The sequence below is a fragment of the Delphinus delphis genome, chromosome 6 (genome assembly GCF_949987515.2).
Source record: "Delphinus delphis chromosome 6, mDelDel1.2, whole genome shotgun sequence".
NCBI classification, from domain to species: Eukaryota; Metazoa; Chordata; class Mammalia; order Artiodactyla; family Delphinidae; genus Delphinus; species Delphinus delphis.
Genome location: NC_082688.1, coordinates 102,544,490 through 102,832,847, shown reverse-complemented (window position 1 = coordinate 102,832,847; position 288,358 = coordinate 102,544,490). Strand labels below are relative to the sequence as shown.

At 43.9% G+C, this 288,358-nt stretch overlaps 1 protein-coding gene and 1 non-coding gene across 7 annotated transcripts; one reads left to right on the top strand and one right to left on the bottom strand.

The window, feature by feature from the left end:
• Positions 1 to 55,005: 55,005 nt before the first annotated feature.
• LOC132427744 (U6 spliceosomal RNA) lies at positions 55,006 to 55,112 on the bottom strand. Its single transcript, XR_009519958.1, has one exon. It is a non-coding gene; the product is annotated as a U6 spliceosomal RNA (small nuclear RNA).
• A 17,524-nt stretch (positions 55,113 to 72,636) lies between these two features.
• EBF2 (EBF transcription factor 2) lies at positions 72,637 to 264,098 on the top strand. Of its 6 annotated transcripts, none has more exons than XM_060013590.1 (16): positions 72,643 to 72,944; positions 75,381 to 75,537; positions 76,593 to 76,656; positions 76,929 to 76,984; positions 77,504 to 77,577; positions 83,649 to 83,717; positions 207,595 to 207,676; positions 222,930 to 223,047; positions 224,561 to 224,691; positions 225,602 to 225,728; positions 245,561 to 245,649; positions 247,202 to 247,267; positions 247,351 to 247,528; positions 249,869 to 250,054; positions 258,103 to 258,204; positions 263,737 to 264,098. In XM_060013590.1, exons 1-16 carry the CDS (start codon positions 72,814 to 72,816, stop codon positions 263,766 to 263,768), a joined length of 1,662 nt encoding a protein of 553 aa, XP_059869573.1. In that variant the 5' UTR covers positions 72,643 to 72,813; the 3' UTR covers positions 263,769 to 264,098. The 6 variants fall into 6 exon arrangements, with proteins under 6 accessions (XP_059869575.1, XP_059869573.1, XP_059869570.1 ...); XM_060013587.1 differs by having other exon boundaries at positions 222,930 to 223,051; positions 224,547 to 224,691; positions 258,037 to 258,204; XM_060013586.1 differs by having other exon boundaries at positions 72,650 to 72,944; positions 258,037 to 258,204.
• Positions 264,099 to 288,358: the final 24,260 nt, after the last annotated feature.

Below are 288,358 nucleotides of genomic sequence, written 5' to 3'. Positions count from 1 at the left end.
AACATCCATCACCAGAGTTACAAATTTTCTGCTTTTTTTTAACTTTTAGAACCTACTCTCTTAGGCAAACATTATTTATATTTGGATTATGTTTTCTTCACTTTTTGCCTGCTCTTTCCTGATTCTAATGCAGATTTAATCTTTTAAATTGAATATTTAACTTTTCATTTTTCCCTCCCCATCAATTCCCTTTTCTATTTCTCTGCCTTTTAGCCAGATCCACTGACATCTCAATTCCTCTTCGTTTTTGCTAAAATCTTGTTTCACAGTCTGTTTTCTAGCATTTTCTCCTGTCTCTGTATTATATAGTGCTCCAGAGTCTGCTCTTCCTCTGCATCTTGGAGTACTGCGCTCTCCATCTTTCATGTCTCAGGATATTTTCATAGATACCGTGGAGCTTGTAGTCCCTTCAATGGCCCATTAAAGGCAGGAGGTCTGCCCAGTACCCTGAGTTTCCCGTAAACAATCAGAATGGATACTATTAGAATACTCCTGTCAAATCTCATGGTAGGATCCTGTCAACATAAGTTTACATTACTGGTTTAGCAGTACCTTATTCTGAGGACGAAATAAAGACAGTTGATATAGAGGTTGGTGCGGGACATGAAGGGAAGATTTCATTTTGTGCCATTTCTTTTGTCACAGGGTCATCTTTTGGACCTGACTCTCTGTTTAGGCCAGCCTCAATACCTGCAGTTTTACTTGGTAAGTTTGTGATGCTGCGCTCTTGGAAGGAGAACGTGAGCCATTGGCGTGGATAATGGGGGCAGCAGGACAGACCATTTGTGGTAGGTGGTAGCTGATCTCCTATTTCATGTTGTTACCCGGAGAATTGGGGCTATGCCTTCCTCATACAGAAGAATAGCACTGGGACCCAGACAGCTGGTCCTAAGCATAACAGAATCCCACCCCCTCCAGCAATGGCTCAGCCAGGACGGGCCCACACAGCTTCAGAACAGTCGGTTTAATGGCTCTGCAGCCACTCCCATGCCAGCAAACAACAGGGTGATACTGTGACCTCTAAGATTTGGAGCTCATGCCAGATGGTGTATTATGGCTCCACCCCGGGACTCCCATTTCTAGTGTGTCACCCCTCCTCCCTCTACAGGACCCAGCCCCAGCCAGTCATAGGATGCTGTTGAGCTATCAGATGAATTTAATTGAAGCTGGAGAAGTACAACTTCCTACCCCACCTGTGTTGTGTCTTTATAATACAACATGGTTATCTGTGAGGAATGCAGACATTCCCCAGCCTAGAATGGAATTCACATCTCTCTCTCTCTTCCTGTTTCATTCCTTCTGTCACCTACATTCCTGACCTGCCGAATGCTTATTGGACTTAACCACTCTCTATTAGCATTGCAAATGGTAGTCATGTTGATGGTGAAGCAGGAGGCACTGGTACCCTTGCTCCCAAATGTCAGAACCCTTGGCCTGATGTTGGCATCTGCAGCATGGACAGCAACACTGGCCCAGGATGTCTTTTGTTTGCCCTTTTATTTATTTATTTTTTATCGTATAGTTTCTTTTTCTTTGAATTTTATTTTATTTATTTTTGTATACAGCAGGTTCTTATTAGTTAGCCATTTTTATACATATCAGTGTATATATGTCAATCCCAATCTCCCTTTCAGATCCACTCTCTACCGCGCGCTATGGCCGGGGGTGGGGAGGCAGTTGAGCCATGTGGTCTCCTTCAGTGGCGTGCTGGAGCCTCAAAAGCTGATTATGTGCATCTGTTCCTAGCTCCATGTTTGGTGACCATGGCAGGAGTATTTACACCATGGAAATCATCAAACACTACCAATAAGCACACACACACACACACACACACACACACACACACACACACACACAGACTTCAGAGCTTGTTGTTAAATGTTTATGGACCAGCACACCACTGTGGCTATACCAGAATACAGATAGACTCCCTTGCCCTTTGGCTTCTGGTTGGGTTGGCAATTGGGAGGCCCCTGCAGGGGACTGAAGGATGAGAAGAGAGCACGGTCAGAGTATCCTTTCTCCTGCCTCCATTCCTCACAGGTTCCCACAGATTGGCTGCATCCCTTTACAAAGGTGATAGCTGCTGTCAGGCACCCACTCCATGCATGTACCTTCTCTAGAATCCAGATATTTCTTCTCCTTCCCTCTTCAAGTCTCTGAGTGGTACTGGCTCCAGGTAATGGATCATCTCTCTCTGGCTTCCATATACCAAGAGTGCCCTCATTATACTCTCCTCTAATAAGCCATTGGAGTGTGGGTCACTTGTTCCTCCTGTGACCCTGACTAATAGGGAACCTAAATCACATTGCTGTGCAGAGCTGCTTACCTGTTTCCTGGGTGCATCCCTGGGGCTCCGTTTACATAGCAGTTTCCAGGAGCAGTGGTTTTCAGACTCTTTAGAGCCTTGCTTGGGATGTGTTCTTCCAATGAAATCTTACCTCAGAACTCAACATACATATCCTCCTTGACTTACAACATGGTTACATCCTGATAAACACATGGTAAGTTGAAAATATAGTAGGTCAAAAATGCATTTAATACACCTAACTTACTAGACATCCTAGCTTAGCCCAGCCTACCTTAAACATGCTCAGAACACTTACCTTAGCCTACAGTTTGGCAAAATCACCTAACACAAAGCCTGTTTTATAGTAAAGTGTTGACTATCTCATGTAATTTATTGAATACTGCACTGAGAGTGAAAAATAGGATGGTTGTAAGTGTATCAGTTGTTTACCCTCATGATCGCATGGCTGACTAAAAGCTGTGGCTTGCTGGCTGCCCAGCATCACAGAAAAGTATGGTGCCACATAAATACAATGGAATATTACTCAGCCATGAAAAGAAATGAAACTGAGTTATTTGTAGTGAGGTGGATGGACCTAGAGATTGTCATACAGAGTGAAGTAAGTCAGAAAGAGAAAAACAAATACCGTATGCTAACACATATATATGGAATCTAAAAAAAAAAAAAAAGGTTCTGAAGAACATAGGGGCAGGACAGGAATAAAGATGCAAACGTAGAGAATGGACTTGAGGACATGGGGAGGGGGAAGGGTAAGCTGCGACGAAGTGAGAGAGTGGCATGGTCATATATACACTACCAAATGTAAAATAGATAGCTAGTGGGAAGCAGCTGCATAGCACAGGGAGATCAGCTTGGTGCTTTGTGATCACCTAGAGGGGTGGGATAGGGAGGGTGGGAGGGAGACGTAAGAGGGAGGAGATATGGGGACATATGTGTATATATAGCTGATTCACTTTGTTATACAGCAGAAACTAACACAACATTGTAAAGCAATTATACTCCAATAAAGATGTTTTAAAAAAAAGAAAGAGGGCTTCCCTGGTGGCGCAGTGGTTGAGAATCTGCCTGCCAATGCAGGGGACACGGGTTCGAGCCCTGGTCTGGGAGGATCCCACATGCGGCGGAGCAGCTGGGCCCGCGAGCCACAATTACTGAGCCTGCGCGTCTGGAGCCTGTGCTCCGCAACAAGAGAGGCCGCGATAGTGAGAGGCCTGTGCACCACAATGAAGAGTGGCCCCCGCTTGCCACAACTAGAGAAAGCCCTCGCACAGAAACGAAGACCCAACACAGCCATAAATAAATAATAATTTTTAAAAAAAAAGAAAGAAAAGAAAATTATGGTGCCCCACATCCCTAGCCAGGAAGAGCTGAAAATTCAAAATCTTAAGTATGGTTTCTACTGAGTGCGTATTGCTTCTGCAGCATCATTAAGCGCGAAAAATTGTTAAGTCGGGGACTCTGTCTATAGACAGTAGATAAATAAAGATTCCTGCCTTAAGTGGGGCAAAGGGCTACCTGCTCACCATCCTCCACCGTCATCTCCCATGGCCACCATGGATATGGATACCCTTCACAGGAACCTGCGAGGACCCAAGAAGCACAATTTAAATACCACATGCCTAAAAGAGAGAGAGCATAGCTTGTATTTCCTGGGCACCTAGAGAGATGGGGGTAAACCGCAGGCTTATTTTCAAGCTACCATCTATAGAGCACTTAACTGCATGCCAGACCTGTTCTAAGTGTTTTACATTGGTTAGTTCACTTAATCCTTACAGCAACCCTGGAGAAGTAAGTATCTTTATTACCCACCTTGTGCCAACAAGAGGACTAAAGCAGTGTGCTTAAATCAGGATCACACCGCTAGGATAGCTAGAGAATTTAGTTCCAGAACTTGTGGGCTTATGCACTCTGTATGTTCCCCCAAATCTGCTTTTGAGTGATAAGTGAGGAGCATTGGAATCCAGGCAGTTAGAAAAAACTCACAGCCTCAGAATCCAGCCTGAGCAGCCCTCAGCGCCCCATTGATATCCTGGATGACTCCGCCCAACTTCCACGTCTGACAGCTCAGTTATAGACAGTCCCTGACGTAGAAGGAGTAAAGTGCTGCCCCTTGGCTATTTTAATCCCTCAGCTGGTGACACATTATGTGTTGAAATAACCAGTGAAATGATGCAAAGGCTGTTTTTTCTAAGGCTCTTAAAATTCTGATTGGTAGGGTTAATTGCTACAACCTTGGCTCTGAATATCTCCCCACTGTTCTTTCACCCCAGTCCGGATGCAGGAAGAAAGCACTGAGCTTCCCAGGCTGCTGCAGGCTTGAGGGCTGGTCTTCCCGAGAACAGTGCAAATTTGAGGACTTTGAACCACACACTCAGGGACAGAACCATCAATATCTGGAATGTTTTTTCTCTGAAATTTTGATAGCACCTCCAATCAGAAATGTAAAAAAAAAAAAAAAAAAAAGTAATAAAAGCCAAGCAGGAATTCCCTTGCGGTCCAGTGGTTAGGACTCTGCCCTTCCACTGCAGGGGCCACAGGTTCCATCCCTGGTCGGGGATCTCAGATCCCACATGCTGCGTGGCTTGGCAAAAAATAAAAAAAATTAAAAATTAAAGCCAAGCAAACCCCGCACAACTTGTGGGTTGTATAGAAGTCTCAAATTTCTGATCTGCCATACGTGTGGGAGTGATGTCAAATGTTGTTTTTAAAAACACTTTATCCATTTCTCAATTAGGAGTCCTCAAAGATGTCAAGAGACCAAGAATATTTGAACAGTATAAAAGCCTAGTTCCTTCACCTATTTCTTCTTTCCTTGGGTAGAAAAATAAACTATTATTTGAATTATTGGGAGAAGCTGATAGGAAAGGCTTGGCTTTTATTAAAGAGCAGAAGTGAATTATTAAGTCACATGAGGGTTGAAAGTACAGTCTGTGTCATACCCTAGAGCCCAGCCTGCACGTTTCCTGGGAGCACGACTGGCTTCACAGTTTCTGGGGCTTGGTGCCAGATGAACATGGAAGGGCCCTTGCTCAAAATTACTTAGAACTTTAAGACGGCACCACCAGAGCTTCAGACTAAGTGCAGGGTTGGTCTGGGCGAGGAGCCCTTTGTGGACGTCCCTGGAGCTGGCCCTGCCTGTGTGCAGTGACCCATACTGAGTCCTGGGAGGATGGGAAAGGTAAGCCTCCTTCTCTACCAATGGAGGCCCAGGAAAGAAGCAATCGTGTGCTCCAACTCACACTCAAGAAGGCTGGAGTCAGACCACTGCTCCCAATCACCCCTTCTTTCAAGCTTGTGTTGGAATAAGAATCTCATCCAAGGGCTTCCCTGGTGGTGCAGTGGTTAAGAATCCGCTTGCCAATGCAGGGGACGTGGGTTTGAGCCCTGATCCGGGAAGATCCCACACTCCGTGGAGCAACTAAGCCCATGCGCCACAACTACTGAGCCTGCGCTCTAGAGCCTGCGAGCCACAACTACTGAGCCCACGTGCCACAACTACTGAAGCTGGGGAGCCTAGAGCCCATGCTCCACAACAAGAGAGGCCACTGCAACGAGAAGCCCGCACACCACAATGAAGAGTAGCCCCCCCTCACTGCAACTAGAGAAAGCCTGCACGCAGCAACGAAGACCCAATGCAGCCAAAATAAATAAATAAATAAAAAATAAAGTTCTTGGTGAGGACTTCCCTGGTGGTACATTGGTTAAGAATCCGCCTGCCAGTGCAGGGGACACGGGTTCAAGCCTTAGTCCAGGAAGACCCTACATGCCCAGGAAGATCCCACATGCCGTAGAGCAACTAAGCCTGTGCACCACAACTACTGAGCCTGCGCTCTAGAACCCGTGAGCCACAACTACTGAGCCCATGCCACAACTACTGAAGCCTGCATGCCTAGAGCCCGTGCTCCGCAACAAGAGAAGCCACCGCAATGAGAAGCCCGCGCACCACAACGAAGAGTAGCCCCTGCTCGCCGCAACTAGAGAAAGCAATGAAGACCCAACACAGCCAAAAATAAACAAATTTATTAAAAAAAAATCCCATCCAAGACAAAGACAAATACCATATGATATCACTTATATGTGGAATATAAAATATGACACAAATGAACCTATGTATGAAACAAACAGAATCAGAGACATAGAGAATTGACTGGTGGTGGCCAAGGGGGAGGGGTGTGAGAGAAGGTAGGAATGGGAGTTTGGGGTTAGCAGATGCAAACTGGAATATATAGGATGGATAAACAACAAGGTCCTACTGTATAGCACCGGGAACTATATTTAATACCCTGTGATAAACCATAATGGAAAAGAATATGAAAAGCAATGTATATACATGTATAAATGAGTCATTTTGCTGTACAGCAGTAATTAACATAATATTGTAATTCAACTATACTTCAATAAAAAATAAATTAAAAAAAAAAAGAATCCCATCCCCTACCCATTCAACCAGTATTTGTGTCACTATTGGATGAATCCCACTTTCTGGAATAAAGAGGAGAGAATCAGTTCATGTTACACGTACATTACTTTTTTTAAAAATAAGCTTTATTTTTTAGTGCTAGGTTCACAGCAAAATTGAGAGGAAGGTACAGAGAGTTCCCATATACTTTCTGTTCTCACATATGCACAGCTTCCCCCATTACCAACATCCCCCACCAGGTGGTATATCTGTTATAACTGATGACCCTACACGGACACATCATTGTCAGCCAAAGTCTATAGTTTACATTAGGGTTTATTCTTGGGGTCATACATTCTGTAGGTTTGGAGAAATATATAATGTCATGTAACCACTATTATAGTATCACACGGAATAGTTTCACTGCCTGAAAAATCATCTGGGCTCCACCTATTCATTCCTCCTTCCTCTTTCTTTTTCTTTTTGGCTGTGACATGTGGCTTGCGGGATCTTAGTTCCCCGACCAGGGATTGAACCTGCGCCCACAGCAGTGAAAGCACAGAGTCCTAACCACTGAACCACCAGGGAATTCCCCCTCCTTCTTCTGAATGTTTTATACATTTTGTGTATGTGTGCCATTTGTCAGTCTGGTGAAGTCTTTGGATATTTTCTCCCAAATAAGATTTTTAATGCATAAAATACAATAATAATTGAAGTACAAAAGGGAGTCGTATACTAAAGTTACGAAAACATTTAAAAACAAAATCGTTAGTAATATATTTGCTTCTTCATTAGCACATTAAATTCCTAGACCTGACAGCAAGTCTAACACCTACTATAATTTTCAAGTAGTGATGATGGGCATACATGATCATTTGAAATATCTGCAGTGATTCTGATGTGCAATGAAAGTATTAGTGACAGAGCTACAGGGTCTACTGAATACAACTGTGGTTTTATCCATTTATTTTTGGCCCATATTCATAAGGGAAGGAAATGCTAGATCTCAGAGAGAGGATGATGAGAATAAAGCTGTGATATATATTTTTTCCCACCCAACCTCTCACGCCCCAGGCTGGTATTAAGCGCTCGTCTGTCTGCTGGGACATAGCACACCAAGTTGCTCCCCTAAGAGCTGGCCCCTACCACACGGGCATTGGCTCAGGAGCAAACCGGTAAGGGAGGGGGGCGCTGGAAGGGTGGAAGGGAGAGAAGTTCTTCCGTTTCGCTCACCGTGTCTGCCAGCGTCCTGCCAACGATAGTGTTCCATCCTAGTAGCGGAAGGTGATTCTAGCAGTGGTTGGTTCCAGTTTCCAGTTGTTTCCACGCTCTCAGAACCAGCCTCCTGGTGTCCTCATGAGACACCACCCGCTGGGTACCATCCTCTTGGCTACCCAAACAATCAAACACTGGATAGCTTAAAACAACAGAGATGGATTGTCTCAGGTTCTGGAGGCTAGAAGTCTGAGATGAAGGGGTGGGCAGAGCCGAGCTCCCTCTGACAGCTCCAGAGGAGAAGGTTCCCTGCCTCTTCTGGCTTCTGGCGCTGCCTGCAATCCCGGTGTTCCTCAGCTCATAGATACATCATGGCTCCAGTCACGTGCGTGCCGTCTTCTCATTGTGTCTTCACATTGTCTTCCCTCCACGTATCTCTGTGTCCTCATCTCTTCTTTCTATAAGGCTATCATCATACTAGATTAGGACCCATTCTAATGACCTCCTTTTAACTTGATTACCTCTGTAAGGACCCACTTTCCAAATAAGGTCACATTCAGAGGTCCTGGGGGTTAGGTCTCCTATATATATATATATATATATATATATATATATATATATATATATATATATATATATATTTATTTATTTGCGGTACACGGGCCTCTCACTGTTGTGGCCTCTTCCATTGCGGAGCACAGGCTCCGGATGCGCAGGCTCAGCGGCCATGGCTCACGGGCCCAGCCGCTCCGCGGCATGTGGGATCTTCCCAGACTGGGGCACAAACCCGTGTCCCCTGTATCGGCAGGCGGACTCTCAACCACTGCGCCACCAGGGAAGCCCTCCAATATATATTTTTTGAGGGGACACAATTTAACCTATCACACCTCTTCTCAGGGGTCTGAGTCCCAGCTCCGTGGAAACCGTCTCCAAGCTTCTAGTTCCCCCATCCCCAGGTGGGGAGCTGTTTCCTACAGTTATTGTTTCTGAGCTACCTAGTGTCTTCCAGTCCTCCAGGCTCTGATTAATCAATTCCTTACATTACATTCTCTCTGTTAAAATAACTGGTGTGGTTTCACTTTCCTGGCCAGACCTTGGCTGACTTAGATGACCCCTGAATCTTCAGTGTGGACCCCAGGTTAAGAGGATCTGATGTCTTAAATAGATATCCAGTAATTATCTCAAGAAAGAATCAGGAATTATAAGTGAGGAAATGAGACTTCCAAAATGTATACCCTTTTGTCTCGTTTAAATGTCTCAGTTGTTCCCTTATTGTATTCTTGTGTTAGATACTAGAAAATGAGATGGACCCAGGAGTTTGTCTTCAGAGGCAGTGAGAAAGGAGGAAGCTGTGTGTGTGGGGGGCAGGGGTGGGGAGGTCTTGGGTGAGAAGCAACCCCATGGGGTAGAGAAGAGGGGCAGCATTAAGAGAAAATGAAAGTCATTGAGTCCCTGGGACTGGGGCAGGGCGGAAAAGAAGAATATGGTAGCTGGGCCTGGGAACCAGTTCTGGGAATCCCACAGGGAAAAAAGCTTTGGTGCCCTTTAACCCAGTCTCTAGAAAGCTCTCCTAGGAAAATAATCCAAAAGAAAAAATATCTAAACCCCTTGACTTTTTCCCAGCCTGTCAGGCCTGTGGGTACAGACAAGGGTCCATTAACAGTGATGTCCATGGTCTTTGGCATCCTGGCCCACATGCGGAACTGGACGACTTCAAGCCTCTGCTTGGAGCCTGCCAATCAGTTCTCAGAGTCCCTTGCAAGGGTCTCATACGTGCTAAGGACCAGACCTGCTTCTGTTCTGCTCTTGCCTGTGTGTGGAAGTCCTCAGCCTGCAGGCCATGAGAGGGTGGTGCTTTGCTTCTGCCCCAGCTGTTCCACCCACATGAAAACGCTGCCTCTGGGCCATTTTCATGGACATGGCAAGCTCTGCCAATGTGCCCGGCTGTCCTTTTCACATCTGGACCAGGAAGTGACACTGCTTTGCCCTGGGTCTCACAGACCTTTCATCAAAAAGACGCTTTCGCCTTCTGCCTGTTCACCTCCTCTTTACGTAAGACCAGACCCAGTCCAGTCTTGGACTTCAGACACCAGTCACAAGTCCAGGCAGTCACCTGTGCTTTGACTGTCCCAGTATATCTCAGAGGTTCCCGTGACCTCCTCCTTGGGTTTGATTAATTTGCTAGAGCGGCTCACAGAACTTGGAAAACCTGTTGACTCACTAGATCACTGGTTTATTATGAAAACTTATCACTCAGCAAGAGCCAGATGGAGGAGATGCGTAGGACAAGAAATGGGGGAAAGGGCGTGGAGCTTCCATGACCCCTCTGAGGCCATTCTCCCAGCATCTCCACATGTTCTCCAACCTGTATGCTCTCTGAACTCTGTCCTTTTTGGGGTTTTGTGGAGGCTTCATTACATAGGCATGATTGATTGAATCATTGGTCATTGGTAGCTGACTCAACCTCCAGCCCCTCTCCTCTCCCTGGAAATCACAGGGTAGGGCTGAAAGTTCCAACCCTCTAGTCACGTGGTTGGCTCCACAGGCAACCAGCCCTCAACCCTTACAGAGGGCTCTCCAAAAGTCACCTCATTAGCATAACAAAAGGCACCTTAAGGGCTTGCATCAGGAATGGGTCAAAGGCCAAATATCTATATTGCCTATTATAGTCACGATATCACTGGCCCGTGGATAAAGATGGTCCCCTCTGCTGCTCCCTCAGTGAAACAGGGAGCATAACTCCTGCTCTGTGAGTCTTCCGGAGCCTCAAACTGGTTCATGGGTGTGAAGTTATTTCAATAGTTTGAAAGAAAGAACAGGTCTTGCTACTTTTTAAAGGACCTGCTGAAGAACTTTGGACACTGTGCTCTCAAGAAGAATGACTTTTCTAGAGACTCACTCAGAGGACTTACCAGCAGGTGCATGAACCCCTTGTTGAGGGCACTGGGGTTTGGGGTGAGAGGACCTGGATTCAAGATCCGGTTCTGCCATATTCCAGGCACGTGACTTGGGCCTCACACTTCCTCATCTGTAGAATGGGAATAACAATAACATCTCTTACAAAGGCCTGTTGTGAAGATCAAATGAGGTGAGTGAAAGTGTAAAGAAAAAAAAGGCCTTTGCCATAATTATTATTATAATTATTAATATCTATGTTATATATATTATATCTATATAAATTATAGATATTATAATATTATTATAATTATTATATCTATGTACCTAATGATTACAAAGGTATTCATTAGGTACATAGATATAATAATTATTATATCTAATAATTAGATATAATTATTAGATTATTATATCTAATTATTATATATGATAATATATATATGATTTTATTAATTACAATGGAGCATGGGCTAGGGTTAAAAGGGCACAGAATTGCTTCCCTGGTGGTGCAGTGGTTGAGAGTCTGCCTGCCGATGCAGGGGACGCGGGTTTGGCCCCGGTCCGGGAAGATCCCACATGCCGCGGAGCGGCTGGGCCCGTGAGCCGTGGCCGCTGAGCCTGCGCGTCTGGAGCCTGTGCTCCGCAACGGGAGAGGCCACAACAGTGAGAGGCCCGCGTACCGCAAAAACAAACAAACAAGCAAGAAAGGGCACGGAAGACTGGCCCTGCACGCAAAGGTTTTGCGCACAGACAGAAAACTGCGGCCACCGGTGCTCACTGACAGGCGAGCCCCACCCAGTAAGCGCTGCGGTTGGGGGGGCGGCAGGGAGAAGGTTGAAGTTAAGGGTTCACCTCAGTTCCTCCGTGGGGGAGGAACTGACATCAGAGGGCTCTTCAGGCTCCCTGTAAAGGGGTGGTAGGGGTAACAATAGGGACATTCAGTCCTGCCTCTCTGCCCCAGATCCCAAACTAGATCTAGGGGCGGAGCCTCCGCAGGCAAACACGCCAGCTTCGAGTCCGGGAAAGAAGTCGGCTCCATAAGCAGCTGTCAATCAACCACAGTCATCCCAGCTCTAGGGTCTCCAAGCATCTTGGGAGAAGGCGCTGCTTCCCAAGTCTTTACACCCTTGAGATGGCATCACGCATCAGGGGAGGGAGGTGGGCTCAGCCCACCTCCGTCACTCAGATCCCGCGGTGGGAGAAATCCGGGAGAAGAGGGCTCTGGCGATGTGGTCCTCCGCCCGGCGGAAAAGTGGGGGGCCCTCTGCGTGGCCGAAGTCCGAGCCAACGGCAGGGAGGGGAGGTGGAGTTTGGCAGCAACCGCCCTTGGTGGTCTGCCCGGGGAGACTCAGAACTAGCAGATTTGGGTCTCTGCGACAGCGCCCCAGCCTTGCTTCAATGGCCCTTGACTTCCCTAGCTTCTTGCCACACAGCCTGAGCTTGTTTTTCTCGCCTGTAATAAAGAGGTTGTTAAAACGACATGAAAAATCTAGTCTCGAACTTGCTAATTATTCAATAAATAGTAGCTGTCATCGGCGTGGTCACAGTCAGCAGCACTGCCGCATCATCCGTGGGTGGCTGAGTCAGACCCGCCGGACCCCGCGCGGGACCTCAACTCTTTCCAGGCGCTTTCGCTCCCCGGCCTGGGAAGGAGGTGCAAACGTCCTGCTGCCCAGGCAACGAGGAGCCCGCGCGCAGAACCGGGAGCCGACCTTGCACGCATCCTTCTTCCCCTCGCTCCCCACGCTCCAGGTTGGTGCATCAAACACCTGGATTTCTACTGGCTTCCATGAGATCGTTCTAGTGCCCACGAGGACCGCAGGCGCTGGCTGAACTCCAACCCAGACCACCTACCTGGCTCTTACTCCCCGCATCTCAGTGGTTCTATTGGGACCACAGAGGGGCTATTGTGATGTGGTGGGAGCATTTTTATTGCAACAAAAATGGCATTTAGTGGGGTTGCCAGTGATGGCAGACACCCTGCAAAGTGTGGAACAGTCCTGAATAACAAAGAACTGTGTGGCATGACTTTCAGATGTCCCTCGGGACATCCATGTAAGTGAAAGACCATTTATTATTTTATCTGAGCTGGGATCTAACCCAGTTTATGTATAAACAAAACGCTTTTTTTTTTGCAAGATTTTTTAAAAATTGTGGTAAAAAATACAGAACGTAAAATTTTACCATTTTAACCATCTTTAAGGGCACAATTAAGTGGCATTGAGTACATCTGCAATGTTGTGCAACGTCACTGCAATATAATTCCAAACCTTTTCATTACCCCAAACAGAAGCTCTCTACACATTAAGCAATATTTCCCTCTTTTCCCTGCCCCCAGCCCTTAATAACCTCTAATCTACTTTCTGTCTCTGTGAATTTGTCTATTCTAGGGACCTCATATAGGTGGAATCATACAATATCTGTTCTTTTTTTCATCAAAAACTTTGCCAAGGGTTGTTCACCACATGGGAAAATTACCATCACCGGAGACTAGGCCATGCATAGTATCTGAATCATCAATAAAAGTTATATGCATCTGTCTGCGTTTGTAACATTGAACATGGCTGCAAGCATTTGACACTTTAATATGCTTTCTAGTGTGATTATGTCCAAACATTCATGTACTGAAATACATTTTATTTTATTTTATTTTGCATTCCTTTTTATTCCCAAGTTAAAGCATTATGGTTTTTTAAAAATTATGTATCGGTAGCTTAAATAAGCTGTTAATATCATTTTAGGTTGGTGACGGGGTCATTACAAAATATTTATTACTAAATGGGGCTTTGGGCCCAGTGGGGCTGAGAATCAGAGACTTATCCCCTACAGTTCCTGACAAATGACCAGGCATGAGGGAACGTATCCCCAGAAGTGAGGTGCTGTTGACCAACCTTGAATATGACCTGTGTTTACAACCTTACACAGCCAGCCCCACCCCTCAGATAGGAAATCCTCAAACCACTGAACCGATTGTCTCTTTGGTCACCACTGCCTGACTGTTGAGGTCTGACCAGTGCAGACCATAGGGATTTTTGCTCCTGTCCTCAGTGTTGGCCATTGTAATTACTGTTGTTCTTAGCCTTAATGATGGGCATAGGCAGCCTAAACAAATTGAGATCAGATTATTTCTCAGCAATTACCTAAAAGTGAAGCTGTATTTTCAGCATTCAACAAAATGATTGATTCCAGCACAAGTCCTGCGCATCTCATGTGTTGACCGAGAATCAATATTGACGCTGCAAAGAACAAAACATTTTATTTGGGGTCTTAAGAATTGCAATTTGTGGGAGTTTCCTGGTGGCTTAGTGTTTGGGATTCGGTGCTGTCACTGCGGTGGCCTGGGTTCGATCCCGGGGGGGAATCTCACAAGCTGTGCGGCAAGCCCAAAACTTTAAAAAGAGAAAAAAAATAAAAGAATTGCAATTCAGGGGACACAGATTTGGGTAAAACTGAAAAAGTGTGCCGAGGAAGAGAAAGAGTCAGGGGCTTATAAAAGCAAAGCCTTGAGGCTGTACTCTGACAAAAGAAAGGAAATACAGTGGTTGCCCTTAAGGGATAGGATGCCGTGAGCTCTTTTAGGGTAAGGGCCCAGTAAGTATCTTGAGTTTCTGGCAGATGTTCTGGATGTCTTCACTAGGACAATAAGTGGTCAAAAGGTCAGATTCTATCCAGATTGAGACGCGCATAAGTCACGTTTCCTCAGCAGCCTTCCAGCTCCATTTTAGAGAGCACTCTTAGCAATAGTGACTCCATTTTGATTTTCCTTCCACACATGAAAGGGAATTTGGGGTCACAATGTATTCATATTCTTGTGTCAGACTGACCTGCATCTGGTTGGGAGCATTCAGATATCAGATTTCGTTTCAATAAAATGGCCAGAAGTATTACAGATACTGTCTCCTAACCAACTGCCCCTTTATTATTCACACTTCCTTAGATCAGCCCCAAAGTCTTTCTTGAGAGTGTGTAATCTCACAAGATATTAAATGGGCTCAAATTTGGTTGCTAAAATCAGTTATAAAAATTTATACTTTTATAAATATATATATATGTGTGTCTTCTGTTTTCAGGACAGAAGAGTTTTCATCTGACTTGCCAGGCAATGCCTTAGACAAAAAGTTAAGAAATATATATATATATACTTATAAATATATATATTCTATTATTATAATGTATTATATATATATATATAAGATTTTTGGAAAAAAATCATAATTTAAAATGTCAGAAAAGTAAAGAGCTCAATGTCAGGACCCCATATGCCTGAAAGCTTGGCCGAGCCCCAAGGAGTCATTATACATATATAATGTGAAACAGCCTTGGAGTTTGTCTGCTGTTGCACTTCGAATGAAAAGGACATAATGTGACCCATGGAAGATGCAGTCCTTACATTTCCTCCCTATGCCAGTATTCCGTCGCTCAACTGCTTTCTAGCTCTGTGCATGGAGCTGATGCCAGCACAGATGAGTAAGATCTTTGGCCTCAGGGAGTCTGAAGTCTCACATGATGACTGACCAGCAAACAAAATATGGCAATGCAGTGCGATGGATGTTTTCTCAGAACTGTGGACCCTGGAGTGGTCACACTGACTCAGAAAATGAGGTCTGGGGAATTCTCTGGCGGTCCAGTGGTTAGGACTCTGTGTTTTCATTGCCAAGGGCCTGGGTTTGACCCCTGGTCAGGGAACTAAGATCCCCGTGGGCAAAAAAAAAAAAAAGAAAGAAAGAAAGAAAGAAAGAAAAGGTGGTCTGGGAAGGCTACTGGGAGCAGAGAGCATAGGGCAGTTCACACACACACACACACACACACACACCCCGTCAATCTACTCAAGTTCTTTAGTGAGTGCCTGGTTGAAATGCCCCATTAGGCCCCCTCTGTGTCATAATCATTAAAGAGATGGTTTGAGGCAGAGAATTGTCAAGGCCTGAGCCCCTGTTGTGAACAGATCTAAGCCAATTTGGTTGCCTGCAATTACAAGGTCTTTTTGTAGATATTGGAATCCTCAAAAGTCTAGAGACTGTCATACAGAGTGAAGTAAGTCAGAAAGAGGAAAACAAATATCGTATATTAATGCATATATGTGGAACCTAGAAAAATGGTACAGATGAACCAGTTTGCAGGGCAGAAATTGAGACACAGATGTAGAGAACAAACATATGGACACCAAGGGGGGAAGCCACGGGGGGCGGTGGTGGTGCTGTGATGAATTGGGAGATTGGGATTGACATGTATACACTGATGTGTATAAAATTGATGACTAATAAGAACCTGTTGTATAAAAAAATAAATAAAATTAAATTAAAAAATTAAAAAAAATAAATTTACTAAATAAATAAATAGATTGAGAAAAAAAAGAATTCCTCTCTCTCTCACTCTTTTTTTTTTTAATTTATTTTTATAATGGGGTATAGCTGATTTTCAGTGCTGTGTTTCTTGCTGCTCTACATCCAGTTTATGCACTTACGGAGAGACATCAATAAATTCTAAAAAAAAAAAAAAAGTTATAGGTAAGTTAGGGCTACCAATGTAATCCTTTTGTAGGAAACATACCAGCAGCAACAATATAAAATCTTCATTTGATACTGCCTTGACAACTGTTACAGATGGAATTGTGCCCCCTCCCATTCATAAGTTGAAGCCTTGACCCCCAATGTGACTGTGTTTAGAGATGGGGCCTTTATTTTTTTATTTTTATAAATTTATTAATTTATTCATTTTTGGCTGTGTTGGGTCTTTGTTGCTGCGCGCGGGCTTTCTCTAGTTGTGGTGAGCGGGGGCTACTCTTCGTTGAGCTGCACGGGCTTCTCGTTGCGGTGGTTTCTCTTGTTGCAGAGCATGGGCTCTAGGCATGCGGGCTTCAGTAGCTGTGGTGCACGGGCTTAGTTGCTCCGCACGGGCTTAGTTGCTCCGCGGCATATGGGATCTTCCCGGACCGGGGCTCAAACCCGTGTCCCCTGCGTTGGCAGGCGGATTCTTAACCACTGTGCCACCAGCGAAGTCCCAATGGGACATTTAAATATGTGATTAAGTTAAAATGAAGTCATTAGGGTGGGCCCTAATCCAATAGGACTGGTGCTTTTATAAGAAGAGGAGGTTGAGACAGGCATAAGTGCACACAGAGGGAAGACCATGTGAGGACACAGGGAGAAGGTAACCATCTGCAAGCCAAGGAGAGAGGACCCAGGAAAGACCAACCCTGCTCACGTCTTAGACTTCCAGCCTCCAGAATCGTGAGAAAAGAAATGTGTGTTCTTTAAGCCATCCAGACTGGGGAATTTTGTTATGGCAGCCTGAGCAAACTAATACAACAGCTGAGTTCAAAGTGTTCTGCTAGGGTATCATATAATTTTTTTAAAAAGACTAAAAACGTTTACAAAAGATTTTAACTTAGCAAAGGTAATAGGAATAATATTTTGAAATATTAAACTGACATGTTTTTCATACCCCTGTAAATCATGTCTCCCCACGGCCTTCCACCATGGATGTTAATCTGTAAACGGCAGGACAGGTGAGGGTGGGTCGTGCCTGGAATAAAAAGGCCATTGATGAACTTTGGCTTTCAAAAGCTGACTTTGTTGATTCCGTATTGAAATTATAGTTTTGAAAGCCAGGCTTTATGGAGAGAGAAAATGTTTATTTTCTGAATTTTAAAAGCTCTCTTTATATTTGGGGGGTTAGAGCTGGCATTTTGACACATACACCTTAGGTAGAGAACTTGGGTTATTTCATAAGGGAGATGCTGACCAGACAGGAAGTCAGGAGAGAAAATAATCAGACACTTGTGTCCTGGCTTCTTCCCCTGAAGTGGGACCATGTTCTACATGTCCAGGTGGCTTGGGAAATCTCAGAGCAGTGGCTTTGTTCCTCACTTTCCAGGTACAGATGAGGGAAATGTCAAGTCCCAGAGAACTGCTACCTCTAACATGATGCCATCCACGTGGTGAGTCAGAAAGCGCTGATTGAAAGGTCCAGACAGAGAGCACAGAGAAAGGTCCACCCTGCAAGGGCTTCTAGGCTCCTGTGTGGTAGAGAAGGGTCTAGATGGTCCTGTGTGCTCCTAGCGGAGGATGTAGAAGGTAGCTGAGTTGACAACCATAGACAATATGTAATGCATGAGCATGGCTGAGTTCCAATAAAATGTTATTTATAGACATCAAAATCTGAAGTTTTCTCAAAATCTGACTTTTATATAATTGGCACATGTCACAAAATATCCATCTTCTTTTAGTTTCTTTCTCCCAGCCATCTAAAAATATAAAAACTATTTTTAACCTACAGGTTGTACAAAAACAGTCAGTGGGCTGGATTTGGCCTGTAGTTTGCCAATCCCTGGGTTAATAAATAATGGCAAATACTTAATATACAAACAAATGCACTTTACTACATCCCTAATTTTTCAAAAATAAGATGGTTGTTTTTTTGGGGTGGGGAGGGGATGCAAAAATCTGTTATCACTTTGGTCTAAGCCAGGGTATTTGATTAAAAGAAATAAATCAGATGTTGTTGGATTCGTTTATTCTTTTTTCTTTAAAGTCGGTTTCTGCCAATAGTGATGTTAGAAAATGCTATTTTGATGAGGAAATAATGAGATCATTTGAGTTATCACTGACACATGATGTCCGTGAGAGCAATCTTTACCAGCTGCCAGGTCTGGAGGATGTGAAAAGAGGAAAAAGGATTCATTTCTTTAATGTTATTTAACTCCTTATGCCGCTGTTTGTAGCATGAACAGCACGTGTGCGTGCGTGTGTGTGTGCCTGTGTGTGTGTGCCTGTGTGTGTGTGCCTGTGTGTGTGTGTGTAAGAGAGAGAGAGAAAGAGAGATGGGAGAGGGAGAGAGGGAGGGAAGAAGAGGTGTGGGGGAGAGTAGGGGAGTCTTTCCTTTCCTACAGGCACTGATCCAATCTTTGCTTTGCATCAGTTCCTCACTGTGCAATCTGCCGACCACCATTAGTTATTACTCATGCTTGGCCTGTAGACGCCTCCACCAGAAGTAACACTGGCTGCTGGGGTCAGTCATTAGAGACAAGGTTGACAGTAATATAGCTCCAGAGTTCCAAGATATTACAGAGACAACAACTGGCGCCCATCCACCTGCAACCACCAGGAAGGGAGAGGGGAGCAGAGCAGATCAAGAAGGGACAGGAAAATGACACTGGCTAGGAGCGCTGACCCAGTTCTAACTTTCCTCTGAAATACAGTCATCCCTTGATATCTAAAACTCACTCTTGCCTGAAAATGTGTTGAATGACAATTTTTTAGAGAGTGGTAGCCTTATTTTTTTAAGTGGGAAAAATAATAATGCTTCCCTGGTCACCTAAAACCTCAACTACTTTTTTTCTGAAAAGAAAAAAAAAAAACACAAAAAAACCCACCATGATACTCTTAAGCATAAAAACCCACTAAGAATTTTTGAAAAAAAAAATAAAGCATTTTAAAGCCTCAATTACATAACAGTTCATGAATTCATTATTAGGTCTCTATGTGGAACATATATTTACAATATCTCTGAGCCATATCAGTTACAATTATGTTTTCCCTCTACACCATGCAGTGGACATGTACAGCACTGTGAGTCTATAATGAAATAACAAGTCAACAGCATTAAAGTTATTGTCTACACTGGACCCAGATTGTTAGTGCCCCCAGGTGCCCTGGGGACCCTAACGTGGAAATCATGTAGGGCTTCATCCCTAGGCCAGGGTGGGGAAGAGGATAGCTCACTATACCCTGTAACCTGGGCTCAGGGTTACTGAGTGTGCTCACAGGTCCAGGCATGCCAATTTCTTGCAGTAGAGTTCAGAGTTTGATAGTGGATTTTGGGTGACTATGTTTTCAAAAAGCAGCATATTTTCTGATTAGTGCAAGTTCCGATAAAGATATCTGTATCTTCGTAGACACAGAAAAAGACCAAAACTTGCCAATCATCATCAATTCATACTGATAATCAACCCAATATCTGAATTTGGAAAGAGGGTCTACTAAGATCAGGGCCGAGGGAATCATGGTGAAAGTAAATTGATGAGCAGGTTGCTCAGCCTGCTGCCAGCTTGGAATGAGGGCACATGCCTCTTTAGTCCTCATCCTGGATCAAAAACTCAAGGCTCGAACCAACCAGTGAATGGTGAAGCCATCTCTCTAAGGCTGTTCCTGGAAGTAGCCTGTTCCTGCAGCACAAGGACCATTCCAATCCCTTGATCTTCACCGGGTATCACTACAGTTCAGAACACATCCATACCATGACTGCCACTCCCAGAGACGAACAGGAAGAGAGAGACAGACAGAGACAGAGACAGAGAGGCAGAGAGTTGATGCTGGGGAAGAACATGCCTTGCATCTTGGTGCATCCTAGAAAGAACAATCAATCAGTCCCCTCAAGGAAATACCATCGGCAAAGTCAGGGACAGGAAGTCCTGGAGGCAGGTCTCCAGGATTATATCCTTTCAGGTATTTCAACGGATAATTAAATCAAAGTAATAGGCAGTGGAGGTGGGTAAGGATTCCACTTAAGTCCAGCAAAGACAGAGTAGATGATGACTTCCAAGATAATAGAAACTGGGTCAGGAGCCATGTCCGTCATGCTAATATCCAGCTGATGGTCTGAGAAATCCTTGTTACGTGAAATAATAGATTTCCTTACTGTGTAAGTTGAATGGACTCAGGATTTTTGGTTAATTGCCATCAACGATAGCTTAAGATCAGGAAGGTAATCAGAGCAACATGAAAAGCTTCATTTGAAGCTGCAAAGGATAGAGCTGATACAGTGGATAAGCTAAATCAATGACATGAGAAACAAAATCTGAAAAGTTCTAGAGAAACAGAAAGAAAAAGACAAGTGTGAGGGATTATTGAGATAATCAATATGGATGATAGAGTTTAGAGATCCAACCCACGGTTTACTAGGGCTCTTTAAGAAACAGAATAACTCAAACAGAAGCAATGATCAAGGATGAAATGGAGACAATCTTTTTGAAAAAAGCCATTGTGTGTACATAGAAAAGAATCATCGTATTTCAAAGTGAGGCTCTGAAAACAGCATCTCACTTCCTGGAAAAATTTAGAATGACAAGGATAAAGAAAAATATCTTCTACATTAATTTGGGCTTCAAAACTGGTGTCCTAAAAGGGAACAAAACCAGACTGTCCACAGACTTTTCTTTTGCAAAAGTGAATGTCAGAAAAAACATAAAGTATCAGCAACTCTAGCATTCTTTTGAGAACTTTTTATGTAGTAAAGTTTGTTTGTGTGAGAAATTAACACAAAAACATTCTTTGCTATGTAGAGCTCACAAAATATATCCATGCATTCTTCTTGAGAAAAATTGCTTCATATTGCCAACTTAAAGGTAAACCAAAATTAAGAACTCAAGCATGGCTAAGTCATCCTAAAACAAACAAACAAAAGACCCCAAAAACACCAGGTGAAGAAACTTCTTGGTTTGAGCTCAGACTCAGGAATCTACATGGACTGCATGCTTTCAGGGGAATCTGCAGCCTGAGAATAAAACTCAACATGCCAGGTCTTCACTCAGCTACTCCTCCTCTGCTTCAAAAATTCTTTGCCAGGAAATGAGGTCCCTGCTTCCTATCCTCCTACCCATGGTTAACCTGTTCGGCCTTGTTATTATTGTTATGACTACTGAATAACCAATACTGATATATTCTAGCTAAGAAAAGCTTTATCTTACATATTTGGAACTCTGAGCTAAGATAATTAGGGGAAAAAATATTTTATTTTTATCCTCTAGGAAGAGCTGCGTAGACTACGATAATAGACATTTGCATAGTTTTGGAACTCAAGTCATGATTTCCTGCATCTAAAAAGCTTGTATTACAAGAGTTATTAATTTTATTTTAATTAATTTGATTAATTTATTATAGTTAAAGACTTTTGAAGACTTTAATTTTTTAGAGCAGTTTTGGCTTCATAGTAAAATTGAGAAGATACAGAGATGTCCCATAGACCCTCTGCCTCCACATACTCCCCCTCCCCCACCAGATGGTACATTTGTTACAACCGATGGTACATTTGTAACAGCTGCTGAACCTATGCTGACATATTATAATCACTCAGAGTCCACAGTTTACAGTAAAATTCACTCTTGGTAATGCACATTCTGTGGGTTTGGACAAATGTATAATGACACATGTCCACATTATAGTATCATAAGAATAGTTTGTTTAATAATATGCATTTAAGTTTCCTCCATTTTTTTCATGGCTTGATAGCTAATTTCTTTTTAGCACTGAATAACATTCTGTTGTCTGGATGTACCATAGTTTATTTACCCATTTACCTACTGAAGGACATCTTGATTGCTTCCAAGTTTAGACAGTTGTGAATAAAGCTGTGACAAACATTTGCCTGCAGGTTTTTGTGTGGACATGAGTTTTCAGCTCTTTTGGGTAAATACCAAGGAGCACAATTTCTGGATTGCATAGTAAGAGTATGTGCAGCTTTATAAGAAACTGCCAAACTGTCTTCCAAAGTGGCTGTACCATTTTGCATTCCTACCAGCAACAAATGAGAGTTCCTGTTGCTCCACATCCTCTCCAGCATTTGGTGTTGTCAGTGTTCTGGATGTTGGCCATTCTAATAGTTGTGCAATTGTATCTCACTGTTGTTCTAGTTTGCATTTCCCTATGGCATATGACGTGGAACATCTTTTCATATGCTTATTTGCCATCTGTATATCTTCAGTGGTGAAATGTCTGTTAAGGTCTTTGACCCATTTTTTTAATCAGGTTGTTTGTTTTCTTATTGTTGAGTTTTGAGAGTTCTTTGTATAGTTTGGATAACAACTATACAAAAAGTATAAAAGTATAAAAGTATAAAAGTCCTTTATCAGGTGTGTCTTTTGCAGTATTTTCTCCCAGTCTATGGCTTGTCTTTTCATTTTCTTGACATTGTCTTTTTTTTTTAATACGCATTCTTATTTATTTATTTATTTATTTATTTATTTATTTATTTATTTATATTTTTGGCTGTGTTGGGTCTTTGTTTCTGTGCTCGGGCTTTCTCTAGTTGTGGCGAGCAGGGGCTACTCTTTGTTGCGGTGTTCGAGCTTCTCATTGCGGTGTCTTCTCTTGTTGTGGAGCATGGGCTTTATGTACACAGGCTTCAGTAGTTGTGGCGCACGAACTCAGTAGTTGTGGCTCGTGGGCTCTAGAGTGCGGCTCAGTAGTTGTGGTGCGTGGGCTTAGTTGCTCTGCGGCATGTGCGATCTTCCTGGACCAGGGCTCGAACCCGTGTCCCCTGCATTGGCAGGCGATTCTTAACCCCTGCGCCACCAGGGAAGCCCCTTGACATTGTCTTTTGCAGAATGGAAAATTTTAATTCAGTCCAGCTTATTGCCTTTTTTCTTTCATGGTCATGTCTTTTGTGTCATATCCAGAGAGTCATCTCCAAATGCAAGGTCATTGAGATTTTCCCCTATCTTCTAGGAGTTTTGTAATTTTGCATTTTATATTTCTGTGATCTATTGATATTTTTGAGTGAACTTTTGTGAAGGGTGTTATGTATCTAGATTCTTTTTTTTTTTTTGCATGTGGATGTCCAGTTATTCCAGCACCATTTGTTGAAAAGACTATCTTTGCTCCATTGTATTGCCTTTGCTTCTTTGTCAAAGATCAGTTAACCATATTTATGTGGATCTATTTCTGGACTATTCCATACCATTGATCTACTTGTCTATTCTTTTGCCAATCTAAATTATTTTTATTTTAGTTTTGATAAAGTAATATGCCACCTGGTGGTCATGACATATTCCCTTTCTTCTTAATATTGCTAACATATGAAGTGACCATACTATTATGGTATCATAGACTGCTGGAGTCCAGAGGTATAAAGTATTTATTTACTTCTCAGTGGAGTCCATTCCTCCCAGGCATCTAAATGCTCATTCTCCCTCCGTGTCCTCTGTTGTCTCCTGCAGTGTCCTCACTGACCCCTCTGCCATCTTCTCAGCACCCCAGCTCCCTTCTGGGGTAGAAGTGGAGGCAGCATCAGTCCCTCAACTTTAGTATGTTTCAGGAGGCACATCAAGCCTTTTAGATTCTTTAGCATGACCCGTCCCTGAGACAATGAACTTTTTCCTGCCAGTACTAACCTCTTTTCCCTGCAAACCTCAGATGTGTTGAGGCTGCCAGAGTCTTTGGCAAAGACTTGCTTCTAGGGCTTCCCTGGTGGCACAGTGGTTAAGAATCCACCTGCCAATGCAGGGGACATGAGTTTGAGCCCTGGTCCGGGAAGATCCCACATGACACGGAGCAACTAAGCCTGTGTGCCAGAACTACTGAGCCTGTGCTCTAGAGCCCACGAGCCACAACTACTGAGCCCACGAGCCACAACTACTGAAGTCTGCGCGCCTAGAGCCCGTGTTCCGCAACAAGAGAAGCCACTGCAATGAGAAGCTCGCGCACTGCAACGAAGATTAGCCCCTGCTCGCCACAACTAGAGAAAGCCCGTGCGCAGCAACGAAGACCCAACGCAGCCAAAGATAAATAAATAAGTAAATTTATTAAAGAAAAAAAAAAAGAAGGGAGAGGCAAGGACCTGATGGGAAAGTTTTTCCTGGTGGTGAAATTATGGAAACTTTTTTCCTTCCCTTTGCCTTTTTGAATCTTTTCAATGTTTATGATGAAATAAAAATTATTAAAGAAATGTAACAAAGGAGCTTAGTTATCCATAGAAGAAATAGTCTATAAAGATGGATGAGGAGTTCTAGCGTCACCAGAGCCGACTTAACCAGATTCTGCCTCAGGAAAGCCTGTCAAGTCACCTGGGGGGAGGGGGCAGGGAAGATAAACTTCCATCTCAAACTTTGATCCTAATGGAGGCTGCAGAGCTTCCACCAATGGCTCTGGTTTTTGACCGTGAGTGGACCCGCTGATTGAGGGCACAACGTCCCAGGGAAAGCAGAACCCCAGATGATGTGCCCAGCCAGCACCTCTGACACTACTCCCGATTCCCAAAAGTGACCCTGCAAAGGGTGATTCCCAGCCCACTCTCCCCACCGTGACCCGACACTGGGCAGGCACTGTGTTCCCGCCTCTGTCATCATCAGGTGATGCAGACTTGGGGAGCTTCCAGAGGTGAGAGTAAGTGGGCATGTGATTTGAGAGTAAACAAGAAACCCAGATGTCCAGTGACCGAAGAAAGGATAAAGAACGCATGGTATATACATACAATGGAACATTATTCAGCCTTATAAAGGAAGGAAGTTCTGCTACAACATGGATGGACCTGGAAGACCTCTCTCTGCTTAGTTAGTGTCAGTGGCCAGACTTCTCAGTTGGTGGCTCAGGGTTCTCAAGCAAGGGTCCCAAGAGACAAGAAGTGGAAGTTGCTAGTCTCTTGTGGCCTGGAACCTAGCCCAGCATCAATGCTGCCAGCTCCTGTTGGTCCAGGCAGTCACGGAGCCCAGCCAGATCCAGAGGATTCGGCTGGATCCATAGATTCCACCTCTCAATGGGAACAGAGGCAAAGGGTATGTGGCCTTCTTTAGTTTGCCCCTGTCCACAAAGCTCTTCCCCACATGGCCACCTGCTTGGCTTTTCATGACTCCGACCTCAGCTCAAATGTCATTCATTCCCTGACTATGTGGGCAATCAGTGAGGCACAGTGCCCACCCCACCCTCTCCTGCTGTCCACCTGCCCTTTATCTTCTTTGATTGTCCTCATAGCTCTTATCACCATTTGAAATTAATTTGCATATTTCTCTTTCCCCCCTAAAATCTAAGCAGCATGCAAGCTGGGACCGTCTTGTTCACCATTTTCTCCAATGATTTGGCACACAGTAGGCACGCAAAAGTATCTGTTGAATGAATGAGTGGTTACAGAACTGGCAGAGGGATGGGTTGATCTGGACGTCTGGCCAGCGACACTTTCCACCGAGCACTGCAATGCCCTGGTGTTCAATTAAGACTAGCGTCCCCACCCCAGTGTCGCCCCCAGCAAGGGGTGGAGCCCTCACCTGCCACGGCTGTGAGCCCTGCCGATGTCAAGGGGACAGCCACATCAAGGGGGACATGGAGCTGGCAGGAGCTGAGCTACAAAGAGTTTGGGAAGGTATTTCTCTACACCCCATACCACCAAGATCAAGTCCAAGCAATCAGTCTAGGTCAGAGTTAGGCAGGTAAGGGGAAGGGTGTTAAGGAGATGAACGGAGGAAGGTCTGAATGCAAAGGAACAGGGTATAATACTACTAATCTAAGAAATCATCTCTAATTTAAGAATTAATTGAACATATTGAAACAGCAGAGGCTATGCAGGCAGAAACCAGCCGCAAACCGCGCGCTAAACGGGTTGGACACTGGTGCTGTTCGTGGTGCTGAGCACAAAGATCCCAGAGATTGGGCTGCTGACCCTCCTGCCCTCGACAAGGAACACTGAGTGCCCAGCAACTGCCCCCAGGGGGCGCCCCTGCTGCCCTTGCTTCTCTGCCTCTCTCGCTCGTTTCGAAGTCTGGAATGGGTTCCTCCTATTGGCCAACTTGGGTCACGTGCCCACGCCTCGCGGCAAGGGAGTACTTGGTATTTTCAGCTGGACCTTTGCCTCTCCCCTTGACACATATGGTTGGAATTCCTGAAAGGAAAGCGTTTAGACTCTGTGCAATCACATCAATGGTGAAATGGTAGAGACAGTGTGAAGAAGCCACTGCAAAGCCTGGTCATTGTAAGAATTCCTTCCAGAACATTGGAAAGTATACCAGGACCGTGACCAAGCCTGGACTCCACGTTAGGATTTGGTGGAAGAGACCATTGGATAGAACAAAGCTGGCTATGGCTGACGGGGATGTCGGCAAGATTCCTCCTGGACACCAGCCCCTTGAAAGGGGGTTGGTGAACCCCAGAGAGCCAAGACAAAGGGCCATAGTGTGCTCAAAAAAGGTGCTGCCTGGACTTTTTTTTTTTTTTTTTTTTTTTTTTTTTTTTTGCGGTACGCGGGCCTCTCACTGTTGTGGTCTCTCCCGTTGCGGAGCACAGGCTCCGGACGCGCAGGCTCAGCGGCCGTGGCTCACGGGCCCAGCCGCTCCGCGGCATGTGGGATCCTTCCGGACCGGGGCACGAACCTATGTCCCCTGCATCGGCAGGCGGACTCTCAACCACTGCGCCGCCAGGGAAGCCCCAGTTGCCTGGACTTTTCAAGGCTACAATTCCAGATCCCACTGGGGCTCTGGGAAGGATGAGACTTGTTATATTAGAGACTTATATTAGATCCCTTGCTTGAATGTTGAAGTCACCTGGAGAGCTTCACTGTATACTGATGCCTAGGTCCCACCCCAGAAATCCAGATTTCATAGGTCTGGAGTGATGTATTCACCATTTTAAAGTGAACAGTTCGGTGGTGTTTAGTACATTCATTATGCAACCATTACCTCTATTTTGTTGCAGAATATTTTTGTCATCTCAAAAGGAAACCCCGTACCCATCAAACATTCACTCCCTATTTTCCCCAACCCCCTTTCCCAGCCCCTGGGAATCACCAATCTTCTTTCAGTCTCTGTGGATTTACCTATTTTGGATATTTCATATAAATGGACTCATTCAATATGTGACATTTTGTGTCTGTCATCTTTCATGTAGCATAATGTTTTTGAGATTCATCTGTGCTGTAGCAGGTATCAATACTTCATTCCTTTTTATGGCTGAATAAATACTCCATCATATGACTATACCACATTTTGTTTATCCATTTATCAGTTGATTGGCATTTAAAAATTTTTTTTATTATAGTTGCTTTATGATGTTGTGTTAGTTTCTACTGTACAGCAAAGTGAACCAGCTATAAATATACATGTATCCCCTCTTTTTTGGATTTCCTTCCCATTTAGGTTACCACAGAGCCCTGAGTAGAGTTCCCTGTGCTGTTCAGTAGGTTCTCATTAGTTATCTATTTTATACATAGTATCAATAGTGTATATATGTCAATCCCAATCTCCCACTTCCTCCCACCCCCTGCCTTCCCCCCATGGTATCCATACCTTTGTTCTCTATGTCTGTGTCTCTATTTCTGCTTTGTAAATAAGATCGTCTGTACCGACTTTTTCAGATTCCACATATATGCGTTAATATACGACATTTGTTTTTCTCTTTCTGACTTACTTCACTCTGTATGACAGTCTCTAGGTCCAAGTTGATGGGCATTTGGGTTGTTGCCACTTTTTGGCTATTGTGAATGATGCTGCTATGAACATTTGTGTACAAATTCTTTTTCTAGTATCTGTTTTCAAATCTTTTGGTCATATACCTAGGAGTGAAACTGCTAGGTCATATAGTAAATTTACCTTTAACTTTCTGAGGACCTGCCAAACTGTTTTTCTATAGCAGCTGTACTATATTACAATCCTAACAGCAATGTTCCACTTTCTCTACATCTTTACCAAAAGTTGTTATTTCCACCCCCTTTTAAATTATAGCATCTTAGTGGGTATAAATTGGTTTCTCCTTGTGCTTTTGATTTGCATTAGCCCTAATAACTAACACTGGTGAACATCTTTTCATGTTTTTGTTGGCCATTTGTATATCCTCTTTGGGGAAATGTTCATTCAAGTCCTATGTCCATTTTTTTAAATTGAACAGCCTATTTTATTGTTGTTGTTGTTTTTGTTGAGTTGTAAGAGTTCTTTATATATTCTAGATACTAGACCCTTCTCAGATATATGATTTAGCGAACATTTTCTCCCATTCCACAGGTGGTCTTTTCACTTTCTTTGATGTACAAAATGTTAAAATTTAAAGTCCAATTTATCTGCTTTTTCTTTAATTGCTTTTGCTTTTGGTGCCATATCTAAGAATTCGTTGCCAAATCCAAGGTCTTGATGATTTACCCCTGTTTTCTTCTTCGGGTCCCCCCCCCCTTACATTTAGGTCTTTGATCCATTTTGAGTTAAGTTTTGTATGTGCTGATGGGCAGGCATTGGAATTTTTTAAAGCATCTGTAATGATTCTAATGGCAGTCAAGTTTGAGAATCACTGCTCTAAATAGCTGAGGGGGAAGGACTGGAGGATACTTATCTATGTATATTTGAAGAAGACCTGATAGAATTGGGCTGAAAAGGCAGGAGCTGGTACTCTCTGAATTGGTCATTTTGTTTTGGATAGAATCCAGTTTTATTACGCAAGCCTTGGGGAGATATTTTAAGAAGTTGGGGGGGCTTCCCTAGTGGCGCAGTGGTTAAGAATCCATCTGCCAATGCAGGGGACACGGGTTCAAGCCCTGGGCTGGGAAGACACCACATGCGGCGGAGCAACTGAGCCCGTGTGCCACAACTACTGAGGCCCTGGTGCCTAGAGAGCGTGCTCCACAACGAGAGAAGCCACCACAATGAGAAGCCCGCGCACTGCAATGAAGACCCAATACAGCCAAAAATAAAAACAAATAAATAAATAAATTTATTAAATAATTTTTTAAAAAGTCAGGAGAACTCACTGCTCTCACTGTCACTGCCTAGGGGACTCCTCCGAGGGTAGTGGAGCTTCACTGGGTTGGTTTCAGAACTGAACCTGCAGAGGAGGGCAGTGGCTCCAGCTGTGGGGAGAGGCAGATGCTAGGGAGAAATAACACGTGTTCTGAAATGTGGTCTGGGGTTGGTTGGCAGGTAGACATTGGGCAACTAGCAAGTCTTCCTATGCCTCTGTTTCCCAGTGGGAATATTGAACCTAGAACCCTGTTTCTGGCACTCAGGAGTGAGTTACCTGCTACCCAACGTGCTCAGGTATTGAATTGTTTTGTATTATCAGGTACCCTGCGTACGCTGATTGTGACTCACATGGAGTTACTAGCTTTTGAAGCATTAAAATAACATTTGAATACACATAAGTTCATTGTTCTTTAATGATTCAGAAGGAACCATGGCATCTTACAGTGTCTTAAATCCTGTCTCCAAGCCTGTTAAGGGACCACGTGCTTCAGAATCACTTAGTGTGCTTGTTAAAAATGCAGATTTCTGGGCCCTAATCCAGACCAGTGAGTCTGAGTCGCTGGCATTTAGAGACCAGATATTTGGATTTTAAAACACACCGTCATGTTTAGAAGCATAGCTCTTAGGTGCACTACTTGAGAACCACTGCTTTACTTCCATCAATATGAACATTAACATTTACTGTATGGAAGCTACAGAAAGTAGGAGATTGAGTCTAAACTCTTTTGGTTCTCTGACATATATTGGACATAATTTCCCTCAGTAAAAAGCTATTGTAAACTTTAACTTGTTATTTGCATATTTGCCTAAAAACAGGGAGTGTAAATTTCAATTATATAATATCCTAAAAAAGTACATAGTTATCTACCTGAAAATAAATTTATATATTTATTCTGAAAAGGTACCAAAATAGTTTTGCTGGAATGATTTAGTATCTTCAAGAGCTTTTCCTTCTTTCCTGTTTTTAGTAGAGTGATTTGTCCTCGTGGGATTCCATATATCTCTAATGTCAATAATAGGTATCATTTTATTCTCTCTCCGTTTTATTTTCTGGCACCTCCATGATAGGCAGCTTATTTCCCCACTAGGTGGCGCCCTCCAGCCAATGCACTAGGCGGAATTGCCATTAAGAGTGCCACGCGTCTGAAAAAATACAGCTCTATCAATTGCACTTATTTATTATTCTGAGGATTTTTTTAATCCTCAGAAGTGACTACGGAATTGGAAAGAATCTAGACTTCTTGATTGTTTTAAGGGAAACCATTTATTTGGATATAACCCTCGTGCTATCATAAATTCAATGAGATCCAGAACAAAGATGCTGGAACATGGTGGCAAGACTGCAGAGGTGGAAGTGAACTGGCATTGACGATGCTCCGTTTCTTCAGGTACAGGTTATTGCTTGGGTAGGAGCCTCGACCGCATTGTAGAGACACTTCCACCAAACACAGACATGCGGTGTAAGGTACAATGTCCCAGGTGCATGGGTAGCTCAGGCTTGATTCCGCTAAGAATCAAAACTTGGATGTCCAGTCCGGTGGGTGGTGTATGACAGCAGGGATTCTAGATATCAGGCAACCATGCGGCTTCAGCTAGAGAAATACATGTGCATTCATGATATTAACTGCCACCTCCCCACCCCCAAGGGCTGGGGAAGACAAGAAATAGTGAGCTTTGGCACCCAGGGGAATTTGATAGCTAACAGAGGCAATGGGAACACAGCCAACCAGGCTACGTTCAGTGCAGGACGCGGGCCCTGGGGGCAAACGAGGTGAAAGGCATGGGAGCTGGGAATTGAGGCAGAGACTCAGGCAAATGGGCCAAGCAGATGTCATGTTTCAGAACCGCCGTGGGTCACAGTATCCATCATCATACTTTTCTTTACCGGATCTCCTAGCCAGAAACCCGGGGACACATTGCACTCAATGGCTGGGTATACCCCTTGCAAGCAGTAGTGCTAGGTGCTTAGGAAAGGATTACTCTGAAAGAGAACATCAACAAATCAAGGCTTCACAGGGTTGCAAAATGCCATCCTGAATTGTGCCCAAACCAATATGGCTTTAGGAAAGGGAGATTTTTAGAGTTTAAGAGAGCTCCCTGGTCTCGTTTGACGTCTGTATATATATCTGAAATGAACACCCTCCAGCAAGGGAGTCAGGGAAATGTAGTTTTCAGCATTCTGGTCTCTGGTACAGGAGGGCACGGAGGAGGTGATATCCGTGCTGGGTGAGTGAGGGCTCCATGTCTGCCCCATTTAGACATCTTTGCCTGATCTACTCATAATATGCTCTGATTCTTTGATTAATATCATTCAGCCTTTGCCATATTTGTTGTAAATTAATTTCCCAGTTTGCTACTTGCCTTTTAGGGTTTTTGAAAAGTCGAATGTTGAATTTTCTTACTGGAATTTTTTTTTTTTTTTTGCGGTATGCGGGCCTCTCACTGTTGTGGCCTCTCCTGTTGTGGAGCACAGGATCCGGACGCTCAGGCTCAGCGGCCGTGGCTCACGGGCCCAGCCGCTCCGCGGCATGTGGGATCTTCCCGGACTTGGGCACGAACCCGTGTCCCCTGCATCTGCAGGCAGACTCTCAACCACTGCGCCACCAGGGAAGCCCCTGAAATTTTTTTACTTATTTTTATGCAGAACGTCCCTTCCCACTCAGAAATCAGATACAGACAGTTCCCGACTTATGATGGTTCAACTTAGGATTTTTTGCCTTTACGATGGTGCAAAAGTGATACGTATTCAGTAGAAACCGAACTTCAAATTTTGAATTTTCATCTTTTTTCAGGCTAGTGACATGCAGTACAGTACTCTTTTTTTCTTTTTAATTTAAAAAAATTAATTTTTAGTGGCGTATAGTTGCTTTACCAGTACTCTCTTCTGATGCTGGGCAGTGGCAGCGAGCTGAGGCTCCCAGTCAGCCACGTGATCAGAAGGGCCAGCAACTGATACACTTACAACCATTCTGTACCCAGACAAACATTATGTTTTGCACTTTCAGTATAAAATTCAATACATTACATGAGATAGTCAGCACTTTATTATAAAATAGGCCTTGGGTTAGATCATTTTGCCCAACTGTAGGCTAAAGTAAGTGTTCTGAGTGGGTTTAAGGTAGGCTGGGCTAAGCTGTGATGTTTGGTAAGTTAGGGGTATTAAATGCATTTTTGACCTATGATGTTTTCAACTGACAATGGGTTTATCAGGACATAAGCCCATCGTAAGTTGAGGAAGATCTGTATTCATTTATATCTTTTTTCTTTCCTCCCTGTCTCCCTCCCTTCTCCCCCCACCTCTCTCATTTTAAAACCTTTAACTCTTTAATTCTTCTAGAATTGGTTTTGGTTCATGATATGAGAAAATAATTTATATTTACATTCCTTTCACTAACCAAACATCTTAGTGACTTCTACTGAATAACTGAAATTCTTAAAACGTGAAGCGTTTTTCCAAGGACGGCAGATTCTGGGTTTCTAGCCCGTGGCTCTTGGCAACTGGTGCTCTCAGATTAAACAGAGCATTCAGAGGTTAGTTTCAGTATTTCAAAAGCCCTATGAGAAATCAGTTTATCCTTTAGAAAAATAGTTTACCCGTGATAAAACTCAAACATTAACTATGTTTTCACTTTTTTTTTTGGCCGCACTGCACGGTTTGCAGGATCTCAGTTTGCGGCCAGGGATTGAACCTGGGCCACGGCAGTGAAAGCCTGGAATCCCAACCACTAGGCCACCAGGGAACTCCCTGTTTTCACTTTTGATTCGAATTTTATCAACTCAATTCAGTATAACTGAGCAAACATTTACGGAGCACCTGCTGTGTACCAGGTTCTATGCAAGGCCTTGGATGCCTCATGGCAGTGACGTGTGTTGTCTCATGGAAAGACAAATAGAAAATAACCAATAATTGAAGTTGTATGAATAGATGCTTCCAAAGCGTGAGGTCTATGGAGGAAAATAATAACGTGAGAAAATGTTACAACGTTTCTTAACGTCATGGATCGTGTCTATTTATTTTTGTATACTCAGCACCCAGCCCAGTGCCTGACACCTGGCAAGCACTCCAGTGACTGATTGAATAATGTTGAATTGAAAAGAAATTCCAGATGCTGAAAAGACCATGAACCACAGCACTACATACTCCCTTTCTCTAGTTTGTAGTTTTTAAGCCCTTTTGGGAAGCAGTGAATCACAATGTTGTATATTGGAGCATATTTTTATAGAGACAAATTTTTTTTAATCAAACTCTGAGAAGATTCTATAACTGCCCCCTTCCAATTAAGAGACGTTGTTCTTACCAAAATATACTCTTGTGAATAGGATTTTGAAAAAAAAATCCTTATTTTATTCATGAAATCATTCCTTAAGACCTAGATTTCAGGGAGGCAGTGGGTATATTTTTTAAAGAGGGAAACAAATATCACTCGGTTGCTTGAGGACCTTGAAAAAGTGCTTCTCCCTTCCCAAGTGCTTCGGAGGTTATGGGTACAAAAAGAAGCCCAGATGGAGGATAAGTGCTAATAAAATGCGCCAAATTGATTGACCAGCTGGAAGCATCACCTACTCTCCTGTGTTCCGAGTGACTTAACCGTACGGTGTATTAACTGCCCTGTAGGCTGGATGTGTCCAGGAAACTTCCCTCCGAGGTCACACACCTCCGTGAGGACAGTCCTGGCAGTGACCCAGCTGCTGCAGTGGATGCTTGAGTCTCTGGAAAAGATCAAGCGAGGTACACATCAGGCCTGGCTTGAAAAGTCGACCGCATCACAACGCTGCAGCCCATCATGCTGCATTACTAATCTGTACACACACACACACACACACACACACACACACACACACACACACACACACACAGGCTTGCCTGGTGACTGCTGTATCAGGACCCATGGGGATCTCCTATGAAAAACAAACAAATAGAAAATCCAGGAATCAGAACTCATAATCGAAGTTTTGAGGAAAGGCAAGCCCAGTAGTCTATGATATGCAGCTGCATCTTCGAAATAAAGAGAAGAAATACCGGAATAGGTTTTTCCTGTTAAAATCAGTTTTTCCCCCAAAGGCCTAGGGAAACTTTGAGAGACTGAACAAGCCATCTGGCGTTCAGTGCGGGGCTAGACTCAGTACTGAAGAGAATGTGGGGAAAGTCCACTAGATGGCGCCCCAGTCCAGGCAAATCGTCCCCGGATTTGGGGAAGGAGTCCGAGTTCGATATTAATGGCAATATCCTGGAGGCACATTAACACAAGGCCTACTGATTCTTTACCTAGATAATGCAGTTTCTACTAGAAATACCTTCTCTCTGCCACCCCACACTCAGCCTTTTTTTTTTTTTTAACGGGGAGCCAAAAAGAAATAGTGATGTTCCGTCATTTACTTAACTGTGTTCCTAAAAAGATGTGTGTAAACTCATTAATTGCATTACACACTTAGGGAAATGATTCTTAAATTATTGGCAGTGATTCCCACTATTGGCAGTACATTAGCTGTGTACTAGAAAAACCTGGATTTGGAGTTGGAAGACTCAGTTTGGGGACCTGGATCTTCCAGGGGTGTGACATTCACCAGAGCATGGGGTCTCAGTGTCCTCACTGAGGGTGACAACACTTACCTTACTAGTTATTAAAAAACCAAGAGTGACAACAAAGAATTCCTTTATTCGCTGGTAATGCAGGATGCAATATATACTGGTGCACCCAGACGTGGAATTATTTTAAAATATTCTGAGGGAAAGAAAGGGGAAGAGATGAAATACTAGCAAAGTTTTGAAGAAAAGCGAGGGTTCATTATGTTATTGGGCCTACTCTTGTGTATGTTGAAACTGTTCCGTAATAAAGGATTAAAACAAAGTCTTCCAGTACAAGGCTGGTATAAGGATGGAGTGAGAGGCTATAAGTGCAAAACAATTGTAAATTGCTGTTTATCTTTTCAAGACTTCCATGTCTAGAAATGAGGGGTTTGGAGCAGCTGAACCATTAAGCTCCTTTCACCATCCATTTTTATGAATGTCTAAAGCCAGACTAGCTTGTAAGTGGTGCACATCTGGGAACAGATGTCTCGTCTGTCAGGCCTCAGTGCTCCTAGGAGAGGACTTCCTTCTCCATCCCATCTAAACCCTGGCCCTATGACCTCACTCTCATTCTTTATTTTTTTTAAATTTATATTTATTTATTCATTTTTTTGGCTGTACCACACGGCATGTGGGATCTTAGTTCCCCGACCAGGGATTGAACCCATGCCCCCTGCAGTGGAAGCGTGGAGTCCTAACCACTGGACCGCCAGGGAAGTCCCCCTCTCATTCTTTATTTATTTATTTTTTTTAAATTTATTTTTGGCTGTGTTGGGTCTTCGTTGCTGCATGCAGGCTTTCTCTAGTTGCAGCGAGTGGGGGCTACTCTTCTTTGCGGTGAGTGGGCTTCTCATTGCAGTAGCTTCTCTCATTGTGGAGCACGGGCTCTAGGCGCACAAGCTTCAGTAGTTGCGGCACGTGGGCTCAGTAGTTGTGGCTCACAGGCTCTAGAGCACAGGCTCAGTAGTTGTGGCACACAAGCTTAGTTGCTCCGCAGCATGTGGGATCTTCCCGGGCCAGGGATCGAACCCATGTCCCCTGCATTAGCAGGCAGATTCTTAACCACTGCGCCACCGGGGAAGCCCCCCTCTCATTCTTATATTTATTTATTTTCATAGTGCTTATCAGCACCAGTGTTTTGGGCTGACTGTCCCTCCAACCCCACTCCAATTCGTATGTTGAAGCCCCAACCCCTCAATGTGACCGTATTTGGAGATAGGGCCTTTGCAGAAGTACTTAAGGTTAAATGAGATCATACAAGAGGGGCCCTAATCCAATAGGACCAATGGACTGATGTCCTTATACAAAGAGGAAGAGACACCAGGGATGTGTGTGCACAGAGGAAAGGCCATGTAAGGACAGAGCCAGAAGGTGGCCGTCTGCAAGCAAAGAAGAGAGGCCTCAGGAGAAGCCAAACCTGCCAACACCTTGATATTGGACTTCCAGCCTCCAGAACTGTGAGAAAATAAATTTCTGTTGCTTAATCCACACAGTCTGTGGTATTTTGTTTCAGCAGCCTTAGCAGACTCATATAACCAGAAATAACCTTTCTTGTTTATTTCGACATTTCTAATCTGACTCCCCAACCAGGATGTAAATTGCGTGGGACTGTGCCTGGCACGCTATAGAGCACCAAGAAACATGCTAAATGCACACGAGAATGAACTTTTAAATACATCAAAGGAACTCACTCTATACTTATTTACTTTGTAGAGAAAAGTCTCTTTGTCAGTTAGACTTGTCCCCCAGAACTGAAGTTTTAAAATGTAGAATAGAAAGTTTTAAATCAGAAGGCATGTGCAGTGGAGGAGGGGCGGAGTCACTAAAATATGTTGCTAGCCATCATCCTCTATCAGACACTCCTTGGTCGTGAGCACCTTGGGCCTCTTAAAAAGTTTAGCCAGGCTTTAAGGAACCAGAGTGTTCTTTATCTGAGGATGATAGCAGGTTGCAGAAACACACCCTAGCCATGATCAAACCCTCCTATCCTGTTTGTTCTGACCTACTTTATCATTTCCCCAAGAATTTATATCATCATCAGAATAAAATATACACAAACAAGATAATCTTGTTCACATGATACTGCCCAGATATTGGAGGAGGGAGTTCCCTTAGACTCCAGAAGGGTCTCCTCCAAAGAAAACGACCATTAATCAGAAACATGTGTCATTGTCATAAAATAAAATAATGCTTAGTGTGTTATTGATTTATTTATGTCTGCACCCTGTTTCTTTCTTTCTTTCTTTTTTTTTTTTTTTTTGCGGTACGCAGGCCTCTCACTCTTGTGGCCTCTCCCGTTGCGGAGCACAGGCTCCGGACGCACAGGCTCAGCGGCCATGGCTCACAGGCCCAGCCGCTCCGCGGCATGTGGGATCTTCCCAGACCGGGGCACGAACCCGTGTCCCCTGCATTGGCAGGCGGACTCTCAACCACTGCGCCACCAGGGAAGCCCCTGCACCCTGTTTCTTTAAAATAAACTTTTAATTTTGCATTCATTTGAGATTTACAGAAAAGCTGCAAAGACAGTAGAGAGTTTACATCTATCCCTCACCCAGCTTCCCCTAATGTTGCCATCTACGTGACGGTATGTGAGCAGACAAGAGTGGAAGCGTTCAACAGTCGGCAGGAAATGAGTTAAAGAACTACCAGTGTCAGTGGGAGCAAAGGCAGGCACCGGGATGCTGGCTTTTCTTCACCTGTACTTGGCAGCAGGAAAGCAGATGAAGTGAATCGGCCTGGGCTTCCCTGGGTTGGGAGTCATCGAAAAAGGAGGCGTGAGTGAGTTCTCGGTATGAGAGATGCTTTAGAAGCTACAAGAAGGAGGACGGCATGTTCACGGTGGCGAAGAGACGAGAGGCCGCGTGTCTGTGCTGCACCATCTGCAGCATCACTGGATGGTATTGTCCATCCCAGGCTCTGACATGGCAAAGGGGTGCAGGACGCCAGCACGTCTGACCCTCGGACCTTGGCCGTGGCAGGAACAGCGTGGTTGTGGGGGGGAACTTGGGGGAGGATGACAGGGGAAGGTGGCAGATGCAGGGCTGAGACAAGAGGACGGTCTACAGAACGCAGGTGAGCCACCCTTCTGGGGTGAATCTCAGAATAATTTGGGTCTCAGATGGTCGAATTCCCAGTGAGGTTGAACACCGAGAACACAGTCTTTAAAGATTCCTTTCACAACTATTTTTCCTGCCATGCTGGTGGGCCTGAGAAATACAGTTGTAACTACTTTGTAGAACTGGTGTGAGAACTTAATGTGATAATACAGGTAAAGCATTCGAGGGGTATCTGGTGGGTGCTCTAATGAACATCAGTTCCCCTTGCCCAAGCACTCAGCGTCATGCTAGGTCTTGCAGAGAAACAAAACACTTGGGCTCTGCTTGCAAGGAGCTTACATTGTCATTGGGAAGAGAAAGCAAAGGTTTGACACACAGACCTGCCCACCCCCGCAATCCCTACCCCTACCCACCCATGGCAGGGAAAGCTGTGTCGTATTCAACTGTCCAACTGTATAAACAGCCCCTGTGGACACAGTTATATCAGAGTCATATACCAAACCAGGGAAGACGAAGACATGGAAATGGACACAACAGGAATTCAGTGGAGAGGATGAAAAAAACTCTAATTCTCAACGGCTTTAGAAGAGATTCCATTTGAGATGGGCCTTGAAATAGGAAGGTGGGATGTAGAAAACTAAAGCACGCGATGGTGTGTGTTCCCGGCCGGAAAAATAGAATTGGTCCAGATACAGTTAGTTTCAATGCATCTGGAATGTATTTAATAATCATAGTGATAATAATACTAACGATACTGACGATAGACATGTCCTGAGCGTTTCCAGGGTATCAGACATTGTGTATAATCTCACCTCCTAGCAATCTTAGGGGGTAAATCATTAGGATTCTTTTGGCTGCAAGTCAGAGAAAGCTGACTCAAATCAGCTGAAAAATAAGGCATTTTCCTGGCTCATGTAACTGGATATTTGGAAGTAGGGTGGGTTGTGGGCAGGGTTTCATCACAGCTCTGGCTTCATTTCTCATTTCTCAGTGCGCCTCCCAGGACTGCCCTCACCATGCATCAGCTTCAATCTCCCTCCTGACTGCATCTTACTTCCTCTACAATCCTGGGGAAGAGTGGGGTGGGGGGATCCATGGCTTTCTCCCAGAAGCCAAGAAGCTTCTTTTCTAGAAGCCGCAGCAACTTTTTCCATGTGTCTTGTTGGTATCAGTCTTGGCTCTTCTGAATTAGTCGCTGGCAGTGGTGATGGAACCAGTACTAGCTTAGAGCAGTAGTCCTCACACTAGCTACATCAGAATCCCCGGGATGGCTTGTTAAAACAGAATGCTGGGCTCCACCCCCAGAATGCCTGACGCTGCACATCTGGGATGGCATTCCTAACAGATTCCCAGGTGATGCTCTTGCTGGTGGTCCTGTAACTATACCTGAGACCTGCTGAGTCAGACTCATCTCCTGGGATAGAGATGGTAAGAAGTCAATCAAAATGCCTTCCACGGACCATCACCATCTCCGTGGTACATACAAGGAAACTGAGGCTGAGAGATTTCAAGCATCCAACATCACATTCCCAGAAGGTGGCTGGGCTGGATTCAAACAAAAGCAGTCTGACGAGAAAACCCGTGTGCTTCACCACCAAGCAGGAGGCTGTTCTGACTGTAGAAGACCGCAGCAGAAGGGCACAAGAGGGGCCAGACAGGCTGTAATTATGTTCTGGAGGTTCTTAAAAGCCAGACAAAGGAGCTTAACTTGAAACTGTGGGTACTAGGGAGCCATCATAAGTCCTTGAGGGAGAGTGTTTTATGAGATTGGTCTGGAGGTAAAACTTGTATTGTTTATGCAATTCAATGAATAGTTCTGTTGAAAGTTGTTTTCTGTTCCCGAATTACATGAAAGTTGATTTTATTCCCTATTTTATTTAAAGTCAGTGGAGATCTCACTCAAAAGTGAAAAGTTTCTCCTCTGTAGGAGTTCAGATTCTCAATCACAAGCAACAGAATCTGGCTCTGACTGCTTTAAGCAGAAAGGGAACTTCCTAGAAAGCATATCAGGCAGCTCACAGAATCACAGGGAGGACAGGAGGACCAGAGTCTGAGGCTAAGCTGTCAGGAACCATGTCCCAAACCATGCTGTGGAAACTGGAAACCTCCATCGCTGAGCTGAGCGACGGGTACCGCTGTGTGCCTCGTGCTGTGCTCTGGGCCAGGAGCACAGACTCGCTCAAGTGGCCTCTGCTGATAGCCACACTCCCTCTTCCTCTCCAGGAACATGGTGTGGCTGTTCTTGCCGTGCTGCCACCAGCACCAAAGGAAGAGGGTACCCCTATGTCCCCGGCACCTGCCTCACCTGCTCCAGACCCAGAGTCCAGGGGCCGAGCATCCGTTGGCCAAGTCCCATGCCCGGCCCAGCAGCAAGGGAGGCCAGGAATGGAGGGAGGAGGACCTCTGCGGCTTCCACTGGGGAAACCAAACTGTCTCCCATTCAGACTCCCAAGAAGGTGTTATGGGCTGAATTGTGTCCCCCCTGCCACCAATTCCTATGTTGAAGCTCTAACCCCCAGAACCTCAGAGTGTGATTGTTTTTGCAGACAGAACCTTTAGAGAGATGACTAAGTTAAATGAGGCTGTTGGGATGGGCCCTAGTCCAGTCTGAGCAGTGTCCTTATGAGAAGAGAAAACTTGGATACAGAGAGACACCAGGTACATGTGCACGGGGGGACGACCATGTGAGGACACAGAAGGCGGCCATCTACAAACCAAGGAGAGTGGCCTCCGGTGAAACCAACCCTGTCAACACCTTAATCTTAGACTTCCAGCCTCCAGAACCGTGAGACAATAAATGTCTGTGGTTTAAGCTATGGCAGCCTATGATATTTCGTTTCGGCAGGCTGAGCCAACTAACACAGAGGGAAGGGCCCGACAGGGAAGGGGACAAAATGCTGGGGAACTAAAGCGGATGACAGACGTGCTCTGTGCTCATCCCGCCCCAACCTGCCCGAGGCTGGTGGGTGTCACTCACAAGAGCGGGTAAAGATTTTGTGGAGAAAAGGAAACCCTCCTACACTGTAGTTGGGAATGTAAATTGGTGCAGCCACTATGCAGAACAGTATGGAGGTCCCTGAAACATCTAAAAATAGAGTTGCCATATGATCCAGCAATCCCACTCATGGGCGTACCTCCAGAGAAAACTATAATTCAAAAGGATACATGTACCCCAATGTTCATAGCAGCACTGTTTACAACACCCAAGACGTGGAAGCAACCTAAATGTCCATCGACAGATGAATGGCTAAAGAAGAGGTGGTATATATATATACAATGGAGTATTACTCAGCCATAAAAAAGAATGAAATGATGCCATTTGCAACAACAGGGATGGACCTCAAGATTATCATACTAAGTGAAGTAAGCCAGACAGAGAAAGACAAATATCATATGATATTGCTTATATGTGGAATCTAAAAAAAGTGATACCAATGAACTTATGGACAAAGTAGAAATAGATCCACAGACCTAGAAAACAAATTTATGTTTACTAAAGGGGGAAGAGGGGGGAGTAAATTAGGAGTTTGGGATTAACATATGCACACGACTAGATATAAAATAGATAACCAACAAGGACCTACTGTATAGCACAGGGAACTCTACTCAATATTTTGTGATGACCTATGAGGGAAAAGAATCTGAAAAAGAATATACGTATATATATGACTGAATCACTTTGCTGCACACCTGAAACTAACACAACATTGTAAATCAACTATACTTCAATTAAAAAAAAAAACAGTGGGTAGGGCTTCCCTGGTGGCGCACTGGTTGAGAGTCCACCTGCCGATGCAAGGGACACGGGTTCGTGCCCTGGTCCAGGAAGATCCCACATGCCGCGGAGCGGCTGGGCCTGTGAGCCATGGCCGCTGAGCCTGCGCATCCGGAGCCTGTGCTCCGCAACGGGAGAGGCCACAACAGTGAGAGGCCCACGTACCGCAAAAGAAAAAAAAAGAGTGGGTAAAGATTTGCTGAAGGGGGGATCTTTGGGAAGAAAGCCCAGGAAGATGAGGACAGAGTTTCACGTAGGAGGACACGGAAGGCTCCCCGCAGATGGCCTTTCCATCCACATTGAGGAGCTGGGGCATCCGGGGTCTGTATATTTTCGGGAACCTCCAACACCAGCAGGGCCAAGTTGGATCTGTCAAACCTGCGAGCCTCTGGCAGCCGGAATTCACAAGCTCAGTAGCGCACACCCAGCGTCTGGGCTCTGTCCCAGGACGCACTGTTACCAGCACGTGGGCTGATCTGCCCTCTGTAAAGCTCCTTGGGAGAGCCAGGCATAAACACATGCTTTGGCCCAGGGGACCTACTTTCTGCGCTGAGGTTTGTGGCCTTTGGTTTTCGTGTTTTCCCAGTTTGCACGTCTGTCATCTCCTCCTTGCCTTCTTCTTTCATTTCCTTTTTACAAGTGGGTACCGGGCTCTTGTTTATGTCCAGCCTCATGCTAAGTGCTGGGGGGGTTGAAGGAGAGGCAGAGGGCAGCCTATGCCACTGCCCCCACCCCTCGCTGTGAGGGCCAGTGATGCAGCGGTGAGATGTGAGCGTTTCAGTCTCAGTTAGAAGAAAAATCAAGACAGACTATAATCCAGTTGCTTTCTGCTCTGCCTTTGGGATCTAGCTGATGGCGCCAGAAGGTCCTGTAGCTATTGAAGTTCTTTAGAAGCTGTAGCCTAGCTACATTTAGGCGACTGGAATACATTACCCAGCTAGCGGAACAAAGGGAAGGTGGGAGCTGGGGGTGGGTGGTGAGGCAGTGTCACGCAGCAATGAAGATTTTGGACGCTACCCCTGCGTCCATCTCTGGAGGTCCTGAGATCTGCGTTCCAGGACCTTCAGCTTGAACTCCCTAGAATCCTGCATCACAAATCCTTGTGTCTTAGCCCAATAAACAGTCTGGGGCTGATGGTCCTACTTCTGCCCCAACATGCTGTGTGACCTTGAGTGAAGCATTTGCCCTCTCTGGGTCTGTTTCCCTCTCTGTAAAATGGGGTTAATAGCATTGACCTATCCCAGAGAGTTTGCACAAGAGGCATCGCTAATAAAACTTGTCATGAAAGTTTTTCTTTCTCCAAGGTTTAGAAAGGTCTAGAAAGGAGAGGGTCTGGAGGCTGTGGATGCAGCCCAGGGAAGGCAGGGGCTGCTTGCAGAGTGGAGGTTGGCTCTACGGGTGACACAACAGAGAACGGAGTCCTCTGACGTCAGCCGGCCCAGAGGCCCCGCGTGGAGGGGCCAGGTGGCTCTGGCCTTTGAGGTCTGGCCCTCGCCGTCGACCTGCTCAGGCCATCTGCAGCAACTCACAGAAGTGACATCAGCTTCTTACACTTTGTCAAGTTCAAGAGTCTTTCCAACAGCGCTCAGATGGAAGTTGCACGCAAGTCACAAAATAAAGTCAAACTTGGCTGGGAGTTTGTTTTTGTACAGAGAACAATGGTCAGAGAAAGAGTGCTGTGTTCTGCCCTGTTTAGATGGAGGACCGCAGCTCCCCCGGAGGGCTGGCCTGTCCCAGAACTGTGTGTGCACGTGTAAGTGCATGCATGTGTATATATATGTGTGTGGGTGTATTGTGTATGTGTGTATGTGTGTCTGTGTACTGGTGTGTGCACGGACACATGCCCATGTGCCCATGTGCCCATGTGTACATGCACATATGTGTAGATGTACGTGCACGTGTGCATTGTGTTGTACATGCATGTACACGGATGTGTGTATGCCTATATGCACGGCTTCCAGCACGTGTGTACACACATGTGCGCTCACATGCGTGTGAGCATATATGAATGTGCAAGGCATGCGTGCGTGTGCCTGTGTGCACACGTGTGTGTATATAGACATGGATGAGTTTATGTGTACAGGTGTGCATATACATTACGCACATGCATACAGGTGTTAACACATAGCCATATATGTGCACGTGCCCTTGGGCATCGCCGGAGGGCACGTCCATGTGCACATGCTTTATGCCTTAACAAGGTTGTGTCCAAGTCAAACGAGCTACCATGCTCGTGTCCAGCAGACGTGTCGCCAATGTTGAGGGCTGGCGGTGGGCGATAGCATGTGTGCCCTGGGGTAGAGGTGAAGGGGGGCTGTCATATGTGGGTCAGAGCCCTGTGGTCATTTCCCTGGAAGGTTACTGAGCCAGCCTTTTCATGCTCGTAAGCCAAAAATTGTCCAAGTCACGCAGTTTTTTTATGCTTAAAATCTCAGAGATGCGGACTTCCCTGGTGGCATAGTGGTTAAGACTCTGCTTGCCAGTGCAGGGGACACGGGTTCGAGCCCTGGTCCAGGAAGATCTCACATGCCGCGGATCCCACTAAGCCCGTGCACCACAACTACTGAGCCTGCGTGCTGCAACTACTGAAGCCTGCACGCCTAGAGCCCGTGCTCTGCAACAAGAGAAGCCACCACACTGAGAAGCCTGCGCACCGCAACGAAGGGCAGCTCCCGCTGACCACAACTAGAGAAAAGCCCGTGCATAGCAATGAAGACCCAACCCAGCCCCCCCCCCAAAAAAAAAGAGAGAATAAAACAAGAAAAAAATAAATAAAATGGGAATGCTTAAGGAATTCCCCGGGGGTCCAGTGGTTAGGACTCCGTGCTTTCACTGCTGAAGGCCCGGGTTCAATCCCTGGTCGGGGAGCAATGATCTCACAAGCCGCACAGCGTGGCCAAAAAATAAAATAAAATAAAATGGGGATGCTCATAGTAATGGCCTCTTAGGATTGCTATAAAAATTAAATGAGATATTGTCAAGCTTTCCAGCCTGTGTACTGTGCCAGTGTACAGTTTGCTGTGAGATACTGAAGCCCCCCAGGGGAGCAGAGGGTCTCCCATTAGGTCATGAGCAGTGCCAGAGGGCTGGCAATATAATGATGTGTCCCAGCATGCAAAGAAAATGAAGGGTCTCCTGTTAAAAAAGTATTAGGGTCCCGGCATCTCCACCAAGACCAAAAATTATTAAGAATTTCAAGATGGTGATAGCAGAGCATTAAATCAAGTGTGCAGTCCTTCAAGCACATGGCCCTGGGTGGTGGCACTGGCTGCCTGGTCTCAAAGCTGGTCCTGCCTGTAGGTATTGAGCATGATGAGTGACACTGAGCATAAGTGACACGAGCACCTGCTCCACTGCAATGTGCCGAGGATAGTCACATGATCCGAACCCCCTGAGATCCAAATCGATGGCAGCAGACATCCACTGAATGCTCCTCCCCCCACCACTGGCAAGGGGCCCTCAGGGCCGTGGTGGTGCTCCAATGAGATGATGGAAAGGTGGCTTGGCGGGGGACACAGGTACTCCTGGTGTGCCCAGCTTCACGTGAGGGCCGGAGTCTCAGTCTTTACCAAAATGAGATGCTTCTGGATCTCCGTGGCTGATGTGTCCCTATTCAGCACCATCTAAACAGAGTGATTGCACTCACAATGCACGTACCGCCTACAAATTCAAATCTCATCAGGATTTTGAAATATTTGCTATTGAAAACGTTTGACTGGGTTCAAAGTATGTCAGTGTTATATATGTCAATGAAGTATAGATTCTTTAAATATCATTTCAACTGTTGTACATTTTTGAATGGTTGTGAAAAGGGTTGAACATCTTTGTGACGTATTTGTGTGAACAAAATTTCTCTTCAATGGTGAACATCAAGAATTCAAGACATCACCTTTAAAAAGTGTGGGTCAGGAATTGTGCATAGCCATTTCAAGCATAGATAGTAAAAAATACGGTCAGGGAAACAGGCTCAAATTTCTCATGACACATTTGGAAGTTGGATACAAAATCAACACTTAATTTCTGGCCTTCTACTTTGCATTTTATCTTTTATCTTAATTATAAAATGTAAATTGAGTGTAATGGATTGTTTCAGATGGTCTGCTGGAGGGGTGTAGCTTATCCCAGTGTACCCCCCCCCCCCGCCCCGAGTGCCATATCTGCACAATCATTTTCTTTGAGCGCCACGTTGTGTAACTGTTCGGAAACACCAGGCATCACATGTTAAGAGCTTCCTGGCACATAGCGAGCAGTCCATAATATTAGTTACGTCGTTAATGTGTTATTGTCATCATTCTTATACAGATACCAAGGATAAAGCTCTGAGCTAGTTATCAAACATTGTGAGTCGGAGGCATGCTTCTGTTATAAACTACCTGATGACTCTAAATGAGTCCATTTATCTTTTTAATGTCTGCTTAAAATGCAGATAATATTACCTGCGCATCCTGCCCAATGTGCAACGTTATGAGCCTCAGATGAGAAACAACATCCAAAATTGCTGAAAACTAGGAACTGTTTTGCTGGTCCTGTTATTTTTCTTCTTCTAACTCCGTGCTCTCCCACCACACGTGGCTATTTAAATGTAAATTAATTAAAATGAAATATCATTGAAAATCCAGTTTCTCAGCCGTGCTAGCAACACTTCCACATGTGGCTGGTGGCTCCCATGTTGGACCACACCGCTAAACTACTCGTTACCCCATAATGCAAATGCTCACCCTCTTTCTTCTGCTTCTTGTCCCACCTGTGGATCAGGTAGGGAAGATTTTAAGTTTTTTAAAATAGATTAAAATAAACTTAAACTTTTAAAACTTAAAATAAGATTTTAGGTTTTTGAAAATAGAGTCCTAATCCATAACAGGTATAAAATATTAAAAATGCTGAGCTCTGCTCTCTTTGGTGTGGGAAGATACCATTTCTAATGGGATATGGACCTTGATGGTTTGCTTGACCTCTCTGCAGGCTCTTGCCCAGACCCTTGGGCATTTTCAGATGGCTGGAAGGGTTGGGGTGTCATAAGAAATAATGAAGGGAGGCTTCCCAGGTGGCGCAGTGGTTGAGAGTCCGCCTGCCGATGCAGGGGACGCGGGTTCGTGCCCCGGTCCGGGAAGATCCCACATGCCGCGGAGCGGCTGGGCCCGTGAGCCATGGCCGCTGAGCCTGTGCATCCGGAGCCTGTGCTCCGCAACGGGAGAGGCCACAACAGTGAGAGGCCCGCGTACCGCAAAAACAAACAAACAAACAAAAAAGAAATAATGAAGGGAAAGAAAGCTAACCGGTGCAACACGGGTTAAATCCACATGTCTTCGAGAGTGTGTTATGCTTACCATCCTGACTGCCACTGTGATCTTTATCAAGTGTAATCATCAAACTTTTAATCAATTAATTTTTAAATTATTATTTTTGTATTACATGTTTTTCTCCCAGTTTTGAGATATAATTGACATACAGCACTGAATAAGTTTAAGGTTTAATGATCTGATTTACGTATATCGTGAAAGTGATTATCGCGATAAGTTTAGTGAACTGTCCATCATCTCATACAGGTACCAAATTAAAGAAACAGACACATTTTTTTTTCTTGTGATGAGGACTCTTCGGATTTACCCTCTTAACAGCTTTAATGTATAACGTACAACAGTGATAATTATATTTATCATGCTGCACATTACATCCTTAGTACTTATTTATCTTATAACTGGAAGTTCGTATCTTTCGACTGCCTCCATCTGACCCCCCCCCCCCGCCGCCCCCTCGAACTTTTCATTTAAATCACTCCGGAGGACCTTCTGATTCTTTCATACTTGTTAAATAAACCTCGAGAGGCAGCAGCCTGAAACCATGGCCACAGCCACCCCATTACCCACACCTATGACGGGGCATCTGTTGCTCAAACCATAGGGGAGAACGGGTTTGCTGAAGGTTCTGAACGCAGTGTGGTTGGCCGGTGAATTTCAGGAGTCTGCTGGAGCCATTACTGTGGCTATAAGGACATGTTGGTGAAAAATATAGGACTAGTACTGCGTAGTGTTTCAATTGTGGTTAAACTACTACATCCATGGCACTTCTCGATTTCATCTAGGACGTAAAATTGTGAGCCAGGGTTTATTTGCGTGGCTGCCATCAGGGGAATCTTCTCTCTGATCCTTTCTGGGCGAAAAGAGTATTTCTTTTGGCTGTTGGTGGTTATTTAGTCAAGTCAGCTGGGGCACTTTGAGGAAATGTTGGCTTTCTTCGTTACCTTTGGAAAAGGCTCAAAATAGATTGGTATACTCTGTGAACTCCCAATGACCACATTTTCCTTTTATTTACAAAGAGGAGTTGCAAGGACAAAACTGATTCAGTGCAGTTAACCACGTAACTAACATCATGGCGTGAGCAATATTTGTTATAGACAGAGATCCTACATTTAAGGCTTTTAAAGGCTTATAAATGTTGAGAAATAAAAAACTGAATTGGGTATATCTTTTCTTTTTCTTTTCCATTATAGTTTATCACAGGATATTGAATACAGTTCCCTGTGCTATACAGTAGGACCTTGTTGTTTATCCATCCCATACACAATAGTTTGCATCTGCTAATCCCAAACTCCCAATCCCAAGTATACTTGGGTATATCTTTTAGACACCAAATATACCTTTAGTGAATAACCGGTTTAGAAAACCCACCAATTGTCCTCTTACCTTCCTATCTGACATCTGTCAGGAAAGGATAGACATTTTAACATAAACCCCGGCAGCCACCGTTTCCTAACACATTTCTGACCCATTGTTGGTCTATAGAATTCCTGCTCTTAAAAAAAGTCCAACTTTCTAAGCCTTGTTCTGCTAGTTGCTTGGCTTTGACATACCCAGTTTTTCATTTGCTAAAAGGGAATAGTCCTCCTTCCTGTTACTTATAGGGATGTTGTAAAGTCAAATATGGGAATAATAGATGAGAAGTCGCTCTGAAAACATTAGAAGATGCAACACAGATGCAACTTGAGTTTGTTCTCAGTTTTCTGGGCTGTGTACTATCACCCATTCTGCTTAGCCATTTAACAAATAGAAACCTAAGAAGGGGTTCGTTCTGCTCCTTGAACAGGGCTATGCACTTTACATGGGAAAAAATTGGGAGAAGGTGGAAAGGGAAGTCGCTGAGGTGGAGCAGGGTGTCTTTGCCATCCTCCCAGATGAAAGGCCCCCAGTGGGTCTCACCTTCATAGAACCACTGCCTCCAAACGCCACTGACTCAAAGCTCCTGCCGGGGCAGCAGAAGGATGTGGCGTGTGTGCAGACTTCACTCTGCAGGGCTGTCTGAGGACCTGGTTCTCCAAGCTTCAGGGTTCCTTGAGACAGATCAGTTTCTCCCTCCCAACCAGTTCTACTGTCTTTGCTCCTTCACAGGTTTTGGTTCTGAGAGCAACTCCCCAATAGAACTCTTACTCATGAATCTTAGAGTCTCATGGTCTGTTACTCTGAGAACCCAGCCCATAACAGTTGGCAGTGGGAGCGGTCCCAGGAAGCAGTCCTTGAAAAATCACCAGCTGGCAGGCTGACAGTGAGGGCCACAGCATTGGGGGCAGGTGAGTATGGAGAGGCACTGTCATGTTGCAGTTGTGCACTTGCTAAAACTTTTACTGGTAACGAAATATAAGAAAATGGTGGGAGAAAATGATAGTGGTGGGTGAAATAACTCAGGCCTTTGAGATGAGCCAGTGTCTTATTCTGCTCAGGCTGCTGTCACACAGTACCATAGGGTGGGTGACTTAAACAGCAGACATTTATTTATCACAGCTCTGGAGGCTGGAATGTCCAAGATCAAGGTGCTGGCAAATTCGTTTCTTGGTGGGCCCTGTTCCTGGTGTGCAGATGGCTGCCTTTTGCTGTGTCCTCAACACGGCAGAGGAGAGTACTCCTGGGTCTCTTCTTACAAGGGCACTAATCCCATCATGGGGGCTCCACCCTCATGACCTCATCGAAACCCAAGTACTTCCCAAAGGCCTCATCCTCAAATACCATCATGCTGGGGGAGGGGGAGGGAGGGGGTTAGGGCTTCAATGTATAAATTTAGGGGGGAGGGACACAGACATTCAGTCCAATAACAACCGGGGTAGTAGTAATTATAAGTTTTACAAAATTGGATCACTATTGCTGGGTGCAATGGATGCCTCACCGTGTGGAATCCAGAGGCCTCCCTGGCAGCATGTAAAGAGACACTCATATTCTGTAGATCAAAGACAGAAAAGGCCAAGGAGCAGCCTGGCACTGAATTACGAGTTCCATAGCTCCAGATGTCAAGGGTCCTGATCAGGAAGAATGGGACCCTGAGAGATTGGATGGTGCCATCTACACATGAACGTCTGAATTCCCAGAGGCCCTTGAACATCCTGAGCCTAGAGAAGCAGCCACTCCTTCCTGTTAAAGGCTGGCACCTTCCATCTGCCTGAAGACAATGCACAGGTCTCAATCCTTCCAGGAAACATACACCCCTCTCAGGACCTAACCCCACCTCTGCTCCTAGCCATCAGGCCAATAAGTAAGGTCAGGTCCCAACATAACCCGGTCGGGGAAGTGCTGGGCCCGCTAAGAGAGGAACTGGACTGTGCCCTGAAGGTGCTGCAGGACCCGGGTACCATGTGCTAGCAAGAGCCAGGAGAGTTTATATGAGGATGGGTTCTGAGGACACTGGATCGAGGTGGGTGGGACACAAAGTAGGGTAGAGTTTGTGGATTTGAAGGCACACAACAGTATCTAGTACCTTGGCAAGGACCCAGGGACCCTGGGACTCTGGGATCATGGGAGATACCACTAACACACTTAGGATGGTTTGGGGCAGTTGTGGAAGACAGAATCAAAAGCTTCAGTGAAGAGGGCATGCCACGTAAGGCTGGAAAACTCACCAGCCCACCATGTGCCCTGGGAGGACCTGGAAAGCATGCTGTTCATCAAAGCAATGAGAAATGAGCTGGCTGAGCTGGCGAGAGGGGTGTCAGCATCACTGAGGCTTTCTACTGGTCAGGGCAAATGGCAGGAGTTACTGTTAGGTGACTGGGCTTCCGGAGCAATGGGGAGGAAAAGATCCTTCAGTAGTAGAGGCCAAATGGGGCACTTAGCCATCAGAGGTACATGGAAGCAAAATCACAGTGGCAGCCAGGGGACCCGACCCGGGGGGAACGACAGAGGTAACGAAGAGAACATGGAGTTATGTCAATGAGCCAAAGAGGACCCCTGCATATTGCCACCAAGTTGTTCACTTCTTCATAACATGCTGAGACCAATAGCTCAAAAGCCCACGAGAGTCAAGCTCAAATTTTTAAATTTAAAGCATCCAGTTGCTTTAAATATAGCCCCAATAGATTTTTAGCTACTTAGAGCCTGCTTGGCATACCCTGCAAAACATAGGTACCCCACATCTGCTAGCCATAGAGAAGACGAATCCTGGGGCTATACAACACTGGGGGCCACAGCTGCCCTTTGGAGCTCTCCTGACCCAGAGACTCCCTGCCGTGCTACTGAGTGACATCCCCCAGACACCTAAGCCCCCTCTGGTTCCCTTCTCCCCTGTGAGTTCTCTTGCCTTCCTCCCCTCAGGATGGTGTCCCCCGGCTCTGGAAGGTCTCCTGCTGTGAGGGGCACACACCCACCCCACCCCACCCCCGCCTATCCAAGCACTGCCCAAAGCAAGCTCGTTGTGAGCTACTGTCCCCTTTGCGGTCATAACTTTTTCTTGCTCAGCCCCCCAATCCCTCAACAGGCAACCAGAGGGCCAAGACAGAGGTATCACTCAGTCTGTAGAATAAATAGGAAGCAAGGAAGGGTGGTCAGGAGGTTGAGGGCAGCCATCCGGATAAAGGTCATGATCCCATGTCCCGTTTCCAGACCTGAGCAGTTTTCAGACCTGGAACCCACTGAATGAAGTAGAGGAAGGGAACTCGGAAGAATGGGCCCTACAACACTGTGGCAAGTCTGTAATCATTGCCAATGTCCTTCTCCAAAGGGATCTAGGGCCATTTATTTCAGTATTTGTTCCCTGGGGAAAGGTGACAATTCAGACATTAGGGAGGACTGTTGGACACATATTCCAAGTTGACATTGATACCTGGGCACCCAAAGTGTCATCATGCCCCCACCCTGTTAGAGAGAGGGCATAAGGGAGCCTGGTAATGTATGGAGCTCTGTCCTGGGTCGTTGGACCCATTGGAGTGGGAATGAAGAATGAAGATCTCTGTTACAGGCTGACACACACCAGACAGCATCTACCAGGAAAGAGGTACTTAACAACCAAGCAAACATGACTCAGTCAGTTGTCATCAGCCAACCTCTGACACTACAATGCTGAGACAAGGATCACACGAACAGCACAGCCATGGTGGCAGAAATGCAGGGGCCCAACTACATGAGGGTCCACTCACAAAGACTGACCACTGCCACTGCCCAGTGTCCAGCCTGCCAGCAATAGACCAATGCTGAGCCTCTGGATAGACACCTACCACTTGGTGTAAAGTGACCTGTGATTCATCTTGACTAAGATGGACACGTAATTGGGATGTGGGTTTGCCTTTCCTGCTTGTAGTGCTGAAGCCAACACAACTCTGTTTACACGGTATTGCTCCACCAACGTGGGATCCTGCGAAACAGCCCATCAGACCAGGGGACCCACTTTCTAACGAGGGAGGGGGCGCAGTGGGCGCATGAGCAGGGGACCAATTGGCCCAATCATATATTTCACCACCCAGAAACTGCCACCCTGATAGAATAATTGATGTGTCAGCTTCCAGATGATATCTTATAAAGATGGGGTACCACTTTCCAGGATTTAGCATACTCCCTTAACGGATGCTATTATGTGGTACTGTGTTCCCAATAGACAGAACCCAGAAGGCTGAGAAACATGGTAGGGAAGTAGAAGTAGCCCCGTTTTCTTCATTCTTGGTGACCCACTTAGGGAACTTAGGCTTCTTTTCCTTGACACTGTAAGGGCCTAGAGGTCCTGGTCTCCAGAAGGGGAATACTTTCACCACAGAACTTTAAACTTTAAGCTGTGGCTATCGCTTGGCCATTTGGGGCTCCTTGTGCTAGGAGACCAGCAGCCGAATAAAGGGGTCACCATCCTGCCTGTGGTAGTTGACCCTGATCACTGGGAGAAGGGGGGTTGCTGTTACACAAGGGGAGCAGGGAGGGATGTGTTTGGCTCACAAGTGATCCAATGGGGGAATCTCTTGGTACCCAATTCTGATGGCAAACGGAAACATCCAACAGCCACAGCCTGAGAGAGGTATGGTCACTGGAGACTCAAACTTCTCATGGATGAGGGTTTAAGTCACCCTGACCAGCTGGAAGTACTGTTTGAGAGCAAGGGGAATCTAGAATTGGGTAGTAGAGGAAGATGATGAGTATCAGCTGTGGCTGTGGGTCCAGCTGCAGCTCGTTGGACTGAATCCCCTCTGAACTTCCCAGATGGGGGTGAACTTACTCTCTGAAGGAGGTGACTGAGTAGCACCAGGGGTAGACAGCAGTGGCCACCGTGGTGAGCTACCCAGACCCTGCTTTAGGCCCTAGCGCACCCTAGCAATTGGGCATGTTGGCTGGTGAAGAGCCACAGCTACATCCCTGGGAGGGAATTGACCTTTATGCAAGAAAGCTGCCTCTCCCAAGGTCATACCACCTTCCCATGGTTAGCATATATCCCTTAACCAGAGGATGCTGGAGTAAAAAGGCACAGGTTCCTTGCCTTGATCTGGGATATCTCTGAAGGGCCATCTCAGCTTCAAAGTTCCCTGTGGCTCATCAAGGTTAACTTCTCCCTCTGCCCAATCTTACTTCTCTCACTCCACCTCATTCACTGTTGACAAGAGCATTCTTCAATCATTTTCCTACATCCCAGTCTCCATCTCAAAGCTGGTTTCCCAGCACATTATTTTCTCTCTCATTCTTCCACCCTTCTCTTTTTCCTCTTTCTTTCTCCTCTTTCTTCCCCATTTCTGCTATGCGTAGAGTGACCATATATCCCTGTTTGCTGGGAAGAGTCTTATTTTACTCCTGGTAATCTGGTGACTCATCTGGTCAGTGTCCCCTTTAATTCTCAAAAGGGTCCTGATTTAGACTGTACGTTATATGATCAGAATTCACTGAATTCATCTCTTCTTCATCATACACATATTCTTTACACTTATATTTTACTAGGTGCTGGGAATACAGACATGAGTAAGAGATTCCAGTCCTCTGAGCCCAGCCTCCAAATTCCTATTGAAATTGCCAAAAGAATATTGTAATAAAAAGACACATTATAGCTGGAAACCAGAGAAAGGTGTCATTCTCATATTATAAACTTCAAGGAATTTCTCCAAGACATATTACAGGTGAGACCGGATTGAGGGAAGGGTCTGCCGCGACAGGTGTTTCCTATGCATTCCTTTCACTCATTTTCTTCAGATGAAAAATTACCCGGGGACGGTAGAAGTCACCCCACCAGTGTGCCCTAAATCAGAGCAGCAGGGACTGGAGGTGACATGGGGGACCTCCCAATTCTATCTGTGCCCCAGAGCCATGCACTGGGCATAGTAAGATTCTCAGGGGAGGGGACCTCTTCAGCACTCATAACAGTCATCTGTTTGGGGCTGTATCCTAAACATGGTGTGGGCACCTCAGGAGGGCAGAGGGGCCCCTAAATTAAAGGTCGCTGCCCCAGTTAACATGGTTCATCATAACAAACATGAAAACAAAACTCTCAGACATAAGAATGAGGTTCTTTAGTACAGCGGCCTCCAGCTATAGCTGCCTTCCTATTCTCCATAGACCACTGGAGCTTAAATTGAGAAAAGTAAAATGTACAATTGTTCTAAGAGTTTCTCTTCTTTCTTCACTGAGTCCTGGAGGAGCTGAACAAAGTCCACACAAGACACCATCTCGACTCCTGTTATCTGAAAGCATAACAAAAATAGCTGAAATGTATCATTATGACATCTTACAGGTGGGAAAACTGAAGCTCAGAAATGTGAAGCAGCTTGCCTAGATCCTTAACTTGACACCCCTTTGTCAGAAGAGCAATCACTGGCTATGTAAAGCCTTTAGACATTTAAAGAGAATTTGTAGTTAAAGAGAGAGGGAAAGAAGAGAGAGAGAGAAATCTGATGAACCAGTGTAGAATCACTGGAGAAATGACACTTTTAAATGACTGTCATCCACAATGAGAGTAGAGAATGTACTGGAAGCTAACACTTAATGTCAACATTGTGTGAAATGATTCTAAACAACCCTTGGGGATTATTATCGAACAGAACTGTAATAGAGGCAGTGATATCACTGTAAAAATGATAATATTCACATATAATTTCCAGAAAAATTACTCAAAGAAATACTTTGGTCAACTGGGAAATGTATCTAAATGAAGAGCTGAAGACTGTATCAACTGTTCTCCTTGCGCAGGGGCCATGCTAATTTTCTCTGTATCATTGCAATTTTAGTATATGTGCGGCCAAAGTGAACACTGTACCAACTGTCATTAAAGCAACTTTTCTGAAAAAAATTATTACAACTCCATGTCAAAGTTGTATACCAAATTTGCCACGAGGGGATAGTGTCCTGAGCTAGTCACTTCAAAGGCTTTTCTCTTGGCAGGAAAACTGATAGAAAATGGACGGTGGTATAATAATAATAATAACGGTGGTGCCAGTTAATATTATCAGATTCCTCTCAAGACGCACAACTTCTCAGAAGGTGCTCATGATCTCAGTAAAGGCTATCCAAAAGTTGCTCAAGAATGCTAATTATTTCCCAGAAGGAATTGTAATTACATCACATTCATAAAAGAAGTTCTGTCCCAAACCTGATTTGGGACAATTTTCTTTCTTACCATGTTACAATGTAACCATCACATTTTTGTGGCTCACTTAAGGGAGAAAACAAAATCTAGACCACATTGCAAGTTAAACTCAAGAGAGATTATAGAATGGAGGCACGGACTGAGAAAATACAAGAGATGTTTAACAAAGATCTAGAAGAACTAAAGAACAAACAAACAGAGATGAACAACACAATAACTGAAATGAAAAATACACTAGAAGGAATCAATAACAGAATAACTGAGGCAGAAGAACGAATAAGTGAGCTGGAAGACAAAATGGTGGAAATAACTGCTGAGGAGCAGAATAAAGAAAAAAGAATGAAAAGAATTGAAGACAATCTCAGAGACCTCTGGAACAACACTAAATGCACCAACATTTGAATTATACGGGTCCCAGAAGAAGAAGAAAAAAGAAAGGGTCTGAGAAAATATTTGAAGAGATTATAGTCAAAAACTTCTCTAACATGGGAAAGGAAATAGTCACCCAAATCCAGGAAGCACAGAGAGTCCCATACAGGATAAACCCTAGGAAAAACACACCAAGACACATATTAATCAAACTAACAAAAATTAAATTCAAAGAAAAAATATTAAAAGCAGCAAGGGAAAAACAAAAAATAGCATACAAAGGAATCATCATAAGGTTATCAGCTGATTTTTCATCAGAAACTCTGCAGACAAGAAGGGAGTGGCAGGATATACTTAAAGTGATGAAAGAGAAAAACCTGCAACCAAGATTACTCTACCCAGCAAGGATCTCATTCAGATTTGATGGAGAAATCAAAAGCTTTTCAGACAAGCAAAAGCTAAGAGAATTCAGCACCACCAAACCAGCTTTACAACAAATGCTAAAGAAACTTCTCTAGGCGGGAAACACAAGAGAAGAAAAAGACCCACAAAAACAAACCCAAAACAATTAAGAAAATGGTAGTAGGAACATACATATTGATAATAACTTTGAATGTAAATGGATTAAATGCCCCAACTAAAAGATGCAGACTGGCTGAATGGATACAAAAACAAGACCCATATATATGCTGTCTACAAGAGACCCACTTCAGACCTAGGGACACATACAGACTGAAAGTGAAGGGATGGAAAAAGGTATTCCATGAAAATTGGGATTCAAAAGAAGCTGGAGTAGCAATATTCATATCAGATAAAACAGACTTTAAAATAAAGACTATTACAAGAGATAAGGAGGGACACTACATAATGATCAAGGGATCAATCCAAGAAGAAGATATAACAATTATAAATGTTTATGCATGCAACATAGGAGCACCTCAATACATAAGGCAAATTGCTAATGACCATGAAAGGAGATATGAACAGTAACACAATAATAGTAGGGGATTTTAACACTCCGCTTGCACCAATGGACAGATCATCCAAACAGAAAATTTATAAGGAAACACAAGCTTTAAATGACACAACAGACCAGATAGATTTAATTGATATTTATAGGACATTCCACCTAAAAGTGGCAGAATATATTTTCTTCTCAAGTGCACACGGAACAATCTCCAGGATAGATCACATCTTGGGTCACAAACCAAGCCTCGGAAAATTTAAGTCGTATCAAACATCTTTTCTGACCACATCGCTATGAGATTGGAAATCAATTACAGGAAAAAAACTGTAAAAAACACAAATACATCGAAGCAAACAGTGTGCTACTAAATAACCAAGAGATCACTGAAGAAATCAAAGAAGAAATAAAAAAATACATTGAAACAAATGACAACGAAAACACGACAACCCAAAACCTATGGGATGCAGCAAAAACAGTTCTAGAGGGAAGTTTATAGCAATTCAATCTCACCTCACAAAACAAGAAAAATCTCAAATAAACAATCTAACCCTACACTTAAAACAACTAGAGAAAGAAGAACAAAGAAAACCTGAAGTCCGTAAAGGAAAGAAATCATAAAGATCAGAGCAGATATAAATGAAATAGAAATGAAGAAAACAATAGCAAAGATCAATAAAACTAAAAGCTGGTTCTTTGAGAAGATGAACAAAATTGATAAACCCTTAGCCAGACTCATCAAGAAAAAAAGGCAGAGGATGCAAATCAATAAACTTAGAAATGAAAAAGGAGAAATCACAACTGACACCACAGAAATACAAATGATTAAAAGAGACTACTACAAACAACTATATGCCAATAAAATGGACAACCACAAAGAAATGAACAAATTCTCGGAAAGGTACAATTTTCCAAGATGAACCAGGAAGAATTAGAAAATGTAAACAGACCTATCACAAGTAATGAAATTGAAACTATAATTAAAAATCTTCCAACAAACAGAAGTCCAGGATAAGAAGGCTTCAGAGGCGAATTCTATCAAACATTTAGAGAATAGCTAACATCGATCTTTCTCAAACTCTTCCAAAAAATTGCAGAGGGAGAAACACTCCCAAATTCATTCTATGAAGTGACCATCACCCTGATACCAAAACTAGAAAAAGATATCACAAAAAAAGATAATTATAGACCAATATCACTGATGAACAAAGATGCAAAAATCCTCAACAAAATAGTAGCAAACAGAATCCAACAACACATTAAAAGGATCATACACCATGATCAAGTGGGATTTATCCCAGGGATGCAAGGATTCTTCAATATATGCAAATCAATCAATGTGATACACCACATTAACCAATTAAGAAATAAAAATCATATGATCATCTCAATAGATGCAGAAAAAGCTTTTGACAAAATTCAACACTCATTTATGATAAAAACTCTCCAGAAAATGGGCATAGAGGGAACTTACCTCAACATAATAAAGGCCATATATGACAAACCTACAGCAAACATCATACTCAATAGTGAAAAACTGAAAGCATTTCCACTAAGATCAGGAACAAGACAAGGATGTCCACTCTCACCACTCTTATTCAACATAGTTTTGGAAATCCTAGCCACAGCAATCAGAGAAGAAAAAGAAATACAAATAGGAAAAGAAGAAGTAAAACTGTCACTGTTTGAAGACGACATGATACTATACATAGAAAATCCTAAAGATGCCAGAAAACTACTAGAACTAATCAATGAATTTGGTAAGTTTACAGGATACAAAATTAATGCACAGAAGTCTCTGGCATTCGTATACAGCAACAACAAACTATCAGAAAGAGAAATTAAGGAAACAACCCCATTTACCATTGCAACAAAAAGAATAAGGTACCTAGGAATAAACCTGCCTAAGGAGGCAAAAGAGTTGTACTCAGAAAACTATAAAACACTGATGAAAGAAATCAAAGATGACATAAACAGATGGAGAAATATATCATGTTCTTGGATTGGAAGAATCAATATTGTGAAAATGACTACCCCAAAGCAATCTACAGATTCAATGCAATCCCTATCAAAGTACCAATGGCATTCTTCACAGAATTAGAACAAAAATTTTTACAATTTGTATGGAAACAGAAAAGACCCCGAATAGCCACAGCAATCTTGAGAAAGAAAAACGGAGTTGGAGGAATCATGCTCCCCAACTTTAAACTATACCACAAAGCTACAGTAATCAAGACAATATGGTACTGGCACAAAAACATAAATATAGATCAATGGTACAGGAGAGAATGCCTAGAGATAAACCCAGGCACATATGGTCACTAATTTACAACAAAGGATGAAAGAACATACAATGGAGAAAAGACAGCCTCTTCAATAAGTGGTGCTGGGAAAACTGGACAGCTACATGTAAAAGAATGAAATTAGAACACTACTTAACACCATACACAAAATAAACTCCAAATGGATTAAAGACCTAAATGTAAAACCAGACACTATAAAACTCTTAGAGGAAAACATAGGAAAAACACTCTTAGACATAAACCACAGCAAGATCTTTTTTGACCCACCTCCTAGAGTAATGGAAATAAAAACAAAAATAAACAAATGGGACTTAAAAGCTTTTGCACAGCAAAGGAAACCATAAATAAGACACAAAGACAGCCTTCAGAATGGGAGAAAATATTTGCAAATGAAACAACAGAGAAAGGATTAATCTCCAAAATATACAAACAGCTCTTGGAGCTCAATATAAACAAAAAACAAACGATCCAGTTAAAAAATGGGCTGAAGACCTAAATAGACATTTAACCAAGGAAGACATACAGATGGCCAAGAGGCACACGAAAAGGTGCTCAACATCACTCATTATTAGAGAAATTCCAATCAAAACTACAATGAGGTATCACCTCACACCAGTTAGAATGGGCATCATCAGAAAATCTACAAACAACAAATGCTGGAGACGGTGTGGAGAAAAGAGAACCCTCTTGCACTGTTGGTGGGAATGTAAATTGATACAGCCCCTATGGAGAACAGTATGGAGGTTCCTTAAAAAACTAAAAATAGAACTACCATATGACCCAGCAATCCCACTACTGGGCATATACCCTGAGAAAAGCATAATTTAAAAAGAGACATATACCACATTGTTCATGGCAGCATTATTTACAATAGCCAAGATTGGAACCAACCTAAATGTCCATTGACAGATGAATGGATAAAGAAGGTGTGGCATATATATACAATGGAATATTACTCAGCCATAAAAAGAAACGAAATTGACTTATTTGTAGTGAGGTGGATGGACCTAGAGATTGTCAGACAGAATGAAGTAAGTCAGAAAGAGAAAAACAAATATCGTATACTAACACATGTATATGGAATCTAAAAAAGAAAAATGGTACTGATGAACCTAGTGGCAGGGCAGGAATAAAGATGTAGACATAGAGAATGGACTTGAGGACACAGGGTGGGAGGGGGAAGCTGGGGTGAAGTGAGAGTAGCATCGACATATATACCCTACTGAATGTAAAACAGTTAGCTAGTGGGAAGCAGCAGCATAGCACAGGGAGATCAGCTTGGTGCTTTGCGATGACCTAGAGGGATGGGATAGGGAGGATGGGAGGGAGGCTCAAGAGGGAGGGGATATGGGGACATATGTATGCATATGGCTGATTCACTTTGGTGTACAACAGAAACTAACACAGTATTGTGAAGCAATCATACTCCAATAAAGATCTATTAAAAAAAAAGATAATGCATACAAAAAAACATTGTGCAATAATAAAAGATTTGTTAAAGGTACAGAGCAAAACAATATGTATATTATAAGCTCATTATTTTAAAGTAAACTATTATGTTTACATACAAAAAGGTATGGAGAACAAACTATTATGTATATAATACATGTTTTTTTTTTTAAAAAAAGAGAGATTAAAACACATGAATAGGAAAGCTAAAACTCTAATCAAAAGTGTAGTGGTATTTCTTTTTGATCTCAAGGTACAGAAAGACCTTAAATAAGACCCCAAAGCACAAAATGGATAGATTTGACTCTATAAAAGTGAAGCATTTCTATTCAAAAAAGGACAATAGTGACAATAAGGACAAATGACAGATTCAGAAATAATATTTGTAACATCTAAAACTGACGATGGATTAACATCTCAACAAACAAGGTACTCCTGTAAATCATCAACATTAACAGTAGCAGCAGCAAGAAGTATTAGCAACAACAATCACCAAGGCTGAGAATCCAGTGGGAAAATGAGCAACTGCAGGGGGCCCAGATGGTTGAAAAGTATCTGAGGAGATGCTCACCACCACCAGCAATCAAAGAAATGCATATTAAAACAACAGTGAGATGTAACTTTATGTCCATCAGATTGGCCAAAATTAGAAAATCAGATAATACCAAGTTTTTGGTGTGCCGTTGATGTAAGCTGGGATAGTCATGAGGAATAAAAACAAACCAGAATACAAAATTCAAATATGCAAGTGAAAATGAGAAAAAAAAATATTTCAGATATAGAAAATGAAAATTATCAGAAAACTAGGTACAGCTCTATGGTTATACATTTTAAAATACAAATGATTTTTTATTTTCTATGAAAATTAAAATTACTCAAATATATTAACTGAGAGATAGAAACTTGAATAAATTAATAACCATCAAATAAATTATATAACTTATCAAAAGCTCCATGCCTTATGGGCAAGTACTGTTAGTTTAGAAATATATAGATTCTATGCTATTTAAACTAATACTGAACATAAGAAAGAATAGAGATTATTTTTACGTAGCTGAGTTTTACAAAACCTGACGTGCGAGAACTTTAAACTGTTCCAAACATCATAAGCAGAAGGGGACTTAATACAGGACATTTTGGAGCTTGCAAAATCACTGGAAGATTTGGAGAGGCAGACTCTAAGCAGGGCCTTAAGAATGTCTCACAGAACCCCAAAGCAGTTAACCTCCAGGACAGGAAGGCATAGGAAGTGGGAATAAATGATGGGTGTCAAGCAATCAAATACATCACACACAGGCAAAGATAAAATTAACAAGGAAAAAAATTGCAGATCAACTGCTATCTTCCCTATTGGAATACAAATTCCACAAGGGTGTGAACTTGGCATTCCTTACCATGGTGTCTCCAGCAAGGCGAGTGTTTGATAAATTTGTAATGAATGAATAAATGATTGACCCTGGTGGGTTTATTATAGAAATACAAGGACAAGCCAACATTAGTAAATGTATTAATATAAGTAGTCACAATAATAGAAAGAAGAGAAAAGTTTTATGATAGTCCTACAAAGTGCTAAAAAGGTATTTGATATAGTTCAACATGTATTTGTGATTGAAACTCTTAGTAACCTAAAAGAAATACTTATTTTATAATATCTGACACAATACTTAATTTAATAATGACATATTACAAAAATACCTGTAATAGTCAGGTACAAGACAAGGTTTCTCTCCAATACTTCTACCATTCGCCATTGTATTTGAGGACCTAGCCAATGCAACAAGACAAGTAAAATAAATCAGGTATATTTACCAGAAGGAAAGAGACCATGAATAGGTGATATAATTGTCTATTTGGAAAGTCTACTGAAACAGTTAAAAAACTAAACAACTTATAAGGAGTAAGTAAGATGACTGATTGCATAATAAATAAACAACTTCCTTAGATTTCAAAACTAATCAGTTAGGAATTACAAATATATAAATATTTGTATTCAAAGATTACCTAGGAATAATTTGAACAAATTTTTTGCTAGACCTATATGAAGAATACTATCAAGTTGCACTGTAGGACATAAAGAAAAACAATAAACTGAGGAGCATGTGGTTTTCCTAGTTTCCAAATATCTCATACATTTCCAGTTTCAGTTTAAAAATCTCAATGTTTATTAAAAAATATAGTGACATTTCACATTTTAGGGGAACTGATAGATTATGTAATAAGTGCTATTGGTACAACTAACAATTTGGTGACAGAATTTTGATTTCCACCTCATAACATAACCAAAATAAATTCCAGATGGCATGTAGTTGATATATAAATAGCAAAGATGTTTTGAATAAAATAATGAGTGAATTAAATATTTAAATGTATCTATAACTAAACTTCTATTTAAATTAGTCTTCTAAGACTTTGGTGCTTACTGTTGAAAGTGGAACCAAGACCACAACAAACAAATCTACTTACTGAGGGAAAAAATTTTAATGCAAAAAGAAATCATAAGGAAATATGTTAATATTTAAGTTATTTTAGAATGGGGAAGGATTACCTGAGAATGACACAAAAGGAGGATATTATAATGGAAAAGATGGGTGGATTTAACTACATATGATTTAAAGACACTTTTTTATGGTGGGCTCTATTGATTGCCTAATCCCACTGCCATTTTCAATCCCCAGCTCTGAGGCCTATCACATAGAGGATGGAAAAGTGGGTATTTGCTTTTTCAGCTACCTATCTGACTATGGATATCCATTAACTTAATTATAGCAAAGGAGACATAAGGGATGTTTCAGGAAAAGCTTTTACTTAGTTATACAAAGGGACAGAATCTTCTGGTACCTCTGTTCCTCTTGCTGCCTGCCTTGAATTTGTGCTATGGTGTCTGCAGCTACATCAACAATCTCACCACCATGAGACACTGATGAACCTAGAGGCAGGGCAGGAATAGAGATGCAGATGTAGAGAATGGCCTTGTGGACACAGAGGGGGATGGGGAGGGTGGGACAAACTGAGAGAGTAGCGTTGACATATATACACTACCATGTGTAAAATAGATAGCTAGTGGGAAGCTGCTGTATAACACAGGGAGATCAGCTCAGTGCTTTGTGACCACCTAGAGGGGTGGGAAGGGGAGGGTGAGAGGGAGGCTCAAGAGGGAGGGGATATAGGTATACCTACAGCGGATTCACTTTGTTGTATGGCAGAAACTAACACAACATTGTAAAGCAATTATAATCCAATCAAGATGTAAAAAAACAAAAAACTCAGCATGCAAAGGACAAAGGGATGAAGAGCAAAAGAACCAGGTAGTTAATGGCATTAGTGAGTGGTACCCCTAACTTGGGGCCATCTACCCCCAGACTTCTTGTTATGTCAGATCATTAAGTGTCTTTATCATTTAAACCACTGTTATTTTGTTACTTAGAGATTAAAAAATTTTAAATACATCTATATCTGCCACCAAAAACTTACCATAAATAAAATGAAGGGCAAACAAAGATTGGGGAAATATTTGTAACATGTATGATAAATTAAAACGTAATATCCTAATAAAATAAGAACTTGCAACTCCCCCAAAATGTACAATGGCCAAAAAAAAAAACAAAACAAAAAGAAGAAGAAGAATGAAAAACAATTTCTCCTTAATGGAAATTCATAAAATACAAATAAATTTCAAATAAAAATATCAGGGCTTCCCTGGTGGCGCAGTGGTTACGAATCAGCCTGCCAATGCAGTGGACACCAGTTCAAGCGCTGGTCTGGGAAGATCCCACATGCTGCGGAGCAACTAAGCCCAGGCACCACAACTATTAAGGCTGAGCTCTAGAGCCTGCAAGCCAAAACTACTGAGCTCACACGTCACAACTACTGAAGCCTGTGTGCCTAGAGCCTGTGCTCTGCAACAAGAGAGGTCACCGCAATGAGAATCGTGCACACCTCAGTGAAGAGTAGGCCCCGCTCGCCGCAACTAGAGAAAGCCCGCGTGCAGCAACGAAGACCCAACACAGCCAAAAATAAATAAATTAAATTAATTAATTAAAAAAAATTTAAATATCAAAAGACATTTCCAATCCAACAAATTGACAAAATTTTCAAACAAGAAAATAACTTCCAAGATTGAGGAAAATTGAGGGTGGGGGCAGGGAGAGAGTAAATATTGTCTTTCCAGAGGACAATTTATCAATCTGTAACAAGGCTTAAGAAAAATGCATAGCCCTTGATTTTGCAAGTTTACTTCTAAGACTTTATCTCAAGGAAGGAATTATAGTATGTGAAAAGCAACAACTACAAAGATGTTCATCACAGTGTTATTTATAATGGTGAAAAATTAGAAATAACTTAAATATTCAACAATAGCAATTGGTTAAACAATTTATAGTGTCTCTTTTCTGGATAATGAAATAGAATGCCAATATTAAACGTTACTGTAGGAAAATATTCAGTGGTATGGAAAAATATGCTATGTTAAGTGAACAGAAAAGTTACAAATCAGCATATAGAAATAAGCAAGAAAGGTTGAGAGAAAACCCACTCAAATATTAACAACCGTTTTTTGTTAGTGTCATTAGGGGTGGTTATGTCTTCTGTTGTTGTTTTGTTTGTTTCCATACATATTTTTCTGCATTGAACATGCAGTGCTTTTGCCTAAAAGTTGCAATTAAAAAGGGGCTTCTAGGAGGCTTTAGTCCTATGGAATATAAAATTTCGGAACCTCTCTCTTTCCCCGGGCCCCCAGCCTCCTTTTCTGCCACCTCCAGGCTCACTGCGTCTGGTTTCTTTCGCCCCTTGGTTTCCCTGCCCAGCTTCGCGGAACGCCGATTCTGGAAAGCGCTGCTCCGGGAGTTCAGCTCTGCGGACACGGAGACCGCACGCAGTGCCTGGAGAGCCGCGTGCCCCGCGGAGGGCGCAGCGCGGGGAGGAGCTCCGGTTCCCCTGTGACCCACCAATCAACTGGTGTTTGCCGCATCAACGGGAGGACCTTTCCAGAACGCCTCGCGAGTTTCTTCAATTCTCTGGGGGTTTCCGCGATCCCAGCACGCCTGCCCACCTGCAGCGGCTCCAGAGCCAACTGCGCTCGCATTCTGGGTGCGATCAGTCCACTGCGGCGGGAAAAGGCAGCGCTGGGCCCCCATCGCAGACTCCTAGGAAGTCCCAGACCCTCCCCGGGAAAGCACCTCCATCGGGTGCCTTCCATGCCCTCTGTGGGCACCAAATAGGTTCCAAAGCACTTGCCTAGAGAAATTCCATGTTAAAAAAAAAAAAAATAATACTGAGCTCACACTGCGGGAACCAGCCCTTGCAGGCCAAGGAGCTAAGACAAGCAAGTCAGAATTCCTGCTCAAGGAGCTCACAGGCGGGGTGGCGTGGGGTGGGGTGGTGGGAGGAAACCATCCCCATAGGGGACTCACAGGACCTAGTGACGTACAATAAGCCACCATCATCAACACCAAGCTCATTTTACAGAAGCAGATGGTGAAGGGAAACCGGCGTTTATTGTACACCTACTACGTGCCAGATATTTTCATCGAAGCTGTCTTCTTGTCCATAAGGCAAGTGAAGCCCTGGGGGAATAAATATCCCCATTTTACCAATCAGGAAACTGTGGCTCAAAGGAATAACACCCCCATTTTACCCATTAGGAAACTGAGGCTCCGACAAGTCAGATCAAATGCCCAAGACCTCATCAGTAAATGAGTGGCTCTAACCTGGGTCTGAGGACACCAAAGCCTGAAGGGTTTCTACTTCACTCTGCCTCGCCCTGTAGGAACCACGGGTGCGCTCCAACTTGCCCGGCGTCAGAGCTGCAGAAAGTGCGGCAGTTGTGTTTTACGGCCTTTAGTCCAGCGCCTCCTATAGGGCGCGACCGGCATTGCCCAAAATACTGTTCGAAGCGCTTCCGGGCCCTCGAGACTGTTCCCGCGCGGGACACCTCAAGCACCGCGACCCCTGCCTGGTCTCCTCCGAGAAGCCAGAGTAAGTGGAATTTCTGTCGCCCCTTCGAGAGTGGGACGGAGCCACACAGCCCGGCGTGCTAGCTGTTTTCCCAGCCGGTTCTGAGGTTTCCTGACCCTGGACCCTCCCACCCTGAAAAGCTTGTCCGGCTCCCTGGAGGTGCGGAGGTGGGTTCCCATCAGCCAGAAATGGAATTTCTAGGCCTTGGGCCGTGTTTGAGGAGATCCCAGAGCTAGAAGTCCAGTTTACACCGTTAAGGACAACGTGAAAGCATGCCTTTTACTCAAGTGCCTTTTCCCGATTTTCTCTCTTGTCGCCAAGGTGTGTGGTGTGCGTCGAGAGGTGACGGTGGAGTCTGTGTGCTGGAGGAGGAGGTAGCCTGGTGCCCAATGGAATGATATTCTAGCTGGTGCTATATCTGTAGCTGTACCCACTCCCGCCTCCCCCCACATAATCCAGGAGGGGGAGTTGGGAAGGCAAGTGTATTATGGAGAAGAAAGTTGGATCTGGAAGCCAAGACTGTTTCTGGGGCTTGGAGGAAGAGGCAACCTGTGCAAGGGAGGGTGGGACCCTATTGTCACCCCTCCCCTAGCCAAGGAGGGTGTCCTTGGGGTGGGGGGCACGATGCCCCTACGCGCAGAGCGCGGGGCCGCGGAGCGCGCGTGTACGTGCGAAATGTGGCGCCGCCGGCCGCGGCGGAGTGTACGCTCGGCAAAAATGTGAATAATCAACACATCGTTCACACCTCCGCAGCGAGCGGGGAGGGAGCTGGCGGGTCTCGAGGGCTTTCCCTTGCCGGCTGGCCGGGCGGGGGGGGGGGGGTCGGGGACCACTAGGAAAAGAGGGGGGCACTTCGGAGGAGCTCCTCAGTTATCTTCCCCTCAACTGAGCCGAGAAACCGAAAAACGGCGGGGAGGAGTCACATTGAACTTTTTCTGTTTAAAGGCCTTAAATTGCTCGCCATTGTGTTGCCTTGGAAGTGGGACACCGGCAGGGGTCTTTGTTCCCTACTTATCAACTGAGATGCTACTTGTCATCTCCCATCCTCATTTCCTTCAACTGTAAAATGGGGGCAAATAGGTCTCAGTTCAAGTGTGGCTGTCAAGTTTAAGGGTGAGAAAGTGCGTGGCACTGCCTGGATCCCAGGCAGTGTTGGGTAAACGTCCTGCCTCCGTTCGTTTGTGCCTTCCTCTCAGCCCTATTCTGCGTGGACACTTGCTCGATTGGGCCTCTTAGTGAGGGTCAATTCGCCCCTGGATCGCTGCGCCTTAACACCGCGGTGACGGAGATGCCACCGCCTTGGTGTGCAGCTTCCTGGAAGGGACTGCAACCGGCCGGTTTACCCCAGCACAGCCCAAACCCGGGGCTTGACGAGCACGCCACCCAACGCACCCAGGAAATCAGGTCCCCAGGTGCGCGTGGAGGCCGCACCAACACTGCTCTCCCTACGGATCACCTGTCCCCCAACACACACACACACCGCGGGCTCTGCTCCGATGTCCACGCTCCGAACGCCCAAATGCGGCCGCCGCTCCAAACGTTTGTTCTCTTGACCTTCCCGCATCTCTGCCTCGGCTCCCTCGCTCTCTCGGCATTCCCGGAACAAGGACATGGGAGGGATGGGTATTTCTGAGGGGGGAGAGGGAGCGGGAGAGAAAAGAAGAGGAAGAAAAAGAGGAGAGAGAGGAGGAAGAGATATTCTGGAGTTGTCGGTTGTTAGGATAGAACCAACTCTGGCTCCCTCAGTCCATTTTGACCGGCCTGGGTGGCACATCGTGGGTCTAGAAAGTGTTTTTCGACGCCTCCGTATTTCTGTAGCTCTTCAGTATGTAAAATCCCCTTCAGTATGTAAAAGCAAATCAGGAAGAGGATCTAAATTCTTACTAAATTGTCCTAAAAGGGCTCTGTTCGGTATGGATGGTGGAGTCCTCGTGAAATATTTGTAGTACATTTGTGGATACCGTAGTTTCTCCGCCCCCCTCCACCGTCCCCGGAAATTCTCATTTATGGAGCATTCAAGTCCAATTTCAGTAAGACATTTGGAATGGAGTTAGTGGCTTTGGATATTTCACTGATGTAAAGTTGAAATTTGAAGTGGGAGGGAGGAGAGTTGGATATTTAAAAAGATTATTTCACGAAGCACAGTGAGCTAAATATTCGTCAGGGTTCTGAGATGGTGACAAAACTGTTTCTACTCGGACAAATAAAAATCAAAGGTGCCAACTAAAACAAACAAATTTGAAAATTCACGTCCGATGAGACTGCTACTTACTTCATTTATCAAACCCAGACCGACTGTCCCTGTGGATCTCATTCCCTGGGTACTAGTCAGGCTCTGTCCGTCGGGTTGCTTAGACCCAGGCGCCGCGTGTGTGTCTGGGGCTGGGGGTGGAGGTCGGGCTGTGGGAGGGAAGCGTTCTCACACCTCCGATTTCACCTCAGGGCCATGCTGGACGAGAACTAGGCCCAGAGAGCAATTTTCTAAGAAAAAGCTCGAACCTCTGACCCGGAGGAGAGACGCGGCGCCCAGGAGACTGGACCGAGAGACTGGGGAAAGGGGCCTTACAGCCAATCGGGAGGAAATTGAACATAGCGCACCGAGATGCAGATGTGAAACATGAACGGGGGAAAATACCCGGGGGTTCATTGGGAAGAGCGAACAAAGGAGGGGACCGGGTAAAAGACGGAATAACACCACCCCTGCCTCGGTTTTATGTAACTAGATGGTCAGGAAGCATTTTAATAATGTTCATCTCGGATTTTCTCGACCCCGGCCAGGGGCGGAACGAAGCTGGCGGGCCGGAGCCCGGGAGGCGCGCGCGGGCGCCTCTCCCCCGCCGGGCCGGGCTTTCCCCGGGCCGCAGCTGCGCCTGTCGGGCCCCCGTGCGGCTCAGGGCGGGTTTTGTGTGGCGTGTTCGAAAAGGTTTGTTGGGGGGTCGCTGGAGGCGAGAGAGAGGCGAGAGACTCTCCAGGCGCAGCCACCGCCGCTCACTCCGTCGCTAAACCGCGTTCCTCCAAGGCGCGCGTGGCTGACTGTGCGCCCACCCCTCCCGAATACCCACACGAAGCTAATTAAACCCAACTCGGGGGGCAGAGACGCTCCCTGCTCTGCCAAGGCCGAAGCGCCGCCTTGCGGGGCCCAAGGCTGCTCCCCCATTCCTGGCCCCCTCCACCCCCCTCCCGGTGCTAGCCAGGGAACTCCGTCCCAGCCTGGAGGGAACTTCGGCGTCCGCGGCTCGAAGCCCACAGGGCCCGCGGCATCTTGGCGGCCGTTCGCCCCGATCGCCCAGTGCGGTAGTCGAGCCCGCGAGGAGCAGTGCGGCTCCCCGCTACACCCAGGTCATAGTTACGGGGCCACGGTGTTTTAAACTGCCACCCGACAGAGCACCACGGCCTCTGAACTCCTCTCTGGGAGGTGGGGTGCGGTGGGTCTGGTCTAGGGCGGGCAGCAGGGACCCGGGAGAAAGAACCCATTCATTCGCTTCCTGAGGGGCATAAGTTTGGGTAGCAGCTGTTGCGGGAGAGGAGAGTCAGTGTCCTCGACCCCGGGTCTGCCCTTTAACCCCAGCCAACACGGGCCCGAGGGGAAGACGGTCCGGGCCAGGCCCGGGCCCACGGCTGCCTCGCGGCCCCTCGGGGCTGCGCCCCGTACCTCTCCTGGTACGAGATGCTGCAGGTCAGAGGCCCCCTGAAAAACAAAAATCGTCGGGCTCCTCGACACGTCTTGAGGGGTTCACGGGCTGTTCAACACTCTCCACCAAGGAGCCCATTGGCTCCTCCGGGCACAGCCCGAGGATGAGGATGGGGGTAGGTGGTTACTTGAGGTTCAGAGAGATTTACAAAGAGAGTGGGGCCGGGGTAGAAGGCTCCGGGCGGTTAGTTTTTGCAGGGACTGAAATTACCGGTAAAATCTGCATACAATAGAGAATTGCCTAGCTGAAACAAGGTAGTAAGTTTCATCCTACCAATTTTTCTCCCACCCTCCTTCTTCCTTCTTTGGACAACTATTTTACTTGGCTTTTACAACAGTCGCGTTCCATATTCTTATGCCCAGTTGCCCTTATGGCTCCCTCTGCCCCTCTTGTCCAATGAGGCCAATCCAGAGCCCTGGAGTCGGGGTGCCACAGTCTACACAACCCAGAGGCGGGGACTTCACGGTCTCTACGCCCTCTACCCCCACCATCAACCTCCCCAATCCCAGGATCCGGGTTTGTGTAAAGAGGGTCAGGGCACCCTCTCCTCCTCCCCATCGGTTTTCAAGAGAATCTCCGCAGTAAAGACATGCGCTTCCTGAGCGCTATCCGTCCCCGCAGTCAGGTCGCGGTTTGCCCCAGGGGTAGAGTGTAGGCGCGGATCCGTCCCTTTCTCAGGAGGGCAGCATTTCTGAAAGTGCGAGCTTCCTGTCCGCCCAGGCAAACGAGTTGCAAGGCGCTGTGTCCTCTAGCGGCAAATTCTCGCAGTTCATTTGTGAGCGCTCACCTACACACCTATGGGATCTGGTCGGGAGTCAATTCACACTCAAATTTGAGTCCTAAGTGGGGGGGAAAGTCTCCTCAATGAAATCCAGGCTTTCGCCAAGGCCCTCTCGGTAATGAGGCCGGGAGGCTCGGGCACAGTCGCTCGAACTGCGGAACAGCTGATTTGTCTCCTCCACGGCAGATGGTCTTTGAGCACAGATTTGCATTCATTGTCTTCAAATCTGTTTTCGCGCTGGTGTTCTAGATTTCAGTAGCAGATCTATGCGCAGATCAGAATACAAAAGGAGAAGCAAGAAAATAACACCCAGCCAGGAGGAGTTTTAATAGGCACTGCGAGCTGCACGGCGTAGTTAAAAAGCCGCCTAGAGTTTCAGCTGTTTAGCGGAGCTGCAGCCGTCTCCCGGCCATCATCAGCCCGCGGCCAGCACCGCGGCGACCGCGCGCCTTGGGCAAAGTTTCCGCGACTCCCCCGCTGCCTCCCAGCAGCTCCTCTGCTGGCTCCCCCGGGTTTCGGGAACTGGGTGGGGGGTAGGGGTACTGGGGACAGGAGGGGGCTCCCGGGACAAGGCAGGGCAGTTCTAGCACTCAGCCTGCCACGATCTGTCAGCAACCTCTCATCTGCACGGGTGCAACTCCCGCTCGCGTCCGCCCGGGCGTATTTTCCTTAGCTCTTTGACCGTTTCCCCCGACACTCTGTTTATTTGAATAGCACTTGAGCCTTGTTCGTCCCCACCCCCGCCTTCATTCATATATCCTTGTCTCTCAACTTGTAAACCGCACACAAAACCTGAGTGTCACCAAGTAACTCCAGGAGACTTGGGAGAGCCGTCCAGGGAAACTGGGCTGCTCTCGGGAACGTTTGCACCAAACATAAGTACATGCGGTCACACTCCGCTTCTTCACAAACCTGCACACAGAACCCAAGCCCCGGGAATGAATACGCCTCCCGCAGACTACAAAAATCTGCATTTAGAGGCAGGATCCATGGAAGCCTCCCGCTCCCGCGACCAGACTGAGCCGGCGCGTACCAGCCGGCAGGGCCGGGCTACCCCGCTTCAGTGCAGGATTTGCAGGCCCTCATCTCACGCACGCACATGGGGTTCGGGCTAGGACCCAGGGCCCGCAGCTCTCTGTCCCCTTTCACCTCCCGGACTCCAGGCAACGCCGAGCGGGGCGCGCGCCGCCAGAGGACGTCGGCCGGGCCTGCCCAGCGCCGGCCAATCCCGAGCGTCCATGCAAATGAGGCTCCTTATCGGGCCGCGGCTCCGCCTTCCGCGGCCCGGGCCGTAGTAACCCATTCATGGGGCAGGCGAGCGGCTGTAGCCCGGCTCCGCAGCGCTCGCAGCCACCGCCTCCTTTCGGCTCCGGGTCTTCCTCTTCCTTTCACAACTGATCCTGTTGGGGATTTTTTTTTTTTTTCTAAATTGGAGCGGTGGGGAGGAGCGGGGGGGGGGGGGGGTGGGGGACCAGGAGGAAGGGGAGAGATTAGGCAGCCATCAATCTCCTCCTGTTTCTCCCAGAACAGGTGATGCTTCAAAATTGTGATCACTTTCTTGAGGCAGCGCTGCCACTGGAAGGATGCGAGAGACCTAGGGCGGAGGGCCTGAGGCGGCAGATCTGAACTTGAGGAGGATATAACCCAAACTTTAACTACATCAGTCCGCACCTCACGCGTGGAAGCAAAGGACGGGTTATCTTTTTAAATTTTTTTTTCACCAGAGAGACTCAAACTTCGGCACTTGATCCCTTTTCCTGGATTGCTTTGGAGGAGACGGTTTGGTGACAACGTTGGGAACAGTGAGGACAGCGTTGTAACTCATTTTTAAAGCGACAGTAGATCAGACTTTTTAAATGTTTGGGATCCAAGATACTTTAGGAAGAGGACCAGCTCTGAAAGAGAAATCGCTGGGCGCCGAGATGGATTCGGTCAGGTCCTGGGTCCGGAATGTCGGCGTGGTGGACGCCAATGTCGCTGCGCAGAGGTAACGAGACGGCTGCACAATGATTATGCTCGCAATCTCTCGCTTGTTCGCTCCCTCTCTCTCACTGTCTTTCTCTGTGTGTGTCACCCCCCTCGCTGCTCGCGCTCGCTCTCTCTCCCCCGCATCTGTCGCCCTGGCCCCGCGCGCTAGGGCTCGCCCTCCGGCAGGCAGATCGCTGCAGTTAGGGGAATACTTATCCCGCAGCCAATACTCGAGTTTCTGAACTGCCTGTATGCCCCACTCCTTCCCCACAGACTACTCTTTGGGAGGAAAAATAACAAAGTAGTATCTGATGCCTCTTAGCTCAGCCCCTAGTTCTGCGAGGCGGGCCCAGCCAGGAGCAGAGCGTGAGGACCGGAGCCGGCAGCGGCGGCCGCTGGAGGAGAGCCGGCTTCCCGGCGACTCCCGGGTTTCGCCCAGCTGCTTACGAGCGCCTCTCCTCCCGCATCTTGCCGGCCGATTCTTGGAGGCCGAGAGCCCAAGGCCAGATGGTGGTTAGAGGAGCAGGGAGGCCGGAGCGCCTGCCTGGGAAGGCAGAGCGGCCGGGTGCCCTGGGAGGAGGGCAGGCTGGAGGGTACGGGTGCAGAGAGAAAACAGTGGACTAGATGCACAGAGGCGGGGCTGAGGGTAGAGAAGAGACTAAAGAGAAAAGACGAAGGAGTAACAGTAGAAAGAGTCACGGAAGAAAGGAGACGCACCGCAAACGCAGGGATCACAAGCCTCTAGTTTTGCTGGTCCCTGAAGTTGACTTTGTTTGTGAGCATTCTCCTGCTGACGTAGTAAACGCCTTGTCTAGGCTGCCACCCCATGAAGACATTCCGCTTCCCCTCCCTCACCACCACTATTGCGCTGAGGTTTGTGATCTCCACGACCTTGTCTGCGAGAGACAGCCCCCTTACCCCCAAGACTTCTACCCAGCGCTGACGCCTCTCTATCCACTCTCCTGGCCATGCCCCTCGCAGTCCCGACATCACGCAGAGAAATTACTCCTTTCCAGGCCAGGACTCTAGGTGTCCCGGGTAGAGCGAACCGGGCCGCCACCCTTGGAGGAGAGGAAGCAAAAGTCGCATCGCTCAGGAGACCGGGGCAGGCGACGGCTCCCTCCCTCCTGCCCGAGCCCGGGGGGCGCCAGTGTCCTTCAGCAGATGGCACGCCGTGGCGGCGGCTTTCCGCGGCCGTCTGGGGACTCGCTGGGCTGCAGGCTGAGGGAAACCAGGCAGCGCCGCAGACCGGTCTCCACGGCGCAGTTCCCTAGCCGAGCTCCTGAAAGACACCTCCCCTACTTTCCTCCTTTCCCAGATCAAGTAATTGTTAAAGTTGGAACAGGCTGTCCGTTGGGGGAGTCTAGTCAAAATTTTACACCCTTCAAAAGAGGGAGAGTGCTCGCGTCCTGGGGCAGGACGCCCCGCGACCCCAGCGCCCCGGAGCAGCTCCGTCCATCTGCTTGCTCGCCTGGACCCCGAGTCTCCCGTTAAATGTGATCTGGCGGCCAGTTTGTTCCCGGCCGCGACAGGTCGGCAGGGAGGTGTGTGCACATACTCAACACGCTTCAGGGCGCCTGCCGGGTCCTCCAACACGGCTTTCGCGGTCAGCGCGTTTGTCCGGCGCCGCCCAGAGTTGCGGCTAGAGCGGGGGGACTCTCGGCCCCAGGCGAGGACGCGCTCTGCCTCAACTTTTCGGCTTCTAGGGCAGGAGTCCTCAGTATTATGTCGCCCGCGGTGGTCCTCGATCACTAGTACTGGTCGAGGGGGATTCTGCCCTGCCACTGTCCCAGGCGCAACTTTTCGGAAGAGCGAGGGAAGCAGGAGGTGAGGCCTCTCCCTGTAGCACCGAGACTTGGCCTCTGGGCTTCCCATCCGCCCCCAGGGGGTTCTCTCCCACCGCCTCTCCCAGATAACTTGGGGGGTGGTGCGTTGTGGGCAGTAGTGCCAGGACAGGTCACTCCAATGAAGATGAAGGAAAAGGGTCACTTGTTCAAAAATAACGAGGCGCTTAGTCCCCTACCCCTCGGGCCCAGCTCCGAATCCTGACCCGGTCGGCGGCGGGAAGAGGAAGAAGATTGGGGCAGCACAACGACAAGACTTGGGCCGCCGTCTCGGGGGAACCCTCCGGGCTTCGGCCTGCAGTCGCGATTCCTTGGTCTCCACTAAAGGCCGGACATTGAGCTACTGGGCATGAGATGCCCGGAGGCTGGAACGGCTGGCGGTGGCAAAGTCCAGAGTCGTGGGCCCTGCTACCCGACCCCCGTGGCCACTGTGACTCCTCTAAGGAGTCCCTGCTTCTTAATCCTAATAGAAAAAAGTGCCCGAGGGGTTCAGAAGCCTGGACCGGGACATGGACCCTTGACCCTCTGAGATGTTGTGTGGGCGCATTGGTAACTTCGTGTCTTTCTCTCCTTCCCCGTGTCTGGTGTCCCCCGTGTCTCTTCGTGCGCAGCGGAGTAGCCCTGTCCCGGGCCCACTTTGAGAAACAGCCTCCTTCCAACTTGAGGAAATCCAACTTCTTTCACTTCGTCCTGGCGCTCTACGACAGGCAGGGGCAGCCGGTGGAGATAGAGCGCACCGCCTTCGTAGACTTTGTGGAGAACGACAAAGTAAGCGGAGGTCCCCCTCTTCCCCTCGCGGCCTAATAACTACCTCCTTGCAAAGCACTAAAGATCCCATCTGTCACTCCCGACACTTTTCCGCTCACATCAGCAGGGATGATAAATCGAGGCTTCTCACCCCTAGCCCTTAAATCAGTCGATTTCCCCGCAGCTTCTCCCGCCGGCAACTCTCCGCCCGCACCTCCCGCTGCAGCAGCGCTTGTGGCTCTGCGCACCCGGCTTCTGGATCATTAGCAGAGCCTGGGCACGGACTGACGGCGGAGCAAAGTCCTTCCAACTAGAGCATAGTTTAAACGTATACTCAAAGCCGCCAGTGCCCTTCTCCGGGTTATTTATTATTATTATTATTTTGCACCTGCCAGCGCGGCAGGGTGGGTTACATAGGTACAAGGTTGAAACCCATAGCCCAGCCTTGCCCCTCCACCCCCAGCCTTCTCTTCCACTCTGGTTCCCAAGGCAGTGCCTGCCCCTGCCCAGGCCCCGGTATGGGCGCTGGATTTTATCTCAAACGAAGGTGATGTGGGAGGAAAGGAAAGTCTCTTGCTCTCTGGGCCTCCGTCTCTTCAGCTGCACCGTTCAAGCTTTGGAGCCGGCTCTGCCCAAGGTTCTTCTTGAACCCGGACCTGGGTCCCTGAGCTAGCGGCTCCAAGGCTGCGGTCCTGGTGGGACAGGGCCAAATGCTGCTCTTCCAAGTGACAGGTCCCTTCACCTTTCTGCAGGACAGGCAGAACCCGACAGGTTGGGTGGAGCCTGTTTAAAGGCAGCCTGGACATAGTGTCCGGTGGCCCCAGCTCCGGAGTCGCGCTTCTGAGGGCATTTTGAAGGGGGAGGGACAGACGGTTGGAGAGGGTCAAGTGACCGCCAGCCTTGGAAAGTTTTGGAGCTTGGACAGCGGCAGATGCTCCTGCCCTTTGACCCGGACCTGGGCAGGGGGCTGTTCAAAGCTGCCCGGTGACTGGGAGAAAGGCAGTGGGAAGTGGGTTAGGGAAGCCGCCTCTCTCTCCTTTTCGGGGTCTGGAAAGCAAGGGACTCTGTCTTTTCAGGAACAAGGCAACGAGAAGACCAACAATGGCACCCACTACAAGTTACAGCTCCTCTACAGCAACGGTGAGCGCCCTGAGTGCCCGCGGCGCCCGCTTCTTCCTCTTTTCAAGGAAGGCAGTTGACCTTGTCGCGGTCACCGGCAGGCGGGCTCCAGGCCTGGGGAGAGCAGGGCTGCGGGAGGCTCGCTCAGGGCCGGGGGCGGGGGCGGGCGGGTGGTGTTTGCCCCCAGGACGGCTCCGCCTGCGCTCGGGCCCGGGCCCCACGGCGGGACAGGTTTGGGATGCCCGGGCGGGGCTCCGCGGCCCTCACCTCGCGCCCTCCTGCCTCCCCGGCAGGTGTCCGCACGGAGCAGGACCTGTACGTAAGGCTCATCGACTCGGTCACCAAGCAGGTGAGCCCGGCTGTCCCCTCCTCTCGCGGGGGTGGGGGGTGGGGCCCTCCGTCATGCCCCCTCCCCCCTCTGGCCTGTCTCTGACCTCCCCCTACCCTCCGCGATTTCCTGGGTCAGTCTTCACAGCCCCTCCACAGAAACCCACACTTTGTTTGCTCTGGAAAAATAAATGTTCCCTCTCACTCCCCAATTGTCCTGTCTTTCTGGCTGGGAGACTCTGGAGATGGGAGTAGGTGAGCAAAGGGATGAAGAGGGGAAACAATTATTGGGAGATTCAGTCCCCCCCCCCCCCATATATTCCCTTTTGCAAGAAATAAGTCCTCACCAGGGCAAACTTTTCTCTTACTATTTCGCTCGAGTTAACCAGGCCACAGCTCAGGTTCTGTGCTGCCAGCGGGCGCTCCCGAGGAAGTAGAGGGCAGAGAGAGGAAACCTGACTTTGTGCTTGCTCTTAAGTCCCCTTTTCTTTGTCCCTCCACTCCCTCGTATCTCCCCACCCTGCCCCCGCCTCCTTCGCAGCCCATAGCTTACGAGGGACAAAATAAGAATCCGGAAATGTGCCGAGTTCTCCTGACACACGAAGTGATGTGCAGGTAAGAGCCGTGTTTTCCTGCAGGCTTTGCCGGAGCGCGGGGCAGGTGAGCTGCGCCCGGCGCGCTGCCTCGCATGCGTCTCGGGCGCTGACCTTCGCGAGCGCTGGGGCGCGGAGCGGGCGGCCTCGCTCGGGCTTGCCTCCTTAAAAGACAGATTCTAAGAGCAAATCGGTTGGGAGTCGAACAGGAAACCCAGAACCGCTCAGGATTCCACCCCCATGCGTCTCAGGAGTTTCCTGTGCTCCGTGGAAGGTCCGCTGTCCAGCGGTCGGCGGCAGCGCGGGGAGGGGCTGGGCAGCCGCGGGTCAAGTTTGGGATCGGGGGCTTTCCCTGAGTCGGTCGCGGTCCTAGGCCCGCCGGTCCGACCCGCTAGGGGTAGATGCACAGGAGGGGCCACTTGTGGAGTTACCAAGTCAAGGTCCTGGAACGACTGGCAGTCTGGGCGGGCGACCACCGCAGGGGATGGAACGGCCCGCTTTGGGGGCGCTACCCCTTGCCCCCCAGCTGAGGCACCTGTCTGTGCCGCAGAAGCGTTTTCTTCCTCCAGGGAAGTTGCTTTTCCTAGATTTCCCGAGCCACGGGAGTTTCTTAGGTCAGGAGGAACTACCGGCTAGAAAGACCAGTCGGGTTCACCACCTGTGGATGGGAGGAAGTGGGGGAGAGGACCCCAACCGGGGAGGTACGAGGTCTGGAGCAACAGCTGGATTCTGAGGGCCAAGTTGTGAAAGGTGCAGTCTAAGTCGAATTCCTGCACCTTTTCCCATCTTCTCTTCTGAGACCAATCCATTTCGAGTCCTTTCTTCTGCTGGAGCAGAAGAAAATTAAAAAAAAAAAATTAACCCGTACATTTATTCATTCTTTCAATAAATGTTTATTGAGTGTCTGATACGTGCTGGTTATGGGGGAATCCCACAGCAAAGGAGAAAAGCTATAGAAAGGAAACTCTGGGAAGAGGTGGTTATTTTATTATAAAAATTTAAATGCTATTCCATGCACGTTTTTCTTCCTCCAAAATCTCTGATTGGAGAGAAAGCCTCAATTCTTCCTTACTCCACTGTTGCTTCAGTGAATGTCTTCCAACTCCAGACTTTGGGTAATTGCAGGCAGTCTGATTTAGTTTGGGCTGTTTTATGGGCAGCTCCCGGCAGCCCCGTCTCCCTCCTCATGCAGTCAGGAAGAAACCATAACAATCAGACATGTTTGTTTTGGTTTTGACCAAGTATTAGAAAAACAAACTTTGCCAACTGCAAAGTTCAACTCTGCCAGTGGCCTCAGCTGAGGGGACTCGAGGCTTCCTCTCCTGAGTAGCTGGGTGAGGTGTGGGACAATGGGGTAAGCAAATGGCTACACCGTTATCCCAGGGCCCCTTGATAAGTACATTCAGAAAGAAAATACAATTCCAAGATGAACTTGCATGTAGTACCTAGGTTAAATAGAACACTTTTATTTGGTTGGCTAAGTGAAAAGCAGGTTTTTTTAAAAATTTTTCTTTCTACTTTTAAATGTCTTTGTTTGGAGAGATTATCTTCTTAAAAGAAAACAAAACCAAACCTAAATCTGGCCCATTGTCTGACGAATTATACCTATCACTTTAAATAATACTTGCATGCCCTATCCAGCTGTAGTTAAGGCTGACATTTTTATTTTTTAAGCCCAATCAAATCCTCCTCATTTTATGCTGTTTAAGTAGCAGCATCAATTTTTAAAGCCTCTAGTTTAGTCTGCATTAGTAATACAATATAAAAATTTAATGTACTGTAACTTTTCTGCATTTGAGATGTGGGAAGACGCTCTGCTATTTTCTTCCCAAACTAGAATTTAAAACAAATATTAACTGTGGGTAAATAAATGATCCATGGGATGGGTACTGTGTCTGTAGTGTGTGTGTGTGTGTGTGTGTGTGTGTTTTGGGGGATGAGCTGGGGTGATGCAAGTATTGGATGCATCTAAAAGGGAAGTTCCCATTCAATCTGTCAGTCAGAGCTGGTTGACTTTTTTCAGGGAAAAAAGTTCCTTCTCTCACATTTTAAGAGTCAGTCATCACAGTCAGTGATTAAGGGATGAATCAGATGCTCTGTTTCTCAGTGGGTACTGCACACACTTAGTTTCATTTGCAAGGTGTTCTTGGGCATACCTGGGAATTTTCCTGAATGGTTTTGTGTTCTGTAATCTTTAGTAAAAAAAAAAAAAAAAGCTCATAAACTGGTGTTTAGCTTTTAGGCGGCAACAAAATAAATCTCTTTTAGGTATAACTTTTCTCTCCTTTCCCCAATGGTCTCCTCTCCCCTCTTCCCTGCTTTAGTTCATTTTGCCGTTTATTAGCAAGGAGAAGTCTAGTTGTTATGTGGCTGCCAGCCACCCCTGTGCCCTCAATGCTCAGAGGGTTAAAAGATATTATAATTTGAACAGAAGTCGTCTCAAGGCCTACAGCTGGCTAATAACAGAGTTGTATTGAGCGCGAGCAAACCCCACAGCTGTGACTTTTCGCCACAAGGCGCAGGCTAGACGGGGCCCTAATCAGATGGGCCAGCCGGGCAGTGAGGCCAGTGTCTTTATCGGCCAGATGGTGTGAATTTAGACACTTTTGTTATGCAATCGCAGGGAGGAGTTGGGGAGAAGAAAACAAAACAAAAGCCACCATGCTGTGCGCTTATTTGAGTTTGAAATTAGAGACAGATTTTTGAAAGTTGAGGGTTGAATTTTAAAAACGATTTTGGAGGGGAAAGGGCACACTGGCTGGTCTCGAGCAGGAGTTTGGCTGACTGGACACCCTGTGTCCAGGGCTGGGGCTTTTTTCCTTTGCATATCCCCCATCTTGATCCCTTTCTGAAAAGTGCAGGTAAGATTCAGGATTGGGAGAAAATTTCTCATATTTCCCACCTCCCATCCCCAACTGGCTTGCTTTTTTTCTCTTTCCCTCTCCAAAGACCCCCACGAGGAGACAGGGAGGGTGGAAGAGGCCTGTAAGCAAACTGAGAGTATTTCAGGTAAAAGGTTCTCCAAATAAGGACCAGAATAAAATATGTCAAACCAAGCCAAACGAAGAGCTTTCATTTTCATTCATTAGGAAAAAAAGAGTACTTCTGAGCCTCCCCGTGGTAGTTAGGGACACAGCCTTAACCTAGTGCCAAATTCAGTTGCCTCTTCTCTTTCTTTGTTTCCCATCTTTTCCTATTTTTTCGTCTTGTTCAGTTTTTAAAAATACTTTCAGACTTGGAGAATGGCTTGATAGAAAATAACCCTAAAAAGCCTTTTCACGAAAGTAGCTGAACCTGAAGTTGGTCACTCAGGCTTTGTCTCTATAGCAAAGGAAGGGAGGTTTGAGCTTATTATCTGAGTAATTCAGGGACCCGGTTCTTCATGTCACCTCCCCACATCCTGATCCCAGAGCGATTGTTTGGGGAATGTGGGTTCATGAATGTCTTCTACTCTCCATTTCCCTTTGCTTATGTTACTATTGCTGGCTTGAGGACGGAATGTCATTTAAGAAATGAAATAAAGAATAACTAGGACATCTTGATGAGACCTTTCTTTTTAAAATAGAAAGAAAGAAAGAAAGAAAGAAAGAATTAGCTTTGGCTAACCAAGAGAAATTTTACGAAGAGCTCAGATGGGGTGAATACAGTCCACTCCTATAATTTTTATTCCTTCACTATTATAGTCCGACAGCCAAGTGTCTGCTACATCTTTTCTGGGTGTTAAAGTTAGAGCTTATACTTAAATATGTTACTGTTGGAAAATGGAAGATTGGGTCCTAAAGTTTCTCTGCATTTTTCTTGGAGTATCATTTCCTTCCCTGAGTTGATTCCCCACATTGTATTACACTGGCACCAGGCTTACATTTTTATCTGTTTTTCTTTTCCTCCAGAGAAAGTCCCCATGGAAAGCAGCTGAATTCAGCTGAGCAATTTTGCAAACTTACTCGGCCTCCTTAGAATCATTCCTTCTCAAGCTAAATAGATTGCCACGTCCTGAGAGTGCTCTCTTGTAATTAAATTGCACTTAGAATCGCACACAGATTTGGGTTAGGTTGACATGCTGGTGATGTCAAAGAGGAGTCTAGTTAGAAGGTCTTCAGATAACTAGCATGTATAGGGCTTTTTGAAATTGTCTTGCTAAGAAAAAAGGTTTGCCTGAGTTGCAAAGGTATTATTCTGCTGACTTAAGCAATAGAAACAGGAGAGCGGGGAGACAGGGATGGTGGCGGCAGGAGCAACGGGTGGGGTAGGGAGTTGGGAAGAGAGACAAAGGTTCTGGGAGAGCAGCCGGTCAGAATTTTTATTGGTGTTAATCTTGAGATGGAAATTTTAAAAGTTAAGACCTAATATAATTTCAAACGCAAACTTATTTCCGCGTCCCAGTGGCGAACTCTGGTATTTAAAAAACTTGAGACAATTTTTCTTTTACTTCTTACTAACTTGATTGAATGTCTTACAACCTCATTGTGCCCATTGGCTGAAAGTTTTTTTAGCATCTCTCAAGGATTTTTAACTTTTTGAGAATGGTAGAATCGTTCACTGAATAATCCACACATCCCTGCATGAGGGAGATGGACTTAAAATTTTTAAAAAATATCTGTCTGTTTGTTGGTAATTCTGTAGAGGATCAGAGAGGGCAAGCGCACTGCGCAGAACCAGAAAGCAAATCTAAGACTGGGATGGTGTTAGGCCTTTGGGTCCCTGCTGCCACAGTGACTTTGTCTTTTCCCTAATCTGTCACCACTTTGGAATCGAAGGATGCTCAGGGAATCTCATAGCCTGTGCCCTTCTCAAACCTAAAAGAGACTCTGGAGATAATCTAGTCCAACACTTTAATTTTATAGATAAGCAAGGCAAATCCCAGCGGGGCGAAAGAGATTTGACTAAATCCATGCAACTGGTTAGTGACAAAGTTGGGTTAGACGCCAGAGCCCCGATTCCCACTTTACCGGTCCTTCTATCGTGCTGCATCGATCTTAAACTATACAGAAACTATCACGGGAAGGGCAACACTTACATAAATTTGGTTATTGCTAACATTTATGACACATATTCTCTAACTGGTGTGGATGATAATGCTTTTCTTATAAGCCATGTCAAGGCTACATCCTTCACCAGCTCCTATTCATGGTGGACCACATGCTTGGATGAGCCGAGAGGTATTTAGAAGTCTTGTGGTCCTGACAAGCAGCAGACAGGCAACACAGGGATGTGATTTTCCAGTGCTTCCAGCCACCCAGCCTCCCTTGCCCTTTTCATATTTGTTCTCTTTAGGTCCTACGGAGCCCTTCCCATCTGTTGTATTTGCTCTAGGGCCCCCTCTTTCTCTCTTCCTCTCAGATGATTCCGTAAGCATTTCGCGGGTATCTACCTGAAACCCAGCACTTTGCCAGTGGAAGTCTTGGGACACAGAGTTTGCAGGATGGGGCTTCCGTGCCGAGTCCCATTTCTGTTCTGGACTTGTTGAAAATTATTGGAGATATCACTTTACATCTCTCTGCCTCATTTTTTCCCTATTTGACAAGGCACACCATAGTTCCTGTCTTCTTTCTTCATCTTTAGAAAATAATGGAAATGAATGAATGAATAAATGGTTACAAAGTACACTGAGTTCTCTGAAGAAAGATATTATATAACTAAGGTTTATAGTAATCCAGGCAGCTACTTGGGGTCTTTTTCATACATTTTCTTCTCCCCTGTTCCTTCAAGTATTTGTTAAGACACAAAGATCTAAAAATATATGATAAGAAATACAATAATAAAATCATTCATCACGGAGCTGGAGGTGACGTTCTGGATCTTAAAATCCAATTGTCCATCATTCAAATTATAAATATAGCTCTCAGAAAAGTTGTGATTTTCTGAGAATGACCCAGTTTATAAGTCGTAGAGGGAGAGTTTGAATGAAGAGTCTGGGTTTCAAGTTTAGCGTTGCTTTCGAACATGGCCATACATTCATGCTTAAGCAGCTGATAGTTGAGCAGTTCCCTAGGACGTACCCGTTTTTGTGAATGTTCTTACATTGTATGCTCATTGTGTTTTCTTGATTTTAACGCATTTCTCTTACTCTTTTGGCCCCTCCCCAATCTACAGTCGATGTTGCGAAAAGAAAAGTTGTGGCAACCGAAATGAGACTCCTTCAGACCCTGTCATCATCGACAGGTAGGGGGAAAAAGTGATTTAAAAAAAACTGTTTCTGGTTTCTTTCCTTTAGAATCTCAACTCTGAGTGTGGATCACTGGGCTTTGCCGTAAGGTTGGTTTCATTTTATCTTCAAGGCTTGGAGCTGGTCCAACATGTGTTTTCTTGGTTTGGTTGGCCTTTCTTGGAAGAAGTCAGAACCTTCCTTTTTGAACATATGTCTCTAAATCTATGATGGGATTATTTTCCAGGTGCACTGACTTAAGCCTAATAAGGCGTGTGTGGATGGTAAAAGATGGTAAAGGATGACATCTCTCCCATCTGGCAGGATAGGGTCTCAATCAGTTTCCTAGAAGAGGCAGTATATCCCAAGTTACGCAGTAACTTTCTTATCATTCTCCGTGATTGTGCTGTTGGGCTTGAAGACTGTCAAATTAGATTATGGTTTAGAGGATGATGACAAGCTCTCTGTTGCACTGAGGGAGATTCCTTTCTACCATAGAGGGTTGCATTCTGGGTTCTATGTTTTGTTCAGAGTGGGAAAGATTCTTTGGGACAAGATGCTAATTCATTGAAATGTGATTTCGGCATCCTCAGCTGTATGTTTTTGTGATTGGAAACAGAACTTACAAACCAATGAAGGAATACCAATTTAACTTCCAGCAATCATGTAATTTTTAAGAAATCCCATATTCCCACCCCTCATTTTTTTCTCTTTCGTTAAAAAACGGAATAATTCCCTCTTGCTTCTTTCTCTGGGTTTTTGTGTTTCTAGACAGGTCCTGAAATGGATTGGAGAGACCACAGTCTCCAAAGTTGTTATTCCAATATTCCAATGAATTCTCAGTTGGGAGAATGGAACCTCTGGCATTCTTCCCAGAAAGCCAGCTTGCTTTCTTCGTGGAAAGTATAGCATAACCCTAGGAATGAAGAGGCTGGAATTCTGATCCTGTCCTAGCTTCTGACCTTGGACAAAGCACTCAACATCTCTGTTCAATAGTATTGTGAAGGGTATACCTGGAGGGTATGGCCTGTTGCTGTAGGTTTCAGAAGGTAGCTAAAATATCCATGGCAGTTTTGCAGTATTCTCGGACATCTTTGCAGGATGATGATAGACAAATAGAGAATGTTTGCTGGATGTATATGCTGCCGGTCTTAGGGGGTTCGGGTGACATCAATTTAGGGAGCTCTGGAATTTTTTTAGTTTTTCTGAAAGCGCACAGAAGCTTAAAATTAATGAGTTGTAAGAACTCTTGGGGGCCAGCTGTCTTTCTCATTTGATGGGTGAAAAGACTGAACTCGGGAACGGTGACACGACTTGCCCGCGGTTGCCCAGCTGGTTGGAGCAGAGCTGGCCCTAGAACACAGCTGTCCTTACTTCTGGCCTGTGATCCTCTCACTGCCACAAACTTTTCCTCCCAGCACTCTCTGTCCCAATTTATGTGATCACACTTGACATGATTTCCCAACTTCCTAGGATGCACTTGGATCCCCTGGGGAATATGGAGCCCATGAGGGCAGCCTAGACACGGAGGCCGTCCTTTCCAGTGTGTCCACTGAGCTCACTAATCTTCATCTAGTCTTTTTTTTTTTTTTTTTAAGTAACTTTAGCTCCTCTTTCAAGAGGGTACTCTAACCTCATGGTTGTTACATCTTTTCTTGTAATCAACAACCCATAAACCAGCTTTAGAAATGTTTACAAACCCGTAAATGCTCACCTGCGCCTTACATCTCATAAGCACACATCCTGAAGGCTCTGCACCTCGTAGCAGTTCTTTCTCTCAGAAACTATGTAGAACCTGAACTCGGGGAGAGAGCCGAACATGCTATACATAATACACACGTTCATGTACGTAGGCTTTTGGCATCTCTGGAGAGGAAAGATTCTCAGGTTGTGTACCTTCATTGTTTGTGCTAGAATGCTTTAAATTCTTCTGGGAAGGTGGAAATTGTATTTTAGCTGCGTCTTAAGGAGCTTTATGTGACTGTGGCATTTATTTTTACTAGCCTGTGCACCATAAAACAGCCGAGCGATGTCTCTGCATCACTTGAAATATGTGTTACTTCCGAAATGTTGTGCATCTGCACATGGAAACATACATACCAAAGGGTGCTATAAATTGACCCGGATCAAATTTTTAGAGAACTCATCTTATTATAAACAGATGCGTTGGTTCGGCTTCCTCGTTGTAGGGATCTTGTTTGAAGACACTGCTTGTTTCTTCACCGGAATCTTGCTTCTTGCTCCTGTCTTTTGGGCATTCCTTTGCCTTCTTCCCTTCATTTGTGGAAGGGAAAGGGGATTGAAGGCAGGGTTCCATTTGCCGGAGGTGGGATGGGTGTGTTGTGTCCTCCAGGGCTTGAGCGGTGCCTCTGGTCCCTGGATTCAACACCTGCCGGCTTCGAGATGTTGAGGTGACCCATGAGCACCAAACGGGTGCTAAGTAGTCTGTTTTGGATTTCCTCTGAGTAAATATGTAACTCTCTTCTTTGCCCTTGTTCCTATAACGCCAACTAATTATCTCCTCCCCCTACTCGCTCCATCTAACCAGATGCAGTTAATTTACACTGTCTCTCTTTGAGTTTTCTCACGCAATAGGCATGTTCCACTCTGGCTCCAGGGAAGCCTGTTTATTCCCTTGGAATTGTGTATGTCCGGGGGAGGGGAAGGGGCGGATCAAAAGTGGTTCCCAAATATTCACCGCCAGGGATCCCTCTTATTTTTTCCTTTGGTGAGCCAGGTTCTGCAAGATTTTGCCTGCCAAGCTGCAATTAACAAGTAATAATCCAGCTGTAATTTCATTTTTATTAACTGAAGACGTACAACAGAATGGGAAGGAAAAAAATCTCATTCCAGAAATGCCCTTGACCTCGGGACTTCCCTGGCGGTCAGGATGGTTAAGGCTCTGCGCTTCCACTGCAGGGGGCAGGGGTTCGATCCCTGGTCGGGGAACTGAACTAAGATCCCACACGCCACACGCCGCAGCCAAAAGAGAGAGAAATACTTGAAAATTAAAAAAAAAGAAATGCCCTTGACCTCATCAATGACCAGTCAGAGTTTCTGATCTGGGCCAGAACCACCAGTGTTACCACACTAACTTGACGGACCGCCAGCTTAAACACGAAACAACTTGACTTTTCATTTAGCCCACGTGGCCATGTCTTGGGCAGACATTCCATCGCCAATAGGCTGTTTGAAATATGAAAAAGAGCTTTCACAACCTCGTGGACCCTTAATTGAAAATCACTGGATTGTACAATAGGGCGTCCCATCAGAGACTGAGTTCTCCATTTCCTAAGACTTAGCCCCAGACTGGGAATATTTTTTCCCCGTCTAAATGACTCCCTGCCTTAATCTCTCTAGAAACATAAATTTAATTTTTATTTTCAATTGTCTTTTCGGCATGCTTTTGTGAATTCTTGGGCTGCCACACCCCTCTCCAAAAACCCAGGCCAACACACAGCCCAGCAGGACTTGCTGCTGAATCAGGGGCCTCCAGCAGAGCCTTCCTTCTGTGCAGAAATGTGCGCCCAGAGCGGCAGTAGGGTTTATTCATTTTGAGTGTAAAAATTCAAAGTTCCTACCTGAAGAAAACTCAACAAAACAGAACAGAACAAAAACAACAATGAAAACATAATCCATACCGAGGTCTTCAGCCTACACCTTGTGCATAAAGACCTCTGTGTGGTCAATAAAAATAAAAGGGCTCGAACGGATTTACGTTGGTGGTTTCAGAAGGAAGCACTAATTCAACCTTGTTTTTAATGGGCTGTGCTTTCTTTAGACTCCCTTTTCTCTCTGAAACTTCTTCTGAACAGCTACCGCATCTCTGGGCTCAGGAGATTTTGGTGGTCCATGGGAAGAGGATTTTAGGGACAATCTCACAGACTTGGGAGAAGGAAAACGAGTCTTCACCGTTCCTGTTCTTGCAGCCCCATGAAAAGTCAGATGGGAGGAGGGGACAAGAGTTCTTTCTGAATCTTTGTAGGCTGTCCCTGCCCATGTGCACACGAGTATGATATTTTCTGTCAAAGGGCAGCTCCAACCTGTTTCTCACATGCAAAATATCCCAGACTTTTGTCTTCGGATCCTGGACTCCTATATTTATGAGCTCAGCTTCCAGAAGGACTGTTTTAAGTTTCTGTAATTTTTATTTTATTTTTCAAGAAGCCAGACAAGCATCAGAATGATCTTCATTCAGAAGGTTTACACAGAAATACCTGGTATTTATTTGCCCATGAGGCGTTTTCCTGATACTATCTCCCTTTTAAAAACAAATTTTTTTTCAATTGTGGTAATATATATATAACATAAATTGAGTATCTTAGACATTTTTAAGCGTACAGTTTAGAGGTACTAAGTACATTCACCTTGCTGTGCAACCATCACCAGCATCTGTTTACAGAACTCTTTTCATCCTCCCATATGGAAACTCTCTCCCCATCTCCCCCTCCCCCCAGTTCCTGGCAACCACCATGCTATTGATACTTTCTCTATGAATTTGACTCCTGTAGGTACCTCATATGATACTGTATTTGTCCTTCTTTGACTGGTTTATTTCACAGCATGATATCCTTAAGTTTCCTCAATGTTGCAATATGTATCAAGATTTCCTTCATTTTTAAGGCAGAATAATATTCCATTGTCTGGTTGTACTACATTTTGTTCTATTTGTCTGTCAATGGACACATGGGTTGCTTCAACCTTTTGGCTACTGTGAAAAATATTGCTATGAATACGGATGTACAAATATCTCTGCGAGTCTCTGTTTTTAATTCTTTTGGGTATACGGCCAGAAGTGGGACTGCTGGATCACATGGTAGTTCAGAGAACCATCATGCCATGTCCATAGCAGTTATGCCATTTTACATTCCCACCAGCAGTGCGCAAAGGTTCCATTTTCGCCACATCCCAAATTACTTGTTATTTTCTTGTTTAGTTTAGTGGGTTTTTTTTTTTTAATCGTTGCCATCCCAATGAGTATGAGTTTTTTCTTTTTTTAGTGAAGCTTTCTCCTGCTACCATCTTGGAAGGCATCCTCACCTGCTGCTTTCCCCCACTCTGGTCCAGGCTTCTCGTTTGCCCTCCCCCTGCCATCTGGCACATCCTCTTCCTGCTTCTCTCTGCCTCACCAGCTACCTTGTTCTACCAGAGAAGTGTTTGGTTCCTCTTTCGTCTGGACCACACTTCCTATTCCTCTCTCCGTGTATCGCTTAACTCCAGAAAGTGTTATTGGTGGAATGGGAGCTTTCAGAGAATAACTGTGGGTAGTGAAGCCCTTATGGACCTTCCGTGCACGCTAGAGGGTGTGACATTAATCCTGAACACCAGAGTTTTTCTTTTGCTTAATTTATCAAATGAACTCCGTATTGATCTCTTCTTGATTTGTGGTGTAGATTCTGCTTTTAACCCCACTGTCCCTTTCAGCATAGAAGTAGTATTTGGATAGTAGTGAACTGTAGGTCAGATTTATGTCCACAAAGCCCAGTGGATTCTTACCATCCTAGGCCACTCAGGCTGGTTTTCGGTCTGTGACCGCTCCCTCCCTCTCCCTAGAAATGGACAAATCAGATATATCGGTAGTGACTCCTCCTGAACGAAGAATTCTGTCTCTGAGAAGGATGGATAAGAACAATACTCAACATTTATCTAACATTTAACTGGCACTTATGGTATGCTGGGCACAGTGCTAAGCAATTTGTGCTCACTAACTAATCTTCAACAGTTGAGAAAAGTCTTAATTTTACGGAGGAAGAAATGAGTCTTAAGGAGGTAGTTCACAAAGCCAGCTTCCGTGGTGAAATTGGAGTGTCGTCAGCGGGTGGAAGTTATGGAGAAAAAGGGTTTGGTGTAATAGAAGGAGAAGCTTCCCAGAATTTAGAGCTGTTGAGGAACAGGAAAACCTGGTGAGCATGGTTTGAAGACCTCCTGATGGGAACACTAGAGAGAGGATCGGTTCTCTGGGAAGTGGTGGGCATCGCCGGCCTCTGAAGTATCATTTAACTCTGAGATTGTGCAAGTCACGTGCAACGGTGTGACAGGTTTGACGGAATATCGGTCCCCAGAGAGACAACATGATGTAGCAGGAATGGCCCTGAACTAGGATCAGGACACCTACTTCTGACCCCAGATCGTTCACTAACTAGCTGTCTAATGTCATGGAGGTCATGAGCCGCCTCTCTGAGCCTCAGTTTCCCTATCTGTAAAATGAAGTGCTTTGGATTAATGGGTGAGCTTTACATTACCTTCCAGCTCTAAATTCTCTGCTTGTAGCAGAGGCCCGGGTTTGGGTGTCAGGCATGCTCATTCATCATCCTTGCTCACCAATAATTTACAGGAGCTATTCACATGTGCCTTCTCTGCACAGACTACTGGGCATAGGGGAGCCCAGTGCTGGGAAGAGTCTACAAAACCCTGGCCTTGGGCTTTTTTTTTTAGTGAAAATTCCATTCCCTCGGAGAGGTTTAGATGTTCTCACTAAAAAACTCAGATTATTTAACCAAAGTGAAAACATCATTCTTTCATGTTCTCCTTCCTTCGTTTTCTAGTAAAACCTTTGCTTGTTTCTTGGCCATGTGGGGGGAGATACAGGTAGGAGAAGGGACTCTTCTAATTTCTGGTGCAGAAGAATGTCCCTTGGCTTGAGACTCTTCATTGGATGACAACCTGAGGCAAGTGGGAAACAAGAAACAAAATTCCCTTTGAGAAAATCATTCACCTCCTCCTAATTAAAGAACTGAAAAGTTGTGATCTTCATTTCTGTAATTGGTTTAATTTTTAAGAATTATACTGTCTCCAGCAGACTGACCAATCTTCCTAGACTTCAGAACTTTAGCATTTGACACAAGCTAGCCTAGTTGTCTATACATCGATTCACTCCGTCATTCATTCATTGAGTAATTTTTTCTGTTGTTCAGTTATTAAGCTAATATTCGTGAATCCCTGGCACTGAGAGGCCATCAGGGAATACCACAGGCATGGTTCTGCGCTCAAGGAGCTGACAGTTTAAATAATCACACAGAGAAAAATACATTTGCAAACTGTGAAAGTGCTTTGAAGACTAGGTGAGTGAATGGTAGACAGGTTTCAACTTTCTAGTCCCATCATTTCTTTCTCTAAGAATCAACATGGAATCAAAATGTTTGTCCCATCAAACAGACCTCGAATATGCCCCCCGTCTCCCTCTGCACACATCAGTCCAGCCTGGAATCCCCACCGCCAACTCTCTGCCAATGTAAATCTGATTCCTTTTTCAAGACCTTGTTTAGATTCTACCATTTGAAACAAATCAATTCTTGTAGCCAAAGTCTTTTCATTGACACTGTCACATATACTCGCTCTCATTAGGATGTATGGGTATTGTTATCTTTTTCCCTATGTGGGCTTGCCTTACATTTCCAACTATATTATAATTCTTGGATGTCAGACAACATATGTCACTTAAGTCTTGACTCTAAAATCATTAGCTCTGTGATGGTGTTAATAGTACTACCTCTTCCATTGAGTTGTTGTGTTAAATCATTAACGTGTGTATGGTGCCCCTACAGTGCATGACAGAATAGATGCTGTTAAAAAAGTCATAGCAATTATTCGCCTGTGTCTCTCAGTGTCTAACCAGTGGCTTGGATACCACAGACACTCAGTAAATATTAGTTGGCAGATTAATCTCTGACTGCCAAGCATCAGAGAGTTTGGATGACGGAGTCTTTTGCCAGTTTATACAGGACCTTTCTTGTAAGTACCTGTATTTGACAACTACTTAGCAATCTTACCCCCCAGGGGCAGAGTCCTACAAAACAATGCCAAGAAGAGAGCGCTAGGGTTGTAAGGCAGAATGAACCATTCAGGAAATATTTATCTAGGGTCTGTCGTGTCATGGATGTTGCAAGGTGCTCTTAGGGATAATAAGATTGAGTAGACACAAAGCTCTCCCATCAGAAGCTTACAGTTCAAACGGAAAAAACAAAAGATGTGCAGAAATAACTGTGATGGAATGTAGAGTGTGAAAAGTGCCACAAAAGATGTAGAGATAAAAACTCTGGAAGAACCGAAAGTGGGAAGATGAATTTCATCTAGGCAGCGGTGTATGTGGTGAGAGCTGTAACGTGGACATAGGCAGGTGAGGTCAAAGGGCATTCGAGGAGAAGGAAAGCATGCAGGAAAAGGCATGTGGAAGGGAAAGAATTCCTTAAATCTGCTCGCTATTTTAGAGGTGCACGGATATGTGTAAAGGGGGACAGTAGGAGAGGTTGGAAAGATTCTTTGGGCCCAGATTTCCGAAGACTTTATGTGCCTTTACAAAAGTGTGTTGACATTGTTGTGTTAGCAGTGGGAAGATATCAAAGGATTCTGAGTAGTACAATGAGATGAATGTAGGGTAACCTATTCGGAAGATGTTACGATAATCTCGTGGCTCTTTGGGAATATATGGGTTTACCTGCCAAAGCTTGGGCATTATTTCCATCACCCTATACCATCAGGGATTGGGAAGATGGGCACAGGCTTCAAATTTTGTGAAATAAAATGTTTCGGTTTCTGATTTTGTTTCTTTCAACTTCTTCTGGACATGTGAGCCTTCTTCCACCAGCAGCAGCTGGGAATCAGTTTTTTCCTTGCCAGATACCAGTCACGGAGGTGAAAGGCCCATTTTCTCACCTCTCCACACCCCACTTCCCCTCCCCCAATATACCCACCACTCCAAAGCTTCTGCTGGTGTTGCCACTCGTCCCCATGAGTATGCGTCCTTTGTTCACTGGAAAGCTCAGATCCTTTGCAAAGAACTGCTGTTGCACCATCTGGCAATCTGTGAATTTTTCAGTAGCCTGGATGTTTGTGAGAAAGCAGAAACTCGGAGGCCAGACCTGAACCATCTCTAAGTAATTCTTTAGAAAAGAGGGAGAAAGACCAAAACCAGTTCACCTTTACTAGCATCCTCTCATTCAAAGTACTTGTGCAGGTCCCCTGGATCAATGCCCATTGAAAGTCAGAGGGCCAGCTGGATGTAGGGGGTTGTTCAGAACACATAATGGTCCACTTCAACTTCCAGCTTCTTCCTCATAAAATTGTGTGATGTTGATTAAATGGCAGGTTTGCCAGGAAGTAGATGAGTCCAGAAGTGGAAGAAAAGTACTCTGAAATGGTGCTGTGCTGGAAATAAGAAATAGATATTTGTCTATAAGAAAGGTGTCTGTTTCCAAAGTTGTCTATCTGGCTTTCAGGGGAACAAAGGTCCCGGAACCTAGGAAAGATAAGACTACATGCTTACCCAGAGAGAACTTTCTAGAACTTCCAGTTCTTTTCTCTCCCTTTTTGTTTGAGCAAACAGGGCTGGATAAGTTCTTCTGGGTCTATTTTTGACCCAGCCAAGAGGCTACCAGACCAAATGGCTGGAAAATAGGACACATATCCCAAGGAGCTGACAAGGTCGTTATCCGCAGATGATGTGCAGATTTAAGGATTACCCGCTAGGGCTTGACTAGATTATCTATTGACTGAAATCTTGTAAAAGTTGTTCCTTTTGTGACTCTGTTCTGTGCTGCACAGTGACCTAGAGTTGCATTGGAGGAGGTATTTGATCAGAAAGGAAAGGTGTTGAGTGACAAGATGCCCAAAGCATGTTAGGCAGCCAAGACCCAAGTCTATAGGGAGTCAGCATCTCATCAGTCTGGACCAGGTAATTAATTAAATGATTGTCCTCCAGAAAAGTTCTGCTCTAATCTTAACCTTTCAGCCCCCTCAAGACCACCAAGGAGCCAGAGCTGGTGAGAAACACTGCAGCTGCTCCCGTGTAACAGGAGCTTTCGAGAAGGAAGTAAGGGAGAAATTCCTAGTCCCACTGAAATAATGGCAGGAATGGAAGACTTTGGAGGGGTGGAACCATTGGATTCAGGCCAACACTTTGGGGTTAACACCTCCATTTTTTTTTAAGGCCCATAAGATGATGGGACTTTTAAAAAAAGAGAACTTGCAAAATGGTGGAACGCTTAGGGTCACTGCCCCTCTGAATGCTGTTATACGTAGCCCCTTCAATAAAACCTCTGAGATGGGTCGCCATGGAGACCAAGAATGAGCCTATTTTTTTGTTGTTGGCTTTGGGTCCAATTTGCACGATTGCACAGGATATTTTCATGATTGATTTAAAGCTAAGCACATGACTCATTATGGCTAGGTACTGGCTCTGTCATCCCATTTCAGATGAGAAAACCCACTTGAAGAGCAACTGCTCCAGGGGCTGTGTAACAAGCAGGTCAAAGACTCAGTTGGGATTAGAGACAGGATCTCTAGCTCCCAAGACAAAGCTGGGATGGTCTATGAAAGCTGAGGGAGCGGGCGGGAAAAGCTATGGCATTCACGTCGATACACTGCTGCCGTCCTGCAAAGCTTCTAACCAGACTGAGCTTTGGAGGACTCATCCCCTTCCAAGTCAGGGGTCAGACTGATGGCATTTTAGTTGACTTCAGTAGTCAGTTTGTACGGAGCCAGTTTCTTCTGTGCAAAAGGTTTTTTCTTACTCCAGAAGAGGTGAGGTTGTACGGAGGACATAGATTCATGACCCTTGGGTCGAGTGTTTGAAGTGACTATTATTCCTGTCGTACGATAATGACTGTAGAATAATCTCAGACCTGGGTTTGACTACCCTTTTGCCATTCATGCATTCACCCATTCACTCATTCCTCCCTCTCACTGAATCTGGAGTTGCCAGATTTGGCGCATAAAAATATAAAATGCCCAGTTAAATTTAAATATCAGATAAACACGAATGAGTTTTCTTTTTAGTATACATAAGTCCCAGTTAAATTTGAATTTCAGAAGAACAACAAATACTGAGAAGTATGAGCCTTTCTCATGCAATATACTTACACTGAAAAAGTATTCGTCGTTTGTCTGAAATTCAAAATCACTTGGGCGTCCTGTATCTTATCCGGCAACGCTGCCTGAATCCCAGTTTCTTATCTGAAGAATAGGGAAGGCAGGGCTGCCTTACGGTGCTGGGAAGGGGAGAGAGATGCGTGAAGGAGCTCGGAGCCCCAACTGGCCCCAGGGCCAACCAGCACGTGTACGGTCCCTCCTGGTAGTGTGTTTTCTGTCTCCACCTGGGGCTTATCACCTTTGCCCCACATGTCCGTGTGGAAGTTGATTCACACTTAGGAGATTCAGTTTGGAGGCTGAGAGGTGAGCAGGAAGCTTTACTGGGAACCAGCAGCATTTTGGGGGCCCCTTGTCGTTGCCAGTTTCTCCCCCGCAGCCCCGTGTTCTGTCTCTTCTCTCTCTTTTGTCACCTCTCAGTGCCTTGGGCTCATGTCCCATCTAGTCCCTGTTTTATGGACTTGTCGCCTCCCCGGCATTGCTTTTGCTTCGAGTCCACCGTCCAGCGTCTCCTGTTCACTCTCTGCCTTTCCTGAAAGCCTTTGTTCGGTCTTTCCCCGAGTCTCTGTCTTCAATGCTTCACACATGTGGGATTGTTTAGGCTCAAGTGATAAATTGCATGAAGTTAAAGGTAAAAGGGAAGCTCCTCTCTCCCGACTTGGTCTGGGCTGACGTTTGAACAAGAGCCAGACTTTCCTTCGGTTTAACGCGAGCGGTCCACTTGGTGCTTGCCCAAGTCAGCGTAGACTGGCTCGTGCATTTTATCCCAGATGTTGAGTCGCAAGATGAAGTATAACCATCATGTAGACATCTATCTGGGTAATTTAGTGAACTTAAAAAAAAAAAATCTAACTTTGAAAATTTGATGTCATGTCGAGTCAGCCTGTGTAGAAAAAGGGGCAGCAGATTTAAAAATTCCTCTTCTGCTTCTCTCGCGCCCCACCCTTGTCCCTGTCTACCTCTTTCACCTTTGTTCACGTTCTTTTTCCTTCCTGCCTTCACCTTTAGGGTCTCCCTTGCTTTCTCCCCGCCTGCCTTGCGCTTTTTTTTTTTTTTTTTTTTTTGGCTGAGCCGCGCCGCTTGTGGGATCTTATTTCCCCGACCGGGGATCAAACCCGAGCCCTCAGCAGTGAAAGCGTGGAGTCCTAACCACTGGACCGCCAGGGAAGTCCCTGCGTTGCTTTCTAGTGGTGGGTCTGAACTTGAGTCCAACGCAGGTGGTCAGAACTATTGCCGTGAGCAACTTGTCCCTAATGCCTTTCTTTCTGATCCTGCCTTCCCCCTTTTCCTTCCCTGATGAAGAGTGAAATGCTGGTTTTACTGTAGGTGTTCCGTTTATAACTGTGGCTTGGTGGTTTTCACTTCGAGTGGAGTCCACTGAGCTTGTAAATTGTGTTGGATCAGTGAGCCCATTATGAGACCTCCGAACCCAAACCGTGCCAGTCTGCTGGGATTTTATTGTTCGTAAAGCTCCTTCCCTGGGGAGGGATAGAGTCATTAGGTGTGCACTGTGTTTAATATTTGGTCATGACAGGAAGCAATAATTTTCTATTTTTACGGTGGCTTCTGAGTTTTTAAAGCAATTGTCTAATTCCCATCACTGCGACCGGAAGCAAATAAACCAGACATTGACATAAGCCTATCCTGTGTATGGTTTGGGTTGGGGCCCATCTCCTTTAGCATCTTTCTCCTCCCTCTGCCTGAACTTCTGACCCCTGATGGCCGCCACCACCTACACATGGGCGTGACTCACGTGGAGCCCACCCCCCGCCCCAGCTCTTCCTTGTCAGGTAGAAACATTCTTTCGCTAAAGAGGAAGTGGAGCTGTGGGCTTCTCTTTGAGAAGCCCTGCCTTGTCCTTTAAAACACTCCCCTCTTTAGATGAGAAAAGTGCTTGAAATTTTAGATGAGAAAAGTGCTTGAAATTTTTCAAAACTGGCTCTTCGCTGAGAACGTTCTCCTCCTTTCTTAACCCCGATCAGGTAGGTGGTCTGAGTGTGACGCCTATTCTGAGAATTTCCAAACTAATGCAGCACCAAGGAAGCCCCAAGTCAAGGTGTAAGGTCTCCTTGCTTGGTGAGCGTGGGGATGCTTTAGCTTAGGAACTTCTACCACAGAGCCCAGGTTCTGCAGTAAACCTAAGTACTGGCAGACTAGAGCAGAGAGAGCAAGTTGGTGAGTTTGCATGATTTCTATCCCTTGGGACAGTGCGACCTGTGATACTGGACTACTAGGTGGGAATTTCCAAGGGCACGGGCTCAGCTGCTCCCCAGCTGCTCTATAGTTAAGGCATCCACAGAGGCCTTAACTAGTCGTTACCCCATAGGTCATGGGGCCAATGGTCCACTGACTTTTGGATGGTAGCCTACCCTGACAGCAGGATTCTGCGATGTCAAGGGTTGAGCAGAAGGCCAGTTGTTTTGAGACCCATTCCATCTGTAGACTATCTTGATCTCTTCAGCATTTTTTTTCCCCCTAGTAGGAAACTAAAAATGAGGCGTCAGTGACATGCTTCTTGGGGAAGTCACAGCCTACCATTTTTTCAAGTTTTACAGAGCTTAGCGGAAACCAGCTGGGCAAAAAACTGTGTTAGAAAAAAAAAAATTGTCATGTTGGATCTGACCTGCAAAACTGTGGAACTAGCTCTCAGCTGTTACTCAGATGCGATGACCTTGAGAAAAACTTCTGAAAGCTCCCTGGCATCTGAAGCCCAAACTTGTCGCACGTTAGAGAGTTCAGGCGAGGTTCGGAAACCTTGGCCTAAAGGCAGACAACCCGACCCAGGGAGTAAATGAAAGAATCTCCTTTCCAAACTGAAAATTTTGCCCACCTCTCCTCTGAACTATTATGCCTGCAAAGGGGGAGGATGCCTAATACCTTCCCAGAATTCTGGAGTTCTAAACTGCGCCCCCCTCCGCCACTTTGTTTTTTAACCATGGAGCCCACTGATGGTCCAGGGAATCCTGTGGGTCTATAATACCGTTGGGGCTTATTGTCTACATTTAAAATGGAAGGAACTGCTAAATTTAGGTTGGGGGCAGTGAAAATAAAGATCTAATGTTTACCCATCCAAGTTCATGGACCTCTTCCACCTCTAGACTCGTGGGAAGTACCGCCAATGGCACTGTCTGTCCTTTCTTTTATCTCATCTCCACCCTCTCCATTCTCTTTCTTGCCTCTTCACTTTCACCTCACCCTTGTTCTTTCCTCATTTTCTCTTTTTCCTCTCCTCTCATTTTGTGTCTGTCGTTTTTCTGTCCCTCCTTCCTCTCCTCTCTTGTATCCCTCCCTAAGTTACCGAGGACTTCGGCGGGAGCTGGCTGCCAGCGTGTTTGTCGGTAACTTCGTCTTAGCCGGTCTGTTGCTCTCAATGGCCCATTTATTTGCTCCTGTGAAGAAGAAGAAGAAAATAACAAAAAAACTTTTCCAACCTATGAGTTCCGTTGTCTCCCTAGGGATCCTTGTTTGAATCTTTGCTGTAAGATTTTTTTTTTTTTTTCCCTATGAAGTACCAAAGAAATAATTGCCTTATCGTTAACAAACAGAACCTGGCTCTTATCACCCCATACCCCAGAGCCTTTGGTGCAAAAGTTGGGCCGTGCCAAGTGCATGCATTAACCTGATACGCGAAACCCCTTTTCAAAGCTAGTCCTTGGAGGACGCTCATTGAGGGCGTTTTTGTCGGGAGGTGGCACGGTGAAAGCACTTCTTACAGTACTGGGTGCCAAAAGAGATTGGCTGGCGTTTACACCTCTGTTACAACAGAAAAGAGTGTATTTTTCTGGGAGGAACATTTTCAGATTGTTCTAATTGTCACTGGCAACGAGCAATCCTTGGAACTTGCGTCTTGCGGGGGGCCTCACTGGAGTTTTAAAGCATCCCTTGGCACAGAGACTTTTTGGTTCTGTGGTTGAGCTTGTAGCCTGTAAAACGCAAACGGATCATAAAAGCCCCAGGCCTGGCTGCCCACCTCGCCCTGTGAGAGGATGTGGCATAACCTAGAACCCCGGCTGCACTGACAGTGTGGATTCTGAGTTTGTTTTTGGAGCCGTGGAGATCTCCCATGAGAGCTCATTTGCATCTCCTAACAGTCTCTTAGCTTCGACCTGTTCATGCTCTGTTTTATAAAGAGTGGAGATCTTCCTTTGGAACCTGGATAAATGGTGGTATCTTCTTCTCCCTTCAGTCCATGGTATCATTTTCAGAAAAGCTGAATGTGAAGCTGGCCTCTTTCTGTTCCAATCCAGCATGGGAGCGATATAACTTCGAGTGTCTTTTGGATCTTTAGACAAGGCAGAAGCGCAAGGGACCCGGGGAAATGTTCACTTTGGGGTCAACTCGAATTGCCATCCTTTAAACGAAAAGTTTTCTCTATTGTGTCTTCTTTGTTCAAATAAAATAAATAAATAAGAAAACTGCACAACAAAACACCAAAAAGATATACGATGTTGCGTCGACATCAGATACTGACAGCAAGTCTCAAAAGATCCTTGGGGAAGCTTTTGTTTGGGGTGGGAGAAATCTTTCTCTTAAGTGTTTCCCAGCATTCTTTCAAGACATCTGGTTCTCTCATTTACTCTGCCTTCTGTGCTTTTTTTTTTTTTTTTAAGATAACTCTACTACTGTCATTATTTTTATTATTTTTACCCATTTAACTAAATGTGCTGAATGGTGATCCCACATGACAGCTGTCTCAAACTTGTTTGACCTTCAGAAGTGATGACCTTAACCAATTTTTACTGGCAACTGTCGTGACTTTATTACTCAGGAGACAGTTTATTTTTGTTCCTTAAAGAGAGAGTGAACAAGAGAGAGTGAGCTTTTCCTAAGATCAAAGACAAGGAAAGAGTGAGGAGGTTATACTCACCCATCTCTGTGCTGGAGCAAAATTTTTCTCTTTCCTATCCTGTTTTATTATTATTCTCAGTGTCCTTATAAAAGCATAAATAAACAAGGTGGAATCTCACCCATGCCTCCTGCACCCACATTTCCTTCTTAAAGCATTTGGGAATCTCCTCTGTTTGCATTTGGAAATTGGGTTGCTGAAGTTGAAGCATTGTCTGAGGTAACCATCATATGATTTTCTTTTGACCAATATAAGTAGAGGCCAAATCGATTAAATACAAAGAAAAATAAAATGAAACAAAATAAAAGGAAGCAAACTGGGTTGATCAGTTCTCTGCTCGGACTTGAGTAGACATAGGTCTGAGTGAGAAGAGTTAACTTTGCTGCCACCCGTCCCCCGCTGCCCTTAGCCTATATCACCAAAACCAAATCTACGTAGGCAGAATGGTAAAGAGGTCCCCAAGTGGAATGAGCACAGTAAATGAATTGCTCTTATCCTGGGGACAGGGTAGCGTGAGAAATACCAGAATAGAGCAGGACCGGCTGCTTCACCCGCCCAGCACCAAAGAGCGTATATAGGTTTCTGCCATCATAAATCTCAAAGGCCTGCAAACCACTGTGAGAAAAGAACATTTACGCCGTAGTATCCTACCTGGAAATGGAACAATTCCCTTCTAGGTTATTTATGGCAGTCGATTGGGGAAAATATTAGGGCTTTGAAGTAAAGCATTCCTTCTGGTGGGAAGAAAAAGGCTTCTAGAGGTAGTAGAGCCATGGAGGCCATCGTGGTGTTGGGAAGGGGTCTTATCGAGTCCCCTATAGCTTAGGAGCTGCTGTCTGCTATCACCAGCATCCACCTATAGTCACTGCCCCCAGGGCTTCCTCTTCCTCGAAGGACTCAGCATGCAGGTGCCATTGGTCCAGCCTTTGCCACACATCAGGAAATTTCAGGACAGTTGTGCAAGGGCTTGACCAAGGCCCCAGGAGTTTGTGAAGAAACCTCCACTGACACACTGGGCTAGGGTGGAAATCTCCTTTATAGATGCAGTTTAAAATTTGGATTACTAGAGCATCAGTACGTACCACTGGTAATAAGAATGAGCGGCTTCGGGAATTCCCTGGCGGTTTCACTGCCGAGTGCCTGGGTTCCATCCCTGGTCGGGGAACTAAGATCCCACAAGGCTGTGCTGCACAGCCAAAAAAAAAAAAAAAAAAGTTCTTTAAGAGGGTAGATCTCAGGTTAAGTGTTTCTTACCACAGTAAAAAACTAAAAAAAAAAAAGAATGAGTAGCTTCTAGCAATTGGAGCCTCTGATGTGTTCTCCATGTTGTCACCCCACCCCACTGCCATGGCTCCCATACTGTCTCAACTGAAGGAAGTCAAGCCATGCTATTGACTCAGCTGATTAATCAAGCACTTGGTCAGCCCACAAACGTGTAGTGAGTCCTTAGTAGCACTCAGCACTGTGGTTATGCCATGGGGAAATAGGAGGACTTCTGGTCCAAGGTGGAAGGGCACAGGCTTGTAGCTGGGGAAGGGTGAGCATTTATACATTCCTGATTCTCTCAGCTTATGCACGCACCAAAGAACTCCTAAAATACGCTGGGTATCCCCGGGGCTCAAACTTAGCAAGCAGTGGGTTCTAGAAGTCACGTTGATATTGTTGCTATATTATTATTATTTTTTCTTCTGTGGTCACTCTTATTTTCTTGGTCTACCCATCACGGGACAGAGGTCACAGCCTCGTGACCTTTTCCTAGTGGGATGGACCTCTGAAGAAATCACATGGCCAAGTTTGTATCAGGGGTCCACATTTGTTTCCTCCACTCTTTTAATCAGAATGCTCATTTAATTCTATTCCAGCACCTGTTCAGCAATTAACACCCTACGATTTGCATCTTACCCTGACATTTGCTATCTTTCCAATTAGTTTTTATATCAGTATAATTAGGCAGGGTTATTACAGTGCATCAAGCAGGGTCATGGTTATTCCCAAGCCTTTAAGCGCTTTCCCAGATTTGTTTAGGGAAGCCACTGAGGGCAAATGGTTGATTAGGATCGCTGTTTTTCTTCTTCATTCAGATCAGGAGAAAACTGTTTCCCCATGTGGCTCATGAAAGATCAGGGAAAGATGTCAACCTATAAGAATTAGTATTATGTAGTTCATGACTTTCGGGTGAATTTACAGAGGATTATAAGTAAGGTACGTAAGGTGGATGTATTGTGGCCGTTTTCTGTGCGGGGGGCCAAGGCAAGACCGTCACTTCACTTGCTTTGGCTTATCCGTGGCAGGGACAAAAGGAAAGTGAAGGGAAACTGAAACCTTCCAAGTCAGCTTTTTAGTCCGGTGGGGGTCTGGTGAAGAGAGGGGAGGGGGGCTGTTTTCTTCCTAATGGCACAAGGGGATAAAGAAAAGCAGTTTCGGAGTTCAGCCAGTATCTATACTAAACTTAAGCTTGGTGTTGTAATTTTTAACCCACGTTGGGAGTATCTGATGAACCAAAACCCCCAAATTTCTGCTGAAAAAAAAAGTCATTTTAGAAGGCGAGGCTTTGCTGGATCCATTAGCGTGTCTATCTATTGTATCCTTGACACTTGGAACATTGCCTAGATACTGTCTGCAGGTGATCTATAAGTTTTCCATAATATGGGTTGGAGGGAATTATTACCTGTCATTAAATGGAATGTCCAGAATAGGAACTAATCTGTGATAAGTTAAGATTTAAAGTATATGCCATCTCATAATATATGATCATATTCTATATTATTATATTATAATGTATATATAGCATTTCTTCACATATGCCTAGGTCAGATTCATAGAGTGTTCTCATAAGTGTATATATAGGTCATACATTAATGTTTAGGTCAAATTCCATTACACCCAATACTAAAGTCCTGGAATTTGGAGAGTCGATCGTGGCTGGAAACCAATGAGGACTTTGAAATCTCCTGAAAGAGTTTAGATTTTGATGGGCCTGGACTTGTTTGTAATGGTATCTGACTCCCCTGCTGAATTGGTAGGATGACACAGCAATATCCAGGTGCCGAGTCTGATACAGTTGTTGGAGAAACAATACCATGATTGATGGGGGATGTAATAATGCCAGGTTCCTCTGGGAGAGAATTTTACACCGTCTGATTTCATATCGACAAGGTTTTCTTTTACCTGTGATACAGAATTGTACGGAGTCATCTTGTTGTGGCTTGCCTTGATTTTTTAATAGCGGGTAGAAATGCGATGTAAAGTCCCGTGTGTCAGAAAACCAGGGAATCTGAATTGTTGTAACCAGAGCACATCTATTTATAATTTGGGGGGGGCGTCTAGAATTTAAAAATTCCAAGTACTGAATGGAGATCCCTGCATGTTTTTGCCTTAAGAAGGAAAAAGGAGCAAGTAGCATGGGTGGGAGCTGGCGGAGTGGGTAGATGATGATGACTCTCGGGGAGAGAGCCGTGTGTGACATGATAGACGCTGCCTCTCGCCATCTTGATATTTCTTCCTCAAAATGTTGACACAGAGTAGGCGCTCAGCAAATATTGCTTAAAGGAATGAGGGAACCTACTGTTAGGACAGCAGGAACCAAATGGTGCAAGTTCAGTGGGAAAAGCAGAGTGTGGGAAATCGCAATCTGGCCTCTGGAAGAAAAATAGGGAGGAATACAGCTGTTTTACCATTGGCTGTGATTGGAATGATAAAAACGGATGGAGAAATTGCTGTCATCAGTTAATTCACATCTACTTTTTAACTGGAACTGTAGGTTTCAGGGTGAAGTTTTTGCTCAGCTGTCCTTTGGGTCGTGGCTTAAATGTCATCTAAGTGGACACTTCCTTCCCAATCCTGCAGTTCCTGGCCCTCTCTCCTGTTTGATTTTTCTCACTGCACTTTTTACCAATTAACATGCTATATATTTTGCTCATTTGTTTGTCAGTTGTCCCTATTGCCCTCCCTGACTCCCGCTACTAAGTCATAGAAAGGCAGAGGTTTTTGTCTTTCTGTTTAGTGGTTTATCCCTAACATCTGGAATAATGCCTAACACACAGTTGGTATCATAACTATTCGTTTCAGGAGTAATCAACAGAAGACCTGCATCTTGGAAAACTTTGCTTAATCTTTCACAGAGAAGGTCAGAGGTATTGGGGTCGCTTTGAGTATATACACCACACACTAAGCAAGAGACAGGGCCACTTCCTTTTACCTGGGTGCCTCACTTGTAGTACCTGTTTGAAATCTGCAAATACTACAAGTAGGGAAAATGTCTCAAAGGCAGAATATATGTATCCAAGTCCAGAATAAAAACTGTCACTATGTCCATTAGTGGAAAAGTTCAGAACCTCATCTGCCCATGTGGGTTCACACTTCATCTTCGTCTGAATTGATATCATCTCAGAAGGCAAACAGAAATGAAAGGGCCTGTTGAATATACTAGATACATACTTCACACTTTTGGAAGAGAACAAGAGGGAGAATGAGGGCAAGGGGACAAACTTAGTATGTATCAGGAATCGCTTAGGTGATTCTCAATTTGGGATTAAGGCACATTTCTCAGTCTGTTGCAAGTTATTTATTTTTTATTGCATTTTTCTTTGTGTAGTGTTCCTACAGACCATTATTTTTATATGACTAGAAATACACTTATCCTAATGTTTCCTATACTCGTAAGTAGGATATGAAATTTACATACATGCCCTTATGTAAAACTGGCAGAGGCCACCTTCCCTAGAGAGTCCCTTTGACACATCTTCCCTGTGGCTTCCTTCCCTCCTTCCCCTGTGCCCCACCCTACACACACACCCCCTTTGACTTTAAAAACAAAAATAAAATCTCGTTCCTTTAACCAAGACCTACGACACAAGAACTCTAGGAAAATGATATGCCTGCAAAGAAGTGGGAGAAGTAGAAAAATAAACAGGGCATCATTTTTTCTTCTCTGTCTTGGAATGGGAGCAGACGGATTTGGCTCCCCGAGGTGATGAGGTTTCTTTCCTCGCTTCAGTTTTCTGAGCCTTTACTTCTTTCAAGGCTCCCTTTGTAAGTTACCACAGTGAGGTGGGAAAAGGTTACCAGCTCTGGAGAAGGAGCTCCGAGAGGGGGCGCTTGCCTAGGTATCAGTTTTCTATTGATATTATGCCCCTTTTGGCTACGCAAGTGTCCCAGAAATTTGATAACACGTTGGTTAAAAAAAAAAGTCCAAATAAATGTTACACTCCCCTGAGAATACTGACAGAATGGCAAAACACACCTGGGAGGGTGCTGCAGAGTCGTAGCTATTTGTGGACTTGACTCTGCAAAGATGCAGTGAGGGTTCTTGGGCAGAGTCCTTTCTGTTGATGGTGCCATCCCATGGTCACTTCTGTGTCGTTGATTAAAGACCTTCTGGGATGTGGATTCCTGGGAGTTCTGAGGATATGTAGGCAGGAAACACTTCAGAAGACCTTCTGGGATGTGGATTGCTGTTTGGACTGAGGTGTGTCTGCCTTTGGCATCGTGCATGGGGACAAAATCAGACTGAGAGAGTATCTGGTCATTATTATTTATCCATCGGCAAACTTTAAGAGTTGAGGTGGGCAGAAAGAGAAGTGACCTGAAGACCTGGGTTTATTGGGAATACAGTGGGTGAGGACAGCATTTAGAGCCATTCAAAATGGAATTTAAAATGAGAAAACAAGGAGCTTGCTCGCAGCCCAGAAAATAAGCAAGGAAAATATTTCTTCTACTGTTCCTCCTCCTCTCTCTCTTCTCCTCCTCTTACCAGAACAAGTTGGTTGTTTCAGAAACACAACCTAAAGAGAAGACACTGTAGCGTGTGTGAGAGCGAGATTAGCAAAATAATCAATATAAACAATATCACCAACGGTATGCAATTTCCTTGGGAACAACCCCTGGTTACCAGGATGCAATTTCAGTTGCTTTAATAAATGTAGTTTGCCTTTATCCCTAAATAGCTCAGCTGATCAACTGCTGAGTACTTGTTTAGGGTGGGCAGCGGTGGGGAGAGGGTTAGTAACTTTTGCTACAAATTTGAAGGTGAAGCCTACCTTGGAGACATATATGCGTGTGTGTGTATATATATTTTATATACACACACATGCACATATATATACCTACATAAATACATATATACATGCACACACAGATGCATGAAACAAAGTCAACGTGCTTATTTTATGCAGGTAGTACAACGTTACGGACTTGCTGAGTGTGGGCAGGTAAGTGTCTACACATCAGTGCCTCTGAGCTCTGCATCCTGGGAAGGCATGTTGAGGAGGGACCGTGAGAAACAGCACCCTCAGAGTCTGATGCCTCAGGGAATATCCCCCCCCCCCCCCCCCCCGGCGTCTCGCCCTTCCTGCGAGCAGGCATTCCGAGATGTCATAAATAAATAAATAACATTTGCCGTTGTTTAGAAATCAATTAATTTGTAAGTTGAAAGGTCAGGCAAAATATTTCGCGATTTCCGAGGCAGCGCTCAAGCTGCAGCGGGCGCCCGAGCAGTAGCTGTCAGGATGGGGCGCCCAGCTCAGCGCTCAGCTGCTCCGCGCCCAGAATTTTCTGCTGGGGGGACGGGTGACCGCTTGATTAGTCGCTACTGGGTTTTGTTCAAGGGAGAGCTCTGCATGGTTGCATTTTAACACCTTCTCCACGAAGCAGGAGGCCAGCACAGGGTGCTAAATTCCTGTCTGTGGCTGTCTGTGAAATAAATCTGTGTGTTGTGCCGTTCCAAGCTGTCAGCAGTGGTTCACCCTGATGGGCCCCTGAAAGGAGTTTCCTTTCTGTCTGTGGAACAGTGAGCAGCCACTAGGGAGCTGTCTTTAGCTCAGATTTCAGAGTTAGCTCATTAGACCAATAACAGCAGACACTCTCTTCAACATATTCACAAAGTTATATTATGAGAAGGGGAAAAATCGCCCGGGCCACCAGACAATGCTAATATTCGGTTTCCCCTGCCTCCTGGACCAGGCGAGATGGGAGATGGAAGGGCTCCGTCACCTTGGGCACCCCCCTCCCCACCGCCACGGCCGTGCAGGTTCCCCCCTCTGCCGCCCCCCCTCCCCCCACGCCACCTTTCCTTTCTGATGTGTGGCCTATCTCCGTGACAAGTTTATTTATCAAAGTTTCTTCCCTTCCTGGCTGGGTAGCATCTCTCATCCATTTTCTTGTTCCTTCTTAACAGGAGTCTCAGGCATTGGTATCTGAAGTGGAGGGCGGCCAGGGAAATGATTATTCCATGTTCTGGCTTCTCTGGCTCGTTCTTCCAGTGCATGTTTTTCCTCTTGGCTCTAGGATGTCAGCAATCTCCTCAGATATTTATGTGAGATTCATGACACGAAGCCAGGAACGACATTTCTGAGTGGGGTGTTTCCCTGCAAAACAGTTTTGGCCCTATCCTCTCCTGAGCTGTTCAACTCTTCTCCAATAAACATTCCAGGATGGCTATACCTCTGTGCCCCGCCTGTTATTGGCACACAGTTGCTAGGCTCCGTGAGATACCACACGGAGGCCGTTTGCAGAGACGCTCGGAAGCCTTTAATTTGGGGGCAGTATTTCTTAGAGAGTCACAGCTGGAGGACCCGAAACCCAGTCAACATCCAGCTGCCAGGCTTTTGCCGTATTTGTGTTTCAGTAAACGATCTCCTCCTTGTGGATGATTATTTCTGTGTTAAGCGCTTTAAAATAATTGGAAAAGTAGAATTCGTTTTTGGATGATGGATACTGAGTCCATGCTTGCTTTACTACTCCTGCAGTTATTTATCATTATGATGTGCGATCTGATTTGTGTCTGGTAATGCTCGTTTTACGGTTACACGTAGATCTGCCTTCAGAATTCCCTGGTGCCGCGCTCGTGTAGAACACGCTGAATATGTTCATACTTGGCTTTAGCACAAAGGCGATTCTCTTCTTTCCGAAAAATAAAAATCTTGGGTGAAGTATGTTCAGCCATTGTCAAGTAACTCAAGGGAAGGCAAAGAAAGAACAAAATAACTTTTTTCTTCTTTGAGGACAAATTCAAACTCCCACTTCATGTGCTGTTGTGTTTTTTTTTTTTTTTTTCCTTTTCACTCATGGATAACTTAAAAATGGCTCAACTTGAAATTTTCCATGTGTCCAGGAAAGCTCCTGGGAGTTCTGAGGATATGTAGGCAGGAAACACTTCAGAATATATAAGCAATCCAAAATTTGTTTTTAGTTTGAGCATGCTGAATAGAATATCACAAACTCTGCAGCTTAACTACCTTTGCCTGCAATTTTACACACACACTGTGTGTTGTTTTTATTTTTGTTTTAGTTTAGTTTTGTCTTTGAGAGGTTGATAAATGGGCTTGAGAGTAGTTTGTTTATTCTGGGATGGACAGTTAACTATGTATTTCTATATAGAGTAGCTTTTTTTTTTTTTTCCTGTTCAGTTTCTAAGGGAACAGATGCCTGGGATATGAAAAGCAAAGGTGATAAAATGCTGCTAATTTAATTTCAGCATTAGAATTTCAGGCAAAAGGAAAAAATAAAATGTGAAGCGTAATTCTTATCCTCACTGCACTTTTTTTTTTTTAGTTTCTCTTTTTTTTTTTGGCTGCACTGCGTGGCTTGTGGGATCTTAGTTCCCCGACCAGGGATCGAACCCACACCCTCAGCAATGAAAGCACCGACTCCTAACCACTGGACCACCAGGAAATATCCCTCACTGCACTTTTCTATAGAGGATTCCCTTCCCCCCGCCCAACTCTCCATTAATTACAGTTATCTCAGTGAGTATTTGGGTGGTTAACTGAGTAGATTGACGCACTGCATATCTTGGGCACCACCCCAGTCTGTCTCTCTGTGGCACCAGCAGGGTGCCTTTTTGGTCTTGAACAGTGGCTTAAACATCAATTTAATGGGCCTGGAATATGACCCCACTGGGTCCTCCTCAACCAAGGCTTCTCAGGGTGATAAAGGCAGAGCGTGTTTTGCTGTGTTATTGGTCAGATGCAGAATAGGAAGTGTGTGGAGGGAAGTGCGGTAAACGAAGGAGAAAATGTGTGAATACAGCCGTCGTGCACATTGTGGTTTTCCGTATTCTTCCTGAGGACAGGGCCTTAGAAAAGCATCCCTGCCTCTAGCCGTATGCTGTAAATACCGCTTTATAAAAATAGACCCACACCCGTGTTTCACTCAAGTCCATCTTGTACGCAATTTGTGAAAACGAATATTGACCTCGAAGATGTCCCAGGCCCTGCTGGTCATGATGATTGCATTGGAATTGGGGACACGGTCTCCCAAGTGGATTCAAATATTAGCCCAAATGTAGGACATTTAAAACTATTTCACTTGGAAACTATGCAGCAATATCTTTCTTTTTTCAGGGAAAAACACTGAGATATCTGGTAAAATTATTTTTAAGTGAAACCTGTAATGTGATACTTTTCAAGTTATACCAGGCTGGGCTGAGGTGTGGAATTGGGAGCTCCTTCTCCGTGGTGTGTGTGTGTGTGTGTGCGCGCGTGTGTGTGTGTCGCGCGCGCGCGCGCGCGCATGCAAAAAGTTGCGAGCATGTGGGAAAGTGATGGTTCTTTAGGGGGTCAAGATCTGAGTCTGATCCAGGAATCCAGGACAATCCCAGTCTTGCAGCCCAGCCTCTGCTCTATGGTTTGGAGGCCCAGTGTGAGCCTGGGACCTCCATGCTGGGATTTAAAAAGTCTTAATGTCTTCTCCATACTCTCAGCATGACCTTTCCTGGCAGCCTCCACTTGCGCTTTTGTTTTCTAAAAGGGACTAATTTGGTATTTATTTCTTTGACTATCTGTTTTGTTGTTTGTTTTTACAAATTGACCCTGGATTAGATGATCTTCGATAAACAGCTCAAGTGAAGTATAGGAGAACAAATAGTAAATGACAATATTGGCAGGAAAACATGATGGGGCAAATTGCATCTCGAGCTTCCCAAAGGGAACTGATACCAAAGTGCCAACCTCTCTCCCTGTTCACCAAGTCATTTAAAACATGGTAATGTGAAATGATCAGATCAGTGAAATGATCAGATCACAATGAAGCCATCTTCATTGAAGAAACGTGGTTCAAGAGAGCAAGGATAAACGACAGTTCTCTAACTTATACTTCATGTCTCATGGAGAATATTTCTTAAAGCTTCTGTATGTTAACTCGATCAATTTCTTTGCTTTTACTATGGCTTCCTTGAAAGGCCTGCTCCTTCAGTAACAGAAAAAAATTTATTTAGCCTTTCTGGTGAGAAAGACTACGCTCTCGTCTTGGGCCACATGAAGGTGACAACATGAAGATGGTCAGAGGAGTGCTTTCTGATGGTAATTACATCAGATTGTGGGCTGCAAAGTATGTGCTGAGTGGGTACTGCTGTGTTCATATTGCTGAGTCCCACGACCTCTAAAGGGAAAAAGAAATTACTCTGGTTCTGAAGAGACACAACTCAGAAGTTAAAATACTATTTCCAGTCTCTTAGAAGCAGAGGGACGAGGCCTTGGCGGGATGCCATGTCCTACTAAAGCCAACATCAGCCTTGCTTGGGGCTTCTGAGTTTTGTTCTGAGAACACCCCTCCTGGGCACTGGCAAAGAGATGGTGTCAAGAAAAGGTAAGTAACCGGGCAATGTAGTTTTCTCACCAGGAAGTATATTCAAGATTGTTGATTTAAAAATAGAATCATTGGGGATCACATAACAGAAAGAAAAACCCTCTATCCATGAAGATGTTCACTACGTCATTTATTATCTAGAATTGCAAGGACCTGGGCAACCTAACTTGTTTCACAAAGAGGAGAATGACTAAGCAGAGGATGACACAGCAGTTTGATGCACTAGTATATAGCCACTGCAAAGAATTATCTGTCTAGCCATGTGGGAAAATGTTCGGTGAAAAATATAGAATGTATATTGTAGGTACCCTGGTGCTCTGTAAAATATGCCTGCAGAAATCAAGGAAAGTAAAAGAGTCAGTGGTTAAGGTGGTGTGATGATGGCCCTGGATCTGTTTTTTATGTTCTGCTTTGATTCTCCTTCCTGATATAATTAAAACACTCCTAAGAAGGGTCGCCTAGACCAGCCCTTTGAAGACTTGACTCAGAGTATGTTTTAACTTTTTGTTCCCACTCGGGACTCATCTAGGTTCAAGGATGCTTAGCTGTTTGTAAAAATGGGTTTTTATCCTGCAGGAAGGACTTTTTTCCCTTGTGCTGAGGAAGAATCAGGATGCCAATGGAGACACGCTACATGGAGGCCCTGACCATTTTAAAGTGGCAAATTAAGTTGTGGCTACTTTGGGGAAGACTCATGCTTTGATGTCACTGCTTATCCAATGGTCCTGTTCCTAGTAACTTTTAAACTCTTCCCGTTAAAAACACACGTAGGATGCTGTCTCTCATAATAAAGTTGTTGCTGTAGACATCAATATAGAAAACACCTCTTACAAAAAATAGCCCAGCTGTTGTCTAAGTAACTCCTTAGCAACAGTCTGTAGGCTTTTCATGACCTGGTAGAAAACATGATAGATAAGGAAACCCTGCACTTTAATTTGATTTTTGCCATTAAGGTTGTGTTTCTGGGCAGATGGGTCTTCCTCTCTGTGCCTCAGTTATTTTCCTCGTGCCTCTTGTCTGCCTTGCAAGAATACCAGCAGCCCCATGGGATGGTTGTGTATGATCCCGTTGTTCTATAGGTAAATGAGGAAATTAAAGACAATTTCGTTTTCCTCTCTATAACCGGGCTCTATATTCTGGTTGAGGTGGGCTCAGTTTGAGCTATGACAGCTCTCAGCCCTGGTTATGAAGATCCCATTTGGAAAGTTGAGGGGCTCAAGTGCCTTTTAGGGGACAGTTGTGCTTAAAAAAAATGATGGTTTTTATTTTGGTGGAGTAGTTTTTATAGCTAGCATTATATAAAGGACCACTTTGTTTTTAGCTCTAAAGAGTTGAAGTAATTTGCACTTGGAGTACAATTTGGAAGTTAGGTATCGATACAAATCATGAAAAAAAATTCTACCTTATTCATTTTTCTTGCAATAATTTTACCAAAAGTATGCTGGTTTAGAGACATTGGGGTTAAAAAAAAAGCCATGCGTAAAGGATTTATAAATGTCAAAGCCAATAGTAACAACAAACTCCACATGTTGGTTTTTTTTATCTTGAGTAGTTTTAATCCCCCCTTCCCCCCCCACATGTCCCTATTGTCCTAATGCCTTTGAACATGGAGAAAATATTAATTCAACAATTAAATGCCACCTAGAAGCAAAAGTCCTCTGCACAGTGGAAGGAAAACACCTTACGAGATGGCAAACAAAGAGGAGGGAGTTGCAGAGACAAAGAGCTCCAGTACAAACTGGTCCTGGTCCCCTGAGAGTTCAAACTCTTGCTGGCAAGAGAGAACACTTTGGTTAATCCCTAATTGTTCTCTTGGTGCTTTGCCAGAGAGATGATTTTTTCAGGAGGAGATATAAGGGTTCAGATCAGAGGTTTCAAGAATTTGGTGGTGGGAGGGCCAATGTTTGCCTTCTCAGGACAGGGCTGGAAGCAAGCTGTCCATCACCTTCTCCTAGGGGGTCATGTCTGGGGTAGAGGCCAGGGAATCACTCACGCACCTGTACTGATGGCCCAGGGCCCTAAGACTTGCTTGTTATCCACCTGCAGGCTTCTCGCAGTGAGAGTTACCTCTCTGAACACCACCTATTGTTGCTTCTAAGAGGGCTTCAGATTTCAACCTGGGCTTGCCCAGGGTCAGGAAGAGGTCCCCAACGCCCCTGCCTACACCACTGTGCACCTCATAGAAATGACCCCAGCAGGCTTCATCCTCCTGAGGCTGGATCTGATTCTGGAAGTTCAAGTGCAGGAGATTGACCTCCCTGCTGCTTTAACCACATACAGTTGGCCCTCCAGGCCCTCCATATCTGCAGGTTCCACCAAACACAGAGCAAAACTCTCCAAAGAAAAAAATTCTAGAAAGTTCCAAAAAGCCAAACTTGAATTTGTGGCACACCAGCGACTATTTACATAGCGTTCACATTGTATTTACAACGATTTACATAGCATTTACATTGTATTAGGTATTACAGGTAATCTAGAGGTGCACTGTAGGTTGTATGCAGATGCTACGCCATTTTATAGAAGGCACTTGAGCCTATGGGGATTTTGGTATCTGTGGCGGTCCTGGAAGCAATCCCCCTTGGATACTGGGGGTTGACCGTACAAGTACTAATTGTAAATGACATTCATCGCCCTCTTTGGGGGAAAGGATTGGGAGTAGAGGGAAAAGACAGAGCTATCAGGGAAATTGTGAAAATTCTCACCCACAGAAAATCCATTGGCAGCAGTGATTGAATAGGGGTGGGGAAGAAGAGGTAGCAGGACTTTCAGCGCCTTTCTAGAAGAGCCTGGAAGTTTCTGGCCACTTCTGAGCCCGTTTGCCCACAGTCTCAGTGCCTGAGGATAAGCCATACCACTTCTGTATCGATTGCTCAGCACTCCAAACCTCCCAGCTCCATTTTTCTTCAAAGTTCTGAGAGACTCCCAAAGTGGGTGTAAAGGAAAAACCCGGAAGAGTCTTCTTTTTTTTTTTTTTTGCAGCACGCGGGCCTCTCACTGTTGCGGCTTCTCCCGTTGCGGAGCACAGGCTCCGGATGCGCAGGCTCAGCGGCCATGGCTCACGGGCCCAGCCGCTCCGCGGCATGTGGGATCTTCCCGGACCGGGGCATGAACCCGTGTCCCCTGTACCGGCAGGCGGACTCCCAACCACTGCGCCACCAGGGAAGCCCCAGGAGTCTTCTGCATACAGACTAGGATCAGATTTCTACCTCCCCCCAAAACAATCGGGCATTTCCTTTGTTCTCTGGGCAAAATGAGGCTGGACCCAGGAAGAGACCCTCCCCAGATGAAAGCTGTCTAGGGAACTGTCCCGGGCAGGGCTTCTTCTAGCCACCTGCTCTCCTGCCCAAGGCTGGCCCTCCTGTCAGCTTCAAGATGGAATCCAGAACCACAAGCAGCCACCCTCCAACTTTAGAAGACTCCACACCCAGGGGGAGAGGTGGAGCCAGGAAGAATTGGGCCCATTATTACCCTCATGATTTATTTCTCACTCAGCGCTCCAAAGTCTGCAAGGGAAAGAAGTATAATTCCCTCTGCATTTCAATCCTGCAATATTTACTCCAAGCTGGAGCCTCTGCCCGCTAATGTGCCCTCTGAGGAGCCCCACTGGCTTTGAGGCAAGTGCCGTGGGGAAATAGAGCACAGAAGGGAGAAGGAGGCAGAGAAGGGCTCAGACCCGGGCCTTCGCCAGAGAACTCGGGCTGTTATAATTTACACACCTTGCCTAATGCACAGCACATGTCTCGGCTACAAAAGGCGTTGGGTAGACGGGCCCTGTCTGCCTCGCAGTGGGCCTGCTGGGAGCGTGTCAGCAATACTCTTAACGATGACAAAGTAGTTCATCAATAATTTTTTCCCTAACACCCTTATCCAAGAGCCAAACAACAAAATAAAATCCATCTCCCATCAAGCCCACCCCCCGCCCCCAGCAGACTTCTTGACGTGGCCTCAGGCAAGGAGGCCATAGGCTTGGAAGTGGGGTCCCAGCCAGCTTTCACGCAAGGAGGACCTGAATCCCTAATTTCCTTTTCCTGATCACCTCTCTCACCTCATCTGTGCTAAAGTTGGGTGGTACCGAGGTTCTTCTGGCTATTAATCCTTGGGAAGGGAAGCTCTCTTCTTTTTCATAGTCATGTAGTGAGTTCAGTTTATTTCAGGTCACTTTTATCTGTCATCCTTCCTATTTCTGGGACCCTTATGTGAACAGCACCATTAGGATCTGGAGACTGTGTGGGGAACAGGGATGGGGGAGGGAAACCAGGTAGAGATGTTCTTTTTAAAAATTTAAACAAGTTTACTGTCTTTTGTACACATTCCGTGTGTAATGGAGAAAGATTATTTCTCCATTACACACGGATACTGTAAGAGATACTGTAAGAGATACTGTACAGATACTGTAAGAGAAAAAAAAGTCCACAGGTGAGGACTGACCACTAATAACCTTGGGTAAATATGCTTTCAGATATCTAGTCAGATCTCTTTCCATCAACCTGTTTTCCTTCTTCCCTCCTTCCTCCCTCTTTTCTTCTCAATATATGAACATTTGTTGAAAGGTAGGAGCCAGTGTTAGAAGACCGTGACCTATGTCTCCCTTCCCTTCCCTTCTGGTCTTGGGTGAACAGCTTGGCAGGATTTCCCTTTGAGAGGCAACAAGCCATTGTCAGGCACAGTGCCTGGCACTCTGTACGCACTTAGTGCTCATTGAGTTGCATTTTAGTACAATTTTTTAGGTGGCCAAATTGCCATATGGTTGCTTTGCATGCCAGAAATCATATGCTAAAGAAAGCATTAAATCTGAAATTTATGTTAGCGGTCAGGGGCCCTCCCTGAGGTGGGTCTCACTTTGACTCCCGCCTGCCCGCTCTTATTTGAATTCACTGCTCACTTCGCACGGTGGCATGACCATCGGCGGCCTATCCATAAGACATGGATTTTTCTTTATTTATTGGATTAGCTCCTCCGCTGGCATTTTTATGGTATGTTGCGCCTGTTGATTGTTGTTGGCTAAAGAACAAACGCCTGGCTGATGTCCACGGGGACGAACAATTTGCACATTTATTTTATCCTTTTGTTGATATTTCAGTTCCAAAAGCTCAAGGTTAGTTTGCTTAACTAATGCGTTATCCCCTGATCCCAGGTGTTTCCATATGACAGTGTTGTCTGAGCTTGACTCCCTGGTGTGACATTCAAGCCTGCTAGAATGTACACATCCTGATGAAATACTAACAATTCCACTTATTAGGGATTACGGAACCAAGGTACAGCCAGTTGATTCAAGGAACACGTGAATAGTGCATTTATTTATGTGTCAACAGAGGCTAGTTATTGAATTGGACTGTCTGATTTTTCTCATGCGATATGGCCTCAGCGCTGGTGAACATTGCTGGTGGTGCCAGTTTGCAGGCTGGAAAGGCTGACACAGTAGCGACCACGACTCTCCATCTTCCCCAAGGCTTGGCACTCGATGCAAAATATGTCTGTGCTTCATAAATGCTACTTGATATCGATGACGGTGGCATAGGTAGCATTTGTGTTGCTTTGTCAACGGGGCGAGCCAAAAATGTGAAGCCTGGTGGCAAGTTATACACACCACCCCTTGTTTCTTTCCCTTGATGACGTAAAGCCGAACAGAAGACTGGGCCCATATCAACGCCTCAGTGGTAGCGTGATGGGGGGTAAGGACTCAAAAAATGCCAGGCTCTCACTTGGCTGTAATTTAGGAGGCTCCAGGACTCCAAAAATATACTGGGACAATACCATTGTGATTTCTGCAATCTTCATGGTTCTGGTTATGAGTTTCTGGCTACTCAGGAGTTTTTGGCCAGGGTGGACAGGCCCTCTGCTATTGCTGAAAGTTTTGAGGTCAAGAGCACAGGGGGAATGTCCGCTTCGAAGACTTTGTTTAGACGTCTTTGCCCAAATAGAGAAGGGTTTGAGCTGCACAGTGGGGGATGGAGAAATTTGGTGGGAGGTGGGAAGTGACAAAAAGGGTGAGAGAACTGAGAATTGCTGAAGAATGGGATGGTCCATAAACTAGACAGAGAAGAACTGGGTGAAAAGACTGAACATGACAAGTAGGAGGAGGGGAGAGAGAGCAGGAACTCTCACGGAAGAGAAAATGCAAGCTCACGGGAGAAGGTTTGGGAAATGAGAGGCAAAGAACCAAAAAGGAGAGAGGAACTCTAGAGTGAGAACACGAGAGAAAGCAGAAGATGCGGGGAGAAATGAAAGAGGAAATTAAAAACCCAGTTGGAGAGAGACCAAGACTGCAGAGGGAAGAGGAAGAAAGGGATGGAAAATGAATCTAGAAAAAAAAAAATTGGGAGTCCTCTTTGAGGGAGATAAATTGGGCATTAGTCAGATGAGACTAATGCATTTGTTAGCCGACTCCAGAAAGAGAGGGCTGAGAAATACAAATACATCTCTAATGAGTTTTTTTTTTTAATAATTTTATTTATTTTGGGCTGCATGGGGTCTTTGTTGCTGCACACAGGCTTTCTCTACTTGAGGTGAGCGGGGTCTACTCTTCGTTGCAGTGCACGGGCTTCTCATTGTGGTGGCTTCTCTTGTTGCGGAGCACGGACTCTAGGTGCACGGGCTTCAGTAGTTGTGGCACATGGGCTCAGTAGTTGTGGCTCGTGGGCTCTAGAGCGCAGGCTCAGTAGCTGTGGCGCACGGGCTTAGTTGCTCCGCCGCATGTGAGATCTTCCAGGACCAGGGCTTGAACTCGTGTCCCCTGCATTGGCAGGCGGACTCCTAACCACTGCGCCACCAGGAAAACCCTCTAATGAATTTTTAAACCTATTATTTATTTGTATTTTTACTGGCACCAGAACCAGGGGAATGCAGATACCAAGTCATCACGGAAAGGTGTTTTGGGCAGAAGAAAAGAGACAAAAGTGATGGTTGGAATAGATTGTTTTTCATTTTCCATTTCAGAGACAATTTAATAACGATTTGGCTTTGACGCTTTTATTTGTTTTGCTTTCTCTTCTCAAGGGCCTATTGGACCCCTGTCTATTTTGCTTGCTCATTAGCATCGTTTGTTTACATCTAAGAGGGAACCTAATCTTTGACTTGAGTAACATCAACCTCATTTTCTCCAGGAGACCGAGTTTCTTTCTTTCTTCTCCAGCTCTTCTACAAGAAATTGGCTGCATATCAATCTTTCCTTTTCTTGAAAAGTGTTTTCTTCCCCTTCTGGTTACTCAGTGGTGCTGAGCGGACCCGCTATTTGTTTATGCAAAGAGATGGTGGTGACGAGTGTATTTCCTGTATTGTGAAATCGGAACTCATCTGTACTCTTGTAACGAGATATCAATCTTTTGTGTAATGCCAGGTACTGCGCTTAATTGCCCTCTTGTAATGCGTTATCCCTGAGATGATAATTTGAGTTATTTCTTTGTTAACCTTTACACAGCCAATAACAAATTAAACATCATTATCTGAGTTTAAAATAGGCTGTAAATCTCGAAGCCCTGGTAATACTCAGACACTTACAACCAGGGAGTCATAAAATGACATTAAATGACACTCTGAAACACAACGCAGAAAGTACTATGAATAAATGGGAAGAAAGCAGAACGTCACCAAGAGGAGTTTATGTGGGATGATCCCTCTGTATTAGGATGCAGAAATTCTTCAAATTATGGCAATTATGCTCTGACATGACCGCTTAAAATATACTTTTTTTTTTTTTTTTTTTTTTTTTTTTGCGGTACGCGGGACTCTCACTGTCGTGGCCTCTCCCGTTGCGGAGCACAGGCTCCGGACGCGCAGGCTCAGCGGCCATGGCTCACGGGCCCAGCCGCTCTGCAGCATGTGGGATCTTCCCGGACCGGGATACGAACCCGTGTCTCCTGCATCGGCAGGCGGACTCCCAACCACTGCGCCACCAGGGAAGCCCAAAATATACTTTCTTCGTCTTTCTTCATGTTGCCTATGTCTCCTTCAAGACTGGACAATTCCTTCTTCGTGTATTGCTTGAAACAGTGCAAGGAAGCTTGAGTTCTGCTTCAGCTGTGGACTCAGCCTCACTCACTTCCCTGAACCTCCCATTTGGTCCCTGAATCCTCTCTTTTTTCTGCTACTGTTTGACATTGGCAGTCATATCTCCCTCATGACACTGTGAGGCTCTGGCAAGTAGAATTAGGTCTTGCCTGATTTTGCATGGTAGGTGTCCTGTGGTCTTCCAGATGGAAGTTTCTAGCTTATGTCCAGTATTGCCAGTGATGGTGATGGAGGATGAGGAAGGTGAGGAAGGGATGGGGAAGACAGTATAAATACGTGTGCCCAGGGAGCTGCTTTTGGAACTGGTATTGCTGTTCTTCCTTTTAGATTTGTTTGTAAACTAGACCCATGGAATCACAGCACATTCAAACCGAAGCTTATGTGTCAGCTGAGGGCCAGAGAGAGAGAAGCAGTCTTCTCCAAAATAGTTTTAAAACTGTGGTTAGTGGTAAAACAGGATTGGACCTCAAGCTTCTGTCCCCCAGTTTGAATGCTCTTTCTACTATGCTGTAGGTTTCATGGAGATGGTTACAACTGGTCTGTTAAATTAAAATAATTTTTTAAAAAGTTTACTGAGGGGCTTCCCTGGTGGTGCAGTGGTTGAGAGTCCGCCTGCCGATGCAGGGGACGCGGATTTGTGCCCCGGTCCGGGAGGATCCCACATGCCGCGGAGCGGCTGGGCCCATGAGCCATGGCCGCTGAGCCTGCGCGTCCGGAGCCTGTGCTCCACAACGGGAGACGCCACAGCAGTGAGAGGCCCGTGTACTGCAAAAAAAAAAAAAAAAGTTTATTGAAGTATAGTTGATTTACAATGTTGTGTTAACATCTGCTGTATACCAAAGGGACTCAGTTATACATATATATATTCTTTTTCATATTCTTTTCCATTATGGTTTATCACAGGATATTGAATATAGTTCCCTATGCTATATGGTAGGACTTTGTTGTTTATCCATCTTATATATACTAGTTTGCATCTGCTTATCCCAAATTCCCAATCCTTCCCTCCTGCACCCTCCTTCCCTCTTGGCAACAACAAGTCTGTTCTCGATATCTGTGAGTCTGTTTCGTAGATAAGTTTGTGTTGTATTTTAGATTCCACATATAAGTGATATCATATGGTATTTATCTTTCTCTTTCTGGCTTACTTCGCTTAGTATCATAATCTCTAGGTCCATCCATGTTGCTGCAAATGGCATTATTTCATTTTTTTAAAAATGTCTGAGTAGTATTCCATTTATTTGTAAACAATACTATTCTTTTTAAACATTTTATTTATTTATTTATTTATTTATTGGCTATGTTGGGTCTTAGTTGTGGCATGCGGGATCTTTCGTTGTGGTGCGTGGGCTTCTCTCTAGTTGTGGTGCACAGGCTCAGTAGTTGTGGCACGTGGGCTCAGTAATTGCAGCATGTGGGCTTAGTTGCCTCTCAGCATGTGGGATCTTAGTTCCCCAACCAGGGATCAAACCCTTGTCCCCTGCATTGGAAGGCAGATTCTTAATCACTGGACCACCAGGGAAGTCCCCTCCAGTTTAATATATGTACCACATCTTTTGTAGCCATTCATCTGTCGTTGGACATTTAGGTTGTTTCCATGTCTTGGCTATTGTAAATAGTGCTGCTATGAACATAGGGGTGCATGTATCTTGTCGAATTATAGTTTTGCCTACATATACTCCCAGGAGTGGGATTGCTGGATCATATGGCAACTCTATTTTTAGTTTTTTGAGGAACCTCCATATTGTTTTCCATAATTGCTGCACCAATTTACATTCCCACCAACAGCATAAGAGGGTTCCCATTTTTCCACACCCCCTCCAACATTTATTATTTGTAGACTTTTTAATGATGGCCATTCTGACCGGTGTGAGGCGATGCCTCATTGTAGTTTTGATTTGCATTTCTCTAATCACTAGCTGTTGAGCATCTTTTCCTGTGCCTCTTGGCCATCTGTATGTCTTCTTTGGAGAAATGTCTATTTCGGTCTTCGGCCCATTTTTCGATTGGGTTGTTTGTTTGTTCATTTTTGGCTGCATCGGGTCTTCTTTGCTGTGCGCGGGTTTTCTCTACTTGCAGTGAGCGGGGGCTACTCTTCGTTGCAGTGCACGGGCTTCTCATTGTGGTGGCTTCTCTTGTTGTGGAGCACAGGCTCTAGGAGCGTGGGCTTCAGGAGTTGCAGCACGTGGGCTCAGTAGTTGTGGCTCGCGGGATCTAGAGCGCAGGCTCAGTAGTTGTGGCGCACGGGCTTAGTTGCTCCGTGACATGAGGGATCTTCCTGGACTAGGGATTGAACCCGTGTCCCCTGCACTGGCAGGCGGATTCTTAACCACTGTGCCAGCAGGGAAGTCCCTGTTTTTTTGTTATTGAGTTGTATGAGCTCTTTGTATATTTTGGAAATTAACCCTTTTTTTGGGGGGGGGGTACCTGGGCCTCTCACTGTTGTGACCTCTCCCGTTGCGGAGCACAGGCTCCGGACGCGCAGGCTCAGCAACCATGGCTCACGGGCCCAGACGCTCCGTGGCATGTGGGATCCTCCCAGACTGGGGCACGAACCCGTGACCCCTGCATCGGCAGGCGGACTCCCAACCACTGCGCCACCAGGGAAGCCCAATTAAGCCCTTTTTGGTCACATCATTTGCAAATATTTTCTCCTAGTCCATTAAATAATTTTTTAAGCCACATGAAAAATGGTGGTAATCAGAGAGGATGTAGCTGTGAGACCGGCTGATCTCAGAGCAATGAAACCACAGCATGAAATGGGATGTATTTTAGCATGGGATGGACAGGAGGGAGTGAGCTGTAGGTGCCCTCTCCAGGATCTCACGGAGACCCACCTCTACCCCCTCCATTGTGAACACAAAATCTTTGCTCACGTGATGCCTTTTGAAAACAGTTTTATAACAATCATTGGTCAGTGTACCTTTTCGACTTCTTCTTGAAGAAGTTTTATCCTGAAATTCAGCATTTTCCTACAACTCGTGGATTTAGTCAACATTTTTCATACTCATTAACAAGTAGTTCTCATAGTATTCTACAGTTTTAAAAATCTCCACTTCATCTGTGGTTAAATCCCTGATGTTCCTTGTTTCTGATGAAGTAGGTGCATTTATGTCTCTTTGCCTCTCACTCCCTCACCCTCTCTTCCTATTCTCCTTGGCAGAAGTTTGTCTAAATTATACTTAGATTATTTATTTAAATTTATTTGTCAGTTCTACTTGATTGGGTCTGCTTTTATCTCTGGTAAGTCCATCTTTTTCCTTTGTGGGGTTATTTAACTTTCAAGTTTCCTTGATTGAAATTTTAGCTTATTTATTTTTAGTTTTTCTTTTCTTTTTCACCAAAAAAAAAAAAAAAAAAAAAGCATTTGGGGCCATGCATTTTTCTCTATGTACAGTTTTGGATGTGAGCTGCCATACTTTTTTTTTTCCCTTGTCATTCATTTATAAGTACTCAAACTGCATTTTTGATTTCTAAGTGAATTATTTTTGTTAACATCAAAGAGATTACCTTGAATTATTGCATTTTGATTAGAGAATGTGCTTTGGACCATTTCTACTTCTAGGGACCTAAAAAAAACCTTTATTAATGTTATTCACATCTTCTCCAACCTTGTTTATTTTTTAGTCTATTTTATCTGCCGAAGAGTAAAAGGGCTATGTTAAAATCGCTAGCTATAATGATCTTTCTGCAAAGTTATTCTTGGCATTCTAATATTTAAAGATTTATATATTTTGATATAGTGCATTTACATTCATGATTACTATGTATTATTATCAATATAAATGTTAACTTTTTATTATTATAAACTTATATATTTTTATTCAGTTTAGAACGTTTTGCTTTTAACTTTACTTTGTCTACTGTTAATTTTGTGACCTCTCCCTTGTTTTTGCTTACCTTTGCCTCATAATCCTTTGCAAGTCCTTTTATTTCTCACCTTTGAGTGTTCTTTTTTCTTAAACAGTTTTATTGAAGTAGAGTTGACATACTATAAAATTCTTCCATTTTCAGTGTTTAATTTATCATTTTAATAATGGAACATCAGAACATTCTTTTAAATAGCATGCAGCTGGATATATTTTTCATTCAATGTGAATATCTCATTCAGTCCCTTAAAAAATTTTTTTTAAGTTGAAGTATGTTTGATGTACAATATTATATAAGTTACAGGTGTACAACATAGTCATTCACAATTTTTAAATGTTATACTCCATTTATAGTTATTATAAAATATTGGCTATATTCCCTGTGTTATACAATATATCCTTGTAGCTTATTTTATACATAGTTTGTACCTCTTAATTACCTACCCCTATATTGCCCCTCCCCCCTTCCCTCTCCCCAGTGGTAACCACTATAGTTTGTTCTCTGTATCTGTGAGTTTGTTTCTTTTTTTTATGTTCACTACTTTATTGTATTTGTAGATTACACATATAAGTGATATATACAGTATTTGTCTTTCTCTATCTGGCTTATTTCACTTAGCATAGTAATACCCTCCAAGTGCATCCATGTTGTTGCAAATGGCAAAACATCATTCTTTTTTGACGGCTGAGTAGTATTCCATTGTGTGTGTGTGTGTGTGTGTGTGTGTGTGTGTGTGTGTATAAAATACCACATCTTCTTTATCCGTTCATCTGGATGAAGCCTTAGGTTGCTTCCATGTCTTGGCAATTGTAAATAATGCTGCCATGAACATTGGGGTGCATATATCTTTTCATTATTCAATACCCCTTTAATAGGAGAGTTTAAGTTATTTACATTTATTTTTTTTAATTAAAATTTTTTTTTATTTTATATTGGAGTATAGTTGATTAACAATGTTGTGTTAGTTTCAGGTGTAGCAAAGTGATTCAGTTACTGTTATAGCTGATAATTTTGGCCATAATCTGTCATCTTGTTCCTTTTCTATTTCCTTGCTCTTTCCTTTGTCTGTTCTCTTTTTGTACATAGAACTTGTTTTCTTTGCTTTTACTCTTGAATATTCCTGAATAAATGTATCTTTTAAAATTTTACTATTGGTTAAATTCTTTTCAAAAACCTTCTTAGCCTATATTTTTCTTACTATCAGCCATGAGTGAAATGCATCTTTCTATTTAATACAAGTAATTTAGCACAATTTTGCCTTTACATCATCCCTTTCATCCTCTTTCTCCTTATGCTATTTCTTAGTCTTTTAAAATGATAAATTTGGCTTTTATAACCAGATTAATGTAATTATATAAAAATTTTAAATTACATAGCTTCCCTTTGAATAGCTATTTTTAGCACTTATATTTAAGTTTTGTAGCAATATTTGTATTGATTTTTAGGCTCACCTCTATTTTAATTGATCTCAGCGTTTCCACTCATTCCTTCATATTATAATATCTACACTTTTGAACTTTTAATTTTGCTTCAGTTTTCAGAAGTTGGATTACGTCCTCAATAATCTTCTCATGAAGGGTGCATAGGTGCTATATGTTTTGACACTTTGCATATCTAAGAGTCTTTTTCTGAGGTTTTCACTTTTAAAATATTGGCTGTAAAACTCTTGGGTCATACCCTTTTCCACTTAAAACTACTTAGACATTGCTTAGTGATTCTAGCATTTAATGTTGAAATGGGAAAGTCGGGTAATGCCTTGGTTTTCATTGATTATTCCTGGAACACATAATGAGCTTTCAAAATCTACATATATTTCTTCAACTCAGAAAAAACATTCCTCTATTATGTTTTTTAATGCTTCGTCCATTGCATTTCTTTGTCCTTTCCCTCTGTTTTCTGGGAGAGCACCTCAAGCTTGTGGTCCACATCGTGGTTTCAGTTTTCTCCTTGGCTGCTGTATGAAGAATGGACTGGAAGGTAGTTGGGGATGGAAGCAGTTGGGAGAGCAATTAATGTGGCTCTTCTGACTCAGATCACAGAGGTGGCAGTAGAGTTAGAAAGAAGCAAATGAATTTGAGATACATTTTAGAAGGAAATGTCCATGTTGTTGTCAGCTTTCTTTTGTTTTGTTGCCTCTCTGGCTCTTGTAGTAAGAAGATAGCAGAGATGACATAGGGATCTGTTAGCTGGAGGCCATTTGGAACCAGAGGTTGGCTCACAGACTCTTGATGTGCCTATGTGGCAAATTTATAGGGAAGAGGAGTCCTAATTGTTGAGCATCTATGAAAGCCTTTAAAATTTATATAGTAATGCCTTAATTGAGCCTCTTACCCTAGAGTGGTTGACAGTGCAGATGGAGACAATAAAACTAAGACGCTGGGTCATTCAATGACTTGCTTGAAGTCACCACTTTGCAGTCGAATCATGACCTCATGTTCTGTTTTTTAATACCATGGACTTTCTACTTAGCTAGTATATTCATGGCCTTGGGGATCTGAAGAGACTCTGGAATTGTCACTGGGGTGAGGTGAGGGGCAGTGAGAGGTAGTGGGTCAACTCAGCACCCAGGACCTGGCCCCCATGCTGCCGCAATGACCAGAGCATCGCCCCTTTTGCCTATCATATTCTTGTAATTTATAAGCATGAAATTGTTATCTAGAGAAATTCTGTTGCTAAACAATCGAGTTTGGAAAGCATTTCAGGATACGCTGTCGCCTCTAGTCTTTGGGCTTGATGGGTCAGTGGCTTTAATACAAAAGATGCTCAAATCCTCTCACACTCTTAATCTAGATTCTGACCAAGTGTATCCCCACGTGGCAGTGGTACGGCAGCTATGAGACCGGTTGTACAAGTCACAGTTCAGCTCCACTGAGCTGGGTGGTTTGGAAAAGACCTGGGCTTCGTTTACCACCAGTCTGTACGCTGTCTTTCTCCATTCTTGCCTGTTTCTCTCACCTCATCTGCCCTTCGTTTCTTACTACATACGTGGCCCCCTTTCTTCTTATTTTTTTCTTCCCTTTCTTGTATATTTTCCTCCCATGATTTCTGTTGGTATTTTCTGGCATCCTCCAACTTGACTTCCTTCCACTTTTCCTTTCCCAGACTTCTCTTCATAACCTTCCTCTCCCATCCTTTTCTTTTCCAAGCCTTTCCTTCACTTTCCTTCCTAGTCTGTCTTTTCTCCCTGTCCTGCTATTTTCCATTTTATTATAAAAATATTAAAATACACAGTGTTGAAAGGATGTTACACTGATACCTCTATACTCACCATCCAGAGTTCATTATTATTATTATTATTAAAATATTAAAATACACAGTGTTGAAAGGATGTTACACTGATACCTCTATACTCACCATCCAGAGTTCATTATTATTATTATTATTATTATTATTATTTTTTGCGGTACGCGGGCCTCTCGCTGTTGTGGCCTCTCCCGTTGCGGAAGCACAGGCTCCAGACGCGCAGGCTCAGCGGCCATGGCTCACGGGCCCAGCCGCTCAGCGGCATGTGGGATCTTCCCGGACCGGGGCACGAACCCGCGTCCCCTGCATCGGCAGGCGGACTCTCAACGACTGCGCCACCAGGGAAGCCCCAGAGTTCATTATTAAACATTTTGTAAAACTTGCCTTATCACATATTTGTTTATCTCTCTATCCATCCAGCAATCTGTATATTTTTGGATGATCTCAAAGTAAATTTGAGGTTATCAGTCAACAGTAGATTCTTTCCAAGTACTTCAATAAGCCTATCCCTAACTAGAATTCAGTATTTTTATACTGTTCCTGTTTTTCTCTTAAGGGAAAATGTACACAAAATAAACTCCACAAATCTTAAGTGTACCATTGGATGAGTTTTGACAGATGAGTACACCTGGGTAATCCAAAGCCCTCTTAAGACAGAGAACCTTCCAATCACCTCAGACGGTTCCTTGATGTCCCTTCTCAGTCAATTCTTGTCCCCACTCCTCCCTTGAGAGTCAGCTTCTGGTGCGATAATTTACCACTATGGGCGAGCCTATTCTAGAACTTCATACAAAAATGTACTGATTTCTGGAAGGCTTCTCTCACTCAGCAAAATATTTCTAAGATTTGTCCAGCTATCAATAGTTGTTCCTTCTTTATTGCCAAGTAGTAGTCCATTGTACGAAGACACCACTAGTCTGTTTTGCCCTTTTCCTCCTGATGGTCAGTGCTCACCATCATAAATAAAGCTGTTATGAATCCTCCCTTTTGTTTTTGCTGCCTTCCCGCCCGGTTACCTCCTCCCCCCTTTTGGGTTCCAGAGTACATTCAGGATGTGTGGGCACAATGGAGAGAATAATTCCTGTCTCATGGAGTTATGGGAGGACGAAGTGAGATAATGTGTAAAAATCTCTGAGATCTGTCCCAGGCACACCGTAGACACTCAGTAAGTGCTAGTTATGATTATACAGGGTAGCCACAAAGGCTTCTCTTTGAAAGACTTTTTACGATTCGATTTCTACATCATTTTCTAGCCCTACTACTTTGCCAACTTATGTCACCTCTATCTGCTTTCATTTATCTCTCTAACATCTTTCCCTTTCCCCATGAGTTACCTAAGGATAAAAATATAAACCTTCCCAGTATTATAGAAAGGGGATGATGAAGAAAAACGATGGCAAAAGAGTTTGCAGGAGAAATAGCGTCTACTTTTTTTTTTTTTTTTTTTCCTTCACACTACTCGAGTTTTGTAAGAAGTTGCTCCGAGATCCTTGGATGAGGAAACCTTATTCAAAAGCCAAGAGCTACAGTTTGAGGGATATCCTTTTCCCAGACCCATTAGCTGCCATTCAGCTAGGACTTAGTTTCCACTGGAGCATAAAGAAGTTTATTTTACCGTTTTAATTTCGTGCTGCTTTATTCACCCTGTTTGTGCTAACCCAAATTTGGCAGCCACGCTGTACTCCAAGTGCTAATTTAAGTGACATATTTCCGTTCTGCCTGGGAAGAGTACACAGAAGAGCTGAAAGACGTGTGTTTATAATTATAAGATACCCAGTCGGCTCAAACAACATCTCATAGCATATGGGAACTATGTGGGCTAGTTAGCAGAAGTTTATGCTGAAGCCTGATGCTGTTTGGCTGAGTTTTGTAAACTCAGAGTTGTTAAGCTGTGTCTAATAAAACATGGGTTGAGTCAATTTAATATTTCCAGGCGAGTCTACTGATGTGGTAGAGACAGCCCTTTCCCTTTTCTTGGCTTAAAAATGCAGAATATTTGAATTCAGTTCTGGGGATGGCAGATCTTGTTGAGGTAAGAACGACTGGCTATTTTTTTCTGAGGACCTGGACAGGAGGGCTTGGCCCCGAGCTGACTGAATTGAGCTTTTTCTTTTTCATTACAGGTTGACATGGAGGAGGGTTCTCAGATTACTCTCAACGTCGTATACCTTAAGCTTTCTGTTTAAAACTGTATATGATCTTGTAAAGTTTCTACTTATAGACCTTTTTGTTATCAATCGCATAATGCATATTTATTTTATCTTTCCCTTGATTGTATTATTTTTTTCCCTTTAAAAAAAATTGCAGTATAGCTGATTTACAATGTGGTGTTAGTTTCTGGTGTACAGCAAAGTGATTCAATGCATATTTAAACAGGATCTTTTTTTTTTTTGCGGTACGCGGGCCTCTCACTGTTGCGGCCTCTCCCGTTGCGGAGCACAGGCTCCGGACGCGCAGGCTCAGCGGCCATGGCTCACGGGCCCAGACGCTCCGCGGCACGTGGGATCTTCCCAGACCGGGGCACGAACCCGTGTCCCCTGCATCGGCAGGCGGACTCTCCACCACTGTGCCACCAGGGAAGCCCTAAACAGGATCTTTTAACCTCAGAGGAAAGATGTGCTGTTGTAGGAATGGGTCTAATGATTATACATGTATAGATGTGTGTGTGTGTGTGAGTGTGAGTGTGGGGACACCCGGAGCACTGTGCTTTATGTACGCATGTGTATCAGGATACTTATTTCCACAATGTGACTGATTAGGTAAAACTGGTTTGGGTGAGATGTTATGTATACCTACTGTGTGCAGAGGAATGGAGATCTTGCTTCTTGACCTTCCGCTTCCTTTTCTATCTGCATTGGGGGCTGGGAAGAGGAGATGACAGGAGAGAGTCCTCGGGGGCTAAATTCCCAGGCTAATCCTAATGCAGCTTCAGGCTCTAGCAGTTGACCCCTAGGCCAAGTGAACTGGCAGAGAGGGAAACCATTAACCCTCAGTGGAAGGCTTCCTGGAAAGTGCGCCCCAGCTGATCACGTGGACTTACTGGTAAGCACAGGAACTGGGCAACCCACGCGCCCTTTTATCCTGAAGCCAAGTCAACCGAGCTTGTGGAAAGGAACCTCTCAGGCCCTTCTTCTCGTTATTTATATGGAACACACCTGGTCTTTCTGTTGCAGACTGGACCAGAAATACAGGGAGGGTTCTCTGCAAACACCTGCATTGTCATATGTCGGAATCACTTTTACTTCCAAGTGCCTCAGAGATGCGGGGCTGAGTGGCATAGTGCCTGTGCTCTCTGAAACCCCCTGGTCAGATGGATATTTCTTTAAAGAATCAGTTTCGTATGCCAAATAATGTGCTTTGCAAATCGTGTTGTTTTTTCATCTTCCTGAGTGGATCGGATGAGGTCTCGCTCTTCCACGAACTTGCTACAACATCGATCTTTAGAACCCAGATTTGAATGTGCTCTGAGCCAAACGGGGCTCCTCGTGTCACTTGGGAGGCAGCGAAATGTGCTTGAAGGTGGCGCTGGCCCAGGCGTGTTTTTAAAATTAATTTTTATTAGAGTATAGTTGCTTTACAATGTTGTGTTAGTTTCTGCCGTGTGGCAAAGTGAATCAGGTATACGTATATCCCCTCTTTTGTAGATTTCCTTCCCATTTAGGTCACCACAGAGCACTGAGTAGAGTTCCCTGTGCTGTACAGTAGGTTCTCATTAGTTATCTATTTTATACATAGTAGTGTATATATGTCAGTCCCAACCTCCCAGTTCATCCCACCCCCCTTCCCCCTTTGGTATCCATAAGTTTGTTCTCTACGTCTGTGTCTCTATTTCGGCTCTGCGAATAAGTTCATCTCTACCATTTTTCTAGATTGCATAGGCATCGTTTTCTCTGCCGACGTCCCCAGCTGAGGGCAGCCCCTTCCTGCCACGCCACCACCCATACCTAACAAGTCACATCCTTTGTTCCTATTCTGTCTGTAGAGCATCTTCACAGACATCATTTCTCTTACATCCGACGCCAGCCCCCTGGGGTGGCTGCCGTTATCACCATTCTGTAGAAAACTGAGGCTCGAATTGGCTAAGGGATTTGCGTGATGTCATCAGAGATTCCCCAGCAAGTGACAGAGCATGGTTGTCTGCATCTAAGTCCAGGGTTGCTTTCTCTTCATCCCACCTGTCTCTCATAGTCGGGTCTCACCCGTTAATTTAATATAATTGGATCATATGATACGGTTATTTTAGTTTTCCTGGATTGGTCTTGCTTTGCAGAACCAGCGTGGTTTCTTGGAAAGAGCTGTGGATTTGGAGTTTGAAGAACTGAGTTGAAGTTCTTGCTTTTTCACTCTTTAGTTATGCGATTTGGGACAAATCAATTTTGAGTCTCCATTTCCTCATCTGCAAAATGGGGATGGTAGTAGATGTCCTGTGAGGCATGGGGGATGATGTTTGAGAAAGTGTTCTGTAAAACAGGGGCTATTTTGCAAAATACAAAATGTTATTATTCTAATTCTCTCTCCAACTAGATTGTACATTCCTTGCTGGACTATGTCACATTACTTTTCTATTTCTAGAACTTAACATAGTGCCAGCTACATAGAAGTTACTCAGTATATATAAGCTGATTGATTCATTGATTGAAAGCTGAGATCATGCTTTCCATTCTTTTGTTTCTTTTCCCCACTGCGTTATATGTCTCCATTCAAATGGAGACACCCAAGAGATAATTTTTGCCAGATTGAAAAATGTTTCTTAATCCATATATATGTCAACATTCATGTGTGTGTACAGGGGCTTTTAAAATTCATTTACATGTGTGCATGTATGATCAGGTAGAATATGTCTGCACATGTGTGGGGAGTGCACCATTAGTGGCGGGGGAGCTGGGAGGTGGTCACTAACAGCTGATGCACAGAGGCTAATGGAGCCTTTGCAAGGTCGAAGCTTGTCTGCTGGTCTCTGGTTGTTGAGGCTCTAAGGGCACCTCTTTGATGTGTCCAGGGCTCTCGGAGTGTGGCAAAGGCCCCAGGGTGGCAGTGTGTGTCCCCACCCCCTATCTTCCCACCTACCCACACTCCCAACCTTCCACCCAATGGCTGACGAAATGGATCTACAGACAAGAAGTACCAGGCTGGGAGGGGCAGGCAGTGCTAGGTAGTAGGAGCAACCCTTGAACACGACTGAGTTGTTCATGGAATGTACCTGTGAAAGAAGTCAGTGAACTGTAAGATTCCCTGTAGAGTGAAAACCCTAGTAAGTTGGTGTCCTCAAGAGATTTTTTTTAATTATTATTTTTTGTGTATTACTATAACATATATTTAAGTGGTTGATGATGTGTCTGTAGACACCCAGCTACTACCTGGATCCAAAGTTAGTGCTTGGAACCCCCTGGGAGGAGGGGCTTCCAGGAGTGTAGCAGAAGCTTTCTGGAGGGGCATTAAATGGGTGTGGGATTCTTGTGAAGTCTGGTTTAGGGAAGAGTCGTCTGATGTAGAAGCACTGAACTTAGGGGTCAGGAGATCTGGGCTTTGGTTTGGCTGTGTTATCTGGATAGAATTGAACCTTTGTGAGACTCAGTTGGCTCAGCTGAAGAACTGAAGCCATGATCCTCATACACGATAGTTGAATGTCTCAGACGGGACACCAGGCATAAAAGTTCTTAGAAAACTCTGAAGTGTAGTGCAAATAAAAGGTGGTTTGATTGTTGGTCTTTGAAGGCTTGAATGACCTGTGGAGACAGCTGTGGTGGAGTGATTAAGAGAAGGACTCTTGGGACTGAAAGTGGGATGAACTCCCAGCTTTACTAACTGCCGACTGTATGACCTTGGGCAAGCTACTGAACCTCTCCGTGCCTCAGTTTCCTCATCTGTAAAGTGGGGGCAAATAATACACACAGTTGAATACACAATTAAGGTCTCAATCAATGTTTTGTTTAATATAAAGCACTTATATATGATGTACATATACATATCATATCTTATATAATTTAGATTATTATCCAGTGAATGTGACCACATCATTGATTTCTCTCTCCGTGCCCCCTTCCCACCTCTTTAGCCTTCTCCTCTTCTGCTTTAATGAGAAAGATGAAAATTATTATGGATTTTTAAAAATTTGGGGTAAAGTCTAGAGTAGGGGTTTTGGAGTTGAGGGTCCAAGAGAAGGGCCACAGAGCTGGTGGGGGTGAGGACAGGATGGCCAGGCAAGGGCCTGGGCTCCCCATTTTGGCTTTGTCAGAGCCTTTATCCACATTGGGCTTCTCTGTAAAATTTTATTTGACAGAAGAGTTCAGCTGCTTGAAATAGTTTGAGACCCACTGGCTTAGAGTCAACACAGACTCAGCTCCCGTCTCAGGAACTTTCTCCATCCGTGTCTATTCCAGATCACGGAGCAGTGTTGGTGAAGCTGATGAACCGCAAAGTCACGTGCCTGCCAAACCCCAAAAACGCTAGTTTCTAAAAAATTTGTTTTTATTGATGTGCCCCCTTAAGAAAGTAGCCTACCGATCCTACTTAAAAGGATCAAACAGTAAAGGTTGAAATAAAAATTAACTCTCAGATAACCAGAAGACTGGCCCCTTAATTGAGATTTTCACACAGGTAAGCATCAAAGAACAGGTGTTGAGAAACTACTAAGTTTGGCACCATGGGGGATGTGACAAAAAGGGAGGCACTGTCCGTGTCTTTGGGGAGTTTAGAATCTAGTTAGGGTAATAACTTGGGGGCACTTAACACTAATTCACGAGTGATATGATTTCACATTCAACAGTGCTCGTTTAAGTACTGTAGCCCAGAGAAGAGCGAGGTCAGCGTAGACTGCAGTAATAGAGGAAGGCTTCACGAAGGAACTGGGAGTCGAAATACATGTGGGATTTAAATAGGTGGAGGGCATTGCGGGTGGGGGGCTGCAGAACGACCAAGGCAAAGGAGCTGGACCCAGCCCGGTACGTATAAGCTGGTACGTACCGAGAGGATGCTTGAAAGCTTCAGAGACAACTGCCACGCTGAAACATAAGCTTCAGGAGGGCAAGAACCATGGTGTTTTACACTCCAGTCTGTGTACCCAGCAGCCAGTAGTTGCTTAGCAAATACGTGTTGTATAAATGAATGCATATCTTAGGGCTAGGCAACATCACTGTTAAGCTCATGAAACTTTGCCAACACCTCACTTTGTTTTTCAATAGCGAGAGTCCCATGACTTCCTTTCCCCCTTAACTGCTCTCCCGCTGGACCAAGAATAGCCTTTCCATGAATGTCAGGGACTTGAGAATGACCTTTAGTGTATACCTTTACAGAGGAGGAAACCAAAACCCAGAGAGGTTAAGTGACTTACCCAGGGTCACACAGCTAGTTAGTGGTAGCACTACAGCGTCATCTTCTGTTCAGAAATCTGGCTTCTCCAGTGAGTGCCTGGCTTTCTCATTAGGGCCACGTTGACTCAGGAAACTTTTCCAGTCCCCTGGACCATGTATCCTGCCTAGCTCTCCAGGGGCCTACCTCCTGGGTTTACTGAGAGAGTAGGCTGAAATTTTATGTGTATATCATGCGTGAAGAAATCTGCGGTGGCACCATATATTTTATATGCAGCCACTGGGTATTTCAGAGAAGATGGTGGCTAAATTCCCAGCCAATTTAAAGGGTACGTCTCATACAGTGTTGGCAGAAAAGAGGGGGCCTGCCACGTGGAGCCCCGGGGCATACCGAGAACTCATTGGCGGCCTGAATTGTACTGGTGAATTCCCATCTTGGTAACTTTCCTCTCCATGGCAGCCCATGCTTTGCTCAGTTCTGTTTTATCGCTTTTCAAATATCAAACAGTTCTCCCCCTTAAGAGCAGAATCTACTGTCCCTGAGATCTGAAGGCAGAAGAAAGATACCTTTTCCTTTGCTTATTGTAGAGGCGTGGGGTTTTTTTGTTTTGTTTTGTCTTGGCAGAAGTCTCTTTTTTTGAGATGTTTCTCAGTTTCAGGGAGTGGGTGGATAATCTTTGAGAACACCCAGGACGGGTAGCTACAGATCTGAGCTTTGCAGATCTCATTCTGTAAAAATCTGACGGCCTCTACCCAAAGAAAGAACCCTGGGCTGTTCCCAGAATCTAGGCATCAAGGAACACTGGGCAAATGTCATCGCCTGGAAACTGGGCGTGTGGGGTGCTGGGTGTTCTGAGGTGCTAGCAGGCTTGATGGAGCCCATTGAGTTTTCCCAGGCTCTGTGCCTTGCTTGCTTATAAATGTAAGCAAACCTGGATTTTGGAGTCTGTTTACATACGCTTTTAATTATATGGCTAATGCAACTGTGTGTGAATCTGACACTCAAATTTAGTCGGCCAAGACTGTTCCAGCGAAACAGACCCTTTTTTTTTTTTTTTTTTTGCGCTGCTCTGTGAAATGCTCTAGCTGTTACAGTCTTCATAAATTTGAAGACCTAGCTCCTCCTCGATTTCACATTCCAGAAATATTTTTGGGGGGGATTCCAGTTTACATCCAAGTACCTACATAAACCCACAAAGTAAACCCACACCTTTTGGTTAGCCCCACACCTCTCCTTGACGCTGGTACCCATTACCACGAGCTCTCAGAGGAGAGAACCCAGCATACGGCAGCGTGGCAAACGTGGAGGGGAAAAAAAAATCCACCATTGAAAAGAGTGCTTCGATTTTACTCTGTATTTTTAAAGCAATCATTGAGCAGTTATCCTAAGGTATCTTTTAAACAACACCCCACCGACGTGGAAGGATAAAGTTCACAAAGCAAAGTTTTTGGTTTTTAAATTGACATTGATACCAAGGGGGGAAATCCTTTGTTATGTCTCCAGCCCTCGGGTCTCAGCTGATCCAGATGCACCAGTGGGCACACCCAGAGAGCTTTCATAATTCATAAGCCCAGAGGCCCCTGATGAACGGGGACTACACACAGCCAAGAGCCGAGCCCAGAGCTCGGGAAGCTGGGGCTGAGGGGGTGACCTTGGAGACTGGAACTTGGGAGTCCTGACGTGTCCTTGCTTCCAGCTACCTAGGTAGTGCTGGGAACCCAAAGCCCAGTCCCAGAAAGGGGTGCCGGTGAGCGGCCAGGGGAGTGAAAGACATCTTCCCATGGGGGGCAGCACTGAGCTTGGATCTGGGGACATGTGTTTGATCAGTTTTCTTTCCAGTTATAAAATGAAATAGCAAAGCAAAATAAAAGTCTGGAAAATAGAAGGAAAAAAAATCGCTCTAAGTCTCCGCACTTGAGCATAACGATTTTCACTTTTGTGTGTTCCCTTCAGTCTTCTTTATGGGTGTATTTTTATGCCTGTTAGAGTGCAAGTGATTTTGTATTCTGTTATTTCAACTTTCACATTGAGTGAAAAGCATTTTCCAGGCTCTGATATATTCTTTGTGCTTTTTCTAATGAGTAGATACTCTTCCACTGAGCAGATGAATGTGACGTAATATACTTAACCATTTCAGTGTTATTTTTGAGATCTAGAAGTTCTAAATGTTTTACTTCCAAAAATGCTGGGATGAACATATTCGTGCCTGTAGAGAAGATGAGGGTGTGAGTCCTTGTTCTGCTACGTATTAGCTGGGTGATTTGTAGAGAGCCGTTGAACTACTTTGAGTCTCATTTTTTCACCATAGAATCAAGATTATTAGACCTATCTTACCTATAAATATAAACCTTATAAATAGAAATGTATAAATGTAACATATTAATAATATATAAATATAATATATGGATATATACCAATACATTTATATACAATGTTTATATACATTATAATAACATAATAACATGGTATAACATAAACACAAAAAATTAGGTGCGTATGTCACCCTTGTATGTTTCTGTTGAATTTAAGGACCTGTTCCATATTCTGAAAACTGAAATAAGTTAAACCAATGTTGACTAAAAAAAAAAAGGAACAGGGGCTTCCCTGTTGGCGCAGTGGTTGAGAATCTGCCTGCCAATGCAGGGGACACGGGTTCGAGCCCTGGTCTGGGAGGATCCCACATGCCGCGGAGCAACTGGGCCCGTGAGCCACAACTGCTCACAACTGCTGAGTCTGTGCATCTGGAGCCTGTGCTCCGCAACGAGAGGCCGCGATAGTGAGAGGCCCGCGCACCGCGATGAAGAGTGGCCCCCACTTGCCGCAACTAGAGAAAGCTCTCACACAGAAACAAAGACCCAACACAGTCAAAACTAAATATAAATAAATAAATACATTTAAAAACAAAACAAAACAAATCTAGAATTTGTAATTGGGCAACCTTCCCTTTAAAAAAAAAAAAAAAAAAGGAACAGAACACTTTTTCCCTCCATGGAGGTGGAGGTGAAAGGAGAGTGGCTGGTGAAATCTGACAGCACTAAGGGGTTACCATTCTCAAAAGGTTAGGAGCCACCGAACGGGCCTCTTGATGGTCTTGGAGGGCAGTGTAAACACAGATCAGCGAAATCCACACACAATCCCCCAGCCTCCTTTTAGGTGGTAGTTTCAGGCTCCTCCCCCACGGAGCCTGGCACTAAAACTCTTCTCCTGGCACTGATCTGAGTTTCACCTTGTACTTCTCATACCTACTTTTTGGTGGAGGGTCAGAGGCACTGCGGAAGGGGCCAGGAGTGAGAAGGATGGAGAGGATAAGGGTGAAGTTGTGGAGTCACCAGCTAACTGGGCGGGGGCTTTTGCTACGGAGTCCAGCTGAAGAGGGCTCAGGCTCGCAGCCGCCCAGCCCTTGTTCTGGGAACGGGGAGAAAGTACAGCTCAGTGTGGGTGTTCTGGGCAGTTTTCTCGCCACTTACCATTTAGCAGATGTCTGAAGGACTAGCTCATGGAGTTGGCAGTAGAGTTCAGAGAGTGTAGAGGATGAAGAAGGGCTTTAACTGTTTTTGAAGCATAAACGGGAACTTCAGCCCAGGTCTCTGAGAGCAGGAGCTAAAAATGCCCATCCGAATCCCAACTCTAATTGGGTCAGCTTGATATATTAATATGAGGGGCTGGAACTCCTGGGACCTCCCTCTGGGACCAGTGCAGCCAAGTGCTTTTTATTTATTTATTTTCCAAGCTTAGTCCAGGAGCACCGTGAGACTACCTGAAAGTGTTCTGGTCCGTAGAAAACTGTATGAACCAATTGTGAGACTCCTAACTTGCATTTAGTTGCGAGATGATTTTGAACATCTAGATCCTTTGATTTAAGGAAAGGAGTACTGGGTACCTATTCTGTATACTGTTTATTGAATGGATAACTGTGCACATTTTTAAACCAGGAGGATGCAGATAGGTGCTCTCTGGACACACTTGGTTGTGCTTTTCTCCCCACTTCCGTTGCCCTGTACATTTCATTTTGGAACCCAGACTCTTCGTTTTGCTTTGCAACAATCGACATGGATGACAGAGCATCGACTGGGCATCCGTGACGGTGTGAGGTGTGGGAGGGTGGCATGGGGGCTGGGAGCTCCTGCTGGCTAGGAGATAGAAATAGGGAGATGGCCAAATGCATGCGCAGAGGGAGTGGGGCAGGACAGCCGAGCACTGAGGCCACGTGTGTGGCTGCTCACAGGATGGTGGCAGCCGGAAGTGAGGGTCAGCAGCGGGTATGAGGCAGAAGGCTTGGGGGCATCATAGGGAGAGGGGGGGGCTCTGCCATGGGCAAGAGATGGAATGAGCAAGAAAGGCTCTTGGAGTTTCAGGCAGAAGATGAGCCATTCCGGGGGCTGGGAGCCCCAAAGAGTTGATACATAAATGAAGTTCTCCACTCTGGGACATTCTACCACTTAGCCGGACAAATCCTCCCAAGGACAAATCGCAGTTAGCAAGGGGGTCCACAGATCGTCCCCCACGCAATGCCGTGGTTGCAGTTTTCTTGTGGTCCCCAAGGCACCCTTCCTCCCACATCTTTCCTCCAAGACATTTGGCATCTTTTTTTTTTTTTAGTGGTGGCCTCCCAGTGTCATTAAGCAGGTCAAAGGTCATTGGTCTAGAAATTGACCCACTTGACCCATTTCCTTTCTGCGCTGGACCTTGAGTCTGGACCCTGCTCCCCCAGGGACCACGTGGAGGGCTTGAAGCCGCGTCTTCAGTCCTTTCTTCCCATGAGGTGTATAATTCGATATTTATTACCTCTCTCCCCAACAAGGTCTATGGTGCCACGGGGATCCATTCGGTAAAGAATGCTGATCCCCTTTATGAATTTTTGATGGTGGAGGAGGAGTGTTTGAGGCCACTAGGGGACCTTGTGAAATGGAAATGTTTTTTCTTTTTGATCTCTCTCTCTCTCACTCTCTCTCTCACTCTCTTTCTTTTCTTAATTTAAAGACGCACATACCAGTGTGGCAATGCCCGAACTCCCCTGAATGTGAGTGTGTAGTATCTTTGTAAGAAAGCAGAATCACAGCTCTTTAAAGCCAAAACCCCAAACACCCCCTTACATATCTATCAACTCTGTTCATAAGAACCGTGGAAACTTGATTCAGGAAAAGAGATGTGCAGGCCAGAAAAACAAAAATTAAAAATAAAACAAAGCAACAAACAAGATTCACTCTGGAGTGGGAGAGGATAAATGATGTCCCACCCACCACCCCACCCCTGGCCCCGTTGTTCCTTTTTTGGTGGTCTGAGGGGGTAGGACTCCAGGGACGGGGAGAGTCAGGATCTGTATTTCATTGCTGAGAATTTGACAGCTACAGTGCAAAGCAATACAGTCCTGCTTTTTATTAGCCTGTGTGAGTCCAGCACAGAATGAAGGGTTTTTTTTCCCCCTTTTCATTTTTCAGAGGTAGAAGTTTTTGCCAAACTATGAGATGATTTAACCACAATTTCCTTCCTGAATTTTTTTTTTCCAGAGGGGGAGGGGTTGCTTGGGTGGGTGTTATTGTTTAATAAGATTTAAACAGGGTCTCTATTTTGTGGCCGGAACAGCCTTTCATGCCCTTTATCTGTACTGGGATTTCAGCTGGGTTTTTATTTTGGTGACATATGGCCCATCGTATAATAAAAAGAGACGAACCATTCAGATTTAATTTAAGCAGCTAAGGACGTCAGAAGGGCTGCGAGGGGAGCCTCTACCTGAGCTTTCATTTGTTTAAAAAAAAAAAATTGTGCAGAGAAGTTGAGAAGGTGACTTTTGGAATTAGTTTGGTTTGGAGGCATTAAGTCCCAGATCAAGAGAGAAGGTCAATTTGAAAGTTTGGGATATATGCCAGCTTTGCTCGCTCTTTTATTGGAGAATTGCCTGTGGGGCCTTTCAAAGTATCTGCCCTTCAGGGGTTCTGCTTTCCACCTGCTTCCCCCTTGAACAGGGAAATGGGCTTTTAAAAATATTACGCAGCATGCCACAGCCGTCTCCAGATCCAAATGCTGTGTGGCATGACACAAAGTGACTCGGGGGCCGGGGGCAGGGCTTGGGTCTGCAGCTGGCACATGGAGCCTGTCCGGCGCGGGGACTGCTCCTTCCCGAGCACGCATTTCCCTCCGAGGACACAGCCCACCTGGCCTCCAAACGCCCCTGGCAGCTTTCCCCAAATCATTTACTCTCATTTCACTCCACTGTCGTGGAGGAGATGCCTTCTGCATCTGTGGGATAGACGGCAAGTCACCGGTCATGGTTCTGTGGGATACGGGTGTGAAAATGACAGAGTGAGCGGAGGATTGTACCATGCCGCGGGAGACTCACCATGACTCTCTCGGTGGATCCTTCATGGGTGTGTGTGTGTGTGTGTGTGTGTACAATCCCACAAAGACAGGTTCAGGCCTGATATTCTGAGAACCCTCCACGGCGCAAGAAGATCAAAGGTGCCACAAGGTTTGAGCAGCCTGTTCTCCAGCCAGAAGCCACCGCAAGTTGTAGAGTGAAATCCCCCCTGGCATCAGACCTGTTATTTGCGCTCAGTGTCTAACAAGCGTCCTCGGCATCATCTTCTAAAAGCTTTCATTACGACATGAATTGTGCCCACCGTGCACCGAATCGCCCCTTTGTGCTGCTTCTAATTAACTGTAATGACAGCATTCGGTGCCACTCCAAGTGCAGAAGGGAGGTGCCTTGGTTGTGTGTCTTTGGGCAAAACACTGCCAAGGGGCAGGAGGAGTTCAAGTTCATAGGTGCCCTCCGGTTCTGAACCTGCAGTATACCTTTCCCTTTGACCCATTTGGGCCTCAGGGGGCTGCTGCCCTCTTTCCTTCAGCTGCAAGCTACAGCTCGGCTCGGACCATTGCTGCGATGCCCTTTACCGCCATCACGGAATGACCCGAATGACCATCCAGGCCACTCTCCAGACAGCTGCCAATAGCATTTTTGATTTATTTGCAGCAACTTGGAGATCCCTGCTAACAGCCATCTTGATGGGAAACAGCACTGTAATTGCTTAGGGAGAAAGGCAGGCGTTTAGCAGTCATAAAAGAAAAGCTGCCTTCCACCAGACCAAATGCCGCCGCTCCCCTTGCATGTGGCCGTCTCGTTTTCCTCATGCAAGCCCCCCAAGGCGGGTCGGGGGCTACCCTGACTTCTTAAATCCTCTCCCTTCTGAACCTGGGGGTTTGAGTGATTCTTTTCCACTCCTCCTGGGGGAGGCTGAGTGTGTGGGGTGGCGGTTACAGTATTCAATGCATGTTTTCTGGAGCTTCCAGTGTGACGAGAGTCCAGTGACAGGAGCTCCTGACGGGCTCTGGGGCTGCCCAGCAGCCTGTGACCACAGTTGATCAGCTGGGGACTCTTGGTGCTTTCTCTCCACCTCTTCAAAGTGACAACGGGGTAAGACAAAACAAAACAGGACAGGAAAGCCCAAACCAAACCCAAAACCTAGCTGGAGGGGAAAATTAAAAAAAAAAAAAAAAAAAAAAAGATCCTAATTTTTTTCCCTAACTCGGGCATCACAGAGGTAGCATCCTCCCCACATGGCCTCCATTATCTTTAATCTCTGTCCACGGTCTTCATCTCACCTAATATTTCTGTAACCTGAAAAATGTCTTTGACGTGTGTTATGGAAGAAACTGTCAGCCAATAGCGTTTGTACTTCCGCACTTTGGGTAAAGAAATAAAAACAGACTCAGATCGAAGTACCCTGTTCGTGCCAGAGGTCAGGAAGGACCGTCACTCCTTTGCGTGGGAATAAAGGCACAAGCAGCTTGGTGGAATTAGGTGCTCTCTCTATGCCCCTGACCTCCTTTCTGTTTCCTTCTCTTCCCTCGCCCTTCTACTTTCCTTCTTCTGTCGTGGTCCGCACATAGCTGGGGGCCAGAGAGAGAATTGAAGGCTTGTGGACCTGGCAAATCAATCGTCACTCATACTGCATTGATTGAGTGCCCTTCCTCATGCTCGGGTGCCGTGCCAGACAGTGTACAAAATCACATGCCCCGCCCCTTTTAACTGGGGGGAGGAAGCTTGTGTTGGATTGCGGAATTAGCCAGGCTGGGATGCCAGGGCTCCATCCAGGAGTCAGTGAGATAGCCTCGTGGAAGGCCTTGGCATAGGTGATGTGTATAAGAATGATAGATCTGAGCCCGCACCCTCCCCTTTGCTGTCACCTCCGAGCGCCTCTCCCTCGCGCTGAGATGCCTGATGGTCAGAGATCGGTGCCAGGGAGTCAGGGCAGGCTCTGGGTTTGGAAATGCCTCTTTGCTGTATTCCCTAATCAGATCTCAGGCAGATAACAGCTCAGACCTGGGAACATGAGATTTTAATGTGAAATGAATAAGTACCCTGAGACTGAAGCTTGTCACTGCAGAGCATCTGGAATCACTTACAGCTGGGTAAATTCACTGGGCGCTGCAACTCAAGTGAACATGGGGTTTAAAAGGAGGCACACAGCGCGTTCCTTTTAATGTCTAAACAATCTGATGTTGACAAGCCTTTCACATTAACCCCAAAGTGGCAAAGTTTAAACCCTTTATTATCTGGTTCGGCCTGGCAAATCATTTAGAGGCTTACGAGTCCATATTTACAGGGAAAGGCCAACCTTCCTTTCTTTTTTTCTCTTTTTGTTTTTTTCAAAGCAAGCACCACTAATATATGCACAGTTATGTTTACTTGGAAGGCTTGAGAGACCTTCAGCATGAAGTGGGACTCAAGCTAGGGAAAGTAAGTTGATTTTTTGGTCTTTTTCAGGAAGCCCCTAATCTCTTTTTAGAATACAAAAGGCATGAACATTCCAAACCCTGGAAACTATATCAGGTTAACAAATAAGTAGAGAAGAAATACAGGAAATCATTTCCAAATATTATTAGTCTTCAGTAGAAATATATTGTATCTTGGCAACTAACTCTAACTCTGTGTCATTTTCCTAAGGTTTTGCCCAGAACATTACGAATTATTCTAAAGATGGAGAATGGTAGTTTGCGTTCTGTAGGGGACTACAAAATATTATGAAAGTTAGAAAGCTTAACAGTTGAGCATTGCTTAATAACCATCTATGGGACCTGTTGCCAAATTGGCAAAATTTTAGGGATCTCCATTGTAACATGTGGAAAAACATGGAAAAAAAGCTGCAAGTGGTTTTTGAGAAGTAGATTTAATAATAATTTAATAATTTTAACCACATGCTTTAAAAGCAATGAAGACATTTTAATTCATCTTTATAAAAAAGCATGATGCAACAGAGTTGCATTTTTAATTTTCATCTGAGGAGAGTTTTAATGTAATCAAATTTACTATTATTTTATTTGCAAGAAGACCCAAACCTTAGAACATGGTAACTCTGACTCATTCTGTGGAAGGAATCTCTGGATAATTTTGGCATTGGTTTGAATCCTATCAAAGAAGTTCATAAAGATTAACATTGCAGCATAATTTTGACCACAGCTGTTCATCCTTTAGATGTAATTTTAACTTTCCTTTGGCAGCTGTGCAAAGTCAGATCTGAAATCACCAGTCATCAGCTCTCCCTAAACAGAATTTTCAGATTCTGTGATGACTTTCCACCTATTAATCCTCTTCGGTAATTGTGTACACAATGCCAGTTTTCACAACTCAGGATAAGTTTGAGTTACTGTAGAAGTGAAAAGAAAACTTTTTTTTTTTCTTTAAATGATGATTGGAAATATAAACACTCATTTAACCTAATCCTGCAGTTTTGGGTTAGGCAAGAAAAAGATGAAAGAAACTTAGAATCTTGTTTATATAAGAACTTTATATAACACACACAAAATATATGTCTTGTTTACATAAAAATATAGAGCACAATTTAAAAAATGAAATAAAAGGCAGACCGTGTATTTCAGATATTTCGTTTAATAAAGTCAGTGTGTATGATCATCATATTAATAATCTGCAGAGCATATTACTTAACTTATGAATGCTTGGATGTCTCCTATAACCCTGTCACATTATTTAACTAGTAAAAAATTTGCATCTGAATTTTATCATAACGAAGCAGTGGGAAAGGTATCTGATATTGCTTCCATGTTTGCCTACGTTACATTGTGTGCCTGTGGCCTGTTTTCCTGGGACCTCACTGATTCTGTACTGACTCTACTTCAGTGAGAATGAAACCTCTAAGGCCCTCTCAGTTTTGCATGATGTAAACTGCTGTAAGTTTTGAAACATGTATCATTTCTTTCATTTTCCCCTGTAGTCCCTGCTCTCAGAGTTGAGCAGAAGATGTGAATTTCAGTTCAGTGGTAATAGAAGCTTCTGAGACCATGACGTAAAGTTTCATTTTATTTTTTCTAACCTGGGCACATGGTGTTTAAGGAACAGTACTTAGAGCTGAGTCTGGGACTGCTGTCACTGCGTCATGTCTCTGATTCATCTTTTTGCCTTGTGTGTCTGGTAGAAAACAACAACAGAAAGGTAACGCTTCCTTGAGAAATGGATGTCAGCTCGTAACGAGAGGGGCGGAGCGCCCAGTAGCGGGATTGTTCTGGACGAACTCTCAGGGTTCTTCGGGGAATACTGGTGCCTTGACCCTGCTGGCCCTCAAAGTGCTGAGTGTGGAAAATGGGAAGTCTCCCTGGACCTCAAAAGGCACAAGATGTCAGAAAAATGCAGTTCTTGGAAAACTGTATTTTTTGGCTGGGGTGGGAGCAGAGAGTGGAGGGGCGGAGAGGGAGAGTGGGAGCTCATAATGTTTTACACTTCAAGTCCTACTTACTTTACTGTTCATATATTTGTGTACCGTCAGATACATATTTTTAAAATATTAATGAAACTGCATATTTAAAGATGCTCGGTTGAATAGCAAATTTTTAACTCAGTTGTTTGTTTAGTTCCCACGACATTCAAAGTTCAAACTAAGATCTTACTCAGTTTCTGGCTCTCGTCACTAGTTATTCTCCAAATCAGAGACCTTCCCAAACCGGCATAAGGGTGGAGGTTTTCACTTTGATAACTCGGATATTTCTCCAGCAATGTTCTCAGCTTGTATTAAGTATAATTGGATGCACTAGGCTTTGATCAAATTTCTTATGTACTCTTGTTTTCTGGTGATCGTCAGGCCTGCAGAATGAAGTCACTGGTTGCTCAAACCACGAGTCGGGTGCTAGACAGTCAGTGGGAGGTGATGGCCAGAGCGCTTGGCGAGGAGTCCGGGGACCGGGTCCTGGCCTCGGTCCTGCCCACTCCATCTGGGAACTGTGCCAGTTTACCTGGGTGTTCAGTGAGCTCACCCGTAAAATCAGGACTGGAAAACATGATCTCACCTACCTCTCCCCGCTGTTAAGTTCTTATCTTTAGCAAGAATTTAGAATCTCTCAAATAGTGTCCATTTGGAAACTGTAATCAATAGACAGAGATATGGCGCTCAGACCTCGCCCTCTTTGGAAAGGAACAGATTCCTGTGCATTTCCTAATGCAGCTGAGAAACTTCGACAAGCTTCAAGGGGGTAAAACAATCTAACTGGGTGGACAGATGTGAGGATGAAAATGGAGGGATTTGAGAGTGTTTTTTTTTTTTTTAAAGTCTGCTTGAATGGAAATAGAGCTCCCCCCCCTTTTTTTTTTTAAAGTTAAACTGGTTTCATCAATGATTTTACACACTGTTGGAAATACCACCTTCTCCTAAGTAAATTTTCAAAGGGAGGTCAAAACACTGCTTAACAGAAACGGGTTGCTGTGCAGTCAAGCCAGTCAAATGTGGTAAAAAAAACAAGGTTCAGCCTGTAAATATGGTCTAAATTAGAACAGCGTCAGAAGCACTGAAATCGCATAAATTATATTCTGTTTAGAGGACTGAAGTCGGGCAGGGGAAAGAAAGGTACTTAACGAAAAAGAATGGAATCAGCATTTAAAACTCCCTAAATACCTCTTTTAATGTTTACCTTTTTTTTTTTTTTCTTTCCTTTTTGAGTCTGCCCAAGTTCATATTTACCTGAGAGACCCATTGGCACCGAAGGACGGCCTGGGTCTCACAGGTAAATAACAGACACTCTGCAGACCGCCTACTTGTGTTCCACACTCTGGAAACGGCAGGCCTCTGGGTAGATGGTGTGCTTTGGAAACTCAAAGAAAAAAGGAACGTGAAGACGTGTCTTCGAGTTAGAGCGCAGGGCGGAGCCCAGCAGAGGAGAGGAAAGCAGAAGCTCCCACCCTTGGAGCTGGGCGTCGGGGGGCAGATTTTGAAGCACAAGCCAAGCTCAGACATGATTTATGAAAAAGGTGATTTAACAAACAACACCCAAACGGCATTCTATTGCATATTGGATCCGTTTATTTTATTTATTTATTTATTTTTGTGGTACGCGGGCCTCTCACTGTTGTGGCCTCTCCCGTTGCGGAGCACAGGCTCCGGACGCGCAGGCTCAGCGGCCGTGGCTCATGGGCCCAGCCGCTCCGCGGCATGTGGGATCTTCCCGGACTGGGACACAAGCCCACGTCCCCTGCATCGGCAGGCGGACTCTCAACCACTGCGCCACCAGGGACGCCCTGGATCCGTTTATTTTTATGGGAACATCCTCTCCCAGTCATTGTTTAAAACTCGCACACCTTATAGATCCTGTGATTCTGCACATCCCCGGCACACTCGGAGCCCTGCCACGCCACGCATCCTGCTGGTGGCCGCCCAGGTGGTGCAGCAGAAGGCTGGCCCTCGGTGCTGGATCCACGTCCTCCCTCGTGTGACCTTGAGCCTTGAGCAAATCACTTTTCCGCCCTGGCCTTCTTTTGGTCCATCTGTAAAATGCGGGGTGAGTTGCAGGGGTGGGTGGGGACAGAGGCGGTTTCCATAGTTTCTTTAATCTTTTCCAGCTCTGACATCCTAGGAAGTAATCCGTGAAATTCTGTGTCCAGATTGAAAATCTTATGCACCCATTAGAAATGTTCCTGAGCTGCCTGCCTGGGTTCCAAAGTTTTATTCCACTCATGACAGATGTGGGCATCTGACCCTCCCAGGCTTTGCTCCCCCGACCCTGCAAATATCACCTAATCACCCCCAAAGGAATTCACTGTTTATTGGGGAGAGTCAAGTCGGGTGCGGTGTGTGTGCGTGGGAGCTCTTTTGACCTCAGACTGATGGAGAGCGACTGTCCCTCGCTCCAGCCTTGGTCGTGGGTGGACCAAGGGTGTATTTTTCGGCTTGTCTGCAGGCCCCGTGAAGGAAGGGCCCTGAGACCCATGACTCTCCCCACTTCATTTGTGCAGCCAAGGTTTTTCCTTTGCACTCCCTTGTGTTCCCTTCCGAGGGAACAGCCGCTGCGTCCTCGCTGTTCAGTATCCTTGGCCCCTGTCAGCTGCAGCCACTCGGCCACCCCCTTGCAGAGCGCTAACCTTTTGATTTAACTTTATTTGCCACAGCAGGACTATCACCGAAAAGGGAACAATATGCCCTCGCCATCTGGCCCTGGCTGCCCGAGGCTCCCTGAACAGCCGAGGGCCCTTGGAGGGGCCCGCTGTGAGCAGTGACTGTGTTCCCACCAGCCTCGCTAGACGGGTGCCCTGTTTTTGTTTTTTTGCAAATCAACCTTTTAGAATCCACATACAGGCTACAGCCAGTGACTCAGAAGACCATAAATAATACAGCAGGCTTTGCTCAAGGAAAAAAACAAAGCAAAACAAAACCACAAAACCAAAAGAGGTGTGTATCTACATTATACTTAGCCGGTACCAAGTCGAAGATAAAGCTTGGTGTTTTTTTTTTCCCTGTGACCCTTAAGCAAGTGCGACAGGCATTAACCTATCAATATTAGTGAGTGATTTAAAATACCAACCAACATTGGCCTGCAATAATTTCTGTTGTAAATGACTCCTCCTGGGCCCCTCCTACCACTAATTCAGGGCTCATAAATCAGAACCCAGAGCGAGTTGCTCTTCACTCTCTCTTGCCCTGGGCGATTCTTGAAGTCTCTTTTCTAGTGGGGATCTGGAATCCATTCACGTCGCATTTCCCTCCTTCTCCTGCTGCCATCTTCTCATGGGGCCTTAGAAGGGAGCTCATGTCTGCAAAATGAGGCAGAACCCCGTGCCCCAGCGCTGCCTTGTTCTGGTGACAGGAGGCATCCGGCTTCCTTTTTCATCACTCTTTCTGGACACATGGCCCAGGAGTCAAGCTGGCTTCTAGTGGAGGGGGTTCTTTCTAGATCCTTCCACATTAGCCAGCAGCACGGAAGGTCCACACCAAGGTGGAGCTTTTAGTTTAGGTGAGGACAGTGAAAGGTGAAGGTGTGGAATCTGATGAGAGGTGGGGGGAGCCACAGAGGTGGGCAGGAGATACAGGGAAACAATTTGCGATAGAAAGTTCTGGATGAGTACCAACACAAGTACCAACCTGGCCTGAACCAGCAGGCCTCAGTTCTGCAGCCTGCGTGCGTAACTTGTGACCCCCATTCTGGCCCACAGAGGCAGCTCGGGTCCACACATGCAACCACATAAAATACCCACTTCAAGCAAGGTAATTTCGTTAGAGTTAAAAGATTTATTAGGGGAGCCTGAAGAGTGGGGAGGAGGTGTCGGGGAGGGACCGAGACCCATCTGGTTTGTTGTGGGTCTTTTTTTATTAGAAGGGAGAAAAAAAAATCGCTCTGTGGGTTCATATGTCTAAGGAGAGCTCAATTAAAGTTATTTGCTGGAGCTTAAAATATGCCCGCACCTGCTTCAGCGCCAGGCTCGGAGACCCACACGTGCTCCCAGAGGCGGAGCAGATGAAGGCTCCTGTCGGGCGGGATGGAAGTGCCGGCAGAGCATTTCACTCACGCGTTGGCACCAGCTCAGGATGGGAAAGTCAGAGACCAACCAACAGCTTCCTGCTTTCTATCTGGAATCCGGGACCCTTGGCCTGTCCTGTCCAGGGATCCAAAGGGCTCTTCTCTTTCGAAAGCAGACCAGAAAGGATGGAACCACAAGAGGGAGTGATGTAGATGGGACAGCATCCCCTTACCCATGTCACTCACCTCTTGTGCGGCCACGTCATTCTTGATAATGGGAAGAGAATAAAATCTGTTTCAAAGGCCTGTTGTGAGAATAATAAATAAAATGGCTCACATTCGTTGAGCATTTGCTACATATTAGGCACTGGGCTAAGCCTGTTTTACACGTCACCCCATTGGGTTTTTACTGCAACCTTAAGAAATAGGTAATGACGTCATCCACGTTTTATAGGTGAGGAAAATGGTGCCAGGAGAGCTGAAATTCCTGCCCATGGTTACTCAGCAACCCAGATTTGTCTGACTCTGAAGCCTGAGCTTTTAACTAACCTGCTTCGAATGAGATTCATGGGTGAGAGAGACCTTCCAAGTAATATGGCGCTGACATACATTTACTATGTCCTGAGATGTTCTCGGGTTCTCATTTAAAACGTCCTTTGCCCTTTACAGTCTCAGTTTAGAAAGTGTCTTCCCAGGATGGTTGCTCCACACATGTTTACACTGTATTTCCTGCCAGCCATAAAAGAGACCCAGGCCCGGTGGGACTCAGAGGGGTCCTTAGGCTCAGCCCCTGCCCCTCAGAAGTACGGGGGGACCACCAGGGACAAGAGTCTCAACTGTCTTCCATTTTCTGAAACAGGTGATTGGTTTCAGAGCCTCCTTCCTAGCTCACACTGTTGGATGTATTTTTTTAAATCTCTGATTCCTAGGCTGCCCACCAGAAACGGAGCCAGTTCTAGACACCAGGGAAGCCATTCAAATATGGAATAGGGAGGAATTTGTCAACTTTCAGGGGTGGATTTTTTTGTTAATCAGACTTGAACCTACATCTTCTTAGACAATTCTTTATTCTCCAAGATTTGACTTCGGGATGTCTTCAGAGAAGGAGTCTCTGATACAGGGAGAATCCAGGGACCAGTGACCATAATCTCCATTGGAAAAGGATTTTTTGATCATGTGATTCACTGACATTCTTAAGTAGCTCTCAGGCACCCTGTCTCACTAAATAGCCCACCAGTGTCCAGAAAAATTACCACCTGCAGCCTATATATATATTTAAAAGCTTTTGTCCTGATTTTTTCAGTTAAGCTGCATATTGTGAGTACATAAGTATGTGCGTACATCCTGTGAGTACGTGCAGTGTGTGCCAGGCACTGTGAGAGGTGTTATACCTAGCTACCTCATTTTAGCTTCACAATTACACTCCTATGTGGGAGGTCCTATTATGACCCATATTTTACATATGAGTATATAAGACTTAGATTAAGAAATCGGCCCAAGTTAGTAAGTAGGGAAGCAGGACTCAAACCCAGGCAGTCTGAGGCCAGAGCTGCAATCTGAACTCTTTGCTGCCTCTCATGGAAAGTGGGTAATGATCCATTAAATGTATCCACCCACCCCCAACACACATACACATACATCCCGATTCTCTACCCAAGAAAGAGCTCTATTTTTCTGTTTTCACTTTCAAGACTTAACAACAGATTCCCAAGCTCTTACCTCTAGCCTCTGTCCTTAGCCATGATTTAATAAACATCTACTACCTTTTCCTTTCCAGCCTCCACCCAAAGTCAGCTCCCACCCAGTAACAAGCTGGGTGCACCATTCATTAGAGGTTTGATTTCCCAAATATATAGACTCATCTGCATTTTCCTGCGTCATCACTGAAGATGAATTCGTTGATTAGCCTCCCCACCATCTATTGAAGCTAAATCCACTGCAGCTTATCCATGATCACTTCTCCCATAGGCTGTTGATATTGACTTAAGAAATTATATATATCCTGGTACGGTGTCAGGGCAGGTCATCTACTGCCAGACCACGGAAAAAGATCTCTGGCCAACCATGTGCCAAGAAGGGTGCCAGGCTCTTTGTAGCACCATCTTGGTCTGGAAGACTCCTTTTTATCTTCTCGTGCACTGCAGCACGCTGATTGTCTAGGTTTGCCTTGTTTTATCAAGGCTCTCGTCACCCAAAAGGCAAGAAGGCTGAAGCCGCAGGAAGGAGTGTAGTAGGCTGGGTCTTTTCTCAGGCACACAGGGAGGAGATGGGCCAAGGCAACTTCTCATCAGGATGCTGAGAAAGAACTCTGGTTTTTTTCACAAAGACAGTTCTGAAACCTCCACCTCATACTTTATGTAACGGAATACAGCCCTCCTGTAGTTTGCAGCAAAACTCTCAGACTGCAGTTACCTTCTTGGAACTACTGTTCCCTTTCTTTTTGCCTAGACTGATGCTCTGTTGTTTGGTAAATGGGCGGGTGAGGGCAAAGTCCAGGAAGTGATTCCCTCGGGGTCCCGGAGTCTCCTAGAAACAGGCTTGGGTTGAGAAGAGAGCGGAGGGAAAACAGTGCCTATGCTGCAGTGCTGCGCTTTGCTTTCTCCATCTGCTTGGGGCCAGGGGCAGTTGTCAGTCCCTTACATCAAATACGCCTGTGCTTGTCTTGCCAGGCGTCTCATCAAACTCTCCAGAAGCCATGTGCCCCCCTTCCCCCATTAGAAAGATGTGGCTGTTCCTCAGGCCTCAGGCTTCGAGCAAAAGCCCTCTTTTCCTTTGAGAGGGAGCCAGCCCGACCTGCAGTATGCTGGAATAGGTACCCACACCTGGGTTGCTAGGAGTTCCCCACCCTTATTTCCCTTCGGCTCCCCGTTCCTTGCACTGTTTCAACCTCCTCCCCAAAGGATCAGTTAGGGAAACACCTCCTCCGCAGTTAGTCACTCTTCAATGAGTCGTGCTGTGTCAGCTGCAGTCAGTGTAGCTGAGGGCAGGAAACACTTGGCTAAAGCCCTGCCAACGGCAATCTCACAGCCATGCTGCTCTTGGTCAGGGACAGACCTCTGGGTTTCCCTCTCATTTGATCCAATGTTTGCCATTCAAGTAAATGTCCTCCCATCTGCCAGCTGCAGAGCTGGGACAACGGATGGAAGAGGTGACTTTAGAGCCCTACAATGAGTTTGTGGGTGGGATGGGGAAGGAGGTGGGTCCCCTTCGGCAGGGGACTTTTAATGAACACTGTAGCCTTATAGCAGTCATCTGTCCTATGTTTTTAGTTATAATGGTAAGACTCAAACTACCGACAGTTTGAGTTGGTACCATCTCTGATGTCTGTCATCTCCTGCTAAAAGTTGACGAATAGGATTTCTCCCCAGGTGCAGGCTCAGCTTCGAGGCATTCACTTTTCAGTCCATATATTATTTTTGGCAACTGAGGAAAATAAATAGAACTCTTGGTCTCCGAAGGCATTAGCATTTCCACGCATCCTGGGGCGGGACTCAGCATTGCCTTTGCTGGGGAGTGATATGAGATGGAAGGCACACAGGCTCTGCATAGACGCAAAGCAATGGACGACAAGGTCTGTTAGTGCGTGCTTTTAATGTTGCTGAACAAAGTATGTTACACTAAATCTTTATAGACTGAATACGTACTTTGAGTTCCAACAAAGTAAACCAAAGTAAACATGGCTCTTATGGGAAATAAAATTCCATGTGGTTAGGGGCAGGGCTGTGATTAATTCAGTGACAATGAAAAGACCATGGAAATATAGTAAGGTTATTGACTGTCTGTGAAACAATGTAATATCTGCCACACACACACACACACACACATATATTTTACATATATTTTACATATATATATATATATATACAAAATTTAATTCCAAATGATGGGTGATAGGAGAGGAACCGGTGTTTCTCATTTTTAATTATAAATTAATGTACTGATGCTCTAGGTATCATATCTCAATCAATTATTAATACTGACCACTGACCTCACTACAGAAATCAGTAAGGAAAACAGAGTGAGAAAAGGCAGCATCGTAGAGCTAAGGACCAAGTTTCTGTAAGAGTCCGTGTGTGTGTGTGTGTGTGTGTGTGTGTGTGTGTGGACAACTCGGTCTACCTTTACAACCATTATCTACTGAACTGGAGATTTCTCAGAGCTCTCTTGGACTGCAGCCTTGCCCAAAGTGCATGCTTTCCTAATGTGCATTTTAACGTTAAATGATTTTTAATATTCTACATATGGTTTCATGGTTTCCAGTCTCTTCTCTGGGAATGAACAAGGCTGTGGTATTATGATGAATAGTGGATTGTGTCCAGGACACCCACTTACTTCCCTGCATATCAAACATGTGCTGCTCCCATTAAACACGGGCCTGTCTCTGGAGATTACAGTTGTCCTATCTAATCCAGTCCTGTTTTGTTCCCTCAACCCAATTGAGAAGGATACATTGTTCTCATACATCCTTCTTTTAATTAAATGCAGTAGATATGTCACGTCCATGAAATAATCCAGGTCTGTTTTCACATCTGCGGACATTTTCTCCTCCTTTACTTCCATTTGGCTTCTTGGAAAGAAAACCAAATTTAAATGTATACTTGGATTAATTGATGGGTGGTATGCAATTTGCCAGGACAGTTTAGATAGGATCTTACTTTTTTTTGTTCCTAATTGCAACAAAATGTTCTCTGTCACTGCTCTTTGCAGACACTCACCAAAGCCCACATCATCCATGTCCAGAGATTGGTTTGAACACAATATTCTCATTCAAGTTGGTTCATCCAAGTTCACTTCTACCTTCACAGGTGCTGGGGTTTACAAGAGAACTTTGGGGTGTGGAGGTCTGCCTGTGTGTGCTTTAAGTTTTAATTGCTGGGAGTGATTTGCTAATTGATCCTATTGATACAAAGTACTGTCAGGACTTTTCCATGTACATAGCACTTGCTTCATCGGCAGCAGGGAAACCTGATATCTCGTAAAATTCTCCATTCAATTATAATTTTAAAATACTGGAGTAAACTCCTAGCAATTCACAAGAGGCTAAACTAGAGCCCCATTAGAAGGGTACTACAAGTAAACATTATTAATTATAAAAAAATTGCCTAAATTAGATTTTTTTCACACCTGCTTCTTGCTTAATTAGCTAGCAATCCACATATTCCATTCAGTTGAACTCTTACTATTTATTCAAGCATACTTGACATTAACATACTGTTTGATGTTTGATATCCTCAGTTTTAATTTAACCACATGACAACAAATGGTGTTTATGAAATACCAGTGAGCTGGAAAAATACCCCGTATTGGAGACGCACATGGGACTGAAGAGAGGATTTTTCTCTAGGAAGAGCTTGAAGGCCATAAGAAAATTAGAGTCTAAGTTTCTTTAATTTTCCTGTTTTCATTCGTATTCTCTACCATACCCCTTAAGAGAGCTTTGGAAGATCCTAAAAGACAGCACGAGGCTGTGTATGTTGCAAAATATCCTTGATGACATTAACGAGAGAAGAAGTACTGTCTACATGTTGGTACTTGGGGAGGATCTTACAGAACTGCCCTCATATTAAATGGCCACACTCTGACCATTCTTTAGGGATTTAGGAAGACTGTAGGGACATGAAGATCTTACAGGTAAACTGGGCTGTCTGGTGTCAGGGAGAGTCATTTCCCTAAGTCTTGGCTAAGCCAAGGTGACCAGGTGATTTCTCCCATGGGGGGACGTGGAACTAAGCATTTCCCCCCCATACTGTTCTTACACCTGAGAGTCCAAAGTCATGCCCTTCAGAGTTATATAAACAACAGGAATGGGTTAGACAAGTTCAACATCGACCTGACAACAAAGACCTTGGACTAGTTATTCCGAGTCTCCCACGTCTAATTGGATTTAATCCTTGAACTTCTCCCCTGCTCCTCCAAAGAGCCGTGTGACGGAGTCCTGGTTGTGATTCCTGTCAGCCACTTTGTAACACGAGTGCCTTGCAATCTAGTGATGAAACGCAACAAAAAACTCCCGGGGCCAAGAGACAAAAGAGAAAATCGTCTCCATAATGTATCGATTCTGACTAATGACATCACTTATTGTAGGGGATTCGGATTGATAGCCCCTGGCCTGTCTCCAGTGAGACACCATTTTACATCTGACTCTGATCAAACTGTCTGTAAATCATTTTTAACTTGGGTTCTGTAGATGTTGTGTTCACACCATGGAACTAGGGCTTGGGCTTGACATCATTATTCTTCATGGGGCTGTCTTTGTTTAAGAGGCACTTAACGTTTTTGGCTGCTGGAGAATAGAGAAGCTTGTTAGCCGAGGAAAACATGTTGATGTCACACACTTGCAGATTTCTTTCTTGGGGTCAGGCCGTGTGGATCCCAGAAAGTATGTGGTATTTCCCGTGATGGATGGTGGCTTTGGGCTCGGATATGTCTGGATAACAGAAGTGGATCCAAAGGGGTTGCCGTCTCTTGGGACCGGCATGTTTACATCGGGGCCAATACTTCTTGCTTCTGGAGGGGAATGTTATTCTGGGACTAACTTGATATCCGAGGCAGACCTCTTTGAAACTGGGTACCAGGAAACCAGGTGCATCAGAGGGTACCACCCCCGACACCCTGTCCTCATATTGCTCATAATCCTCAAGAAAGTGGGTCTTGGATAGGATTTGGAATCAAAAATTCGACCACCCTCTCGTTTCTTTGTTTTACCCTTCATGTGTGGGGATATACTAACTCACAATACATGTTTGAACGGTGCAGGAGACAAATAGGATTTGTATTTGGTATTCAAGATGCACATCCCTCCCCACCCTCGTTTATTATTTGTGTTTAGATATGACTGTTCCTTATGCCCAGGTCAGCTGGGAAATGGGTGGAAGTATTTTTTTGGCTGTGCTGCACGGCATACGTGATCTTAGTTCCCCGACCAGGGATCGAACCCGTGCCCCCTGCAGTGGAAGCCAGGGAATTTCCTGGAAGGACATTTTAGAATTATGTAAAATATGGTTGGCTTATAAATTTTCTAAAGACAGTTTGGATAGACTGTAATCCACAGAAAGATAACAAAAAGTGAGCTTTTAACTTGATAGGAATAATGACGAATGTGTTTTCCATCTCGGGGAGAACACACACTACCATTTGGTTTACCCATTCTCAACTGTGGGCTCCCCTGGTGCGCGGAGCCCTTCCAAAAAGATTCATTCTTTTCCGTTCAGAATTTAGAGCAGTTTAGGAAAACCAGCAAAATGAGGAAGAGTCTACGTGTTGTTGTTTACTCAAAATGTCCCATAAATAACAAATTATAAAATTCATTTAAATTACTGCAGGGGAGTTGAATTCCTGTCTTCTAAGTTTACATTTTAAACTTTCTCTTTTGGAAAACTTCAAATACACATAAAAGTGGAGAGAATAATATAGTGAATTTTCATGTATCCTATCACCCAAGCTCTTTTCAACTTTCTTTTTGAATTCTAATTGTAACTTTCTGCTATTTCTCTTTTTCATCTGTACAACACAACATAGCATACATTTTTTGCCTCTTTTCCCACCATGTGCCATGCATATAATGAAATGAGTCTTTGGGTTTTTATATTGATTGATATAGATATTTATGAAGACACATATAACATTTTAAAAACATATGTGGATATATATACACATATATATTTCTATTCCAATAGAATTATCCTCATCCACAGTTTTAAGAGTCTAAAGTTGAGGAATTGAAAGAGGTGGGGAAAGATACCTTTAAGTGGATTTAATTAATTACATATTATATTCTGGCTTTCTGAAGAATCTACCAGTGATTCTTCGCTGGTATAAAGAATCCTGACCAACCCAACAACTCCAGCTCTCAGGAGATCTTTTTTTTTTTTTTTTTTTTTTTGTGGTGCGCGGGCCTCTCACCGCTGTGGCTTCTCCCGTTGCGGAGCACAGGCTCCAGATGCGCAGGCTCAGCGGCCATGGCTCACGGGCCCAGCCGCTCCGCGGCATGTGGGATCTTCCCGGACCGGGGCACGAACCCGCGTCCCCTGCATCGGCAGGCGGACTCTCAGCCACTGTGCCACCAGGGAAGCCTCTCAGGAGATCTTTTGATGATGTTTTTGGGAAAGAACAGTGTCGAAGAGTAAAGGCTCTTGAATGTGCAAAATGTTTTCAGAGGACCATTTCTTCTTTTACGGAGTCATCTAGTGTGAGAAACATCTACAGGTATCCTCCAGCAAAGCAGAAAATTTACAGTAAATTGAACCTTCCCAGTGGGGTTCATCTTGACTGTTATTGTGACAAATGATAGCCCCACAAATTTTAATCCCTCGTTCATTTATTGCACCAGTGTAATCTGATGACTATTTATTCTGGCCATCTATTTGTTTATTTGTATGTGAAGTTTGTTTTCGGAGGCAGTCATTTTGCTTTGCCTTCCATTGTTGGAAAATGGGCATTACTGCCTACTTTACAAGCTAGCTTTAGGGACCCTATGCCAAGCTGGGTGAAGAGAGCCACAGGTGGCCCGGGGTGTGGGATTGGTCCTTCCAGTTGGACTCCCACCTCTTTTAAAGTAGGCTGTCCATCTGATGACAGACTTTCCTTCACTCAGGAACTCAGATGAGGTCATGATACTGAGTATTCCTCCATCACGGAGCAAGGGCTGAATCTGCCCGTCATGGGCTGGAGGAACCTAGTGAGGGTGGATGGTCATAATCTTTGAGTTGCCAGTGACGTTCCGATCCTCCTACCGTAGATGCTTGAAGATCATTGCTTCAGGGTAACAGATGGGTTCAAGGGTAGCCCTGCCGGAAACCAGGAAACACAAGTAGGCTGGGATTTGGGTCATTCATGTTTACTCTGCCTTAGACTTGCCCTTGGGTGCAGCCCTGAACTATTGGTTTCTTATCTGCAGAATGGAGTTTTATCACCTAATTATTGTTCCTGTTCTTGAGATGGACTGACCAGACACACAAATAATTTTTAAAAATCGGAGAAATGCTTTCAGGTCTTTGGTGTTATTTAAGTTATACTATTTGAGGGACTGTTGGCCTGGGTTGGATCGGGAAGATAACCCAACTCTGCTCTACTGGAAAAATGACTTTGCTCTTAAAATGTGAATGAAGTAAATCGACAAAAAGTTATGTTTTGGAGACACATCTACACCATAACACTGTGTAAGAAGGCGCCTTCCCTTTGCCCTCCTGAGAAGCGATATTATTGCTATGCACGCTAGGGAAAGAAAGTGTCTGAGAACATTTCAGACTTTGTGGGAGGGAACGTTCTCCTCTTGGACACAACATGTTTTAACTGCAACTTCAGAGAAGGAATGCAGCATAGGAGAACCTGGTATCAGGAGACCAGAGGCCAGATGGACAAAGAAACCTGGGTGTAGCGGGATTTCAGGGAGGCTGCTCTGCCATTTAGGGGCTGCAGTGGGAACAGACGGGAGGAGAGATGATCAGGAGTGCTTGTGACGACGGACGATTTTCTTTCCTCACTTTTTTTTTTTTGCGGTACGCGGGCCTCTCACTGTTGCAGCCTCTCCCATTGCGGAGCACAGGCTCTGGACGCGCAGGCTCAGCGGCCATGGCTCACGGGCCCAGCCGCTCCGCGGCATGTGGGATCTTCCCGGACCGGGGCACGAACCCGCGTCCCCTGTATCGGCAGGCGGACTCTCAACCACTGCGCCACCAGGGAAGCCCTCTTTCCTCACTTCTTGATGACATTTGCTTCTGAGGCGTCTGTCTTTTAACACTTCTATTTTGGATGCCATGTTTTAGACGGGGCTGCAGAGATGTAAATCTAGGTAATGAAACCCAGAGGGAGAGGAAGGGGGCAGAAGCTGCAGACAGAGATATTTGGAGTGATGGTGAAATGGCTGTGATGTGGAGGACCAAGCTGGCAGCTGAGCTCTGGGTTTAGGAAGAAAAAATTAAAAACAAACAAACAAAACCCCTCCCCAAACAACAGATTAGGATCAGTCCCTCTGTGGGAAGAAAAATGTTGGTTACCTTTTCATACCACAAGTCATTTGCTTGTAAGAACATATTTTAAGAATGAGTCGGCCCCTCCCCCCGCCCCGCCCCCACCCCTCAAGCCCCGGAGGCCAGAAAACCAAGCCTACGTTGCTTCCCTCTTTGCAGAACAATCTTGCTTTAATTTTTAATTGATTTTTATTGGAGTATAGTTGCTTTACAACGTTGTGTTAGTTTCTGCTGTGAGCAAAGTTCATCAGCCATACGTCTACGTATATCCATTCTTTTTTAGGTTTCCTTCCCATGTCGGTCACCACAGAGCATTGAGTAGAGTACCCTGTACTGTACAGTAGGTTCTCATTAGTTATCTATTTTATACGTAGTAGTGTGTATATGTCAGTCCCAACCTCCCAGTTCATCCCACCCCGCCTTCCCCCCTTGCCAACCGCAAGTCTGTTCCCTACATCTGTGACTCTGTTTCTTTGCAGAACAATCTTAACAAATCTAAGACCCCCTTGAGCCCAAGAACTCCTGAGTGGTCCTTCCTCCACCTCTCTGTAAAGCTCGGCCTCAGCTTATCCTCCCACAGTGCCTTTCTCCTTGCCCTTTTGCTGCCCTGAGTTGATGAGGCTCCCAAGGACCCAGTCCTCAGAGCAGTTTAGCAGGGGCTGGGGTTGATCCTGCCACGGAGAGCAGGGTAAACAAAGCATCCAGGCTCGATTTTCTTTTCTTTTTCCTCTCGAAAAAGAGATGGAAAGAGGCTACTTCAGATTCTACTGAAGTCATAATAAAACCAGACCCACTGGGTCACCATAGGCGGGGGGAGAAGTTCTCTTGGGCCTTAGTGTACACACTCAGGGAGTGAAACAAAGAAAAGGAAAGGAGCAGTCCTGTTGGCAACTGTTGTTAGGTAGTATAAACAATGGTCAGTCACTGGCATGGAGCGCAGGCTCAGATTCCAATAGCACTCGATGGGGAGCCTTCCTTAAAAAATTAGAAGAAGCTGGGCTGGAGCTGGTCCATGCTGGGAATGGCAGAAGAAGCAAAAACAAGAGTAAATGAATGGAAATTAAGCAGCAGGAAATGGGGATTTGGCACAAAGTTGGAATTTGAAACTGCAGAGAGGTGTCAGTGATAAGGTTGTATAGAGTTTCTGGCCAAAAAAAAAAAAAAGAGAGAGAGAGAGAGAGAAAGAGAGAGAGAGAGAGAAGGAATGCAGATGTGTTCATTGAATAAAGTGCAGATGGAGAAGGGCTAGGAAGGAAAAAAATATGCCCAGGAAATCATAGTGAGTAGAGGTACATTTCTGTTTCGCAAAGTTTTAAAAATTATTCTCCCCGCATGTCTGGTTGAAATTACAGGTTGGTTCAGATTGTTCCAATCTACGGGAGAGATTAAGGCAGCGTTTATTTACTTTTACCTTTTCCTGCTCTGGACCGACTGGGCTGTTTCTGTCGGGAGGCTCCCGGTGGGGCTGGGCAGGCTGAATCCAGGTGTGGGTTGCTCTTTGGGGTCCGCTCAGGAACTCCATCCATCAGTTGCTCTTTAGTTAGAAATGAGTGGGACATCTCCGGAGAGCTCGGATCACTGTGCGGGCTAGTTGTCTGTCTGGGGAGCTCACAGGAGGTCTGACCCTCTCTAGCAGTCACCCTCTCGGTTGGCTGTGGCGGGGAGGCTGAGCATTTTGGTTCTGCCCACCCCCCATCTCACTCCCATCTGGAGGTGCTAGGTTGAACCTCTTTGTCTGAGTTACAGGACAGTCCTTGAGTTTAAACATTGTCTTATTTGGCTTAACGAACAGGAAGGTTGACATTGGCCATTGGCCTCTGTACTGTACCCTCTCTCTTTCTTGTCCATCCTTGGGCAGAAGTAAATAATGTGAAGGACCCAGTCAAATACTAGATCCGTAGACAGTGGGGCTGGGAGGCAGTGGGCGTGGTGGAGGCAACCTGCGGGGGAGTGGAAACGTCTTCGATTCTGAACTAGGAAGGGGACACGGGCCAAAGTCACTTTGCCACCCTTAAATGTCAATTTCTCATTTTCCCAACAGGACTAACTGTAACTACGCAATGTATTTTAGAGCATTTGTTTGTTTGGTGAGAGGCTTGTGAGGAAGTACGTATGAAAGGGTCTTGCAGAATATCCTGTGTTTTCTTATGCAAAGTACCACCATCTTCATCATCTGCGGGCGGAAAGGTCTGCTCTTAGAGGTGACATCGCCGTTTTAGCAAAGAGGTAAGGTGTCACGAGGCAGAAGACAGTCTGGACACAAACATCCCACAGTCATCTTTCTTTCAAAGAGTGAAAGTGAATGCTTTTTGATGTGCCCTGTGGCCCCTCTGGTTTGTGTTTTAAGAGCAGTAGAAGATGTAGCAATAAATGTGGTCCTGGCCAAGATTTCCCATCTATCAGTATGGATATTGGCAAATGCACAGCAGTGGGTAATATATCAATCTGGACTTCCCGCTTTCTTCCACTTGATGAGCAGTCTTTCCTTGGGGATATGCACAAATGTCATGTGTTTTATATCAATGCTGTTGACATAATAGTCTGGATTACATTCAATTCTGACTGTGTGTCATCTTGGGAAAGAATACTGTTTAAATGTTAGCATTTAAAAGTGAAAATTGGGTAAGAATTGTAGTGCGGGTGACCATGAAAATTTCCTTGTCTCAGCAGTGCCACCTGCCCCCCGTAGGGCTCCATCCTTGCCTTTCCAACTTCCTCTGATGTTCCCGGATCAGAAGTAATGGTCTCTCTTCCCCATCCATCTGCAGACCTACCTGTACATCCTACCATCTTGTACCTTGCTTTTGGGGAGGAGAAAATGTACATCAAGATTTCAATTTCTTATCTATTCTCACTTATCTGTACGGAAGGTAGCACTTAACTGTAGCCAAAAGGAGACCTTTTAAAGGGCTGTAACCTGGATGGGAACAGTTAGGTGAAAGTGGCCTTGAACATGCCTTGTGAATGCATTTTTGAGAGTATAAACAGTCGACTCTCCCAAGAGCTATCCTTTTTCCTTCCTTCATTTCCTTTATTTCTTCTCCTTTTAAAAACATCAATAGACTACCTAAAAATATAGAAAATGTATTAAAAATAACAATATTTAAAAATATTTTTATAAAAATCCATTTTCATTTTTATATATGTTCCTAAACACATGAATGTATGTATTTTACAGGTTGGCAAGTATTTATTAAATCTCTATTATGCCCTTAACTTTTTAAGACCCCCTCCCCCCAATGCTTAGCATCTCATAATATAAATAATAATCCTACCCGTCAAATGTCTCTGGAACTTTTTCCTCCTCTCTATTCCCATGGCCTCCACCCTCATTTAGCCCCTTATCTCTCACCATGGCAAATATAGTGGTGTCACAGCTGGTTTCCTGTCTCCAGGCGCTTCTTCTGCCCCAGAATTTGTAACTTCCTAGAGCTCAAACTTGATGGCATCTGCACTGCTGCCTAAGGACCCGGCAGCGGCTTCTGGTACCTGCAGGGGAAGACCATGCATCAGTCCTTGGTCTCCAGCTCGGCCAGGCTAGGATGGAGCTGAGGCTTTCTGATCTCAGTGATGCACGTGGTTTCTCCACTCTGCTGCAGCCTCAAGTTGTTCTCGAGGATGTGCACTCGGACCCCCTTACCTCTGATCCTCCCAGCGTAGGGCAGTTCTTAGGGCACCTAGTTTACAGCTGTATCACAAGCTGCCACGCTGTGTCTGCATCCTCAGAGCGGAGACCCCAGGTCCCAAAGCCTGCACAGCCGTCACCGTGATGAACAAATTAGGCACAGCTTCTACCTTTGCAGAGGCAGCAATCCATATGGGGAAGACAGACATGGTATAATTAAAAGTGCAATGAATATCAGTATCATTTAGAACTGCAGGATGCTATGACAGCAAATAACCAGGGGACCCAAACCTGTGTAGGGAGTGGGAAAAGCTTCCTGTTGGGAGAGATGGGGACAGGAGGCCTGAAGATGTGTGGGAGCTCCCCAGCAGGAGAGGTGGGTGAAGCTGGCGGTGGGCGGGGACGAGAAGGGAGATTCGAGTAGGTCCTTGAACGGTGTGGGTGACATCTGGATGAGCAGAGAGGAAGAGGCAGCTGAAACCATGTATATATGTATATATTTCCAGTTGACTCCCTCGATGAAGGCTGTGGATCTGTTTTCTTTAGTGCCTCTGAGCACGGGGCATTTGTGAGCACCAAGACCCGTTGGTTGCCCTTGGCTCTTGGGCTCCTTCTCCCTGGACCTGTGCTATCTCTGTACCTGGCAGAGAGCGACTGGGTGAAACAGGAACACTGCCTTCTTGGCCTGGGCGCTCAGGTGGGGCAGCCGAGATGCCGCTGGAAAGTTCCAGACCCAGGTGGCTGTGTTTCACAACAGGCCACCACCTAAGGCGGCCCTCTGGGACACCAGGGATGCTACAATGGAGGCTCCAGGAAAGCAGTTTCGATTCCCATGTAGCCTGATATCACTCTTCCTCTGCCTGAACTGTTTTGAGACACTCCTGCCATCCTTCTCTCTCCCACACATACCCTTAATATGACTAGAATATAGCTAGTTCGAGCTAACATATGTTCTTATAATTATGTTGCTAGCATGATAGGTTATTTATTCTCAATTTTTTTTTTTGAGTCCCAGCTCTGGGTACCAAGACTTAAGGAGGCTGTTTAAATAAAGAGATACGAACACACCTTGACAGCAGCTTATGAAAAAAAAAAAAAAAAAAAAGGAAAAACCCCAGCCTTTAAGAGGTCTCAAATCTGCCTCCCATCTGTTTAATATGTAACCTAATGTGCTACTGTGAAGCTCACTTTCCCACCGGGAAGCAGCTGAAGGGAGAGTCAGAGGCTCTGTCTGCTCAGCTGTCAATCCCTGACTGAAGAGAACAGGAGCCCCGGTGCATCCAGCCCTGTGGGGCTGTGTCCCCCTGCCCAGGGACCCTCATTCACCTGGAGGAGTGCTCATTGAGTTGGGGTTTGGGACAATAAGCACTGGCGTTGGAGGGGCCTCTCCAGTCCTTGGGGTCAGGCTTCTTCTATTTCTGATGGTAAATCTGAAGCCCAGAGCAATGTCTTGCTGGTGGTGCTACAGACCCAGTGGAGGGCAGCTCCCAGATCACTTGCTCTGACTTTGAATTCAGTGCCTTTTCTGCTCCATGGCAGGATGCCGAAAGCCAATGGAAATGGGTTCTGCTAGCCAGTCTAGAAAGCAAGCAGAAGCCAGGAGTCAGCTACCCCCGTCTACTTCCTATGACTTGTCTAGGGAAGGGAAGATGTCTCTTCTCTCCTGACTAAATTTTAGTAATCCGATTAAATCCAATTCGTGCCGGTATTAGTACCTTAAGGAAAACTATGTGTTCATTCATTCCTTCGATCATTCCTTCGATGAAGGTCTAGTATGTATATACAGAAGATGTAATAATCCAGTAGAATTCCTGTCCTCCAAAGCTTTCCGATACGGTGGATGGACAACCAAGTAAACAAGTCATTATGGTCCAGTTATTACGGTAAAGAAATACCACAGTGGTGTGTGCCAGGCAGTGAAGTGCACTAAGTCCCGTGGAGACAGAGCAGGGGACCATACCCCAGGCTGTGTTAGAGCTGGGGGGTGTCTGGGAAGGCGGCGCTGAGCTTCAGGTTCGTGATCTGCAGCTCAATTAGGTGGGCTCTGTGAAGTTTGTTTGCTTGTTTGTTTTCCCGTCTGAACATCTTTTTTTTTTTTTTAACACTTTATTGGAGTATAATTGCTTTACAATGGTGTGTTAGTTTCTGCTTTATAACAAAGTGAATCAGCTATACATATACATATATCCCCATATCCCCTCCCTCTTGTGTCTCCCTCCCACCCTCCCTATCCCACCCCTCTAGGTGGTCACAAAGCACCGAGCTGATCTCCCTGTGCCATGTGGCTGCTTCCCACTAGCTATCTATTTTACATTTGGTAGTGTATATAAGTCCATGCCACTCTCTCACCCTCCCAGCTTACCCTTCCCCCTCCCCGTGTCCTCAAGTCCATTCTCTGTGTCTGCGTCTTTATTCCTGTCCTGCCCCTAGCTGTCTGAACATCTTGAATAAGGTGTGAGGCTGTCCTGCGGAGGATGCAAGAGAAGCAATAAGACAGATCCCAGCCCTCCAGGGGCTTACAGCCTAATTGGGAAAAGAACTTCATACTCAACACAACAAATAGGAAAAATTCCAAAGCATTCTGTAGGTCAGAGCTGTGTTATATGACATACATAATAAATACTAAAAAAAAAAAAAAATCAGAAAAGGAAAAGAACAGAATGAGTTGGAGTAGGCAAAAAGAGCGGTGGGGAAGAGATGGACATTCATTTGGGTTTTAACTAAAGTGTAGGATTTGCCCAGATGAAGGGCAGGTTAGGAAGCATACTCTAGGCATGGGAGTTGGGGAAAATTAACAAAGTCTGCAAGGAGTGAACCTGGCATATTGGGGAAGAGTCAAAAGGCTGAAATGATTTGTAATAGTTCTTAACTTAACGATTGCCCAGGTGGTTTGTAAATTCCAACATGGACTGGGTGAGCATATGCCCCAGGTAGCCCCAGACGGTTCTGGTTTACATGCCTGTTTTCCTGGTGTAATTATTAACAGAGCCCCCTTTGATCACTCTTCGAAGTGTTCCCATTAAAAATGACTAAACAAAAGTATCATTTTTGACGAACCCTGAACGTTAATCTCGACCTTGCCTTTTTGTCTTAGGGTGCATGCTTGAAACCATTGCTCCTTTCTGTGCCTTTGATGACCCAGGAAACGCCTGGTACTTTCATTTCTTCCTAAGAACCTATGGAGCCCAAAGAAATCTTCAACCTCATTCTCCCTGTAGTAGAACATAGCAGTACATCCTTAGAAGCTGCAGAGAGGCAAAAACTCACTCCTTTCTGCTCCAGCAAAGTGTGTGTGTGTCCTCTCTCCTCCCAAGTGAATTTTCAGGCTTTCAAAGATCTGTCTTTGTCTAAAAGCGTTGGAGAACTGAGCTGGATGACTTGGAAAGTGTTTAAAAATTCTTTGGACAGAGGCATCATAGAAATACCAGGTGGCCATTGAGAAGTGAGGGGGTGGATTCCATCCAGTGGTGCCGCCATTTATCATGTTCAATTGGATGGATTCTGGAGCAGAGAATAAAGAGCTGTCCGTCGTGGGATTTGATCTTACTCTCACAGCTGGTAATCCCAGCCTGCATGGGCCTGGGCTCCAGCTCACGTAACCGCTACTCAGGCTCTCTCCCAGCCAGCAGGGAAGAGTCTAGCTGCTGGCACTGTCAATCCAACACCTTTTTATGAGTACTAAATTTGCAAAAATAATAAATGAAAATGAGGTTGTGTGCCATTTCAGCATGTGTTCTATATAATGAAATAAGATGGTGATATCAAATTACTGGCTAATTTAATTGACTGGAAAAATCAATTTCTAAAAATGACAAATAATTTCCAAATCAGATAAATTAGGGGAGCAACATCTATTTTTGGTTTTCATTTGGGGAGAAAGATATACAGCATGCTCAGAGAGATTTTTTTCTTTTGCAAATCTGTAAAAACGACTTTGTTCTAGGTTGGGGTATCAGCTCAGGGTAGGGGTGGTGGGAGGAAGAAAAAACTCTTTTACTTTCATTTCATTTATGAGTTGCACTTATTTTTATTCTGATTCTTTATATCTATTTGTGTTAAAATTGTGGAGGATTGGCCTCCTTTGTTAACTGGCCTGTGATTTATGCATTTCGGATACAGTTTGGAGCACCAAGGCATTAAAAAGATTGCCCAAAAGTTGCCCAAACCCTAAGATTGTGGTTCTATGCCTGAGGTGGATGATGGACAATTCCGGTGACATCTTTGAGCCTGGGTCAACAGCTTAACAGACTTTAACCCATTCCTCCCCTAAGAAGACCCAATCTTTTTGTTATTCATTTAGCTGTAATAACTCTTACTCCCAAGCATTGATACTAAGATGTAGCAATGGAGAAGGTGTTTTTTAAATAAATTTAGTTATTTATTTTTGGCTGCGTTGGGTCTTCGTTGCTACGTGCGAGCTTTCTCTAGTTGCGGTGAGCGGGGGCTACTCTTCGTTGTGGTGCATCGGCTTCTCGTTGCGGTGGCTTCTCTTGTTGAGGAGCATGGGCTCTAGGCACGCGGGCTTCGGTAGTAGTGGCTCACGGGCTCTAGAGCACAGGCTTCAGTATTGTACCGCACGGGCTCAGTTGCTCCACGGCATGTGGGATCTTCCCGGACCAGGGCTCGAACCCGTATCCCCTGCATTGGCAGGCAGATTCTTAACCACTGCACCACCAGGGAAGTCCCTGATAAGGTGTTCTTAATGGTGACTTTTGTCCCTCTTTGACCAAATGAGATGAGGTGTTCAGGGCAGTGGTCAAAGGTGGCTTGACTACCTGCCTCAGCCCTCAGGAGCCTTCTGGAACCCAGGAGCATGCAGAGTCTGAGGACCCACGTGTTGCAGATGCATCTTTACGCAAAGACTCTGCATGAGCTTTCCAGCCTTTCATTGTAATTGAGAAATGAGACCAATTGTATTGTAATACATTTCTATTATTCTTTTTAATAAAAGTGTGCAAATATGGTATGGGGTGGGTATTGGTGATGGCAGCCATCTTGTTTTAGCAAACTGTGGAGAGGCCATTGTATGAGCTTAATGGAAGAGAGGTCTTTGCAAAAGTAGAGGAACCTAGCTTTCCACTATTCATCAGTAATAAAAGGGGAAAACAGCCAGCTTAGTGGGGTGGCTCATTTCAGATGCTCTGATAAAGGAGGCCGCCCTTTATCAAAGTTGGTCATCAGACGCTATTCGTTAATACATTTCTAGACTGAGAAGCCATGCTCTGTTGTCTTCCTCAAGTAAAGGCTCAGATTTGCTTGGCCTTTTGCCCATTGGTACAGTTTTTATTTCAAAAGGTGGTGAGGTTAATAGTTCTAGAAATAATGATTTAGCCCTTCACTGATTTTAAAACATGTCACCAAAAATGTCATCCTGTGTGGTACTGATGCATGCCCCTAGGCCAGCTCTAGGCAAAACTGTGAAGTAGGCCAGATTTATTTTCGACTTCCCTGACTGCTTCCGGATGTGGTCACTTTCCATCCTTTTCAGGACCATCTCCCTTTTCCCCTTTTCCAACACTCCCAAGCTCCCCTTCCCCTACTTCCCGTAATACCCTTTTAATGTCCTTGATTTTTTTCTTTTCTGCTAATGAAGGAATGATCCAGAAACCTCACTCACGCCTTAGCCTGAGTACTAGTGACTTCTTTTATTACCCTTGTTAGAGTACTTGCATCTTATAAGGACATGAAGAAGGTCACCTTTAAACCCACGGAAGAGATCTCTGATAGCCAACTTTAGGCGTTAGCAGGAGGAATATTTTATCAGGAAGTAGCTCTTACAATATTTTTATTTAGCCCAATGAGTATGGTTCCAAACTATGTGAGGATCCTTGTTAAACAGAAAGAGATAAAAGGAAATCATCAGATTCCCAACATGCTTATGGGGGTAATTTTAACAACCAGTAATTGAGAAATGGGGGAGGCAGCATAATATAGTTAATTGTACGACATGCTGGAACCAGATTGTCTGGCTTGAATGGCAGCTCCACTTCTTTCTAGCTGTGTGACCATGGGAAAGTTACTTGAGCTCTCTGTGCCTCTGTTTTCTCATCTATGAAGTAGGAACAATCATGGTAATGTCCCCCACCTGGGTGGTTGTGAGGATTAAATCAGTTCATGTATAGATAGTGTTGGAAGGTACTGGGCATGTTGTAAGCCCTCAATATATGGTAACGATGACGATGTTGACGATGATGATAATGATGACTGGAAACTTTTGAAAGTAGAAGGTGTATCTGTGCAAGAAAGTATATCTGTGCAAGACCTATTTTTTAATTAGCCATGATATCTGGTGTGCGTTAGGATTCCGAGATCCCTTGCAGTAACCCGCCAGCTGCCCAGGAGTCTGCAACCACAGCTGGAGTCTGGGTTAAGGCACACCCTGATTGGCCTCCTTTTGCAGAGGTAAGAAGAGGCCGAAGCAGTGAGCACCAATGCAGGATTAGATTTTGGAACTTCCCGAGTTCCCAGACTCGGGAGTTCCGTGAGATGCGTTCATCTTTCAGTTAAGGCTCTGTTTATTTCCCTTGTGTTCAGGGCTCAAGGAGGGAACTACTATTTCCTTCACTTTATGAGTCATGGCTCTGTTCTGTCATTTTGGGAAGGGCCTTAGGCCCTCAACAGTATTACCGCTGTACAATTATCTGGAGTGCAGGCACACAGCAAAGAGCATTTCCCTTTTAATGTAGTTATAAATGTCGCTTCAGTTTGAGATTTAGGAGTGCGATCGGGAGCTTCGTTTCCTAGTCAAACAGGGTATAATTAGAGTGGGACTCTGGGCCCATCCCTCACAAGACATTGTAACTGGGGAAGGTAAAGCAACGTGCTGGTTTGCTTCCTCCGGATCAGAGGGGTATCCGGAAAAGGAGCGACTTTTCACCAGTCGTCTTCTAGGCTGTTCTGTGCGGTTGCTTGTTCAAAGTCATAGAATTGGCTTGTTTACCCAGAGTAACAGTGCCTGCTCTCCAGAGAAATAACACGTTAAGAGTTCTCACTCGTCCACAGAACCCCTGAGCTGGGGTGAGTGTGTGTGGCGGGAGACACACTGCACTCGTTGTCATTTTGGTTTCTTCAAGACAAGGGCAAGGAGAAATCGAATCACTGAGAGAACCAGTTCCCTTAGGATTAACCTCTAGTCAGATTCTACCTCCAAAGTAGAGGAGGCTTGTAGAATGACTATGAATGAATGAAAGAACGAATGAATGCTTGGCCAGCTAAGCTCTTTGGAAGAACTTTCTGGCATCATTCATACCCTTAAGAGATATTTATCATGCATCTTCCGTGGAACAGACTTTCTGCTCTATAGGTTGTGTTGGGTGTCACAGTCTCTGTTCTCCAGAGGGTCTTAGTTCAGCTAGAGGAAAAGACAAGGAAGCCAAAAATGACCGAAGAACGTGTGTTTATCAAAGGTCTGTGCCAAATTTAGAGGAAAGGCACCCACTACTGCCTTGGAAAAAAGCAGAATCATGGATAATTTCCCAGAGTGGGTGATGCCCAGACTGGGTGAGGAGTGAAGCAGGGTTACTAGGGGAGGGAAGGAGGGAACAGAATCCAGGAAGAAGGAACAACAGCATGTGCAAAAGAGAAGGCGTATGTGCAAAACTTCCAGCAGGGCTCACGGTGAGGCTGGGGAGGGTGGGATCTGTCAGTTATCAAGGCATTCTTAGGCCGAGTATGGACTCTGGTCTAAATGCAGTGGTGGTGTTGGGGGTGGTTGGAGAAGAATTAAAAAACTTGGGGTGTGTGTGATCTGATTGATTTGCCTTTGACTAGAGGTGGAGTGTGGAGCCAGGACTGCGCATGGGGGAGAGAGACCGGAGGCTGGGCAACCAGCTAGGGGACTATTGGCTAATTTAAGCAAGAAGTGATGGAGGCTTGAACGAAGGCATAGCAGTAGGTACAGAGAGTAGGGGACAATCTTGAAAGCTACTGGTAGATGCAAAAGCATCAGGATTTGATTGGATGTGAAAGTGAGTCAGAGGGAGAAGCCTGGGCTGCCGTCTGTGTTTCTACCTTGGTTGACAGATTGGATATAGAGGTGGGTGTCGACCTGAGGATGGTTTGGGAGTAGTTCCTGGTTTAGGTTATGGAGATGGGGTGGGTGGAGGGCACAGAAGGGTGAAAATGATACCAACTCTGTAGAAACCAGAAGAATAAATCTTGCCCATGAATGGCTATGGTCCCCCTCTCCACCATCCAGATGACTGTCTGGAAAACTGGGAGGTCTTTGGTACTTTTCCATTTTCCTTTCATTCACTTTTCTCTTAGCAGGCATATTTGTATATGATATAAGATACCATGCTAGGCCTTGGAGAATAAGGTACAGGCCCCATTCCCAAGGTGTTTACATACTGGTCTCGTTCGTATACGCTCTCTTTGGCCTGTCCTCCATCCGACGCTCACATTCGCTGTGTCTCACTCCCGGAAAGGGAATTTGTCCTTAGTTAGCTATTGCCTCATTCCAAATACACTGCTGATAAAGGCTTAGGAGATTTGGCCGTTCTAAATGGGTACACTTTGATAGGAGATTCTGGAAGTTGAAGAACTCCTTATCAGAAATGATTTAATCTCATGGTGGCATTTCCCCATCATACCAGACAGTGGAAGAGAAGCTTTCGGTCTGTGAGGACTTCCTGGTGCCTCGGCAGGCAAACCACAAAGATGACGGCTGCTCTGCTTTCCCCTTGGACCAACCTTCCAGTTCCAACCCCTTGTTCATTCTGAGACCACACTTCGGCATTCTTGATTAATAGTAAAAAGCTCTCCTGCATCTGGTATGAAAGAAAGATCATTTTAGGAGGTTCAGGAGTCCTGAATTCTTAGATAACACCAGGAATATAAATTCCCTTTCCCCCAGTCAATTTAGTTACCCTCCAGCAGCATTAAAAATTTAACAGAGCTGGAATCAGAACCACCTTCCTTCCAACTCTCTGTATTTTTTCCCCCTATAATCTCAGTTATAGACCCATTATTCAGCGGCCCTCAAAGGAATGCATTATCAGAAACGAACTCCACTGGCTTTCACTGTACCCCTGAAGCTAAACACAGCTTAAGTTGAAAAAAGACATAAAGTAGGGGAAGAAAGAAATAGTCGATTCTTTATAAATTATACCACTCTCCCCATATCTTGAGTTTTGGGACAGGAGACCCTCAGAATTAGGTGAATCTGGGCAGATTCTCTTTGTTCCTCTAACCAGGGGATGCAAGAAGATTCATTCAGGCCAAGAGCTTGAACAAAGTGAGAATAAAATGCAGGAAAAGCACAGAAGAGGGTGGCAGGGTTCCCTTAGTCTAGCTGGCCCTGAAGTTAGCAACACACAGCATTATAGAGGGGAAGAAATGTTAGAAATTCCCTGGTCTGGACCACCACGTAAATATAGACTGAGGGAGTTATGGCCCCAAAGAAACTCATGTGAAATAAGACATAGAAAGTTATTGGGTTCAGCTTTGAGGCCACGGCAGAAGAACACTGATAAACTGGGCCTGTGACAAAGAGAGAATTAGAATCACGCAGGCCCTGAAACTGGGTCATGGACTCATGGTCCAGGTCATGAGTCTGGAGAAGCTTGGAACAGAAGAGTCTGGGGCAGGAGGAGAGGGGGCAACAAAGCAATCTTCACATGTTTGAAGGATTATCACATGGAATAAGGACATGTATCAAACCCTTGGGTCTTAAAATCGAATCCAATATTTTGTTTTGCATTTGAGACACCTGAAGCCCAAAGAGTTAAACAACTTTCTTAAGAGCAGGCCTGAAGACCTGCATCCTTTCCTACCAAACAGAGGCCTCGAGTCAGAATACCTCTAAGGCCCCGACTCCTTAGCCGGATATGCCACTGCGCTTAATCATTGAGTCTCCATCTATAGTTTCTGAAGGCCAACCATGTACAAAGTTCTGTGCCAGATGCTAAGGGGGATTCAAACAGCATGCTTGGACCTCTGCCTGCAAAAATTCCTAGTCTCATCAGGGGACAGAAGACTGACACCCATGGGGAATGCCCTAGCCAAGCAGGCAACACTAGAGGTCTAAAGAGAGATGGGGTCGTAGGTGTACTTAGGAGTTTAGAGATGAGAAAGATGACTTCATCTGAGTTACAAAGTTGTCTATAAACATTAGGTTGTTAAGTTTCTTGCTAGTTCTGTCATTTACATCTTTTCCTCATGTTAGCTGTGGCTTGTTGGAGAGCTGGAACCCTGCTTATGCTTTTCTCTTATCCCCACAGAGTACCCAATAGAAGCCAAACAAATAATAGTGATTAACATAACTTGAATAAAAAATTTTAAGGAGATGAATTTTTTATGGAGATGTCCTCTTTCTTAAGCTCATGTGTTCAGACAAGTGTTTTCCAAGGGCGAACGAGAGCCTGTTTGGGGTGTGGCTGGGGGCCACGAGTCTGGAGCACAGTGGGGCCCCGTTCTCCTCCAGGATTTTTCTTCCTCTGGCTGAAAGCTGATAAGGACATTTGTGATCCGTCAGGATATCAAGACAGTCATGGGAATTCTCTGGTTTCTTACTCCGCTCTAGTTCCAACAAAGAATGGGGGAGGAAGAGAAGAACGTTCTAGATCAAAATAGGCCTCTTTCATAGTGTTTTGGTGTTTTGGCTGGGAATTATACTGGGAAGACTGCATTTTTCTGGGACTGTCCAGCTTTCCAGCTCAACCCAGAGGGTCCTGTTTTAATAGGTGGAGGGTTATCACCTAATCTACGAGCCAGGTGTCCAGGACTAATGCAGTCGCCATCTAGTTTTTTGAAGGCAACCAGGTACAAGATGCTGCACTAGCAAGATGGGAAACAGGAAGGAACAGAGAGCCAGGAGTTGGGAAAACTCACTTTTAAATAAGATGTTTCCACCAGGTGGCCTCTGGAGTCTAGTTTAACAATTTTATTCCATAGAAGAAACAAATATTTGGCTATTAGTCCAATTCAGCCCCTACCCAGTTGAGACAAGGTGCTCAAGCTTGAAGAGAAAAGAACCCTGTGAAGTTCCTCGTGAAGATCAACTCTAGTTTTCAGACAAGTTTCATGGAGAAAATTCCCGTGCTCGAGGAACTTACCCCTCCCCTGAGGTAGAACGCATACAGTGCACCACGTACACATCTACAAAACGTCCTCCAACCCATTTGCGCCAAGTCCACAAAGCAACCTTGACCAATAGAAGAGCATATACAGTAGTCATTAAGTTCTGTGGCCCCAAAAGGAAGCAACCCCTAGGCTGGAGGTGGTAGGCGGGGCAGGGACAGAGGGGCGGTCCAGCTTTCACAGCCGCTCTGGGCCTCAAAGCCCCAACCTCCTCATTTAATTATCGAGGAAAGGAGATATGTGTAGAATCTCCAATTTAGGCTTAGGTCAAGTTAGAGAAGGCTTTCAGTTTCCAGCTACAGAGCGACTTTGCCATATATGTATCTCTGCAGGCGCCTGGGCAGGGGGCTTGGGCTTTGACTCTGCTCTGGGTGACCCTAGACAGCAGTTAATCTCTCTGGAGCCTCTCTAAAAGGGGGGCTAAGCCCCACAGGGATGGTGTGTCAGTTTACTAATGACTGTAAAAGGCTTCGGAAACCCCCAAGTACTGGAGGAATGCTGCTCCCAGCAAAGAAAAACAGTGTATTTCCAGGACACTGCAGCCTAAAGACTTTCTCTTTGCTGGGTGGAGGAATTTGCAGCTTCTCTCACTCCTGAACCAGACTTAGGTGGACCGATTTTCAGACCATTCGAGGATCCAGGAACTTCTGGGTAACAAAGAGCTCGCCCCTGGAAGGGGGAGAAGAATTCAGATCAGGGATTTTGGGGAGCATTGAGAATACAAGAAAGAAAGGAAAGGGAGGAGACAGTTCTAAAATCCTTCTGCCATGTCAGAGCTGCTGCCCAAATCCCAGGGTGCTGGAAAGGCAGTTGCTGTCATTAATGAATATATTGATAAATATATTAATCCAACAGACATTTATGGAGGTTAATATATGTATACATCTTACATAATATTCATTATATATGACATATGTTCTATATAATATTTATTTATATATATAATACATCTACATATTTTTTTCTCATATCAAGTACGAGGACACAGTAAATCCCTCAGAAGAATCCTCAACATTTCCCATGATTGAAGTGAGTGCACACCGACAGATACACCACGCTAGCCATTCGTAGTGTCAGATTGTATCATGTACATACACCCGAGTGAGGGCCCAGAGTGACTGCAAAGCAGTGAATCCACAAACAGACACTCTTCCAGGACCTGGTGGTCACCCCCTGGGCCCATGCAGAAGGCTTTTTAGTTATCTGTTTTCCAGCATGAAAATGTTCTTTGTTACCAGTTTTCAAAGCTGCATAATATGAATGCCTCCAGAAAAATATCCTGCAAATGAACCAAACGTAAATTATACATCTTAAAAAGGTTCAAGAAATTGAATGCTTGACAACATAATAGGATTTATACCCAGTCCGTCCATTTCCAGATTCCCTGGAAACACCCCCTTTCCTTGGAGGCCTCATTTACTCCACAAATTGAGGACTGACATGGAGCAATATTAGACTGAGGGTGACTGAATTGTACATTCTTCACAAAAAAGGCGCCTGATTTTTGGCTACCATCTAACCACACTTCCATCCTCTAAGACACACACCAAAGTCAGCTGGGAAATGGTTATATTAGAATACAGGTTGCTGGAGGTGGCTTTTACATGTTTAGTTTTCAGACTGGCAACTATGCTTGAGGCTCATTCTGTGTCCCCTGGTGGGGTTCATTGTTCCTCCTGAGTTTCCATCCTGGGCCCACCTCTGTCCTGCGTCCCGACACATCGTCTCACAATTTGCTCTCCAGCGTCCATCTCTTCCACTGGATCACGAGTTCCCTGAGGGCAGGAACATGCTTTTCTCTTTCTAGCCTCCAGCACAGTACTTAGCAAATAATCAATAAATATTTGTTGAATGAACAAGTCATCCATAATTTAGCCATGGTGTGGCCTAAAATGGACTAAAACCCCAGGCCATCTTATGATTGGACATGGTTCACTTTGGAGACTCTCACAACATTTTAACAAGTTGATTGCAGTGTTGCAAAAAATAGTTTGGTGACAGTGGGAAGTTTAGTAAAGAAGGGGAGGAAGAGAGCAGGGCCAGTAGGCGATGCGGACATGGGTCTGGCCCTTCTGACAACAGCCAGTGGTCCAGGTCTGTAGCTGGATCCTTCTGGTCAACCTGGGTGTCTGTAATGCTTCTGCATGGCATAAGGCAGAGACTAAGGGGTCATATGGTGGAGGAGTCATGGTTTCTGAGGCCCCTTCCTTTCCCAGGTTCCTTTGCTTCTTCTGTAGTGCTCTTGTCCCACCCCCGCCACCCAAAAAATGTCAGATGGGAAAGGTGAACATCAAGTATGGGGAGCAGCAGTGACATCGGGGACACCAGTGGTCATCCAGCTCAGTAGCAGTGGAAGCATGGGGGTGGGGAGGCCCCAGGACCAGAAAGGAGTGGCCTCTACCCCTACTATTACTGCCACCTCACTCTTCACACCCTTGAGGCTTGGTGTCACACCCTATCAACTCACCAATGAAATAATGCTTGGAAAAACGATTTTAGAACTAGAGTGCTGTACAAAGTATCATTATAATTGTTATGAAATCTTGCCAGAGTGAAATCTTTCCTTTAGGATGCAGTTGCTTGGCACATGGGAAAAATAATCCCCACTGTCAGCCTCGCAAGTAATTGGCAAACATTTACTAGTCTACCATGTGCAGGAGAAGGGGGAGGCGACGGTGGTCGGGGGGTCTCTCTCTACGTACACGTGTTCCACATGCCTTCCCTCAAGAGGCACATGGAAAAACGCAATGGATGAAATCATTCTTGCACTCACCTGGTTTAAATCATCACTTGCCTGGTTGAGGGGGCGGGGGCCTATTTTAGTGTCTTTGAGAAATCAAGGTTTTCATTTCGGAGGGCTCACTAAATGATGACTTCTGCAAGCCTCAGTTTTCTTTTTTTGGAAAACAAAAGAATGGAGGGAAATGACCATAGAGTTTCCTTTCCACCCCTGGTAATTGATGAGTCTCTGCAGCTGATAATACTCACGCGTATCTGCGTGGGTCCTGCAGGAATAAGGAGACTCAGAGAGAAATGCTCAGAGATCTTGGAAAGAAGAGTGCCCAGGAGACAAGGGAGCAGCTCGGGGATGGCACCTGGAGTCCCAGCCCTGACTCTTCCACTTGCTGACTGCCCAGACTTACGCAAGTCACGTAAAATGTACAGTTGGTAGGTCCCACCTCAGAAGGTTGCTGTGAGGCTCAATAGAGGTATATGAAAAACTAGTTCACAAAATACTCTTCAGACATGTCATTGCTAACCCTGGCTCTGCCACCAGCTTCAGAGGAATGTAGGGGCTGCCCCAAGTTTCCCCGCCCCCCAAGGTCTTCTCCAGTTCTAATAGTCTATTCTTCTGTGACTATATTTCCAAGTGTTTTGTGAAGCACCCTATTGACCAGCTATGCATCTGAGATCATCAAAGACACACATATTTTGATTCGAAGGGGCTTAGGTGTCATCTAGTCCAAACCAGCTAAGTCACACAGCAGTTCTCTTTACAGCATCCTTGACAATGGGTCAGTTATCATGATGGGGAAATCTTGCCCAACCTGGGAGCCGATTTTGATTTTGAGCTGTGTTAAACTTTATCAAGTTTTTCTCATATTGAGTCAGATCTGCTCCTTGGTAGATCCTGCCCACTAGTCCTGCTTTCCATCTTCTGGAACCCTAATTGATCTGAAGTTATTCATACTAATTCTATCTCAAACTCTTCTCTTGTCTAGCTTAATAATCTTCTCTCTGCTTCCCAGATAAAGGACAAAGTGACTTGTCCCTGGTCACATCCCTGGGACATGTCAGAGGATGATGAGAACTTGTTGCCGGGGGTGTTCATCACTGCTGCTTACCCTCCCTGAGCCACAGAGAAATGGTCTTGCAACTGATGTAGGGAAGCCCCTGTGTCATTTTCCCAACAAACCACAATCCATTCCTTTGTTTTGGATTCCTTGGTTTAGCTAAATGTTTTCATTACATTAATTGCAAAAGATTTTTCTGGTCAACCAAGACAAACTCAATAACACACACACACAGGGAATCAACATATAACCAAAGTGGTGCATCAGGAAACTGGAGAAAGCTGTCCCACGTTAATGTTTTTACATTAAACTTGAAAGACTATTAGGAAAATAGATAACACAGAGACACAGAAGAAAGATCTCTTAGTTTTCAAGTACTGCTCTCAACTTGAGTGGGTCCAGTGACGTAAAATAAAGGAACTAGGGAAAAAAGATCACAGAACTGAAAACTGAGGAGTATTTGAGCTTTGTTTTGTTGGAATATGGACTATCACCCTTGGTCCCTCATTTTTTTAGTTTTAGATATTTGTCTTAGGAGTGAACTCACCACGACAGGATGCACAGTAGTTACGTTTTGTGTGGAACAGCAGAAAAAAGACTGAGAATAAAGGTGGGGGCGTCGTTCCAGTCCCTAAACTGCCATGGAGGGGTTGTCTGGTCCCTAAGAAGCTCGGCAGGAATGGAGTAGTCGTGACTTATTGATAGCAACAGTCAGCTTTTTCTCTTAGAGGTTTCGAGGTACCCTCAAAGGAGCCATGGAGATCACTGGGGACTCACTGCCTTCTTGCAATACCAACTGTATTTTGCAGATAAGGAAACTGAGGCCCAGGCAATTGTCGTGACTCAGGTAATATCACGCAGAGAAGTATGTAGAGCCAGGACTGGAGGTCTGGCCCTTGATTCTGAGCTCAGTGCTCTCCCCGGTGCATGACTGAGCAGAGTAGATGACTTAATTCTTACTGTCCAGAAGATGGACACCCTGAAAACAATTGCCCCTTCCATCTTTCAGAAAGCAGGAAGAGTTATGCCTTTCGTTCAGCCACAAAGACAGTCTTATCGTTAGTTCCTTTATCAGAGCTCTAAGTCACAATTGCTTCGGATGAATTTCTCATACTTAGAGTTAGTATCTTACAAGGTTACTATATTTATCTTTCTATGTTTGCTGGAAATGAAGGAAAAATGTTAACAGCTGTACAACTAGAGGAAAAAAGGAAAGAAAGAAAAAGGAGAGAGAGAGGAAGGAAGGAAGGAAAAGAACAAACTAGGCTTTTTTTTTTTCAAAGTAAGGGAGGAAACATTAACACAAAGGAACACTCTTACTAAGAGTAGGTGGAGAAAGGCATCTGAAAAATAATACCTCAAGATGCATTGAAACATTTTAGGGAATTAGGGAATTCTGATCTCCTGAAAAAAAAAAAGAAAATTAATATTAAAGACAAGCTGTGAGTTTCCATCTGGCCTTGCCGCTTTCGACTAACGCTTCCATGACGGAATTCATCTGTCCATCAACTGTCAAAAATTCTCCTGTCAGTAAATCCCACGATACCCTAGCAAGCCCACCCCGCTCAAAATATTCCATGCCACAAACTATTCCGAATTCTGAATTCTTTTTTTCAGATCTCTGTTCCATAAGACATAAAAGTTGTCGCTTCCTGGCACCCCTTTTTTCTCTCCCTTTCCCCCAAATCTCTCTCACGCTCAACCTCTAGTGGGAGGGGGGGAATGAAGGAACTTGTGTGGAAAATTTAGGGAGCCCTCAGTCATTTGGAGATTGTGTTCCCACCCAGATCCTTCTGAGCTTTTGCACTAGAGTCTGACAACAGACAGCCCACATCTGTTTTAAAACACTGAGTGGTTGTGAAGTGTGAACTCCCCACTGTTTAATGTAACTACATGACTATTTAATGTACACTGTGGTAGAGCAGCTCAGAATGCCAAACTGTTGTGACATGCCTGAAGGACATATATAAACATAATATACTGTAGGTTATTGTGACAAAAAACATCTATGCCACAAACAGGGGGATCTGTTTGTCCACCAGGACCACTGCATGAGAAAGGAAAAATGTTCGTGACATTCTTTCCCCGACCCCATCCCCACGTCAACTGTGAAATCGATACGGGGCTAATGGATCGATAAATCCAGAATGGGCATAACGTGCCCGATTTAAATAGTTTCAGAATTTCAAAACCACTTATCTTTTAAATGAATCTGAATCTATAATGCAGAAGGAATGCGGAGAGAGAGGACTGCTGAAGATTTTGGCCTCTTCCTAGAGACTTTGTGAACTTTTATGGGTGTTAGGGCACATTGGGTCACATTTTGGTGGTACTTTTGGTGGATCTGGGGGCCATCATTTTCTGCAGGTGTCATAGATGGAAAAACCATCTACAGCTGCTGCTAGCGTTAATGAACGAAATCAGAGGGAAGACATTATGGCTTTGCAAATATATTTCATTTTTAATATGTTTCTCCCAAAGGTGAATTCGTGTACCTTCCGACATCTCATTAATCAATTGATCAGAATTTGTTATTTTACATCTCATTGCTACAATTCTAATTAACCTTTGCTAGTTAAATACTCACCCAAAATCAACTCCAATTGTAACCCCCTTTCCCTTTAACCCAAGCATTTCAATAAAAGCTTTTCTTTTTCTCAGTCTTTAACTAGGACTTAAATGGAAAAGCTCTAGACTGTGTAGTATCTATTGCTCTTTAGGGGATTTTGCAAACCTAGAATAAAATCTTTAGGTCTGAAAAACATATGAAGATTATGCTGTGAGTAGGCTTCCAGAGGGTGGACTCGGCTATTCTTGTGTGTACTTTTAGGAAAGTATTATTCTCTTTTTAATTCAAAGTTGCTGTTTCTCAGAAAATAACTATTTCCATGGAAAACAAAACAAAGCAGCCCGAAACAACAACCAAAAATATCCCTTTGTAAATGATACCGAGAAAGAGAAAGGGAGATTTGTTTTGAAAATAAATTTCAAACTGCTATTATTGTTGGTATTTAAGTTATGCTACTTTAATACAGACCAAGATTCTTCATCTATTATTTCTAGATTGAAAACACCCAGGCCAAGGTCCCGTAATTAGGAAAACTTGCTCCTGCCTCCGACTAGTGCGTTTCGGGCTTCCCGTTACTGTATCCCGTGGTCCGCGTGATTTTTCCTGATAACTTAGCAGTCACCGAGGGAATAAATCTGAGAAGGTCTTTAAAACAAAATTGTGAACCCTTTCCTGTTTGCCTTAGACCTGCAGCCTCAGTCCAGGCTGCAGATGGACTGTCCCAGGCACGGAGGACTTTTCTTATATTGAGGACTTTAAAGGGACGGTGTAGGGAAAGCAGCTCGAGAGAGGGGCCGAGGACGGAGAAATCCAGCAACACAGCAGCGAGGGGAAAAACCACTTTTGTAGAGCTGACAAACGGGGAGTGTGGGGATGAGGTCTTCCGAAGCCAATCGTCCCTTAACAATTCGGTGAATTAGTTGGTTTTTGCTTGGACACGCTCCCCTGTCGTCTTCTTCCCCACTCATCTGCCGCCTTTCATCACAGTGAAGAGCCCCATTACCGAGGAACACCTCACATTAGCTCCTAATGCGGGTAAGTTTCTGGTTACATGGCTGCAGATGCTGTGTAATGTTACCACCCTTCCACAGCCAGCGGACTTTTGACGGGCTTTTATTTTAATTTCCTTTATCCCGCTGGTTGCAACTTTGGAGACAGACCGCAACCCTTGCCACGCAAACAGGGTTAGTGCCTCTTTAAGGAATATTTAAATTGCATTTCCTACTGTCAGTTAAGTCTCATCAATCATGTTTTTAATTAAAAAGAAGGACATCTACATCCCACTTTCGACTCAAAGTGCATAATGAAATCCTGGATTGGGGTAGCGCTGGAGAGTTTCCGCGTTGCTCAATGCATTCGGTGGAGAGGCAGGCAGGGGAGGTCAGGAACACTGGTGCATATGCAAGTGGCAAACAAATAACACTCCTGATAGGGCCGGGTGACATGTGTCAACCCTTGTCATCGAGAAACAAGAAAGGCAATGTGCCCAGACAAAGGGTAGGGTGGAATCTCTACACGCTGGCAGAACCTGACCCACGCGTGAGGCTTTGTGTAGCAGATGCCTCTCTCATTGTTCTGTGCCTCCCTCCCCAGTACCCCTGACAACAGCCATTGCCGCTGGCATTCCACCCTGACATCTGTTCAGCTTTATTGATGCGGCCCTGGAGGAATTCCCAGTGTAAACAGGGAATTCTCTAAGGGAACCCCATGTTGTAAAGGGATGAGCTGCATAATGCAAAGATTTAACCACTATTTAAAGGTGTGACACTTGATTGAAAGTGACTTGATTTTCTACCCCCTTTCCAATCCTACCTCCCTCTCCACCCTTAACTGTATTTGGCACACACGGACTGCAGCAACGCCCCCCTCCCCCACCCCATCGCTTTGTTGTCCTGATGCTGCAGAACCCATTAGAAAGGATGAAGGATGTGGGGGGGGTGGGTGGCGCTGGGTACCATCATCCAAAAAAGCCACTTAAAAAAAATTCTGGGTTACAGTCAATTGAGTCTAGTTGTCGCATTGGGAGCCTGCCCACTGCCCACCCACACTCCTGGCGAGAAGCAGCTTGAGAGTGGCTTGGTCCTGTGACTGAAACTAATGGGGTGGGCTTTGTGCTCCTTACTAGAAGCAACTGTGGCCGTTTACAGTCCCTGGGCGGAGCCTAGTCAGCCCAGTCCTGGCAGTGCTGGAACTGAGGGGATTTGCCTTTGGAATTTTATGTTTTTGGCAATGGTGCCGTAGGATGTTAATACACGGTTTTTTAAAAGCAGACCTGTTAAGAAACACAATGCATCCATCTTCGCCCCAGCAGATGTACACGCAGTCTAAGGCCAGCTCTGCAATGCTGCAGCCTGGCTCAACTTCCTGGCTGATATTCAAGTACAGGGGGTGTCTTGAGAGCTCAAGTACTCACATTTTGTGGCTGAGGTTAAATATGCAGAGATCCGTCAACGGGGCCTAGGCAGCATGGCTGCGTCTGGTTAGGAGTGAACTTTACTTGTGATAATGCGCGGATGGAGTGTGTTCCGTGAGGCCGTGGGTTGGATCTGGATTTTTCTGAGTCCACGCGGCAACCCCCGCCCCCCACTCCCCTCCAGTCGACTGGTGGATAGACAAACCCTGAAAATTGCAATGACCCCCTCCTGCACGGCTTCAAAACAAACAAGGGTCTGTGTTATCACAGTAAGGGCAAAAGAAAATGACAAAATTACCAGAGTATGAGGTCCAAAGTCAGAAAAGGAAATCCATTTCTGTAAGGGCCTAAAGTGGTTGCTGACCTGTGTTTTCAGAGAAGAGATATCAAAAAGAGGGTTACTGTGTGTGTGTGTGTGTGTGTGTGTGTGTGTGTGTGTGTGTGTGTGTGTGTGTGAAATTAACCGTAATCAGCAGGCTGACTCTTTACCTAGAGTTTTAGGACTTGCTTTCAGCTGGTCCTTTTCCTTCCCTAGATCATATGTGGCTTTTTAGTCAAGGAACCATCTTGCTATTTGGGAATATGTTTGTGCCCGCTGCTATAGATTGAATTTTTATTTAAAACAACAATAGGAACCCTCTAGAGATTTTTTTTAATTCTAAAAATAATTTGTGTATTTTCTTCTGACTGAAACAATACATGCTAACTTGAGAAAATTTAGAAAATATGGACCAGCAAAAGAGAATTAAATGAAAACTACCCATTAATTAGCCCACCACTCAGGAAGAACCATTAATCTTCTTGGTTACCCCTCTTCCAGTCTTGTCTCTGTTTGTATAGTTAAAAAAGAGTGAATATCCTGTTTTTTCTTTTGTAGTCTGTTTTTTTTCACTTATTAGACTATCTTCCCATATCATTAAATATTCTACAACAGATTTTACATAATTATGTAGTAGTCTTTTGTATATCATAGTCAATTATTCATTTCAGGACAAACGTGGTTTCTGCACTTATATTTATTATAAACAGTGCTGCAGGGAACAACTTTTGTAGGTAAAGCTTTAGGTGTATCCGTGACTCTTTCTCTGGGACAAACCCTTGAAAAAGAATTGCTGGGTCAAAGGCTGTATGCATTTTTAAGATTTTTGATCCATATTGCCATATAGCTAGAAAGATTGGACCAACTTGTACTCCCACCAGTAGTGGATCAGAGCACCCCAAAATGCAAGTCTTCTGGGCATATCCGTGTGTGTCCGCAAAATGTAGAACTATGTGTGGTGAAGTTACAGTCCCTTTTCCATAGATTCATGGCAGCATTTCTAATTAATATGTCCATTCCCAAGTCTCCTCCCATCTGGCTGAAAAATAATAAGTACAAACAGCTAAGTGTTGATAGAAGGTCAGAATCTGGCAAAGTTCAACTTTCCTTCCTGTCCACTTTAAAGTGAAAAATAAGTTAACTTTGACATTGTTACCAGTCACAGATTTAAAGTGAACTGTAAATAAAATTCAGGCCCTGTTCCGAAAAGGACCCCTTAACACCCAGCACCTCCACCCAGGCCTGTTGGAAGGTGGCAGGTGAGAACAACACAGCTCACAGCTATGCGGTGAATGCGCTTTCATTAGAACGTGGCTATTGATGGGCTGCCCCTTTAAGCACCGTTTTCCTTCACTGACTCTGAACATACCTTTTGGGATTCAAAATAATTTTGCAACAGTGGATACAGACCTTCTTTATGTGTTATTGGTCTGGGAACAGCAACAGATTAAAAAAAATATTACCAGGTCAAATAACAGCTGTTATTATTAAGTTCAGCTTTTATTATCAATTTGCCAGTAGAATCCGGCAGTAAAAAAAAAAAGTCTGCATCTGAGCTTTTTACTAATCAGTACTCTCATTTTGCTAATATTCTAACGACTGTCAATTTACTTCAGTGCTGCCATTTGCAGAATTTTCCAATTAGCAGCAAACCTGTTCCACCTTCTCCTGTAATTATGGGGGACTCAGTTCAGATCAGCTGCGGCCAGACAGCATATGATGTAGTTGCCAAAATCTGTGCAATGTTGTTTTTAACCTTTGCATGTGCTGGCACAGTTTTAACATCTCTGTTTGTAGGCAGGAGGCTCCCACAGTAGTGGCATGTGTCAAAATATCAAAATTATTTTTAATAAACACACAACGAGGATGAAAACACAAATATGGACGTATTTGGTTTCCGGATCAATTGAACGTCTGTTCCAGATTTGGTAGCATTTCCCCTTCTCTACCCACTCCTTTTTTTTTTAAAACAAGAGTCTTTTGAAAAGAACAATTGAGGGTTGCTGAACTGAACCAATTTCTCCCTGTTTCCGTTGTCAGTAAAACAACAGTTATTAGAAAAACCCACATTTCAGAATGGAGGGGACCCCAGCAATCATGTGGGCTAACCCTCTCATTTTTAGAAATGAGGAAAGCTAAGGCTCAGAATGGAGAAGAGACTTACCCAAGGTCACACAGCTAGTTATGTGCAGAGCTGGGTCTAGAACCCAGGTCTTTTGCTTGCAGTCCAAGGTTCCTTCCTCTACAGCATTCATTTTCCCCCTTTTCTTGATGGCTTCTAAATGTGGCAGGAGACAGAACAGGAAAGCCTCACCCGGATCCCTCGTTTCCTAGAACGCCTGGCTAGCAACATCAAAACCAATCAAACTCTCTGAAAAGCTGCCTCAACAGCTGACATTGCAGTAAGAACAATAGTGAGGCAATAACTATTATTGCTACATGAAAAAAATATATTTAATAATAAGCTCATTGATTTTTAACAGCATCTCTGTGTTGCCTAATTGATGGGAAGTTGTATGTTTGTGTAGCCGATGGGGGTTATGAATTAAATATGGCCGTCTTTCCTTGAGGGATGTATGTCAATGCAAGAAAGACGGAAGATCTACATTTCCCCCAAGCAAAACAGTGCCCTCGTAACAGGAGCAGGGAAGACTGAAGTGCGAACAAAAATAAAAACCATCCATCACTGTTTATTAAGTGCTGCTACTTGAAGGTAAAAGGGATATTGAACTGTTTTTAAATTGGAAGGAATGTAGCTGGACAAAATATTGATGGTAATATTAGCTGGGTGACAAATTTTATTCTTTTGTCCACATTCATCAAAGGAGCAATTTGGAGTAAATTATTTTCTCTATGCCCATACACCGATTTTCCTTCCCTTTTTATTTTTTAAGCACACATGTTTATTAAGGAACGTGGTGTAGGAGGGATGATACCTTCTCGTTCAAGCTCTTCAGACCTTGTGTATGAGTCAAAGGGTCCACAGTTGCTTCAGACCAGGCCAGGCATGGGTCTCCAAGGTGCTTATATAAAATTTAATATGGGCTTAAAAATTGAGGCAGACTGAGTCTGTTCCCACAATTTAAAAGAAAAGGGGTGGGTCAGATTTGATTTCATTTTTAGCTGTGGTTTTCAAGTGGAAGTTCTGAAGCATTTATTTATTTTTCCAAATTTATAGTGTACCCCTTCAGTCCAATGTTCACTGGCTGCTGTCCAATGAAAACATCCAAGTTTCTATGGCAAAACGGGCTGAGGCAGGGAAATGAAAATTGAAAATGTCGGCTGACAATGGGGAGAATTTCAATAAAAATTTAGTTTGAAGTTTCCTTCGCTTCAACGCTATTCAACTTCAAGTCGTTTTTGTTTGCATGAGGTCACGGAAGTGCTGAGGTGTTTCACAACAACCTTACCAGGCAGGCTAGCATACTCAGAAATGGATGGACCCAATCAAAGCCCTGGTGTTTTCAGAAACGCCTACTGTGTGTCCAGAGCTGGTCCAGGGTGTTGGCGTCTCTGTCTTCTCCAATTAGATTCTGGGAATCCAGGTCCTTCCAACTTCAAATGTGCCTTTAGCCAAAATGACATTCTCATTTCTTCTGACGAATCTCATCGTCTCCACCAAAATGCAGTTCATTGAACAACAGAAAGTGATTTGTTTGTAAGTAAATTTATAAACTTAAAAACCCCTTGGACTGGGCTGCTGTAAAGCCAAGTGGATTTTCTTGGATGTCGCTTGACTTACAGAGCTGTCCCACTTCTCAGCTCAATGAGGGATGTTTTAAGGAAGCTGGCCAGAGTTAATCAATCAGTCAGTCAATCAACAAGATTTCAATGAGTCCCTTCCAGGCAGGGAGTCGTGGTAACATTGATGTAGCACTTCATGGTTCCCAGCACACTTCTGCATAGATTGTCTTACTTGCTTCTTATAGGTGGACATTAGTGAGGCTCAGAGCAGTTCAGTGACTTCCCTAAAGTCACACAGCTGTGAAGTAATGGGCTGTAAACCAGCTCTCCCAGAACTTTTCTTCTATACTGCTTGGGACAACTCAAGTCAGCAGTACAGTCGAGAAGTATACATGATCTTGGATGAGCCTTGGGGATGTGAGCTGAGTAAAACCAAAAGCCTGTGTGTGCCTGTCTCAGCATGTGTCACATTCAAGCATTTCAGAAGTAATTGAAAATAATTCTAGTTTTCTTCTAGGCATCTTTCAAGGAGCAGTAAAGTAAGTGAGGGGAATGCAATTCATAAGATTTTTGCATTGTTATTTTGTTCTCCATTCCTTCTCCCTTCCTCGGCTGCCATGAAATCTCTATCCCCTCTCCTCATTCTCATCCTTAAGTTCTCACCTTCTCACTTTTTCCCCTTCTCTCTCCCTGTCTGTCTCTTGCAAACCTTAGCCCTTTCTAACACAATTCCACATCACTCGTCTTCCCACTGGTTATCTGCATCTGGTTAAAGGCCTGCAACTTAGTGATAGGGTAGGGGGGCGGGGGTGGAGAAAGGAGTTGTAAAGGCTCCCCCAGCACCAGTACGACCTTCCTCACGCACGTGTGCATGTATGCCAAGGAGGGGGCAACCCTGTGGACCGAAGGATCAAGATTTATAAAGGAGATGACCTTTGTGTGTGCCCCGAAAGATGGGTAGAACTTAGGTTTCAAAAGCAGAAAATAAAAAGGTACCCGATAGAAGGGAAGGAAGGAACAAAGGGAATAAATTTTAAAACAGAAACGTTCTCTGCCTTCAAAACACAATGATCACACAATAAACAGCCTTATTGAGTGTCTGCTCTCAATAAACATCGAATTCAGTGCTTTAAATCACCCGATAAAAATGCTTCAGAGGAAAAAAGAAATTGCAGTGATCACTTCTCCCCCTCATGGGAGTTGGATGAGTGCCGTGGTTAAACACGTCAACTCTGGAGCCAGAATTCCTGGGCTCGTATCCCTTCTACATCGTCCAATAGCTGTGTGACCTCGTGCAAGTGCCTTACCTCCTTACATCTCAGTTTCCCCATCTGTGTAAAAGGAGGATGTGAGTGATACTCATCTCACAAGCATTCAGTGCATTCATACGTTACAATGAAAGCAACGCATGAATATAATACAGTTAATGCATTGTGAGCACGCAAATGAATTCATACAAGCGGATCGTTGGTCAGCGCCCAGTAAGCATTAGGTAGTTGTATTATTTGCAGTAGGACTCTGCACAGTTCTTTTTGAACTGATCACAATAATAACAACAACTACCACTTATGGAGTGTTGATATGGAGGCATCTCAATAAGAACCCCGTAGGGTAGGGGCCTCCCACGTAGAAGGTTCATCTTGGAAGGTAGGGAATATTTCCTGCTCAGTTTGTAGCTTTGCCAAGTCTGATCCGCTTCTTGGTGGAAAAGGGATATCCTCTGGTTCATTTCCACCCTCCGTCTCCATGGTGGAATAGATTTCCATCTCCATGGACTGGAACAAATGAAAGGTTTCTGTGGGTTTCTTGCTCTCTTTTGCAGTCAACACATGTTAAGACTTGAGCTCATAAAGACCAGGTTTCTAAGAGGTTCTTCTCTTCCTGAAGCACATGGAAATTCGGCATGTGCATCGTAAATGCCAAACAGCCCCAAGAAAGCAGGGTAAATGTTTTAGGAATCCATGCTAGCTGTGCCTTCCCCCCCGCCCCACCCCCACCCCCCGACTGAATTCACCCTAAAGAAAAGCATTTAATCTACCGGATCCTCAGCCGTTTCTTTTCCCTACTAATTAGGGGAAACCCATTTTGACCGTTTCTGAAAGCTTGGCCACAGTTGTGTGGAGGAAAAGGGACAAGCCTTGTTTCCGTATACAATGGGCCTGATTCCTTGTATTTCTGTTTTCACTGAATGGAGTAAATACATTTCCTGAGGCCATACAGGCCAGGTTTTATTCCTGACAAGATTTTCTTATTAGTTATGTAACCCTTCTGGAGACATAGGGAATTTCTCAGAGAAGAAAAAAAAAACCAACCCACAATACTTGACACACTTTAATTATAGCTGGACCATAATAATAACAAGATCATGTGAACTCCGTTTCAGAGTTAAGTTCCAACTGAGATGTAAAAATAAGTGTTGTAAGGCCATGACAGCACAAATCATGGGGATGTTCCCTCTTCTCCCCCATCCCATCTTCTAACACTCAGAAGGAAGCTTAAATGTCCACCAAGAACAGGACAGCTCACCCAGGAGTTATCCACCCAGGCGAAGAAGTGGCCGCTATTTGGTACTGCCAGGCTCTTGTGTTTTTAAGCGTCTATGATGGAAGTTCTCTCTGGAGAGGAACCAATAGGAGATTATATAGATATGTGTGTGTGTGTGTGTGTGTGTGTACATATATATAATCCTTTAAATAAATAATATATATAATTCAACAAATTATATATATATATAATGCCTTAAAATAAATAAATTAAGTGTATATATTAATTTATTTATTTTAAGGAATTGGCTCATGCAGTTGGGTTGGCAAGTCCAAAACCCATAGGGCAGCCTGGCAGCCTAGAGACTCAGGCAGGAATTGATGCTGGAATCTTGGGGCAGAATTTCTGGGAAACGTCCATCTTAGCTCTTTAGGGGCCGCCAACCAATTGGATGAGACCCACCCCCATTATGAGGATCGTCTTCTTTACTGAAAGTCGACTGATTATAGATGTGAAGCACGTTCACAAAATACCCTCACAGTAACACCTGGGTTAGTGTTTGATTGAATAACTGGGTACTCTAGCCCAGCCAAGTTGACATTCAAAACTCACCATCAAAGTCCTGAAACCCTCTTCTGTTTCCTGAATCCTGGGACTTCAAAACCCTCTTGCTGGTCCCAAGAGATCAAAGGGACGTTCTTCCTGATCCCAAGAGATTACCTGAACTGTTGGAGAGCCTCTTCTCATACCTTTCAGGTAGTTTAGCGAATTTAGATTGCTTCCAAGGTGATGCATAGAACTTTCTAGGGTACCTCTCAAGTCTTGCTGCGAAATAATAAACTATTGCCTGGGTTGAAGGGGATAAAATCTCATAGGAAATAGCCTGGAAATGTGGACAGGACTCGGGCCTCTGAGAGTTGGCCTTCACTTCTTTACTAAGTAAAACATGTGGGAGGGATCAATGAGCTTCATGGAAACCGGGACCCACGCAGATTTTCTGACGAAACGAAAACCCTCAGTAGGGTGCACTCTGAATCAGAGAAGGTGATGCTGGAGAAAAAGTCCAAGTCGAGGGATAAAGACTGAGAGGCTCAGCTCACAGAGGCAGGAGTCCTCTCCACCTCTCCAGACTATTTCCTAAGAGACTTGATCACCATCCAATCCAAGCAGTCGTGTATTATTTCTTAGCGAGACTTGGGAAGAACATTAGAAAGACAGGAAAGGTGGGGGTGGGAGGAGAAAGTTCATGGGCCAGACAGGATGTTTCCTAAGTACCTTCCTTTTGCAACGGCATCTCCAGTGGGTGAGCCGGGCTGCCTTTGATTCAGTCCCAGAGAATTCACAGAAACCCTTCATTTCTCAACCAGGCCACCACAGGGAGAGGACGACAGGGTCCTCTTCACACGTTGTGGTGTGGTCTGTCGGTACCTGGGGACAGGGAGCCCTCACCTGGTGGTCCTGCCTCACAGCAGAGGGCCTGACACCTCTTCACTCCTCTGAGCTGACTGCACGTCTGAGTCCAGACTCCTGAGAACTCCTGTTGGGTTAGGGAGGGTTGAGGAACAGTTTGCAGCCATGTAAACTGGGTAAGTGAGAGAACCATTATGATCAACAATGCACACACTCACACACACTCAAACACACACACACACACCAACAGAGAGTAGAACCTGGAAGACACTGGCTGATACTTGCAGAAATCAGTTGCACTTCAGAAACATTTCCAATCAGTGTCTGTGAATTTCAAACCCAAATATAGAGATAATCATGCTTGACTTTTCAATGCATTCCCCACATAGGTTATAAGGGCTTTAAAAAAAAATCTTCTTTTGTATCATGGAAATGAAAAGCTGAGTTCTCTCTCCCTTTCCCCAGATGGCCTATGAAGGGATTTGGGGCCCCAAGGCCCATCGTGACTCAGAGGCAGCTGCTCAGACCCAAGGCTCCCGCAGACCTCCAAAGGAGACTTGAGCAGAGGTTTGGCGGCCCCGAAGAGCTATTCTGTGTTTCTGGCAGTCCACACACACACACACACACAGACACACAGACACACAGACACACACACACACACAGACACACACACACACATACACACTTCAAAAGGCAACTGATGAAGTGTTGTCACAAGGACTAGCTGGAGTAATGTCACGGTGGGTCAAGGGCGAGTGGCTGCACCTGGGGATTAGAGACAAATGACAACGTGCACAGGGTACCTTCTGCAAGGTCCCAAGTGCTCTGCCAGCACTGCACATGTCCACATGACACCCTGTACCAGGGCCCAGAGTCCTTGGTGGAGCCCAGGCCCTGACAGTCCCCCAGCTTCCACCCTCACCAGTCACTCTGCTGACCTTCCTTGGCTCTTTTTATACACCCCTGCTCTCCTGCAAAGCCCATTCTTTTCCAGTTAAGCCTGAGAGAGATTCTGACATTCACAGGTGGTTTAGGGATAAAATTTGTCATAACTTTTCACAATCGAGAGCGTTACAAGGAGAAGAGATATGTCCGAATTTCCAAAAAACGGAAATATTCTCAGGGGCTGAGGTGAAAATGCTACCAGCTCTCCACGTGACGGGGCCCCGTTTGGTCCTGTAATCACAACAGGAAAATGCCGGCATTACAGGGCTGCTGGAGAGCTCTGAAAACAGGACTGGTTTTTGAAACCACTGTTAAGATTGTCCCCCCAAGGGCAAAGCAGGTGTTTCCAGAGCACCTCAGAAACAGGTCTGGGAAAAGCCTCAGCCCCGCATTGAAGGGCAAGTTCCTTATTTTCCATGCACCTGGTATCTTACCGAGCTCCAGTGGGCACCGTTGTAGTTGATACAGGTGCTTTAAATGTCACCTTGCTTTTCTGACATCCAGCCTGTATGTTAAAGGAGTCGGATAGCTGGATGCGTAATGTCTTGTGCCAAACTCTATATCGCAAGAGTCAGAATTCATGCTTAGACGTCTGACTATCGAACCACGCAACTTCAGGATTAGTCATGCTAATGAAAACCATTTGGCCCTGTTTTCTCTGTGAACAAAGCTGTCTGCGTTGGTTCATTGAATCGAGCATCTATCTAGCAATTATTGATATTAAATTGATTTCGTGTTTCGAAAGATGTTTCAGACACCAAACACAGAGCTCCCAGTTTATTTTACAGCTGAACACAGAACATGAATTCCTTCCCGAAGTCATCGGCTCTGGGTTTAACCCCTAAAGTGTAAGCGTTGATCCCTTCTTCACGTGGCGACTTAATTACTAGACGTCGTGCCCTCCTTCCGTGTAATTTATTTTCAGGAAATAAACGGAACACTTTGGGGGGAGGGCGCCTGCGTGGGATCGTTTTTTTTACTGAGGAGAAGGACAGTTTGCTCAATGTGTTCTGGTTCTTCACCAGAAGACCGATGCTGTGGTAGGAACGATATCGCTGTTTTACAGGAAAGTTCTAAAAGGTGTTTTAAGTTGTTTCCCAAAGCACCTCAGTAATTCTCGCAGCATCTCTCAGAGGTATTGCCCAATTTAACAGGGAAGACGTGAGGGAACGTGTACAAGGGGCGAGATAGGCAAGTGAAACACAGAGAGGTGAAAATATTGTCGGCAGTACAGACAGTGATTGAACATGTTCTCCTCCCTCTTCTGTTTTATCCTGTAGGTCAGACTGCATCCTATGTTACGTGATCGGTATTAACATAAACATGGGGGATTAGTTTCATAGATCACGTGGAACGGAGATGACATTTATCTTCACTTTTCAGTGAGTCATCTGATTCGGAGAAGGGTGAAGCCCAGGTTAAAAGAGTTAAGAACAAAATTGGTCCACGAACTACTTTATCTCTTGTTTTATTTTTTGTTGTTGTTTTTCTAAATTGTAATATAAAAGTCAATCTGCCTAGTTTTGTTCACCAAAAAAGGCATTATTATAATCTTGGCCAGCCCCAAGATAGAATATATTCCTAACAAAATCATAGAAGATTAGGACAAACTGTGAAGGACCATGAGTTAGACTTCACTGGGCCTTTCATTCTGACTTATATGGGACTTGAACTAAAAATGCCCCCCTCACCTCCAACTCAAGACCTTAGATAACAAAGCAGAGAGATGGGAACACATTTTGATCAGCTCAAAAACCTGTATTATTAAAAAAATATCTGAAGCAGGCGTGTCACACCAGGAGTGGTGAAATCTCCTTTTCTTTTCGTTTTTCTTTTTCTTAAAAAATAAAGAACTTTAGACGCGGACTAGATGCCTAGCTGTTTGTTCAGTGTGGCTTTGCTGTAATCACCTTGGCAAGCTGAGGGCTGGTGAAAGAAATGGGCCTGATTTCTCTGGTTCTGCTGTATTTCAAGGCAGGATTCTAACGGGAGGGGTGGAGGACTTTTAACTTCAATTCAGGTCAAATGAACAGCCAATACATTCCGACTCATGCATGGGACAAGATGACTTCCCTGGGATTGTGCTGGGCCAGAGGCTTTCCTGGGCCGTTTCTGGGGGTGGCCGTCCTGACCATGGGTTCGACAGGCAGAAGCTGGCATTGGGTTGCTGGTGTCCGAGTCAGCCACTACTGGGCTGCAGGAGCTGCCTTTCTCCCAGCCTGGCCGCGCGACCTTCTGTGCGTCTTCCCCAGGGAGCTGTGGCCATCGCTTTCCCATGCTCCTGGACCCAGTCCTGTGCTCGCTGAGAAAGCCGAACAGGCTCTGTGGCCTCTGAGTGAAGGTCTGAGATGTTTTACTTCCAGGTCAGCTGTTTGACTCCCCGGTCAGCTGTTTGACTCCCCAGAGGAAGTCTTTTATTTTATTTTTTTTTCCGTTAATGGCTGTGTTCCGTTGTCCACTGAGTGGGGAGAGACCATGAACCCAACTCCAACGTCTAGGGCAGGGAAGGCTCATTTGGGTAAAACCCAGTCTCGGGTTTTTGCAGATTATCTGATACTGAGCATGTTGTTTTTCCAGGTCTTCCTTTCCCCTCAAGATCTTAAAATTTTAGTCATTTATTTAATTCTCTGCCTCATCCTGAAAAGAACTTGCGGTGGTTCTTTTGGCTTATGAGAACTTCTTTCAAAGGCATTTTGGAGGGAGAGAAAGCCAATAGCACTGAGAGTTGCAACTGAGTTTTAGGGACTAGATGCAACGTTTATCTTTTTCTGTGCTACCCTGTCTCGTGTGCGCATGTGTGTGCGTGTTGACGCAATAACGCTATGTGTTCTGGCAGAGGAAATGAGCAGTTGAACTATTTTAAAGTTTAGGATCTTTGTAGATATCAAATACCCTCACAGTCGGTTTCTCAGGAACAGTTTTCTTTATTAGAGTCATCCTGATTATATGGTCTCAAGTGAATACACTATGTACTGCAGCAGGCTTTAAGAACAGATCTCATTTAATGAAGGGTAGGAATAAGTATCAAAGATCAACTTCAATCTTTAGAAATGGTCTGGACTTGTACAACACCAAGTAACATAAAACCAGGTTTAAAAAAAAGATAAAGTCTCATCAGTTGTGACTTCTTTGGACAGCTGGAATTTGGCGAGGCTCAGTCGAGGACTTTTGAACCCTGAAAATGAACTCAGGGTCTTGTTTTAAGCAAACTGGGGCTGACTTAGGGGCATCACATGAATCTGCCCCATTCACATCTAGCCTCCTTTTGAACCTGGGGTGAGAAATCCCAATAGCTCAAATGGGGCTTTATGCCTAGCCTCCATTTTTGAAATAAAGTGGTTCAGTTTCATGTCCTGTTTTGGTAATCCAGCCTACTGATCCTATGGTATGGAAGAGAAAGGTTAGAAATGTGGGATGGCCCAGGAAAAGTGCCCAGGGACCGCTTCTGTTCCCCGTGGAGAGGCTGGGGTCTCGATGGTTTCTGGCTCCATCATGAGACTTTTCGCCAGAGCCTTAGTTTTTTGAAAGAGAAAATGAAAGGAGAGATTCTGGTTCTCTACTCATGGGCAGAATGAAAACCGACTAGTTAGTGGTCTTTCTGAGATGACCAGAGTTAATACAAAATGCAATTGTATTCCAGACAATGAAGAAAAGGGGAACAAGTAAAAATCTCTTAAAGGCAGCTAAAAGAAAGGTTTCATTTTTTGGTACTAAGATTTGGAAACCTCCAAAAAGTTAGTCACATCCCACAGAGTGAATAGAGGACTTAGAATCAACAAAGTTTGAATGAAAAAAAAATGGAAATTTTTTTTCTGATTCCTGGAACCTCACGTAGATTATATAGGGCTTGGGTTGAGATTAGACGAATGTAATCATAGTCTGCTCAACTAACAACACTCTGGAATATTATTAGCTTTATCTGAATGTCTTTTGTATCAAATTCTTGACCTGATTTTTGTCCCAGTTTCTCTTTTCTGTCAACTAGGTTTAGTTCTTCCTTTAAGGAAAAAAAAGTTAAAAAAATTCTAATGAAAGCCGGCTGACTCCACTATGAGTAATATAAGGAAATCTGTTTTGGTAAGGGAGCGACAGAATATTGAAATACCTGGTTTTATATTTTTATGTGGGTTTGGCAAATGCAGTCTGAAAGTGGCTAATATGATATCCAACCTGGTGTTAATAGCCAATGATAATTCCATATGTACCACCTGCTACCTGTCAGGTTACACGTTCTTTCTTTTTCCCTTTTTTTGGCATGAAGGTTACATTAGCTGTGAATGTGGGTCTTCATGGCTGGAGTGGAGGCGAGCCGTCATACTCTTCAGATGAAATGGAGCTTTGATGTAATTCTCATCTTGGTTTCTTTTCTGCAGTCACCCTTTCTTCCCAACTCAGCTCTCCCCTGACCCTGCTGTAAACTTTGATGAAGCCCTTAAAAACCATAACACGCCATCCTGAATTTGGAAACTGGGAAGAGAGAGAAGAGAAAGGGAAAGAGAGAGAATGAATCACAAGCACAAACTAGAATGATGTTCGTGGAGGAAAATCCTCCTGCCAAAAAAATTAATTTAGAGAAATTTCCTGGAATATATCTGTGAGGGGAAAAACCCGCCAGCTGGAGATGTGGGTCTGTGAGCTAATTGTTTTACACCTTTGTGTTTAAATGCCCCTAAGTAATTTCTCTTTCCCCCTAAGAACTTGTCAGGAATTTCTCAAAAGCTAACTATACGTGGATCACAATTGTTTCCCCTTTGCTCGCTCCCACTGGTACATAGTTATAAATTGACTGGGCAAAGCTGAAGAAAATACCCCCCAAACGCCAAAACCAAACCACCTGCCTGTCAATACAGGGATTTTGACCGGGGGACCTGTCTGCCTCTTTCCACCTCTAAGATGCTCCCCAGAGAGTCGGTAGGATGCTCGGTCCAACACATGACGGTAGGAAGTGGGGAGACCCTTCCTTTCACTCTGAGTTTAACCATTAAACACTTTTTGGCTTTAGAAAAAGAGACCCGCACATGTTCCCGACTACCGAGCAACCAAATTTCCTCTTATAACCACTCACAATGGGGTATGGGGAGTCTGAAAGACAAGCACAATACATTAAAATGATTTTTCTTGAAAGGTGAAGAGATTATTAAGGATTTCCACTGCCATTCGTATATTTTTTGGAAAGGAAATAATTTTAGCCTCTTATTAATATTATTATTCCAGCTGTTGTTATGTTCCTTCTGAGTAACTCAGAAAGGCACAGAAAGCTCCCTTTCTTTTAGGCTTTTAAAAATCTTCCTGAACCATTTAATCTCTTCAGATGGGGACCAACGGCAAAGGCTATGGTTTGGATCAGAAGAACGGTCCAAATGTCTTATGTGTCCAAACTATCCAAGTAATAACATTGCTTCGCTCAGAAAAATTGCAGCAGCTTTTTCCAGGTGCTTTCAAAATATTCTTCTCACTCTGGTTAGTCATTGCACTAGCCCCAGGAGGTAGCTGTTCTGGGTCCTCCTTCCGGATAAGGAGGAGGGGAGTCTAATAAATGCATCTCAGGGCAGAAGCAGAAGCAGCCCCTCCATTTAGCCCCCGGCATCTGCTCCTGGATGTGGCCACGGGCCTCTGAGGGATCAGTGCACTTTTAAACTTTCTTCTCAAGTCTCAAGCTAGCTTATGTCTTAGCTTTGTCCAAAAAAAAAAAAAAAAAAAAGCAAAGAAATGTTGGCTGGCTAGTAAGGAAGAAGATACACTTGGTTTGGTAATGAACCTGGGAAAATTGTTTCTCATTCTTTTTTTTTAAACATCTTTATCGGAGTATAATTGCTTTACACTGGTGTGTTAGTTTCAGATTTATAACAAAGTGAATCAGCTATACATATACATATATCCCCATATCCCCTCCCTCCCACCCTCTCTATCCCACCCCTCTAGGTGGTCACAAAGCACCGAGCTGATCTCTCTGTGCTATGCAGCTGCTTCCCACTAGATATCTATTTTACATTTGGTAGTGTATATATGTCCATGCCACGCTCTCACTTCATCCCAGCTTACCCTTCCCCCTCCCCATGTCCTCAAGTCCATTCTCTATGTCTGCATCTTTATTCCTGTCCTGCCCCTAGGTTCTTCAGAACCTTTTTTTTTTTTTTTTTAGATTCCATATATATGTGTTAGCATACAGTATTTATTTTTCTCTTTCTGACTTACTTCACTCTGTATGACAGACTCTAGGTCCGTCCACCTCACTACAAATAACTCAATTTCGTTTCTTTTTATGGCTGAGTAATATTCCATTGTATATATGGGCCACATCTTCTTTATCCATTCATCTGTTGATGGACACTTACGTTGCTTCTGTGTCCTGGCTATTGTAAACAGAGCTGCAATGAACATTGTGGTACATGACTCTTTTTGAATTATGTTTTTCTCAGGGTACGTGCCCAGTAGTGGGATTGCTGGGTCATATGGTAGTTCTGTTTTTAGGTTTTTAAGGAACCTCCGTACTGTTCTCCATAGTGGCTGTATCAATTTACATTCCCACCAACAGTGGAAGAGGGTTCCCTTTTCTCCACACCATCTCCAGGACTTATTGTTTGTAGATTTTTTGATGATGGCCATTCTGATCCGTGTGAGGTGATACCTCATTGTAGTTTTGATTTGCATTTCTCTAATGATTAGTGATGTTGAGCATCCTTTCATGTGTTTGTTGGCCATCTGTATATCTTCTTTGGAGAAATGTGTATTTAGATCTTCTGACCATTTTTGGATTGGGTTGTTTGTTTTTTTGATATTGAGCTGTATGAGCTGCTTGTAAATTTTGGAGATTAATCCTTTGTCAGTTGCTTCATTTGCAAATATTTTCTCCCATTCTAAGGGTTGTCTTTTCATCTTGTTTATGGTTTCCTTTGCTGTGCAAAAGCTTTTACGTTTCATTAGGTCCCATTTGTTTCTTTTTGTTTTTATTTCCATTTCTCTAGGAGGTGGGTCAAAAAGGATCTTGCTGTGATTTATGTCATAGAGTATTCTGTCTATGTTTTCCTCGAAGAGTTTTATAGTGTCTGGCCTTATATTTAGGTGTTTAATCCATTTTGAGTTTATTTTTGTGTATGGTGTTAGGCAGTGTTCTAATTTCATTCTTTTACATGTAGCTGCCCAGTTTTCCCAGCACCACTTACTGAAGAGGCTGTCTTTTCTCCATAGTATATTCTTGCCTCCTTTATCAAAAATAAGGTGACCATATGTGTGTGGGTTTATCTCTGGGCTTTCCATCCTGTTTCATTGATCTATATTTCTGTTTTTTGTGCCAGTACCATACTGTCTTGATTACTGTAGCTTTGTTGTATAGTCTGAAGTCCGGGAGCCTGATTCCTCCGGCTCCATTTTTCTTTCTCAAGATTGCTTTGGCTATTCGGGGTCTTTTGTGTTTCCATACAAATTGTGAAATTTTTTGTTCTAGTTCTGTGAAAAATGCCCTTGGTAGTTTGATAGGGATTGCACTGATTCTGTAGATTGCTTTGGGTAGTAAAGTCACTTTCACAGTATTGATTCTTCCAATCCAAGAACATGGTATATCTCTCCATCTGTCTGTATCATCTTTAATTTCTGTCATCAGTGTCTTATAGTTTTCTGCATACAGGTCTTTTGTCTCCTTAGGTCGGTTTATTCCTAGATATTTTATTCTTTTTTTTGCAATGGTAAATGGGAGTGTTTCCTTAACTTCTCTTTCACATTTTTCATCATTAGTGTATATTGTTTCCCATTCTTCAGAAGACGTTTCTATTGTGTATAGAGTCACTATAAAAAATGAAATTGCAATGATAGAAAGCCAAGCTCATTTCAGGTGGCTCCATCCTTTTGGCCTAACAATCTTTTGGCCGCTGATATTAGTGAATTCGCTGAGTGGAAGGGCCGAGGACCTCTCTGTTTTCTCTAAAATTCGATTTCTCTTTGAAGGTTTAATAACTTCCCTGCCAGAACACACATTTCCCACTTTGTCTTTCTAGAATCTCAATTTATGTGGCTATCTATTAAGCATACCTTGGCCTTCTAGATTCCCACCTTGCTTCGAATTTTCTAACTGGTCATCTACCCATACCTTGAGCTCTCCTGATCCTGGTTTATTTTAGGGGTCAAAATTAAGCTTCATGCTTGGTTGTAAAACTGTATGGTCTCATGTTTTCAAGTGCACAGATGCCTACATTTCTTTGAGACTCTACTCTTCAGCATTAAAGAGGGACCCTTCATTGTAATCATTACCAAATGGATACAGTACTAATGGAACTTAATTGTTTCCACTAGATGGATCTCGGGTGTGTTTGGCAGCCAAAATGAAAATGATTCCAAATACCATCAAAGGGGCTTATAAGCACCCAGCATGCACAGAGTGTTTTGATATACAGTGGAGTGTTAATATCATTATCTCTCCTAATACAACATACGGTTACTTTAATCCTCTCCCGCCTCTGTGATCTTGGAAGAGCCGATGGATAGAAGGCAAAGAATAAAACACTATATACAAGGAGACAAAGGGAGAATTAGTCCCCATCCTCTGAATGTGATTTTTTTTGATTGTTTGAATGTTGGCTTCAAATGTGTACCTTTATCAGTACTGACTTCTGCATCTTCCACGCTAGTTTGAGTTTGTATGCGACATCAAACATACCTTTTCACACATGTTCTTTCCAGATTTTTTTTAACACTTACTTAGCAGTTTATAGAAGGAAGTGAATGATCTCCTCAAGCTGCTTACAAATTAAAAAAAAAATCTGTGCTTATTAATTATGCAGGATTAGTCTAATTATAATTCAGCAAATTAATTAGCGACAGAAGGTGTTCTGAAACATTGGAGTACATTTGCATGTTAAATGGAGAGGCTAGTCTGTAATATATGTAAATTTATGCATGGCTTCATAGTTTAATTTAAAAATTTGCAGCTGCATATGGTATGGGAGCAGGTGAAAAGTCAGTTTTAGTTTAATGATGCTAACAAACATTAGATGGTGTCCTGTCTTAGCAAGAGAATGCACTCATATCTGCTAATCTATAATTCTGTCATCAGAATATAATATTACATAGATGCTCACACTCAAGGTCATTAGTGAATGGACCCATAGGTGCAATAGGTATAAAGCTGGAAACTGCAGAGCGAAGGCGAGAATAGGAGGAACCCCAACTCTGAGCTTGGTCTGCTACATTATCCAATATCGCATATGGAGTCAGTTGGCCTTGGTTTCGGGAAAGTAACGCTCCAGCCTGTGTAAAGAGGGGCATCTTTTTGTCTGACTGGTATCTATTCTGTCAGGTGTAAAATAGTTGTCCAACCCTGATTCCCTTTCCAAATATTCACATTTGCACTTCATTTCAATTTCCTAGAGCCGTGGGAAAGTTATTACCGAGTTATGAATTAATGGTAGGGTAGAGAGTTTTACACATTGGCCTCAACCATCTGGCAAAACAGTAAAACCAGCAGACCAGGCAGCAGCAAAGGGCTCTTGGTGTAATTGGTGTTCACTGCTCAGCCTAGCATAGATGAGCTTCACGGGGAGGGCAGAAAGGCGGGAGGGGGAGGGGAAGGCTGCAGAAGGGGAGAAGGGGCACTAAGGAAATAGGATAGTAAGGACCCATTAAGCTGATGGCTGGCTAATAACTTCATTTCTCTCCTTCACCCGAGTAGTCATGGAATCAGAAAGGGAAATAGATTCGTAAACTAATTCTGAAGTCTAACTGCAAGACGTTTTCTGAAGTCAGTCTGCAGCATGTTCAGTTTTGCTCAGTCTTTTTTCTTTCTTGGTGAGAAGGGAGAGGAAAGGATAGGGCAAAGAAGAGGATTCGTGTTAAAAACAACAACAAAAAGAGGAAAAGATGGAACCGTGCGCGTTGCAAAGAGCCCTCCAAAGACATTTTATGAGAACAGTTGGAATTACAAACATGCTCTTAGTGTTGTGTTTCATTCCAATTCAAGCCCAAAGAGTTCAATTATTATTTTCCTTAGTGGTGTCAGATTTTCATCTGAGTGCAAAAACAAGGACTTTTCCTTAGAGAATTTTTTCCCTACAAGCTTCCTGGTGCCAAGTGATGGAATTCAGGAGAGTGAAGACATGTCTGAATACAGAAGAAAAAAAAAATCCCAACATATAACACCAGGTCCTCAGAAACTGTAGTGCGTCGCTAGTCAGAAATAAGTGGAGAATCAAAGTAGCCCCTGTTTTTGCACCTCGGTGGCTGTTTACGGTCAATGCCTTGCCACTTGAGCTTGGGAGACCCTCACTTCGGAAGAAATCATGAAATGACTTGGAAATGAAATCTGGGGCTATGGAATCAGAATTACACAGTGGGGGAAGTCGCTGCCTTCTGGTACCTAAATGAGCACAGCAGATCCCACTCAGGATTTGGTGTTTGGTAACGAAGGGTCTATTGCCAAACTGAAATGCCACTTCCAGGAGCTTGTAATTGGAGTGAATGCTGAACAGAAAATGATTCGGTGGGGCCCACTGCCAGTTAGCGGGTGTACGAGGCTCTGAATTCTTTTGCCTGACCATAGTTTACTGGCAACCGTGATGAGGATTTTTGACCTACCATCTTTTTGTTGTTGTGCTTCTCCTACAATCTGTTGTAATGGATTAATTACATGGGTTTTTTCTTTCCTTTTTTTTTTTTTTAAAGTACCTCTCCCTAAAAATTAAGGGAAGTTCTTCAAGTGGAGTATATACCAGTACTGGAGAGATAAACAGTGCAGAGAGAACCAGGTTTGAATTTGTGGCAAGTCCCCTCTGGTATAGTTCTGTTTGGAAAATGGGCCATTTTAAAGTGTGGTGGGGGGAGAAGGGTCAATTCGGGGGAGGGGGGCGTAGCGAGTGGTGACATTACCAGGCATTTACCCAAAGACTTTGCATGGATAACTAATCCTCACTACCGGCCTACGAGGTCATGTTACAGAGGATGACACTGAAGGTCCCTGTTGAAATATTAAGCAACAACAACAACAATAATAATAACTACAAAAGCCTTGACATCATCTGGAAATGGCTTGATAGGGACACCACCCAGTGAGGTGTCACATGGACTGAAATTATCTGCCTTCAAAGGAATTCGCTTGCTGGTCTATTTAAAAATCTCCAGTGTAGCAGACTCCCCTCCGTCCCCTGGGTAATGCTTTCAAATTTTAGCTTTGGTGACTTAGTCTCAAAAAAATTTTCCAAGACTTAATTCAACTTCTTATTGTTACACTTTTGACTTCCAGCTTTTTTTCCCTCCATAGTCTTGATGGACGAATGACCTTGCATCTTCCTCATCCACTCAAGCAACGTCTTACACTCTTCTTGTAGAGACTACAGCCATGTGGGCCATGCCCTCTTGAGACCATGTGGGTTCTTGAGGTGTCTTGTTTTCCAAGTATCTGATAGACTTGCTTATCTTCCTCTGCAGAATCCAATACAGCCACAGAACTTCTAGAGAACACAGTCCCTGATAGGAATGATAGACATTGTTGTTGGTTTGCTTGTTTTGTCTTGTAACGTGAGGAGTGACCCCATTTTTATTTACAGAGAGTAAGATGTAGACAGCGACATGATCCCCTGTGTACATCCATGAGGCACTCACTGGTCTCCTGAAAAAAAGAGCTGCTTGGCAACATGTTCCATCTTTTCCTTCAGAAGAAACTTGGCCAAGCTCCCACCTTAACCATGTTTTCCTGAGTCAGACAAACCTGAGGTCCACTCTGGGCTCTTCCACTTACTAGCTGTTTGACTTTGGGCAAGTAATCTAACCTTTATGAGTCTTGATTATCTCCTCTGTAAAATGGAGATGTTATTTCTCCTACTCTCAGAGTTGGGGCGATTAAATGAAACCATACATGGCTAATAATATGAAGTCAATGAATAGGGGCTATTTATTTATTATTATCATCATTATCATAATTAGACTTTGAGCCAAGGGGAGTTAGAGGGATTGAATGTAATCAGAAGTAAGAAAATATATTCCTTAAAAATTTTCTGTAAACTTAAATCTTTCAGATCTGAAATGGGCTTTCATTGGAATCGTGCAGGTGAATAAGCTTCTGTGGTAATACAACCCTTTAGGAATGTCTGTAGAGAGGAAAGATGCTGTACTTACTCTGTTTGTGTACCTATATTTACATTTGAAGGAGTCATTTAAATAAGTGGATTGCATGGAAAATCAGCTTATAAAAATGAGTATCTGATTTAAGCTTAAATAAACCAGTCAGTCAAAACGTTTAAATTATCTCCTCTTTCCATGGATCTTCTTGGGTCTTTGTACCAACTGCCATCGTACCAAGCAGATTGCAGGTAGCAAGCATTCTCAGATGTCCCATTGTCACGTTTTTTTTGGGGGGGGGTGTAGCAAGAGCCAACTCGAAGTTTGACCTCCCACAGTCTGTTCTTTTTTGTGGACTTGAGTGAGAGTCTTCACAAGTCCTTAAGAGCTTCAGGGCCCTTTCTAACCTTGGGCTGCCACCTCAACAATCCACAGATTGATCAAGGGCACGTCATCTTCTGGCCAAGGCCGGGGCCCACTGCTGTCCTTCTCCTTATTTGGGCTGTCTGAATTTGGATTCTGTTGGCGGCTTTGGGGGGGAGGAAAACGTGTTCCCTCTATTGTCAGAAGGTTCAAAGAAGATGTTACAATTAAGACCTAGATTAAAGCTAGGACATTATCTTTGTGTTTTACACTGGTCTCAAGTGGAAACCGATCACTTAGGGGTTTTCCTACCATCTCAAGCAGAGTGAGCTGCCATGAAGGCTATTCTTAAGAGTAAGAAAATGGCCCCATGGATGTGACCATCCAACACGGCTTCTCCCTCTGCCCGTAAAGACTGTAAGCTTGAAAGAATCCTGGGAGAAGAGAGGTAACTGCCCATTTCTTTCAAATATGATTTTATGATTCAGCCCATCCCAACATTTGGTAGTTCTCACAAATGATATGAGAGAGTGTTCTAAGAGAAAGGATTATTTTCTTTTCAGAAGTATGCACGAACAGTGGAAGGCAATTAGATTTTAATTTATTGAACTCTGGAAAAGGAGGTTTAGCAGTTAATCCAGATGAAATGTGTCTTCCTCAAAAATCAATAGACATAGACCTTTAAGCACCTACATGGTTTATCAACTCTATATATGGCTCAGCCTTTAGTGATCCAACCTGCATATATGGCCGTTGTGGCAGAAAGAGAACCAGATACAGCATCCCCGTTCTTGGCCCTTGGAGAGTGTGGGGATGTTCCCATCTCCATGGGGTATAAGATGTGGCCATGTCATCACAGAAGCTGTTTCCAGGGTAGATGGAAGTAGAATTTTTTTTAAGGGAATAAGGAATGAAATTTCAAAGTGAAAGGTACTTTACATGTTATTTTGCATAGAGTATGGCTCTGCATAACAGTAGCTGTTACTAGTGCCAAGTTCACATTCTTTTGATATACACTCCTATCTAATTTTTTTCTTGAAAGAAGACTCTGTGCCTTCCACAGTGCTTTCCAAAAGATTTTCTGTATTATAATTTTTTAGAAGGCGCTAGATCTTGGGCTTCTAATTGGAGGTCAATTGAATGGCTTCTTCCACAATTCTGGAGAAATAGTACACTGCGTTTTGTACTAGATCATTGGCTATAATCTCGAAGTCTGGCATGAATATAAAGTAGTTACCCTTCCTGTGATTTAGAGATTCCCCACTGACCCCACCACTGGACCTGAACTCTGCACCCTACTTGTACATCTAGTTTGAGTCTCAGTTTTTATTTGGGGTGGGCTCAGGACATGTCTAGAGCCACCTAGGAGCTTTTGTGTTCTTGAACAATGCCGAGTGTTCTAATATTCCAGAGATTAGGAGGAGAAGAGATTTCTTGGGTACTAGGTAATCCTCTGGGATCTTATTCAGACCCGTATTCAGGGGTCTCCAGGCTCATCTCAGAAACTGAAGAAGCATTTTTCAAATAGTTTGGTTGTGTGCTCCATGAGGGCAAGATTTTGTCCATCTTGTTTGCCATTCTGCTGATCCTTTCATACTCCACACTTAATAATCGGCCAAATGAGTACATGAATGAATTCATCAGGGGGTTTCAGTGGTAAGGATTTCCTTCCACGCCAACTATCTTTGACCTCATGTTTTCCTTTTGGGATACTACAGTCCTCTCTCTCCCTCGCCAAGAAACCAGAATCCTTCATGGGTTTTTGGGGGTTGTTTTTGATTTTTTTCAGACTATGTTTTCTGAAGTTTCTTTTTAAACAGTTATATTGAGATGTAGTGTACATACTATAAAGTTCACCCATTCACAGCGTATCATTCAATGGCTTTTACTATACTGAGAGAGTTGTGCAACCATCACGACAGTGTAATTGGTGCAGGAAACACAGAACGCCCGGTGGAACTTGCTGCCAGAAAGACCCAGGTTCAAATCCTCCTTTCTGCCGCTGACAAGTGGTGTGATCTTGGGCCAAATTTCTTAAATTCTTGGCGCCTTTGTTTTTCCTAGCTGTGAGAGGGTTCGTCACTCGTACAGTTGTGAGAAATAAATGAGGCGTTGGATATCAAGCACATAGCTCAGAGTGTGGCATGGAGCTGACCTTTGGCAAACCTTCTTTCCCGCACTCGGTGACCCCTGTACCCTTCAGCTTCTGGACCACACAGGATGGTAAGCAGGGACAGAGATGGCTCTGATCTGTGATATTCCTGAGCTACCTTCTCCTGCTGCTGAAGCACAGAGAAAGGATCCTAAGAGAGTGGTGCCTCTCGCTCAACAACCGGCCCATCATCCTCTGGGTCCCACCAGCTCTGGCCAAGGCATCAGCCAAGATGCCCCACTTTCCACCCATCAGCTGTCCTCGCTTATTCTTCGATCGGGGGGTTTGTTCTCTCTTTCAGAAGCCCCCCGCACACACCCCCACTTGGACTTCAGTAAGTCACAGACTTTTGTTTCCAGTGGTTTCTTCTTCCAGTGTCCCCATTTCTGGAGGGTTGCCAACTCTACATTTTTCTTTGCAATCATAGAATAATAAGGTTGGAAGAAACCCTAGAGATAATCCAGTGAAACCTTCCTTTTAACAGTCAAAGAAACTGAGGCCTAGAGGAGCAAAGTAACTTGGTTACATAGTTAGTTGGCAGCAGGTCAAGACTAGTACGCTGTCAGCATTTAATAGATATCAGTGCAGTGAAGGACTGCCTTTGGGTCTGTTCTGTTGCCTCACTTGACCCAGGAACCAGAGTGAAAGCTGAGGGCTTGAATTCAGATTTGGACCCCACTCTCTATTCCTCTTTCTCTAATAAAACAAGGACATACCTGGCGCCGTTAGCATTCACTCTTAAGGGATGAGATCAGAAGCCTTGTAGAGTGTACCATGCTAAGTGGTTAGAATATTTCTGGAATCAACACTGTTTGGAGAAAGTGAAAATTACAACTTCCATCCTGATGAGTCTCCGCACATTTGGGCTGAACCTTGTAATTCATTTTAGTTTCCCGTTGCTGAGTGGAGAGAGCTGACATTTTCCAGGCTTCAGAGGGATCTAGACCCAGGAGATTTATTCCCTGCAAGTTACCCTGTGGTTAATGGATGGGATGGTTAGTAGAGGGTTCTGTACCAAGCCCCTGAGCATAGAGGGTGGAGGGGCTGAAGGGGAGGAAAGTGGGAGACATCAGTAAAAGGAAGAGAAAAAAAATGGAGATGTCAGTAAGCCCCAGAATTCCTTTAAATTGATTTCTAGGTCCACATCTAAAATACGCAGGTCATAATTTCTGGTGCTAGCCATTTAGAAGTAGCTACGCCTTCTTTTAGAAAGTACTATACAATGTAAGAGAATTTTCTTTCTCTCTCCCCCTCCTCCCTCCCTCCTCCACCCCTCGCTTCCCCTTTGTGAACAGGATGTTATATCCTTAGTGTGCAGGGGGCTGGGTAGGTTCCAAACTCAGACCCCAGGCCCGCAAAAGAGTCAACACTGGGTGTTTTCTAGCCAAAGAACTGTTAAGGGTCGTAATTTAAAATGAATAAAGCCTTTCAGCGGGCCCCTTCTTCCCCTAAATCAATTTGATTTTGTGTAAACATTTATCTCCTTTGCACTTTCATACCATTCATATAATAATGCCTTCATGAACATTAATGTTTTCAACAGGTACATTTTTGAGAAGGTGAGGGGGGTGGGTAGGTGAGGGGAAGTATAACACACAGAATGCTTTCTAAGGAGTCCAGTTGTGCTAAAACTTGCCCAAAACCAAGGAATTTGTGAGAAAAAGAAAATTTGGTTTTAGCAGGGGAAAAGATGTAAATCACTCATGGGGGAGGGGCGGGTGTTGGAGGGCAAAGGTGGTGTGAGGGCAGGGGTTATTGTTTGGAAAGAGACCCAAGTGAGGAAAAGGCCAGTTTTAAGTCTTTTGTGAGAGCGTCTCCAGGCATTTTAAGTTGCTGTAGGTGACCCCCGCTAGGAAGGCACAAGTGAAAGAATGCTTTGCCTTAAGAAAGAAAATGTTTGAATTTTGACCAATCTGTTCTTAAATACAAGCAGCTCTCCTTTCTAACGCGCTCCGGCTGCTCTGGACAGACGGCCCCCTGCACTTTCGAAAGCAGGGGCAGCCTGTGAATGTGAACGCCGCATAAAGCAGCAAGGAGTGCTTCTGCCTTGTTGTTCTCTGCCTGGTACCTCGGATAAAGGCCCTGGACACCTTCATGGCCCAGGAAGCAATGCTTAGCCCCCACCCCCACCCCCCAGTAAGGATGCAAAGAGAGAAGTGAAAAGCAGATGCTATAAACTTATGAAAAGAAGCATTTAGCTATTCTTTCCAGATTCACACCCAACCTTATTTATAGATAGGGGTCAGGAACACTTGGCCAAATATTTTTAGCAAATCTAGAGAAAATGCTCTGAAAGGGCAATTCCTCTTCTCTCCTCTTTCATCATTTACTGTTTATCTCCCCATCAGGTTTTCTTTTTTTAAGTGCTAAATACAATTAATTGGCGTGCTCTCTAATTCTTTCGTGTGATTGTTAAAGAAATAAAAATAAACAGAAGGCCACCACGACGGCATCTCACCAACCGTTGCTTTAAAATAGAATTTTTGGAAGCATTGTTGATTTCTACTTATTTTTGTTGGTAAATCCTGGGGAAAAAATGTATATCTTTTCCTTTAAAGTTCTAATTCAAGGCGTGGATGGTAGAGTTCTGAAGGGACTTTGGGACTGCGGTAAAATTTCGTTGTCATAGTAACAGAAAGGGAAATAGGCCTTGCTCACCTGGGACTTTAACGCTGCAAAAGCTGGTTTTTTTTTTTTTTTTTTTTTTTTTAAGGAAAAGGACTCTGCAAGTGAAATAAATGAAAAACTTATTGTATTTCGAAACAACATTCCAAACATTAAATAGGTAAATGGCTGAAAAGACCACTTCTGCCATTTTTCTTGGTTTCTGTACTCATCTGATCAAAGAAGCCCAATTTTAAAAGTGCACAAAAAAGGTTATCTAGGAGAATATTGGCTTAAAAATATGTCTTACAAGTGATAACCTCAGACCATTATTCTGTGCCTTTGTATATTTCTGGATAATCTATAGAGGGTCTGAAAGGACATTCACACTTGTTATTAATCATAAAACCCCCAGCATATACCTGCACAGACTGACTGTCTTTGGACAGTAACATTATTTTCTGATTTTATATCCACCAGTTGAAAATATCAGGCCCCCTTTGTGTGTGAGGGTTAACGTGTGAGGCATGTGTGCATGAAGATGTGTGTGGCCAGCGGAAAGCCACATACGTGACGAACCCTGGGATTCTGGGCTCAGTCATGCCACTTTTAACCCTCTGGAGCAAGCTAATTTTGTACAGCAGGAGTCACTGCTGCTTGTGAAGCCTTTTTTTCTTCTTTTCTCTCTCTCTGTCTCTGTCTCTCTTTTTTGGAGAGAGCATGCCCTAGCCACTCGGGGGCGGGTGTACAAACCAGAGCCCAGCTTGTGAGCCACTTCGCAGCCCTCAACAGTGATGGAGCCAACTTGGGACCAAAAACATCCAAATTTGCGAACTGCAGTGGGTCAGCTACGTTCCTTCACAGGCAGGGCTGGCTGAAATTCCCCAGACCTGAAATCCAATCACTTTCCAATCCAATCTAATATAATGCATATATAGTCTCTCCTAAAACATGTTTACTTAAAAAGGTAACACCTTGCTTTCTCTTCACAGATTCTTTTTAAAATTTTTCCTCAAGTGCAATCAGAATTGTTTGAAAACAGCAGGAAACCCAAGGGACATGAGAAGGTTTCAGGTAAGGGGCCTGCCGTTCTTTCCTGGTAAATAAGTCATCCTGTTTTCTTTCTCCTTAGCACTCTTTTTTTCTTTTCCTTTCTTTTTTTTTTTTCCCCCTTAGAAAACATTATTCACGGATGCCGCTAACAGCAAAAAAGATAACTGTAAATGACCGCCCTCTTCAGATAGGACTGAGGGTTTCTTCATATTGTAGTGTTTAAGGCCTTCTGCCTGCATTGCCAGGGCCCCAGGGGAGGGGCACCAACCCAGGCTGGAGATTTGATTTTAAGCCCTCAGGCTGCCCTTCGCACACACAGCTGCCCACAAGCAGGAACAGCGTTCTTGATACTCGGCCACCTTGGGATTTTTCAAAGCAGCTTCTCTGTGCTTTCTGCAAGCAACAGCCTCTTCCTTTCCTTTGCCACCGATTAACTATTCAGTGGTCTCTCTCCGAGTGTCTGGGAGAGCAGCAGACCAAGCAGCCGTGGTCACTTTAAGATCTCAGCATGACAACAAGACCCACGGGACAGTAACCCAGCTGCCTGGGTTAAATCTGCCACCAGTTTCATCACCCCTGCCACTGATGTACTGGGGATACAAGCTAATAAAAACCCAGAGCGAGGCAAAGTGTGTCAGGTTGGAGATGCGAGGAAAGCAGCCCCTCTTGGCCCCCTTCCTTCATCTTTGAAGGACCCACATTTAATCCACCAAATGGCTTTCCTGCCACTCACGCCCCATTGAAATACCTCCCGCTCCTTTCCCCATAGAAGAATGGAAAACATGTTAAACAATATGATTCAGGCTTGAGATTTAAAAAAAAAAAATCCTGGCAGCAACGTGAGAGATGGGGATTATTAGCCTCACGTTTTAGGTGGGGAAAGTGAGGTTCTGGGAGTTGAAGTAACTCGCCTCTAATCACGGGAAGGAGGTGGTGCAACCCCGAGCCAGGAGGATGTGTCGGATCCAACTCTTTCCACCGGACCCTGGGTTTGCACCGTGTGCAGATGCTAGGGTTATGCCTTGCTGTTGCCTTTTTCTAAATTCTGAATAATTTCTGAACAAGGGGCCGCACATATTCATCTTACACTGGGTCCCACAAAGGATGTAGCTGCTCCTGCCTTTTGCTCAAAGAGCTTCTGTGGTTTAGCAGCAGAGTCATGAAAGAGTTAATAGGAGAGATGGGTACATGCAAGGCCAGTGAGCACGACCTTGAAAAACAAAAATTCCTGTCATGTTTTTTCACCGCATCATGGGTATCAAACTATCTTGCTGCGACCGGGACATTTTTTTTTTGTTTGCTGTGTAGCACTAATACGAGCCTCGCCTGAACAAGTTAAACCACAGCTCTCCATCCTGCAGACTCTTCCCCTGCTGCATGATAAGAAGACCAATAGAAATGAAATGATTTTCTTGGGGGGGGGGGTCAAGCAGGAACATTGTGCATAGTGGAAGCTTATGGTACTCAGTGTTCCAAACAGAAACATAAATAATTTCAGTCCAAAACCAGAGTGAAATTCAAAAGAATTCCAAAGTGCCCAGATGACCAAAGCTTAGCTTTCACGTCTGGAAGAAACAAGAGGCAGGGAAAGAAGCTAGCACCTTAGATTCCTATCCCCCCTTATTCTCTATCATCCCTTCCAAAGGGTTTTAAATTTGAGAAGACAGTTCTAGGAGGCTTTAAATAGAATGCCTTGTCATTTTATTTATTTTATTTTATTTATCCCAAATTTTAGAAATGTATTCACTAAGCAGATGCACGTAATATTTCCTCTACTTCTCCGGTTATTTACTAAGTGAAATTTTTAATGTGCCTGAATTTTTTAACAGGGTTAGAATAAATATTGTTCATTTCAAAATACAAGGAATTCTCATCCTATGTGAATGTACTTGACTTTTGCAAAGACGAGGGAAAAGATTTTTTTTTTTTAAGTTTGTGGATTCTAGGACTGTCTTATTTCTGGGGTAGGGCTAAAGTCAACTGGAAAAAATTTTTTTGCATTTTTTTATTGAGATAAAATTCATATATTCATCATTTAGACCATTTTAAAGTGTGTGATCCAGTGACTTTTAGTATATTCACAGTGTTGTGCAACAATTACCACCATATCATTCCAGAACATTTCCGTCATCCCAGAAAGAAACCCCATACTTCCCAATTCCCTTTTCTGTCCACCCACTGACAACCACTAATCTACTTTCCGTCTCTACAGATATGTCTATTCTGGACATTTCCTGTAAATGGAATGATACAACATGTGGCCTTTTGTGTCTGGTTTCTTTCACTTAGCATAATGTTTTCAAGGTCCATCCATATTGTAGCATGTGTCAGTATTTCTTTTTTTTATGGCTGAATAATATTCCATTGTAAGAATATACCACATTTTGTTTATCTGTACATCAGTTGATGGACATTTGGGTTGTTTCTACTTTCTGGCTTTTATAAATCATGCTGTTACGAACATTTATGTACAAGTTATTTTGTGAACATGTTTTTGATATCTTGAGTATATACCTAAGAGTAGAATTTTTGGGTCGTATGGTAACTCCAGATTTAACTTTTTGAGGAACTGCCAAGCTATTTTCCACAGTGGCTGCACCATTTTACATTCCCATCACTAATGTGTGAGGGTCCCAATTTCTCCATATCTTTTCCACTACTTGTTATTTCCTGTTTAAAAAGAAAAAATCCTAGCCATCCCGTAAGTGTGAAGTGGTATCTCATTATGGCTTTGATTTGTCTTTCCCTAATGACTAATGATTTGAGCATCTTTTCATGTACTTTTTGGCCATTTGTGGATCTTCTCTGGAGAAATCTCTATTCAAATCTTTTGCCTATTCTCAAATTGGTTTACTTTTTTATTGTTGAGTTGTAAGAGGTCTTTATATATTCGGAATACTAGGCTCTTATCAGATAAGTGATTTGCAAATATTTTTCTCATTCTATCACTGGCTTTTCACTTTCTTCACAGTATCCTTTGATTCACAAAAGAATTGACAATTTTTATACCGTACTCAGATTCTATGACAAGTATAGCCTTCCATGAAAGATCTTTTACGTGGAGAAAGGCTTGACTATGTGCTGTAATGGTCAAGTGAAAAGTTTGGATCAAGTTCAAAGTATGAAACAAAACCAGAGATGGTAGATAATCATGAGAGTGATCTAAAGGAATGGTATAGGGAGGGTGGGAGGGAGGGAGACGCAAGAGGGAAGAGATATGGGAACATATGTATATGTATAACTGATTCACTTTGTTATAAAGCAGAAACTAACACACCATTGTAAAGCAATTATACCCCAATAAAGATGTTAAAAAAAATAAAATAAATAAAGGAATGATAGCTTAGGAATTCCTAGAATATACGTATATATCATTCAGAATGACAAATGAGATAATTTTAAACCATATGGACAAATAACTTCGATTCTCTACTTTTGTTGTATGATCAAACGTAGATTTAATCTGAAGTTTTTTGATTTGTTTTGTTTTGTTTTTGTGTGGAGATTTGATCTGAGCAGGATAAAAATACAAAATATTTCTAACCAAATCATGAATCCAGCCAAACTCTCTCTCCTCTCTCACCCCTTCTCTTTCCACTATCCCCCAAACATCGGTGGAACCTAAATTCTTTTTCCAGAAATGATCAAATGAGAATAAAACCATTATATCAAACTTATTTTCCAATCTGAACCAAACCTCTCTTTCATTCAGTTCAAGTCCTAAGTAACATGGGCATATAAAATATTTATCGAAATGCAAGGGTTTTAACCCTTTTTGCGGGGGGGCTCAGACCCCTTTGAGAATTTGGTATGAGCTGTAGTTTTGTCCCAGTAAAAGGCTACATTTCAACAAAGTTTTGCTTAAAATTTCAGGGGTTCCAAGACCTCTTAAGACGTCTCTGAGAATTCCACGGACCCTTGATCTAAAGAGATGAAATTCATCTAACACCCAATGGGCTCCCTCCATGTAACTTAACCCTTACGATGGGGACCTGTCCACTTAGGACTCATCCTGGTGGTCTTCCCGTTCTCTTGGCTGTAAAGACCACCTGCCCCGGGATCCACATCCTCAGACCTCCCCCTTCTCTGGAGCTGCAGACACCCAGCTCTGCCTCCCTCCTGGGCATCTTCCCCTGGATGACTAGTGAGCACACGCTCACAGCAGAACTCAGTGCTTCCTCCCTGATCTGTACCTTCCTGCTAAGTATCTGTAAAATCCACCTCTCTCTCCTGAAAAACTGCGATAGGCCCTTGCCTCTCCTCCTTCCTTGTCTAACGCATCCTCAGCACGGCTGCCAAAGTGATCTTTTAGAACATGTCCCTCCTCTGCTTCAAGTAGGTTATAAATATCTCCTGTCCATGGACAAAAGCTCAGATTTTAGAAGGCATGGCTGAGAAGTAGCTTCGTACCAGGCAGGGCTTCTGCCATGCGCCCCTCCTGACGCTTCCATACATTCCCCCACCCACCAGGCACACCTCACTGATTTCTATTCCACGGAATATCGCCTGGAACCTTCTCACATGTTCGCCCCTCTGCCTGGGAACCCTTCACTCCTCACCAGTCTGTGACTTCTGCTCATGCTTCAAGCCTACACCTGAGTGTCACCTCTTTAGTGAGGCATTTTCTGGCAGACCTGTTGGCCAACATACTTCTCTACAGGCTTCTACTCTGCCATTGCTCACATTGTCTTCCAATTATTATTTGTCTAATAGCCTGTGTGCTACTTGAGGATAATCTGTATGTTTTATTTATTTTTGTATTTCTCCCCAATGCCAGTCACTCTGTGGAGCTCAAAAAATTCATTATTAAATGAAGTTTTTAAATGAATTTATTTATTTATTTATGGCTGCGTGGGTCTTCGTTGCTGCATGCGGGCTTTCTCTAGTTGCAGAGAGCAGGGGCTACTCTTTGTTGCGGTGCGCGGGCTTCCCATCGCGGTGGCTTCTCTTGTTGCCGAGCACGGGCTCTAGGTGCGCGGGCTTCAGTAGTTGCGGCGCATGGGCTCAGTAGTTGTGGCTCGCGGGCTCTAGAGCGCATGCTCAGTAGTTGTGGCTCGCGGGCTTAGTTGCTCCGCGGCATGTGGGATCTTCCCAGACCAGGGCTCCAACCCGTGTCCCCTGCATTGGCAGGTGGATTCTTAACCACTGTGCCACCAGGGAAGCCCTATTAAATGAATTTTTAAGAGAAAGAAAGGGAAAAGATAGGAAGGAAGGAAGAAAGGGAGGGAGGGAGGGAGAAAGGGAGGAAGGAAAATAAGAAAAGGGCCCCCAAAGTATCTGAATCCATGGACCATTAAGGAAGAAAATCACTTCTGCCCTCCTTGAAATGGAACAATTAGTTGAAACACGCAGATTAACAGCGCGGTGAAGGCAAGGAAAAGAAATTTATGTATAGTTTAAGCTGACAGGCCTGTTAAGACATAACGTACCCCGTTCTTCATTTCTCTGCATCGTGGGTGGAGAGCAGACAGTTGGAAAATCCAGGAGAAAATCAAGCCACTTTCTTGGAAGAGTCAGGCATGTTGTCATTACCCACATTCAAATCCTGAAACACAGCAGAAGTTGACAACAATCAGGGCTTTTGTTGCCAGTTCACTCTCATAGACAGGCTGGCTGGGTCTGCTCCAAGTCAGAGTGAAAACACAGATGCCCTCATTCATTGATTCATTCACCCACCAATACTATCGAGGAAATTCTGTGAGCCAAGCACTATCCTAGGTGCTGCAGATATATCAGCAAGCAAAACAGAGAACATTCCTCACCCTTGTGGGACTTACATCCTAGCGGGGAGACAAGGAAAGTGAGATAAATGAGTGATTTACGTAGCTTAGCTCTGCTTCTCTGAGGTCTTCAAGTGAACTGACTGGAAGCACAGGGGCCCTAGTGCCAGTTGTCCTTGTATTGCCTGCTGGGACTCAGCGGTGTGGCCAAGTCCAGATGGTATGGGAGCCCAGTGCTACCTGCCATCGTAATAATAGCAAGTGTGGATGCTCTTCCCAATAGCTTTCAGAGTTTTCCACAGCATCAGCTATAATAGGACACGTGTCAGCAGATCACGTACTTGAGACTGGGAAGCTTAGAGGCCTTACCAATTCCCCCACCCCGCCCTGCCTCAAAAGGACTCTGTTTTAAACAGACCCGACCACTGTAGAAGCCTGCAGTATTTCCCATCCCATGGGCGGCACCGACTGCTACATTACTCTTTCTGGAGTTGGTAGCAGGTGCCTTGCATCTCCAACCCTAGAATCATTTTAAATGAATTCCTTCATTCTAACGTGTAGCTTTCTTGTTATTGGGATAAAGATTCTTCCTAGCATTTGCTGAACTTTTCTGAGTGACTCTCGGGTGTCTCAAGTTCACCCCTAATGATTCCCTTTTTAGATGAGGTCCACCAAAGCCATCATTTTGTTATATAGCTATGTCAGGGAGAGAATAGAGATACAGCAACAGTTCTTGCCATCCTTTGCTTCAAAAGATAAGAATTCAAGAGGTGTGGAGGGGTGCATACATTCTTTCAGGTGAAAGAAAAGTCATTTCCAGGGTCAGGTTGGGAGAGACATCAGTGCTGAATTGATTCCTGTTTGATTATAGGGATCTGTGTACAACCCCAGGAGGGGCCTGCTAGAAGGGCTTTCCGAGGGGGTCCCGGAGGAGGGGAGGGAGGGGTTGGTGCTTTGCAAGGACACGCCTAGCAGGTCTCGCAGACCTCTGAGGAAGAAAGCAGACATGCACGGTGGTGGGAAGACACCAAGATCTCCTCCATCAGAATGGAGAAACGAAGTGAGGCGTGTGAGGACGGACTGACGTCATCAGGGTAGTTGGATAATGTGGGAGGCCTACAGCCTGTTACTGCAACGTGCTGGATGCAACCACTGCACAAAAACAACGGAGAAGTTCACGTGGCCGGCAGGGCCCCTAGTCCACACAGCTGGGTGGCGGCCATTCGTCTATTTGACTAAATGATGTGAGAGCAAAGGGCAGGGCTACTCATGCCTTGGAACACGGCCAGGCTCCATCCAACAAACCCGTATGACTTCTTAAACCCCAGCTCTTATATGAAACATTTTAATGGCATCACCATCTATTTTCCTTAAATAAAAGAAAAAATGGTGACTATTTCTCTCACACCCGTGAAGAGGGAAACGAGAGTTTAAATTAACTCCAAATGGTAAAGATTTAATACAGTTCCAGCTGCCTGCAGGTTTCTTCAGTTCAAGTCTCTCAGTTCAAGAGCCACCCCAGGTGCTCTGTGATCTCACCCACCGTGTGAAGGTTGCCGGGCTCCTGAGCCCCACTTTTAAAGCACAGAATGAAAAGCACTTGACTCATGGCTTCTCTGATCCACAGGTGGGTCCATTATCTGCTGATAGCACAAACCAGCGAGTCCAAGTCAAGAAATAGTAATTACCTACTTGGAGTCAGAAGAAAACCTCTGAAGGTCTGAGGATCTTTTGCCCAGTCTAATGCTTTAAGCTTGGGAAAATCTTTCTGTGGGTAACTTCAAGCTCTTGCCTGTTGGACAGTATACCCTTCTGCCCACCCCCATCACCCCCTACTTTTGGCATCTCACATGGGGACAAGAATCGGGGTTTAAGAATTTTGACCAACTCACACAGGAACTGTGTTTTGAATTATTTGTGGGAGAAAAGGAGAAACACAAAAGCAGGTAGTTGCCTATATAACCCTTGGGAAAGGATATGTCAGATTTCAGTTAGGTGGAAGCAAACCCTAAATGCTCCAACATTTTAAGAAACTCCAATTTGGGCACTAAAACCTACCCTTGAACATTTTCCAGGACCATCAGATGCAGAACTTCCTGGAAGGCAAAGCTTTCTTAGTTTCACAATAACAGTGCATAGATTCTTAAGCTGCTTATGGGGCCTACGTGCTCCTGGGTTTTGATGCATGACAGGGGATTCACGAGGTCCCTAGGGACAGAGTTTGGTGAAAGAGAATGGCCCAGCCAGATCAAGAACGGCATCGAATGTGTTAAGGCTCCGCTGTGAGCCTCAAAATGTTTGCTAGTGAAATACTGCCCTGGGCCATAACCATCCCTCTTGGCATACGTTTCAGATGGGACAGGCATTGCCCTCAGTGGAATAAAACGATGTAGGGTAGATGTAGCAAGCATCACTGGCCTTTGAGATGAAGAGAAATTTGGTTGTAAAGCAGGTTAATGACCTTTGGGCTTCCTGATGACCTAAAAGGCAGGATAAAAAAATTGCCGCTTGATTTCTGTACATAGTCAACTAGTTTTTGAAAAACAAGCCCTAAAAGGTGTCCAGCCTAAGCCAAACTTGCCAAAATATGCCAGCAGACATGCCCTTTGGCATACGGCTCCACTTACGCCAGTTAGAATTTGTTTTTTTTATTGCCAGAATAATCATTTTGGTACCCTTGAGTTGTGTAAGAAAAGTTTTTCAACTCTTCAAGGCCCTATCTCAAATCTCATTTCCTTGATGAAACTGTTACTGCCTTCAGTTCGGGTTAATTTTCTTACCTTTGGACTCCTAGAGGAGACAGTGGCCACATAATTCAGCCCTCAATCGTGTATTACCACATAGTAATATCTCCTGATTATGTGTAGTGTTTGTTCTGCTTTATCAATTGCATGGTAAACACCTTGAGGTAGTGACGGTGTTTTCTGTAGGCTTCCATTGCCTGTGGCATGGTGCCTGGAAGATCACAAAATAACTCTGACTCCCTGAAACACAGCGCTGTCTGGTGACTTACGAATGTATCTTCTCGGGACTTAGGTCATTAATGCCACAGCCCCCTCCCTTGCTGTGAGCAACTCCAGAACGCCCCACATCTGTCTCAGCAGCAATCAACTTTGCGTTCTCTCGTTTGCTACTTGATACTCAAGTGAACAGAAAATGTAACCTTGGGGAATATGAAACACCAGCGATTGCTAAGAATGCTGGGAATTCCTTAAAAAAAAAAAAAAAAGGATGACAAAATCCATACTTACGGGGTAGGTAGGTGTTTAAAGGTAATTTTGGAGACTCTGAAGTCTAGTAACAAAGAAAAATCCGGGCTTTCAATCTGGCTTGAACATGTAATGTGTGCCAAGAATGAAGAGGTAGGGAGAAACAATTTGCAGTAGCCAATTTGCTTGTTCTTTGCCTGGGTTGAATTACGGAGGCTTAGGCTAATTGTTTCATCAGATTCCCCTTGTCGAATGTGAGAACTCGCCAGTGTTGAAAAACATCAATGGAGTATTTCTTCTCACGATATGGACTCCAAACCTGATTGCCCACCACAACCAGAAGTCTGTCTTGATTTTCTCTGTCCCTTTAGTGGTCTCTGTGTTTCTTTCCTCCTTCCACAGGTGGAAAATAAAATCCCACATAATAGTTACGCTTTGGGAAAGCTGAAATAACATATATAGCAACTGAACAGTTATAAGGGAAAAGCACATCATGAATTTAATTCCATTTCCAGATGTAAAATGTCATAAAGAATTGTTTTCCATACTTGGCAAAATAACAGGGATTTTCGAGGCCATTTTATTTAGCGTGGTGTACGCATGTTTGTAAGTAGGTATCGGAGTCTTCCACGTCGAGCGGGCTGTAAATGCTACCTATTGTAAATTTACTGAGATTAAACTACCAAACGCCCCATCTTCAGTTAGAAGGTACGTGATCCTCATTGAAATGGAGGGGAAATGTGTCTGACGGATGGTAGAACTGGGTGTGTTTTCAAAGCAACAACGCTGATCCGTACAGGGAGGTTTCCAACCAACGTGATTATTCTCTAGCAAGTACAGACACTGGGATTCTCGCCTGTTTCAAAGAGCAGATGATTTAGTCATTCCACACCCTTTGCATTCTGACTTCTCTTTTCCTTTTACCCTCCTGTATGAGGCTTAGGGTCTTTGTAGGAACACCTGGGTATGAGCTGAGAAAGCCTGGCTGGCAGTAGTATCCAAGCTGGTCATTCCTCTGATTCAACTAAGTCATACAGCTAGAGCTTTGAGAAGGATGGATTTTTTTTTTTTTTAAGTGTGATGTTGCAAAGAGCCATAGACATTTTGGAGACAGGCGTAAAAATAACCCAATGGTGGGAATAAATCAGGGTGGTAGAAGTCCTCCTGCCACAGGCTGTCATTCTGATGCCAAAGAAACAGCTCCTCTATTGGAAAATTAGTTGTACAGGCAGATTAACGGATGTGTCCACCGAAAGGGTAACTCCCACTGTGGCCTTTTATAGGCAGGAAAGAGCTCTTTACAACTCAGCTCCTGCTTTGTATAAATTATTAGAGTGGGGGACATGGGAGTGCTTTTGGGTAATGAGAAGGAAAATATAATTTGAGGAAGCCAATCCGTTTTCTTGAGTACCTTGAGCAGACTGCTCACACAGTTGTAGCTTTTGTTCTTAAAACTTTCTTGTAGTTTTCAAGGGGACATACAAACTTTTTACTCACGTTTCTACTTCTGTATAATCAGCTAAAACTGCCGTTTAATTGGATTGATTCAAAAGGGAACCTACGCTGTCACGCACCGATCAGTCTGCGTTTATTGATCTGGCCTCACCAAAAATTAGAGATCACGCTAAACAAAATGAGGAATGGCAAAACGTGAAAAACTACTTTTGCTTACAAAAATGCAAGCAATTTCAGCAGATCCTTACTTCTCCTTTCTTGACACCTTGAATGAAAGCTACCTTGTCATAAGTGATATTTGCGTGAATATGATTGGTTGTTGCGTCTGCGTTGAGTCGAAGCGTACCAGTTGAGGAGAGCTCTAGTCTACGATGGCTTAGTTTTCAGATCCGCAGACCCTCCTACTGGAGCTTTGAGCTGAAATACAGATACACCAACTTTGAGAAACAAATGAAAGCTGTCACCAGTGTCAACAGCAAAAGCTGGGGGTCCATCCCACACAAATTATGGACATCTGTATTCCTAACTGGCATCCTTTCGGGCTATGCCAGCAGAGCGGCAGTGCCAAGAGAATCTGACAGCTGTATAAAAGACTAGGTATCAGGTTTAGGTGATAGGAGACACTGGTGAGACAGAGAAGTCCTTTTGGATGGGATACTCTGCATATGTTTATTATAATACTCGAGATTTTTAGTTTCAGGTACCTCAAACTAAAATACAAATGGTATTTTGTCAATACTAAATTCGCTACTTCTAAAACAGATCAGTTTCTGATCTTAGGAGAACAAGCGGTATTGATGAGTCTGTGATCAGAAGATCGTTGGCAAAGATGCCTACAAATAGTTAACAAGGTAATGGTAAGAAATGTTGACCTTGATTTGTTTAGCTAAGATGTAAAGATTTTTGAAGGTCAAAGGTGTCCTTGTGTAGTGTTTTGGAGTCTAACTGTGTCTGACCCTCTAACATTAAGCTGCTGTGGCCTGCAGTTTTGAAGAGTGAAGCAAACCAGGGGGAAAGAGAGAAGGGGGAGAGAACAGGAAATGGAGTGAGGTGTTTCAGGAAGTTGTCAGGGGCTGACTGATTGATTCCAGATGGAAAAGGTCAGCCTTCGTGACCCAGGAAATACTCACTGGGGGAAAGAAGTTGGCTTGTGGAAGGGGAAGGCCTGGGAGGGAGACGATGCTGGAATGCACAGTCTACTTCCTTCAGTCTTCAAACATTCAGAAACTTTAACTTCTCTGAATAGAATAATATCAGTGTTGTCATCGTTCATCAGAAAACAGTGAAGGAACTTAAATTCGAAGCTTTGAATGTACCAAATGTATCTTCACCTCCATAATGTAGTTCACTCTTCCAGAAGGAGAGTGCGTGTATGGAAAAGTCAATATTTGTGTGTGTCTCCATGTATAAGAAAAACAACCATTCCTAAAAAAAGGAACAACCACCAAACATGTCTGGTTTCACGTGGTGGAGTTTCAAATCCTTTACATTTTATAAATTCAGTTAAATTGGCAGGCTCTCTTAGATCCCTCAAAGTCTAAGATATTTGGAATATTAAAAACGGGAACTTGCCTCGTATCTATATATATACAGGCATACGCACATACATTTGGACATAATTTAAAATCTTGTAATAAATTTTGCAGACACTGAAATAATTCAGGTTAATTCCCTTGCTGTCATGAGAGGCCAGCGCTAGCCAGCAAGAGATTAAAATTTATTTCCATTGTTAATAGAAAATAATGAAGTGCATCTGAACCATCAGGGTATGTCATTCGGGAAATGTTCTCTTTGGAACCAAGTCTCACTCCACCCAAATGGAGAATGATGAAATCAGCTGGCTCAAGAAAGCCCCATATTTTGTGGCAGGAATGCACGAGGAGCGTTCAAGTACAGTATAACAAGGAGCTTGTGGAATGAATTAACGTGGTCTCGGAGAGAACGCTCTTCACATCCACATAATCTTCACACAGGTTGAGGTTCCCCTCCTTGCGCCTAGCACAGCTCGTTAGCAGTTAAAGCCTGAAGCACCCTCTCGTTTTCGGTTTTTTCCAGGGATGACAGCTATGTCTTTTTTTTTTTTTTTTTTTTTTAACTTGTGTGTTGAAGGACGGGAACAGTGTTCCTGATCAAGGGAACAGCAAGTATTAAGCTGAGGAGTGGATGTGGTATTTTATGCATATAAACTAAGGCATACTCTTTCTTTGGTCTTACCTGAATAATGTGATGAAATCAGCATCCTTCCAGTTACAAAGCCAAAGACTAAGAGCGATTTTGGAGCCTACCTTCTTTGCCACCCCTGCATCTTAACAGCTACGTCTTTGAAAATCCATTCACGCGCACGATTTATAAAAGTGATCCGATTCCTCTTTCTTTTACTCCTCTTTGTCCTATTATTTTCTGCGGGTAAGCAGAAACAGAGGTGATTGCTTTCAGCCTTCGTGTCCATCTTAACCCCAGGACTAGGAGACTCAGCCCCTCTCTCCCTTTGACTGTGATTCCATCCTGTGCTCTGCTGAGGGGCCCTGATAAGAGCTTGTGCCTCGTGCCCTTGCAGGGAGTGATGGATGTCTCTGTCTTACGGTTGCCACCGCAGGATAGGAACTTTCTGGAAGGCCTTTCCCCAGACTCTTACCATGTTAACATGGACACAATTGAAAACAGACCTGGAGCTAGACAGGCTGCATCCCTGACTTGTGAGCAATTACACTGATACAATTTTCTGAATGACAACGGAGTTTCCTTTAAGTTCATTCTGGCGTCACAGCGAGGCAGGGGCACCGAATCGGTAGTGCCTTCCCAAGTGAGGAGCTGAAGTGTGGGAGAGACATTAGCCAACCAGGAACACATTGTTCTGTGGGCTTAGGATCTCCAGGGCCTGACATAATAATACCCAATACATACCAGGAGCTCAGTGAATGCTTTTGAGTTGATAACTGCAGCCATTTATGTCCATGTAAAAATTCCTGTGTGCCACTGTTATGCCATGGTGCCAGGCTGGGTGAAATACTTTGTGGACTCATGATTTTAGGGGTTCTCCCAAACCCTTATTATATTACAATATATATAAAAATTCTTTTTAGAGATACCATCTGAAATCCTATTTGAGGTTAAAAAGATTCAGGAGAGTGTTGCCTTGGCAAGGGGTAGAGGGTAGGGTGGACCGAAAAGGGGCACCAGATAACTTTCTGGGGAGATAGAAATGTTCTGTATTGTGATATGGTGTGGACTACCTAGTTGTATCCGTTTGTCAAAATTGTGCGGCTAAGATTTGTACATTTCAATGCGTGTAAATTTCACTCTAACAAAAGCGGGTTCATTATATTTATTTTGTTTACTTGAAATAATTCATAGTAAAAAAAACTTTAAGTGCTGTGGAGTGAATCTTCTCTCATGTTAAGAGGTAAGGCTGGGTCAAGGTTTGTCCCCACTTTGTTTAATAAGTAAGGAAGGGATGGCAGAAAAATTCCAAGTAGAGTATCAGTGAATTTAATTTGGGAGTGGACAGGAAGAGCCATTTTTAGACACAGCTCTTCATTATATATCTATTCAATGCCTTTCCTCGGGTCTATACATATACATGAATATGTATGTAACAAGTTCCTTTCTCAAAAAAAAAAAAATGCCATGTGTAACTAACAAGTAGACTGGTATCTAGGATGACTCACCTTCCTGGGTCAGTAAGTAGGTGGTGGCTATGCCCAAGTCAATGCGTTTCTGCTGTGCTTTCCCACGGTTCCACCTGATGGCCACCTCTTTGAACTTCTCCTGCATCCTGATCTGCAGCACACACATAGAAGCCAATCTGACCTCATTCTGTGTGCTACTTGTTTTGCTTGTTTGCCATGTTTCTCCAACCTGAAAGTAAGCTCTTTGAGGGTAGGGACTGTGCCTTGTAACTTTTGTGGTTACCGAGCCCCTGAGTCCCCCTTGCTGAAGCCTCCCCTCCAGGGCTTAGACTATGGGAGGGGCTCAATGAGTAATATCCTCTGTCCTATCGACTGGCCAAACAAGGCAGGGGCGAGGCAACTAGGATGGGAACCCATCCATAAATGCTTTACATTTATTTTCTCATTTTATCCTTATTTTATCTCATTCAGTCCTCAAGATAGGCATTGTTGTGTATGTTTTACAGATAACAAAAGTGGACATCCGAAAAGGTTAAGTATAATTCGTCAGAGGTTCTAAGTTAGGAAGTAGCAGGCATGGAATTTGAGTTCCGTTTTGTTGGACTTTACATCATGCCCTTCCACTACTCCACACCCATCTCTTCCCTTTCGTCTGGTTAGATGCTAAATGTCCTACATTTTCAACACTGAATTCCGAAACCTTACCTTCTCACCGAAGGTCTGAGCATCTCCACCGCTGCTCTCCAGCATGGGGGACACCAGGTACATCAGGACATCAGGCAGCATGTCCATACCCCAGCGTTACTTTGGCACACGTCAAATGTTCAAGAACCCATTCCCGAGAAATGAGAAATGACCTCCCAGCTGGTGTTGCCGTCTTAGCTTCCTGACCACACACAATCTGCTCCTTGACTGCAGTCCGAAGGGTCACCTGGGAATGATCGTCCAAGTCCTTTGATAGAGATGAGGTTCCTAGAACCAGCCAGTCAGATTGCCATCTTCCACACTTCATCACCTGGGCATAGTTGGAGCACAAATACGTGACAGCACATGGGCGAAAGGCGGCCTCTTTTTCCATGATGCTCTGCTATTGTTACAGGAAAAGGCTAACCCGTTGAGATGCCAGGAGCATGGCTCATCCCAAAGTTCTGGTCCGTCTCTTGTTAGCCATACGGAAGTCTGGCAAAAGAGTTTTGCAACTTTTACGACTTTCTGAGAGATTAACTCAACCCCCCCCCCCCCTTATCCTTGAAATCTGCAGGTCGTGTTGTCAACAACGGTGAACGTGGATGGACACGTGCTGGCTGTTTCCGACAACATGTTTGTTCATAACAACTCAAAGCACGGGCGGAGAGCGAGAAGGCTGGACCCATCGGAAGGTAGGGCTCTCTGCTGTCCAGGCTGAGCCTAGCAGACAAATGATGTTCTCCACAAATTTCCTTGTTTGAGTTTCAAATTGATGTCTCTGAGTAGGAGTGGAGAAAGTACACAAGACCATGTGGATTTAAAAATGAAGCTGTAAACAGTGACTTCTGCCTGCTTTCATGTAAGCCCCACACATCTCCCAGCCAATGTTCAGGCGCCCGTGCCTCACCGGCTCTTTCATTCAGTTCAGTGGGGTTTTCTTTTTTCTTTTTTTGCTAGAGGGGCATTTCAGGCAAATGTAGGCCTATGACATCTTAGTTAAACAGGAACATTACCGTGCCAGACGTGTATGAATAAGTGTCAGATGTGCCCTTAAACAGATTGTGGGCAAAACAAAACAATGTGCAGAATGAAACTGACACTAATTGATTTTTGTTTGCTTGGACAAGAAGAAATCATGGTCTGCTCTGGGTAGTTTTCCAAGTACGTTCAAGTAATTAGAAATACTGGTAACTGTTAAACTTCAAGTTGTCCAAGAAAATAAAGTATATCGAGGAAGATAACTGACAAACCTAAGTAAATCCCATCTACATTCTTTTTTCCCCACTCCTCAACTCATTAGTGTACAACTCAACTCTTGTAATATAGAATGAATGGCTAAATGGGGCTCCTATTTTAGTGTGATGTCCTGCTGTATACTGCCCACCAGACCCCACCCCATCTTGGCCCTTAAAATGTGTCTTGTATCGTTTCAAACAGGAATTAATGAACTGAAAGAAAATGATTGAATCACTAAAGAATTTGGAGTGGTGTTAATTCTCCCACAGTGGGCACTGAAAGGGGAGAAGAAAATCCCAGGGTTCAGAACTAGGAACCCATCCAGTTTCTTTTGACTGATTGGATGTGATTGACTAGCTGTTCAAAGGGGGTTCATGTTTTTGGAGTCCTGCCAAAGTTCTCCTCCACCTTTGACCCTGTCAACTTTGGAAATGGAGTGATGGATTGACTTTAGTTATGGCCTGAAAACCATATTGGGTTCCTGTTGGGATGTAAAGTCCAGAGGCCTTGAACATATGGAAGAAGGAGGGAAAATCCTTCCTACAAAGTTAGGAAAGTGATTAGAAATTGTCTCTTGATAGAGATGAAAAAAACCTTCAACTCTGAGAGATTTTGCTTTCTCCTTCTCTCTCTAGCACATTAACAGACCTTGTAGATCTTAACATCTCGGGACAGAGGAGGTGGGGAGAGAAAAGGGATTTACCCATTTGTAGTGTGATCAACTTATAAAAAGACGGTGAAAACAACAGAGTTTTAAAAGCACCTTTTGCACAATTAGCCATTTTCATATGTAGTGGTCAACTCATTAGGCTTTAATGACCTGGTGAAAACCAACAACCAGTTAGGGAATGATGGCAAGTCAGCAAAGCTCAACTTGAACTTCTGAGATGACCAAGAGCACCCAGCCCCCAAACTCCAAACTTCAACCACCAAAGGGCAAACCTGATTCCTTCTTTCCTATCTTCTTAGCTACTCCATGCATCAAAGCCATTAGCCCAAGTGAAGGCTGGACCACCGGAGGAGCCATGGTCATCATCATTGGGGACAACTTCTTTGATGGCCTCCAAGTGGTGTTTGGGACTATGCTTGTATGGAGTGAGGTAGGCAAAGGCAACTCGCTTCCCTGATTTTCTTTGCCCCAAAGATTGTTTTGATCTGGGGAAACTAGTAATTCTGCAATGCCAGCAACATGAACACACACTATTGAGTACCTATTGTAAGTGGGGCACCAGGATTAAAAGACATGGAAGCCACAATTTACTGCAGGCATGGATCCCTTAAAAAGATAAATATTCACTGCAGTACTGTTTATAATTGTTAAAAATTAGAAACTGGCTAGATACCGGCTAATAGGAGAATGGTTCAATGATGAAGTGTCATCATTTATTTAAAACTTTTATTTGAAATATTTTTAATGATACAGGAAAAGGGAACACATGCTATAATGCTAAGCGAAAGAAAACCAGGACGACAGTATCTATGGATGTAAGATCTAATTATATAACACACAACCATAGAAAAGTACTGGAAACATGCCAAAGATTAATAACGGTTGTCTCTGGGTTATGCAATGTTAACATTTTTCTTTTTTTCTGTAATTTCCAATTTTTCTACTGTGATAATGAGAAAAACAGCAAAACAGGTTACCAAAAGATATGTAACAGTGCTAAGTTTGTAATGGAAATTGCCAAATCAATTTGTGAGGTCATGGCAGTGTAGGAATGAGGGAAGGGAATGATGACAGAGATGAGGGTTGGGGGGGGCACAGGAGGTGAGAGGGACTTGAGCTGGGCTGATAGGAAGGGAAGCGTACACAGGTTGGGTTGAAAGGAAATTCCAGGGTGAGAGAGAGAAACACATGAGACACGGGGACAGGGCATTCAAAGCATCTGGGGTGTCAGTTTGCCCTGGATGGGGATGGGGGTAGCAGCAGGAGATGCTCCTGTGCTCAGTATCTCTATGATAACTTGTGTAATAGGTATTTTATTTCTCTGCCTGTTCATTCCTCAGCTAATAACTCCTCATGCCATCAGAGTGCAGACTCCTCCTCGGCACATTCCTGGAGTAGTAGAAGTGACATTATCTTATAAATCCAAACAGTTCTGCAAAGGAGCTCCAGGGAGGTTCATTTATACAGGTGGGTGAGAAAATGATTCCAAGGGAGACTGGCTCCTGGTTCACCTTTGCTCTAGTTCCTACTCTTTACACTTTATAATCATTCTAACTCTTCTAGGTCTTTCTACTGGTGTAGGAAGTGTGGACTGGGTGACAGGCATTGAACGGGGACATGTGAACCTGATTCTAAATTTGTATTTTATGTAAGCAATTTCTGCAGTCTGGGAGACGGTCATGGCATCTCATTTCAGGAGTCCATCCTTATGAATTTAATTCAGCTGGAACCATGCTAGAATAGATTTTTATCCAGGCAAATCAGATTAAAAAATTCAACAAAGTTGCTGGCTATAACTAAATTTTCTTGAAAAGGATTCAAGAAAGTTGCCTAATGATGCTGCAGAGCGATTCAAATTATTTAAAAATTTTTTGAAAATAGAAATTATCTAATTGGTTCAATATTTGTTGAATGCCTACATTGTATCTACTACTTTTTTCCAGGTTAAAGGGACAACGACATAGAAAACATGGTCCCTATTTGGAAATTTAGGAACTATTGGAAGAGGCAATGGTATATTGCACAGAACAGCAGGAGAATTAGAGTGTTCGAAAATGTTTAGTATTTCCAGTGAATGGAATACGAGTTTCAGGAAGAGTGACTTTCATGTGGACTAGAGTAGTGGGATGAGGTTTCAAGGAGGAGATGAAATTGAAGACCATTTTTAAGGATGGGGAGGATTTGGATAGGTAAAGAGAAAAAGGAAGAGAGTTTCAACTATGGGACTCTTACGTGCAAAGGTGCAAAGGGTGACGTGTGCCTGTATCTGGAGGAGAGAAGGCTGGTTCAACAGCTGTGGGGATCCATTTAGGTAGAACTTATACCAGAACTTAGCTGAGATGAGCTAGGCATGGCAGGGAAGGAAACCGTAAAACAGCCCAAAAGTTCTGTATGGTGCCTAAAACAGGGTCACGTGATATTAAACAAGGTCATGTGATGAAAAGCCTGGGGAATAGACGTCAAAAAAAAGCCTGCGGAAGTGATGTAAAGCAGGGTCACATGAAGTAAAGCCTGGGGAACTGATGTAAAGTTCACGTTCATGGAGACAGAGAGTCGAATGGTGGTAACCAGAGCTGGGGGGATGGGGGCAGTCGTTTAACGGGCACAGAGTTTTAGCTTTGCGCGATGCAGAAGTTCTGGAGGTTGGCTGCACGACAAAGTGAATGTACTTCACACTACTGACCTGCACATTTTCAAGTGGGCTAAAAGGGTAAATTTTGTTATGTGTATTTTACCGCAGTTTTAAAAAATGAATAAAAGGCCTTGTACGGGAGCTAGGACTTAATCTGGCAAGATCTAAGATGACATTGAAGGTTCCTATGTGAGGGAGAGTAACTCAAAGCTGTTACCTTAGGAAAAACGAATGCTGTTGATATATAAAGACTGAGTTAGTCAGGGGAACAGCTGAGGGCAGGGAGATCAACTAGAATATTGTTGTTTTGAAGAGAAGATAAGGGGAAAGAAAGAAATATAGAAATCAAGAAACTATATCAGACATATTATGAATTTCTAATAATATTATTTTATAGTGTATTCTTTCTCATTTGGACTTAACCTCCTGTTCTTGTTTAAGTGTAAATGTCGGGTTAGGTATCAGTTAGGAGTAGGTGGAAGAGGGTGATTTTTAGGTATATATTTAACATTTTGCCTTTGAGGTTTTCTCTCTGTGATAGGCACATCTTGGTTGGGTTACCTTTTTTTGTGGATCTATGGAAGACTCTATTGCAGTTGCAATAAAATATTTACTATTCTAGCTCCAAAGGGACATTGTTCTTGAGTCATTTAAATGAGCATTTATTACATGCCTACCATGGGCTGGCACAGCTCTGGGCTCTGGGATATAGAAGCGGGCAAGATAAAGCCCCCCATCTTAATAAAGCTTGCATTCTAGAGGGAGAGACAGACAACAAGAACATACATGATGTAATTTCAGATAGTGACAAGGACAGGATAGAGAATGAGGGAGGGTCTCTCTGAGGAAGGGGCATTGAGCAGAGACATGTATCGCAGGTGTGGAAATCTGTCTGCCTCCGTCCTTATCTTTTTGACCTCCTGTCCTCTCCATTCACATTTCCTCTGTCCCTGGACCTCCTCGGGGCTGGGTTTTCTGTTTGGTTCACCAGTGTTAGCTAGAATAGCGCCTGGCAGTCAATGAATTGGGGGTAAATGTCTCAGGTAGAGAACAGATGACAGCCTGAGAGGTGGGGATAAGGCTGATTTTTAAAAAAAGGAGCCCACATAACAGTAAAAATAATAGATGTTTTGTTACATGTAAATCCAGAAATTTTAGAGATAATGAGACATCGAAGAGCATCTGACTCCCTCTGTTGCAGGTGAGAAAACTGAGACCCAGGGAGAAATGACTTGCCCATTGAATTCAATGTGGAGTCAGAACAAGGACTCAGGGCTCTGGCCATCCTGTCTGGTGACTTCTGTTTAGCAATGCAGTGTCGGCAAATAGTTCTGTTTTCCTGATGTGCTGAGACATCGTTGACTTTTTCCTGAAGCAAATATCAGTTGAACGTGCCCATTCTGCTCAGCCCTGTGCTCTGTGCTGGGGACGCTGCAGACCAGTCAGGCCAGGGGGCACCTTCCTTCCTCAACGTTATGATATAGTGAAATAAACGTGAACTGCTCATGCTTTGGGGTCAGACTGGCTGGACGCACAGCTTGGCTGGCCTCTACATAGCTTTAAATCTTGCAGGAGTGACTTAACCTCTTAGTTTCCCCATCTAGAAAATGGGCTACCTACCTTCCAGACCTGTGATGATGACTAACTAATACAGTGCATGGCAACAGTGGTGTGCCGGTAAAGGTTTAACAGCCAGCTCTCCAGGGAAAAGGGGCAGGGGAGCATTGGTTTGTAGCATTTACTGATTTCCATGGTGCAGGTACTCTCACCATGGCTGATTTCAAGCTACCAGTATGACATCAGCTAGCTCACAGCATTCCTGAAAATTTAACAACCTGCTCTCATGAGCTGGTACACACCAGGTCTAGAGCACCTCTGCACGTAAAGCATTTGAAATAGAGAGCAACTGTATCTTATTATTCAAAAGGTGTATATTATTAATATTATTATTGCTATTACTGTTATCATCACGGAGGCTGACTTGAACAAGGAATTACAAATGTGACGAGTTGTATAGGATGCTGGGGATGTATGTCAGAGGAATCTTAAAATGATAGGGAAGGTTAAGGACAGTTCAAACACATGAAACAGTATGTGTGTGCAAAGGCCCTGTGGTAGGAAAGAACATGGGATATGTTTGATGGCAACCATGAACAGGGAAGAAAGAATGTTAAAGAGAGGTTGGGTTCAAGCTGGAAGAGAGGGTTGAGCCTGCTTGTTTGGCTCTATCCCAAGTGCCATGGGGACGCTGTTGGAATAGTTAAAGTTGGGAGTGCCATGATCAGATTTGCCTTTTAAAAGAGTATTCTGGTTGCAGCAGTGAGAATGGCTTGGAAGCTAGGGAGGTCGGTTGGAGGCCAGTGTGGTGGCCCCGGCCAGAAATGATGGCAGCTTGGACTAGAGTGCTGGTGGTGGGGACAGGCAGAAGTGGATGAAATTTAGGAGGTAACATTGACGGGACTTGTTGATTGATTGGATGGGGTGAAGGTTGGGGAAGGAAGGGGAGGGGACGACTCTCGGGTTTCAGGTTTGAAAAATTGGGTGGGTATAGCTTAGAAAAGTGATTTTTAAAAAGGTATAAAGTGCTAAGGGAGTTCAGAGGAAGGACAAAATACTTCCAGCTGGCGGTGAGGTGGGAAGATTTAATATTGTAAAGATGTCGATTAATGAATAAATTTAACACAATGCCAATCAACGTACCAACAAAATGTTTGGGGAAACTTTACAGAAGTTCACCTGTAAAAGTAAAGGTGCTAAAGTAGGACCCTGCATTTTGAAAAATGAGAGGGCCTTGCCCTACCAGACTTGAAAACCTATTTTAAGTTTCAGTAATTAGAAGAATATGGGGTTTTGCAGGAACATATAGAAATGTCATGCAACAGAAGAGAACACTTAAAAATAAACAGTTTTTGTACACACGAATAGTATAAATACAGAAGTATTTGTTTGGGTGAGGAGACATCTCAAGTCAATGTGGAAAATATGGCATGTTTAACAAACGGTGTTGGGCCAACTAGTTAAGCATTAAAAAAAAAAGGTTAGATATCTAATTTCATATCATAAACTGAAACATATTTGAATTAAATATTTTTAATTAAAAATGTAGGCATTTCAAAAAATTATTATAATTGAGCCTTGCTTGTCTTGATCCCAAAGACAGAAACCACCAAGCATAAATATGTGATTACATAAAAAGAAAATTTTTGCATGTCTAAGTTTCCCTCATTAAATCAAAAGGAAAAGGACAAACTGGGAACGTATTTGTTACATATGACATATTATCTTACATATAAAAAGATTCATTCATTTGTTCAGCAAACTTCATTTTATGCCTACTCTTGATCAGCCATTATGTTATACATTGTGGATAACCAGGTGAAGATTAGATATCTCATAAATTAAGTAGAACCCCCCCCCCCAAATTAAAAGCTAGCAAGGTACTGGGGGGGAAGGGAGGGTGGGATGAACTGGGAGATTGGGATTGACATATGTACACTACTATGTATAAAATAGGTAACTAATGAGAACCTACCGTATAGCACAGGGAACATTTCTCAGTGCTCTGTGGTGACCTAAATGGGAAGGAAATCCAAAAAAGAGGGGATACATGTATACGTATAGCTGATTCACTTTGCTGTACAGCAGAAACTAACACAACGTTGTGAAGCAACTATACGCCAATAAAGATTAATTTTAAAAAGCTAGCAAGGGGGCTTCCCTGGTGGCGCAGTGGTTGAGAGTCCGCCTGCCGATGCAGGGGACACGGGTTCCTGCCCCGGTCCGGGAAGATCCCACATGCCGCGGAGCGGCTGGGCCCGTGAGCCATGGCCGCTGAGCCTGCGCGTCCGGAGCCTGTGCTCCGCAACGGGAGAGGCCACAACAGTGAGAGGCCCACGTACCGCAAAAAAAAAAAGCTAGCAAGGAACATCAAGAGTTAATTCAGGAAGGAATATAATCAAGCAATAAACATGTTTTAAAATATCCCAACCACATTAATAATCAAATAAAAGCAAATTAAGGCAACTACAGGAAGGTAGATGGCTCCAGGAGAGTACCCTAATGCTACTAGCCTTAAAAAAGTGTATGTACCCTTTAACCCAACAATTCTACTTTTAGGAATGTATACTTGGGAAGTAATTGAGTCTGCCTGAAGGTTGTTTATTGGAGCACTGTTTATAATTGTGAAAAATTAAAAGCATTCTTAGTGTCCATTAGGGAACTCATTAAATAAATAACAAAACACCCTTACACTGAAACACATTTTAGATATTAAAAGTAATGCTGTGGATGGACATTTAATTACATGAAAGATGGTGATTTTTTTTTAAAAAAGCTTAAAAACTGTATGTACAGTATGGTCCAATTATATATATATATATGTATATATATATATATATACATATATATGTATATATATATATATATATATATATATATATATATATGAAAAAGAGTAGTTGCATTAAAAAACCCAAGGTATGAAAACCTGCATACCAAGGTGTTAACAATGGTGGCTTTTGGATGTTGATATTATTATTTAATTTTTTTCATTTTCTTTACTTATATTTATTATTTTCTAACAAAATGAAGTAATTTTAAACCAAAAATTAAATGAAGAAAATATATAAGAAATTAGCATCACACGTTTAAATGCTGAAACAGCACACATCGGCAATCTTGATTCTTTAGGTTCAAAGAAAGTATTTCCAGATGAAGCAGTGAAACTTCATCCTTCTCGCCTTTGAGAAGGAAGGACCTTGGGAGGCAGTTAGGGGTGAGAAGAGTAGGGATGCAGGAGCATACGCTTTCACAGTCAGAGAAGAAAACAGAAATACAAACACGGTCCAGGATAGCTCATGAGCCTGGTCACTCTCCCTAAACACTTCCACTTTGAGGTTCCTGGGCCAAATGCGACTCGGGTTGGTGGAGACAAGCAGCTGATGTTATCCAAAGAGGGGACCAGGCACCACAGGAAATGGATGGGTGGTCTCTTTTCTGGTCCACTCAACTAGCAGCCACGAACATGTAAAGCTAATTTACAACCCATTGGGAATCTTAGACCAACAGCTGGAAAGGCAGTGGCTTCCCCTGGTGACTGAAGATGGGGCTGGGGCCTCCTCCAGGGAGCCTGCAGGATCGTGGTGACCTTCTCCCTGCGAGGCGTTCCAGCCAGCCTGGCCTCAGAGCCACACGTTGTGAGCCCCTTGGGAATCAACTCCTCCAGTCCCAACCAGTGCTACTACAGGAAGATGCTTCAGAGACCACTGAAGGCTAAGACACAACACTCAGCTCCGTAGTGAGGTGGAAAATATCACATTGATTCCAGAGGAAAGGGAAACCCTGAACCTAGAGGGTTTTAGTGGGGACGGAGTGAGATTCCGGGATGGGATGGAATCTAATAGGAGGGGCAGCGGACTCAGCCACAGGACCTGCTTTTGGATGTGGGCTGTGTCACCCATGTCTTGTTTGTCCTTTTGTCAAGTCACCTAACCTCTCTGAGCCTCATTTTCTTCATCTGTAAAGCTCTGGTGCTAATTATACTGTGACCCATAGATGTTTCCCGAATTTGGCCGAGGATAAGAATCATGCTGGGCCCCGCTCCAGACGTATCGAATTGTACTCTTCTGGGAGGGTCTGAGAATCTGTGTTTTAAACAAAGAAATGAGTTTGGGAAACCTGAGTCCTGCTCATCAGGCTGCTGCAGTGACTTCCTGGCTTGTAACGTATTCGACAACATGGGGCAGTTCTTTTGAGACTGAGTCATTACACCACAGACACAATAGTATTTACTCTTAGGTGGAATCTTCTAGAAAGAGACTCAGAAAGCAGGAGGTAGGAAGGCAGCCTCCAGAAAACCTCCCCTCCCTCAGCCGCCACCCCACCACACACATCTTATGGTTCCTGGTCCAACTGTTGATGGTTCCTGTGTCCAAGGAGGCACCACCACAATAAACCCAAGCCCGTTAGATGGAACTCACCTGGTATAATTAGACAAAATGCAGTAATCAGCTTCCCACAGTTGTTGCTGCCAAGTACAGCACAAACAACACCAGGGCTCTGAAAAGCAACACGTCTTCACACATGTGACTCTGCAGGTCTGTTTTCCTCTGACCACGATTTGCTAAAGTGCAGCCTGCTGCTGCAGAGTCAAGAGATCCACCCCAGAATCTAGCTCATCAGGAAAGGTCCCATTGCCTCTGTCTGGTCTGAGACCTAGAGATGGTACCAGCCGAGGCTTAGTGGGGAAGAGATCTCCTACACCCCTTGCAGACTTTTCTACAAAAAACTGGCAGTGCAGAAATATAATCCTGGTAGGGGCACCCAATGGGACCGTGGTTACTGGTTGTTCAGTGTACTTCTTGTCTGTCTTGAGGATGCAGGGAGAGAAAGTCTGGAACAAGGCATTTGGGGGTAGAATTTCCACCGTCTACAATTGTAATACCTGTACCATCCACAGAAACCAGTGAAAAATCATGATGCGTGAGTGGAATGGCAGGTCACTGAGGGTATGGGGGTAGATGGGCACAGCTTTTCAGTATCTTCCAATGACCTTTTGCAGAGTCTGAGTTTCACATTTGATTGCTGGTTAAGTTCGGACAGAACTTATAAGAAAAAAAAAATGATGCTAGTACTTCGGTGATCACGTCTGTCGTCTGTTGAGCACATAGGGCCAGGCTCTGTCTTTTGAGCTCATATAATCACCACCTTTTCCCGTGTTAACGGTTCCATTCGTATCTCAACTTTATAGATGAGAATCCTGCTGCCTAAGGTCACCAAGCTAGGTCCAAACATAGCAGTCTTATCCCAAAGTCGTGCTCTTAACCACTGAACTGTGCTACTTACCAAGAGTGTATAGCTTCTTCGAAGAAATGACGCTAAGGCCATCATTTGGCTTCATCCGCAGTTTTACCTGGCAAATGCCAGTGGCCTTGGCTCTCTGGCCGTTACTCTGAGGAAGTGCATGGGAGACAGGCCTGGCCAGTGAGCGTGGAGGGAGCTCAGAGGATGCCTTACCCGTGCCCTGGTGTTCCAGATTGCTAAATGGATATTTCTATTTCAGCGTGATACGTAGGCTTAGGGCCCATGAAGCGCTTTGAATTCCCTAGAAGTCATAGAAATTATCCTCTTCATGAATAACTGAAATTGCAGAAGGCCAAAAAAGTATGAACGCCACTTGGTTATTAAACTTGAGACAACTTAGCATTGGAATGGAAGTCAGGGACACAGAGTTTAGAGGCCTGAATTTGAGTCTGAACTTGCCAGCAAATCCCCTAACTATTCTTCACCTTAGTTTTCTAACCTAAAAAACAGGAAGATACCTGTCTTACTGGGAGGATGAAATTACGTAGACATGCAAATGTATTTTGTATAGGAATATACAGACATGAGCAAAATTTACTGTTCCAAGTGTTTGGCTGTGGGATACAGAGCTCCTGGGATGAGTTCTTGGTAGCTTCCTTCCTCACTGCTGTTTGATCAAGGGCGGACTTTGTTTTGCATGCCTTCTCTTCTGTAAAAGGTGGCTTCTTCTTGAAAGACCCACCATATCATGCCTTTCATATCTGGGTCGAGATTAGAAATCAGGGTTTTTAGGTGACAGAGAAGGCCAAGGCAGCCCGAGAGCATGGGTGCTGTTTGCAAGTGGGTTGAAGGGGAAACAGGTTTTCAAAGGAGAGGCCGACAGGGCCCAGCTGGCCCAGGTGCAGGCTCAGGAGCTGCCTCCCAAGGTGTGCACTGAACTTAGAAGCTGACAAAACCCCCTGGCTGTGGAGAAACAAGTAGAAGCCAAAGCATCCACGTCAACTCCTTCCCAGAACAATTCTTACGTTTTACTTTTTTTTTTTTTAACATATTTATTGGAGTATAATTGCTTTACAACGGTGTGTTAGTTTCTGCTGTATAACAAAGTGAATCAGCTCTATGTATACATATATCCCCATATCCCCTCCCTCTTGTGTCTCCCTCCCACCTTCCTTATCCCACCCCTCTAGGTGGTCACAAAGCACCGAGCTGATCTCCCTGTGCTATGCGGCTGCTTCCCACTAGCTATCTATTTTACATTTGGTAGCGTATATATGCACATGCCACTCTCTCACTTCGTCCCAGCTTCCCCTTCCCCCTCCCCGTGTCCTCAAGTCCTTTAGCACAAACAAATGCATTTGATTTCCCTGTTCATTATTTGGGCGAAAGCATTAATCAACAAGAAAATGGCCCAAACCTGGCAGCAGTTGGGAGGAGAAATGGGAGGCCTAGATGTTTCCACAGCCCTGCCGCCCACATCATACCCTGCACGGCTCCCTCCCCGAGGCTGGGCACGGGCCGTGGGGTCCTGCTTCCACTGAGCCACACTGCACAGGTGTGCACGCTGGATGGCAACTGTTAATAGCTCACCCACTTCACATTTCTTCTTTTTTTTTCTTATAGCATTATCCTGAAAAAAAATCTCATTTAAGAAATGAATCTTATTTTTAGTTAAAAATACCCAATTCGGATATCATAAAGGGGCCCAAGTACCAGTTGTTCCTGGTTTGCACTAGAAACAGGTTGCATGAAGAGCCCTCCTGGTAGCCTGTAGCTTTACTGAAGTTAAAACTCCCACTGCCTGTAAAATTCAGATCCATCATTCAGCTGAGTCTGAGGAATGATGTCTCCGTTGGAGACCCCAGAATAGGGGGCTGTTGTTTCACTAGAGACATCACAGCCTCTTAATGGCCTGGTAGTCTCAGCGATAATATTCTAAATACACATTACAGAGAGCAGAGCATATTCATAACTGCTCCGTGGTGGCATTTAGATTTACCCTTGAAATTTATTTTTAATTTTTACAGTTGTCTCCTTAACCATGTATATTACTCCCTTCTTCAAACAATCTGTCTTGCTGCTGCAGTTCTTCTTGAAACCAAAGCATAATTAAATATTAAATTAATATTTCATTTAAAATTAAATATCAAAGGCTTCCGTCTAATCTTTCTCTTGTGCACTGCTATTTCTCACCTTGTGTTCTCATTCCTGTATCCACAAAGGCAGGTACCACCTCTTAATAATGTGTTCCTCTATTATCTTTGTTCTTTTTTTTTTTTTTTACATTGGTGACACTGAACCTTTGCTACATTGAAACAAATGGATGTAGGGAGAGATTTCAGTGTAGCAAAGGTTAAAGACAACTTAATTCAACAGCCCATGGCCTCAACTCCACCCATCTCCACTTCTCAAGGAAGAATTTCACGGCACCAACTAAGTAATAGTCTTAGAATCATATAATGCAAGAGCTTACAAGGGGTCTTAGAGGCCATTTAGCCCAACCTTTTGTTTTTGCAGAGACATAAACCAAAGTCCACCTGCCCTTGAAGGTGGTGTGATTGGTCAGAGTTAGGAATTAAGGCATCCCAGGAAAAGGCCAGCTTTATCTCCACCACACCATCAGATGCTATGAAACTCTTTAACTTGGGAGCATTATAACGCCAATGGAACATAGCCTTGAATCTTGGACACCTGAGGAGTATGGCAGAAGGTAGATGAATAGATGAGAAAATTGGAAGGATTGGGAGAGAAAGAGAGGAACGAAAATCACAGCACAAAGAAGGCAGACCTCACAGGAATCAATACGTTAATATCAAAGCACTTTGAAGTCATAGACACTGAGGGAGGAGCAGAATGGAGACATCCTAAAGGTGGCATGAGGGCAGGAGCTAGTCTGTGTGCATGCAGATTCCTCCCCAGGCAAACAAGGCTGTTTTACTCCTTCCTGTCCCGTCAATAGAGAGTAACTGTCTTTGACCAGAGCCGTACGGAGAGGTGCTCCTCATGCATGTTTTCTCCTCAGCCTGCACATCAAAGTCCATCTTTTGATCTGGCAGTCGCGTTACATAGATTTTAGTTTTCTTGAGCAGGATTCTTTTTCCATTGCTTTCTTTATTCCTGGAGAAGGTTGGAATTTAGAGTTAGGACTGGAGAGATCCTCTAGTTCTGTGGCCTGAACCCCTTAGTGGCCCGTGGTCTCTGTGATAGAAGTGAAGATCCTTTGCTGCAGATAAATGCACATAGCTGCAGACACACAACTAGGCTCGGACTTCTAGACTTTTGTCGGCCTCTTGATGGCCATCCATAGACTCTGCAGTGTCCTAGGCTCCAACTGAAGACTTACTAGTGAGGAATGCTGCAACCCAGGCCAACATCCCAGAGTGGCAGCCTGACAGAACACTCAGATCTCCCTCACCCCATCATCTTCTTGGTCTCCTCTCCAATTTCTGTAAAGGAACTCAATCGGCCCTTGATATTGCCACCTTTGCGATAAGTACTTCTGTTGGTCAATGGCAGAAATGACCACCTACCTACAAAGTCAACACTGTCTTTGTTGAGGTTTGACCAGAACTCTAACCAAGAGTCTCCTTTCCATGTTAGCCAGTGTTCCCTCTATTTCTGGGAAACAGAAGTAGAGGCATAAGCTGGGGTAAGCATTATATTCTCTCTGTGACTCCTCTTAAGGAAAAACAATCATGTAGAATTTATCCATCTCACCAACGCTTTGGGAAAATTAATACTGAGCAACAGCCAGCTTTTTTTTTTAAATGAGTGGCTCCCAGTAGATATTTTTAGTTAAATACTATTTACTTATAAAAGGAACCCTTCACACATTGCTTATAGTTTATATCTAGTCGTTGGGTCCGAGATACATAAGTAACCTCATATATTATCCCTGCAATCAAAATAAGAAATGACACGTGAGATCCAAGCTCTCAGGAGAAATATTATGAAATCTCAAGGTATTGATGAAAGTTTTTCCAAGGCTGATCCAAAGGGGATTTAGATTCTGTGGCAGTTGAAATGTGTATTATTAAACTCCTTAAGCAAACCCGAATGACTCCCAGTGGAGGATTAAGACATTCTATGTATAGCAAAGGCGAAATTCTCATGTCTGAGTTTTCTCTATTGAATTCCCCCTTGATTAGCTTCTGTAATATTTAACTTCATGCCATGCCATAATTATTTAATAAAAGGTAAATATAAATTATATTTCAGTGGGGATATGACCTTTTACCTTCATGTTATGTTACTAAAGAAAGACATAGATAAATAGAGCCTATACATTGAAGCATATTTTTAATTTACTGTGTCTTCGCCTTGCCAGCATTTCTCTATGTCCCCGTCAGCCAAGGGGTTGGCAGGACTTCACACCATCCCCGCACTCCACGTGGTAGGAGAGGCTGTAAATTCACACTGATGACGGCAGCTCATGATCTGGTTGGCCCTGAGAGACAGTCTTGGTGCTGGTCTCGGGCACCTCATTAGCTAATTGAGGTTTACTTGGCTCACACCAGGCCTGAAAAGTCAGAGAACACCCAGGGAGAGGGGAGGGGGCAAGTTGGGACTCAAGGTGAGGCCGAACAACTGGTCGGATGCGACGTGAGTTTGGAACCAGAGTAAAAGTTGTCCAATGCAATCCTGATGTTTTGAAGGCTGAACCCTTGAGGGACTGACTGATTTTTCCTCTTACAGTTTGGTGTTGAGTAAACGGTTTGGACTTCATGATTTTTACTTCACAATAGCACTTAAGTGGCATGGTGTGTGTGTGTGTGTGTGTGTGTGTGTGTGTGTGTGTGTGTGTGTGTGTGTGTGTGTGTGTGTGTGTGTGTGTGTGTGTGTGTGTGTGTGTGTGTGTGTGTGCGCACAGGCACATCCGTGTGATTATTCCCTGTCCATATACATATACATGACGGTGTGTGTGTCACTGTCTTTCTCATCTTGGCTACACACAGAACCCATCCACAGGTTATGCCTGTGAAGTTTGGCCAGAGCCTCCAGAAAACACTCAACATGAGAAATAGATGAGTATGTCTGTTTTGCTTATTCAGTTTAAAACGTGAATTGCTAACCCAGTGTGGTCAGGAGAGTCTGCTATTTCTGACTTAGGTGGGGAGCGAGGAGGGGAGGGAAGACAAGATGAACCAGACGTCACCCTTGTGTCCTGGGGGTTTTCATCTAACAGGGACAACGGTGGGTACCACTGTGTGATAAAGTCTGTGAGAGAGAAAGCCTTATGTGTGCCGATTAGAGCCCAGCTTTAGCAGATTCCTTTGTGAGCAGCAGTAAGGACCCAGGAATAAGGAGGTTAGTGGCGGCTAAGGGTGGACCGCTAGAGCTCTAGTGAGAGGGAGTGAGAACCTGTTACCCATGCAGATGGAAGAGAAGGGCCAAGGACAGTCATGGAGACAGCGGGGACCTTGGGGAGGGTGGCTAGATTCTCTGCCTTATGGGATATTCCCGTACTTTTTGCTCAGCACAGTGTGAGTATACCCATATTTAAAATTTCCATTTTCTGGGCTTCCCTGGTGGCGCTGTGGCTGAGAGTCCGCCTGCCGATGAAGAGGACACGGGTTCGTGCCCTGGTCCGGGAAGATCCCACATGCCGCGGAGCGGCTGGGCCCGTGAGCCATGGCCACTGAGCCTGCGCGTCCGGAGCCTGTGCTCCGCAACGGGAGAGGCCACAGCAGTGAGAGGCCCGCGTACCGCAAAAAAACCCAAAATTTCTGTTTTCTCCATGTAAGAAAATCAGCATCTTAGGTAATGAAATGGTGCATATTTGAGAAAAGATGAGGCTATGATTGATTTAGACCATTTTTTCACTAAGTCTGCTCACCCCGCAGCGCTGGGACGCTGTTTGTGTTTGCTGATTGATACCAAATGGGGCTTCTCTCACCCTCAGTGTTCTGGGCAGGGCTGCACTCTCTGATCTGTCCTTTGCTAGAAGCTGCAGAGGGAGCCTGGGGAGGGGTGGAAGGGGGTGCAGGGAGTAGGTGAGTGGAAGCAGAGGGTAGCATGGCCACTTTCAACACTCTGCCCTTGGCCAACTCCAGTCCAGTAGCGAAGGACAGAGGGGTAGCCTTTGGCCCGGGGGCTGCTGGCATATCTAGTGGGGACTTGGAATGACATCTCTGGTTCTACAGCAGAAAAAGTGAAGAGCACAGGCCTTGAAATTATAGAATCCAGGGTACAGATCCCACCTTTACTGCCTGGAGGTGCATTTAAAATGGGGATAAACTCCATGTCTTAGGGTTGTAATGAGGATTGAATGAGCTAATATATGTAAAAGGCGTTAGCATAATGCCTGTAACACAGTAAAACCTTCATTCTAACAGAGATCGTAACAGTTTTCATTATTGAGTATTATAGTCACTAAAAATCCTACTATTAAAGAAAAAGTCTTCAGAAATTGCTGACATTATAGTGCTAAGTGGAGAAAAAAAAAAACAGTTTACGGAATGATTCCAATTATACACACAGCTATTCTTACATGTGTTTCTGGGTAAGATGGTAATCTGAGTACAAGTGTTTAATCGGCCCCCATCCCCAGGATATATTGGAGAATATTTTCAAGAAAACATAAAAATAAGGGAAATCTGGTATTCGTGCGTGAAGCTAGGCTAGTCTCATCAATATGCCAGAAATTTTGTGCCATTGTGCTGATGTGTGCAGATGGGGTTGTGTTGGAGGATGTGTGACATTCCGCTCGTGGGAAAAGAAGAGCTGGGCCAGGAAATAATGGGGGAAACCCTGACAAAACCTCCCAGATCCCTCCCCCAGTGAGAACAAGCGACACAGCAGAAACTAGATCTTGAATGGAAAGAGTACACTCAACAATTCCATGTCCAGAGAAGTTGTCATTAATATGTGAGGAAAACAGAAAGACAGTCTCTTATTTCAAGGGCCCCGACAGAATTCAGTTCTTATTCCTACTGAGGTAAGCTGACTGCTGGAGCACTGATCAGTGAGGAAGGCAAGAAAGGAAAAGTAATGGTACCACAGGACCACTGGTCAGAAGAAAAAGCGATTAAACATATAGTATCTGAATTATTGTTAATATGATGACAAAGCTTAACAGAAACATGAAAGTTAATGTCTTAAAGGGACAGATCATAGAAAATCTAATAATAGGAATATTAGCTGAAGAGGATGAACCATCAACAAAAATGTAGAAGTACAGAGAATGAGGTGGGGAAATTAAGGGTAAGCAACAGTTTTTTTTTATATGTAGAGGGGCTCCATAGACTCAAACAATTAGGAAAAATAAAATACTTTTATAGAAAGCCAGAGGGACTATTTTAAATTAAAATAGGATGTGCATCTTCCTAATCACTAGAGAAAAACATATACATTAAAAACCTATTAGACATACAAGGAACATGTGGAAGGATAAATTTATAGCAGCAATTATGTATAAAAGATGTTAAATAATATGATCAAAAAGATACATTAAATAATACATTGAAAGCATTTCCCGTGGAACACAGACAAGACTAATATGAATTCACAAAAAACTTAATACATTTCAAAAGGCAGATATTCTGCCGGCCACCTTTTTGAATCCAGTGCAATTAATTAGAATAAATAATTAAGAGTTTAATACTCAATCACCTAGAAATTTTAGGATATTCTCTTTGGAACTAAAGGAAGACAAAATTAGAAACAGGACTATTCAGAATGTTGTAACAAAGTTGGTGCGGGGTGAGGGACTGTGTGGAGAGTCATAAATAGAAGAGTAGAAATTTTAAACAAATACTCTATTAGATTCTATGCTAAAACATTTAAAATCTTAATGAAATGCATGATTTCTTGATGGCTCATGGCCATTCAGTGTGAGTAACATGAATACTACTGGGGTAGTAGTTGGGGTATCTTGAAAGGGAGGAATCTATGGGTCATCCAGGTGGACATTTCCAGCCAATACTTGGATAAATAAGGCTGAATCTTGGGCAAGCTATCTGAACTGGAAGTAAAGATTTGTCATAGCATGTGGCCTGACATGGGAATCCTGGGGGCACTAATGAGGTTGCTGAGGAAGAATGTATAGGCAAGCAGAAGACTGCCTTGGCAACAAGAAGCATCAGACGGACAGAGGAAGCTGAGCAGTCCTCAAAGTAGGTTGCGATTGCCTGAGTGGAGCGGCAGGGGTGAAACAGGGCAGTGTGCATTCAGGAAAACCAGTGAGGGCTTCCCTGGTGGCGCAGTGGTTGGGAGTCCGCCTGCCGATGCAGGGGACACGGGTTCGTGCCCCGGTCTGGGAAGATCCCACATGCCGCGGAGCGGCTGGGCCCGTGAGCCATGGGCGCTGAGCCTGCGCTCCGCTGCGGGAGGGGCCACAACAGTGAGAGGCCCGCGTACCGCAAAAAAAAAAAAAAAAGAAAGCCAATGAGTTGAAGTATTTCCAGCAGGAGAGTTTTTCCAGTGTCAAATGCTAACTTGAGTTTAAGGTAAGAATGGAAAATTTCCTCTTGGTTTGGCTAAGATGTTATTGGTGACTTTGACAAGAGCAGTTTCACAGGGGTTCTTTCAAACTTTGAGTCAAGAGATAATATCCATGCAATATAAGTTTTATAGTGCATAGGATAAAATATAGAAAGCTTCTCAATTTATTTTTTCAAAGCTGGTATAAAATAAAATTTCAGAAGCCAACAACACCATGCACACTGTCCCAGTTACTAACATGGGCACACAAATCCCCAGCAACAATAATAGTAACAGACGCGTGTTGAGGGCTTAAATTGTGCCAGGCGCTATTCTCAGTAATGTAATTGATTTCATCCTCCCACCAGCAATCATAAGAAAACAGTAACAAATTGTATTCAGAAGTATACTAAGCAAATTATATACCACATCCATGAGTCAAGGATTAATTGTGAAATATTGACAAATCTACTCTAAAATACAATTTAAATTGGTCCAGGGAGAAAATTCATATGACTGTAATTTCCTAAAATTCTAAGAAGTCCTGATAAAAGCCCTTATCAAAACATGATAACTAGGGCTTCCCTGGTGGCGCAGTGGTTGAGAGTCCGCCTGCCAATGCAGGGGACATGGGTTCGTGCCCCAGTCCCGGAAGATCCCACATGCCGCGGAGCGGCTGGGCCCGTGAGCCATGGCCGCTGAGCCTGAGCGTCCGGAACCACAACAGTGAGAGGCCCGCGTACCGCAAACAACAACAACAACAACAACAACAAAAACATGATAACTAATATCTATCTCAAATAGCCAACATCACATTTGGTGCTGAAGTGTTAGTGTCATTCCCACTTTAAAGGAAAAAAAGTCATCCTCTTTTCAGACACTTTTTGGGAAGTTTTAGCCAATACAAGAATGGGCTTCAGAGAACTAAACAGAATTAATATATTTATCAAAAGGAGACAAAATGATCATCACATATAGATGTTCTGAATGTACAAACCTAAGAATGAACAGAAAAAATAAGTACATCTGTCAGGGGTTTGGTTACAAAATAAGAGACAAGTACTATTGGTTAAGATCTTTTACCTGCAAAGAACTGTGCTGGGGGCATGCTACATATTGTTTCGTTTAATTTTGACAGCAAACCCATGAGATGGATTTTAAACAGACGTTCACAGAAGGTAATGGCGGAGCTGGAATTTAAACCCAAGATCTACTTGACTCAAAAGCTGATTCTCTTAATGACTATAGTATATACCACCACACACTCCCCTCACACACACTGCCTGTGCAGACACATAACAACCAAAGTGTTTCTAGGTGCTAGTAAAACTCTTAGAAAATATGATGAGGGAGTAATCATATTCACAATAAAATCAACAAAAAGTGAAATACATAGCAAAAAATGAAAACCAAAAATCTTATTACCTGTACGATGAACAGTACACATTTTACTGGTGGACCTAAAGAATTCGTATATGTATGTATAAGCAACACCCCCCCCATGTGTGTGTGTGTGTGTGTGTGTGTGTGTGTGTGAATGTGTGAATGTGTACTTGCCAGATCTTGCAGTTGGGATGGTCTTTCTACCTGTAATACCTAAGGACAGATTTGGACATAATGTTGTAACATGGTGACAGAGTGTTAAAAGTATTAATATGTGAAGTGTTTTTACAAGTAAAAAAAAAAGGCCTAATTCTCAATAGAAAAGAGTGCAGAAAGTATTATAAGCAGTTCATAAAAGAAAAAATTAAAATGATCAGCAAGTATAAGAAAAAAATGTCAGCCTCACTGATGAATAAAGAAATGTAAGTTAAAATGACCACATGCCTTGCTGGAGGGAGTATAAATTTATATGTTCTTCTGAGGAGTGGTTTGACAGTATGTGTGAAAGGCCTTAAATATAAATCATAATTTTTTCTCTGGTAATTCTAATTCTTAGAATTTTCCAATCGAAAGAATTAAAGTTATGCACAAAGGATAATTTTTGCTCTGATTTTTATAATAGTGAGAAATTAGGACCACGTTAAATGCCAAACATTAGGAAGCCATTTAAATAAATTATAGACCATGTCATGGAAAAATATGCAGGAATTTTAAATAATGTTATAAAAGAATATTTAATGACCTGGGGGAAAATTTGATATATTTTTAAATGGATAAAAAGTAGGTTATGGAATGGTGTGAATAGTATGCTCTGAATAATTTTAAGTATGTGTGTGTGTTTAAATCTTGGAGGATATAAGCAAAAATGTCAACCCAGATCATCTCTAAAATGGTGAGATTATGGATGATTTTATCTTTGCTTCTATATTTAAAAATTTAAATAATTTCTTTAAATAAAAGGTGTTGCTTTGAGAGTTCAAATAAAAGAAAAAATATTTATAAAACATATATGCAAAAAGTAAGATTGGGCTTCCCTGGTGGCGCAGTGGTTGAGAGTCCGCCTGCCGATGCAGGGGACGCGGGTTCGTGCCCCGGTCCGGGAAGATCCCACATGCCGCGGAGCGGCTGGGCCCGTGAGCCATGGCCGCTGAGCCTGCGCGACCGGAGCCTGTGCTCCGCAACAGGAGAGGCCACGACAGTGAGAGGCCCGCGTACCGGAAAAAAAAAAAAGTAAGATTAAAAAGGAAATACACCCTCCTGTGTTTACTGCTGCCTAATGGGAGTGCAGGTGATTATTATTTTACCCTTTATATCTTTTTTCTTTACTTTGATCGTGTATTAATTTTAAAACCATAAAATATAAGCAACAAAATTTTAAAAAGTAAAGGGGGAGAGGAAAGAAGGATAAAGGAATCAACCCCCAAAACTCTTTAGCACAGTAGAAATGCCAAAATAGGTCCTTCATTCATTCATTTTACAATTGCTGACACGAAGTGCCTATTATGTGCCAGGCTCTGTCTCCAACAATGAGAACACAGTGGCAAAACAGAATAAGTGTGAATTCTGCTCCTATGGAACTTGGCAGTATCTGGTGAAGCCTGACATGAAGTGAATGTATGTGTAACAAAACATAATTGAAAATTTTGAAAGTCTATTATGCATAAGAAGAGAGTTTTATGAGAATAAACTCACAGAAGGTTTATATATGTATGAACGTAAATATTTAAGAGCATGATTAAGAAAAAGTGATGTTTAGGAGAAGAATTACTAGATGATGAAGGTATACTGGGGAAGGAGGCAAAGAGGGAAGAAGGGAAAAGCATGTAAAGGTACTTTATCGTCTTCCGAAGAAACTGGGATGGGATATGGTTGATTGTGTAATGTTTCTGATTATTTGGGAGTGAGCAGAGAATGATAAGTGTGTGTACTTAAGGCAGAAATGATAAAATAATTATAATAATCCTGAAATTTGGAGACCTTTCTATTACCCATGGCAGACTTAATTAGAAGCTTTGCTTTATGGCCAGTTTATATACTCAAAAAGAAGACTTTTGTTTTTCAGCATTAAATGAACCCACCATAGACTATGGCTTTCAGAGACTGCAGAAAGTCATCCCAAGGCATCCTGGAGATCCTGAGAGATTAGCTAAGGTAAAATGCTTTGGAAAATGACACGTGAAAACCTTCTTGGAGAATTTCCGCAAACTTAGATAAATCTAGCGACTTAAGTCTCTTTAAAATTAAATTAGGCATTGAAATTTGGCTAAGCTGGAGATACAAGATGCGCATAAAATATCTACTAACTGTGAACTATGTTATGGTCAATCTCTGAGGAAATATGAAATCTGAAAAGTTGGGCCTATGAAACAAACACACTACAATTATTCAGCTTATAAAACATTGCCAACTTTATGAAAATAAATAATTATATAATTGCTTAAAAGTATAAGTTCCCATTCCTTTGTATTTAAACGTAATTTTGTTTACCCGTAATTACAAGGACATAGTAATCCACAATCAAGTATTCACTGAAGGCCTAGTACGTACACAGATATTTAAGGAAGTGAAAACACATCCATATATAATTTCTATGAAATGTATCTGTTTCAAATGAACTTGCTCACAAAAATTATATAGTGAATCTGGCCCATTATTTTAGCTTTCTTTATTTAAAAATATGTCAGGGCTTCCCTGGTGGCGCAGTGCTTGAGAGTCCGCCTGCCAATGCAGGGGACACGGGTTTGTACCCCGGTCCGGGAAGATCCCACATGCCGCGGAGCGGCTGGGCCCGTGAGCTGTGGCCGCTGAGCCTGCGCGTCCGGAGCCTGTGCTCCGCAATGGGAGAGGCCACAACAGTGAGAGGCCCGCGTACCGCAAAAAAAAAAAAAAAAAAAAGTCAATTTATTAGGTATTAATTAATGAGAAATTACGAAATTTTAACATTTTATTTACATTTTAAGTACATACATTATAAAATGCCATGTTCTCTTTTCTGTAGTGTGAGTGAAATTCAAGTACAGCAGTTGCTTCTGCATAGCACCTTTGTTTTCCTCTTGGAAAAATCCCCAGCCCCACCATTAAATTAGATGATATCCAGAAAGTAGGTTAATAGCAATTTAAAAGGCTGTTAAAAACAGAAGGTGGAAAAGACAAAATGAGAGGAAAGGGATTACTGATTACTAATTCTCTCTGGTTAAAGTGAACAGGGGGAAATATTACTGAAAGAATTCATCTTTATTAGAGTAAAATTTTGCAGAAGGCATTGCCAGGATAATTTCAGTACTCTGGACAACTCCTTGGCAGGCAGCTAAGCTCAGGTCAATCAATCATTTTGAGACTATTTGGTTAATTAGAATACCAGATTTTTTTAATGGAATGGTCTGTAAGTAGTTTTTAATGGAACTCCCATGACGTTATTAATTTTAGCCAACTTTACCCTTAATTTGGTTGTGTTTTGTTTTGGTAGCCAAGCTATTTGTGGAGCCCTTTTATCGAGAAGTATTTCACATAGATATGCATTTATAGGGGGATTCATACGTGTGATCATATTCTACCTGTCAAACCAAATATAGGACCTCTTGGCTAGTTACTTACACTTTAGGGGGATGCCTGGACTTTCGATTTTTATACGTAATTTTCCTTTGTGTTGGCCATTTTGGGTTTTACCTTTGCTTATATCCTACCCTTTCTTTTCTTTTTCTAGGAAATGCTGTTGAAAAGAGCTGCAGATCTGGTGGAGGCGCTCTATGGGACACCACACAATAACCAGGTTAGGTGCTCCCATTTTGCACTCTCTTGAGTTCAACTCCTATTGCTCGATAAAAACATTCACCTCAACCTGCCACTTTGTAGGACATCATTTTGAAGCGTGCCGCAGATATTGCTGAAGCCCTGTACAGTGTCCCCAGGAATCCCAGCCAGATCCCAGCTCTCTCCAGCTCTCCAGCTCACAGTGGCATGATGGGCATCAATTCTTATGGCAGCCAGCTTGGGGTCAGCATCTCAGAGTCAACACAGGGAAATAATCAAGGTACTACCTTTCTCAGAGTCAAAAGGCAAACATCTTATACATTTAAAAGGCTGGTTCTGCTGGAGTGGAAGGAGTTAAAGCTTGATTCTTATAAGAGTGTGTCCCAGGGCTTCCCTGGTGGCGCAGTGGTTGAGAGTCCACCTGCCATCGCAGGGGACGCGGGTTCGTGCCCCGGTCCGGGAAGATCCCACATGCCGCGGAGCGGCTGGGCCGGTGAGCCATGGCCGCTGAGCCTGCGCGTCCGGAGCCTGTGCTCCGCAATGGGAGAGGCCACAGCAGTGAGAGGCCTGTGTACTGCAAAAACAAACAAAAAAGAGTGTGTCCCAGATAAGCAATGCAGTCATTGGATTATCTCAACATTAGGTGTATTGTTAGACTTTGAGCTCTTTAGGTACCTGGCAGAATCCTTTAACTGGAAACATTTAAGTATTGTGAATTTAGAAGAGTTTAGGCTTACTAAAACTAGATTTACGGGTATTGTTTGAATAAAATCTACACTTCTGCTATTGTGGTCATCAAACTGAATAATGGAAAGGAGCTGAGTTATTGCTATTCTTGTTAATTACACCCAAATTCCTAGTGCCAAGGGTGAATGGCTTAGTTTGGTAACTTCTATTTGTGTATTATCTCATATATATATATATATATGCAAATGTATACAAATATATAAATACAGCAACACAGTTAACAGTGCTTCTACACGTAAAGCATATTGAGTAAAGGTTTTTGTCATTGAGGTTGATTTTATTAAGGTGCTAAATTTATCATAAATCATGTTTTAAAAGGAGTGAATGTTTCTGCTGATGTACCTCACCTTGGGATAGTTTTATTTCTAATTCTATCATCCATTGCAAGGGAATTCCTCAGTCTCATGCTCAGGGTGAGTTCTTCTTACAGAAAGATGGGTGGGACATATTATTACCTTTTTTTTTTTTCCCCTAAATTTGGGTCATTTCTTAAATAGCTTTAGAGACAGTTATCCTATGTGGTTATTTCAGGATAGATTAGGTGAGGTCTCTGTGCTGGGGTTTCAGAAGTGTGGGGAGGACTCATCCCACTCTGGACTGGATCTCCGTGCATTCAATTGCGGATGCTTCCGAGTCTTTGGTCAAAGAACAGCCCATTTATTTATTTTTTTAACTTTTTTTTTAAAATTGAAGTGTAGTTGATTTACAATGTGGCATTAATTTCTGCTGTACAGAAAAATGACTCAGTTATACACATAGGTACATTCTTTTTTATATTCTTTTCCACTATGGTTTATCCCAGGGGATTGGATATAGTTCCATGTGCTCTACAGTAGGACCTTGTTGTTTATCCATTCTAAATGTAACAGTTTGAGTCTATTACCCCCAAACTCCCAACCATCCCTTCCCCTACTTCCCCTCCACCTTGGTAACCACAAGTCTGTTCTCTGTGTCTGTGAGTCTCTTTCTGTTTCCCAGATTGGTTCATTTGTGTCATATTTTAGATTCCACATATAAGTGATATCATATGGTATTTGTCTTTCTCTTTCCAACTTACTTCACTTAGTATGATAAGCTCTGGTGTTATCCATGTTGCTGCAAAGGGCATTATTTCGAAAGAACAGCCCATTTAGATGAACTTATCAATGCATTTTAAACGAAAATGTTCCCCACCCCACCCAGCAGGGCATGGTAACAACTTCAGACTTCTATAGCTGTGATCTTCAGAGTGCTAGTGCCTCTTGAAATGTTATCAGGATGCCTTTTCCCCATCACACCCAGAAAAGATGCTATGTTATGTTAAATTTGGGAAACACTAGGTTAGCAAAGTTAAACCGGTTTATTCATTCTCCAGGCCCTTCATATACGAATCTTCAATACGCTACGGTACGCACCATCTGCCAAGCTTTATTTGACCACAGAACGCTTTTCTCAGTGATACCCATCAGTATCTCAGAGGGCTCTAGCGTTACATGAAGTAGGATTTGGGAGATGTCACTGCCGTTAGTCATTCACTCCTTGGTGTGAGTTGGAGATGTTGACTGCCAATGGGAAAGAGGAGGAAGGGGGGAATTACAGGGATATGGTTTTGTGCGAGATGGGAAAGAGACAGGAAGGTATAAAAAGCTTGAAGACAAACTGCAGACTTTTCCACTACAGCCTACAGTCAACTTGGAATTCTATAGACTGGGGGCCATGTGGACCTATGCTGCCATATTTGTGTGTGTGTGTGTGTGTGTGTGTGTGTGTGTGTGTGTGTGTGTGTGTGTGTGTGTGTGTGTGTGTGTGTGTGTGTGTGTGTGTGTGTGTGTGTGTGTGTGTGTGTGTGTGTGTGTGTGTGTTCATTTATCTGCACTTTCTCTCTGCTGTCCAGGATACATCCGCAACACAAGCAGCATCTCTCCGCGGGGCTACTCTTCCAGCTCTACCCCTCAGCAGTCTAACTACAGCACCTCCAGTAACAGTATGAACGGCTACAGCAACGTCCCTATGGCCAACCTGGGTGTCCCAGGATCTCCAGGATTTCTAAACGGCTCCCCCACAGGCTCCCCTTATGGAAGTAAGTGCCCTGTCCATCCCTCCAGCTCTCCCTGTCTCTCTGTCCCTGGGTTTTACTCTTCAGCCTTTTGAGGGAGAGTAGCATTCCAGCATCTTACTGACTCACGGAGGAGTGGTCCTTCCTGCCTTTTGTACTTTTCCTTGAGTGGACTTGGGCTCATCTGGTTACTCAAAGCTTTTCAAGGGAGAGAAGAGGAGTGAAACGATTCCCTTTTTACAGGGAAACAATAGCTGTGGCTTGTGTAGACGAGAGCAAGGAATTAAGATTCCAACTCAGTTAACATTCTGTACACTCTTCATTAGGCACTTTCAGATGTAGTGTTTCATTTACTCTTCACAAGAATTCTCTGAGGTCAGTATAGGCAAGGAAGTTTAGGTGTCCAGCAGTTAACTGACTTGTGCAAGATCAGACAGCTAGAGTGGAGAAGGACAAGAATCTGGACACACAGTTGATGACTCCAGGTTATTCTGTGTAACACACCATCTCCCTTTTCACTTTGTTACATGGCTCTCCCCTCCCTTACGTACCTCCAGAGAGACGGAACTTGACTGCCGGTGACAGTGTAATATATGGGGACAGAGGCTCTTAGTCCTAATCTGTGGGCTAGCAGCAAGCTAGACGTTCTCGGAAGTTACGAAAGCTCGTTCAGGTGGCTTTGGGGGCTAAGCTGGGACCTCGCACAGTGAGGCCAGGAGCCTCAGAGAAGATGAGGCTACTTAGGGACTATTTCAGGCTGAGGGAGAAGCCACCGTGGAGAGGCTGAGTGATTGAGCGGAGTGTCCTTGAAATGCTGTACCTTGCTGCAAGGCTCTGCTGCCCAGAGCGGTTCCCTCGTGCCAGGAACAAGGGGGAGTCAAGGCCATTTCTACCGCAGCTCGGGAAGTGGTGCCAAGGGTCTGGAGGCCACCGCTCTCAGCCTTTGGGCCTGTGGTTCCCTGGGGACACACATCCAGGAGTTACTTCTGGGTTATCTGTTCAATTCATTACACTCAACACTCATACTAAGTGTGGTGAAGATATAGTAGCCAAGCAGCAGAGGTTGGTTCTCCCAGGACAAATCTCGTTGCTGCAAAGACATGCGTTCTTCATGGTGTCCTGTCAGATGGCCAATTAGATCAATGAGATCAGAGGGACCGAGGAAAACAAACTGTTGCTTGCTTTATTTATTTATTTACTTACTTACTTACTTACTTGTTTTTAACCTTCTCTTGTTCCAAAAATGTTCTGGGGGAATATTAATAGTCAGATGGGCAGCATGAAAGTGTAAAATAGAGAGAGACTATAAGAAACATAAAAGAAAAAAATATGTATCAGAAAATGAGATGAATCCAAGGGTTAGAATGGATGCCGTCTGGTCTATTCAAGGGAGTCATTAATTTGGTTTGGAGGCTTACAAGATGGTACAGCAAAGAGACAAACACTATTTGTTATAAAATTTTATGTCCACACATTATTAGTAGTAGCAATAGTTGTAGTAGTAGCAGCCGCTCAAGAGAAACCTGATTTTTCTGTGGCTGAGACCTTGGAGAGATTTCTCCCATGCATTCTTGTGGAGAGGGTATCCTATGTGCAGAAGGGACCACGTCTTCAATAGCCCCTGCAAGTGATACAAGGACAAAAGAGCCATTGTGTAAATAATGTCACATGATAACGGTCACAACAGTAAGAGTAATTTACAGCCACATTCTACCTTACAGCTTAAAAAGCATGTTCACACATAGAGTCCAATCAGATCCTCACAACCATATAATATGGATATAATAATCATAATAATTTATTATGTATATAATTTACATGTTTATATATTTATTAATATAATTTATTATACTAGTATCATCATCATTTTCCCTTCTAAGATATGAAGGGTTATTAAATGACTTACTCAAGGGCTCATTGCCAATAAACAGTAAAAATGTGGCTAGATCATATGTCATCAGATTCAGGATATCATGTTTTTAAATTATTCAGTAATATTAAAAATATCTCATGTCTTTACAACACATTATTAGGCTGAGCCGTATGAAACCACCTCTTCTTTATTTCCAAAATGTGTAATTTCATATGTTCAATCATACATACATGGTTGAACCATGTGAAATTCTCATTTTTGTAGATCAAAAATGGTTAATATAACAATATAGTGTTTAGTGTGGTGATGGGTGAGGGAGAGAGAAAAAAAAGACAGGAAGGAGTGGGTGGGGTGTGGGTGGAGAGACAGAGAGAAAGAGAGAGACAGAGAGAGAGTGAATGGATGAATGAAATTGCCCATCTGGTGTGGATGGCTTGATGTTTCTTACTAGATAATTCATTCGGTAGAAAGGGACACTTCCCACTCCAGCAAGTGACAACTTCCTTCCACTACCCTTTCTTGATCAGTCAATCCCACTGCCATAAGAAAAACAGTAACACCCTGTCTTCAAGTCACCCATTAAAACAAGAGAGCATGCACAAAATAGAAAGAGGAAGGTACCCTGCCCAGAGGGAGTGGGAAACACAGCAGAGAATGTCCTCTTGTTTCCTGCTGGGTCTGTGAGACCCCTTGCACCTTCCTTTTCTGAGGAACGGTCTGAAGGAATTGCAGACTGGGACTGGAATTCCGAACAGTGCATTCATTACAATAAAATCCCCTACTGCAAAAATACTGAATACCCTATGGAGTTCATTACAATAGCACGTGACCTGTATTTCTACCCAGCTAAGTCTCAAATTCTCTGGGAAATACAAAAAAATTGTTTTAAATTAAAAAAATTAAAAAGCTCAGGGGGATACCATTTCATCAGTTCAGTTGCTTGTGTCTGAAAACACCCTTCTCTGATTTTTCATTTTATTTTTTAAACTAGTCTGATGTGGCTGGGCCATGCCACGGAGCAATCATTTGCCAGAGACGTTAAAAAGAAATAAAGTCAAACCTCTCAGTCAAGTTGACTTGCATGACGGCCAACGCAGAGTATCAAAAACCTGCATCTTTACTGTTTTTGCTCTCACACCACTTCAAAAATGGCCAAACAGATGTTTTTTCAATTCCACATGCAAACTTCACTTCCTGGCGGTAGCAGTATGTGCCAAGTTCCAGCTCAGTGCAAGTTTTTATGGCTGAATTCTAAACCCCTGACAATAGGAGGTTATAATGAAACGCTGACAGACCCCTTAGCGCCAACATATGCAATGGCTCGATGCAAAGGAGGATGTGTGCCTGGTGAGTTCCAGCTGGGACGGTGCAAAGCCAATCAATCCTTAGAAGAAGAAAAGTGGTTTTTCCTTAACTCCCCATGTTCACAGAGATTTCTGGGCTAGAAGTGCTTGCCTTTACTTTGGCCTCTATCCACAGAGAGAGGTGTCCGGAGAAATTTTCAAGTATGTGTGATCCACTTTCCTAAAACAGTACACGCTGGTGTCCCCAAAGATGTTCTACTCAACAAGCCTGCAACACCCAAGGGACCACTTCTTCCAAAGTAGAATAGCCACCAAGCACATGCAAAGTTTGGAACAGGATCCATACAGACAGAATCCTTCATCCCTGGCCTCAGGGATTCCTACTTCAGTTATATAGTCTTAGAGTCTGTCCCAGGCCTCAATATTTTCATGTTTTCAAAAATAAATATCAAGACGTTTTCTGTTGTAGAGTGTTAAATGATTATGGTAGAACATTTAGAACATGTGGAAATAGTTTTTAAAAGAAAGTACACTCCCATCGTAAAAAAACACCTTGTTAGTATTTTGGTGTATTTCTATTGTCTTTTTCTTCAGAAAGGAAAAAAAAAATATCCTATGACAATTGTAACATTCTCACTGTAGGCGCATTGAAAAGCACGCCTATGTAAAAAAGAAAAGAAAAATGACACTGTTTCTATGCAGAGATAACCACGGTTAACTTTTAAAGTATAGCCTTGCAGTTATGGATAGATACATCCTGAAAATTACAGCGTCTGCTCTGATGCACAGCTGATGGGTTTCAGCCATAAGATCAATGAAGAAGAGAGCAGAAGAAAGATGGCAAAATTCTCAGTCACAGATACGAAGCTAGGCGCCATAAAAATCCATCAGTGCAGGCCTGTGTCCTAAGAACGGAGAACAGACATGAGGAGTGGCGTTTGCATTGCAAAGTTAACTACAGTCAACGAGCTTCTCCCAGGAATCTGTGAAAGAACGGTTAACAGACAACCTTGTTTACAGGCAGTTAAGCCTTAGATCAAAGAGGCACATTAACGTCCAGGAAAGCTATTATGCCTATTGCTCAGGATTATATTCTTTTTTCCCAAAGAAGCAGAGATTTTCCGTTTGTTTCTTTTAACAGCTTTTGCTGCTTTCTGCTACATCAAAAGTAATACACGGTCATTGTAGGAAATTTTGAAAATACAGACAAGTGAGAGAAAGAAATGTAAGAATCTTCACAATTCTGTCAGCCAGATATCGTCATTAAAAATTTGGATGTGTATCACACCCTTCTAGACTTTTTCTTTGTGTATTTTTAAAAAACTAAAAGTGGGCTCATTGTCTGTGTTATTATGTAATCTGCTTTACTCATCTGAGGAGGTGTATCTTTCCATGCCATTAAATATTCTTCTCCAATATTAGTTTTAATGTTTGCATAGTGGTCCATTTTATGGACCTAATATAGTTTACCCTATTGCTGGTCACTTCACTTATTTCCCAGTTTTTCAAGACTATAAAAACGCCCTTGGATTTTTTTTTTTTTGCACATTTATGATTATCTCCTTGGGATTAATTTCTAGAAATTAAATTACCGGGTTAAAAATATGCACATTTTCAAATACTTTGATACATATTATTGAAGTCCCTCCAGAGAGGTTAGTACTCCCCTTAGAAAAGGAATAGTATCTGTTTCCCCGCCCTCTTAAGTTTTTCTTAATCTTTATCAATTTGGCAAGTGGAAAATAACATCTCATTACTGTTTTAATTTACATATGATTACTAATCGGTTTGACCATTTATAGGTCTATAAAGGCCTTTTGGTCATTTTCAGTTTTCCTTCTGTGACATTCCTTTTCACTTCCCTTGCCCATTTTTCTAGTGGGACGTTCTCTGATTAATTTATAAAAACTTATTAGCTACTGAGAATCTGAATATATCTAAATAACGATGACAGATATTTTTCCTAATTTGTCATTTGCCTTTTCTGTATGTGTTATAGAAATATTTTTGTCATGTCTTACGATGTTCTGTTTAGGTTTGGGGGTTGAAAGGATTAGGTAAATTACATAACTTCCTAATTTTTCTACTAGCTCCTTCATAATTTTGCTTTTACAAATAACTGTTTAATCCACTTAGATTTACTTTCGTGTTTAACACGAGGAAGCACTCTAAATTTTGTCTCCAAATGGCTAGCGTATTGTTCCCATGTGTTTATTTCCCAACTAATTTGAAATGTCACCTTTATTAAGTTCTAATTCTCATGTATACTCAGGTCTGTTTCTGGACTCTATTTTCGCCAAGGATTTGTCTGCCTATTTCTATGCTAGTATAACACTGATTTCATTTGTGTAGGCTTATCATAAGTTTTAATATCTGTTAAGACAAATGCCTCCTTAAAAAAATTTTATTTAACAAAACTTTCTGGCTCTAACAGTGTGGTGGTTGTTTTAAATAGATAAATATAGACGTTATGTTTGTTGACACACACAGATTAAAATTTCCTTTAGGCGTTTTATTATAGCCGCACTAAATTTTAAATTTGGATGTAATTTGACATTTTACAAAAATTCTGTTAAAAATATTTTAAATGGGCATGTTACAGCTCTGTGCTTATTCAGCTCTGTAACAATTCTTTTACACGACCTGGTGAAGCCTGAAGTGACTCCTTTCCCACCGAGAGGTGGTGGCCATGCTAATGAGCATGCTTTTAGATCTGTTACTAAAAAAGAAGTATTTGTAGAAGTGAGTCATATGCTGAATATACATGGAATTGAGTGTGTGTGTGTGTGTGTGTGTGTGTGTGTGTGTGTGTGTGTGTGTGTCTAATTCACATTATAAAAACCCTCCTCTATCATGGTGTATGAGGGGAGATTCTGCTATTGCAGACTCAGAAACCAAGGTGCCATTCTGGTGCTCGCATGGATCACATAGTATGGCAGAGATTTCATGGTGGGCAGAATCAGGGGCTCCTGATTCTCAGCGTTCCTTTGGCCTCTGATTCTGTGCCTTACAGAAAGAGGAGAGGACTCACCCACCCACCCTGCTCACACACACACATTTCACTGACGCTAAAACCAAGGCTAGAAGAGGAGATTGACTTGGAACTATGAATAAGATCCATTCTCAGTGCTTAAACCTGTATCCTCTCCCATAGCAACAGTGAATTAGCCAGATTTCTTCTTCATTTGCATCTTCAAGTATTACATGAGATTCTTTAAGGATTTTTTCCTCCTTTCCAATTTTTTCTCTTTTTTATTGACATATAGTTGAATTACAATGTTGTGTTAATTACTGCTGTATAGCAAAGTGACTCCGTTATACATATATATACGTTCTTATTCATATTCTTTTCCATTATGGTTTATCATAGGATATTGAATGTAGTTCCCTGTGCTACACAGTAGGACCTTGTTTATTCATTCTATATATATCGATACCACCATTTTTTTCTTTTGATTCATATTACTTGTGGAAAGACCGAGATGTATTTGGATGCTTCCTTCTGCACTGCCCTTTAAATCAGGACCACTTCAGGATAAGAAGTTTTTAGATAAAGCTCTTTTTTTTTGAAGTCTTTGGTTTGTCGTACGGCTGTAAAAGACATCATATTGGAGGTACGCTGTATGATTGCTTTATATAGGCAATTTGTGAACACAGCCCAAAGTCTATCTTTATATGGAGAGGGGGGAAATGGGGATGGAGTCTTCCACAGGATATCAGAACACTGGACCTTCAATTCACCTCGTACTTGGTCTTTGAACCATAACTCGCACTCATGTTCTCACTTTCAGATTTACTTTGTGGAGTATCTGGACCACTGATGATATGAAGTAGAGGTCAGCACTCTTAGCCTTTGTCACGGCCTTTGCCATTACATTCCAGTAATCCTTTTACCAAGTCATGTGACTTGGACAGTTCAGAATTCTGGACAGTATGCTAAAATGAGCCCCTGAAACTTGACCTCATACTATAAAATGCTATCTCGAACAATTCTACCCTTGTGAACTCAAGTTTACCCCTTTCTCGAGCAAGTTGGACCTAGGAGGAGATTATCTTCTTGTATGATGTGACTTGGTGGAGTGTCTGACATTAAGACATGGGGCCCTTCGTTGTGTAAATTGCCTTTGTTTTTCCTGGAAATCCACAACACTTAGTTTTTGGCTTCCTTTAAGTCACTTTAATGTTAATATTGGTATTTTTTTCTACACATCACATCAGAGGAGGCTGACTTGCAGCTTTATTTCCCAGGAGCTCTGAAAGTAGAGGAAGAAGGAGGTAATCTCTTAAATGTTAATAAACTTTTACATTTAATGAGGAAGTGGCCCATAGAGATGGTGCACTCAGAGAAGATGCCAACCCGACAGATCAAACCTCTGGTGCCCTGAGAATTGCCAGGGAAGCACATGGCTCCCAGACAGGACTACTTTTTAGGGTAAAAAAAGAGGTTTCTGATTTTTAGTAGACGGGGTGATTTTTCAGTTGTTGGTCTTGGCCTTCTCTTGTCGAGCTTCTACTTGTAGATTGAGACCTATCACAATTTCACCTCCTGCCGGCAGAAAAGCACTCTGCCCGCTGCATCTCAGGGTCGTGGACACTCCTCCAACAGGACAATGACCCTATTAGTCTTTTTTATTTGTTTATTCCTCCCATGGGGACAGGGCAGGGACCTTGTCACATTCAACTTCTTTTTGAATCCCTGGAATCGGGAACAATGCCTGGAATAAATTCGTAATTTCTCAAGCGATGTGTAGAGGTTGTATGTACTGAAGAGAGAACTTAACTCCTAGATCCTTCTCTTTCTAAAAAAGGATTGTGCATTTGCTTTCCAGTCATGTCATCAAGTCCCACTGTTGGATCTTCCAGCACGTCCTCCATCCTCCCATTTTCCTCTTCAGTTTTTCCTGCTGTCAAACAGAAGAGTGCCTTCGCCCCCGTCATCAGGCCCCAAGGCTCCCCTTCACCTGCTTGCTCCAGTGGCAATGGAAATGGATTCAGAGGTAAGCAAAGTAGCACCGTGGGTATCGGCATGATACGTGTGCCACAGGGTCCGCAAAGTAAGAGCAAACAGCTCAGCATCCTTCTGTATCTCTAGTCATTTACCTACAAGGAGATGCTTTGGTGTTTTCAACATGAGACCCGAATGACTTGTACAGCTGGGCTAGTTCTCTATCCAAGAGCAAGATGGGGGAATAACAGAGAAGTCGGACAAGTCTGCAAGGACACAAATTAACTGTGGTGGGGTCACATACACCCTCTAGGAGCATCGGACTCCCCAGACCTCTGCTTTTCACAAGGCCATGTCACTATTTCCCAGAAGGTGCCTGGCCAACCACAGCAGATGCTACATGGTGACTACTGCTTACCGAATCAGCTTGCCAACTGCAGTGCATTCCCAGTCCCATGGCACGAATGGACAAGATCCGTCAGGAGCCACGAGCAAGTTCTGAGAATTCTGGTTACATGCTGGTCAAATTGATAGCAGGTGCCTGATCAGGGGTGGGGTAGGGAAGAAAGAAAAAAAGACATACTGGATCTAAGAACCAACATTAATATCCCCCGTCAAACCCATTTTTGAGCAATGTCCTAAAATATAATATGACATGACATAGCACGAATGTGATGAGTACATGAGAATCTAATCATCTCATTGTGAATGGGAGGCAGCTGATGGCAAAAGAGCAAATTGGAAACTGCTGAACGCCAGGGAGCTTAACGACCCACATTATTTTTAGGCAGCTCCCTGCGTCTTGACATGAAAACATTCACGACAAGCAGTGTTGGATAGAACCAAAGAGGGCAGAGGTTTGGTTTGGTTAACCCCTCGTGGATCAAAGCCTCTGAGGTCAGCAGAACCTCGAATGGGCTGTGCTGTCCCTGGAATGGCATCTGCCTAGTGGCTTTATGATTGCGCAGGGGTTCCCGAGCCTTTGGGGACACCCGTGAGGGTGCACTCGCCCGTTGTGGCCAAGCACGGCTCTGGGAGGTACGTCAGCTTCCTGACACATCCTACCATTAGAGCGATGGTACCTCCTTGAAGTCAAGTGACTTGACAGACAAACTGTGAAATAAGAGTTGAAAGCCCAGCCCTCAGAAGAGCCCCTAAAAATTCTTTTGCTTCTAACTAGACAAAGCAGCTGGGTCTACATGCCGCCCAGCATGGGAATAGTTGGAAACATCTGTATATTTGAATGAAAAAAAATATATATATATGTATTTGCTTTTTATCCAGATGTCAGATCCAGAGAGAAACAGGCTCAGCCTGTAGCTGAGCGTCTCCACCTGCCGCACCTCCCAACAAAGGCCAGTGGTTTCTAGCCTGTCATTAGGGGACATGCCCAGAACTTTTCCCATGATGGCTTCACCTCCAGACTGGGATAGGAAACAATTGCTGAATTTTTGCTGCATGTTCCCCTCCCCTATCTCCCCTTCAGCAGTATGACTCCCCTTTCCAAGTACTATGGTTTCAGTCACGTCCCTTAAACCTGGCAGGGTTGCAGCAACATGGATGGACCTAGAGATTGTCATACTGAGTGAAGTCAGTCAGACAGAGAAAGACAAATATTGTATGATATGGCTTACATGTGGAATCTAAAGAACGGGTACAAAGGAACTCGTACCTATCTACAAAACAGAAATAGAGTCACAGATGTAGAAAACAAACTTATGGTTACCAGCGGGTAAGGGGAGGAGGGACAGATTGGGGGATTGGGATTGACATATACACACTCCTATATATAAAACAGATAACTAATAAGGACCTACTGTAGAGCCCAGGGAACTCTACTCAATACTCTGTAATGGCCTATATGGGAAAAGAACCTCGAAAAGAGTGGATACATGTATATGTATAACTGATTCACTCTGCTGTACAGCAGAAACTAACACAGCATTGTAAATCAACTAAACTCCAAGAAAACTTTTTTAAAACCTGGTGGGGGCCACACAGGTTTCGTTGGGGAAATGCAGAGTGAGAGGCCCAACAAAGACTAAGGGCAAAGGGCAAGCGCAGGTGCAGGAGGAGAACAGGAGGGGTACAGCCCTTCCTTCATTCCAGGCAACTCCTGCAAATATTTTCAGCTTTACTTGGAGGAAGAAAAGTGCAACTTGACTGCCACTTGCCGCCCCTCCCCCAGCCCCTCTCTCACACAGGGACTGAGTCAGGGGAGCAGAGCTGGTTGACTCAGACCCTTCTGGGTCTGTGCTGTCCAGGGAGACCCATCTGTGGGGCCTGTCCAGCTTGCAGCCCTCAGGGAGGCCAGGACAAAGCTTTCACTGGCAGCCATGGCCTGGAATCCCCACCCTGCTAGTGGCTGCAGGCCCAAGGGCCCCTGTGGTGTCACCTGGTCAGGGTGCAGTTGTCCCAAAGAGCTGGGACGGTCTGTGTGGTCACAGCAAGGTTTCCTGGTGGAGGCGGCAGCAGCTGAAATAGCCAGAAGACCCCCTCTAGGGTCCTCAGCCATGCGAGCTTCTGGCACTACCAGTGACAGAGTGTCTGAGCAGCACATTCTTAACTGTGTGTGCAGGAGTGACAACTGAGTTGGTTACACACGGACACAGGTCCTGGGCTCTAGTTCATTTCTATAGAATCACTGAGAAGTCCTGAGCCTCTCTGAGGTCCTACAACTCCTCCGAATTGCCCTGGTGATTTTAACCTTGAGGAGAAGGATGGGGGCCGGGATGGAGGAGGAAACGGTGGAGGGGAAGCAGACAGCAACACTTAAATTAGAAGCTGGAGACTGAAAAACAAAGAACTATGAAAATACAAAGTAGTGTGTGGAGAAATAGGAGAGAATTCCGAGGGGAACCACAAAGGCTACCAGCTGTGGGAAGAACACGGAACTTGACTTCAACAGACACTGCAGGCTGTACCGGGGCATCCCTACCAGTCACTATCATCGGAGAACCTCAGTCTCCTAGCCTGTTAAACAGGAGAACTGATCGCTCTATCCCAAGGTGGTTGAGAAGCAACGTGTGCGAAGAAGTAGGAAAGGTGAAGGACATTTCATACATAGAGCTGACAGGGGATGCCTTCCAGAAGCCTTCACTCTGGTTCTTCCTCATTTTGGACCAGTGACTAAGCAGTTCAAGGTCCAGCATCACCAGGTGTCCCGTTGGTGCAGAGAGGGAGAGAGCCACGCTGACCTTGAATACGCTGCCTGCAATCACTGAATGAAGGGATCCCGGGGTGACGGGGGCTGAGTGGCAGGACGCTCCATCTCTTTAGGGACAGTGGGAGGGTGTAAATGTGGCCCGAGGCGGAGGGTGATCACAGGCTGAGAGGGAGTTTCTTTCCGCTTGCTCTAAGCTGAGGTGGTATTAGTCACCTGCAGAGGGACTGTGCAGCCAACACTCTCCGAGACTCGCTGACTGTGCCTTGATCCCACGTGCAAGATGCTGAACCAAGTGCCTTACAGGAATTATCTCGTTCCAGCCTCTCGTGCGACCCAAAGGCGAAGGTCATACTGGCATCACCATTTTTAGTTAAGGAGCTTGCCCAGGGCCACACAGCCAGTGACTGATGACTTGAACTCAGACATTTTGACCCCGGAGCCTGCACTCCGACAGCCCGCTGTCTCTCTGGGGACAGAAGTAGTATAGGTCTTCTCTTCACCGTTCGCCCGTACCACCTTTCCACCTGGACCGAAGAGGGATTATTACATTCCCATGAAATGTCAAAGGTAAAAAGAAATTGGACAAAGTGCAGTTAAGGATTCTCCCAAATAACTGCTGCTTTCTGTCTGTTGGCTACGGTTTCTACAAGCAAAAAGTCAGGGTCACCACGGCGCAGAGTGCAGCCCACGCAGTGCCTGGTGGGAGACCAGGGAGAAGGAAAATCCATGAAATCTGTTCTTCAGTCGTGCAGTGGATCTTGTTCTCGGAGAGGCTCTGCCCTTTTAATAAGCTCCTTAGATAACTCTCTGAGGACGCAGGAAAAGGAAGGGGCTGATGAGTCTGAAGTGTAATAGACAAGTTAAAGTTGAAAGCGTGAGCCCGAAACCTACTGCTGGGGAGCTATACATGCAGTGTTCATTTTCCCCACCTTCTACCTCATTTATCAGGCATTCACAGTTGATGAGTATAGATCGTCGAGATAATAGTATACACTGTGCCAGATTCGTTTTCCAGCTCCCTCCAGGAAAAAAAAAAAAAAAAAAGAATAAAATAAAATACCTCCTACACTCTGGGATAATTACCAGGGTTGCTATATCTCCAAATCATTGGGGAGTGTCCAGAATTGAACTGCCTTTATTGAAAAGTTACATCGATTCAATATATAGTAATACAGGCAAAAATAATTAAGGGTTTGCTCGCCGCTGTGTAAGACCTTAATCTGGATCTCACAAACATTCAATAAAGGCTGTATGGTCAGGGAAATAGATGGCTGACAATTTTGCCTGAGAAGACTGGCTGGCAAGGAGAGAAAAGGGAAGAGGAGAGGGATAGGGGAAGGGAGGGGTGGGGGAGAGAGGACGGAAGGAGGTGGGGAGAGAGGAGGGAAGGAGGGAGGGAGAGAGAGAGAGACGTGTTGGAAGAAGCAGGAAGAATTTTGTCCATTTGCTTATCAGGTTAGTGAACACCATTCAGCAAAATGCTTCTATGATGTTTGATAAGCCCTTTAGATGAGGCTTAGACAATAAAACTCAAAGGATCAAATTCTAGATGCAGTGTGAAGTCTGGACACAAGGAAACTGTTCTGCCAGTTTCCAAGAATGTGAAAATTCGATGGGTTCATCACCCGAAAGCCAAGGCCAGAGGGTTGCGTTTTGCTGTGTGAGTTTTCCACATTGTGCTGATGCTGCTTTATTTCTCATATCGAGGGGAAACCTTGGACCTGATGCCACCCAGACAGGCATTTGCAGTATCCTCTTGACAGAGGGGCGCTGGACACTGCGCTTGGATTGGGGGTGAAGAGTAGAGATTGGGGTGACTCCCAAATGAGGAACTCAATTAAGTCTTTTGTTCCAGTGGATCAGCATCCCTTAGTGAATGGACATCACGTACAGCCGTGAGCCCCAAAGGAAGATGAGCTAGTTAGGAAAAAAAAAAACTCATCCAATTTCAGCTAGGATGGACAGAAAGTCCGATTTGTTATAAACCATGCCTAGTAAGTAACTCAATAGGCTTGGCACCTGGAATATATTTTCCTCTTCCAACCATATAATCTAGAAATTATTTTAGTCTAAGAGTGAAAAATATATTAGACATATATTACAATTTAGTTGACATGTTTATGTCTCTTATGTCATGTGTACAACCCGTTAATGTAAAGCAAAACATAATTTCTGGCCTCCCAAGCAAAACTTCAACAAGCGTTGTTTCTGCTTCAGTGATTCAGTAAGGCTCTGGTGCCTCTCATTGGCTGTCTGCTAGACCAGACCTGGAGAAAATGGGTTTCCATATCAGCTGAGGGCACCATCTCCCTGGACGGTACCAGACTGTCCATCCCAGGCCCCGCCCCTCTCTCTGGTTTCTAGCCCTTAATGTAAAGAATCTCTAAGTCTCATGCCTGTGCCACTCTTCCCTTGCAGCCATGACCGGACTTGTCGTGCCCCCAATGTAAAGAAGAGGAAGAACTGCTTTCTTATAGCACAAAACTGCTTACTCTGATGGACCAATAATGAAGAAAGCACTAGGAGCTCTCTGGGGAAAGTTGTGCCCCAGGTGACCATGATGGACAGATCTGGGTTTGCAAGGAGCTGCCTCTTACCTGGTCTCACGTTTCTTGTGTAGCTCTGATGGTAACTACACAAACTGACCCTCTTGGGAACAAGGACAAAAGATGTCATTGACGTAGTCAGTGCTAAGAGCAGAAATGCAATTCTTTGTTATGAACATTATGAGAACCACCTTCCTATGTTTGTAAAATATTTAAGAAAAAAAATTGGCAAACGATTCATGCTTAATATTTTGGATACTATTTGTTTTTCTTTGTAGGAAAAAAAAGTTGAAAGTTTCTATTTTCTATGAAGCCTTTCAGATACCAATTTAGTTTATGCAGAAAAAAAAATTGAACAAAACAGGGTACCAGCATGGAAGACTTTCTTAAAATGAAACCTGAATTGAATGATGAAATGTTGTTGTATGTGTGTTTGCTTATAGTTTAATCTCTTTAAAAAACAAACAAACGAAAAAAACAAAAAAAGGGAAAAATTTTTAAATGTTTTACAATTATTTAAATAAATAAACGTGTAACTTATTGTAAGTAGAGGTAGAAATTAAGACCTTTTTGGAAGAGAGAGGAATTTCTCTTCCTGATGTAAAATGGAAGTGATGCAAACATGTAGTAACAAGTTTAAAAGGTGTGTGATTATTACTGCAGTTACTTACTAGACTCTTATCCCCCATCCCGCATCCCCCTCTTTTTCCATCATTTTACTGACCCACAGGCAAGAACATGTATCTTATATAGAACCACCCGATGCAGAAACGATGCAAGTCCATGCACGTACACAAATACTCAAACCCATCAATCCACTCCCAGCTCCGTCTGCTTTCTAAATAGTCTACATGTCCCTTTAGGTATTCACTCTTTGTGAATACATAATTTTTAAAATTTATATTAGCGTTCAACATTCTCCCCTGAGCAGTGCAGAGAACTCCCATGTTTTAGTGTGTCCCCGGCTTTGCATCCCAGGGAAAGACGGGTCTCACCTTAAAGACAGCCAAAGCCATGTGACTTTCCCAAACAAGTGGCCTCTGTGGAATCTCCCTTTCAGAGCCCCTCCCTCCCTCCTCTTTGGTTACGTGGTTCAGCACAGAGATTTAAGCCCCACAGAACTTCAGAAACTGGATTTGAAGACGGTGACTCTGTTTCTTGGACTCTTCATCGTCAATCTTAGGATGTTCACATCCTTTCTTCTCGCTGCAGATCTCCCCTTTCATGGCATTAAACTCACTTGAAAAAAATATGTATTCAACTTGACACCGTTTCCGGGCAAGAATGTGATGGGGTGCAGAAGAGGCATGTTAAAAGCCCTAATCTCTCTTCTGATCTTCAAAGAAATGGAAACCTAGATTCTTAGCAGGGTCAGAGAGTAGGGGCACCTGTGTTCCAAGCAACGCATTTCCTCAGGCCTGCAACAGGCACTCGTAAGTTCTGGGACTAGCTCTTAGCAGGAGAAACCTTGCAGGAACTGCTAACATGGAGTAAAGTCTTGAAAGCCTGTGTGATCCTGGAGATGTATCCAGAATTATCTGGATTGCCAACAAGGATGTCATTTTTGTCCAGACCAGGGTTCTCCTTGCTGACTCATTGGCACCACAGTATAGTCTATATACAGACTTCAGTTTGGGCTTCTTGGTTGGGGTTCTATTAGAAATTGATGCAGCTCTGCTGGAAAAACATGTTTAGTGCATCTGAGCCAATTCTGGACAACTTCATAAATTCAGCCTCCCTTCCATTTGCTCACACCTATTCAACCCCCAATGGTCTTACTTGCCTTTAATCTATTCTAGAACTACCCAATATGACCCAAATATTATTTCTACGCACATGATAATCCAAGGGTTTGGAAACCTGGCATACTCGTAATTCCTGCTGACCGTCCCTGTCCCTCCTAGTCAGGGCTTAAAGCACCAAAAAAAAAAAACAGGGAAACACACAAGAGAACTTTCCCCAGTGAAAAATCTGATGGGAGAGGAAGAGTGTGGATGACAAACATCACCATCCAAAAGTGAAAGCAGAACAAAATTAAGCATGTTTAGACCTGGATTTGAGCCAATCCAACATAAGGAAATGTTTTTTTTTAAGTAGCATCGCTTTTAGAATCTGTGAAGTTTGCTCTTGCATGAAGATGAGTGCAGTACTGTCTTCAAAATGATTGTAGAATTTCTTGGTAGCTTTACACCGAAAAATGTGTTTAACTAAATACCAGACATCCTTGACCATTCAGCTAGAACCTCAGCAGTGACAGATCTATTTAAGTGTACAAATGTGTGTAAGGATGATTTTTAGTGTACTAATAAATTAAAAACAAAGCTACTCTGTCCTCTTTAGTCATTGCTGTTAAATCATTCCGGTCCCAGGCTATTTTTGTGCCACTTGGAATAAGTATTTCTATAGGTAACTACAAATTCTATCCTATCTTTGTAAAAGGAGCTGTGTTAAGATTTTTCACTTAAAGGGACAATTTACTTCATTATTTATCTCATTTTTTGTTATATCATCGTATTTTCCCCCAGTTTTTCTTTGCACATTTCAATATGCATGGTTTAAAAACCATCCCCTTCTCTACCTTTTGTACAGTAAGGTCTCATTTTCAAACTGTATAGTTTCATTTTATCGTTTTGCTTTGTCAGTTATATACAGTATAAAGTTGCTATGCACAGAGCTTTTGTAAAGACAGCTTTTTTGTTTACTGTTTTTAATGGTCTTACTTATGAAAGAATATCTTGTTTGTAAAATGAATATGTCTACTTCAGTTTTAAACTTTAAATTATCCTAACAAAAAATAAAATTTTTGTACTGTAAAAATAATTGGAACTTGGCCTTTTTTAAAAAAAATTATTTATTTTATTTACTTTATTTTTGGCTGCACTGTTGCTGCACACGGACTTTCTCTAGTTGCGGCGAGCAGGGCTACTCTTTGTTGTGGTGCGCGGGCTTCAGTAGTTGTGGCTCACAGGTTCTAGAGCGCAGGCTCAGTAATTGTGGCGCACGGGCTTGGTTGCTCCGCGGCATGTGGGATCTTCCCAGACAAGGGCTCGAACCCGTGTCCCCTGCATTGGCAGGCGGATTCTTAACCACTGCGCCACCAGGGAAGCCCGGGCTTTTTTTTTTTTTTTTTTTTTTGAAGTGGAAAAAATTGAGTTTGGGACTTATTCTTAAGTTTGGGGATTTTCTCATAGCTGCGAGTCCCCGAATTCTGGTTGAGGAAATCTTACTATTATCTTTTGCTTACATGGAAAGTGTTCCGAGGTGCTTACCTGGAAGAGGAAATTCGTATTACTTTAGGCCATTTTTCTGTATGTATGTATTTATGTATCCATCTAGTCAAATCCCTTCATAAAAACTCAATGATCCTACATCCAGTGTTGGACTTTTTGGGGTAGCTGGGTAGTCTACTTAGATTTGAAACTGCAAAATTGAACAAATGTTAAAGGCTGATCCATCAGACACTGAGGCTGGACACAGACGTGATGCTTATTTTTAGATCATAGGAAGAGAACAAGACACGTGCCTCTGGAAGGAAATAATTTATAGAAAATAGCTCATACAGGAAGATGGAAGCGCTGTAGGAGCTCAGAGAAGATGGCGATCACAGAGAGCTGGAGTGGTCAGAGAAGGTTCCATGGGGGAGGCAGGGCTTGATGGGGCCTTCAAAGGATGGTAGAAATGTTGCAGTAGAGGTTGGCAGTGAGCACTGCAGAGGGGAAGGCCATAATGAAAAAGGCAAGTAAAGGGAAATTCACAAAGCACCTTTAGGAGAATGTGATTCTGAGCACGATTTTTCCACCAGACTATTCACAAGCACACTCATAATAGGACTATCTGATTTCTTTTACAAGGGTATAGAGATCTGCAAGGAACACATAAATTGTGCTCCTTGCATAAATGGGTGAGACGCTATTTCTAAGCACTATTCTGAGAAAGCCACTGTGGTTTTGCTTTTTTCCGTGTTGACCGGCTCTCTGCGTAGACTGTGCCTCCCCTGGGTCTTTGCCTGGTGCCTTCTCAGCCTTCAGGCCACAGTTTAAGTAGCTTCTACTCAGGGAGGACTTTGCTGACCTCCGATCGTGCAGATTTCCCACCTAGTCTCTTTAGCTGGCCTCTGTTTGTGTCCTTGTAATTTGTATTCATTTGTGGTCCACTTTCACTCGAAGGCTCATAAGAACAGGGCCCTTATCTGTCACAATCCTGGATGTGGAGCTCAGAGCCCAGTGCCTGAGATGCCTCACGAATACTTGTTAAATGAGCAAAAGAGAGACTGAATTCTGCTCCCTAGAGGCAGCCCTGCCTTGGCATGTGGGAGAGGTAGCTGATCTGTCACAAATGATAGGAAACAGTATCACTTTGAGAATCCACTCTTTAGGGACTATCTTGTCAGTCAGCTAATCCAAAAAAAAAAATGATGGAGTGTGTCTATAATAGAAAGTGACTGGTTGTTTAATAAACATAGGAAACTCAAAATGAGAAGGAAGTGAGGAATAAGAAAAGATCTGTGGCTGGTATCCTGTTGGGTAGGTCACTTTGTCCCTTGGCCCTGGAGCTTCTGTGGCTTCTCCTGATGCTCAGATATCATTCCAGAACCAGAAATGGGGTCCTTTGGGGGAATGTACATTCCATTCCTATTCCAGATATGCCACTTGACTTGTCCACCGCAGACCTGAATCTCAAAGAGCTTCTGGTGCCTTCACTGAACTGCAAGAAGTTCAGAGTGGCTGTAGGGCACTGAATGTGAGACTGTGAGGAGATTGAAAACTTTAACAACTAGGTGGGGACTAGGTCCTAAAGGACCTTGTTCATCAAGCCAGAGAGTTTAGTCTTCATCCATAGGACTACGCTGTAGGTAATGGAAAACTATTAAAAGAACTTGAGTCAAGGAGTGACACGATCCACTTTATGCCATAGAAAAATTACAGTGTGGATTATGGATTGGAGCAGGTGGATATTGGAGGCGAGGAGACCAATTAGGCTAGGGATAAAAGACAGCTGACAAGGACCAGTGTGCTGGACCATCGCTACGACTGGTGTCATTCTGGCTGGTCAGTGTCTGTGCCATGCCAGTTGATAAATGTTTTAAAATTACTCTGCAGTTAGGAGACTATGGCCATAATCCAGACAAGAGAGGGTCATACCTGAACTAAGACTGCGCAACAGAGATGGAAAGTAGAGGAAAGGTTTGAGAGAAAGCTTTGCAGTTTGACGGGACTTTATAACTGGTTAGATGTGAGAATGAAGGAGATGGGGTGACTAGGATAACTCCCACTTTGCTAGTTAGGCTATTGGATTTTGCGGTAACATTAGCTGAAGTAGGGAATAAAGAGAGAAACCTGTTGCAGGGAATTGAAAGATATGATGATTTTAAATTGGGGCATATCTGTTGCAGTTCCTCCTTTTCTTTCATGGTTACTTGATGATTGCTTTCTACAGTTTATTCAGGAAGGACTCAGGAGAATTATACTCCCTGGTTCATACATACAAAAACAAATGGCTACTCTATTTCTATTTGATTGGCTGTTTAGTTGGGTATAAAATTTTCCTGAGTTACACTCTCTTTCTTTGAGGACTTCATAGGAGTTTTTAAAAACTCTCTTCTAGTGTTGAATGTTTCTGTGATGATGTCTGAAGCATGCCTCTTTTTCTTTTTTTTATGCCTCTTTTTCTTTTTTTTATGCCTCTTTTTCTCATTCTCTTCTTTTATTGCTCTCATATAAGCAAGGCAATCCTATAATTTGTTTTCTAAGTCAGGACACTTTTGAGAGTGAAAAGGCCACAATAATTATGCCTGGAAAACAGAAGTAAACTGGCACTTGGTCACTCTACTTATAAATGACTTCGTATTTTTGTCTGCTTGCACAAAGGAGTCTTTCTTTGTATTTGAAGTCCAGTAACTTTATTGGGATGTGTCTTAGTGTTGATTGTTCTGTTTAATTTTTTCCCCCCTGGGGTGCAGCATTCCCTCTCAATGTGTAGATTCAAGTCTTCTTTCATTTCTGGAAGTTTTTCTTTAAATACAATATTAAAATATTTTCTCTGTTCCTTTTATTTTCGCTGTTCTTACTAGAGACACGAATTATGCGTTTGCTGGATCTCTAGGGTCCACCATTCATCTCTATCACATTCTCTCCAGCCACTCTTGACTCTGAGGTCATTTGTATGCTTGCTTTTCTTGCTCTTGTCCTCCTCTGTATCCCTTCTCATGTGGCCTTAATTTCTCAGATAGTTTTATTTTTCTCTTTCACTTTTTCATAAGCTGTGCCACCTTATATCCTAGCGTTTTCTATCGTGTTGCTTATTTTCTTTGAGCTATTGCATCTCTGCTCTGAGCTATTGTTTTATAGAGAAATTATTTTGTTATTTTATTATTATTATCATCATAAAGAACTTGATCAGAATCACCATCTGCTCCATGAAAATTGATTTTTTTTCAGGTAAGTGTCTTTACCTATCATTTGTTTACTTTTTCTTTTTTCCCTTCATGGTCTACGTATATAAATCATATTTAGATACCTCTTTGAGAATATTCATCTTTGTTTGAGGTGAGTTTTTCCTGGATCAGCTATTTGCCAGAAGTTTGAGAGCAGAGGGTCTAGGACCATGTACCAGGCCAGCAGGAATTCTTATTTCAGAGATGTGCATGTGTTCGTATACAAGAATAGTGGCAGGGTGGGGGGGCGGTGGGGAGACTTCTTTTAGCTTTTACTTCTTCTTGGGCAAAATAAATCAGCATTTCCACAATTGCTCACAATACATACTACTCTTCCTCACCAACTGGCTGCTTCTTACACATCTGGCTTGTTTGGGCAATTCCCTCATCAGTCTTGCCTTCTGTGCTTCCTGCCTCTGTCAAATGGGGTCCAGAGATATGTCCATGGCCAGATTCTGTTTGTTCCAATTGTTTCAACAAGAGACTGTTGGTTTTGACCCTTAGGATAGCCACATTTATCCCACCAGCTTTGTCTGACATTAGCATCTGAAGCATCCTTTCTCAGTCTCTACCCATTCCTGTTTGACTTTCACTGCCATTGCCATCCCTTCCTCATTAATTGTGTTTTGGGGTAACCAATTTTCCTAGTTTCATCAAAGATGAAATTCATGCCTCTCCTTCTCCTTTCCTTGTTTTCTTTTGAGTGATTCTGAGTGGGAATTGATGGAAAAGGTCTTATGATAGCATTTTCATCTGATGTCTTCATATTCTCTGCCTTGCATCTTGGTAATTCACGAAAAAGGGATTGCTGCACAGGGCTATGAACTCCTTCATTCTACCACCATTCTGCCTTTGACCTTGGAGATCACCCTTGATAACCAGCTCTTGGGGCCCAGCTCACTGGCTACATTCTTCGCTTTCTCCATTGGACTCCGCCAAACACAAATAATAAGATACACGTAATTCCCCAAACGACTACTAAAATGATTGTCCAGCTGAAATTTGTCACAATGAATAAAACACAAAAAGGGACCCATAGCTTGACTCTTGGAAATATGATGAAATGGCACATACTCTGTCATGCCATCAGTGCTCTTGGTTATTCCCCCAAAGATGATCCCACTTTAAATAGTAAAACTCTATTTTCCATAAATCATATGCATAGAAGGCAGTATGATAAAATGGGAATGGCTAGAATTCAGAGATCTTGATTCAAATTCAAATTCTACTATTCTTATCTATGTAATCTTGAGTAAATCACTACATTGTCTTATTCTTTTCAAATGTAAACCAAGAACAACTATACATCTATATGTATATGTGTGTATAAACACATGGATATCATATGTATATTATACACACACCCATATATACACATAGTGTTGTTCTTTTCCTTGTTTTGCATTTGAGAAGACTGAGACCCAGTGCAGCAATTTATTCAAGATCACATAACTAAGGATGTACACAGCTAAGGATCGATATCATTATGTATGTATATATGTATCATTGTTGTTATGATTAAAAGAAAACATGTATGTACATTAAAGGATGTAAGCTCCATGAGTGATAATTTTCTGGTTTTGGTCTGTTTACTACTCTATTCCCAGCACTTCAAATAGTACTGAGCAGGCAGCCCTCAATAAAAAATTAACAATTAAATGAATATGTAAAATGCCTACATGTGGTAGAGAGGCTCAGTGAATTCAAAACCGCAGCTTCAGCATGGGCTTTCGAGTTCTACAGACTCAGGTTTGCATCCTAGCTCTCCCATTTGCCAGTAAAAGGATGGAATATGCACCGGAACTCAGCACTCTCTGGTTCATCACCTTTGAAAGAGCCAAACTATCGTGCCTGGTCCTGCCTTGGAATCACTTAACGTCTTCCTCTCACACGGTTCCAGCTGCTTCTCAGACAGGAGCTAAGAAGGGAAGCAGTGAGAGCACAAGGCTCACTCCAGTCTGTTTTGGGGATAAAAGAGTGAAGAGCAATGAGACCATTATTTGGTCATGGATACCCTTTGAGCCAACAGTAAAAATTAGGGTAGAACAATAGGCCCCATGCCCGGGAAATAGTTCTCCAGCACTCTGCATCCTTGGGAGTGGTATACCCAAGAGAAGCCGCAGTCCCAGTTCTTTTTAAGTGATAATAAAAAAAAAAGTAAAGGATGTGTGTCCCAATCACCAGTCTATGTTCTCTTCCATTAAAAGTTAAGAAGAACTTTTTATCATAGACCAGAACATCTGGTGTGTCATGAATCTGACTTTTGAAGACAAAGCAAGCATTGTTTTCGATTCCAGATTTTCACAAGTCCAAGAGTTTGAACCCATGAAAAATTGCTTTTAAGACGGGAATGAGACCAGAATGACTTATAATATCAAATCCAAATATCTACCATTTCTGCACTGAGCAAGGGCAGAAGAGTTGCATAAAGCTTTTAGGGCCTCAAAGATTGTGACTACATAAATTTGAAATATTAGTCATCAAATATTAATAACACTTGTTGTTAGCAATAATAATGATAATGACTAATACAGTGAAAATGCTAAACTTCCATTCTAGACGCTGTGGAGTGGCAGAAAGAGTGAGAGCACTGGAAATGAGCAGACCTGAGTTCAAATCCCACTTCCATCCCTTACTGTAACTGTATGACTACCAGAAAATTACCTTAAGGAGCTACAGCTTCTTCCTCTGTAAAAATAGTGATAAGAAGACCTTTACGCCAAGATTATTTTCCCGCCAAGGTTGAGGTTTAAATTAAAAAAATGAATATAAAAGTGTCAGCTCTATACATTTTTGCTTCTTTCTCCTTAGCCTGGGGTAGAAATTAACATGTGTTTATCTGGAACACCACCATCGCTCTTTCTGTACAACTCCTCCCTGGCAGCCCTGAAAGTGGGATTATTAATTAGTCAGTGTTTGTGAAACACTTAGAAGATGAAAGTGCTGGGTGTGGAACAGCACCGTTTACATCACAATACATGAGTTGGCTGCTCCTTCAAGTGGATCTACTTACAGTGTAAGTGAGTCCTAACAAATGTGCTCCCTCATTCAAAAATCAATGTGGAAGTCTTTGGAAGAAGACGTGTGTCTGCCTGCCATGCTACAGCCAGTTCTGTGCAGTTGGCAGGCATTTCTGGAGATGCAATATTATAGATGATCCTCTAATAGCCTGGGTGATGAGAAACCAACGAAAAGAGGTCAAAAGTTTATTTAATTGAAATTTACAAATCACTCTATGTTCCCTTTAGTGACAATTTTTACCAACAAGAAGGATATCTGAGCCATTTTGGTTTCACATCGTTTCTTAGCCCTTGCAGATCTTGGAAAATAGGAATGGAAAAAGAAACTCAATTCTACATGAATAAAAGAAGTACTCCTCAAGCTAGGATTTATAAATCCCTGGGGGAGGAGTGTGATGGCCTATGGGACGAGGCGGGAGTTGCAGATCTCTAAAACTAATCTCTACTATTTGGTTCATGTCTGCTTCTGGTCACAAGGAAAGAATTCAGCTGAACAGCATCACCCATTACTGGGAATTAATGGAGTTAATATTCCATTTATGGATTTCACAATGTTGGTTGTTTTTACTTTATGAATTATTTTTATTTAAAACAGCGTTTACAAATTTAATCTTAAATTTTAGTTTAGCATAAGAAATATAATATTAGATCTTACAGTTCTGTGTAAATTTTAATACAATTATCATATAAGTCATTTAAGAAACACTGTGACCTTTTAAAGATTTTCTTCTAAATACATTACTTGACTTTGAAAAGTACCGTACTATAGCAACAAGAAAGAGGAGGGAAGGGTTTGGTAAACTACAAATTGGGTCGTCATTCCTTGAATAATCAAGACTTGGCTGAATGTTAATTCCTGTTTTCTGCAACTCAGCATTGATAACAGAAATCTCCATGTATTATTCCAGTATTTCATTTTTGCTTCTGAATTATGTTCATATCCACAAATCCCAGCCAAGGACCTATTGAATAATTGTCCCCACATGTAACATTTTCCTGGTGATGTTTTCCTTTCTTTGGTTCTATGAAATATAGAAATGTGTTTCTAATTATTAGCAGAACCACCTGGTAACTGCACTGTATCCTCTCAATAATATGACTCATTTAGCATATAGTTTGGTAGAACTCAGAGGCATCTTTGACACCACCCACGAAAAATTAGTTCCCAAAGTGACCTCACATAGCACAGGCTCACCTATAACCAAAGCGATCATATTCTGTAAGCCAAAAATCAGTATGCATGACTTGACAGCTATAAATGTGTGTAAAGCTGGGTTGTCCTGGAAAATCCAGGACGTACAGAGTTCTAAGGCATAAGCCACAAAATCACCTACTAAGTGATGCCCTGGTACTTTCATTGTCTTACTTTTGATAACTTAAAGCAACTGGTTCTTGTCTCCATAGTCTTTATGTTATGTGTGGGCTGAGACCCAAGGATACATCACTTTCTGGAGTTGAATGAGTGTGCAAGAGGTGAGAACAGAAACTGAACCAGCTCTTCTGGGAAACTTACCCTGGCTTTGCAGGAAAACCAAAAAGAAATTTCATCCTGTATAATAAGCCGCCTAAAAATCGACCCTTTCTGCAGGCTTCACAGGGTAGGCATATTGAGTAGAGAAAATGGTGTGCCTGGAAGCCTGGGGAAATGTTCATGTATGAGGCTAGATTTCTATTCTATGTTGAATCATACTGTACTCACTAAGGGTCCCAAGTTTGAGAGCCTACGCTAATTTGCATGGTGTATAGTTTCCAGTCTAGTTACCCTCTCTTTCCTTTTTAATTGTTTGACTGTTCTGTTTTGTTTAAGTTGGAATGTCAGGAAGCAGAAGAAGAGATAAAGCAAAGAGAGGACATGATATGTATTTGATCTTTTTTTTTTAAGTGGAGGTATAATTGACACATAACATTATGTGAGTTTCAGGTGTACAGCAGAATGATTCAATATTTATATATATTGTGAAATGACCACCACAACTGTAAGTCTAGTTAACATCCATCACCTACATAGTTATGAAAATTTCTTTTTCTTGTGATGGGAACTTTTAAGATTTCCTCTCTCAGCAACTTTCAAATATGTAATAGGATATGGATTTGATCTTAAAACAAAGAAGAATTTTCTAGCATGGCGGTGTATAATGGCAAGGAACTGAGCACCACGCTGAAGAAAAGTTCAGCTCAGTAAATTCTCAGAGGTCTTAGGCACAAGTAAGAGAAGAGAAACAGGAAGTAACACCTGAATTCTGTCCTGTAGGACATATTTTGATGTGGGAGTGAAGAGGGGGCTGTTCCTTTGTGAGAACATAGGAGATGTGACTGACGGCATCCATTCCTGGGAAATGACAGCAGAACATGGAGCTTCACCTTGGCATTCCTCAGAGTGACAAAGGAGAAGGAGCCTGAGGCAGAGGCTGCAGCTGGAGGAGGCAAGGAAGAAGCAAGGAGATGCAAAGCCTTAGGCAAAAGGTTCCAGGTCCCTCCTGTAAGCACTGGTCCTTGCTGTCTAATAGAGGACTCTGTTGGTAACAGAAAGTCCAGAGGGAATCAGTCTGGGAAGGATGCTTTCTCCAACGCGCTCTAAACTAGTTTTCTAAAAGCCAAGAATTTCAACAGTTGTAACAAAGAAAGCTAGGTAAATATGCTAGTGCCCTTTTATGGTGGCCTTTTCGGGTGTGCGTGGAAAAATACCAGGTGAAGTTATATTCTCAGGTTCTAATCAAGCTTCCTGCCCTCAGGACCTTCACAAGGTATTTCTTTATCCTGACAAAGTCTAGTCATGTGCATGTGATGCTATATCGGGCTCTTTAAAGAACACAGAGCAGGCAATGTCTAATGGAGGCCGCTGGCCTGCAATGGGAGGACACAGAATCAGAAGGCCTCTTCAAATCTCAGTGTGTCTGTTGATTCATTGTGTCAGCTCTTGGTCTCTATGAGACTCCATTCTCTGTTCTGCCAAATGGGCTGAACCCTAATTACCTCGTGAGGTTGTGGTGAGAATCAAGCATGACGACTCCCGTGAATGCTCCCAGCACAGAGCAGAAGTCCATACCCATCCGTGGGATTCAGTGCTCTTGACTGTGAATCAAGGAATTGGCCCTCATTAGAGAGTGACTGTTTTACAATTCTAATATATTGATAAGTCATAGATAATCAGTAGGCAATTATGGAAAAGCCCTGCTAAACTTCGTTAGGTCAGAAGATCTGAAGAATTAGACTAGAGGTAGCTTTGGTCCCTTTTCCACTGATGACCTTGATGACAAAAAAGAGACATAGAAAGATAAATCCAAGGGAGAAAGTGTTGAAGACCCTGGGTGATGGACCTGTTCTAAAATTAGGTTTGAGGATGGAGCAGAACTTTAGTAAATAAAGAGACTAAAACTAGTGAGTTGTACCCTGTGATGGTTAGTTTTGAGTGTCAACTTGTGGGTGAAAATATCTATTTATTGAATCAAACACTAGTCTACTGTTGTTGTGAAGGTATTCTGTAAATGTGGTTAACACCTACAGTCAGTTGATCTGAAGTAAAGAGGATTACCCTCGATAATGTGAGTGGACCTCACGCAATCAGTTGAAAGGCCTGAAGAGCAAAAACAGGGTTTCAGGAAAAGAAATTCTGCTTTAAGACTGTCACATCGACTTCTGCCTGTTTCCAGGCTACTGGTCTACCCTACAGATTTCAGACTGGCCAGTCCCACAATTACATGAGCCAATTTCTTAAAACAAATTTCTCTCTCTGACATATATGTATATATTCTTTTTCTCTGGAGAACCCTAACACTACACTTAAAACCAGCGAATTTCACTGTACGTAAATTATATCTCAATAAATTGTTTTTCTTTTAAAATGACGTTCTTTAATGATCCCCTTTTTATAAAATTCTAGAAACTGCAAACTCACCTAACAGTGACAGCAAGCAGATCAGAAGATTATAAAGGACACAGGAGAACTTTGGAGGGGGCTGGGTGGATTCACTTGCTTGATTAGTGACGGTTTCATGGGGGTTTGCACATGTCAAAACTTTCAAAGACTATGCTTTCCTTTGTCTTGTTCTTTTTTTTCTTTTAAATTGGGGTATAGTTGCTTTACAATGTTGTGTTACTTTCTACTGTACACCAGCATTCATTCCGGTGCTGTATAGTTAGTTTCCCTGTGCTATACAGCAGGTTCTCATTAGCTATCTACTTTATACATATTAGTGTATACATGTCAATCCCGATCTCCCAATTCATCCCACCCCCCTTCCCCTACCTTGGTGTCCATACGTTTGTTCTCTATGTCTGTGTCTCTATTTCTGCCTAGCAAACAGGTTCCTCTGTACCATTTTTCTAGATTCCACATGTATGTGTTAGCATACGGTATTTGTTCTTCTCTTTCTGACTTACTTCACTCTGTATGACAGTCTCTAGGTCTATCCACTTCTCTGCAAATGACCCAATTTCATTCCTTTTTATGCCTGAGTAATATTCCATTGTATATATGTACCACATCTTCTTTATCCATTTGTCTGTCAATGGGTATTTAGGTTGCTTCCATGACCTGACTGTTGTAAATAGTGCTGCAATGAACATTGTGGTACATGTCTCTTTTTGAATTATGGTTTTCTCAGGGTATATGCCCAGTAGTGGGATTGCTGGGTCATATGGTAATTCTACTTTTAGTTTTTAAGGAACCTTCATACTGTTCTCCATATCAAGTTACATTCCTACCACCAGTGCAAGAGGGTTCCCATTTCTCCACACCCTCTCCAGCATCTACTGTTTGTAGATTTTTTGATGATGGCCATTCTGACCACTGTGAGGTGATACCTCATTTTAGTTTTGATTTGCATTTCTCTAATAATTAGTGATGTGGAGCCGCTTTTCATGTGCCTCTTGGCCATCTGTATGTCTTCTTTGGAGAAATGTCTGTTTAGGTCTTCTGCCCATTTTTGGATTGGGTTGTTTGTTTTTTTTGATATTGAGCTGCATGAGCTGCTTGTAAATTTTGGAGATTAACCCTTTGTCTGGGATTCATTTGTAAATATTTTCTCCCATTCTGAGGGTTGTCTTTTCATCTTGTTTATGGTTTCCTTGGCTGTGCAAAAGCTTTCAAGTTTCATTAGGTCCCACTTGTTTATTTTTGTTTTTATTTCCATTACTCTAGGAGGTGGGTCAAAAAAGATCTTGCTGTGACTTATGTCAAAGAGTGTTCTTCCTATGTTTTCCTCGAAGAGTTTTTTAGAAAGACTATGCTTTACATACGGGCAGTTTACTGTATGTCAATTATGCCTTCGCAAAGTGGTTTTAAAAGAGAGACAAAAAGACACAAAGATAAATCCAAGAGAAAAAAAAGTCTAAGGCTTACAGCAGAGGTGGTCTACGTTGCCTCTTTTGTTTAGCTTCCTCCTGCCCCCACCTTGGCGGCCTCCGGCTGTACAAAGAACACAGGGGGTGACAAGGAACACCCCACCCCCACCCTCGAGGATTCTAGAAGCATCCCATTCCTCTTCCAATTCAGGTGAAGATGACAGCCAAGATCTGCTCCTTGGACACATGGTGAGCCCATCCATGATTGGAGATAAAATACAAAAACTGTAAAAGTTCCGTCTGTTTTGATCGGAAAGAATGTTGACAACATGTCCTGGTGTCCTTGCTTTTGTCCACTAGGGAATAAATTTTTATCTTGGAACCCATGGTTTGTCCAAAAGGAGTGGACAACAGAGCGTCCATTCCCTTCACTATAGCACAAGCACAACTGGTCAGAGGACGCAGAGCTTCCAGAATCAACGGAGATGTAAAACTACAGGGTTGAGGAAACAGAAAGAGCTGTTTCCTTCTCCCTGAAAGGAAGAAGCAACAAGCATTCTGATCAGCACATGGGAGTGGACCAACCTTCTGCTCAGACAGACCCTTGAGCAAGTATGCTGGCAGAGGATGAAGAAGAGCATCGGGTATATCCCAGGATAGACAAGACAGAACAGTGAACACAGTAACCCAGGAAAAGAAATCTGGTCACGATCAGCACAGACGACCACCCCGCCCCCCGCCCCCCCCCCTCAGCCAACCTTATGTATACTTGCTAATCATTTTGGCGAAGAGGAAGTAGGACTTAATAGGACTTAAGACCAGAAGCTGCAATAAGATATTTATAGCCATTGCCTATGAATCTGCTCAACTGTGTGGTTTTGACCATTCTCAGCTACACCTTTTTTGTCTACATGATGCCTGGAGTTTAAAACCACTCAGTGTGTCTTTGTAGATACTACAGAACTATTCCAAGCAAGATTCTGCTGCACAGAGTAAGCTGAGCAAGCTCCCAGGACAGCCTGGTGCTCTTTGGGCGGGTCCCCGTCAAAGCCCGTTCCTCCATCAGAGATACCCGGCAACTCGAGTACTACGCTCCTGGAATTCACAAGCCTGGGGATTATCTGAGCCTTCAGCCTAGCTGGGGGTGGTTTAACCTCCAGGCCCGGAGAAGCGCGTTGAGTGTATGTGCGTAAAAGGGACAGCAGGGAAAGCAGGAAACAGAGAATGCCAGGGCAATAGGACAGAGAGGCCGCAGAGACACAAAATAAACTGTCAAAAGACTGAGATTCTGCGCTTCCCTGGTGGCGCAGTGGTTGGGAGTCCGCCTGCCGATGCAGGGGACACGGGTTCGTGCCCCGGCCCGGAAGGATCCCACGTGCCGCGGAGCGGCTGGGCCCGTGGTCCATGGCCGCTGAGCCTGCGCGTCCGGAGCCTGTGCTCCGCAACGGGAGGGGCCACAGCGGTAAGAGGCCCGCGTACCGCAAAAAAAAAAAAAAAGACTGAGATTCATGTTCAAGGTACTTTGTTCATAAGCATTTTTTAAAATATTTTAACTTTTTATAAGAAGCATGGATTTCATATATATAATGTATATAATTTTCAGCTCTTCCCCCCTTTTTAATGCGATAAAATATAGATAACATAAACTTTACCATTTTAACCATTTTTAAATGTACGATTCACTGGCATTAAGTATATTCACAGTATTGTGCAACCATCACCACCCTCCATTTCCAGAACTTTGTCATCATTTCAAACAGAAACTCTATATCCATTAAACAAAAATTTCCTAGTTCTTGAGCATTTTGATGGTAGAAAAATTACGTGGTCACTCTGAGCACATTTTATCAACCATAAAATGGGCCCAAACAACTAGCTCTTGGGCTTGTTGAAAGGATTTAAATGAGATGAGATGAAAATACATGTGAAAGTGATTTATAAACCGGGAGGCAAGTACCAATGTGCTGGGGACGCACAGGTGAAATGACGCTCCACATTTCCCGGAGGACCTCACTATCCACGAAGGGGCAGATTTATAGACACACAACTCCAGCATGGTCTGTTAGGTAGGAGAGCATGAACCATGGGCTGTGGGAACTGGCCAGGAAGGTCCAGCTCTGTCTAAGGAAAGGAATCACAGTGAGAACTGCTCCTGTTTTTGAGACTCACGGGCCTGTGTGAATTCATTAAAAGGCAATAGGTTTCAGATATTTTTAAGTTTTCACTTTAAGAAATCAGTACAAGGTTCTATATCTAGTGTCTAATACTCCCACCAAGCCTGAAATTGACTATTGCAGCCCACATTTTAGAAGTGACTTAACTGAGGCTGAGAAAAGTTAGGGACGCTCGCCAGAAGTCTGACAGCCAGGCAGAGCCAGAATCCAACCCTGCCTCTAATTCCCCTGATTTCCCATCTGAATTTTAAGATAATATAAGCAAGATGTCATTTTTTTGAATTTAAAAATCTTTTAAAATAAGATTATTGTTTCCCTGTACAAGATTCAAGCTGGGCCTTGGAAACAAAGAAGGAATTGGGAGAACTTGGAAAGGTTGGGGAAGGACATGGCCAAAATGGACAAAAGATTGGGAGAGAAACAAGAAAACTTTTCCTGACAGGGAAAAAAATTAAAGAATTTGTTCACGAGATGGTAAGTTCTAATGAGACCAGGAACTGTATCTTATAACTTCACTCAGTGGCCTCCTCCTGTCCCGCTGAGGTTCCCAGTTGGGAATGTAGTATTTTCTGGTTGATCTATTGATCATTTCAGTCTGAAAAAGGACAAGCCAAGGGGGTGGAATTCATTACAACCACCAAGAACCATGTGTAAAAGAATCAGAGGGGAGTGGTAATGAAAAGAGGGTTTATGCTCCGTGACAGCAGAACAAGAAAGTTCTACAATGCTTTTGAAAAATAACTATCTTTTTCCATCTGAAATAGGTGTGAGACACTTGAACACACCAGCCAAGGATGTAAAACTTCTTGCTTTGCAGACCTCGAAAAGATGTTCAATTGCCCAAGTTTTGAATGAATTGTAGTCGTGGGGTGACCTCTCCATGTGACTCACAGTCTGAATAAAGAAGGATGCCCCTGACTTCTCCCATAAGAAAAGGCTAATTCCAACATGACTCTGCAGGCTAACATGGCTTCTTCACCCATGGTCTTGCCAACACCCAGAGAATGCCAGCAACATTGGCTCAGCCTCCAGGAAGATCGGGAAGAGATTTTTCAATATCTTTCGAGGCTTTGCAGGAGAGCAAATGTCAAGCCTATAATAGATGCTTTCTGACCCTCCTCACACTGCATCTGGCTCTCCTAAGTATTGGTCCTATTACGTTTTTAAGAATAGCTCTGAAGTAATTTGTGTGCTGAACTGTCTACAGGATAAAAAAAAAACCCACCTGAATAAATTCTACTTGTTCCTATCAGCCAGAGACCAAGAACTGCAACAGCAGTTTCCTTGAAGCTAATTTTCAGCATTAGGGTTTATCAGAACCTAAATTCCATTCTAATAAACGATGAAACAGCAGCCACTCTTTCAGCCACTTATTTGGGCAACCAGGGACTTGGCAGACGAGTTAAAAATTTCCATTGGTGACAACACACAGCTGTTGAGGTGCAAAGATCTGAGACTCTAATCAGACCAGGTTATATAAGTAGCACTGTCTCATTATCTCTGCTTGGGGGACAGGGTTCCCCGGGCAGCTGGAGCTATACGGGGTGTCGACAGAATAGCTAATGGGAAGTTGACACAGAGATATCAACTTAAATGAGAGGAAGTGGGTAACCTATGCCCCTTTCCAACCTTGAAGAAGAACACAGAGTGTTCACAACTCTTCCTGCATAAGGCTGTGACCATATCAAATATCACCTCTTTTCTGTATTTACGAGAAATGACATCCAGCACCTCCTGTTGGCATACATTCATCCTTCTCTACATCCCGCCGCCCCTACTGCAGGAACTTCATATTTTTCCCAACATTTGGAGGAAAGTTGTGATGTCCATTAAGCAAGAAATGCTCAGAGTGGGAAATTGTCTTGAGCGCCTCGCACAGTCAGTAGGTGGTGACTCTTCACTCTTAATATACTACAGTGAGCAGTGCCCTTTTAAATTCTGAGTTGCAGAATAGGGGATGGTTATCTGAGACCTAATGAAAGTAACAATGATCACTGGCTAAAGTACATAACGATTAGCAATTTACAAAATATTTTCACATCCATTATCTACTTAGACTTTCCATTCGAGATTGGCTGGAAGAGGTGCTTATTACTCACCCTTTAAAGGTGACGTTTTGGGGGGGCTCTATAGAGTAAACAAATAATACTCCTGTTCTTGCCCAAGTTCAGAACCTAGGGGAGCCAGGCAAGTGAAGAGGAAAACGTCAGCTTTGTTACTGATAGAAGGTATCTGGCAGCGTGACTGAGACATGCGATGAGTCTGTTAATATTCCCAGAGGCACACACACAACGCACGCCAGGATAGACCTTGAGGCAGCCCATTCAAGCACAGGTTTGAGTCTTCACAGCAGACTCACTTACTAAGAATCCGGGGTGAGGGGGAACAGCACGCATCTCTCGTGCTTACTGGCTTTTGGAAGACGTGCCCCATCCCACTGAGAAGCATCTACAGACAGCTGCCACTTAGTGATCAGGGAACCCCCTCCTCTTCTGGGGGACAAGTGGGGGACAAGGGGTCAGGAGAGCCAGTAGTGTTACACATGGAAACATCAGGAGAGGAGGGGGAGCGATTTCTCCTAATGCACCCCACTCCTTTGTTCTCCTAGCGCACTGGGTGTAACCATCAACATGACGGTCATCCCAGGGGAGTCTGTTTTTCCTGAGGGAACTTTTTCTCTTAGCAATGCTGCTCCCACTTGGGGAGCTCAGCCCCCCAACCTCAGCCACAGCGCCTTCAGCGAATCCTTCTGGGATCGCACATGGACAGTTTAGAATGTGCCCTCAGAAGACTGAATGGATGCAAAGAATACATTAATTTAACTAAGTACAAATTCACTCAAATTTTCCTCCCCCTGCCCCAGACCAAAACTGTTCAGCCACATTCTCTAATATAATGCTTTTCAGAGGTTTGACAATAGGGTTAAATAACAATATAAAGATAGTCAATTATATAAACAAGCAACATAGAGGGGACCGAGTTTGAATATAAACTCCCTCCCATTCGGAAATTCCAAGGAAGATACTGAAATCCAAAAATTAAATAATCCTCGTCTAAGGCAAGTCCAAAGAAGTTTCAGTCCAAAACAATTAAAGTCCAAAATTAAATTTCCTCAACTTGTGGAGTTAAAAGTCCAAGAAATTAAATTCAAATTTTTAGTTTTTCCTGTGATTTGATATGCAAAGAAATTCATGTCCAGATTTCATTTTCCAATTTCCAGTCCTGCCCAGTCTCAACCAGAGGGTCTTGGCCTTTAGCAGCTGCAGACCAGGCTGCCTTCCATGGGAATGGGTGTGGCTCCTTCATATCCTCTCAGGAGCCCCATGTTCAAGGAGTTAACAGAACACATAAGATGGAACCACAAGAAATCTCCAGTCACCAGAGAACTTATCTGAGCACAATTATCTAGTGTTTAGTGTGACCAGAGGCCCAGTAATATTTGGGGGAAAGGAGAAAATCTGTGGGTTAAGCCGCAATTTGGGTCCTGAAATCTAAAATCATGGTCAGTGCTTATGTGCTTAAAGAAACTCAGAACCAAACAGGGGTGAATTTTGGAATGTGTGAACAAGCCACGTGAATCCAGCTAGATTCTGAATTCCTCCATGGTTCCCTCCCCTCAGTGCCAAAAGAGATCAAAGCAACACAAGGTCATCTGGAACCTCCGATCTAGCCCTGCTTTACCAATATGCCTAGCACGAGACCCCTTCGGGCTCTGCAGATCATGCACTGTCTACATGATTTAAACTTTTCGCCTGCACACTTGACTGTGAGCCACGGTCAAAGCTGCAAGCACAGTGCTGCCTGCCAGGGCCTGACACTTGTCAATGCCCTGCTGCAGCCACCACACGTGAAACTGGGCTTCACTGAGACCCCAGCAGCCTGCTCGTGCAAGTCTGGCAGCTAGAGTCTGCGAAAGTCCACTTTTACTTGAAACGGTATAAAAATATCCATTTTCCCATGGACAAAGCCGCCAGGAGTGGGCTGACCACATCAATTTATTGTTTAAACTAGGACAGTTTTGAGAGTGAAAAGCAAGAGATGAATAAATACTATGAGAAAAAAGTATTAACTGTCCCGGGCAAATTGTGATGCATGGTTACTTGAGCCATGAGGTCCAATGTCACGCAAGGTGGAAAGCCCTATTTCTCCAGGGAAGCCCCTCCATGTAGGAACGTGAGGAGGGGGGAATAGTAGTCTCCCCCAAAGGAAACTAAGGCTCAGAGAGTTAAGGGATTTGCTTGGAGTTAACATGCTTAGAAGTAACACAACCAGAAATGCATCCAGGTCTTCTAGTTGCAAAGTCATGGTTCTTCCAATATATCCCAATGCCTCATACCCCTTTGGTTCTGCCAACTTCCTGCCAGTCACATCTCTCTTGCAATTTGCAAACCTCTCCTCCCCTATTTGCCTTCTGCTCTGAAAAAATAATGATTTTTTTTCTAGTACATGGGTAATAATGTTCACTGTAGAAAATTCGGAAGTAGTTGGAAAGCATAAAGAAAAAAACCCAGTTGTCATTTTGCTGTTGAGAAATAAGCCCTGTTATAATTTTCTCCAAATTTGTTTTCTCTTTGTGTATGTATTGTGTGCATGTGTAATATTTTTGAGGTATTCCCAGTTTTTCTGTTCTTTCTTCCCACTATACTTCCCTTTTCCTTCTCTCCCTACTTCAAGCAGATAGAAGGCAACGTGCTTATTGCCTCAGGGGAGAAACGAGACAGGGCAAACCGCAGAAAATAAGGACAAGCTGGTTTCCAAAAGCCCAAGCCCATCAAGGATAGTATTCTAGTCACCTCTGAGGCAAATAACAATTTTTCTCTCCTATCCAATATTTATACTTCATATTTCTTTTTGTTGACGTACTGTTGACTAAGAGTTCCAGAAAATGTTAAAAAGTCGTGATGATAGCAAGCTCACATGTCTAGGTCTGACTTTAATATCCAGGTTTCCTCATTAAATATGATATTGGCCAATTTGACATAAATATTCTTTATCTGGTTAAGGAAGTCTTCTATTCTTTGTTGCTAAGAAATTTCTTTTTAAATTTTGTTTTAATAAAAATCAAGAATGATATTGAAAATTATCAAACGCATTTTGGGCATCTAGTAAGATAATCATGTGACTCCTTTGATTTATAAAGATGATGAATTGTATCAATAGATCTCCTATCAGTAAACCATTTTTGCATTCTACGTTCTGCTGTGCTCTTCATTTAAATAAGCCGCTGGATTTGATTTGTAGTCAAGTCAAAAGTTGGTTTATATATTTTTTATATTTATATTTTTAGCAGTACAAAGCTTGTGTTCTTGAGTAATATGTAGAATCATAAAATAAACTGGAATACTTTCATTATTTTTTAGCTTACATAACAGGAGAGAATTATTTTTCTTGAAAAAAAATTAAAAATTGCCTCATAAAAACTTCTGGGCTTGGAGCTTTTGTTGGAGATAATTCTCTGACAGCTTTTTCTCTGTTATTCATAATTACTGATTAATTAAGGATTTTTACTTCATCTTGTGTCAGTTTTATTACTTTAAATTTTTCTACATGAATGACCATTACATTAGGAATTTCAAATTGATTAGCATAGAATTATGCATAATTCCTACTTTTTTGTGGCCTTTTTTTTGGGGGGGGTTAAACTTTTAGTAATTTGGTACTTTATTATTTTTTCAAAGAACCAATTCTTGCACTTATTACTAATTCTCCATTAAACTTTCAAAGTTTACTTTTGCCATTTTTTTTCTTATCTCTTTCCTTTGGGGGAATAGTGTGGTGATATGTTTTCTTTTTTAACTTCAGTGAAGTTTATTTACCTTTTTATTTATTAGAAATACAATTTAATGTTATTAAAATTCTCTCTGAATACAGATTTGACTCCAACCCACTGTTTTTAAATTGTCATTTTTCTCATCTGTGGAATCATAATAACTATTGTCTTCATCTACTGAACCTACTTCTCCCAGTTTTAGCAGCAGCCTAGGTGAGGCACCATTAGCTCCCACTGTGAGAGGTCCTGGAACAACCGTGGTTGGACTTTCCTGAGATTTCTTTGCCCATATTGCCGTTCAATTCTTTGTGTTACATCAGGATCCTTTCAGTACATCTTTCTATTTTGCTTAATGTGATCAATTTTGTTTCTTGGTTTTTTGCTTAACCATGGAGCTGACAATATTCTTAATTTTGGTTTTGCATTTTTGACCCAAGTATTATTTCATGTGTACTTTTCTAATTTCTAAGCAATGGGGATTTTTACTACATAACCTAGTCATTAATTTCTACTTTTCTTATTTATTTAAATTGAAATATAATTGACATACAATATTATGCTAGTTTCAAGTGTACTACATAGTGATCTGACATTTGTATACATTATGAAATGATCACCACAGTAAGTCCAGTAACCATCTGTCCCCATACAAAGTTATTAAAATATTATTAACCATATTTCATATGCTGTACATCACTGTGGCTTATTTATTTTATAACTGGAGGTTTGTACCTCTTAATCCCCTTCACTTATTTTGCTCCCTTTCCCCTCTGGCAATCACCCATTTGTTCTCTGTATCTATGACTCTGTGTCTGTTTGCTTTGTTTGTTCATTTGTTTTTTTTTAGGTTCCGCTTATAAGTGAGATCATATGGTATATGTCTCTCTCTGTCTGATTTATTTCACTTAGCATAATACCCTCTAGATCCACCCATCTTGGGATTGCTTGATCACATGGTAGTTCTACTTTTAGTTTTTTTAAGAAACCTCCATACTGTTTTCCACAGTGACTGCACCAATTTACATTGCCACCGACAGTGTATGAGGGTTCCCTTTTTTCTACATCCTCACCAACAATTTGTTATTTGGGTTCTTTTTGATAATACCCATTCTTACCAATGTGAGGTGACATCTCATTGTGGTTTTGATTTGCATTTCCCTGATGATTTGTGATGTTAAACATCTTTTCATGTGCTTGCTGGCCATCTGTATGTCCTCTTTGGAAAAATGTCTGTTCAGTGCTTCTGCCCATTTTTTAATTGGGTTGTATGGTTTTTTGATGTTAAGTTGTATGAACTGTTTATATATATTGGGTATTAATCCCTTAACGGTCATAACATTTGCAAATATTTTCTCCCTTTCAGTAGGCTGTCTTTTCATTTTGTTGATGGTTTCCTTTACTGTGCAAAGCTTTTAAGTTTAATTAGGTCCCTTGTTTATTTTTGCTTTTATTTCCTTTGCTTTAGGAGACAGATCCAAAAAAATATTAAGGGAAAATCTAGAGAAGCCTTTACTCCAGAGGTAATTTCATCCTCCCATTAAGACATGACCTTTCTGGGGTCTCCTGAATGCCTAAGTGTTCAACGATGTCTCTCCACTTTGGCTGGCTGTAACTTGGGACATCTCTCAGTTCTTGGGGAACTCTGACAATTGTTCAGGTTTACAGTTCCCATCAGTAGATTCTGTATGGCCTCGTGGAATTGCATCCTATACGTGTATGGCTTACTATTCAGTATCAGACTCTAGGAGGCTCTTATGCAGACTTCTGGACATCTCTTTCTCTCTCTCTCTCTCCCCCCGCCCCCTTCCTATTGC

What these genes read in the sequence shown, in the direction of transcription:
- EBF2 (XM_060013587.1), top strand. Translation starts at nt 72,814, where the DNA reads ATGTTTGGGATCCAAGATACTTTAGGAAGAGGACCAGCTCTGAAAGAG. An exon ending in CTGGACCCATCGGAAGGTAG is followed by an intron (nt 223,052 to 224,546) that starts GGCTCTCTGCTG and finishes TGATTCCTTCTT; the next exon opens with TCCTATCTTCTTAGCTACTC. An exon ending in AACACAGGGAAATAATCAAG is followed by an intron (nt 247,529 to 249,868) that starts GTACTACCTTTC and finishes TCTGCTGTCCAG; the next exon opens with GATACATCCGCAACACAAGC.